The sequence below is a fragment of the Mastigoproctus giganteus genome, chromosome 12 (assembly GCF_048544385.1).
Source record: "Mastigoproctus giganteus isolate SK-2022 chromosome 12, ASM4854438v1, whole genome shotgun sequence".
NCBI lineage: Eukaryota > Metazoa > Arthropoda > Arachnida > Uropygi > Thelyphonidae > Mastigoproctus > Mastigoproctus giganteus.
Genome location: NC_143586.1, coordinates 39,372,375 through 39,660,732, shown reverse-complemented (window position 1 = coordinate 39,660,732; position 288,358 = coordinate 39,372,375). Strand labels below are relative to the sequence as shown.

The window sequence follows — 288,358 nt, the reverse complement described above, 5'->3', positions numbered from 1 at the left end:
GATCGTCGGCATAAGAGACAAAGTTCGGATTCTGAGCAAGGAAAGGCTCCAAAACTGCTGCAAACAGGATAGCTGACAGTACGCTTCCTTGTGGGATGCCTCTTGAGACGTCAATAATTACTTGAAAGTCATTGTGGGTCACAGACAGATGTCTAGGGAGTAAAATAGACATCAAAATTTGAAGTAAGGTATCCGTCAGGCCGAAGTAGTGTTTCAGAATGATAAAAAGAGCTGGGAGGTGTATTCTGTCATAAGCCGATTTTATGTCGAGGAATATGATATCAATCTGTGATTTGTTGTTAAGGGTGCGCTGAATTCTGAAGAGGGTATCAAGAAGATTAGTAGTTGTCGATCTCCTTTGTAGAACGGTATGCAGGTACTCGGGCCTGTGTGCAAAGCAATGCTGGGCAATTGTTGGCTGAATTACTTTTTCAAAAATTTTGAGTAAAGAACAACTGATGGATATTGGTCACAGGTCTTTAGGAGATTTGGATTTCTTGATCTTTGGAATGGGCTTAACATGGTAGGTTTTCCAAATTGAAGGAACTATTCCAGATTGCAGGATTTGTCTGAAAAGGGGAAGGAGAAGGTCGACTATATACGGGCTGCAAATTTTGATAATAAAGAGTGGAAAACCATCCGGACCTACAGTGGCTTTGTTAGGTAGTTTATTGATGACATCAATTAGGGTCTCTCTAGTTATTTCTATTTCAGACAAGTGTGCCCTAGGTAACCAGTCCTCCTGCGAGCGAGAGGGATCAGAGTCCGGAAAATCTGCCTGCAGTGAGCTGAACTATGCCCATTCCTGGACAAGCTTTTTGTCAATGGCTAGATGATGATGATGCGAAAGGATCCTTCTACCACTCTTCAACCTATTGAGAACAGCTTGGTTAAGGATCTGCCTTTTCTTTTTCAAGAAGCAAGCTCTTTCTTTCTTAAAGATGGAATGGTCTGAGGGAAGTTGAGTTTTCTGCCATTTCCGGTAGACCTTCTGCTTCTTGATCAAAGCCATCTTAGTTTCTTTATTGAAACCCCGATTCGACCTGTTACCAATCATGGTTCAGTTCTTCAGAAGCTCTGATGAGTTTATCATCCTTGTTAGGTACAATGAATTTTTCCAAAACATTTGATGAAGCCGATGCATATCTGGTGTTACGCTTATGTTTTTCAGTGTTCAGATGTTCTTTCAAATCAAGTTTTTCTTTATTTGCAACAGAAATAACACTATTGCAAATGATACAGATTACATCGTGTTTAGTTTTACCTTTCTTGAATGAAGGATGTTCTTGAAGCATTTCATTAGTTACTATGCACATCCTTTTTCCCATGTTTTTGCAGCATCTGCATACTATACATTGCTTTCTTTTGAAAAACAGTAGCAACTACTTGCCAGGGACAAAAACAAAACGATACTTTGATATTATCGATGTTTTTGCTGCGATAGTGCGTACTGTGGCACTTTTCTATTATAGCCACCGTAACTTCTGCGCTATCTATTGGCGGCCGCGTAAGCTATAACGCTCTCCATTGACGTAGATATAACAGCACGTGTGGTCTGTGATATTTAATGAAAACTCGACGATAGCGCAGCAGTCACGGTGGATATAACAGAAAAGTACCCGTATTGTATGCACCAAATTTGTTTGGGTATCACTCACATTCTTATAAGTGATGCTTAAATGAATACAGAAGGTGTAAAAATTTAAAGTGAATGTAAATCTCGAGTTGTAAATAGAAAAAACTTGGACAAACGAGGACAAACTTTAAAAACCCGCGAGGACACTTTAAAAAAGAGGACATGTCCTCGGAAACCCGAACGCATGGTCACCCTAACATAGGGTGAACAGTTAAATCGTACTTAGGTACACAGATAACAGCAGAATGAGACAAGCCAAAAATTGTGACGCTAAGGGCTAAACCAGTGCATTGAAACCGACGTGATATGAAAACCTGTGCCGATAGGGAGGCATAGTACACGCTTACATAAAAGTAATCGCGATTACTGATTTAATTAATTAACAACGTTAACATTTATTCAAGTTAACATTATGAATTATTATTTTTTGTATTTGATGGAATGTCGCCCTCGGAAATGCTTGATTTGCTTGCCTAGAACCGGCCCTGTCAGCACTGACATTAGGATGGAATTAGGGCTAGACAAATGCAACACCAACGGATTGCATAAGGAGAATAATTTGGATCAAACTACCAGCTGAAGACTGGTAAACAGATTGAAGCCATGACAGAGACTTACAAATATATGGGGATGATTCAAGCTCAACACCTAGGACACAAGATCAAGGGCCGCCTCACTGAGAAATACCATTAGAGACTGAGAAGACTGCTAAAAGACTAAAATGCACATTATGGTAAGTAAGATTAACATGTACATTATGATATACAGAAACTTTTCTAGCAGGGATAAGGAGGTGATTATCCCTTTGTACGAGGTCATGGTTAGGCCACACTTTGAGTACTATATACAGGTCTGGAGGTCTCACCTTAGGAAGAATGCAGATCTGCTGAAACGGGTGCAAAGAAGGGTAACCAGATTTGTGAAGGGAACAAAAGGTGCTGTTACCAAGAAAGGCTGAAGGAGAGATTTGATTGAGGTGTTTAAGGCCTTGAATCGATTGAGTAAGCTAAATGTTGATCGCATTTTTCTTCTGCTGAGACTATACACATGAGGGGGCATAAATTCAAATTTAGGAAGGATGATTATGATAGACGTGCGGAAGTTTATTTACAGTCAGCGGTGCTTGATTGTTGGAACAAACTTGAATAAATTCAAAAGAACTAGACAAATTCTTGAAGGGTATGGATGAGCGAAGTGTTTTTTTTTTTTTCTTTTTTTCTTTCTTTTTTTTTTTTTTTTTTGCTGTTGCTTTATAAGCTTCATTTCTTGCATCATTTGCTACCACCACTACTACTACTAATTATTAATTTTATCAGTAGTGTGGTAATTGTCAAACATGGCTGCTTCCATGATTGTAATTCGGTGTCCATCTTCCTTCTTTAATAATACATTTTCTATACACTCCATTCCATTCAATCGAAATTTTTAAATACTGTAATAAAAAAAAAACAAGCTTAAGGAAACTAACGCGTAGCCACTTCTGTAGTCATGGAAACCTGTTGTATTTATCATCTTTATCACTGTCGGCTTGTCTCTTACTGACATAGAAACGTAAACATTTCCGTTTATCGCTTTTTCTAAAATCGTTGGGAACTGATTGGAGACTGTTAATGACATAAGCCAGGGTTCATATTATTGGAGTACACAAGAACAAATACGTTGCAGTAGTAAATGCTAGCAAAAAAAGTGTCCCTCTCATTAGTAACGAAACATGATAACTTTTAGTGGAAAGAAAAGTGAAAATTGTACTAAATCATGCACAGAACAATGCTAATCTGAAAATGGGTCTGATAACTCGACATTTCCGTTGCAATTTAGTTCTTTCTTCGTGCGTTAGAAATTCGGTAAGGAAAAGAGATCTTAGTTTTAGTAATTAATGTCCTTTTATCCTTTTGCCCGGCGAAAGTTTAAGTTACAGTTAACTGGAGATCCAGAACATGAATAGTATGGAAGTATTCCAGAATGTGAATAGTGTGACTTATCTGGACATTCGAATATTATCTGGGAGAATACTTTCGCTTTTAAATGTAACTATACACTCGTATAAACTTGACTGATTAAATTCTTTTTTCCCGGAAATTCAAGTGAACTCGTTTACCACTTCTAAAGGAAGTTCTGACGAAAACCATACGTCAGAAGAGATTACTGATGATTAATGAGAGCAAAGAGAGTAAAATTTAGGTGGTCTTCCTGCAATATCTCAGTATACGTTGTTCTGAAAACGTTTGATCTTTAAACAAACAATGGCTGGTTGGACTACGACAGATTCATCAGTTATTCCACCGGATGCAATCGAAAATTTCACGTCTGTGGTGACCGCAAACAGTTCTGTAACCTTATTTAGTGACTATCCACCTGCCCTTTTGGATTTCGGTGCTGCGTGTTGTATTGTCTTCGCCGCTATTGGAATCCCTGGGAATTTCATCTCTATCCTCGCCTTAACCAAAAGTGTTCGTTTAAGAAACGCTACTACACCGTTCATCGTTAACCTGTGCGTTGCTGACTTCATATTTTGTGCATTTTCCCTACCCTTATCAGCAGTGACCTTTCTCGAAAGAGGATGGAGGCACGGAGAAATTCTTTGTATATTATTTCCATTATTTCGCTATTCCAATGGAGCCGTTTCTCTTTTCAGTGTCATCGCAATTACCATCAACAGGTACGTACTCATCGTACATCCTTTTCACTATAAAAAACTGTACAAAAAAGGGGCCATTGCGGCCATGATTATATTCATATGGTTGCTTTCCCTATCTTTGCTCATGCCGACTCTGTTACAAGTGTGGGGGAAATTTGGATATGACCCTCGGGTCGGTACCTGCAGCATCCTGAAAGTAAATGAACGCTCCTCTAAAACTTTCCTCTATATTATGGCATTTGGTTTGCCATCGGTCATCTTCATCTTGTGTTATTCACGTATCTTTTGGGTTGTAAGAAAATCGGAAAGGAATCTTAAAATAAAGCGGGTCGAGCAAAATAATACTCAAAAATCGTATTTCTGTTGCTGCATCCCTTCTGGCAGCGGAAAGATAAAGAAAGATCTGAGAATTCTTCAAGTGATAGCAGTGATATTTTTCACCTTTGTTGTTTGTTATTTTCCTGTGTCATTTGTAAAGATCTGGAAAAAAGAAAGCGATTTACCTGTGTTAAACATTCTAAGCTACTTAGGGGTGTATTTCACTAATTGTATTAACCCCATTATTTATGTGGTGATGAGCAAGGAATACAGGAGTGCCTATATTGAACTGTTCAAGTGTAAACGGAATAAATCCATAGTGACAGCAAGTTCAAGACTTTAAACTTTGTTATCAGTGACAGCTTTAGCAGTATCGAAATAACTATTTTGTAATGCAGTGTTGCTTGCAGATTTTGGTGCATATTTTCTTCAGTGCATTATATAGATTCCTAGCATCATTTTACCCAGAAATTCCTATATTAATTTATCCCATTTGTTATCTAAATTTGTATAAACTCACCTCTCTAGGCACTGTATGTTCTGCTACTAAATATTTTTCATTTAACGACCTAAATAAAACTGATTTTCAAATAGACGAATTGGAGACACCATTCATATTTAGACTGGAATTTAGAATTTATTCGCAATTAACTGTCAAAAGGTCGTATTATCTCTTCTGTAAAGAGATTGTAATATCTCTTCCTTTTTATACAGCTTTTATATTAAATATACTTGTATATGAGTGTATGTTTTGTGTCAACTATTTATTGAATGTTCGTTATTGCATTATTATAAAATCAAGTTGATTTTAGTTTTTAGTCCACAATGAAAATGTTTGTTCGCACAATCTACCAACGAAACATCTGAGAGAGAGTCTCTGTGCTGACTTAAAATCAGGAAATCTATCTTCGGGCATGACTGATGCTGAAAGTGTTGTATTTTATCTTTTTGTCTTCGTTTTGTTGCCTTAAATCCTTAAGCGTTTTATATAATTAATAACCCACCTTATATTGTAAACCACCCTGGCTATAAAGGCTTGTACAACAAATATTGTTCAAGTTCGTTTTCTCTTGTACAATAAAAACTATTTACGCATTTTAATTCTAAACTAAAATCTTAGTTTGGAATTAAAATGTGCAATATTATGCAACTAATCGAGGAAAGAATAATTATAACAATGGTTAATATTAAATAAATATAAATCATTTTGCAAATATCAACATCAAGCATTGGCAAAACGATACAAGGAAGCAAGCTTACAAAAAATCAGCCAAAAAAATAAAAATAAATAAAATAATTTTACCAAATTAATTTTCCCAATCCCTCGTGTTCAATTTACTTAAACTTTTCAGTTCCACAATGCTAAATGGAAGTTTATTTCAACAATCTATTACTCTCTGACTCAAGGACAATTATTTCTGCAATGTTTTCGGTATTCATGTCCACTTGTAAGAGTTCTCGTAGGAAGAGTAAATATGCCATCAGCATTTAGTGGACTCAACCATTTTACACCCTTAAAGACTTCAATCATATTCTGGTTTACAGACGTTTAAATCTGAAGAACCTAGTCTTCCTTTGTAAGAATAACCTTCCGTGTCCCGACTAATCTTTTTTCTCTTCTCTTTACAACTCTAACAGATTTACATCCTTTTTAAAATGTCTCCCAAAACTATGCAGTACTCAATGTGCAGTCTAATACAACAGGATAATCACCTTTCTGTGCTTGCTGAAAAAATCCTTGTATATTATTCACTGAATCTCGTAAGTTGTTCTAGTAAGCTATCAGTACCATCAGAAAACTTCATTTCGGATAGTACAAGTACTCTTAAGTAATTGAGTATCACGGAAACTGCAAAACAGGTGTATGTATTCTTGCATGTACGCTAATGCTAGGAGCACAGTTAATAAGTCATCAAATGCAGACATTGTGAGAATATTAGAGATGTGGTTTCACTAAGACATAAGAGAAGCAGAAGAGAGAGAGAGATTATTGGCAGTGAATCTCCTTTTGTTAAGAATCTGCAATTAAAAGATCCATCGGTGGCAGTGATCACTGTTTATTATGTGGGATTTAATTAAAGATGTAACTACCATCAAGGATAAAGGGAAGGGTTTTTGCTTTCGTAAAGGTGACTACAGTGGTCTCAGACAGTTTTTAAATACTATACAGTGGAACCAACTGATTATGTTATCACAGCAAATTTTAAATGGGAAGCATTCAAGAAAATTATCATCGAAGCTACTAGGCTTTTCATACCATCTAAGAAATACTGTTCAATGCTTAGACCTAAATGGATGTCAGATGACCTAATTCATGGCAAAGAATAAAAATGCATGGGATGCATATAAATTATCAGTTGATACAGAATTCTATGGTAGAAAGAAAGAAAGAAACCAGATTGCTGTCATGCCACAAAACAGGTAAAGCAAGAAAAGGCAGATTATATGTCTTTGGCAAAGAATGCAAAGAAAACCACCAGAAATTATTTGTAATTAAAAAACATCTAAAAGCAACCCTACGAAAAGGCAAACCACAAAGACTTCTTTATTTATTTACACTAGAAGAAACGGGATGAATCATATTGGTCCACTTGATATTGACCGTATAATTGTTGTTGATCCTGCTCAGGTTTCTGAAAAACTGAATAGGTATTTTGCATCTACATTCACATATGAGGAATTCTTTAGGAAGGGGGAAGGGAAAGAAATTTATCAAAGGAGAAGGGGAATAAGTTCGTCAACCTCTAACAGGGAGCTAAATGATTTTTGATAACTGAGAGGAAAGTGAAAGAGAAATTGTTGAAGCTAAACACAAAAGGGCACCTGGGGTAGATGGGGCCCTCCAATTACATTAAGGAAGACAACAAGGAAGGTAAGCAAATCCTTTGCTGTAATTATGAGAGCATCTGTGAGTTCAGAGGAGGTCCCTATGGTGTGCGAATGTATACCCAAATTACAAAGGGAAATCAAGGGGTGACATGAGTAATTGCAGATCTCTTAGCTTAACTTCTGTTAAGGGAAAATAATGAAATCACTAGTTAAAGAAGTCACACAGGACTATCTAGACAGGAGTGTCGTTATACCTTAGTCACAGCATGGGTTTGTTAAGAGGAGATTTTGTCTAACCAATTTGATGGATTATATGATGCAGTAACAGAGGAACTGAACGCAAAAATATAAATAATTTCAATATTATATACTTAGATTTCAGGAAAATTTTTGATATTGTTGCATATATACGACTGCTGTACAGATTGGAGCAGTGTGCCGTTAAGAGAAAGTTACTGCTATGGATAAAGGGACAGTTCAGTGGAAAAAGACAGGGAATGGTCATCAATGGACACTGCTCTCGTAAACTAATGTTATTGGTGGAGTCCCACAGGGTTCGGTGCTGGGATCGTTTTTTTTTTTCTGTATTTATTAATGATACTGATGACGGTGTATCAGGCTTAATGTTAAGTTGTAGATGATACAAAGATTGGCAGGTGGTTAATGACAATAATCAAGGTATGCTACTGCCACAAGATTTAGAAAAAATAGGCAATGCCTGAGAAATGGCAAATGAATTTTAACATTGACAAATGCAAGGTACTGCATATGGGTAGCAGTAATCCCAGATTAACGTACCTACTGTGTGTTGCTACAATCAGGGTAGTGGGAAATGAAAAAGACTTTGGGGGTGGGAAGGGTTACTGTGTAGTCAGATTTCAAGTTTTCTGAACAGTGCAAGGCTGCCAGGAACAGCTCATGAGGTTTTGTCAATGACATACAGGAATTTTTCCAGAATGGATAAGTGGATGATTATGCTTTTGTTTAATGCAACGGTTAGGCCGCATCTTGAGTACCGTATGCACTCATTTTAAGAAGGATGTAGATTTGCTGGAATGGGTACAGAGAAGAGTAACGAGATTGATGAGGGGAGCAAAGGGACGCTCTTAACAAAGGGATGCTCTTACCAAAAAGTTTCAGTCCTGCAAATTGCACACTTTGAAAACTAGACACCTGCGAGGTGACTTGATTGAGGTGTTTAAGGCTTTGAATAGATTGAGCTAGCTCGGTGCTGAAGTGGTTCTTTATCATGCTCAGACTACGCGCATGAGGGAGCATAAATTCAAATTGAGGAAGGATGGTTGCAGAACTGATGTGTGTAAGTTTTCCTTTGTCAGGGGTGGTTGATTGTTGGAAGAAACTCCGATCTATTGTTGCGGAAGTGGAAGTTTGAATGATTCAAGAAAGAACTAGACAAACTATTGGAGGGGATGGGCAGATGATATGGGAAGGTTTTTTTTTTTTTTTTAATTTTGGCTGATGCTGTATAAGTTTACTTTCCTGCTTCATTTGTCACTGCTAACATTATCTATGAATGTTTCACCGATATATAGTTTACTTCATTTGCCACTACTAACTCACTTTTCAACAGACCGACCAGTCACATGCACAACCCCCTATTACACTTTTCTGGCCCTCCCTGCAAACCTCCAATATCATTCCTGACCATAACCCGAAGTCATCTGTTGGAGATCGTCAAAAAATTTCCACTGAAAGCTGTAGTGGGTCCCTACCGGTTTCCTCTGTTTCTAATCAAAATCTGTAGTTCATATATTATAGACCTCCTAGTCCGTATTTTCAATAAAATCCTAGAAAGTGGAGAGATTCCAAAGATCTGGAACACATACTTTGTTCGTCCAGTCCCTAAATTCAGAGACACCAAGCGGCCTCAATATTTCAGACCTATTGCCATCGGCTGTGCAGATTCCTCAAGATATTTGAAAAAACAATCCAGCTCACCATTGCAGACCACTGTTTCAATCACAGGCCTCTGTACCTCCACATCGTGATTAATGGGAGATCTACTAATAGCAACCTCCTGGACACCCTTACCCAGAATCCAGAAAGCCCTCAACAACAGGACACAGCTAGATGTCATTTTCTTTGAAATAAAAGCGGCTTATGACAAAATAGACATAACAGCTCTAATCACCATTCTCCAGCATTACTTCAACGTCACAGGAAGAGCTCTCAGCATCATTAAATCAATCCTGGAGCATAGATATCTCATCATCTCACATCGCAGCTTTCGGACAACTTGCATTACTAATAGGGGTATCTCACACGGGGGAGTCCTATCATCAACCCTATTTGCCGCAGCGTTGGAGCCCTTCCTGGCATCCCAAACTGATTTCCAATCATACACTGATGACTTGAAACTTACATCTCATGTTCTGACCAAACTCAGGTTCTTAGCACTACCTTACAGGCAAGTGAAACTATCCATAACCTTCAACAATATCTGGCTTCCATCGGATTACAGATTAATCAAGCAAAGATAGCCCAAATGTCTTTCACCTGGAAGAAGTCACGCAATAATATCGATCTTACCATCAAAGGATCACCCGAAAGTTAAAGCACACAAAGATCTCAGATTAGTATGGGATGAGGGGCTAATATTCCAGGCTCACCTCCTGAACACAAAACCAAAACTACTCCGCTATGTGGGCAATCCGCCAGTAACTAACGGAAATTCATGGCGCCGAACTGGTAAAAAAAAATACGTTGTCCGATGTCTCTATCCCATACCTCTCTATGCCGCAACAATTTGGTCCTCTGCTTCGAAAACACACTTCAACAAGTTCCTGAGTGTGGAATACTGGCTCCTGAAATGGCTCAACTGGTAGACTGGCAACCAGTACACCATTTCTCGGGCCCAACTCTACATAAATCTGGGTACCCCATGGAAAGAACATATTGTAGCAGCAAACCTTCTTACACTTGCCAGACTAATTACAGGACGACTCGATGCCCCTGACATCACTGATCCAATAAAAACTCCCCGCATTGACGGAAGGAATGAAGTGGACCCAAGGCTCTCACTCAGAATCAGTTTCAACAACCTGAAAGGTTGTTGAAACTGATGTTCGCATGTTCCCTTGAGACGCATGTTCCCAGGAAACTCGGTAGATTTGATCAACAATCTAGCCATCGACCTTGATAAATTCTGCGAGCAGCATATGTACAGATGCCAGAAGCTAATGGTAACATATACAAACTTACAGTTATGACAGACCACCAGAAGGAAAATGCGAACGACAATGCTTCCCATGGCACAATGAATGTAAAATAAAGTGAAGCCTTCACTTGTCTTTTCTCTTAGCATCTATTACTCCATAGACGTGACTGTGAGCACTAAGACAGTCAAGACTGAAGAGATACCACGGACAACAACCGGTGATGAATTGCTTCAATCTTTTATATTTTTATACATATTTCTCATGTTTTTATCAGTTACAACACTTTTGATAAAATAACACCCTTCTTAATTTGGGACACTTCGGTATTGCACAACTTTCGAGTATGTAAAATAAACACTGTGAACCTTGTACCTTTCAGATTAAGCATACATGTCCGCCATGTAACCGCCAGACACATGTCCCTGTCTTAACCTCTGAATCCCGTCGATGACGCGAGGAACTTTCCTCGCGTCATCGACGGGATTCGAACCCGGGTCTTTTCCAACCGGTTTGGGGAGGACGGTGATGATACCACTGTGCTACATGCTCAGACTGGGTTCACTGGTTAGTTCAGTTAAGGCAAACATCGCAATGGAGGAGTTGCAGAGTCGCGCATTTGTGGGTCTACCGGATCCCATTGTATTTTGGTGTTGCTACGTGGATGATGTGTTTTTGGTCATTCCCCGGGGTCGGGCAACACTTTTTCACCACATTAACTCTCTGTCGCCTTTCATTCAATTCACCATCGAACTGGAGTCAGACAATACCCTTCGATATTTGGATACCCTTGTCTGGCGTGATGTTATGCATTTGAAGACAACAGTCTATTGCAAGCCGATGTGTGCTAAATCACCAACTGCCGCTCAGCACACGCACGCAGACATCTTCTCGACACAGCGCGAGCCCTGCTAACCCGCGCCTGGACCCATTCTAGTTCCCCACCACTGCCCTAGATAGGTGTGACGTACAGGCCCATGAACACGTAGCGACCCACAGGACCATGGGCAGTAATAACTCCGCCTCAACCGCCTTTATCCTGTTCTACCAGATTCTAGAGTCTTAAAAGTTCATGGGATAAAGTACTTACAACTCCCTGGCAGGAAGTTGCGATCCCTCGTCTCAAGAGTTAAAACATCGGTTCCCCCCTTGCTGCAGAATGGATTAGTCTATCATATTTCCTACCGTGACTGCACTGGCTGCTATGTTGGGGAAATTGGCAGAAGGTTCAGCAGTCATTTCTTAACACGAAAAAGCTATCCGTTTAGCGGACGTGAAGCACTCAGCCATTGCTGAGCACTTCTGGTCGACCCAGCACGACATTGACCCACGCCGCGATGTCACGATTATTGGCTATCAACATTCAAAGGCATCTCATGATTACTAAGCCGCGGTTACAAAAGATTATCAAAGAAAACTAAATAAATCAAAAGATCCCAAAAGAATCTTGACGGTTCAAGCAATTTTTTTTTTGGAAACTAGAATAACTCTTCGAGTTATTCTAGTTTCTCCTTCTTAATTGAAGTCATGAGAAGCACACCTTATCAACAGATTGTAGTAATTAAGTTAAAACAAGGCTGGGAATCCCTGCTGTCTGCATCGGTCATTTTATAAATACACTGTCAAGCCACTTGAGATTTGAGATAAGACCATAGAGATTTGAGCTATATGCAATGATCTATGCAAAAATATGTAAATTCAAAAGGTCGCGTGTGTGACGTATGCAGGAAAGCGCTATAAAGCGTGTGACCTCGCTAGTCATATGATTAAGAACGTGAGTCATCAAAGAGGCATGAATATGCCACATCATGTGAAGAACACTACAATCAATTCACTACAGGCAGAGCCTGTAGTGAATTGATTGTAGGGTTCCTCATACTCCAAATACCCCGCGCACCGGCGTACCGCACATAAGAGGTGAAACGCTTACTTTGTGAGATGTATTGATGCCGTCGTTGGAATTCAGGAGGAGGGCTGCAGGTAAGTCATGTGATCCAATGAGCCTCACTTACGCTTTCCAGAACCGATGGAAGGAAGAACACATGAAGGAGACCACAACAAGACGCTAGAACCATTCTGTTTACATATCAGCAACAGGATGGTTCCAGCAGTACTTAGTAGTGGCACTTATAATTGAGTGCAGGCTGCTGCAGGAGGTTTAATGGTGTGCAGTATATTTTCCATGGCCTCGATCCCACTGGAAGACACCATGAACGCCAGAGCATATCTGAATATCATTGCGGATCAGGTACACTCCGCAACATATCATGTTTACCCCCATTGACAGGGGAATTTTGAATGGTGACAGTGCAACCATCCACTGTCGCACACGCATGAAAGGGGGCTTTTGGAAGACGAGGATGATTTCAAGCACCTACGCTGTCTATTCCAGTCCTAGGATCTCTATTCCATTGAACATCGGTGGGATAAACTGGAAATGCATGTTCATCAGCACAATTTTACAGGAACTGTTTTGCAACGTTAACGGTCCAGTATTCCTGGAGTCGCTTTTCAACAGCTTGGTGATTCCATGCTACGTTGTATCGGAGTAGTGATTGAGACACCCTGATAAAGTGGCCAGACAGTGCATGAAGAATTTAAAAAATGTAACACCTCCCTTAATTCCTACAGCTTCTATATCGTCAGTGTTTTATAAGATTTCTAATATTAACTTTCATTTGGTAAGATATTAAATTTAATCCATTAACATTTACCTACCAATATACTGAATAACTAGAGTCGATATATTTACGAAATATATTTATTGGGCCATATTATGACAAAATTACAAATTAACAGAATATTCTTGTTGTCATAACTACTATCAAGCAATGAATATGAAAATTTCTGATAAGCTGTGAAATTGTCACATTGTCTTGATATAATAATTAATTAAATACGAACGATTAATGTCTCTTATTCTCTCTCTTTCTGACATTATAAAATTCATGCAATAACATAGAAAAACTATTTTTAAACATTTTAACACTTTATTTGAGAAGAAAGCTTTCACTGTTCATCGTTATGCGTGGTAGTTTCACTGGGAAATTATCTGCCATTGAAAACTAAAATTTAAAAAAATATATACAGCATAATTCCTGAGTTTTATAATAACAGATATTTACAAATGATGTACAAATTACAAATGATTAAATAAACATATTAACCCATCTCTTATGACTGTTGAATGTTAAATAAATGCTAATTATTTATTAAAGAGGTTTGCATTAAAAACTAAACTGTTATATAGTATATTTTTTTTCTTGGCATTATTATGTATAATTGGGGGAAAAAAAAGTGCGTAACTTCTTGCCTGTAATGAAAACGTTCCTTAAACTATTCCATGCCCACTTCCTATTTCTAGAAAGTTGGTGTCCGGATTTCCGTGTACCGGGTTTCCATAGAATCATGTGGTTGTGTAGCATTTGCACATGACTTCGATTTTGCGTCACACGTGGCATCATCTGATATGCCTTTTGGCTGATTTCTTAGATTTTGGTTTTTTGTCTCTATTTCCAGCATTTCGATTGTATAACTTCTAAATTATGAGCCTGAGAATTCATCTACTCGGTTTCGCATTTGTTCCTCCAACTATGTTGTTGTTATTGGATTTTAGGAGCATCAGCAACTAAGGCCATGTTGTTCCGTGTATATCGTCTGTAAATTGTGTATTCTGAGGTCGATTTTCTGTTTTCTGGACGAAAAACCCGAGTTTCAGGAAGAAAAAATGCTGCTCTCGCATGAGACCGACTAACTCAGCCACGCTGTGAAAAGACCCATAAAATTCCTCCCGTCATTGAAGGGATTCGAACTCAGGTTTTTTCCACCCGGTGTGGAAGGACTGTGATGTTACCAACTGTACTACCCACGAGGGCTTCTCCCAACTAATTAGAACTTCAGCCATTTTTTGTCTTTTCCGTATTACTCTAGACTTTCACACTACTCACCTTCACAATAAGTTATCTGGGCATTGCATCATTCCAAACAATGCTTCTTTCTCAAAACGAATTGCTGTTTGAAATAGGGAAGAATGGGACGAGTTGTTATGAAGGTTGTGTATGTTCTTTATTCAAATAAACGGAACATTTCTTTCGTATAGGGAAGCCCTGATTACTTGAAGTAGTGCAATATCAAGGCAATCGTAAAGGGAGTGAGTACTCCATCTTTGAATGTCATTAAAAAGAACTTTTTTTTTTCATATCTAATACTGGGTTTGCCAGTCTACAATCGTAAGAGGGCATACTTATACGTTCACTTATTATTCATATGATGGTAGAAACGCATGAGAATATGTCAGTGGTAAAGGTGTGGATCAGAAAAATGTAATATGCTTCCAAAAATCAACACCAAATGCGATGTTTCCTTTCTTTGTTTGTGATATTGTGATCAACCACACCCTTGAGTTTCACCACTGAGTTTAATTAACAGGGATGCTACAAGTGAAAACATAAATAGTCTGATTTGTATCTCAATCCTCTCGTTTATTTTTTTCCCCAAAGGTTTCATTTAACATGGCCATACATAGCAAGTCAATTAATCATTATGAAATGTTATTTTTCGATAACCAAGTTTTCCTCACAGTTCATTGCCTCACTTGCACTTGAAAAGAAAAATGATACTATATTCGCATCTGTTTGGGACTTAATCAGTGACAAGTCAGAGGACCTAATGAATTATGATCTGATTTGCTTTGAAACTAATGCAAATAGGCTATTCATTATCTAAACAACATATTCGTCACATCCGAAATACGAGGAATATGGTAAGAATGCAAAAAAATCCTTCTTTGCACTCTAAATCTCTGAATAATGGCTACCAATTGGCATGATAAGACTTCCTATAATTTACGTAACAAGGAAATGTTTCTCGAAAGTTATATCCATAAGTACATCCTTAACGAGGGGAAGCTTCTTTCAAGGGAAGGTGATTAAAAAGATCGAAAGGCAAAGGAAAGAAATGATACAGAATATAAAAGATGGAAAACAACAATTTCCTTAGTCTAAAATACTTTTACATTTTGAACGAGCAAGGACACTTTCTAAAGTTCTTCAAATACCGAATCTCTGTCACAATTGGAATGTGATGGAGTAAGAGATACTCCTCTACGTGTACCTCCAGAGCTATCTTGACAATGTGTGTGACTTGTACTTGAAGTGACTGTACGGGGAGAGCGACAAAACAACGCCATCTTGTAAGCTTGTCGGTATTGGTGGTTCGTCACTCCGTAGATAACTGGGTTAATACAAGCACTCATGTAGATCAGTAGATAGCTGATGATGTGAAGTACAGGATAACGCACCTTCTTGTCAGCAACCTGTAAAGAAACAATAAAATAACAGATTAAATAGCTATATAAATAAAGACACTGTTTTAAGCGAGTTTTATACTGTATTTATCTATAATAGATTTCTGACATAAGGCAAGCAAGTAATGATATTTTAAACAGAACAATGCAAAAGGAAAGAAGAGGAGATGCAAAACACAGAAGGGAACCTCCAAACAGTCGGATATATAACAGTCGGACCTATGTATTCTTCCAAAATGTATATAACTCTTTAATTTCTTTCGTGTCATGGTTTTAGACAACGACTTAATCGACTAAAAAGAAGTTTAGAAACTGCTCCTCTTTGATTTTTAGAATTTCCATTGAAGTTAAGCTTGTCCAGCTATAAAAGGTCGAAGCATGGAAAGACCAAATTTGGGAATTGCCGATTGTAAAATAGGACAATATTAAGGAAAAGGAACGAGGAGGAGTAGAGTGCTCAGTAAGTTATCTACGATAAATATGCTTGATGTATTAAAAAAATGGTTTTTTCTTACCCCATAAATGTCTCTAGCGCAAGTCTAGCGCTACAGACATTTATGACGTATGAGATTTCATTATAGAAAAATAAATATTTGGGCAGGCTCAGCTCAATATAATGAAGTTTCGGAAGAACTGGAGAGATTTAAAGTAATCAACCCAAAGGAAAACAAAGATGTCACGAAATTGGATCATTGGGCTATCATCATTTTTGATAAAAGAATGGAATGGACTGAAAGTTATTCGTGAAAGCAAGAAAGCTGTATATTGTGATTTTGTCCCTTCTGGAAAACCGATAAAATTATCTAAGCAGTTTAAATGGGTCGTTTGAGTGGGTTGTCTCACTCGGAACGATCAACGGAAGTGACGACTCCAGAAATATGGCAAAACTTTTAAGATCTGGTTATGCAGATAGATGTACTAAAGTGTCTATGATTGACAGAAAATGCAATATTTCTGAGAGATGTTGACCATCCTCCGTGAATACTTGGCCATGTTGAAGTTCAGTTCTCGCTGTGTCAAGAATGCTCACACCATTTCAGAAACAATGCAGGGCTCAAACTTCCAAGGAAAAATCATACATGCATGTTGCTGATCCACAAGGGTTTCTTTCAAGAATCAACGGATGATGAACATGATTTCGGAAAGAAAACAGAAGTCTGCAATGGAAAAACCATGAGCCACTACCGCTTAAAAACTTCAGGACTAAACCCTCCGCCGGGAAGATCGCCACTATTTTTTGAGACATGGTAGAAGTTCTTTTGACAGACTACATGCTACAGAAGAAAGCAATCACTGAAAACGCTTATGTCATAAAAGAACAAAGAAGATGGAAATTAGTAGGAGGTGTCTTGCTTCTTCGTGAAAATGCTCCTGTAAACAAGTTCCATGAAGCAGTTGCTGTTCTAAGAGATTGTAGATTCCAGGAACTAAATGCAACCGCCTTACATATCCTGGAGTGAGTATTTTCTCTAGAGAAATCTGAAGATATTCTGTGTGGGCATCGATTTCCAAGTGATGACGAATGTGTAAGGAAGCTGTAAATAGCTTTTTCAGAGAATAGAACAGACTTTCTTTGCCCTCAAAATAGAGGAGACGTATTGAACTCAAGAGAACATATTGAGGAAAAATCAAAAATATTAAGACTGTCATAGCTGATATTGAGTGTACAGTACAATGTTTTTATTTAATTAGTGTACAGTATAATGATTTTATTTAATTAGTGTACAGTATAATGTTTTTATGTATCTGACAAACGTTTTTATAATTCCAGTATTGCATATAACCCTATAGCTAAGATCTTCTTGGTGAAAGGCCTCAAAATGCCAACTTTAGTAGTATTGCATCAATGGTTTATACTTCAGTCTGAAGCTTTATCCATGCGCTTGATGTACTTTTTATTGAACTGTCTAATGAGGTACCTTTACTGTGAAATTGTTTGTTGTAGGGTTTTAGGCGCATCAACAACTTAGTCCATATTGCGCCGTATATAATATGTCTGTAAATTTCGTGTGCTCTGTGGTCGATTTGCATTTTTTCTGGACGAAAAACCAGAGTTTGCGGGAGGAAAATCCATGCTACCCTCGCTTCAGACCGTCTTACTCAGCCACTCAACGTGGCTGAGTAAGACGGTCCAGTCGGTGTGGGAAGGACGGTGATTCTATCAGCTGTGCTACTGCGAAGGCTCACTTCACTTACTAACTAAAATAAGGTAGTTATGAAGGGAAATTTCTAGTTTGATTCTGTTTTTAATTTGTGTTTTATATACGTATTTATTGTGGTCAAAGAACGAGGAAGCCGTTCTTCTCAATGAGACAACATTGTACAATACTGGCCCGTAAAGTTTTCTTGTAACTACTGTTTTCCGAAATCTTTTATTTTTATGTTGAGATAATTTCAAAAATCAGAGTTGAAAGGATTAGAGGTTTCCAGATAGAGTCTAGAAGTAGTATTTTCCTCAATGAAAGTAGCTTGACCTATGGATAAATCTTTCTGGTCCATAATTTTGCCAATTTTTAATGGTAGGATTCCCTATGAAAATATTTCTCCGTCCTATTTCTGGCTTTTAATAATCATCATGATTTCTTTTTAATGGGACATTTGTAAACATTTGGTCCATATTAAACTTAATTTTCATGCTTGTATTCTGACGGATAAAATTTTTAGTACATCAAATCAAAGAACGTAGATTATCCAATGAAATACTATAATTATTAACAACAGGACATACTACTGAGTTTTCTCTGTGAATATTTATTCCTAAACAGCTCAGTTTTTTGAAATACTTTGAAATAGAGATTCGTTTGTCCCGGAAGGCTACGATATCTTTATTACTACGACAATATGTATGTGGTGTAATTCAACTTACACCACAACGTGCATGTGGTGTAAGTTGAATTGTAGCCCATTACCGCCACAAGATTAGGAGGTACATGACAGGGATGAACTATTTGATTCACTATCGAAATTCACAGGCCATAATTACTGCTAGAAATCGAGCTTTCAATCTTTGTAGTGTTTCGATGTAACCCTAGGCTGTAGACATTTTTTGAAAAGCCAAAGTGACATTCACAGCTCATAACAGATCACAAGCGGGATCTTTCATTGCTTTTTATTTAAATCAAATTGAATTATTACAAAAGCCCAAGCTCGTTGGTTGCAAGAGCTATCTTAGAAACACAAAAAGGTGGCCGAATAAATTTGTTAATTCGTATTTACAATTTAATAAAAATGATCACAGCACAAGGTTCATATGTAAGCTTCGCTGGCGCGTTATGTCTCCCATATGGTTTCTGAATTAATAAAACAAAAATGAAAAAAGGAAACGCGATACCTCTTATTAAAAACGAATTTTGTAAAGTAACGTAATGTTAAATGAACTAAAAGCTGATGGCAGCCTTGCGATTTTTCTGGAGAAAAATTTAAATTGGAAAAGGATTGTTGCAGGACAGACGTACAGAAATTTTCTTTTAGACAGAGAGTAATTTATTGTTGAAATAAACTTCCACTTGGTGGTGTGGAAATCGGTAGTTTGAATAAATTGATAAAAGCTTGCATAAATTATTAGGAGGGATGGGCAAGCGAAGTGGTTGAATTTTTTATGACCCACGCTGTATAAGCTTGCTTCCTTGCATCATTTCGTCGCTACTAATTGCACCAACAAGAATCCAGCAGACAACAGACAGGAACAGCAATTTCTAATTACAATAAAGTGAACACTCAATCACGTGATTTGTAAGGACATGTTTAAAGAGTGGGGAGGTCATAAGTAACTTGATATAGTGCTGCAGAAGGTTTAGCAATTGCCTACTTACAATCCTCGAGAACCACTTCAGAATTACAGGCCCCATATTCAAACTTTATAAAAAACTACTGACTAGAAGACAAATCCCTGTGATACATAATAACAATTTCCTCAGGGTCACCATAAACACAGGCGCACCCAAAGGAAGTGTTCTGTACCCATTCCTTTTTTTTTTTTTTGTTTTTTGTGGCAGCCCTTACACCAAACCTTTAGACCCCCCCTCTAGACGCACCAAACCTTTCTGAAATTATTTCTTTCTCTCACAGCCAAAGGATAGCAAAAGAAACCGAGTCAAGGCCGCTACACTTCAATTGTAACCAGCTCAGAAGCCTACAACATATGTTCCAGTCCAATGCGGTTAATCTAGTGAACGGGCTGATAACAGACATCGAGCAATTGTGTGCCAATAAGACCCACAGATTGCTTTCAGCAAACTGACCAGTTGATGAAGGACCTGTTGACAGACTGTGTGCCGTAGCTACTATACTCTATCATATTTAATTTATTTATATATTCCACTTTGCTCTGTACTTTTCATTTATATGTTATTACATATTTTTATCTACCCCACCAGCATATACTGCCATACCGGGGTAAAGTTGTGTACTTCAAACAGAGTAAATAAATAAACAGCTCGTAAGAAGTAAGCTCGTATTTAACGAACTTACTTCTTACGAGCTCGTATTTAACGAGCTAAAACTCCTGTATTTTGAAACACTCCACATCCAAAGTTTCTCCACTCTCTATGTTCAATAGTTGTGCAGTTTGTGCTGCATGCCTTTTCTACAGATATTTCCATGGCACTGTTCTTCTGAATTAGCATCTGCAATTTCCTCACTCTCTTCGATACTAGTCCTAACATGTGTCGCAAGCAGTCAGCATCCATTCCTTGTCAAACTTCAAGCTCACAGAACCAACATTTCCTCTTCCTCATTTATCCCTCTACTTCTATTTTCTGGAACAACCTTCAGTCAAGGTATTTCCCGAATATACAAAAATTCAATGCCCATGTCAATAATCATTGTTTGTCTTCGCAGCCTTTAACCCATACACGTACTGAGTACTAAAGGTTCCAATACCTTTTGGAGTTTTCATTAAAAAAAAGTTAATTTAACTTAATAATTTAAAATAAAAAACAGCACAACACACTGCACCATTTAAGCTACATAAGAGAAGTGAAAGTTGAGAACAATTATTAACAATGGATTAAATTTTACAAACCATGAAGAGATAATTATACTGTATATCTCCTGAACTTCGATTAGAGAATATCGGGCTTGTAGAAAGTCGGAAGCAGCATTGAGCCCTGTCCACTTGCTGCCAAAAGTTAAACAGAGAGGTTGCCATGTTGATGGGGCAATGTCTTGTACAATGCTGGAAGTGAGCTGCTTTTCATCGAAGGGATGGTGCAACTCCAGTAGATAATAAATTAAGCGCGCATTTAAGCATGGTCCCAACTGAGAGAAAGAAGACGACAAGTCATGTCAAAACTAACATACAGCAGAATATAATGAATATGAATATTATAGAGTCCCAATACGAATATTATAGAATTCCAATGTGAATATTATAGATTAGCTCTCTGAGGCACATGGACTGCGAATTATACAAGTCATCTTTGGTCATCAAACATGGATGATTTAAAGTGGTGACTCACACAAATCAAGACAACGTTAGATCATAGTTTCCATTGGGGTTGGATTGTTTCGGATTTGCGCAGGAAACTCAGGTAATGAGTAATCAGTATGTTATGTCCGCGAATCGAGTGTGTTTTCTAAGGTCGGTTTGCTTGGATAGGTAAACAATCTGAATTTTCGAGAGAAAGGGAAGGATTTCGGAGACCCAATAATTCTATTATAATTTTACTTTTAATCATAATTAATCATAATTTTAGATTTACATTTCAAAAAACATGAAATAAAATTCTAATTATTTTTTTAACGACACTGGAGCTTATCATCCCCATATCGTACGTGTATTTATTTGTGGAATATGAGTTTATAGGTCAATTTTCATGCTGTGCAGGCTGTAAAACCCAGAATGACTCACAGGGAAAAATCCTATCCCTCCTCCGCCTGAGATCGGCTAAATACATTCTAGATTGAAGAGAACTTTAGAAATTCCTCCAGTTGTTCACAAAAATCGTGGCGACATAGCTACCACGGAGGAATCACAGTGGGAAAAAATTAAATTCCTCCTATTCAGATGGAATTTTAACAAGCTTTTCCACAAACTCAATGCCAGTACGTAACGGAGCATGTTAGTAAACACTAAAATAAGGGCCCTCATGGGTAGCGCAGTTGGTAGGATCGCCGTCCTCCCCCACACCGGGTAGAAAAGACCTGAGTTCGAATATCGTCGATGATGGAAAGAATCTTTATGGGTCTTTTTCACAATGTGGCTGAGTTAGTCGGTCTCAGGCGAGGGTTGCATGGTTTTTTCTCCTGGAAACTCGGGTTTTTCGTCCAGCAAAACAGAAAAGCGACCTCAGAACACACGCAATTTACAGACAATATACACAGAGCAACATGGCCTTAGTCGCCGATGCTCCTAAAAACCCAATAACTAAAATATGTACTTTTCTGTTAATATATTTCATATCGCCCCATACCTGAAACACAGTTACACTTGAAATTATAATGAGCTCACTAATTGAAACCAACCTCTCATTACACCAACGTTAACAACAAGCTGTGCACATCATCCATCCAAAACGTAAAAGTCTCTTGCAAGCCTTCGGAACTCATGATGGCATATTTTTATCCTTTCATTCAAATTTAATAAATACAAATAACTTAAAATGAATCAAGTGTGAATATCCTACTTTAAAAAAGAAAGATATTGGAAATGGGGGTTAATTGGACCTCTGCTAAAGGCCAAAGTTTCAAATTTAGATTCATTCGAAGTGGTGTAAACCTCCTGGGAGAAAAACTTGCTTACAGAAGCCCAGATACATACCATACGTTTAATTATTAAGATTTTGATAATTATGTACTTGTAAATAAAGAACTGATAATATACAGAATATCTGTTTTTAAGAAATATGTTTAGATCACAGAAGATCAATACAGAAGATTTCAGATTAATAAAGACGTTAACTGGTCTAGAACAGTTCTTAAAGTATTGTGAACTAAACTATATTCATTTTTGCGCAGCATTTAACTCAATTATAGGTATAAATCCTAGTATAATTCATTGACACCTTACCTTTATTATGGTGATTGGTAGATAGCAAATGACGAAGGAACAAAAAATAACCAACACCATCCGTGTGATTTTCCACTCCTTCCTCTCTCTAAGAGTTTTTTCATGTCCTTGATCCTTCATTTCAGAAGTACTGTGTTTGCGAACTCTACTATGGCTACTTCGCAAAACCCAGAATATTTTGGCATAACAGAAGACGATCGTGATGCAAGGGACGAGAAATCCAACTATGAAAAGGAATGCCTTTGCTGATCGCCCTTTTACTGCTAAGATAGAACAGTTGAGGATGGTGGGATCATAGCCGAATCTTCCCCACTTTCCAGCTAACGTTGGGGAGACAAGAGCAAGTGAAATAAGCCATATGAATGTAATCATAACAGCAATATAACGACGTTGGTAAATTCTCTCGTACAGTGGCTGATGGGTAATGAGGACGTATCTGTTGATAGTAATGGCAGTGATAGACAACAGTGACACGCCCACATTAACATAACGGAGAAATGGAAAGAGAATACAAAGAGTCTCTCCATGAACCCATCGCTGATGAATAAACCGAGAAGCACTGAATGGTAAGTTTATAACACAAAATAAAAGGTCAGCCACACATAGACTGACGATGAAAGCAGCGGTAGCACTTTGAAGTCTTTTGCAACGAGCTAAAGCGATTATTGTCAAAAGGTTTCCGCAGACTCCAAAGATGATTATTAGAACAACACAGAAAGCAGCGAAGTACATCAGACTTCTGCTCTCTGTAATTACCGAGTTCGTATAAGATGCGATCATCGCAGCTGTCGGAAGAGGATTAGTCAGGTTATTCCTGTCGTCACTAATTGAAGAACTGCTGGAGTTCATCTTGGTTGCTGTTTGTGCCGAAAATAGCAAAAAAAAAAAATAAGATGGTCACAGATGGGGTTTCAAACCAAAATGTTCACATTTTGACCAAAATGTGAGGCTAAATTGAAAACTTAGAAAACTTAAAAATTGCGAATTTACACCAAAGACGATCATCTCCACTGCTAAACATTTATGTTTCTGTCCTGTTTTCATTCTGGGATGCAAGGTCGTTAGACCCTAGGAATTCTAGGAAACAAAAATGATTATGGCAAGGAATCTCTGGGGGTGCTAGCGAAGCTTTCCCGGGAGAAGATAACAGTGCATGACACGTATCCGTTTCCTTTTCAGTTTGTTCAAAGAAATAATTTATTATGGAAGGTTGTATGTTATCCCCTCTTATTATGATAATTGCATAATAGACGATAATATAAGAAATTTGATTTTACTACATATTAATAAAATGAAACCATTAAGCTCACATCATTTTACTTCCTCTAAACCCATACCAATTGGAGTCATTTATTAAGAACAATTGAGTCTCGGCATGTCTACGTTCTGGAAGCCTCACTTCAGAAAAGTAAACTAAAATACAATCATACTGCCATAATAATAATTTACCATCGGTTTTAATATTTGGTAAGTTGAGTTACATTTTTGTTTAGCAGCTTACAGTTTTGTTTTGTCTAAATTACAACTGTATCATAACGATACAGTTGTAATTTAGATTTTAAAATAAGTACAGTATGAGAATAAGCATATGCAACTGTAGCAAACGAATAGCAATTGATAAAAATATGGAGGAAGTAACGGGGAAGGATATATCCCCCATAAGCTCTTGTTTAAAATTCAGAAAAGTTAAATGAACCGTTATTATGGAACGTTTTTGAAACTAAATTGCTCCATAATAAATGTGAAAACACTAATTTAAAACAACGTGAATGATTATAAAGTGAATTTACATTGCAACATACTTCAACTCCCAACAAATCAACTACTTTAATAATGGCGACTTTTCTGGATTCTGTGTTTAAAAATTAAGAGCCGTTAATGGCGAACGTTTATTTAAGAAACAAAAAATAAAACTAAAGAAAGACGCTGGTACTCAAAAGCTGATATGTAAATAGAGTAACAACAAAATGAAGCTGAGGTTGCCAGGTGGTTGAATGTGACAATGCTGTTGTAAGCAGACAGACTGATGAAGACGTGCGAAATGCTATCCTAAAGATACCTCCAAGCAAGATGACCGTTATCTGAGCCTAAATCCCAGATGTCATTGACACTTCACAACACAGAAAGTAGCGTCAGAGCTTGCTAAATCTACAGGAAAGCTAGTATCCTGTCCTTTCATCTACAGGAAGCATCATGCGAAGATTTTATGCACAACTTGTTATCTATGTTTCTAACCCTTATACACAAAACAGCCTCTTTGAATTGGTGCAGACAGCATATAAACCGGGCCTAAGAGCAATAAACCATGGTGCTCTTCACTGATAGGTCAAGATTTACTCTTTAATAGGATTCGAGGCATTTTCCTCTGAAAGGAAAGAAGAACCAGATAGCCATCCATTAATATCAGCCCTCGTAGGTAGCACAGTTGGTATTATCACTGTCCTCCCCACACCCGTTGGAAAAGACCTCAGTTCCAATTTAGTCAATAGTCGGTCTCAGGCGAGGACAGCATGGTTTTTTCTCCCGGAAACTCGGGATTTTCGTGCATCAAACAGCAAATGGACAACAGAACACGCGCAACTAACATACATATTATATACGGCGCAATGTGCTCTAAGTCGTTGATGCGCCAAAAACCCTACAACCAAACAACCGTTAATATCGCAAAGCGGTGCCACTAGTGCTCGACAAAATTAACAGAACAAAATATTTTTCTTGAATATTTTATTGTATACAGTACTGCTGAAGGCGAATATTTGACATAATAGGCATCCTGGCATGAAAATTTTGAGTATCCAATAGAAATCGATCTACCACCTTACAGAGTCACCCATTATGCATATTATTCATGCTTATAAAAACACTTCACTTCATTCCCGTTTTTTTGGCTTTCTCAGTGGGACAGTATTGTTATATTTGGGTTACCCGTAATGGATTACATAAACTCGTATTTGTGTCTGTAAATTACGTGCGTTCCCTAGTCGATTTCCTGTTTTGCTGAAATAAAAATCCCCAGTTTCTAGGGGAAAACCCTTGCTATCTACGCATGAAACTGACTAACTCGGCAACGGAGTGAAAAAAGTCCATAAAGTTCCTCGTATCATCGACAGGATTCGAACCCAGGCCTTTTCCACCCGGTGTGGGGAGGACGGTGACAATAGCACTGTGCTACGCGCGCAAACTGCTCAATGGGATAGCCACATCTCCAGTACTCAGGATGGTAAGTCATCGTCATTTAGACGATTCTTTGAAGTGGCGGTCCGTTGGACGACTTGAAGTCGCAGTCGGAGGTGGCACTTTGGCTTAATGTGTCACGTAATGTCGTCTTGGCACTGTGGAAGCAGTTTCAGCAGATAGTCTGGGTGGTAGCACAGTGGCATCGTCACCGTCCTCCTCACCGTCCAGATGAAAAAGGACCGGGTTCGAATCCCGTCGATAATGCGAGGAACTTTGATGGACTTTTTTCACTCCGTGGCTGAGTTAGTCGGTCCAGATGGTCCCCAGAAACTTGTGTTTTTCGTCCAGATAAAGAGACAAATCGACCATAGAACACACGCAATTAACAGACATAAGACACACAGCACAGCATGTGAATTTAAATATTCGGGTGGCCTAATATAATAGTTTTTGTTTTTAGTTTCAGTAGATAGGATCCGTTTTCTCTTCTCTGATGAGTCGTCTGCGCTTGTAGCACAGTGATATCATCGCCGTTCGCCCTACACGTGGTGGAAAAGTCCCGAGTTCGAATTCTGTCGATGACGCAAGGAACTCTAATGAGCTTTTTTCACTCCGTGGCTGAGTTAGTCGGTCTCAGGCGCAGATAGAAAGGTTTTTTCTCCAGAAACAATGTTTTTTCGTCTAGCAAAACAGGCAAATCGACCAGAGAACACACGCAATTTACAGACGAAATACATATATGGGTACATGTAATCAATTACGGGTGACTCTAATAGAATAATAATAATAATTCTCTGATGAGTCCCGTTTTAGCTAAAACAGATTCTAGACGTTACACCAAAGACGATCATCTCCACTGCTAAACATTTATGTTTCTGTCCTGTTTTCATTCTGGGATGCAAGGTCGTATCATCTGGAGACTTTCTATGATGTTAGAGGGATGGAATATGGTACCATCCCTCCAACATCATAGAAAGGGACACTTACGGTGGCGGCACTGTTCTCATGTCGGACGGAATAATGATCAGCGGGCGTACCCCTCTTCATGTTTTTGATAGAGGTACCATAACTGTGCACCATTACGTAGAACAGATTCTCAAACCCTATGTGCGACTTTTTAGGGGTGCAGTTGGCACAGATTTTCACGCACGACAACGCCACTACTATATAGCTCAAGTGGAGGAGGAATATCTTGAAACTGAAGGTATCCAACAACGATTGCCATGGCCAGCACGACCACCAAATTTAAATCCGAGCGAACATGTGTGGGACGCGCTAGAGCATCGTATTGCCCGCCAACAGCCAACAACTCTTCGGTTATCTGGTGAGCTAAGACGGAAGGATGGGATTTGTTGTACAGAATCTTATAGACACCCTTATATCGAGCATAGTTCACCACTGTCAAGCTTTTAGCCGTTGAAAGGAATCATACGCCGTACTGATATCATGTGACCATATTTCTCTTAAAACGTCAACATCAGGCACAGGAGTTGCGTAAACAATGAACTTTAAATGTCCCCAGAGATAAAAATCCATTAGGTTCAAATCTGCTGATCGAGCAGGCCATCCAATGGATCCCTGCGACCAATCCATCTTTGAGGAAAATGACTATTCAAATGCTGACGAACTCTAAGACTAAAGTGAGCCGGAGCGCCATCGTGCATGAACCGCATTTATCGGACGACGTCCAGAGGTACATCGTCCATTAAATGGTGCAATTCATTTTCAAGAAACTGCAGATGTCTCCTTTCAGACTCGGAGATAAAAAATAGGGGCCTATCAAATGATCGTGCACGATTCCAGCCCAAACGTTTAGAGTGAACTTATGTTGATGTTTGTCCTATTATTATTATTAGCTATATGGTGCAAGGAAGCCTGAGGCTTATGCTGCACCAGCCAAAAAAAAAAAAAAAAAAAAAAATCCCGAATTACCCTGAGAGAGAGAGAGAGAGAGAGAGAGAGAGAGAGAGAGAGAGAGAGAGAGAGAGAGAGAGAGAGAGAGATCAAGAAAAGTAGAAGGGAATCACCAAGAAAGAGAAGAATGATGATATCCAGCTCAGGACCCTGGGTGTGCCAAGCCCATACTCACCAGATGTGAGCCCCCGGGGTTGTCGCGGTGCATGAGGGTTGTCATCGCTCCAGATGTACCCGTTGTTATGGTAGTTTAAGACCCCATCACGTGTAAAACCAGCCTCGTCAGTGAACAAGATAAATGCCAAGAAATTCAGGACCACAGCACACTTTCGTTGAATGCGTTGGCACAATGTTCTGCCTCAGTCAGTCTTTGCACCCGTTGAACGTGATAGGTGTACAGGTTTTCATGAAGAATATTCCAAATAATCGTATGACTAACTCCTTCCCTTACTGCAATTCTTCCTGTACTATCTGATGGATTTTCGTCCACATTACGAAGAACTGGTTCCTCAAGGGCAGCATTTCGTATCTCTCTTTATCTTCCAGTTCAAAAGATCTTCTCTCAATTGAGCCCGTCTCTCGCAAACGTTGGTGGATTCGTGTGAATGTTCTTGGACAAGGTAAACGCCTGTCGGGGTACCTTTCTGTATAAAGTTCACGTGCTCTTAATGCATTCCCATCTGCAAGACCATAAGTGTAGTGCATCTCTGCCATTTCACTCACCGAATACATTTTCTTTACGATTGCTTTAATCCGAAGAAATCTGCAGCATCTTCCACAACCAACTAACGTTTGTAAACATCAAAGCAAAAGCCAATCAGCAAAACAAAACACCACTACCCGTTGCAGATATCTTTTCCGCTGAGTGGTGGGTCTACTAGTATCGTGTTTACATGACTTGATAGAGGTGTCGAGGCGTGCGGGGAAGAAACTAAGCGTTTCTAGACCCTTGTTTATATGAACTTATTTTAATGTTAGGTCGATGGGAATACGCCCCTAGAATATTTGACACCAATACCTTGTATATATATATATATATATGAACGCGCCTAAAAATGGGTTCCAGCATGACTAACAGCCGAAAATATTTCATCTTTAATCATTCAGCTTAATTTTGCTGTTCATAAGCAGATCAAGAATTCCGACCTGGACATACTTTCTCTTTAGATTTTAATGTCCAAGAAATAGTTATTTTATGCAAACATAACATGTAGAAAAATCATAGGATCAATGTTGCAACTTAAAAGTGAGGTTTGAGCATTACACAGAGGCTAAATACAGTCTCTTTGAGGCAACAGGTTTAATTAACACACTTTTGATAGATTCGCGAATAAAGAAGTCTCTCTGCTTTGGCCAAAATAGTATCTGCGAATTTGTTAACTATCCATTTCAAGCTTCCTGAAAGGAAGATAGCAGCCTAACTCAAACTTTTGTTGCAGGAAGCTTCGTGTTATCATACATTTCCACGCTTCTTTTAAGACAGATACGCAGAATAAACACCTGCTTTTATTAAACTGAAGTGAATCCATAATTTCCCTTTTTCAGAGTATTTTCAAATTTCTAGAAACTCATTCCAAAACTGATATTATGCGTTAATAAACATTCAACATTCAGATGTTTTTTTAATATTCGAAAACAAATATTGCTTACCGGCAACAATATTCAAATATTCCTTAGGTGATTTTCGAGAGAAGGAAGAAGTGAAAACAATCCTGAATTCTCTTTCACGTAAAATATACATTCATTTAGATTACTTCATAAATAAAAATTAATTTGTTGAAATTTATTTATTAGAAAAAAATACGAGGACTTCTCTTGTGGTAAGTATTTACTAATAGAGTTAGGCCTTTATGACAGTCATAGTTTAAAACACTGTGATACGTAAAACAAATATCAGTATTAAATAGTTTTGTCAGTAGCATTCTACACAAATTAGTTAATGTACACAGTGCATTACATTTCAGATCAGTTTGCAAATAGTAATAATTCATGATACTTAACAAAATAAGTCAACCCATCGACATGAAATGAAAATTTGTTACAAAGATTCCTAAAATATTCCAAGTAAGCACTAGAATTTTGAAATGGATCAGAGCTCCTAATACTGCATTAAAACGACATTTAATCTGTGAATTTCTTTTTTCCATACAGATGTGAATAAAAAAATAATAATAATTGACAGATTCTATTTTTCCAATTTTAATGAAAATTTGAATGGCTTGCCAATTCTTACTAAATGGATGAAATATAAAATTTTATTAAAATCCGTCCACTGGGAGTCGAGTTATTACATGCGAACGGATGGCCAGAGAGACAGTCAAGCAGACAGAGGGACGGACAAGGCGCAGACAATAGGCACTTATTATTATTACTAGCCATATGGTGCAAGGAAGCCTGAGGCTTATGCTGCACCAGCTAAAAACAAATTTCCAAGTTACCCTGAGAGAGAGAGAGAGAGAGAGAGAGAGAGAGAGAGAGAGAGAGAGAGAGAGAGAGAGAGAGAGAGAGAGAGAGAGAGAGAGAGAGAGAGTTAGAAGTAGAATGAAATCACAAAGAAAGAGAAGAATAATGATATAATCCCAGGGGCTTACATCTGGTATGGGCTTGGCACACCCAGGGTCCTGAGCTGGATATCATCATTCTTCTCTTTCTTGGTGATTTCCTTCTACTTCTCTCTGTCTCTGTGTCTGTGTGTGTAACTCAATTTTTTTTTTTTTTTTTGATTGGTGCAGCAAAAACCCCAAGGTTCCTTTGCGCCATATGGCTAATAATAATAATAATAATAATATCCAGCTCAGGACCCTGGGTGTGCCAAGCCCATACTCACCAGACGTGAGCCCCTGAGGTTACATGGATACAATATGCACTGTGCTGCCACTTTATTAGGTACACCCCTGTTGTGCACACAAATGGTCTGTCCCACAACGTTGCAAATCACATGACCACAGTTGTGGATATTACCCCAGGGGCTCACATCTGGTGAGTACGGGGTTGGCGCACCCAGGGTCCTGAGCTGGATGTCATCATTCTTCTCTTTCTTGGTGATTCCCTTCTCTCTCTCTCTCTCTCTCTCAGGGTAACTCGGAAATTTTTTTTTTGGCTGGTACAGCATAAGCCTTAGGCTTCCTTGCACCGTGTGGCTGGTAATAATAATAATAATAATAGATGCAGCAAAACAACCTTTGTAGTATCAGTTAAGCGTACAAACCGTAGCAAGAATGGGGAAAAGGAGTGATCTAACATACTTCGAAAGTGGCATGGTAGTAGGTGCAAGACGTGCTGGACAAAGCATCTCTGAAACTGCAGTTCTCCTGAACTTTTCACGCACCACAGTTTCAAGGGTGTATCGAGAATGGTGCAACGAACAGAAATCATCCTCTCAACGGCACTTGTGTGGAAGAAAATCGCTTGTTGATGAGAGAGGTCAGAAGAGGATGGCTAGGATTGTGCAAGCAAACAGACGGGCCACAATGTCGCACATCACGTCAGAATACAACCTTGGTGCACAGAACAAAATATCGCAACGGATCACTAGTCGCACTTTGTCGCGAATGGGCTACAACAGCCGACGGCCACATCGCGTACCTTTGTTATCAATGAAGAACAAGAGAGCACGCCTCCTGTGGGCACAGCAACAGCAGCACTGAACTTATTTTGAACGAATAGAGGGGTGAAGTGGAAGTGGGTTTTTTTTTTTTTTTTTGGCTGATGCTGCATAAGCTTGCTTTCTTGCATCAAATGCCTCTACTAATGCTAACAGGGAGCCAAGTGACATTGTAATAACTGAGAGCAAAGTGGAGGAGAAATTGAAGTTAAATATAAGGAAAGCAATTGGGGTGAATGGGATCTATCCAGTTATATGAAAGGAGGCAGCAAAGGAAGTAAACAAACCCTTAGCCATAATTATGAGAGCTTCCATAGACTCAAGGGAGGTCCCCATGAACTGGAGGTGTGCAAATGTATCCCCAATTCACAAAGGGAGTTCAAAAGGTGACAAGTAACTATAGACGTGTTAGTTTAACTTGTGTTCCAGGGAAAATAATGGGGTCACTGGTTAAAGAAGCTTGTTGTTGTTGTTATGGGAGATTAACGGCACATAAGCTACTATGGATATAATCCACCTGGTAACGAAGCATTGCAGAATCATGACTAGACAAGACTGCAGTAGTAGTTAAGACACAGCATGGGTCTGTTAAAGTGAGGTCTTGTCTGACCAATTTGATTGGATACTATGATATGGTCACAAAGGAACGAGATGCAAAAAAATAATTTTGATATTAGCATTAGGACAGGCATTTGATGCAAGAAAGCAAGCTTATGCAGCATCAGCCAAAAAAAAAAAAAAAAAAACCACTCCCACTTCACCCCTCTGTTCGTTCAAAATACCTGTCCAGCTGAGCCTTAAACTTATTTAGACTATCAACTTCCACGACAAGGGATGGAAGTCTGTTCCACCAACCAACCACTCGCTGGCTAAAGGCAAATTTCCGCACGTCTATCCTACATCTGTCTTTCCTCAATTTGAATTTATACCCTCTCAGGTGATTATTCTGAGCGAGAGGAAGAATCCCATCAGCATTGAGCATGCTCAAACCATTCAATGCTTTATACACCTCTATCAGATCACCTCGCTGGTGCCTAGTCTCCAGACACTGTAATTTGCAAATCTTAAGCCTTTCTTCGTAAGAGCACCCCTTTGTTCCATTCACTAATCTTGTTGCCCTTCTCTGCACTCGTTCCAGCAGCTCTACATCCTTCTTGAAATGAGGCCTCCAGGCCTGTATACAGTACTCTAGGTGTGGCCTGACCATTGCCTTATACAAGGGAATAATCACCTCCTTATCCCTGCTAGAAAAATTCCTATATATCATTGACAATACACCATGAGCTACTCTTGCAGCCCGTCTGCACTGCTCAGAGAACTTCATATCTGCCTGCACAACCACCCCCAGGTCCCTTTCATTCTCTACCACTGTCAGTGTAATATCACAGAGTTGATACGTTGCTCTGGGGCTGCTGTTTCCCATGTGTAGTACTTTACATTTGTCAATGTGAAACTTCATTTGCCACCTCTCAGCCCATCTGCTCAACCTTTCCAGATCCTGTTGCAGCAGCATAGTGTCAGTAGTGTCCTTGACAACCCTGCCTACCTTTGTATCGTCTGCAAACTTCGACATTAAGCTTGATATACCATCATCAATATCATTTATGAATACAGAAAACAATAATGGACCCAAGACTGAGCCCTGAGGGACTCCACTAATAACATTAGTCCACGATGAGCAGTGTCCATTGATTACCACTCTCTGTCTTTTCCCCCTCGGCCACCCCTTTACCCACAGCAGCAATTTGCCTCCAATGTTACACTGCTCCAATTTGTGCAGCAGTCTTCCATGTGCAACAGTATCAAAAGCCTTTCTGAGATCCAAGTATATAATATCAAAGTTATTCCCTGCATCCAGTTCCTTTGTGACTGCATCATAGTATCCAATCAAATTGGTCAGGCAAGACTTCCCCTTAACAAAACCATGCTGTGTCTGAGCTATAACTGAAGTCTTGTCTAAATGATCCTGCAGTGCTTCTTTAACTAGTGCCTCCATTAATTTTCCTGGAACAGAAGTTAAGCTCACAGGTCTATAATTGCTTGTGTCAGCTTTTGATCCTCCTTTGTGTATTGGTGTCACATTTGCACATCTCCAGTCTATGGGTACCTCCCCTGAGTCCAAGGAAGCTCTCATAATTATGGCTAAGGGTTTGCTTACTTCCTTTAATATAACTGGATAGATCCCATCCACCCCAGGTGCCTTTCTTGTGTTTATCTTCAACAATTTCTCCTCCACTTTACTCTCAGTTATTACAAGATTCTCTAGCTTACTGCTAGAGTTGAATACACCTCTGGCTTTCCCCTCGCTAAATAACTCCTCATGTGTGAATGTCGATGCAAAATATTCATTTAGTTTGTTAGCTACCTGAGCAGGATCATCAACGGTTGACCCATCGATATCAAGTGGACCAATCTGATTCATCCCCTTCCTTCTAGAGTTTACATAAGTAAAGAACTCTTTGCTGTTTTTCTTTGCATCCCTTGCCAAAGATTTCTCGTAATCTGCCTTCGCCTGCCTAACCTCCTTTGTAACTTGGTTACAGATCAACTTGTATCCATCATAGGCTTCTGTGTCATGTGTTAATTTGTATGTATCCCATGCATGTTTCTTCTCTGCCATATGCCTCATCAGTTCATCTGACATCCATTTAGGCCTAAACCTTGAACAATATTTCTTAGTTGGTATGTAAAGTCTAGTAGCTTCCAAGATAAGTTCTTTGAATGCTTCCCATTTTGCATTTACTGTTGGTAACATCATCAGTTGGTCCCACTGTATAGAATTTAAATACTGTCTCAGTCCATCGTAGTCGCCTTTATGAAAGCAATAACCCTTCCCTTTACCCCTAATGGTAGTTACCTCTTTGAGTAAATCCCACTTCAGCACACTGTGATCACTGCCACCCAGTGGTTCATTTATCTGCAGATTCTTAATGCATGAAGAATCACTGCTGATAATCAAATCAAGAGTATTCCTCCCTCTAGTTGCCTCCCGAACATGCTGATGTAGAAAACAATCATCCAATAAATCCACAAAAGCCTTGCTAGTGTGTGAGTGACCAGCCCACAAATTCCAGTCAATATCTGGGAAATTAAAATCCCCCATTATAAGACTCTCTGATTTACTGGCCCACTCTATTTCTCTGTACAGTTTCTTATTATACTCATCAGAGTCATTAGGCCTATAGCACACTCCTAATCTCAATTTTGATCTCCCAATGCTTATGTCACACCAAACTGACTCGACACTGCACTGTCTAGCGATGTCCACTGGCTTCACTTCCTTGGATTTTATGTATTTCTTAACTAATAGCATAACCCCTCCTCCCTTCCTATCCAGTCTATCTTTTCTGTAGACGTTGTACTCCCCAAATTCCAGTTCTGCATTCCTTATATCTGTGTGACACCAAGTCTCTGATATCCCAACAATATCTGCCTTTGATGTTTTGAGCAATACCTCAAATTCATCAAATTTATTTACTAAACTCCTAGCATTGGTGTACACGCAAGTATACATGCACCTATTTCTATTCTTAGCTACCCTAACACAACCCATGTGTTTACTTGTACCGCAATGACTCCCAGCAGTCTCTGAAATATCCTGAATCTTGTTTTTCAGGCTTCTGCTCATTCCAATAGAAGCAGTGCAAGAATCTCTTTCACCTCTGCCAGTGGCTACTGTTAATCTATTTGTCTTTGTATCCCCCCAAGCTAGCAGTTTTCCGACCCACCTAACACTGCCTCGATAGCATCAGCAAATATTCTTGCACCCTTTCTATTTAAGTGTATCAAATACTTGGATTTCAGGGAAACTTGTGTTTTCATTAACTTGTGTTACAGGGAAAATAATGGGGTCACTGGTTAAAGAAGCATTGCAGGATCATCTAGACAAGACTGCAGTAATAGTGAAGACACAGCATGGGTTTGTTAAAGGGAGGTCATGTCTGACCAATTTGATTGGATACTATGATATGGTCACAAAGGAACTAGATGCAAAAAATAATTCTGATATCATATACTTGGATTTCAGGAAAGCTTTTGATACTGTTGCATGTGGAAGACTGCTGTACAAATTGTAGTGGTATGGCATTAAGGGCAAGTTGCTACAATGGATAAAGAGATGAGTGGAAGACGACAGATTGTGGTAATCAATGGACATTGCTCTTTGTGGACTAATGCTATTAGTGGAGTTCCCCAGGGTTCAGTGCTGGGCCCATTGTTGCTATGTGTATTCATCAATGATATTGATAAAGGTATATCAGGCTTAATGTCCAAGTTTGCAGATGATACAAAGGTTAGCAGGGTTGTTAATGACAGTAAAGACAGTATGCTCCTGCCAATGGATTTAGATAATTTGGGCAAATGGGCTGAAAAGTGGCAACTGAAATTTAACATATGGTTAGCACTATCCCAAGAGAAATGTACCAACTGTGTGGTACTATGCTCAGGGAGATGAAGAATGAAAAAGACCTGGGGTAATTGTGTAGTCAGATATGAAGTTCTCTGAGCAGTGCAGATGGGCTGCCAGAGCAAGTCATGGAGTTTTGTCAATGATATATAGGAATTTTGCTAGCAGGGATAAGGAGGTGATTATCCCGTTGTACAAAGCAATGGACAGGCCACACCTCAAATATTGTGTATGGGTCTAGAGACCTCATTTTAGGAAGGATGTAGAGTTGCTAGAACGAGTACAAAGCAGGGCAACAAGACTGGTGAGAGGAACAAAGAGGTGCTCTTACCAAGATAGGCTTAAGTTCTGCAAATTGCAGTGCCTGAAACTAGGCACATGCAAGGTGATCTGATTGAGGTGTATAAGGCATTGAATGGGTTGAGAAAGCTCAATGCTGATGGGATTCTTCCTCTTGCCCATATTAAGAACCTGAGGGGGCATAGATTCAAATTGAGGAAAGACAGTTGTAGAATAGATGTGCAGAAATTTGCCTTTAGCCAGCAAGTAGTTGATTGCTGGAACAGACTTCCATCTTCTTGTTGTGGAAGTTGATAGCTTAAATAAATTTAAGGCTGAGCTGGTTAAGTATTTGGAGTCAATAGAGTGAAATGGATGATTTTTTTTTTTGCTGATGCTGCATAAGCTTGCTTTCTTGCATCGCATGCCTCTGCTAATATGTGTCAATACTTATAAAAGCTTACCAGTGTAGATCCAAATTTTGGCACAGTATTAGCTACATGCAATAACAGCTTTCACAAAAATATCATTTACCATTGTTTACCACACCTGCTATTTTATGTATTTATTTATATTTATTTTTAGGACATGCGAGTTTCCCTTCCTGACCAACAAAGCCTGATTTACAAATATGACAGTAAAAATGACAACTGTATATAAAGTGTTTTCGAAGCACAGCTCAAAAAATGACTTTACTCACGACTTAGTCAAAATATGACTAAATGACAACTCAATAAAACAATAAAATAATTCGTCTGTCAATATTTCTTTCAACTAGATGTCAACAAAAGTTTAACTGAACATGAACCTTTCTATGTCATATTGTCAGAATCGATTATTCACATCTGGAATAATGAAAGGGTCCAGAAGCGGATTAAGGTCGGTTGAGGCCCCGGGCACAGAAGAAAATATTGGGTCCCTTAAAAAAAAAGAGACAGGGAAAAGAAAAATACATGTTAACTATATTTTTTTAAATAAATAAGAAATATTATGTACTATCAATGTTTTATTTCCGATAAAATTTGAATATAATATATGTATTATATTATATTCGCATCTTTTTTCAGCCCCTGATAGATGTCGTTTCATTTTTCTAGCTACCATTGATAGCCTATCAATGAAACGAAAAATATAAAATTTAATAGTCTGAATGATTAGAATACTAGAGAAGAAATTTTTCGTTATAGTGCAGTAAATTAATGATTAATTAAAATTCAAAAATTATTCATAAACTACGAAAGTCCAGGCTCTGATGTAACAACAGGAATTAATTTTATCTTAATATAATTTCAACAATATACGATATAGTGTATTTGCGTATATCGTAAGTCTGCACTGCAGGAGAACCTTTGTAAGTACAAAGTAGCAAATACGATTCTATTGCTCCAATGAGTGGTAGCGCAGCTGCGCGGGACCTATGCAGCATAGCATGTGTATAGTATGCATCGTAGTAATGAAATAATGAAAATAAGCGAATATAAACATACTATCAGGTTTTACCGCCAATTGTAAACTTGTATGTAATTAAAATTGCACATATGAAATGAAACTTGGTGTCATTAGAAAAAAGTGTAAAGTTGGGGTTTTGAGGGGCCCTTCAGAAGTCAGGGCCCAGGGCGTACGCCTGGTGTGCCCGCCGTTAAATCCGCCTCTGAAAGGGTCTCATCACCCAGTGCAATAAGCTCTAAGTCACAGTTAGTCACAGCATTAGGATTGGACAAATAGATTCCAGCCTGGACACAAAGGTTCATTGCTAGTCAAAAGAAATATGATATTAGCATTAGTAGTGGCAAGTGATGCAAGAAAGCAAGGTTACACCGCATCAGCAAAAAAAAAAAAAAAAAATTCCTCCCTTTTCACCTATTCATTCCATCCAATAGTTGGTCTAGTTCTTCCTTGAATTTATTTAAACTATCAACCTTAAAAACAGATGGAAGCATGTTCCAGCAATCAACCACCTGCTGGCTGAAGGCAAAGTTCCGCAACTATCCTTCCTCAATTTGAATTTGTATCCCCTCATGTGTGGGTCTGAGGAAGAGAAATAATCCTATCAGCATTGAGCTTGCTTAATCTATTCAAAGCCTTAAACATCTCAACCAGATCACCCTCGTAGGTGTTTAGTCTCCATACACTGCAATTTACAGAAATGAAGTCTTTCTTGGTAAAAGCACCCCTTTCTTCCCCACCAATCTCATTGCCCTTCTCTGTACTTGTTCCAGCAGGTCTACATCCTTCCTAAAATGAGGCCTCCACACCTGTATGGAGTACTCAAAATGATATTCCTGTATATCATTGACAAAACCCCCCATGAGCTGTCCTGGCAGCCTGTCTGCATTGCTCAGAGAACTTCATATCCAACTGCACAATTACCTCCAGGTCTTTTTCATTTTCCACTACCCTAAGTGTAGTACCACAGTTGGAACGTTACTCTGGAGATGCTGCTAATATATGCACTACTTTGCATTTGAACAAGTTTCATTTGCACTGGACTGTGAAAAAGTTGTTTTTATGAATGGTTTCACCCAACAAAACCTTTCTGCTAGCATAATCATAAACTTAGCTGCAGAGGAAAGATGACCATGTGGGTAGCCCAACTGATGCATGGTTTAATTGGACTCCTCTTCTTCAACAAAACTTAACCCACAGTGGTATCTGCATATGTTTCAAAATAGTGTTCTACTCTGAGTTGCACATGGCAAATTAACTTCACAGGGACACCCAGTGGTTATGCAAGAAGTCATACAATATATACAGCCAATTGCGTTGAATTTTTTGGTTGTCATGTATCTTTATACCATTATTCTGAGTGTCACAACAAATGAGCAGTTTGGCCACCTGAGTCTATACTTGAACCCATGTAACTTTATTTCAAGATTTCTTGAAACAGTAGTTGTTTTGTAGGAATCCTGATACACTCATTGGCACACTGAATTTGAGCTGTAATTGCTCAGTTGTTTCATAAAATTGAAGACATGTCAATACATCATTAGAAACATTATTTATATTTAATGTTTATTTACATCAGGCAGTTGTTTGCAAAAATGAAGGGCAATTGAATCTTCTGAGCATGAAAATTTGTAACAATTAATGAATAAAAGAGTTTTTAGGAAACCTTTGTTTGTTTGTTATTTGGTTTTTAGGAGCATTAGCAACTAAGGCCATATTGCTCCGGGAATATGCGGTGGTCATTCCCTGACCTTTCCGCATCCTCCGTATTTGGTGGTGACAGGATCGAACCCCGGTCTAATCAAGAAGTGTGTGTTACACACTGCTGCTCCTTCCCACCTGGCTACAGAGGTGCCTAGGAAACCTTTAAATATTAACATTTTGTATGCTGCCCAGTATGACTGTACTGTGATTTTATTATTTTTTAAGTATTGTTAAAAAAAATAAGTATAACATTAAATGCAAAAATATCAAAATCTTTTATTAGCTGAATACAAAAATTTTAATGATATTATAAATACTGATGGATATGCACTTTATACAATGGAAAATTGTTTATATATCATCATAAAATAAAAAGTACACATAATTACTTGTGCAGTTCAATAATTTTATTTAGTGCAGTTCCATGAATCTTTCAGTAATCGCTTTTATACAATTAATAACACTGTCAAGTAGCAAATGAAACAACACAAAAGTATTGAAACAGAAATAAACACATAAAATATCAATTGACACAGAATTAAAATATGTACTATTAATAAATAAATAAAAAAATTTTCATTTGTGATATTGTTTGTTTACCCAATAAATTTGATTCGGATAAAAAAAAAATGAATTAATTACACTTGAGTACAGATTATGATACAAGTTGTGAATCAAGCACAGTAGAACCTGGATAAGAAATTTCCACATAAGTTTTTGCCTGTACTAGCTTTGGTTTAAATCCCAATTTCACCTCTATATATTGTAATGATTCTACTGTATAATTATTGCAAATTCAAAATAAACAAACGATTTCAGGTACTGTATCATGATACAGTTAAGATTTAGTGACAAGCACCAGGAGCCAGCCTTAGCTTTGAGGAAAAACAGTCTTACTATGCAGGCCTGCCTTTTCCCCAAAGAAGAACTCTTTGGGAAAAAGGCAGGCCTGCATAGTAAGGCAGTCTGCATAAAAGGCAGATCCAATTCCAATCCAATTATATTCCAGCGTAAGAAGTTTCCCAGGTAAAAAGTTTGAAAAAGAACGCACAATGTATTATTATAATGATGTTGTCCCGCTCAATACGTTTTTAAATATAGAAATTTTTCATTTTTAATATTAAAAAAAATAAACGTTTTTGTAATCGAACAAGCTAGCGGCCAAGCATCATTTCAGTTCGTAGTAAGTTACCAAAGTAGGTGCTTGGGTGGTGATATCTGCCGAGAGTCCACTGGCAAGTGTTGCCTATTCGAGAATCCAGTGTTGGACCATTGCTTATTCAAGGTAGTTCAATATCAGGGCAACTAGTTGTGAAGACATTCACAATATGAGATATAACAAAAACGATGCCATTTCACCTACTTCGGTTGGTGATCTACTACGAACTAAAATGATGCACTAACTTGTTTGATTAGTGAATTTTCTGTAATCTGACGCTTTTAGCCCTAAAACATTGATATAATGGAAGTGACCTACTGCAATTGTTTTCATCGATATCCATAATTGGATAGCATCGGCCACTTGAAGCACCGAGAACCATTTGCTGTTAAGTTCTGATGGTTTTGAACAGTTCAGAATTACTTAGTGGAGTGCTGCTCTGTATTATTGTAATTGTGACCTTTTAAGGTATGTTGAAACTTCCAACTTGGTAATGAGTTTAATGAACAGAATGTTAAGCAATTAGAAATCCCCAGTTTAAAAATGATTCCTATAGGCAGAGTAAAATATTTATACATTCTGAAATAGTACTTAAAAATGATCTTTAATTATGTATGTGTATCTTTTCATTTTTATTTGTGTAGTTAATATTTCGTACCTTAGGTAATTTTCCCTCAAGTCCCTTGGAAAACTTATCTGGGTTCTACTGTATAATTATTGCAAATTCAAAATAAACAAACAATTTCAGGTTCTCAACTGTATCATGATACAGTTGAGATTCAGTAACACAAGCACCATGAGCCAGCCTCAGCTTTGAGAAAAAAACAGTCTTACTATGCAGGCAGTCTTCCTATTCCTCAAAGACGGACTCTTTGGGGAAAAGGCAGGTCCAATTCCAGGACATCTGGTCAAACTCACCCCCCCCTCAACCATTTGATGCTCCTGAATGGTGATTTCAAAGTGGTGTGTCAAAATTCCCTTATTATTTATAATTAAGTAATGAACCCAACACAAAGTTATGCACTGTCCTATCTTGTGTTCAATATCATATTACATCACTTCAGATGAAGTTTGAATAATGAACCAGCATGGAAGTTTCATCTCGACACACAAAATGGCACAAAAATGGCCTCTACCTGCTGAAGAGCAGTTGACAGATTGATATATATTTTTTTTGGTATGATAATGACAGATGTTTCCAATGTATACTGGATTGCTCTCTCATACTTGTGCCATGTCCCATTCATGGTTACAATGCAATCCAGGAATGCATTTCCTATAGCTTCATAATGCATAAATTACTGCAGATTTGATCCTATTTAAAGATGTTTCAGATCATCATTACTATGCACCTCACGTTCATGATTTGAAATTGTCAAATCATGAATGTGAGGTTATAGAAAAAGGTCAACATTGACCTTTGCTGCTACATATCACAACCAGGATTCTCTCTATGCTGTGTACCTGCATGGATGTGCAGTGGATTTGGAAATACCATGTATTAAATTTTGTTAATGCACACTATAGTTTGGAATGCAGCCAGATGTGGCTGCATCTAGGTCCCATACTGCTAGGGACACTTTCTCATGACAGGTTTGCATATTTCTATTAGTGGATTACAAATTATGCTTTATATCTGTTAAGAACCAAATATGCAAGAACTAAAAGAATCAACACAATTCAAAGAAATAATTTTCAGGGAAAATGTACCCCTCCCTCACTGATAAGAGAATGTATTGTCTTACTGTCGGTAAATGTTCACTTATAGTTTATAAAATTTATTAAACTGTCAAGAATGGGTTTCATAAAACTAATTTTACATTTTTTTTTTAAGTTAAAATTATCTAATTATCTAAAGTTATCTAATATAAAATTCTAATTTTAAATTAAAATTACCTGCATTTAATTTGTTTATTTTTCCAATTCACATATAAAAATCACATGTAATTATTATTAGTGATTATAATCATTAAATATTTTTGTATGGTAAACAGCATAAGGTAAGCACACAAAGCAATATTTATTCCACACACTAAGGGAAAAAAAATTAGATGGAACTATGATTACAACTGCCACACATAATTCTGAAAGTGTGGTACCTGCTACCAAACATTTACCTGTGCTGGTATGCAATTTATCTTGAAGATAAATTACTTACCACCACAGGTAGATGTTTGGTAGCCAAGAAATTGATTTCATTTGGCTCACCCTCATAAAATATAAATATTTTTTTACATGCTACTTAATTATACCTTCCAGTAAAATTTTAAATTTTATTGAAATTAAGATTATTGCTCAATTCTTTAATATGAAATAAGGGCTCCATACTATTATGATTAATAACAAATTAGATTGTATTTATGCATTTTAATGAGACCTTTAATTACTTGATGGTGGAGTGAAAGTAAGCAAGGTCATATCTGAGGTAACAAGGAATTGAGTAAGCAACATTATGCAAACTGAATGATCACATTAAATGTAACAAGTAGTAGTAGTAGTAGTAATGGAGGCATGTGATGCAAGAAAGGAAGCATATGAGCTTATGTAGCATCAGTAAAATAAAAAAAAAATAAAAATAAATTTTCACAAATCCATTCCCTCTAAAAGTTTATCAATGTCCTTACTGGGTTAGTTTCCTCAGTTTTCAAAGATACTGGATGGCCTGGTCATTCATCATCTTTCACAATCTCTCTTCCTTCTAAAAATCTTTTATGCCATTCAAACACATGAGTTCTTGACATAGTATCTTCCCCATAAAATTGATGTAACAACTCAAAGCTTTCAGTTTGTGTCTTCTTTAGTTTTGTGAAAAATTTGAGGTCGATTTTTTGTTCCATTCTTTTGTCATTTTTCTGGCAACTGCAAAAACACATAGTAATGAGAACCTGTCTCACTGCAAAGGGCTGAGTTAGTCAGTCTCAGGCATAGATAGCAAGGTTCTGCCCCTCAGAAACTGGAGGTTTTTTCGTCCAAAAAAAAAAAAAAAATTGACCAGAGAACACATGCAATTTACAGACAAACTATATATATGCGTATATGTAAGAAATTACTGGGTGACCCTAATGTAATAATTTTGGTTTGTCTTGCAGTGAACATCATCCGAGTAGGATGGCTTGTGACCTTTGTGTGTTGCGTGTCTGAGTTAGGCTACTTGCGCTTAAAATATTACTGTGCTTATGTGAATACCCATCGGGGTGTATATTCAGGGTGTGCTAGGTGTGTGGTGCACACCCATGAAATTAAAATGTCACCAATATTATATTTTTGCATTTTTTTTCTGTTAAAGACTCCCCTAATTGTCTGTTGGCTTCGCACGATTCCTAAAATTAAATCCGATATACAATTTTTCATGAAGAGAAGTTTTGACATGTAAACATTGTATCACATTCGTGTTAATAGCCCCACTAACAGCCCAGGTGTGTAGTCACAAATACAGACATCTTTCAGCCCTTTAAACAGATGTACAGATGGTCTAGTGGGTCAAATTCTTAGCTTTCCAGTGGTTTTAAACCATCCAGAAGGCATAGCAGGGTGTGAACTGAGACAATGGCACCCAGAAGTAGTTAGTGGTTGTGATTGGCTATTGTGTGAAGCAATCCAATTCAACGTTATCACTTGTCATGAGTTGCTGTTTTTGTTTTCTGAGTTTCGTCTGTTTTGCATGTGTAAAGTGTGAACCGACGTGTTTATGACACTGATTTAGAAATGTTTTTAATATATATTTATAATTTTTTTTTAGATATAATTTATAACTTTTTTTGCCCATATTTACAACAGGAAAGAGTATTGATGATGTACTGAACGTCCCATTTTCTGCAGAGCTTTCGCAGATTGTATGAACATAGTCAAGGAAGGTAGGCCTCATCCTCCTCTTCCAAATTTATTGTGCAAGCACAAAGGTGAAAAAACTGAGTGCATGAGACATTTCTCTATTTCACAGTACAATACAGTAGAATAGTTAACTGTATGTGAAGTGGGGTTAAGACTCTTTTGTTAGCCTTGTTTATTACACTCCAAAGAGAAATATGTTTGGAATAAGTACGAGTATTCCAATCTTAATCATTTAGCCACAGCAGCGCAAAAACATGAGCGCTCTCAACCACACGTTCAGTCATTTTTAAATCTTAAGATGTTTGGAAAATAAAGAATTAACACTCTCATTGACAGTCAAAGAAAAAATGAAATTAGCCGTCATAATGAACAAGTAAAGAAAAATAGAATTTTAAAAAGATTAACTGATGCTGTATGTTATTTGGCTAAGCAAGCGCTTCCATTGAGAAGTCACGATGGGTCTGATGGTATTCTAGAAAAATATCTGATGATATTTTAGAAAAATTAAAGGATTTCTACGGACCACTTTTTGACTATGTTCACTTGAAAAATGAATTAAAGGTACTCTTTTCTTCTGATGCATTTGCAAGGAAACCAGTGCATCACTTATTAATAAAATTCATGCAAGGAAATCAGCTTCCAGTTGTATTTGAGGAAATTTATAAATTAGCAGAACTTGTTATGACAATTTCAAGTTCTACTGCTACAGTTGAGCATTCTTTTTTGGCTATGAAGAGAATACATACGTGTTATAGAGGAACACAAATGCAGGAATGGTTATGCGGCCTAAGTTTACTTGCCACTGAAGAGACATTGCTGGTGGAACTGAAGAAAAGCCCTTCATTTTATGATGATGTGCTAACACAATTCCTAAGAAAAAACAGGAGATTGGAAATGATGTATAAATAAGTAAGTAAAATGAGTTTAAGCCTTTCTTTGATTCAATCCGGAAAAATAATATTTTCCTAAGTGATTACTTTTTCAGATTTCTGTGTGTATTATATGGTTGTATTTAAAAGTCATGACAAAATACAGATAATTTGTGACTCACTCTAGTATTTGCCAATGATATTATAATCTCACTATGAAGCGTAAACCCTCTGTGCTTCTCACATAAATGGCAAGCATGACACATAGCTATTGTTTATTTGACAGGGAACCTTTAATGTTGTCCATAATTATGGATTGTATAGTTAAAATTATATTAGTTAGTAAATTAAAGCATTCAAAATTATTCACATTGGACCAATTAAGAAAAACGCTGCTGTGCTATGCACTCTTAAAACTTTCACTTGTCGATAAAAATGCAATTGTACGTTCAAATTAACATGTGAATTTTGCAGAGCGGGTTGCATAACTCCCCCCCCCCAATAAAAGCACCCAACCTAAATGGGCACACGATGCCACTGATACCCATGGGTTCTAAACGAAGTGCATCTAGTGACGGACAAAAGCCTAAAAGTGCCAAGAAAGTGATGACTTTGAACAAGAGGTGCAGATTCTAGATAAATGTCAAGAACTCACATACGTGGCCACAGGTCGTATGTTTGGTATCAATGAAAGTACCGTACGATACATAAGGAAATAAGAAACAGATCAGAGAGGCAATGCAAACTGGTGGAATTTTTACTGCTAAATATGTGGCTTATGTACATGACAAAGTGATGTTAAAAATAGAGACTGCACTGTTCATTTGGATTGAAGACCAGCACAAGAAAAACTTGTCCGTGAACACTGGTATGATTTCCACTAAGGCCTTCATTCTTTACATCAGATTTCATTGTTCTTTAAGCAGCACTGCAGAAACTGCTTTCATTGCCAGCAAAGACTGGTTCCAGAAATTCAAGAGGCATTATTCACTCTGTAATGTAAAGATTACAGGCGAGTCTGCTTCAGCTGATCATGAGGCTGCTAAGGCCTACCCTGCGCAAGTCAAGAAACTCATCGAGGAGAAGGAATATAAACACGAATAGGCTTATGCCGATGAGATGGCATTATTCTGTTGGCTTCGCACGATTCCTAAAATTAAATCCGATATACAATTTTTCATGAAGAGAAGTTTTGGCTTAGAGATGCCTTAGCACACCTATATAGTCGTAGAAGAGAAGGCCCCAGGATGCAAGGCAGCATGAGATCAGGTTATGTTTGTAGTTTGCAGCAATGCAGCAGGCCATATGACAAAGCCTGGCCTAATTTTCCGCATGCAGAACCCAAGAGCTCTTAGAGGACGTAACAAGAATATACTGCCTGTGTACTGAATGTGGAATGCAAAAGCCTGAACAACAAAGAACCTCTTCCTGAACAGTTCCACCACTGCTTCATCCCTGAAGTCAAGGAATAGCTGGAGGAAAAGAGACTTCCATTTAAAGTCCTCCTCGTGCTGGACAATGCCCCACAACACCCAAGTGATGCACAAGACTATGCAAATGAAGAAGTAGAGGTGGTCTTTCTATCCCCTAACACTATCTCCCTTATCCAGCCACTTGACCAGGGGGGGGGAGTAATCAAGGTCTTTAAGGCCAACTACACAAAGAGGTGTATGGACCGAATCATTGAGGCCATGGACAGTGACGACAACCTCAACGTTATTCAGTTTTGGAAGGACTTCACTATAGCTGACAGTCTCTTCCTAATAAAACATGCACTCGAAGAAGACATGAAGGACAAGTCTAAATGCCTGCTGGAAGAACCTGTGGCCTGAGATTGTGCATGACTTCAGTCCAGATGAACTATTCCAATCAATGGTGCAAGAAAACCATTGCAAAAATAAAGGAGTTGGTCAGGAGAATAGAGGACTTAGAGGAGGACATCAACACTTTAATTGATGGACAGGCAACAACGCTAACGGATGATGAACTCGAAGAGCTTATCTGTTCCAACTCTGAGGATAAGGGCGAGGTTCAGGAAGAACCATGGCAAGAGAAGTTCGACTTGGAAAACCTAGCGCAGGCAATGCACAATGCCAAACGTCTTGCAGACTTCTTCTGTGAATATGACAACAACATGGTTCGTTCCATGCTCAACAAGCTCAAACAAAAGAAGAAGCAGTTTCCCATCACAATGTTCCTGAAAAGGACAACTTCTAAATCGACACCTAAAACTCCTCGTACCACTGAACCAGAAGTCTCGATCAGCCAACCCTGCTTCTCCAGCCTGTGAACTATGTTCTTAACTATGTAATAAAATTTGGATACAGTATTTTTGAAACATGGATCTGAAATGTTACTCATTATTGTAAAACACAATTAAAACCTTTTAAATTCATTTAAATATTTTTCTGTTAATTGTAAATGGTTGCGTGAGTGTTTAGGCTTACGTATAAAACAACTGAGGCTATTTGGGTGAGAGTGCAGATTTTTGAGGAATTTCATGTTTTTGCTGGAAGTGTTGAAACGTAACCCCCGCAAATATGGAGACCTGACTGTACCTCATATTTTCCTGAGAAGCATTCCATTTTGAGCCCTAACAATACTTTACTTTATTAACAAGGAGCTTGTTTATTCAAACAAGCAAGCTTCTTCATAATGCTCAGGAGCAATTCACCTAACAAAGTCACTTGTTTCTTGATCCATGAGAAAATCATAATTGTTTAAGCACATTTTCCTCAAAGTGAAAATTTTGATTTGGCCTTGGTTGACATTAAAGGGATCTGCAAGAATCTTAAAGTTTAAGGACAGTTTTCTCTTCACTGAGAAGGCATTAACATTACTTTTCATAAAATAAAAATGAAACTTAATTAATATTAGCAGTTGTAAATGATGCAAGAAAGCAAGCTTATACATCAGATAAAAAAAAAAAAAAAAACACCACCTCACCCATCCATCCATCCCCTCCAATAGTTTGTCAAGTTTTTCCTTGAATTCACTCGAATTTTCCACTTTCACAACAATAAATGGAAGTTTGTTCCAACAATCAACCAACCACCAATTCATGGCACCTCGTGTGCAGTCTCTGAATAAGAGAAAGAATCCCTTCAGCATCAAGCTTGCTCAATCCATTGAAAGCTTTAAACACCTCAATCAGATTACCTCACAGGTGCCTAGTCTTCAGACACTGCAGTTTGCAGAAATGAAGCCTTTCTTGGTAAGAACACCCCTTAGTTACCCTCACCAATCTCATTGCCCTTCTCTGCACCAGTTCCAACAGAACCTGCCTGAAATGATGCCTCCAGACCCATATGCAGCACTCAAAATGTGCTCTGACACAATGCCTTTACAATGAGCTTATCATCACCTCCTTATCCCTTGTAGCACAATTCCTGTATATCATTGATAAAATCCGATGACCTGTTCTGTCTACAGTGCTGAGAAAACTTCACATCTGACTGCACAATCACCCTCTAGGTTTTTTTTTTTTTTTTTCATTTTCCACTATTCAGTGTAGTACCACACAGCTGGCATATTATTCTGAGAATACCGCTACCCATATGCAGTACCTTGCATTTGTCAATGTTAAACTTTAGCTGCCATTTCTCAGTTCATCTGCCTAATTATATGATGCCAAATTACATGATGTGAACAAAATAGTTGCACATCTTCAAAATGTCACTCACGGTTATTCATGCAGTCTCCATTCTCCCACATGCACTTGTTCGGAGAGGTCTGGATTCGATCCTCGTTTCCAGCTATAAATACAAAAAGGTTCTAAAGGCTTTTTGATCATGGCTAAGTTAGCTGATCTTAAGTGGAGGGGGTAGTCCACCAAGATATTGTAGGGATTTTCCAGCCTACACAATATATTTTCACAGTCAGAGTATACAAAACTGCAACATGTCCAGCAAGTAAGCAGAAATTTTCACAAATTGCCAAAATGATAAGTTCAAATAGCACACTGATCTCATTGCTGGTTAGAAAACAGCAGGATAAGCACGGGTCTCCATAATGTGTCTCCCCACAACAACCACCAAATTTTTAAATTGTTCGAATTTAACAGTTGCCAAATAATTTTAAATCTAAAATTAAGTTTAAAATCAATTCTGAGGAAATTAAGTTTAACGTTTAATCTAAAAAGTGAAATTTTTAAATAAAATTTTGCTTGATATATATATATATATATATATATATATATATTAACAAAAAGTGATTTCCTTGTAGTACATTAAACCACAAGAATGATAACATTATAAAATACTACAAAGGAACCTAACAAAGAAGATGTATAAAATCTATTTAAGATAAAACATATACAAGTATACACATGTTCAAGTATTATTTTCTCATCTAATAATTAAAATACAATTTATCACTGCTAGCCATGGACACATACTTTCAAATTATTTCACCAAAATTTATTAAGAGTTGAGAAAACATGGAGCCCAAAACACGAGTAACATAGATGTTAATAAATAACTTATACTGTAACAATTGAAGCTATTAACAACAATATATCTTAATTCCAGGTTGATATCCCAAAAAAAGTGACAACTTTATATTATAGATTTAATTAGCTGAAAAAAAAAAAAAAAAATACAGCTCTAAACCAGTGAAATTTTATTTATACTTTTATATTCATGATTGAATGAAATATATCAACGGAGCACCATTCTACCTAGATATACCACAAGTAAATACTTCTAAAGGATATATTTTATTAATTATACATAAACAGTATCTAAAATCCCGTTATAAAATTTCAAAATATTATATTTCATTTTTATGAGCAATGATTTTAGTCAGGTTTTCCCCATAACCAAGACATATCTAAAGTTCACTCCCAAGAAATTGTAACTGAAACAAAGGCCACTTTCATATTTACTTATTAGCAGTCTTGATTAATTATATACATGATTCTTCAAAAACATGTTTATACAGCAATATGAAAAACTTTCAGATTATTTGAATAAATGATTTTTGAAATTACCTATACTCATTATTTCTCTGAAAGACTTTTCTCAGAAGTAATTACTTCTGAATGAAAATCTACATTATAACAAAGGAAAGAAGTACAATTACAGTATTTGAGCTGTATAGATATAACCTTGTTTGTCACACTTGGTAATTACTTCACATAAAGCAACCATGCTGCTTATCAAAAGTAACTTTTTTTTTTTAAAGTTGTAGTGTGCTTTCAGATTTTATAAACATAACAATTAACATAACACATCTGGTATATCAGCATTCTAGGAGTTATATTTAGAATCAGTACAGTGACATGAAGGAAAGTTACAACATGGCTGTAACCAAGGTCGCCACACAGAATTCCAGAAATTAAACTGGTGAGGTACTGGAACAATAGTCTTTTTGTGATCTTTTACTGCTTTGTTAATAATTGCCACTATTTTCAAATACTTTGGATGAGAATTCACATCCATAGGATGAGTTTCTGATGGATCTTTAGCAATGTTATATAAAAGTGGGGGATCATGATAGACCACAAAATTACTAATGCACTGACAAACAAATTCGCACCGTGTAGAATTTGCTAGCCACTTAGGGGTTGCATAATGTACTTTCCATATATCACCTATTAAAATAAATATGCATTATTACAGAGCAACCATATATACTATATAAGGATAGTATAATGATATTAAATAAACATACAGAAATATTGTATATAAAAATATACTAAAATTAAATCAGTGTTAAATTAATGTTTAATTAAATTAAATATCAATATTTTTATATATATTAAAATTTATTAAATTAATTAATTTAAATAATATAAGAATTATAATTTCCACGAAGAAATACTTTTCCAGGCTTGAATTAAAGTATTTTATTTGGTTTTATATTATAAATGTTTTAATGTTTTAAATTTATGTTATAATAAATGTTTCAAAAAAAAAAAAAGACATTTTTTAAAAACATTTGTCTTTAATATTAGTAATGGCAAATGATGCAAGGAAGCAAGCTTAAACAGCATCAGCCAAAAAAAAAAAAAAAAAAAACCATCTCATCTGCCCAATCCTTTACCTACTTTCACAACACCAGATGGAAGTTTCTTCCAGCAATCAACTACAAAAGGACTTTAGGCAATCTAAGGTAGATAATAACAAGTACAGTAGAACCTGACTAATTGGTCACCTTCAGGATCAGAGGGGTGAACAATTAGTGAAATAGACCATTTAGTGAGGGAGTAAATAAAAAGTCAATTTGTAACTATAAAAAACTAGGAATTATTTAGATTAAATTTTAATACATATACAGTAATTTAAAAAAATTACATACATTTATATTTAAGAACACTTTTAACTTAATAAAAAAAAAAAACTTATTTACATTACAGTAATTTGAAGTTGTACATACATAATTTATTTGTTTTAAAAAAAATCTGTTATTTTTGTTTGTTTTTGGTATTGCTGGTGTTTTTCAGTAGCCAAGTTATAAATTTGTCGTAATAAAATTATTTTTGGCATTTCTGCTTCTTCTTGGCATTCATATCAATTGATTATATCTGTCAGGGATTGACTGGCTTCCTTATGGGAAATGGTAGATTTTGTGGGCCTGTCGTCTTCTTCATCTACTACTTCAGTAGCAACATAGGAGACAATTTCATCATCCGTAAAAATTTCGTAACCTACATCTGTTGCGTCTATATTGCACCAATTTTTGACATTGTCTTCATTTAAGTTTTTGAATATTGGCAAGGATCTGCAAATTTCTATTAAAACTGGTGGTGTGAGACCAGAATCTTCTTGTTCTGCAGAGTCAGGTTGTACTGTTTGAGATGGCCAGAGCTTATTCCAGGCAGATTTTTTCACCTTTTCAGGAACACTCTGCCACACATCAGCTGCGTTATAGATAGCATCCTTTATAGTATATTCCTTCCAGAACTGTTCTACCTCTAAATCGTTTTCACATAGTGCCAAGTTCTATAAAAATAATTTTCTGTACCACCTCTTAAAACTCTATAATGCCCTGGTCCATTGGCTGTAATAGGAGAGTTGTATTAGCTGGAAGAAATATGCAATGAATGTTATGGGATGAAAATTCTTCTAAATTGGCAAGGGGATGGGCAGGAGCATTGTCCATTATCAAAACAGCTTTTTCTGGGATGTTTCTTGTTTTAAGGTAAGAAAGAACTTGGGGACAAAATTATTCTGTAAACCATTGCTTAAAAATTTCTTTGTTCATCCAGGCATTATTTTGGGCATAATATTTTACAGGCAGTAAATTTTAATTCATGTTCTTAAAAGCACATGGTTTTTTTGCCTTGCCTATTACTGCTAATGTCATTTTGTGGTCCCCACTAGCGTTGGTTTTTTTGCCTTGCCTATTACTGCTAATGTCATTTTGTGACCCCCACTAGCGTTGGAACAAACAAGAATTGTTAAGCACTATTTCCTTACCTTAAAACCATTGCTTAAAAATTTCTTGGTTCATCCAGGCATTATTTTGGGCATAATATTTTACAGGCAGTAAATTTTAATTCATGTTCTTAAAAGCACATGGTTTTTTTGCCTTGCCTATTACTGCTAATGTCATTTTGTGGCCCCCACTAGCGTTGGAACAAACAAGAATTGTTAAGCACTATTTCCTTACCTTAAATCCTGGGGCTCAAAATTCTGACCCAGATGCCAGTGTTTTTTGAGGAAGTGCTTTCCAGTATAATCCTGACTCGTCAGAATTATACACCTGTTCCGCACACAATCCAAGATCACTAACACAGGCACTTAGTTTTTCGCGATAACGCACTAGGATTTCACTGTTAGCGCTCATCTCCTCTCCTTCAATTTGTAGTTGCCGAATACCATGCCACTCCTTAAACCTATGGAGCCAACCTCGACTTGCTTTAAAATTTGGGTCGCCGTTCAATTTTTGATTCATTTGGAGCACCTTTTCGATGATAATTGGTCCACTTAATGGAATCCCTTGGGAGCGCTGCTGTGCGAACTATATAAATATGGCTTAGTCCAATTTGTCGAGTGTCACTGTAGTCAGCCTTTTTCTTTTCAAAATATTTCCATCAGCAGCCTCTGTTTTGCACATAAATTCTTCAATTTTGTCCCCATTCTTTTTTATATTATTTAATCATGGTACGTGGGACACCATACATTTCCAAGAGTTTTGATGCACTTTCACCTTTACGAAGATGTAAAATTTCATATTTTTTCAGCAAATCCAGACTTTTATGAGTACGTTTAGCAGACAAGTCACTCGAACACACTTAGAAACTTAAATTAAGGACTATGTGACTGCGTAAAATGGAATACATACTGACTAAAAACTAAGTCACAGTGGAAGAGGAGGAAGAACATACGAATTAGCTCTAAACAGCCAGCTAGGAAACAAACACCTTTGTTTTCTGTTTACTATTCGGGGAATGATGGTTTTACTGAGATATATGAATCAGTATCTTTCAAATGAGTTCTGAGGAACATGGTAATGACTTTGTTCCTTGTTATTTTCTTTCCCGCCCACTTCCTACTCTATCACAAATATGCATTAGATTTGGGAATCAAGAAGATATCAAGACAATTCTGGGAAAAAAAAAAAAAAAAAAACTGGTCCTCCAAAGGTGACCAATTACAGAGGGAGACCATTTAGTGAGGTTCTAATGTATTTGGAAAAGGAAGCAAAGAAAAACAGACTTCTTTGATTACATAAAACACTATAAGGAAAGGGATGCACTGATCCACTTGATTATAAATAGTTTAACTGTTTATGATCCTGCTCAGGCTGCTGACAAACTGAATAGGTATTTTACATCTACATTCACACATGAGGAATTCTTTAGGGAAGCAGATGTCAGAAGTTTATCAAACTATAACAGGGAGCTAAATGATCTTGTGATAACTGAGGAGAATGTGAAAGAGAAATTGTTGAAACTAAACACAAAAAAAATTTGTGTTTAGCTTCAACCTAGGGTGAAGCCTAAACACAAATTTTACCTGGGGTAGAGTAAGGTAGATTACGGTAGGTAGCAAAGGAGGTAAGCAAACTCTTAGCCACAATTATGAAAGCATCTTTGAATTCACAGAAGGTTCCTGTGGACTGGCAATGTGCAAATGTATTGCTTTGCAAAGAGAATTTCAAAAGGTGGCATGAGTAATTACAGACCTGTTAGCTTGACTTCTGTTCTAGGAAAAATAATGGAGTTATTAGTTTAAGAAATAATACAGGACTATCTAGACAAGAATGCAATTATACTTCAGTCACAGCATGGATTTGTTAAGAGGAATCCTAGATGTCAGACCAATTTAATATGATACTATGATGCAGTAACAAAGGAACTGGATGCAAAAAATAATTGTGATTTCATATACTTTGTTTAGAAATGTCTTTGATACTATTGCACATAAAAGACTGCTATAAAAATTGGAAGTGTGGCATTAAGGGCAAATTTACTGCTATGGATGAAGGGATGGTTGAGCTGGAGAAAAAAACAGTGTGGTTATCAAAGGACTCTTCTCTTCATGAATGAATTAATGCTATTAGTGGAGTCTACCAGGATTCAGTGCTGGGCCGATTCTCTATATATATATTAATAATATTGATAAAGGTATATAGACTTAATGTCTAAGTTTGCAGATGATACAAAGTTGGCAGGGTAGTTAATGACAATAATTGAGGTATGCAATTGCACCAAGATCTAGAACAATTATGCAGATGGGCTGAGAAATAGCAATTAAAGTTTAACATTAATGAATAATTTTGCATCTATTTATAATTTAAATTTATAAATAATTCTGCCATAAATTATTCAAAATAATATATATAATATATATATTTATTTTTTTTATTTTTTTTTTTTTGCTTGGCATATTTCTCAATGGTGCATTATAGTTACTCTTACACTGTAAAGGTGCAAGGGCAATTATTTATTTATTTTCGATAAAATAATTAAAATAAAATAAGCACAGCTAAATATATTAAGAATATTTACCAGGACGTTGATGAATATAGACAATATCCATAGCAGATAATAGATTATGGTTATTTATTTGTTTTTATTTAATAACACTAATAAAATGTGTTCTTACTTGATTATCCTTGAGTTCCAATAAAATGCTAACTAGCTGTTTTGATAAATGTGCCAGACTATAATTATTATTGAACAAGCTATTGGTCAAATAGGACTACTTTCTTAATGAATTTTAATTTTTCCAAATTATTTCAGCAATTGACTATTTGTTGGTCTGATAAAATTTGTAGGGTTTTTTTTTTTTTTTTTTTTTTTTTAATATATCATAACCTGCCTCCTGATCACAGTTTATTCAAAAACAGTGATAAAAACTAAAATTACATGAATTAATTAAAACTTAGCTTTTAAATTTCCTGGAAAAAAGTGAACTCCTTTCCCAGGTTTGTCATGTATAAATAATAAAATCACTTCTGAACTTATATCATTCAGAAGTAACTCTTGGTTCAAATCTGTACTGTTTAAGTTCAGAAGTGATTTTATTATTTATAAATGAAGAACAATTTTTCTAGAGAATTTAAAACTTGAGTTTCAATTAATTCATGTAATTTTAATTTCTTCATTATTTTTTTAATAAATTACAGTCAGGAAGTGAGTTTTAATTAAAAAAATAAGCCATAGCCAATATATTAAGTCATCATAGTTTAATGAAACTTTAAGCTAAAACTACTACAAATTTGTGTTGACATCCTGGTAGATAATGTCAATCAATGTCTTAAAGCAGGGAGGGGGGGAGGAGTTCCATAACCAACAATATATTGCCAAAATAAAATACTCATAGAATTGCTCATGTTGGTGTTAGAAAGTGGATACTTTATTTTTGAAGGAAAAATTTATGTAATAATTTGGCCTAAGTATGTGAAATTCTTTCTTCCCTCACAGCACACATTTTCACAGAGACCTTTGAAGAAAATGCTGTTAGGCGGGCTGTATTCAAAGTGTTATTATGAGCCAGCTATGCTGAGGATATATATATATATTTTTTTTTTCTTACATGTTCCCATGTAAAAACACAGGGTATTTTGGAGGAATTTGCCATACTGTAGGAGCATGTTTTATGGCCCAAAATAAGTAAAAAATTGCATATAAACATGGGTCTGGAAATGTCTCCTTTGATGGCTAGAGGCACTCAAAAGTTTTGTAAATAAAAACAAGAGTGGTAGCACTGGTATACGTGGGTTGTGTTACAGCATTGTTAAGATTGAGATTTACATCTACATCAGTGTTTTTTTTTTAACTGTTTTTCATTTATTATTGTTATTTACTTACATTGTGAAAATACAAAAAGATATGCCCAACAAGTAATTAGAACCTTTGAGCTACTTATTCATCAATTAAAACCCTACTATTCCACTGCACTACTCACTACGTGCTATGATAACTTACAAAATCACTAGGTAAATTTTAAAATAAGCTAACGAATGTGACTAAGACTATTTAAACCATTTGTAAAACAATTTAATATGTTAATTAATCAAAAAGATGGTAAAAATTTTCAAAAAACCTATTCCCATGAGCTCAAATTTCTGTGTCCTGGCACTTATCTCTTACCCGAGATCTCAACATTGGCAAATTAACAGTTTAACACTGACAATAACAGTTTAAATACTGTGCAGTGGGCCTAAATTAACACTGATAAATGAAGTTTAACATTGACAAATGCATGGTACTGCATATGAATGGCAGTAATCCCAGAGTAACTTAACTGTGTGGTACTACATTCAGGATAGTGGAGAATAAAAAAGAAGCAATTGTGCAGTCAGACATGATATTCTCTGAGAATTGTAGACAGCAGTTCCAGGACAGCTCATAGGATTTTGTCAATGATATACAGAAATTTTCTAGCAGGGATAAGGAGGTGATTGTCCCTTTGTATAAGGCCAAGATTAAGCCTGCATCTTGAGTAATGTATACAGGTGTGGAGGCCTCAGTTTAAGGAAGCTGTAGATCTGTTGGAACAGGTGCAGAGAAGCACAAATCAGACTGGTGAAGGGAACAAAAGGGTACTCTTACCTAGAAAGGCTTCAGTTCTACAAATTGCAGCATTTCAAGACTAGGCACCTGGAGGAAGATTTCACTGAGGTGTTTAAAGCCTTGAATAGAGTGAGTAAACTGAATGTAAACGACATTTTTCCACTTGCTGAGACTACACACATGAGGGGGAATAAATTCAAGCTGAGGAATGATAGTTGCAGGATAGATGTGTGGAAGTTTGCCTTAAGCCAGCAGGTGGTTGATTGTTGGAACAGGCTTCCAATTGTTGTTGTGGAAGTGGATGGGTTGAATAAATTCAAGGAAGAACTAGACAAATCCTTGAGGCGCCTCCGTAGCCAGGTGGGCAGGAGCGGCAGTGCGTAGCACATGCTTCTTGATTAGACCGGAGTTCGAGCCCGTCACCACCAAATATGGAAGATGCAGAAAGGTCAGGGAATGACCACCGCATATCCCGGAGCAATATGGCCTTAGTTGCTAATGCTCCTAAATACCAAATAACAAATAAACAACAAATCCTTGGAGGGTATAGATGAGTGAACTTGTGTAGGGTTTTTTTTTTTTTTTTGGCCGATGCTATATACACTTGCTTTCTTGCATCATTTGCCATTACTACTACTATTAAATTTCTTGATTTTTATGCTAAAAACAAATGGCATTTCAGTTCACAAAGGAGGAATATGTGATGGCAATGCAACAGCTGCCGTTCATAAATATCAACGGCATTTCTCTAACAGCAGGATTCCAAATCAACAAGTGCTTACAGATACACACAAACAACTATGAGAGATTGGATCATTTGTAATGAATCAGAATGCCAGAAAGATATTCAAGAAGATGTTGTGCCTGTGATACAATATAACCCATGAACAAATAATCTGATGGGTTATCTGCATGTCTAGCAATTATCCCCACATAACAGTATGGAGAATGTTACATTCTGAGGGATTTTACCTGTATCATCCTCAACCCGTTCAGCATCTTCAAGGAGATTATGGTGTGCAATTAAATTTTTGTCAATGGCCAACTTCAAACAATGAACTTTGCTCACACATTTTGTTCACTGATGAAACAACAATCACACATGATGGGGTGAATAATATGAGGAACACATGTATGGGCTGAAGATAATCCTCATGAAATAATTGAGACTACTTTCCAATATCATTTTTCATTAAAATGTCTGGTGTGACATCATTGGCAACCTGCTGATCTGACCTCATATCATCAATGGTCGGCTCACGGGGGATACTTATGCTAACTTTCTGGAATATCAGTTGCCACTCCTTTTAGATGATGTTCCATTAGCAAGATGAGCCTAGATGTATCTGTAGCATGATGAAGCACCAGCCATTATCATCATCATGTGATGGACTATCTCAGTTGTGTGTATCCTAATTGTTGGATAGGCTGCCAACACTTACATTCCTGGCCAGCACAATCTCTGGATTTAAATCTACTGGATTATTTTCGTTGAAAGCACATGAAGGCACTAATGTATATGCAAAAATCTGGCAATTCAGATGCACTTTTGCAATGAGTCATGGATGCTGCAGGTCAAATTCGAAACAACCCAAGGATGCTGGAGAATGCATCAGCATCTCTACTGTCTTGTGCTGAAATGTGTATCGAAGTTGCTGATGGACATTTTGATAGATTAATATTAGATTAAGTGTAATGTTAGATTAATTAAGGATATAGCATACAAGTAAGTGCAATTGCATCATTTATGTACATAGCCAACTAGAGAGTGAAAAGAACCTAGGGGTAATTGTGCAGGCAGATATGAAGTTTTCTTAGCAGTGCAGACAGTCTGCAAGAGTAGCTCATGGTGTCTTGTCAATGATATACAGGAATTTTTCTAGCAGAAATAAGGAGATGATTATCCCCTTGTATAAGGCAATGGTTAGGCCACACTTCGAGTACTGTATACAGGTCTGGAGGCCTCATTTTAAGAAGGATCTAGAGCTGTTGGAACGAGTACAGAGAAGGGCAACAAGATTAGTGAATTTAATCACTAAATTCACTAATTAGTGAATTTGGGCAACAAGATTAGTGATTACGAAGAAAGGCTTAAATTTTGCAAATTACAGTGTCTGGAGACTAGGCACCTGCAAGGTGATCTAACTGAGGTGCATAAAGCCTTGAATGGTTTGAGCATGCTCAATGCTGATGGGATTCTTCCTCTTGCTCAGAATAATCGCCTGACAGGGCATAAATTCAAATTGACAAAAGACAGTTGTAGGATAGATGTGCAGAAGTCTGCCTTTAGCCAGTGGGTGGTTGATTGCTGGAACAAACTTTCATCTGTCATTGTAGAAGCTGATAGCTTAAATAGATTCAAGGCAGAACTAGACAAACATTTGGAGCGAGCGGATGGGTGAAATGAGAAGGGTGTGTGTGTGTTTTTTTTTTTTTGGCTGATGCTATATAAGCTTGCTTTCTTGCATCATGTGCCCTTGCTAATGCTACTTAAGTAGTTATAAATTGGCATCATTAAGTATATCTTATATTGTGAACCTTCACAATGAGTTGCCACGATATTGCACTACCTCAAATAAGTAACGCTTTACCATAGGAGAAGACTATTGTTACTTATTCTCAGCGGATACCATCACCCATATGGCACCGCTTCGGAGCTTATTGGCTCCTCATCAGTAGGTAGGCAGGTACCCTGGTGTTGCAATGGTGATAATCCAGTTGCGAAGTATAACTCCACAACATGAGAGATGCCTGATGGTGTGGAGAAGTGGAGAAGAAATTTGTGGAGAAGAAATCTAGGGATAACTTAGACTAGAAGACATGGAATTAAAGGTGGTCAAGAATGATAAAGATTTATGGGTTACAATTCAAGCAGAGATGAAAGTTTCCTTGCAATGTAAAAGGTGACTAGGGCAGGTCAAAGTTCAAGACAGAAGTGGATAGTTACTTTTTAGTGAGACAAATTGTGCTAATCAAGGTTGGCTTCTTTTTTTTTTATAAAGAATAAGTTCACTTTCCTGCTTGTTTTGGACTGGCAATCAATACTAAATTCAACAATTTTTACAATTTAAATTGTTCCTCCAAGGTACTTCCTACTAGAAACGTGGTGAAATTATGAGACCAGAGTCCTGAATAATATACTTTAATTCTTTTCTTCAGTCTTAGTTTTTGATTCTTGTTATTCTGCTTCACATTCTATTAGAGTAGAGGAGTACTGAATTTTTCTTTTATCCTCTTTCTTTCTTTCATTTACTTCATGTAATTTAAATGTAGGTCAACATTATTTTCCCCACACCACTGTGTTGTTTCACTGGAATTTAAAATGATTTTTCCAAGCATAGTATACAAGGGCCATCAGTTAGTCATTAAGGAGTTAGTATTCTTTCTTCAAATGCCCTGGCTTCACACTGAAGAAATGCTAATTAGCACTGAAACAGTTTTGCATATTGAGGCATTTGTCCACAATATATTATTCTGAAGTTCAGAAGTCTGGTGAGACAAGTCTTTGTGCCTTTTTCACAAGTGTTATTCTTATACCATATATGCAATGAGCTTAACCTAAGTGTATGCAGCATCTTTGGAAGCAATGAGGAATGCTTGGCAGCCAACAATTCTTATAACTTCTTTAAAATGACTCATATATTTCAAAAGAAAGTATGGAAACATGATAAAATGCCCAGTAGAAACCATACACCAATGCTGAACAAGAAGCATGTCTCTACTTGCCATTTTCTACAGAAGACATTTCACAGCAGGGTTCTATGAAGGGGAGGCATCCAGTGTAAAATTAACAAGATGAGAATATATTTCATAATGTGTTGTAGAAAGATTCACTCTCCTAGGATTTTACTATTAGTTAAACTATGTAACTCATCTTTGCCTTGATGCTTGTTGTCAAGATGACACAAACTGATGTTAAAGCATGCAAGCTCTTGTTGACTTTAGCATCTGGGCATAGATATATTGCGCTGTCTGTCACATGGCACAACAGTAAAAAAAAAAAAAAAAAAATGAAAAATAGTTTCATGTAATAACATTAAGTTTGAAAATACAAAGTAGTTGAGTAAGTTAAGACTGTTGAAGAGCATTAGTCTGATTAATGACCTCATTCTAGCTTATAACTAATAAGGATAGACAAGAAGATCCAAAGGTAAGTTATAATATAATTTGCCTAGTTAGAAATGCTCATTATTGTTTGAAATCCACAACAGAATATTGTTATGAGCACTAATATTTTATAAACCATAATTTTATGCAGATAGAAAAACTGTAACCAAAAAAAGATTTTAACAGCATGTAAACTTATTTGTTAAATATGTTTTGCAACAAACAAATGATTTTGATTTGTTCAAAAGATAAAGCTAAACGCAATCGTTCTTTTTTTTTTTTTTTTTTTTTTAAACCTACTGCAATGAAACCTGTTAGATGAAGCAGGCATTTAATTTAATTTAAGGATTGCACAATTTGTCTAGAAGAAGCTGATATCTATTCAGGTAAATTGTTATGTACTGATTGTCAAAGGTCAACTGACAGGAAAATGTACGTGTGTAATTTAAATGAAAAAGTTGTTTGATTTGATACTTTTGAAACACCAGCACATTTGGGAACTTAACAACATGACATATCAGAAGCTAACTGAGAAAGTTATAACCTGATTATGGTGGTAAATGGGAACCTAAAGTTAACTCGGAAACAAAGGTTTAATAAAGGGAATGGGTCCAGTTAGATTTTTTTTTTTTAAGGAACCACAACAGTTTAGCCATTAACTTGAATGGAAAAGTTAAGAGTGCATTTGTTAAACTATTTTTATATATATGCCCTAAAAACAACTATAAAATTATGTTTTACTGATTAGTAAGTGTTTAAATTGAGGTAACTTACCATTATCGGAGATGTACCTCACAGCATGGATTGAAGTACCACAGTAATGGAAAAGAAACTTATGTGAACTCTTTTTTACTTTGTCCTTCAATAATGGTACCATACTTCTTCCATCTATTATAGTATTTTTAGGCTCAGCAATATTAGCAAGTTCTAGAAGAGTAGGGAAAAGGTCCATCTGACTAGTTGGCACAGATATTTCCTTACCAGAAATTATGTTACCAGGCCACATAGCTACAGTCGGAACTCTTATACCACCTTCCATACCACCCATTGCCTTTCCTCCTAAACAAAAACATTTCATTAATTAGATAGCACATCCTAGAATTATAAGGGAATTGCTAATATATTTACTCAGTGGAGTGTTGTAAATTATTTTACTTTGTCCACGATGACTTGAAGAACCAAACACAATAAAAAGAAATTCATTTCATATATCAAAAATCCAAACAATTCTGAAAACATCATGAAGAGCATCACATATGATATCTGCTTTGTCATAAGTTATTTATGAATTTATGTAATATGAATAATGAGAAGAGGAATTTTGATTTCGGATTTCACTTGCTAATACAAGTGTAAAATACAAAAAGATATTTTATATATTTTTTTTCATTTGAAGGAACAACATGAAAAATGGAATAAGATACAGAATTACAGGAAGGATAACAAAGAGGGCAGAAAAAAGCTGGCTGGGCATTTGAAGGATATTCAGAAATCATACATGGGTAGTTAGTCAACACTTCAACTAGTTTTATGCTCACTAAACTAAATAAAGCCAAAGGAAGGAAATCTTTAAAGAAAAAACAAGAAAAGGTAGTAAGCAGACATTAAAAAGAACCAAAACAGCCAGACAGAAGTTTAAACGTGAAAAAAAAAATAAAAAAATGAAATTATTATCTGAACAAGTCATGAAACTGAAGCATCTGGAAATAAACTGAATAATGAACAGAAAAAAACAAAGTTGCTCTCAGTTAACAGATAAAAATTAAACTCCTCCAATCAACAAAACACAATAATAACAGAATGAGAAAGAAAACAAAACAAGATGGCACTTACAGTATTTGACAGCATATAAGACACACCCCCATTTTAGAAAGGAAAATTAAGGAAAAAAGTTTTAGTGTATTTAGGCATTTAATATTTATTCTAATGTGTATAGTAGAAAAAAGCTCATCCTAAAGATGTGATCAGCTGTGCAATCAGTGTGCCTGCCGGTCGTGCCACCTTTTAAAGGATTGGTGAACTATTAAGAAACCTGGAGAAGAATCTTGAAGCTTCCATCGCCTTCTAAGGCTTTTCCTGTGTTCCTTGGCTTTCAGAACTTCTTGGAACTGATTCCAAACAACTCTGCAATTCCAAAAGTACCCTAGGTGTCCCATTATCCTTCAGAAATGAAAATATTCTGACTGAACAATGAAATACAACCTGCCCGCTCACCCCGATGCCAATGAGGGAGGGCTCACTTCCACATATAGGATGCAGGATGATTTTTCAAGGCATTTTTTTGGAAAAAAAAGCGCATCTTATATGTTGTTGTTGTTGTTTAGTTTTTAGGAGAATTAGCAACGAAGGCCATATTGCTCCGAGGATATGCGGTGGTCATTCCCTGACCTTTCTGCATCCTCCGTATTTGGTGATCACGGGCTCGAACCCCGGTCTAATCAAGAAGCGTGTGCTACGCACTGCCACTCCTGCCCACGGAGGCACCCGCATCTTATATAAAAAAATATTTTAGCACAGGATGATTCAGAATTAAGATAACTCAAACTATATGTATTAATTTTATTAGAATTCAATTTTGACTGCAGTAGTGGCACCACCAGTCATTCCCAGATGTGATATACTGTTTTTCCAGCTGCCATATTTCCAAAAATATGTGGTCACTACAATACTCAGATTTTTATCTTTGCAGTTATTTAAATGCACATAACTAATATTTACACTTATACACAAGTATACACTTAATTTACAAACAGGTGGTAAGGCCATGTATGTTATATGGCTTGGAGGGCTTGGAGTGCTGGACTGTCAGAAGAAAAGAATTTATTTCAGCAGAAATGAGAATGCTAAGGTGTAATTTGGGTATAACCCTGAGAGATAGAAGGCAGAATGAAGATGTGAGACAGGAGATGAAAACTGCATCCATTGACTTGAAGATTAGGGAGAACAGACTTAGATGGTGGAGGCATGTCTAGTGTCCAGAGTTTACCCACATTACCAAGAATGAGTTTAGCTGCCAAATTCCAGGTTGAAGGAGGAGAGGCAGGCCGAAGATGACAATCGACAGCAGAGTGTGGCAAGATATGCAGGAACTAGGGCTCATTCCAACAGACTGTGCCAACCATACTAAGTGGAAGTGTTTCATCCATGTTGCTAACTCCTAACCATGACAAACAGCAGGGATAAAGTAAAGTAAGTAACTCAGTGGTATACACTAACATGGCAAACACTTTTATGCTTGCATATGGGAAGGATGGTGCATTCAACATTATCATAATTTATTATAATTATGATTATAAAAAAATAATTGAAATAAAACTGAAAGTATACTATAGGCAATGTGTCCTATTAAGCCTTTCAAAAGGTGCAATCATAATCTCTCTCTCTCTCTCACTTATTTTCAACAAGGTGTTGAAAATAAGTGAGAGAAAGTCTACTGCATCTATCAGACAGAAAATAAGTGATCCCAGTAGTCCATTAATTAGTATTAGCCACTGTGCCAGATTTAGCACTTGAGAGGCCCCAGGCACAATTCAATTTTGAGGCCCCTCTCTAAATATTTTCGGTACCACTACAGTGTGCATTCTACGCGCACGTTTTTACTATAGCACATGCTCTAGATTTGGTGTTGTGGTTTAAATCATTTTGGTTGCGCAATTCTTTCATACATATTTTATTAATTGGGAATTAAAAAATTAATTCCCAATATACTTGCTATAAATGTCACACATCATCAAACAATTCAGTTTTGATAAATACATAAGATATTACAGATACTTACTTGATAACAAAAAAATACTCCTACACTAAAACACCAACCACACCAAACTCCAGTAATTTGTAACAGATTCGTGAGTGAAATGTTAGTTCCGAAAGCTATTAAAAAAGATGATGCTCCGTTGCATGTGAGCCAGCACAGTAGTGATTTCAGAGGCTTTAAAAGACTACTGTGCTTGCTTATTGGTTCCCAATTAGTTGCGAATAGTTTTGAACTGCCTCCACAAACAAATCTAATATCGTTTCTTGAGCAATATCGTCACAGGTTTCTTCACTCATGGAATTACCTCCACTAGGAAAAGAAAAAACTTAAAGTGTTTAATTTAAGCATTAATGATAACATGTATTCTACTTCAGATTTACTTAGTTCGCATAGATATTTCATATATGTAGGGATATTCGCATAAGAGTTTACTAACTTCTCAACTTAAATTATAGTTTTATTCAGTAACGGTAATAAAGATGAGTGTAAAAATTTAAAATGAAACTTTTTTTTTTTTTTAAGACCTGAGATGAGGCCCCTCGATTTAAGAGGCCCCAGGCGTGCACCTTGTGCGGAAATCCTCCACTGATTAGCCATGTAATGAAAGGAAGCCACAGTCTTTTGCTACACCACCAAAAAAAAGTAAAAAGTAGAAAAGAAAATGAAAATTATATGCTTCCCTCTTCACATAGATAATTATCCAGTTGACCTTTGAATTTCTTCAACCTGTCAGCCTCAACCACCTGCAGAAGCAACTTGTTCCAGTAATCAAAAACTTGCTGGTTAAAAGAAAACTTCCTATAATGTAGCTTAAATCTCATCCCCAGTAATTTGAAATTTATGGCCCCTAGTCCTGGAATTCTTTATAACAATGAAAATTCCGCCATCATTCATTTTACTCTACTAATCCCTTTGAGAGCCTTATAAATCTCAGTCGGAACCCCTCTAAGGTGCCTAGTTTTCAAACTCTGTAGCCCACATATATTGAAGTCTTTTTACACATGATTGTCCTTTTGCTAATCTCACCATACAAGTTGCCTGCCTTTGGATCCTTTCAAGAAACTCAATGTCTTTTTTCGAATGAGGTCTCTATACTTGGACACAGCATTCCAAATGCAGTCTTACAATTGCCTTATATGAGGGGCATTTAAAAAGTTTGTGGTCTGAATACAAAGGGTTTATTTTAGGAGTCTGGTAATATGTTACTTTTTAACATAGTCCCCTTTGGAGTAAATACACCTTTGCCATTGATGCTGCAATGCATTGATTCCAGCTGCAAAGAAAGTTTCTCTTGAGCCTCCAGGAATGCAACCACTGCAGCAATGATGTCATTGTTAGTGGGAAAATGGATACCAACCATGTATTTTTTCAAATTAGGAAACAGGTGAAGGTTCAATGGTGCTAGATCTGGTTAGGGGATGGTCAAAATTTCAAAGCTGCCCTCATGCAGTGCATCCATGGTAATGACAAGCTTGTGAGCAGGAGTGAAGTTATGGTAAAACAAAACTCCTTTGTTGAGTTTTCCTCAGCATTTGTTTTGATCCTTTTCACACAAATGCCTCACAAGGTCTGCATAATAAGCCCGTCACTGTCTGGCCTTTCTGAAGGTAATCCATTCTAGCAACACTCCATCAGCATCCCAAAAAACCAATGCCTGCAGAAGGAATCGATTTGGCTTTCTTTTCAGGGGTAGAAGAGCTGTGTTTCCACTGTTTGGACTGCCTCTGTCTTTGGCTGAAAGTGGTGGACATGCATCTTATCCATGGCCACAAACCTTGGAAATGAAATTTGCTAGAGCTTTCAATGAGGCCAAAATATTTAGTGTCCAACATAATTATACTAGACTATTAATTGCAGAAACCATTGAAATTAAATTACATGAGAATTCTATTAACGTTCGTCACCCATATCTAATCTCCAGTTCATGGTCTTTTACATGCATGAGTGAAGACATAATCACAGTCTTTTACACATATGCTTGAAGACAAATAATCTCTATTTAAGATTCCAGCTCACACATACTCCATAATTTCCATTCCTGTGATCAAGACATATGGTTGAAAAGCCCTGTCAGCTTCAAGAAGGAAAGTCTTTTTTCAAAATTTGCATTGAACTTGTTTTTTTTTTTTTTATTAATTTTATTATTGTAATCATTGTAATTTTATATTCATTGTAATTTCATATTCATTGTAATTCAGTGTAATTTTATATTCATTTATTTGCTGGAGAGTGTCATTAGGAAATGTTCTACATATTATATTGAGGTAAATTTTTCTTATTCTTCTACAAATTTTCTCAGTGCTTACATCACACCAAATTGACTGTATTTGAACATTGAACTGGCTACCCATGTCAACTGGATGCACTGCCTTAGATTTAATATGCTTCTTAACTAAGAACATAACCCTCCTAAGATTAAAAGAATTCTTAAAGTCCTTTGCAATCATTACTATAGTTAGTCTGATTTCATGTGGAGGGAGTAGGTTTCTTAGAATATGAATGAGCCCACAACGACAACAAGTCTGTGTGGTGTGAGACAGTGAAAATTAAAAAATCATATATCTATATGATTTTTCACACTTTTATTTCACACTTATTATATATCTATAATAAGTGTGAAAATCTTGTACTGGCTAGCCATGCACGGGACAAATGCAGTTTTCTGAACTGATTGAATGATTTATTCATGTTACGAAGGGTGCAAAGAGGAGGGAGGGGTACAAAAATCCTGGGCCTGGCTCTCACTGACGATCTGAACTGCATGATGAATGTCAGTAGTACAGGATATAGTAGTAGGAATTGACTATAATATCCTGAAATGAGATAGTCAAGGGACCTCATAGTCAAATGGATTGAACTTCAATGGGGGGAAATTAAAGCAGATTAAATTAATTCTTGGGTTTTACCCAGTGAGACAATACATATATATATATAGAATTATATGAAACATTTAAAGGATTTATTCTGGAAGTCATAACACTACATCTAGATCATTACATTAAGAATATACCAAGCAAGGAAGATGCCATTATGGACAATGGGAGGTGCTGATGAGTTTGAGAGAATAAAAGAAGGAAGCGTGGGATTGTCAGACACCAATTCAAATAAAACATCCATCAGTAACAGAACTATAGAAGGTATTAGACAGGCAATTATGAGAAGTCCTAAGTAAAAGAAAACTAAGAATGGAGGATAATAAGACATTCACTCATATGTAAGTACGAAGAAGAAAACCATAAATCAGATTACACCAAAATCACACAACTTAGAGCCACTGATAACTCAGTTAATGAAATGAACAAGTACAGTAAGCACTGGTTATAGTTATCATGTTTGCAAATTGCATTTTGACTCTAATAAAAGGTGATTCTAATAAGTGAAAATTGACAAATTATCCACAGGCTATAAAAATAAAGATGTAAAGCACAAATTTACGCTTTATTACTAATTACATGATACAAGAAAATTGGAAGAATATTATCCACAGGTTAGCAAAATAAAAATAAATTTATACTTATGTACATAGCTTAATTAACATACATATTAATTAAACATAACACTTTTCAATATGGTTATAATTTTAAACAGTCACTTATTTTAGATTGCTTTAAATTATCACTACAAAGTATTTATAGATTTTTCAATATTGTATAACAGTCTATATTCACGATTACTTGCATCAGTTTCTTCAACGCTCTCCTTGGGACAGCTATAGCTTCACAAGCCTGCCGTTTTGTAACTGGAATTCATTCGGGTTCATCTTTATTTTCCTCCTCCTTGGTGAAATCATTTTATCAGTAACAGACTGGGCAATTTCTTCTGCTGTTAAAGCTGTAGTAAGTACCCGTTTATAATAGATTGTACGAACAAAAAGGCCCAATAAACCAAAAACTGTGAATTGTTTTTATTGTTTTATGGTTGTGACCTCTAGAAACGGGCTTTAGAAAAATATCATAGAGGCATTCAAAACCGATTCTTATAACCGAAGATGTGATTCTAATAAATGATGAAAGTGTAGTGCATTTTATTGATTTGAATCTGTTCTCTGAAATTTGATTCTCTAAAGCAGCTGATTCTAATAACCAGTGATCACTATAACCAGCACTTACTGTACTTGGCAATGATCTTTAATTTATTTAACTCTACATTCAGAAAAATCTTAGTACAAGAGCAAGCATTAAATAACAACAATAATATCATGAGCAAGTAACTCTGACTATATGACAAAAGTGAAATGAGATATCCAAGGTAATCTTGAATACACAACAACAACATAGAGGAAATTAACACTCACTCAATCACACACAAGTACAACTGCATTCCAACAAAAGAGAATGCCAGAATACTGTTTTCAGAACAGATTATGCTTCAGCAGCATTAAGACACTTTGAAGGGGAGTTTGGCACTTCCTGAAAAAGACAAATTTATTCGATCTCAGAGTACAACATTGTCCACACTTTTTTCAAGGTGTGATTCAGGCTAGGCTGCAAATATATATTGAGCCTGTTCGCAGCCCTCAGTGAGTGGTAATCAACCCAAACACATTCAATCTGAAAACAATCACATTTTTTTTTGATTCTCTCAGAAACATGGAATATGACAGCAGCAAGGGAATCAGAGAAGACACCCTGTTGTATCATGAAACACAATTTGAGCTCTTATACAAGTAAGACAATGGGAATGCCTCTTATTCAACCTGGGTGCATTTTGACAATTCTGTCAATATGTTTTTAGAATCTGCCATCCAATCAGAATGTAATGTCAGATCCTTCATGACCTGTCAAGAGGGTACCACTGATGTAATTGTAGATTACTTAGTTGCTCTTTCTCACTGAAAAAGCACATAGTGATACTTGTTAGGTATTGAGTTGCAGCTCCCAATCCTTACACCAGACAATGAGCCTATCAAGTGGCCTATGAAACTCATCACCAGACTTTGCCTTAGTAATGTAGGCAAAAATCTACATCAGCAAAGAGAAGACAGCATACTTCAGAATTGGTACAGTGCTGTGGTACTGTGTCAGTGAGTAAGAATACTGTACAATAAGTTATACTGTAAACACTGAGATTATACTGTTGCAGAAACAACTGAGGCTGAAAGAGGGCAAGGCTCTAGATGCAAATAATTATACTGAATGGGCAAACAATTAGTACATCAAACTATGAAGATTAATTAGGAGAGCATACTGAATTCAGGGGTAATCCCCTGGACTAAAGAAATGTCAAAATTTTTTCAATCCACAAATGTGGAGGGGGGGGGGGAAGTGGGCAACTACAGATCTGCAAGTCTGAATTCTGTGATAAAAAAAATTACCAATCTATAGTCAGTGATACTGAATGTTCAACCTCCAGGATTTGATCTTTACAAACCTATGCTACAGATGTGTAAAGAGCAAATCTTGCTTGGTCTAACCTACTAATTTAATATGACTTCATTAATTAGAGTTAGGTGCAAAGAAGAAAGAATGATTAATTAGAGTTAGGTGCCACATTGAATATTCACTAAAGTATATTCAGAAGCATTTCACACATTCTTCATGAATGTTTATTCATGGAGCAATGAATGTTTATCCATAGATAGAAGACAGAGCAGTTGTAAATGGACATTCTTCAGAGTTAAACAGACACAATGATGCTCCCCCCCCCAAGGGTTAGATTCTGGCATCAATTGTTTCTAACTTTCTCAAACATTGTTATTGGTTTTTAGGCACATTAGCAATTTAGGCCATATTGTGCCATTGTGTATTATATCTGTACATGTGTGCATTCACAGGCTGAAAAACCTGGAATAGCTCATATGGGGGGTGAAGGGCCTACTTCCTCCAACTGTTATTGAGCACTAAGTTGTTGTTGTTATTTGGTTTTTTTTTAGGAGCATTAGCAACTAAGGCCATATTGCTCCGGGGATATGCGGTGGTCATTCCCTGACCTTTCCGCATCCTCTGTATTTGGTGGTCATGGGCTCGAACCCCAGTCTAATCAAGAAGCGTGTGCTAAGCACTGCCGCTCCTGCCCACCTGGCTACGGAGGCGCCTTCCTCCAACTGAGATTGGCTAAAATGACAATGATGAAGGTGTACAAAGAATACTGTCAGAATTTGCAGAGTCAATTAAAGATTGAGGAGGTGGCACACAATCACAACTGGGATATTATTTCAAAATGATAGGGATTGAATATACATATGAAAGGTAATTACAGTGTGTGTGTGTTTTTTTTTTTTTTTTGGTAGTTGTTGGTGCATAGGCTTCTGTGGCCATAATGCACCTCCCAAAGTTTTTACAGTACTTTGATCCAAGCCCGAGGCGGGAATCGAACCCGAGACCTTTGGATTGCCAGGCAGGCACTTTACCCAACCGGCTAAGTGTGTGTGTGTGTGTGTGTGTGTGTGTGTGTGTGTGTGTGTGTGTGTGTGTGTGTGTGTGTGTGTGTGTGTGTGTGTGTGTTCATTCACTGCCCTATGATTAATATAATATCCAATCATCTACATATCTAAAAATAACCTTTATTTACAGGAAAACTGTTCTGAAACCTTTAACCCTTTGTGACAGCCTATAGTCTCTATGGAATTCTCTCCACCAGTTAATAAAATGTCCATCGATATTTTCCACCATTCAGCTATCAATGATCTAATTCATCCTGAAGGTGCTCTACAGGATTAAGGTCAGAGCCATGAGCTAGTCAGGCCAACTTTGCAACACTCATATCCTCAGACCAGTTTGTCACAATGCAAGCAGTATGACATGAAACACTGTCCTGCTGATAGAGGTAAGGGCCTTTCCCAATGTGCTGCCATAACATAGGTAAAGCATTATTGTCCAGGACATCTACAAGACCTTAGCATGCATAGTTTTGTCCAAAAAAAAACCAATGGTTCCAGGACAAAGCTTCATCCTGCTTCCACCAAACTTCATTGCTGGAATGATACTGCCTAACAAGTAGCTTTCTCTGGGCATCCACCATACCCAGACATGATTGCTAGAATGGCTGACCATGTGACTCATCACTTCAAAACATAGCTCTCCACTGGTCTAAGGTCAAAGAACAGCAGGCCTTACACAAAGCTAAACAGCATCTGGCCTTAAATATATAACAGATAAATGACCATGGTAATGCATTCCATGCAGCATCTTGCACACTGTACTGGTTCTGACATGCTCCAATTGTCTCACTGAGGGTATGTACATGCTGCAAAAATGTCAACCTACATTCAGAGTGGACAATTCTTTGCAGGGCTCTCCTGTCACATTCTGTCAGAGTCAGGAGTTTCCAGGTAATTTCACGACAGTTTCAACACTGGTCCACTTTCACCTGCAGGAGGTGGACCAGTGCTTTGCTACATATTTCTTCATATCACCAACGTAGGGATTTTCAGTGCTGTTGAAATGTCATTTACAGATTGATTGATTATGTGATAAAATTCATGGAAAAGATAAAATGGTGCCATGGTAGCATATTTAGATTGGTAAGCAGGCAGATTTTGAGATTGTAATTGGTAGACCTGTGATCCTGTCCAGCCATTTTAGGAGCCAGTATTCCAAGGATAAGAATCTGGATTAGTAAGTCAGAGGTGCAGAAGACCATATTACTGATTAAGATTAGATGGAACTACGCAATAGAGAATAGAGAATACAACAGATAAGATCTGGAGTACAAAAGTTGGAAATCCCCTGTTTGAACATCTATATAGCTGCATATGTTTTTGTACGAGTAGTTTTAAGATGGGTAAGAATGTCAGGTATTTGTCCTACATGTCGTCCAAATCAATACGTTGAATAACCAACTGGAGAGTCCCCATTATGATAGTTACATCGTTGACGTTTCTCTTCTTAGTGACAGAAAGTTGAGCAATTTACTTACTGTTTTTCAAAAGTATAATAGCACAATGATAACTTTGCAACTGTTAGCTGCATAAATATTTGGAAATAAATATAAAACTAAGAGATTTTATTTTTATTTATTAATTTATTTATTTGTTCATTTTTAGTTATTTATTAATCTCTAAATAACTAAAAAAATAAATAACTAAAAAATAAATAATAAATAACAAAAAAAATGGGTTTTTTTTTACAGTTAATGGGATATTAAGCTTTACATCATTTTGCCATTTTAAAACTAATTGGTAGTTTTCTTACACCTATGCTTATAACTGTCATTATGGATTAGTGTCTCATGACAGTCCAACTATCTTTGCCTTTTTTTTTCGCTCTCTCAATTAAACCTGTAATCTCTCTCTTATTATCCATATTTACATCTCTTTTGCATTATAAATCAACAGGGATTACCTTTATTTTAGATATAGGAAGCTTCTTTTCCAACTCTCCTAGTCCAACTCGCTAATAATTCTTGAGGATGGCGATATCTATTTTGTAAAGCAGGTGGGACATCTTCCCCACTGTCAGAACTGTAGTGTTCAGACCGTGCGGTCTCGACAATGAGCGCTCATGACTGCTGTCTACAAACACCATACTTCTGTCAGCATGGAAACCATTACTTGGATTGGCATAAAATTAGATTTTGGAGGTCTAAACTGTTTAATAAATATGGACCGATTATTTCTTTCAGTCCTATAGCTGGAATTTTAGAGTTAAATTTAGGGGTCTAATAAAATTGGACAGGAGGATTATACTCTACCTTCAAAATCTAATTTTATGCCAATCCAAGTAATGGTTTCCATGCTGCCAGAAGTATGGTGTTTGTAGACAGCAGTCATGAGCGCTCATTGTCGAGACCGCACGGTCTGAACACTACGGTTCTGACAGTGGGGAAGATGTCCCACCTGCTTTACAAAATAGATATCGCCATCCTCAAGAATTATTAGCAAGTTGGACTAGGAGAGTTGGAAAAGAAGCTTCCTATATCTAAAATAAAGGTAATCCCTGTTGATTTATAATATAATAGAATATAGGAATTATCGGGCACTTAATAGCTCTCAATTATCAAATCTCTTTTGCAGTACTTCTCCACTGAAATAATTATTTCATGGTTCCAGTATTAATCTCTCAAATATTTCTCATAACGCATTCAATTTTCAACACACATAGTTGTATCCCCCAATTACGAAGAAATGACCACTATCCATTTTGGTCACTCTCCCAAACACTATATTGTGTGTTTAGGTCAGATCAGAAGTACATAATGGGTACTCTCCTGAGATAAGGGATGAAAATCTTCATCCACTATTTCAGAATGGCATTATGCTTCAGTTAGCCTAACAACATTGGTATTAGTTAACCTGACAAAAAGTTCAAATTCATTTATTTTGTCTGCAACACTCTTAGTATAGACAGGTTATTTATTTATTTTTTTACTACTTTTATGCATCTCTAATAACTGCTTAAACAAATCTTCCCTTGTAGTCTGTAACTGATAGACGTCATCATGCCTATTTCAATGTCTCTTACTGTGCATGATATTTTGAGGTCAAACATAAGTGCTCTTGAGGAGTACAAGTGTAACCTTGATTCATGCCATTAACCTATATTTTTGTAATGCCTCCATCCCTATCCATCCCCAATTAACAGTTCCCCGAATGCTTAAAAGCTCCTTTAGGTTACTCTTTACATCATTCATATCAGCTTTATATCATTCTAATGATAAAAGTACAAATGGAGTTAAATTCTAATAATAAACTGATCAATAAAACTGAGAACATTCCAAGAGATTCATAAACAATTAAGAAAAAACTATTTGTAATAAAGTAACTTAGTGGACTTCAAAGAAGTTTTAAAAGTGTAATTCTGGATATAAATATCAAAAATATTTTACAATATCAAAGGGTTTCTCACCTTTATAAATACCATTATATCCTCCTTCTTGCTGACCATCAGCTCCTTTCTCTTCAACATGACCTCCATTATCTGAAGAAAAGTAGACAAAGGTATTGTTTTTCATTCCAAGATGTTCCAATGTCATAAGAACTTCACCAACTGCCCAATCCATTTCTTGAACATTATCTCCATAGTGACCATGTTTACTTTTTCCAACAAAATCTGGTGATGTAAATAATGCTGTATGTACATGTACAAATGATAAAAAGAAAAGAAATGGTTCCTCTGACTTAGACTGATTAACCAAGAACTCCTTTGCTTCTTGAACAAACCTTTGAGTTAATCCAGATAGTCTTATTGGCTGCTCAACAAATTCATTATTTCTCATTATAGCACTATTCATAATTTTGATACTTGACACAAGAGCAGCCAGTAATGCTGGAATTACACATGCAATAAAAAACAGTAAGATGGCAAGTACTACACGTTTCTGAGAGAGAAACAAAATAACAAAGGATAATCCTCCAATAAAGCATGTAGCTACATAAACATAGAAATTGGGAGCATATGATGTTACCACACTTGATCTTTTGCTTCCAAAGTCTTTACAATTTGAAAGAGGTAATCCATAGAAATAATCAAATCCATTATTTAGTGGGTGATGACGCATATCTCCTCTAGAGTGCTTATCATTGCCTAAATGCCACTTTCCTAGAAAATAATTACTCTTCCAATTATTAAAAACATACATTAAATTTAATGTAACTGTATATAGTAAATCTATGCAATATAATTAATGATTTATATAATTAATATACATTAAATTACCAATTTATATATGTGTATGTGATGATATAGTGCCTTTACTACTCACTAGACATTTGACAAGGTTTTAGTCAAATTTTCTAGACAGTCCTTTTCTAGACAGAAGATTTAATTTAATTTTTTCAATAAGGGTTGAGTGAGCTGGTCTTAAAAATAAGAAAGTTTTCCTTAAGCTTTTCACTGTTGTTTTTTTTTTTTTTTAAATATGGCAAACTGAAAAACCAGCCTGTGAAACATAAAACTTACAGATACCGACATATTTCTTCCCTGATGCTACAAGTTTTACAGTATCAGGGAAGAACTGGGCTTGTAAGCTTGACTTCTGTTTCAGGAAAAATAATGGAGCCACAGGTAAAGGAAGCAATGCTGGACCACCTAGACAGGAATGAAATTATACAGTGGGTTACAGCATTAACAAAGGAGCTGGATGCAAAAAATAATTTTGACATTATATTACTTAGATTTCATAAAAGCTTTTGGATACTGTCCCACATAAAAGACTGCTATACAAAGTGGAGCCCTCCAGGATTCAAATGCTGGGCTCATTATTGTTTTCAATATTTATTAATAATATTGATGAAGGCATCAGGCTTAATGTCTGAAATTTGCAGATGATACAACAGTTGGCAGAGTGGTTAATAACAGTAATCAGGGTATATAAAAAGATAGGCTAAGAAGTGGCAATTTAAGTTTAACATGATACTAGGTAGCAGTAATCCCATAACAACATACCAACTGTGTGATCCAATACTGAGTGTTGTGAGAACAAAAAAGACCAGAGATTAATTATGCAGTCAGACAAAGTTTTCTGCACAGTGCAGATAGGCTGCCAGAACAGCTCATGGGGTTGTGTAATGATATACAGGAATTTTTCCAGCAGGGATAAGCAGGTGATTATCCCATTGTATAAGGCAATGTTTAGGCCACATCTTGAGTATTAAGAAAGACTTCAGTTCTGCAAATTGCAATGTCTGGAAAGTAGGCACTTACAAGGAATCTGATTGAGGTGTTTAAGGTTTTGAATGGATTCAGTAAGCTAAATGCTGATCACATCCTTTTGCCCAAACAACACATGAGTGAGCATAAATTTAAATTGAGGAAGGATGGTTGCTAGATGTGCAGCAATTTGCTTTGCTTTCAGTCAGTGAGTAGTTGATTGTTGAAATAGACTTCCATCTGGTGCTGTAAAAGTGGGTAGTTTGAATAAATTTAAGATAGAACTAGAAAATTATTAGTCAGAAAGGTGATTTGGGAAGGTTTTTTTTTTTTTTTTTTTGAGTGATTTTATATATGCTTGTTTTCTTACATCATTTGAAACTACTAATACCAATGGTGGTGTTTTATTTTATTTTAGGCTGTAAACCTGCCTAAAATAGTAAACCTGTGTAAAACTGCTTCTTTATATAATTTTCAATACTAAAATAGAGAAGAGAATGATAAAAGCAAAGCAGCAAAAGAAGCATATACAGAATATTACATGTAAACCTAGAATGCAGTTAATTTGTTTAACAATTATTGTGATATGTACTCCCAACTAGAATTTGTTATTTCTGTAATTTTTTTTAATGTTACTCACTAATTGTGTGTGACCACACATGCATGTCTATAAAACACACACACACACAAAAGGTAGTTCTTCAGAGAATAAAGAACTGCCTACTTTAGTTTTGTAGGCATTATACAAGGTGTCAGTATTAGAATTATACATACATGGTTTGATCAAAATAGTCAGCAAGTGATATTACAATTCTTGCATGTATAGTAATAGCTAAAAGATTGTGATCATCTTACAATGATATCTTTTGAGCATGCAGACACCAAGCAATAATTTGTTTTACATGCCAGTCTCCAGAACGCTGCTTTAAATGAACATTTGCTTTTCTCACTTTGTGTGTGTTCTGAAAATGGCAAATATTTAAAAATGTGCAAACATTAAAATTTTCTTGTAAGCTTGAAAAGTCAACCATGAAAACCATTAAACCACCCATTAAATGCTTGTTACAATTTATGGAAATGATGCTGTGACAAATAAAACCAAAAAAAACACCTATTTCTAAGTGGTTTCAAATTAATCTTTCACAAGAGAAATTTTTTAGCTTGAAGATGAAGAAAGACTTTCTTGTCAACATCCTGAAATGATCAAAATATCACTGGTCTGCACCATCATTTGAATGGATTGATGACTAACCATTCAAGTAATTGCTGAGGAGATGTCTTTCTCTCATTTGGTTCGTGTTAGGCCATTTTGACCGAGGATTTGGGCAAAAGGCAAATGATAATGCACTATGTGTCACACATCACCTGGCAATTCTTGACTAACAAAAACATTCCCATCATGCTGCACCTACCTTATTTGTTCAATTAAGTATGTGACCTTTAGATATTCCCAAAATTAAAACAGGCTATGAAAAGAAAATGATTTCAGTCAATTCAAGAAACAGAATTGAACAAGACAGTGTCAAAAAAGATTCACAAAAGAATAAGTAAATAAATAAAATTTCTGTTTATATTCTGGGATGACAACATAAGGTCAAAGGAGTTCACAAAACAGAGAGAATAACATTGCTGTATTTAGCAGTCATGCAGGCTTGAACTACAGACACTTGAATATACTTATGTACCTTTTCACTTAACTACTCAGCTACAGTGGCAGGCATGATGGAATAAATGCATGGTTACAGAAGGAGGTTATAATAAAGAATATTAATAAAAAATTATTTTTGAATAAAATTTGTTTTTTATGATATTCACTGAAAATTTTTGATCAAACCTTGTATTTATTAGCAATGCTTATATTAATTTTAAAGCTAAACCTTGTTTCTTTCAAGAATGCTTGACAAAAATTTTTAGGGAGTTCATGAGATAAATATATTTTTAGAAATCCACAAGGCTCAACAGTTAACTGTGCATGTTGAAGAATTGTTGTCGAGTGTTAGGTATGTGATTAGGATTATCTGGTAATCTAGCAGGTCAATGAGCAAACTATGTGAGAGTATTAGTAATAGCAAAAGCCTCAGAATTTCTAAAACAGCTGCATCCATACAACTAGAAAAACTGAGAAGAGCTAGAGTTTTGAACACTGAAATCACCAATGAAAACTGCTTTACTATTAGGCAAGTTTGAAAACAGAATTTCAAAGAAAGAAAGTCAAAATTTATGAGTAATGTGTCAAATTATGCAGTAACAGAGGAAGCAGACAAGCTTAACAAAATGCATTAAATTGACTTTGAGTAAATGGAGACGGAAAAGAGGTAACTCCACATTTCGGAGTCCTGACAAGGAATATCAGCATGGAAAACTTTAAACAAAAAAAGCTTTAAAAATCAGTATACTCTTATATGCACAAGCCCAAGCTGAAATTGAAAGATATTTTCATGGTTCTACCTATTAAAACTGTGTCTAGTATTAGCTGAAAAAGATAAGAGATGGCAGCACATAATACACAAATTTCAAGATAATTCATATGAAAATTAACACATTATATGTTCTTGGAGTGGCCTCGAAAAAACATACATCAATGTTCATAGTACAGAGAGCATACACATGAAAAAATATACATCCATGTTCATAGTACAGAGAGCATACACATGAAAAAATATACATAGATATATGTAACATACATATATATATATAAGGCAAGCAAACTGGTGGCACTCCACTCACACACAGTGACGAGAGTCATCTGTCTACCACCTAATATTAGCTAGTGTCACATCCATTTCTTTGTGTAGTATGGATTCTACACCAACTGCAGATTGCTTTGATACACACCTGAGTAATCAGTTACAGTATGCTAAGCATTCAAAGTATTTTTGGAGCATGCACACTGAAACAATAGTTAGGAGTGCTAACGTTCCCAAAAGGGTGAAGATGCAAGTAGATGATGTGGTTGTCACAGAATGACTGGACTTTGGCAAAATTAGTTGCACTGAACTCAGAAATGGGATCTAAATGTGAATTCATTTAGTATTTTAGACTTCTAAGAGACAGCCTTAGCTACTGTTACTGGAAGAATATCCAATATCTAGGAATATCAATATCTTCAAAGAATATATCAGAATGGCTTGCAGGCATCTGCAGGAAAGCATAAGAAACAGCTATTGTTACATTTCAAAAGGCAAAACTAAATACTTAAAATAAAATTATAAAATAGTATTAGTTATTTTATAATTTCGAGGTTCTAACTTTATTGGTCACACGACAGCTCGTATTAAAAGGCTTCATTACCAGCATTTTGCCAGGAAACAGGCTGCTGCAGACACATCTCATCTTTTATCTATTAGAAGTGGCAAATGATGCAAAAAAGACAAGCTAACAGAGCATCACAAAAAAAAAAAAAAAAAAAAAAAAATCAATGAACCCGTCCTCCAAGGAAATGTTTAGTTCTTCCTTGAATTTATTCAAACTACCCACTTCCACAACAATATATGGAAGTTAGTTCTAATGTTCAATATGCCTGCTAGATAAGGCAAACTTCCACCATTAGTGTGTGTGTGTGTGTGTGTGTGTGTGTGTGTGTGCGCGCGCGTGTGGTCTCAGCAAGAGGAAAATTACCATCAACACTGATCCTACTCACGAGATGAGATGTTTACGGCCATGAATGGATTGAGAATCCATTCATGGCCATAAACATCTCAATCAGATCTTTGCAGGATGCCTAGTCTCCAGATGTTGCAATTTGCAGAACTAAAGCCTTTTGTATATTTATCAATGATATTGATAAAGGTATATCAGGCTTAGTGTCGAAGTTTGCAGATGATACAAAGGTTGGCAGGGTTGTTAATGACAGTAACGGCAGTGTGCTACTGCAACAGGATCTAGATAATTTTGGCAACTGAAGTTTAACCTTGACAAATGCAAAGTACTGCATATGGGTAGAAGTAACCCGAGAGAAACGTACCAACTGTGTGGTACTACACTTAAGGTGGTAGAAAATGAAAAAGACCTGGGAGTAATTGTGAAGTCAGATATGAAGTTTTCTGAGCAATGCAGACAGGCTGCCAGGGCAGGTCATGGGGTTTTGTCATGATATATAGGAATTTTGCTAGCAGGGAAAAGGAGGTGATTGTCCCTCTGTATAAGGCAATGGTCAGGCCACGCCTTGAGTACTGCGTACAGGTCTGGAGGCCTCATTTTAGGAAGGATGCCGATTTGCTTGAGCATGTACAGAGAAGGGCAACAAGATTGGTGAGGGGAATAAAGGGATCCTCTCACCAAGAGAGGCTTAAGTTCTGCAAATTACAGTGTCTGGAGACTAGGCACCTGTGAGGAGATCTGATTGAAGTGCATAAAGCCTTGAATGGTTTGAGCATATTCAATGCTGATGGGATTCTTCCTCTTGTTCAGAATAATCACATGAGAGGGCATAAATTCAAACTGAGGAAAGACAGTTGTAAGATAGATGTGTGGAAGTTTGCCTTTAGCCAGCTTTAGATTGCTGGAACAAACTTTCATCTGTCGTTGTAGAAGCTGATAGCTTAAATAGATTCAAGGCAGAACTAGACAAACATTTGGATTGAGTGGATGAGTGAAATTAGAAGATTTGTTTTTATTTTTTTTTTTGGCTGATGCTATATAAGCTTATTTTCCTGCATCATGTGCCTTTACTAATGCTAATAACATTAGTCCACAAAGAGCAGCACCCATTGATAACCACTATGTCTAACTTCTCCCACTCAACCATCACTTTATCCATATCAGCAGCTTTCCCATAATACCATATTGCTCCAGTTTGTATAGCAGTCTTTTGTGTGCAATGGTATAAAAAGTCTTCCTGAAATACAAGTATATGATATCAAAATTATTTTTGATGTGAAAACATCTACAGCAGCACCTAACAATGGAATGTAACAGAAGTGTAACGGAAATACAAATGTTGTGGTCAAATATTTGTATTGTTGAAATCATAGGAAAGTATGATTGTAAATTCACAATCATATTTCCCTATGATTGTGCCGATGTAGTCTCGATGTCATCATACTATTCTACAAATGGATTTTGCTAACCTCTTCCCAGCCAAGAATGTTTAAAACATCTTTCGTGCATACAGAATACACATGCTTTAATTTTTTGCATCCAGTTCCTTTGTTACTGCATAATAGTATCCAATAAGATTGGTCAAACAAGCTGCCCCTTAACAAATTCATGCTGTGACTGCAGAATAATTGGATTTCTGTCTGGATGGTCCTGCATTATTTCTTTAACCAGTGACTCCATTATTTTCTCTGGTAGAGATGTTAAGCTAAGAGGTCTGTAATTACTCGTATCACCTTTTGATCCCCTTTGTGAATGGGGGGATACATTTCCACATCTGGAAAGTATATCTACCATAGGCTTCTGTATCACCTAATAATTTATATGCATCCCATGCATTTTTCTTCTCAGCCACAAGTCTCATGAGTTCATCTGACATCTATTTAGGTCTAAGCCTTGAACAGTATTTCTTAGTTGGTATGAAAAGTTTAATAGCTTCTATGATTATTTCCCTAAATGCTTTCCATTTATAATTTACTGTTGATAACATCATCAGTTGGTCCCACTACATAGAATTTAAAAATTGTTTGAAACCACTGTAGTTACCCTTATGAAAGCAAAAGCTTTACCCTTGATAGTAGTTGTCTTTAAGCAAATTCCACATAAGTACACTGTGATCAGTGTCACCAACTGGATCTTTTACCTGCAGGTTCTTAATGCATGAAGAATCATTGCTGATAACCAGATCAAGAGTATTGCTTCCTCTTGTTGCCTCTCTAACATGCTTCTGTAGTAAACAATCATCCAATAAATCCACAAGTCTTGCTATAGTGTGTGAGTCCAACTCAAAGTTTCCAGTCAACATCTGGGAAGTTAAAATCACCCAATTATAAGAAGTCCTGATTTACTCCCCCACTCTCTTTCTCTGTATAGTTGTTTGGTATACTCATCACAGTCATTAGACCTATATCACACTCCTACTCTCATTTTCATTTTCCCACTGCTTATGTCATACCAAAATGACTTAATGTTGCACTGGCCACCCATGTTTTATTATGCTTCTTAACTAAGAGTGTAACCCCTTCCCCACTCCTGTCCTGTCTGTCCTTCCTGTACTTTTTTTTTTTTATTTTGAGGTATTGGATTTTCCTTTGACAAAATGTTAGGAATTTTTGAATTATTTTAGTCTGTAGTTATGGAGTATTATGTCCACTGGTGCAAATTTTTTATTTTTTTTAAAAATTTATTTAATTATTTTTTGCTAGTACCCAGGACTGGGTAACCTGGGTATAGGATTTTGCTGGCATCCACAGGTATAGCACTACCTCCTGTGGATGCTGGATTTTGTGCATTGCACACAAACAGTGGAAAAGGCCCATAGTTAAGATGGTGCAATATTCAAGACTGGGAAACCTGAGTACAGTAATACCCCGACTTATGCTACCCCGACTTACGCGAACTCGGAGTTACACGGTTCTTGATTTTTTCGTTTGGCAACACTGCCGCCCACTATCTTCAAGGTCGTTTTCATATGTTATCGATATACAGTGGGACGGCGGAGAGTGAGAGCCAAAGATGAACAAAATTCAACTTTGCTGCTTTTATGTTTTTTATATCAGTGAAGGGGAAACACATTTCACCATAATAACGTAAAAACCAACACAATTCCAGCTATCGGTATGCAATTAGATCGAGTTTACTACCAGTTTATAACAGATTCCACTAGCAGAAACACAACTGGATTTTTATTGTTTTATGGTAGTAACCCCCTAGAAATGTGAGGTGTTAATAGTGTATCTCTGCCTTTATGGTGTTGTTTATTCAGTTGCTACATGCGCGCAGCTTTGTTTATGCGTATCAAGGGTGCCTCCTCGTTTTGTAATTGTGCTTTATTCCCTAAAAACGAGTAAAGGTGTGAAAAGGAAGCGTCCTGGTAACGACACTGCACACTCAGAGAGAAAAAGAAAAGCAATAAAATGTGTGTTCAATCTTGGGTGGTCGGCACCTAACCCGATTTTTCCCATAGGGCCTGTTGTTTATTGCACGAGGGTTTATAGGAACATAATTAACACTATCGTTCTATACGAGGACTGACTGTATCGATGGCATATGAAAAACGACCCTCAGTGTTTCACTTGCTGTGATACGCATTGGACGTGTTTCGTGCGAACTCTACCTGCACAATTACATACGATTCTACGATCAACGAAAGTTTTCTAAACCCTTAAAAAACTATGTCGTTCAAACGAAGTAAATCTGATTCTCCTGCACCTAGTAGGAAAAGGAAAACGATATCTTTGGAATGTAAACTTAACATTATCAAGGATTTTGATAGCAGAATGAAAATTTGTGAATTGGCAAAGAAGTTTGAGCTACCGGAATCCACAGTAAGAACAATCATAAAAGATAAAGAAAGAATTCTCGAAGCGGTGAAAAATGCTCAATCCTTGAACTCAAGCATAATTCGTAAACGTCATGGTATTATTGCTGAGATGGAAAGAATGCTGAAATTATGGTGTGATAATCAAGTAAAAGTGAAGAATTGTCCAGTCGATCAGAACACTGTGTGCTATCAAGCTAAGCTGATTTTTGAGAGGTTGAAAGAAGAAGCTGAGGAGGCGCACAAAGATGAAAACTTTGTAGCTAGTAACGGTTGGTTCAACCGATTTAAAACTCGCTGTAACTGGCACAGTATCGCGGAGAGTGGAGAGGCAGCAAGTGCCGATAAAGTAGCTGCGTCTTCTTTTCCTGAGACACTCAAGGCTATGATAGAAGAAGGTGGCTATAGCAGTGAAACCGTATTTAACGTGGATGAGACTGGCCTGTTCTGGAAGAAGATGCCTAAAAGAACTTTTATCGCGCGTGAAGAAAAAAGCTTTCCAGGCTTTAAGGTTTCCAAAGACCGATTGACAGTGATGCTTGGCGGGAATGCAGCTGGTAACTGCAAGTTAAAACCTCTCTTAATTTATCGCTCCGAAAACCCAAGAGTTTTAAAAAACATATCTAAAATTAGTTTACCAGTGATTTGGAAGTTAAATCATAAAGCTTGGGTGACAGCTTCCGTTTTTGAGGACTGGTTTGGTCATCACTTCATACCAGAAGTCGAACGTTATTGCAAATCTAAACAGATTCCATTTAAAGTGATGCTTCTTATTGACAATGCACCCGGTCACCCTCCTGCCACCCTAATTAATTTCGACCCACGTGTGAAAGTTGTGTTTTTGCCTCCAAACACAACCAGCTTGCTTCAACCGATGGACCAGGGAGTCATCAAAACATTCAAGGCCTACTACACGAGGCGTTCGTTTGCACATCTGAATGAAGCTATGAGACAAAATAGTGATATGTCTGTTAAAGACTTTTGGAAACAATTCAATGTTTTAGATGCCGTAAGAATCATTGGAGAATCTTGGAATGAAATTCACAAAAAAACATTGAATGGTGTCTGGAAGAAACTTTGTCCATTTTTTTTCAAAAACGAGACGAAAACAACGCCAGAAACTGATCATGTCGCTCATGTGATAGAAGAAGTTGTTAATCTTGCCAGGCAATTAGATTTGGAAGTCGATGGTGATGATGTCAACGAGCTGTTGGATTCACATAGTCAGGAGCTGACAATGAATGAGCTCATAGAGATGCGTGAGCAAAACGTAACTGAATCCGACACTTCAGACCCAGTTCCACCAGAAAAGCACATAACAATTGCAAACTTGACAGAAGGTCTCAGCTCAATTGAAAAGAGCTTAAAAATTTCAGAAAACATAGACTCCAACGAAGAACGCGTTACAGTTACAAAGCAAGGAATAAAAAAAATTATTAGCTTGCTACGAAGAAATTCTGCGTGAAAAAAAGAAGGCGCTGTGTCGTCAGACGAATTTGTTAGATTTTATGAAGCCATCGACATCGAAATAACTTTAAGTAAGTCATTTATTTTTTTAATATATATTTTTATTAATATGTATAAAGAACTGCAATTTTATTAATATTTTTCTTCTAAACTAGTGTTTTTGTTAGTCCTTGGTCCCAATTAAGCAAAATTTATATGTATTTATATGCAAAGTTTTACCCCGACTTATGCGAATTCGACTTACGCGATTTTCGTCGGACCCACCTATCGCGTAACTTCGGGGTATCACTGTACTGGGTTAATGCTTCCACTGGTTTTGCACTACCTCCAGTGGATGCAATAAAATACAGGAAACGGGTCTGGCTCCACGTGCCGAGGACAGGCACTGGGCAGCAGTTGTCCAAGTGATGGCTGCTCCCTGGTAGCAAAGAGGCCTGACACTCACAACACATACAACAAAACATTCACTAACACTACATATAAATTCATTAACCACAGGCCTGTTTTACAGAGTTTCTGTATTTCATCACAGTAACACTAAGTGGAGATGGACATTAGTCTGGGAGCCGCCATAGACAGGGTACACACACGTCCTTCCTGTATGGGATGCTTCAACTGTCTCCCCACTCTACCTATCACCTATTCCCACTCCCATACCCATCTCCCTTCTGTAACTCATGTTCCTTTCAGGATTTTTTTGGGGGGGACCCAGGGGGAGACTCCTCTCCAGAGGAACCTCTTCCTGGACATACCGTCAGTGCACTCTGTATACCCTGGCACGCCTCCTCATGGCTAGGGACGGGAGGCAGAGAACAGTGAACAAACTTGTTCTATGCCCCATGCCTGTGAAGATGCCAGGAGACAGCAAACAACACACCAATCTACCCATGCTTACCACACTACCAGCATTGGCACATGCCTCGTATAGATGCTACAGTGGCTAATGGGGGAAACTCCAGAGACCATCATGAAACAAACCAAACACATTTTGACCTTCCTGTATGTGTTTGCTCAACCTAAAAAAAAAAAAAAAAAAAAAAAAAGAGTAGTCCTATTCAGGGTACTGTAGTGAGTAGGATAAGTGAGTGAAAAGGATGGCTGAATGTGCATGTCCTATATATGTAGACTGTTGTACCCTGAATTTTCTTCTTAGTCTTTTCCCACGTTATATGGGGGTTGCATTCAATGTTCCCAATTCACACTTTACATCCTCTTTTTCTCCTCTAGTTGGATTAACTTCTTAACCGGAACACATCTATTGATTCTGGCATAGTTTTTACGACCAGATGCCCTTCCTGACGTTAACCATCATCATTTATCCGGGCTTGGGATTTAAGCTGCCGATCTACTAAACCTGCTGCAGCCATATAAATGGAGTAGCTCTTATTCAGCGATGAAGCTTTCTTGTGATGTCACAATTTAATAATTTTACGCAATTTATGCTGAATTTCTAGTCACCACTGAACAGGTAGGTGGCACTGCTGTAATTCTTTTATCTCCTGGAAACATCCACTTGGCTGACTCGGTAGAATTACTGTGACCTTGAAAATACCAATAATGTATAACTCAGCAACACGTGAGTATTTTTAAATACAATTTGGTATCCTGAAAACTTCTACATCAAGGCTATCAGGTAGCACAACTATTCTACTAAGAATTCCCAGTGACTGATTATAGTTCCTTAAAAATTTAATGACCTTGAAATTTCCTATGTCCGAACATAATAATGATAGCCATTTTAAAAAAGTTCACTGTTGTACCCTGAATATGAATATAAAAAAAATAATAAATAAAAAAATTTATAAAATAAAAAATAAAGTTGTACCTGTAGATTGAGTTGCATGCATATATATATATGTGAGAATGTCAGGTTACCTGCATAAACTATGTGGTGACTGAATGAATGTTTATGAATAGTACAAAAAAATAAAATAAATTAATTAAATTAATAACAAATAATAATAATAAATAAATATGATAGTCTGACAAAGGCTGTTTAGGTGGCACCTGTGTCCTGTTTGGCTGAATAATGAATGCAAGATAAATGTGTATAAGAGAGTTGTCCTATGTCCTACTATTCAGTCTACCCCTAAATAAGTTTTAAAAAAAAAAAAAAGAAAAAAGTATGCACATGTATGTGTTAAAGGTGTACAGATAGGCCAAACATGTGAAGTGTATGTGTGTTCTGACAGGTCCCCAAATTAGACTGCAGTGAGGGGCAACCTATTATTAGGAGCCTCTGCCATGCTGATGCCATGCCTCTTCCCTCAGGAGTGTTAACTGCTAATACCAGCTCCAGCTGGTCTGGCTAGTGTGGGATCTTATACAGAGAGCCACTGTGCACCCACAGTGCGATCTACCCCCCAACTCATAGGGCACCCTGGCCCTTGTGACTTTGTCCCCAACCAATCCCACATCCAATCTCCTCACCTAGTAAACTACCACCACAAAACTTTTACTGTTCTTGACCCCCTGCCGTGTGGAAGATGGGCTCCCTCCAAAGGAGTGCCCCTCTTTCCCCCTTAACTTCCATTTACAGGTGGACAGTCTTCCTATCATCCACCTTCCTTATCTTTATCTGTTCTCTCCTACCTTCACTCTTCCCCCAACTCTCTTTTCACCTTCCAGAGTTTTTTTTTTTTTTTTTTCCTGGGGCCCTCCCTGGCAAGCTCAAGGAGGGCACCAGGATCTATATCTATAACATAAACACTATCAAGTTCACATTATGCTGTAGCATTACGGTCAGAGTTTTAAATTAGTTATAGTCTTACCAAGAGTAAAATTTCTTAGCCAAAAACAAAAAAAAAAAAAAAAATATATATATATATATATATATACCAACCTACATGATTTGAACCTTCAAGCTACTTATTTATCACAATTTTTAAATAAACAGCAGATAAACCTCTTGACAATGCCATTTGTTTAAAAGTAATACCATACTAAAACAATTTGTTGTAAAGGCAAATATTGTTCTGCTGGAAATATTTTAAGACAATCACATTTACTAGGTATGTTCTTCAGGGACATTAGTTTAAATCCTGATGGGTTCATAAACACACGACAATGAGAAAGCCCTACTTTTCATGATTTCTCAGATATATATCCTCTGGACATTAAATATTTTAAGCAAATTAAAAAAATAAGTGATATGAAATAAGAACTAAACCAAAAGTTAAATATGCAGTATTATTCTGATAATCAGTTACTTTGAATTCAAGAAATTACCAGTTTATAGAAACTCACCAATAAGCACTGTTCTATAGCCCTTATTTTGAAGCAACTCAGCAAAAGTTGTTTCATTTTCTGGCAGTCCTCCACTGGCAGCAATGAAAAGGAATACTCGATTGATCCAAGAAGATGCCATTCCTGGATTAACAATAATAATGACATTTCATTATTGCATTACTTATAAATTAAATATTTTGATAATCACGTGCTATTAACAAAAAAAATATATAAAAAAAAAAACTGATCAAATATAAAGGAATGTTACTCCACTAATACTGAGCACAATCTCACAAAAATATAAATTGTAACCAATATTCAGTTTTGAAAATCTCTCACCTTGTGATAAAAAAAAGGTAAAGCACAGCCATTATCAACCCACTGCAGGATGGAAGCCTCCTCAACAATTCATGCTGAGGGAAATGGACCATAATCTGCCACGCTGGTCCAGTGCTGGTTGGCAGATCAACCGTATTCAGCAGTCAGGGGTTTGAACCCTGGTCTACTCAAAGAGCGTGTGCTACTGCACTCCCGCTCCTGACCACTCGGCTACGGAGGCTGTTTAAACAACAGATTAAAAATAATTTTCAGAAATATTAAAAAGCACACCGCCAAATAGCAGCAAGACAAGCTGAGTAAAAATAAATCATTGTGACAGTTTCACCCAAACTGAAACATAATTTAATAAGTTGAAGTACTGTGCTGTATACTATATTTATTCGTTCTGTGTTTATTTGATTCATTTATTTCACTGTAACAGTCCCTTTAAAGTGAATCCAAAATGTTCATTAATGGATGAAACAAAACAAAACAAATTTGAGACACTAAATATAAACTGAGCTTGAAGAAAACCGAGGCATGGTTGCATCAAAAATTACTTTGGACTAGGAAAATCAGTGTACGATATACAAGAAACATGGTGAAAATTGCAAAAAAAGATGCTAGCGCTTTGACAATGCTGAGGAGGCTGATCAAAGAATAAAAGACAAGGCTGTAGAAATGTTAATGCTGCAGCCACAAAAATTAATAGCAACCAAGGAATGTTAGAAGCTTTTACTCATTTAGAAGATGAAATGACCATCTTTGCTTAGAAATATGAAGACAAGCAGAGGAGAAGCAGACATTTAAAATATACACCTGCTAACAGCTATTGCACAAAGAGAGAGAACATGCAGATCTTAATATCATCACTTTTTTTATACCACCTCAACCATCTACACCTATAACAGAAGAACCTTGACAGGAATACAGTACATGGCAATCACAGCATAGATTTGTTAATCCTGAACTGGACATGAGGGGTTCAACAAAACTCCAGAAAATTGTTGTTTTTTAAAATGTTTTGTTTGATTTCTCCACTAAAAATTCCAGAAATTTCTGTTAATTATTGCACAATTACAAAAATGAAATCTAATTATATGCACATATTGATTGGAATCTGTCATGGACAGTTATTGATAGCACTGGTTTTACTGCTGCATACTTTCCTCCAATCAGTAATGCTCTCTGGATAACGCATCAATTGTGAGATTGATGCATTATCTGATAAAAAAACTGTTTGACACACACAATTCACATTAATGTGGAGGGAACTTACTGATAGATTGGCATCTAACTGCAGGTGTTCATTGAGGTGTGCAGGTTTTTCAATTTTAAATTTTTCTCACAGAGAAGTCTAAAGGAAGTTGTAATTTCAAAAATTAATTTAAAATATGTTTTAATATAAAAAATCGATTTTTTTACAATTGTGTTCAGAAAAGATAGAATACATAAGTTGCATCATAAAAGTGAACAATTCTAACAGGTTAAGGGGAGACCTTGTTTAACCAATTTAACTAGCTACAATGATGTAATCGTGGCAGCTAATTAGCAACCCTATTCCCGTATTTCATTTGCTACCAGTCTCAAGGTAGCAAAGAATGAAAGAGACAAGGATAACTGTACAATCCAACAGAAAGTTCTTGATAAATGCAGACTTGCTGATATAACAACTCATGGAGTACTGTTGATGACATAAAGGAACTTTGCCCAAAGGGATAAGGAGGTTATTATCCAATGTACAAGGCAATGGTTAGGCTGCATCTTCAGTACTGTATGCAGGTATGAAAGATTCATCTTAGGAGAGAATGGGTGATGAGAAGAGCAACAAGATTAGGGGCACAAAGCCAACTGGGCTAGCTGGGTGGGTAAAGTGCCTGCCTGGCAACCCAAAGGTCGCAGGTTTGAATCCCGCCTAGGGCTTGGATCAGAGTAGAAAATGCAAAAACTTTGGGAGGTGCATTATGGCCACAGAAGCTGATGTGCCAACAACTAACCAACAAAAAAAAAAAAAAAAAAAAAAAAATAGGGGCACAAAAGGATACTTCTAATTTAACAAGAAAGACTTCAGTTCTGCAAATTGCAGCATCTATAAACTAGGCAATTGCAAGGAAATCTGATTGGAATGTTTTTAAAGTTTTACACATGGATTAAGTTAACGGAGGGCAAATGTTGACAGCATCATCATTGTTTCTTGAATGACATAAGGGGAGCATAAATTTAAATTGAAAAATGATGGCTGCAGACAGATTTATCAAAGTTTTCTTTAAACCAGAGAGTAATTGATTGTTGGAATAAACATCCACCTGACATCATGGAAGTGGGTAATTTGAATAAATTTAAGGAAAGATTAGACAAACAGAGAGATTGACAGATGATATGGGTATTTTTTATTATTTTCATTTTTTTTGACAGATGGTGTTTAAAGCTTGCTTTCCTGCATCATATTCCACTACTAATACTAATCATTTTTTGTGTGCGCACGCACTGCGTATGTGTGTGCGTGTGTCATTGACTAATATTAGTTTCAATAGATGAAAACAACAAAAATGTTCATAATTTTTATTCTAAAACTTTTTCTTCCATGATTTTAGGCCTAATGAGAAATTGTTCAACATTAAACAATCCAAAGGCCTACAAAGCACAAAGCTTCAAGCTTTTCTCTTATAGTAGTAGTAGTAGTGGCATGTGATGCAAGAAAGCAAGTGTATGAACTTATGCAGCATCAGCCAAAAAAAAAAAAAAAAAAAAATTAATTCACGCAACGATTCCCTCAATGTTTGTCCAGTTCCTCTTTAAATTTATTTAACCTATCAACCTCAACAACGACAGATGGAAGTTTGTTCCAGCAATTAACCACCCGCTGTCTAAAGGCAAATTTCCGCACATCTATTCTACATCTGTCTTTCCTTAATTTGAATTATGCCCCCTTAGGTTCGTAATCTGAACAACTGGAAGAATCCCATCAAAATTCAGCGTGCTCAACCCATTCAAGGCCTTATACACCTCAATCAGATCACCGCGCAGGTGCCTAGTCTCCAGCCACTGCAATTTGCAGAACTTAAGCTTCTCTTGGTAAGAGGATCCCTTCATTCCCCTCACCAATCTTGTTGCCCTTCTCTGTACACGTTCAAGCAAATCTACATCCTTCCTAAAATAAGGCCTCCAGACCTGTAAGCAGTACTAAAGGCGTGGCCTGACCATTGCCTTATACAGAGGGACAATCACTCCTTTTCCCTGCTAGCAAGATTCCTATATATCATTGACAAAACCCCATAACCTGCCCTGGCAGCCTGTCTGCATTGCTCAGAAAACTTCATATCTGACTGCACAATTACTCCCAGGTCTTTTTCATTTTCTACCACCTTAAGTGTAGTACCACACAGTTGATACGTTTCTCTGGGGTTACTTCTACCCATATGCAGTACTTGCAATTGTCAAGGTTAAAACTTCAGTTGCCACTTCTCAGCCCATCTGCCCAAATTTTCTAGGTCCTGTTGCAGTAGCACACTGCCATTACTGTCATTAACAACCCTGCCAACCTTTGTATCATCTGCAAACTTTGACACTAAGCCTGATTGTATTGTAGTTGTTAGCGCATCGGCTTCTGTGGCCATAATGCACCTCCGAAGGTTTTTGCAGTACTTTGACCCAAGCCCGAGGCGGGATTCGAACCCGCGACCTTTGGGTTGCTAGGTAGGCACTTTACCCACCCGGCTAGCCCAGTCGGCCCTAAGCCTGATATACCTTCATCAATACCATTGATAAATATACAAAACAACAGTGGACCCAATACCGAACCCTGTGGGACTCCACTAATAACATTAGTCCACGAAGAGCAGCACCCATTGATTACCACCCCGTTTCTCCCACTCAACCATCCTTTTATCCATTGTAGCAATTTACCCTTAATACCATTCTCAATCTTTATCGTCTTTCTCATTTATCATCATCTTATCTCTTTCTTCTCCTAATGAGTTTTCCCATGCCACGACAGGTGCTAGTACCAGGTGCATTGGGGAAGTGGGGTTATGTTCAGTTACTATTATTGGTTGAACTCTACTCCCAACAGGTGTTCAGGATTGTGGCTTTCTGGAGTTCCATGTAAGTGTTCTCTGCAAGGCCTATTGCTGCTAGATTCTAATGGAGGCTCTTTGGCACCATGCCATTGGTTGACACTGTGACTGGTATGATCATTAACTGTTTCATATGCCACATTTCTTTGACTTCCTGTCTTAAGTTTGTGGGTGCCTCCGTAACCAGGTGGGCAGGAGCAGCAGTGCGTAGCACACGCTTCTTGATTAGACCGGGATTCAAGCCCATGACCAACAAATACGGAGGATGCAGAAAGGTCAGTTGTTGTTTGCTGTTATTTGGTTTTTAGGAGCATTAGCAACTAAGGCCATATTGCTCCGGGATATGCGGTGGTCATTCCCTGACCTTTCCACATCCTCCGTATTTGGTGGTGACGGGCTCGAACCCCGGTCTAATCAAGAAGCGTGTGCTATGCACTGCTGCTCCTTCCCACCTGGCTACGGAGGTGCCGCGGAAAGGTCAGGAAATGAATGACCACCGCATATCCCTGGAGATATGGCCTTAGTTGCTAATGCTCCTAAAAACCAAATAACAACAACAACAACTAAGTTTGTATACTTCCTGATATTTTACTCATGTTTTCTGGGAGGTTGTTGGCCACTGCTATGTCAATCAGGTAAGTGGCCATTTCCTTCTCATCAATGAAGACTATATCTGGCCTGTTGTGTGGGATCATTGTGTCCATTATTATAGAGTGGTCCCAGTATAGTTTGTGAGTAGGGTCTCTAGTACAGCCTGAGATATTACTTGTAATACTGTACACTTTCTTTGATCAAATGGTGTTTTTGCACTAGCTTCTGGTGTATTATCCTGGCCACCTGGTCATGTCTGTGGGTGCACTTCATATGGGTGATAACCCTGCATCTTGCAGTGATGTGCTAGATTGTTTCTGGGTCCACGTGGTATAGTCGACATGTGTCATCTGTCACTCCGGGGTCTGTGGCGATGTATTTCCTGCAGTTGCCGGTGTTGATTCCATGGGCTTGGATGGCAAACATGAATCCTTCAGTCTTGGAGAAGAGCCTCCCACTTATAAGCCAAGCATTGGAAGGCATCTTATCTATGTTGCCTTGATGGAGATCACTGAATCTTCGATGGAATGCCTTTTTCACCCTTCTTCAGTCTGTGTGACTGGGATCTCCTTGTTGAGGTTGAACTTTGTGTGCCATTTGTCAATCTTCCTTGTGGCTTGGTAGATTGGCATGTATTTTCCTGGAAGTAATCCCTCAGGTTCTTAACTGCCTTCTTTATTGTTCAATAAGGTGTGTCAAACCTCTCCCTCTCTGGGCTATGGTCAGTCTCTTGATGTCTGACTTCGGGTGTTGGCAGCTCTTGATCATTATTACCCTGGTCAATCTCATTATCTCCTCCAGCTCAGTGTTGGTCCAATCTATGATCTGAAAGAGTATGTTAGTACTGGGGTTGCAAAGGGTTTTATGGCTCTGACCACATTCCTGCCATTCAGCTATAATTTTAGCAAGCTTCTCAGTCTCTGAATGTATTTCTCAGTGAGGCCTTCTTGATCTCCTTGTTCCATCTGTTGAGACTGCATCATCCCCAGATATTTGTAGGTCTCTCCTCTTGTCATGGCACCAATCTCTTCACTGATCTTGAGCTGGTAGTTTCAGCCAACTAGATTTCCCTGATGCAATCCACGAATCTTGCATTTATCTTGACAAAATTCTATTCCGATGTCAGTGCTGAACTCTTCAGTGATCCAGATTAGCTGTCGATTCTCCGTTGCTGCATAGAGTTTGATATCACCCACATACATCAGGTGAGAGAGGTTGCACAGGTTCTTCCTTCCTTATTTTAAGGTATATCCGTGCTTGCTATTGTTGAGCATGGTGGCCTAGACAGAAACACAATGGGCTTGGGGCATCTCCCTGAAAGATTCCTCTTCTAATTGGGATCATTCTGGTTGTGATGTTCTCGACCTTGATGATGGTTGCCTCTAGGAAGTTTGTCAGTGTCGGGTTGATTTTGTAGATTTTGAGTGTCTCTATCAGCCGGCTATGGGACACTGATTTGAAGGCCTTGCTGTAGTCAATGTAGGCTGTATACAAGTTGTGGTGCTTCTTGTAGGCTTGCTCCATTAACTGCTGCATCAATGGTCAATTGCTCCTTGCATTCTTTGCTCATCTGCTTCTTCACCATGATATTCTGGCTCCCCAAATCACCTGATATCTTCTTAGTTATGCAGCTGATCAGTCTGTGCTTCACTGGGTTTGTGGTATCTTTGTCTTTAGCTTCGAATAAATTATTCCTTCAGTTAGAGATTCTGAGACTGTCATCTGGGTGAACTTCTCTGATACGAGATTTTTTTTTTTTTTTGATTTGGTAATTGTTGGCGCATCGGCTTCTGTGGCCATATTGCACCTCCCAAGGTTTTTGCAGTACTTTGATCCAAGCCCGAGGCAGGAATCGAACCCGCGACCTTTGGGTTGCCGGGCAGGTACTTTACCCACTTGGCTAGCCCGGTCGGCTCTGATACAAGAAGTTCAGCAGTTGTTGATATTATCAATCCCTGGGGTTCATCAGTTTTGACACTTCCTGACTGACTGTCGTACTTTTTCCTCCTGAATTTCCCATTCTGTCATATATGTCCTTGGGTTTTCTTCCATTCTAGGTCTATCCAGGAGGCACAGCCATTTAGGATAACTGTGTTGCTCCATAGGTTTCCCCAGAACTTCTTGAGTGTCCTCTGGTCGGGGGGGGGGGTTGTCTGTTGCCATTCTTCTGCTCTTGTCCAATATTCCTGTAGAAGGCTCTCTAGTTTTCATCAAATATCCAGTTATCTGTTTTGCTCCAGGCACTCTCCTTTTATCAGAGAAGACTTGCAGAATGCATGGAGCTTCTGCTTGGTGGTGTCCAGATATTCTTCAGTCCTCTTATTATAGGTCTCATGTTTGCTGTGGATGTTGTCTTTCTTAAGGATGATCTTTCTTTTCTGATGAACTTCTTACTTCTGTTACCCAGTTGGTACTGGGGTCAGTTAGCCTATCTTCACTCTTAACTCTTCTGCTACAGCCTTCTTTCCCAGGCTGGTGGTTCCTTGTATTTGCATTTTGTTTTCAGTTGGTCTCTGGTTTCTCTTCCATTCATCCTGGTGCTATATCTGCACAGTAAACATGCAGATTGTATTCTAGTTTACTTCATGTTGCTGCAGTAATCTGGTATTATTTGTCAATTGAGGTAGTCTGTGACTTGCCACAGGATTCTGTTCAGTCTATGCTTTAGTATGGTGTGGGTCTTTGTGTGGTCCATATCCTCAAATTCTGTTAGGGCTTTCTTCCACTCTTCTTCTATTCTGAGTATCTCAACCTTATCTATTTCCACTTTGGCTGCAATGGGTTAATTTTTTACAAGATTGCAGGAGCTATTAACTTCTTCATGATGGTCTGCTATTTGCTGTTCGGTGACCTGAACAGTTGGGAACCATTCCAACCACTCTGTGTGTAGTTTCATCATGAACATTGTCATATCAGTCTCCAGCTTAGTCATTTCATAGTATCCTCACATGATGAACACATTCATTTTGCTGCTCCACTTCATACATTGTCAGTGCAGTTATGCAGGAAGCACTTCCAGTTGTTTGGGCTGGATGGTCTTACCCTTCCCTTGTGGTAGTTATACAGTGGATAGTGCCACTTGCTCCACTCTTTCTTGGGAGACTGTCTCTGACTTTCCACACCAATCCCTCTGCCTAAGGCCTGAACGCAAGTGACTTTATCATGTACCATGCTTGATGCAGTATGCTCAATATTTCTACTTCTCACCTTCATCTAGCTATGGAGGTGGAGACCTGTTTAGCTTTGGCTTTTGCATCCAGTGGCTGATGGTAGTTATTGGGAGCGACATCAGGTACCGCCAGTCTCAGCCATCACATCGACCTTGGAAAGGATGGAGGCCCAATGAAGCAACTTTCACGATTATATAGCTAGACTATTTTTATTACTCATTTATGCAAAATAGGCAAGTTTTCACTATTTAATTTTTTTAAGGAATGGATCCATCATCACAGCATGGGAAGATATGGAAAAGTCAGCATTCATTTATTTTTTTTTCATTTGATATATTTTTTTCAAATCATATCTATATTTCATATATATTTTTCATTTGATAACTAGTTAACTAAATAGTGATACTCTTCATTCTTCCATTGATGATAGCTAAGGCTGCTACTTGGGAATTGCAAACACTAAAGGGGTTGATATTTGGATCTCACCTATGAGTCAAGTGGACGATATTTCAGCAAAGCCCAGTCAATCTGCAATGACCAAATGCTCTGCTTGCACCTCAAGCTGGTGGGACAAGTTAGTAAAGATTGGTATATCCATCATGTACAAAACTATTATGCAGGAGGTGACACCCAGGTTTGATGGAACCCAATATAATTAGGGGTATACATGTGGCATCCACTTCACACAGTAATGGCCAACATTCTGTTTTACTATACAATATCAGGTGGTATGTGACTCATCATCTGGTGCAATATCACCACTTGCTACTAGGGATTGAAGTGGTGAAAACCATGTTTTGTCTCCAGAGCAAAACTCGCATCTGCTCATCATCTTTCATACAAATAAGTCATATCTTCTGAGGTTATGATTGACATTGCAAAAACTATTACAAACTATTATATTACAGCCACCTGTAACTTCTTACATATACCCATTTATTTATTTATTGTGTCTGTAAATTGAATGTGTTCTATGGTCGATTTTCCTGTTTTGCTGGATGAAAAAAACCCCAGTTTCTGGGGGAAAAACCTTGCTATCTACGCCTGAGACCAATTAACTCAGCCAAGGAGTGAAAAATGTCTATTAAAGTTCCTCGCGTCATTGACGGGATTCGAACCTGGGCCTTTTCCACCCGGTGATGATACCAGTGTGCTACCTGCACAGACTCATCACAGCAAGGCAAGATCCAGAGATGTAACATACACATTCACTAAGGGAACCCCAGACACCTTGATATATTTATATTGAACCAATGATACAGCAGCACACAAAGAGCAAAATGAATTCTGTCTCTGCTATATTTGTGCACTGTGACCTTCCCTTGTCTATAAAGTTGAAAAGACACCTTCCTTTATTTCAGAAGGGTCCAGAAGGCTGCAACAAAATTTCATTTCATAGACTTAAGAAAGATCATAAATATTATGCCTTGTAATCAAATTTTGCACTGGGGTTCTACAATAGTTTACCATGTTAGTGGTGAGATCCAGTATTCCTTATATTTCAAGGATACATTGTTTGTTTCTTCCACTACTCCATCTGCTATACATATGATGGATCAACAGATTAAAACTGCTTACTTATCTTAGCAAAGTTGGACATGGCAGATTCAAGTTTTCAACCAATCTTATTTCCTTTGAGAGTCCTCTTGATGCTTACACAAAATAAATCAAGACATAAAATTGCATGGGCTTGGTCCCGCACAACAACGAAATTCCTATCTTCAGTTATTGTTATGCTAAATAAGAATTTGTGCATTATGGCCACAGAAGCCGATGCGCCAACAACTAACCAAAAAAAATAATCATAAGAAGAAGAATTTATGAAAACTACATGTCAACAATGAAATTATTTGTGACCATTACAGCATAGGTTCAAAGAGGTGCACTGCCAACTTCCACAAATGCATGTGCAAAAGGTTACTGACACAACAGTAGCTGCTTGAGTCCCAGCAGCAATGTCTGCCATTGATTGAATGGAAGCCTCTTTCATTGGTCATTTTTTATTGGTTCATTCAGTTCTAGTCATGCAGGAAATTGCAATGCAAAAGCAAGACTTCAGTTTGGATCAAGCTATTTTAAATGACTGGCAGATCTCACTAATGTGTCAGAGGTGAAAAACATGGCTGTACACAATCTATTTTAGTAGCAATCATTTAAAAAAAAATCAGGCTAAGGTAAAGAAAGCCAACACAAGAACCACTGTTGTTTGTTTGTTATTTGGTTTTTAGGAGCATTAGCAACTAAGGCCATATTGCTCCTGGATATGCGGTGGTCATTCCCTGACCTTTACACATCCTCCGTATTTGGTGGTGATTGGGCTCGAACTCCGGTCTAATCAAGAAGCATGTGCTACGCACTGCTGCTCCTTCACACCTGGCTACAGAGGCACCACAAGAACCACTGGAAATGTCGGCTAACTTACCCGGAAAATTAGTTTCTCAATACGGCACTCTAGCACTGCTCACTCGGTAAACAGATGGTAGGTGTTATCAGTCTGGAGCAGAAGTCAAGAACGATATATTGATTGCAAGGTAGGCGTGGCAAGCGATGAAATGATTGATGGTGGGCATGGCAGACGATAAGCTACTGTGTAGTCGTTGGTTGACATTATGATGTGTTTTATGAGTTAAGAATGGTGCATAATTAGTTTCGTAATGAATGGTAAACAGGTAAGCAATGAATCTTTTAAAGATGGAAGAAATTTTTAAGGAAAATAAAACATTGTTCAATTTTTTGATGAAAACTAAATTAAAAAGACCAAAATTGTACTGTTTCAAGTGCAATGATTATTTTAAATTAATTGAAGCACGAACAGAGTCAAGTGGAAAGTTCTGTGCAAGTTTCTTTATTAAAACATAGTTTTATGGAAAATACAAAACTTCCATTAAAAAAGATAATGTATATTATATACAGTAAGACCCCCCCCCCATCTGCAAGGGATACGATCAAAGACCTACTGTGGATGGCTGAAACTGAGGATATAAGTGAACACCTGCTGACCCCATATATAACGTGATTTTCTTGTACATACATACGTATAATAAAGCTTAATTGATAAATTAAACATACAGTAAGACATTATCAATGTTAAATATGGTAATAATAAAATACAGCAGACTCTCGATTTACCAGGATTGGATTAACCGGGACGCTTCAAGACTACAAATTAAAAAAAAAAAAAAAAAAAAAAAGAAACAGAAAACATAAAATTCAAGTAATAACTAGAAGAGGTATAAACAGATATTTTGCAAGTCGTAAATAAGCGACAAGAACTGGTGTTATAAGTCATCATTGGGAGATTAGTGTCCCCATTATCTTGCACCCCCACTGTCTTCACACCTACCACTCAAAACAAAAAAAAAAAAAAAAGACCAAATGTTTAGTTTGATTTAGTGCATCGCATCGATTGTTGTGTTCGTGGCACCAAAAAAGGGCAAATTTTGTTTCGTTATTTGTCAGGGATGTTGGAATTTTTTTTTTTTTTTTTTGTTTAGAAATTGTGAAAATGATGGGCAAATGCAAGAGTTGTGCTTTCAATTAAACAAAAACTTGAAATTCAAACTATACGCGACATTGTAAAAAATAAAGGGAAGCTATTAGATTTAAAATCAACATTGTAAAAAAACAAAGGGAAGCTATTAGATTTAAAATCAACATTGTAAAAAAACAAAGGGAAGCATCGTATTGGACATGCAAGTAGTACATGTTAAGTTTTTCGGTTTTTTTCTGTGGCTAACTGCGGGTAATGAATCAGCGGATACAGGGGCACAACTGTACTTTTGGTCAACGTGCAAGCCAGTAAACAGATTCCATCTGGAGATTTCTATGACAGCATTCCATCTGGCGATTTCGAAAGTAACAACAATTAAGTTTTATAAGAAACTAAGAGATATTTGTGAATTGCAGTTGTTAAAAAACCCATTAAGTTGGGTGGATCGGGGAAAACTGTAGGAGCAGATGAAACTGTATTGGTAAAACCAATACAGTTTCATCTGCTTACAGTTTTCATCTGCATACAGTTTTCATCACATGGGATGAAATTTAACTGCTAAGAAGAAATGGATGTTTGGAGTATTTGAAAGAGAATAAAAATTCGTCTTCATGAAATTCATAAAAAATTGGAAAGCAAAAACTCTTTTATGCATTATTAGAAAAGCAGTGAAGAAAAATACTACCATCAATAACAGATGAATGGCGTGGATACAGGCATATTACGGCCTTAGAAAAAAAAATTAAACATTTAACGACGAAACGCAAGGAACATTTTGTAGATCCACATATAGGAACACATACGGATAACATCGAAGCCCAGTGGAAGAGACTAAAAAGTATGAGGCCACACTTAATAAATAAATTTGACGCCACATATATTGATTCATGCAACCCGTCAACATATTCCCATATGTTGACGGGTCACACGAATATGTGGTATCAAATTTATGGGAAAAATTATGAAGATACTTTTCAGAATATAATTACTCAAATTGTGAATAGCTATGAGGTTCAAATATATGATTTGTATTCATGAATTTTTTTTTTTTTTTTTTTTCTGAAAAAGTTCCGTTCCATTCATTTTTATGTTTTTCATTATGTTTTGTTCTCATTATTAAAAGCAGATTTTTGGAGTTCATGAGTGTTTTTACTGTATTATTGATTTTGGTTTGCAGGGTCGTGCCGAGCCATTTTAGTACCTGAGGCTAGGTACTAAAATGCACCCTACTGTTGAGCATGGCAACATTGGCAATTATTTAATCTTTCTTTTGGCACCCCTTTTCAGCTTTTAATCTGAGGCAGGAGCCTGGTTCACCTCACCCTTGGCATAGCTCTGTAAGTTTGGTTACGGAAAAAGGAAAAGGTTTCTTTATTTTTCGTTTTATTTCATAACCTGACCTTAAATGGTAGGTTAGGAAATAATAGAAAAGGGTTCCTTATATTTTGTGACCTAACCTTAAAGGTTAGGAAATAATAGGAAAAGAAAGATTCTTTGTGTGTGTGTGTGTGTGTGTGTGTGTGTGTGTGTGTGTGTGTGTGTGTGTGTGTGTGTGTGTGTGTGTGTATTGTGAATAGCTATTGAGGTGTTGATTGCCGTTATGATACGTGTGTATCCGGCAAGTGTCTTTAAAATAAAAATACAGTAAAAAAAATTTATATTTTTTTAATAAACAATTTATGCGCTAGTTCACCCATGATTCTAAAGAAAAAAGGTCAGGTTACCCCCTCCACTTTGGGAGGGGTTCAAAGCCCCCATGGGATTCAAGTGGAGGTAACCTGACATTTTTTATCATTATGGAAAGCGTTCATTAGGGCATGCGCAATTAGGGCAAGTTACCATTGAGGCAAGTGACCATTAGTGCTTCTGAGATTAGGGCAAGTGATACTAAACCAATGTTACCATCTGTTGTGTTCATGCACCAATTAGCACATCATTTTCCATGCCCACCTGTCAATCAATATATCGTTCTCGACTTCTGCTCCACTCCGATAACACCTACCGTCTGTTTACTGAGTGAGCAGAGCTAGAATGAGGTATTGGGAAGCTAATTATCCACATAAGTTAGCCGACGTTTCCTGTGGTTCTCGTGTTGGCTTTCTTTGCCTATGCCAAAAATCATACTGATCCTACTATATCTTAAATAGCCAATATATTAGTAGTCAAGTCACAAAAGTTGAGGCAAACAGCCAAAAATAATTCCCAAATAAACACATCCCAGCTTCAATGATTCCCTTTAAAACATATGCTCAATTCTAAAACCACATAAAATCTGGAACATTCAGCAGAAACATAATTTCAATCTTTTTGTGATTATCACATCATATTTCCTGGAGGCAGAAAACAAAACTACCCTGCAGAATTTGAAATAGACAGTCTTGAATCAACATCTGATAGATGTTCTATGCAAATTTTCAACTCTGCAAGCAGGAGTTGCAGAAGTGCACAGCCACACTCAAAAGAAAGGTTATGACCATATAGTATATAATTGCAAAGAGTATATACGCTTGTGTTGGGGCACCCTTTCTCTAGATAAGGAGAGGATATTGCCATAATAAACCTACAACTCCAAGAACATTCTTGTATGTAAACGTACATATAGAATATATACAGAACAATATTAAAGGAAGCCTTTATTACTGTGTACTTAAGGGAATCCATTTTCAGTCCACTGAAGACATTCAGAAAAAAAAATGGCTGAAGTGTTAAAAGGGCTTACAGAAGATGACTTCCAGAACATTTCTGTGTTGGAAGAACTGTATGGAACAGTGTGTACAAACCCAAGGCAATTATTTTTTAAGGGGATAACTTATAAGGTACAAAATATTTCATTATGTTTTCATTATTGCAACAGTCTCATTATTTAATAGCCACACCTCATACCTTTGCAGTGCCATTTCAAGATACTTTCAAAATATTCCATAAGGAAGGAATGGAACTACAGGGCATAATACAAAATAATATGTCCAAATCTTCAGAAATGATTATCATTGTTAATTTAAAGTATGCAAATAACTTCTACATTGTCCATGCAGAAGTTAGAAAAATTTGCCTAAACAGTACAGTAAATATCTGTTTATATTTATGCACATTAGAAGCAGTCTATTATCCTATTTACAATTACAACTCTGGTGTGTGGATGCCAGTTTGATCCATTCAATGGTTTTGTTGTTTGTTATTTGGTTTTTATGAGCATTAGTAACTAAGGCCATATTGCTCCGGGATATGCGGTGGTCATTCCCTGACCTTTCCGCATCCTCCGTATTTGGTGGTGATGGGCTCGAACCCCAGTCTAATCAAGAAGCGTGTGCTACGCACTGCTGCTGCTCCTTCCCACCTGGCTACGGAGGCGCCTCCATTCAATGGAGAGAATTTTTAACTGAGAAACCAAAAGGGAGGAACATTTCTTTGAAAGTTATTGCAAATTACAGTTGGTGAACAAAACTGAGCAGAAAAGAACTGATATGAAAAAAAAAAAAAAAAAAGTGAGGTTCAAAATAATGCTCAGTGTTCTCTCCAGAAAGTTTTACCAGCCGGGTGGAGAAGTAATACTATATTATAAAATTTGCAATATTATAAAATTTTCTGTAATTTATAAATGTGACTTAAGCGATCCAGAGTAAAAATTTAAATTAATTGCATAATTTAACATTATACGCTCCTGTCGCATTGATGTTGATCGCATAGTATATTCAAATTAATATTGATTGAGATCAGTAAGCAGTACCATACGGCACTGTGAGAATCGCTTAAATTTTAACTGGGCGGTCAATTATATTTACTGGGTGGTGCACCCATTCAATAGGTCCTGGGGAGAACACTTATGCCCCTCCACAGAAGTGGCAATGGGCTAAATTATTCACTAGTCATTCTTATCAATGGCAAAACAAAGAAACATTGAATCCACAAAAAATTCAGAAAATAATCAATACACTAAAAAAAAAAAGTAATCAGTTAAAATTCAGTTTATTTGATTCTCCATAATAACAATAATAATGTTACTTACCTAGTCTAACAGGATATCGACCAGTTAGCAAGGCAGCACGACTAGGAGTACAAACTGAAGCTGCTGCCAAATGATGAGTTAATTTAACACCATGTGTAGCAATTGCATCAATATTGGGAGTACTGATTGTTGAATTTCCAAAGCAGCCCACATCACCAATGCCTAGGTCATCAGCAAGAAAGATGACAAAATTAGGTCTATTACCATTTGTCCCAGAAAGCAAATAAAGCATTGTGAAAGAAATCCAAATCCAGAACATTTTTACACCCTACCTGAAAACAACAAATTTAAATAATGAGAGGTAATTACATTCCAGAAATAACAAAAATAAACTAACTTAAACAACAGCTGGTGATAACATGGTTGTGCTCTTTTCAAATGCAAAACATAAGAACAGTTGTAATAAGTAACTTTTCCATCCATTATTTTAATGGATATCATCACAGAGATTTTTTTCCAAAAAAACCTGAATGGTGACTTTTGTATACCAATGCACCTGCTGTTACTTTTTTTTTTATGTTCATTTGAAAGTTAAGGGAAAATGTCTAGTCAGCTGTGGAAGCATTAGGGACCAATCAGAAATATGAATGGATTTAATATTTCAATAAAAAAGCATTTTATTTACTTTTAATTTTATTAGTTACTGTACTAGTAATAGAAAATAAAAACTAAAAATTAAAACAAAAAATCAAATAGAATAATCATTTTAAGACAAATGATGCACAACATTGTATTTACATAATTTCACATTGTACTACCTCTTTTATAACACTTGATAAAATTCAAAAATTATATCATCCAGAGAAATACATTTTGCACACCTTTTCAATATAAAGAAACACACAGTCATTGTATTCAGGTGTGTTTTGTTCATTTTAATTGTTTATAAATCTTTCTGTGCATGCTGTGGCCACTGGCAGTGTTAGAAAAATGGTGTACTGAGTTATTTCTAAAAAAATTAAATTAAATTAAATGAATTTAAAACAGTCTCTAAATTACATTCTTCCTTATCTTCATTTACAAAGCAAAGAGTATCAATTTTATAAAAAGTAATCATATTTAATTGTAAGTGATTTAAGGAGGGGTGAGTTATCCATAAATTACAAAAGTTTTGATTCCCCCCCCCAACTATTAAATAATGAAATACTCCAGTCACTTTTTTCTTTTTTATGGGGGAGAAACCTATTACTCATCATTCTTGCAACTCCTTCCCATTCATAAAATATCATAGTTTTTTTTTTTTTCCCCTCTCTCATCTTGTCCTCCATAATTTGTGAATGGCCACCAAAATAGGCAAACAAACTGAGAAATTAGGGCCATGTGTTTATTTTCTCAATGATTTTAACTGCTGTTTTACTACTTCGATCATGGCATGCAAGGTAAAAGACACACATTGCGGGATTTTGACAGTTATACCAATGTATATAATAGCTTCATAGCAAGAAGATGCATCCCAAGAAAAATAAAAGTTCACAGGCCCAACAAATGTATTTTCCAATACTGTATAGCAGTATGCATAATATGATTATTTTCAATGAGATTTTAAAAAAAAACCTTGTACACTAAATGTACCCGATTTTGCATAAAAATAATTGTGTGTACATGCATGAAATCTATAAATAAAAATTCCAGACCGCAGTATTTTTTTTTTTATTATTATTATTATTAAATGTGCCAGTTTCCAAAAAAAAAAACAAATATAATGGGCAACTACATCTGGTAGCATTTCTGCAATATCAAGTATTTTAACAGGTTTCTAGATGATTGAAAATCCCCAAATTGAATTATTTTTTTTAGGCCCTGATTTAAGAATGGTTTTCTGTGTAGGCAGAACTACTTTGATTTTTGCATCCCAAAAAAATAGGACACTGAAAAATACTAATTTATATTTTGAGGCCCCTATCTTTGAGCAGCAAGGTCTAAAAGGGGTTATACTCAGTGCTCTAAAAATTATGCAAAACCCTACTTGCCACACAAAAAAGGAACTCACCTCCTTCCCCCCAAAAGTGCTTTGTTTAATAGCATAAAGTCCTAATAAGAAGAACACTAATGCTAACCATTATACCAATGTATAATGGTAATGGTCAGCATTACTGCTAGTGTGGTTCGCATGACCCCAACCACACAAATACACACAACCAAAAACAAGGATGGAATTTGGTTGTGTTTATCTGTTATCATGGGGCCGGTTATTGTTGTTTGTCATTATTTTATATGTGAAGCTGTCTCAAAAACTTCTGTGAATGGTTATTATTATTAATGCTAATAAAAACATTCTATTTTGTCTAGTCTGTAGCTACTCACCACAAGCAAACTTATTTGTTGAGCCCTGGCTATATTGCTCAAAAATTCAAAAGGAGTACATTATAAAAAGGTAATCAGTAAAAAAATAATTATTATTATTAACTCCATTATTATTATTTTTTTTATTTTAAATTTTGCTGCTGGATGGTGATACATGTTCTTTTTTTCATAAAAAGAATTTTATTTGGTGGGATTCGAACTGAGGGCAAGTACCCTAAACGGAAATATTATGTGAAATTATAAAGTTTTGAAATTAATTTCAATGAGATGAATTTTTAAATTCTATGGGGAAATTTCCTAACTGTGGTTAAAGTTTGAAAATAAATAAATACCCATGTCTGAAAATATAAGGTAAATGTAATTTCCAAGCTGTAATTTGGACCAAGCTGTATAATGGTCTTATTATTCTGGTTAAAATTCAAAAATATTCATTAAAGACAGTTTTAACGAATGAAAGTCTTTTATTTGAATACTAAAGAGACAGTATCAATATTCACAGTTCTCAATTCAGATAACATACCATTTTGAGGACTCCATTCTTTTTTTAATTTCACATATGAAGTCTTCAAGTATTGTTCGAGAAAGTATTCATCGCTTGTTTGCAGTATGGAAAAATTTTAAAATTCCACCTTGTGGCACCAAAGTAATTGTGATGCTAATAAAGATGGACACCTCAAGTAAACTTATGACAGCTTTTCATGGGATACTTTGCTTATTTGTTTATTTATTTGGTGTTTAGGAGCATTAGCAACTAAGGCCATATTGCTCCGGGGATATGCGGTGATCATTCCCTGACCTTTCCACATCATAAATATTTGGTGGTCACAGGCTCGAACCCAGTCTAATCAAGAAGTGTGTGCTACACACTGCTGCTCCTGCAACTGACTATGGAGGTGCCCACGGGATACTTTCCCTCTCTAATTCACTAAATCACTCTTTCCTAATTCTCTAAGAGGGTGCATACTGTAGTGTCCTGTTAGAGAATTTGGGAATACCCCTTGATCTGCTTACTGTTCACAAGCACGACTTCTCGGTATGTGGGACAGGTGGTCAGAAGTTTTACAAGTACCACTAAGTTGTAAAATGGTAATCCCTTTAGCTCTCGTAATTTGTGCAATTAGTGCTGCTTTCTTAATTAGCAGCACTAATTGCCTGAAGAACAGAAGTACGAACTGTGTGTGCCCTTAAATCTCTTCTAATCCATTCGTTATATGAAAATTTTCTTCACTCATCGAAAACTACTGTATTTTAAATGCAATTACCAAGGGAAATCCAAAAAAAATTCGCTAAATAGAAAAATTAGCTATAAAGGAGTTCGGTTAAACAGAGTTCCGACTGAGTAATTTAAAATTCCTAAAATGGTTATCATGTTTTATATAGCAAATATCTTAACAACACAGCGAAAAATGCTAATTTAGTTAAATAACTATAAGCTTATTTGAATAGTAGGTAAATGTGAAAAAAAAAATTTACTGAATATTGCAAATTTCAAAATGTATTGCATCCAAATGTCACACATCACTGTTAGTAAAGGTGCATGTAAGCCAAACCATTGCATACCATCCCAAAAAAAGCACTGCCTGTACCTATTGCTGTGTATATTTCTATAATTATAGATAGTGAAAACATAGCAGTACAATAAGAAAAGATATTTTGTATTTGGGGTAGAGAGAAAGTAGAAATGTGATATTAATGTTAAATGTAAAGCATGTTTCATTAACAGCACAGTACCTGTGGAAAGTGTCACACTTGCACACTCCTACTGCCAGCACTGACTTTCGGTAATGTAAAGGGTAACTTCCTGTTTGATTTTACAGCAAGGGACTTTTCAGAATAAAACACCTATTGTTACTATCTTCACGTCAGTTGACATTATTTCCAAATGGAATATTGACAGGTACTTTCCATCCATTTGAAGCAGAAAACATTCTCCACTACCCACACAGTAATAGATCACTTTCCATGCTATAAAGGATTACTACTGTTCAGTGGCATAGCCAGGGTAGGGTGAGCAGGTACATTGTATCCTCCAGATACCGAAATCTGGTATTGTGGCACATTTTTAGAAAAGTAATACCACAATATACATTGTGCAACTTAAGTATTTATTCAAAGTTTTTAAAAATGTTAACTTTTATTTAGGCACCAACTGTGGGAGACCACAGTTGGTGCCTTACCCTAAACAATATAATTCATTATTTATATATTATTTTTTCAATTAATTTTGTTTCACATGTTTATTTTCATAATTGTATAAGTACTGCTTATATTTTATAAAGAATATCATATGTAACGAATATAGGTAACCAATTAAAAAAAAAAAAAAAAAAACTTACTAAATATATTAATAAAATAATCATTTATAAAATAGTTTGTTATTATTTGCATGTTTAATATAATGTTTTTGTAATACAGACATATACAGATATTCAGGTACCTCTTATTTAAAACCAAAAATAACAGGTAGATTAGAATTAGGCAGTTGCACCTTTTTTGTGAATGTCTGACAAAAAAAATCCTGGTTACGCCACTGCTACTATTTTATTTTACGAATGGTCATGCAAAATTCCTTTGACACCAGTTTTCGAAGTTTATAACGCAGCTATCAACAGAAATATTTTCTAGAAACTTCTAACGAAGTTTCCAGAAAATATTTCTGAAGAAAAAATATACATCCAGAAAACGTGTGCTGTACCAATATTGTTCCCTAAAAATTATTACAATAAAGCAAACTTTTCTTTTATTAAATGCACATTGCAGTGTTATCAGTTTTACACCAAGTTTTTCTGTTTCCAGTATGGCTTCCAATAGATGAATTTCCTTGATTTTGTGTTAGTAGATGCAAAACACATTGAAGAAAGTACAGCAATACCCTGCATAGCACTGATTATTGGTACCGAAACTGTTCAGTGTTATGTGAAACTGTGCTGGGTATAATTATAATGGGTTTTAATTGAATGCATACAAGAGAAACAGTCTACAAACAAATTATAATAAATCTATAAGCAATTTGCACTTGATAGCCAATTAAAAGGTTTTGAAATAAAAAAATATTGCAGAAATTTTATTAATGAAAAGGTAACATCATGAGAGATGAGAAAAAAGCTCTATTGTTTATTTAGGCATTTCAATAATAAAGTCTAGTAAAGTAGTCTCTTCTTTTTCTTGGCGTACAAGTCTTTGTAGCATAGAATCCCATCTCGTAAAATTTGCCATATCTTGATGCTACGTTCAACATTCGGATCTCCATTCATAATCATCTTGCAGGCCATGTCAACCCCCCGAAATACTTTCTCCAATTCTTCTGTTGAAAATTCATTTGGTGCCACTTCAGAATTGTTTTCCTCTTCTTCATATGCAGTTTGCTCATCAATTTCAAAGAGAGCTGCATCATCTAAGCCATTTGCATGTGAGTCAATGCAATCACGTACATTGGCAGTGTCCAAAGTTTCAAACCTCAAGTCTTTTCCGATCTTCAACAATGTCTTTGGCAATTGTCTGAATTTGCAATTCAAAACAAGTGAAATCATTTGCCAAATTGGGCAAAAAAAGCTGCCAAACAGAACCATGTTGTTGGCAGTGATTTCTAGCCAAGATGCAAATATATTTTCAATTGTATTTAAAGGGGTAAAAAATAAATTTTGAAATGAAAAATTTGAAAAGCTATCACAATAGAGTTGGCACGGCAGCATACATGTACACATCGTACTAGGCTATGACAATGCAGAATATATGTAGAGTACGTGTCTAGGCTATTGAATGAGTTTTAATATGTACAGTAAATATTTTGCCTTAAACTTAATTGAAAACCATGTTATAGTGAAACCCATGCTAAGTGAGGTATTGCTGTACAGTCTTTTCGTTTTTTAAAAACAATTTGTTGCAATTATTTCAGTTATGTTTCTTATGCAAAGAAACATTATGTGAATCTTTTTTTTTTTTTTATTTATTTACGGGGCCCTTCTGTTGCACTCACTGCTCCATGTAACTTAATTTGCTTTAGCTAGTGGCGGAGCACACACTCAGGAAATTCAAACAAATTCAATGATTAAGGTCAACGCTCAATTGTTTTTCTAGGAAATACAGTAGAGTCCCAAATATCGGAGACCCGATTTTCCGAGGTTCCGTGTTATCCGAGCTAGCTCTTAGCTCAATTTTTACATAAAGGCTAAGTGATGCCTTAAAGAGTTGTTTGTGTTAGTATGTATGATGAGTAAGACTGTGATGAGAACAGACTGTGCTGATTCATGGAATTTTGATGACTCATCTCCCTACGCACCCCTCCACCCACTCACCACGAAACTTCAACAGTTTTATCTGTCGGGTTCAGTTTGACATCTTGTTCAGGTGATTTCGCTTGTGACTAAAAAAAAATTAAATTTTCTGTTTATACTCTGGCACAACAACCAGGTCAGTAGAATTTACAATAAATCATCAATACAAATATTTATTGTATTTAGTAGTCACGGGCTTGAACCCCAGTTCACTCAAGGAATGTGTGCTATGCATTCTTGCCCCTGACCACTCGGCTATGTCAAGCCTACCATTAGTTTATCGGTTCTGCGTGGCTTCTTTATTTTTATTTTATGTAAGATGAGTGTAAAACGGAAACGTGTCGGGGTTTCATTAGAGACTAAGTTTGATGCCATCAAACAAGTAGATGAGGGCGAAACAATTAAAAATCTGGCTAGAGAGCTAGGTGTAGGTGAATTGACTGTAGGAGATTGGGTTAGCAATCGACAGAACACTGAAAAATGGTGTTCACAAAGATCATCTGAGAAAAGTTATGAGCACATGAGAAGAAAAACAATGAAAAGGGAGAATTTGAACAAACATCTGAAGCACTTTTTTGTGTGGTTCATGCAAATGAGACAGAAAGGCAGCCAGATTTCTGAACTGATTCTACAAGCAAAGGCTCTACATTTCAGAAAAAATTTTCGTGATGATGATGAATTTATGGCTAGTGTGGGATGGTTAGATAGATGGAAAAAGAGGTATGGAGTAAGACAGTTGAACATTGCTGGGGAAAAATTATCTGCTTGTCCATGATCCATGTGCAGTCTTTTACCAAAAAGTTGGCAGAAGTCATAGAGGAAGAAGGTTTAAGTTTGGATCAAGTTCACAACTGTGATGAAACAGGTTGTGAATTATCGAATGCTTCCGACCAAAACGCTCAAGTCACAAGAAGAAAAAGCAGAGCCTGGGTATAGACATAGTAAGGAGAGACTGACAGTGTTGGAATGTTCAAATGCTTCAGGAAGTCACAGGCATAAGTTTCTACTTATTGGAAAGGCTAAGAAACCAAGAGCCTTCAAACGCATACATGTGGAAAATCTTCCTTGTAAGTATGCCAACCAATCAAATGCATGGATGGATTCATGTTTGTTGAAAAAACGGTTCCATGAAGACTTCGTTCCTGCAACAAAGAAATTTTTGGCAGAAAAGAAACTCCCAGAAAAAGCATCGTTGCTTCTGGACAATGCACCATCTCATCCAGATGAAACTGAACTAGTCTCTGGTAACATTAAAACTCTTTTTTTTGCCTGCTAATGTAACGTCTCTAATCCAGCCACTAGATCAAAGTGTCCTGGAAACTTTGAAACGGAACTACAAACGACAATTTTAAAAACAACTCCTGGAAGATCTCGAAAATGGTGGAACTGTTGCTGAAAGCCTTAAAAACATAAACGTGAAAGATGTCATTTACTGGATTGCAGAATCATGGGAACAAGTAAAAACATCAACTCTTGTGAAGTCCTGGAAAACAATTCTCAGTGAAACCGAGGAAGAAGATGATGATGGTGAAGATAATCTTCTGCTTATAGAGGTAGTAAAAAAATCTTCCAAATTCAGAACCCATCACAGCAGAAGACATTCAAGATTGGATGAATGAGGATGAGTAACAGGAGATGACCGATGACATCATTATAAATTTAGTGAATGAGGGAAAACAAGAGAGTGAAGACGAAGATGTGTCTCCAGGAGAAGGCTCAAAAATTTCCCAGGCAAGAAACTGCATTCTCTCCTTTCCAACATAAAAACACCTGTCCCCACCCTTCTACAGAGTGGTGTGGTCTATCGCATCTCTTGCCGTGACTGCACGAGCTGCTACTTTGGAGAGACTGGTCGTCGTCTCGAGAAACGCCTCTCAGAACATAAAAGGGCGATCCGTTTGGCGGATGTAGAACACTCAGCTATTGCCGAGCATGTCTGGACAACCCACCACGACATCGACCCACACCGGGATGTCGTGGTTGTAGACAAGTCCCACCATTACCTAAGGCGCACCTGGTTGGAATCGTTAAGTATAAAATGCTCGGATACCTCGTTGAACAGGAACAGTGGTTGTCAACTTAACCCCATCACAGAAACAGTAATTCTGTCCATAGACAAACGCTGGCCACGTCACCACCATACGTCACAGCCACAAACATCAACAAACAATTAACCACGTGTCTGACGTACCATCCTGGCAGTGCATCTCTATTCTAACTGCCATTCAAAGTATTTTAATCTGATGAAGGCTGCCACCCAGCCGAAAGCTAATTCATTTATCATAATTTTAATGCTCTGTGTAACAAAAATAAATAAATTATTAGCTGTAATAATGATAAATGGCTGGAAGTCAAGAGAAGAATAAATTTTGGATGGATAGCATTCAGGAAATATAGTCACATACTGAAGAGCAATATCCCAGTTTGTCTGAAACGTAAAATAATGAATACTCCCCACCATGACTTATGGAAGTGAAACTTGGGCACTCACCAAAAGAATGGAAGAGAAGCTAAGAACTACACAGCAAAGAATGGAACGAATTATATTGGGAATCAGACTGTTAGATAAGAAGAGAAACACATGGATTAGGCAGCAAACTCAAGTAAAGGACATTCTTATCAAAACTAAAGAACTAAAATGGTCTTGGGCAGGACACATAGCTCGAAGACATGATGACAGATGGACTAAGAAAATAACAGAATGGTACCCAAGAGGAGCTAGAAGAAAACCTAGAAGACAAAGGCGGAGGTGGATAGATGAAATTCATGAGTTTTTGAGTAGTAAATGGATGGCCAGTGCTCAAAACAGAAGGAACTGGAAAGTTTCTGGAGAGGCCTTCATCCTGCAGTGGATTGAAAATGGCTGATGATGATGATGATGATGGACTAATGTTATTAGTGGAGTCCCCCAGGGTTCAGTGCTGGGCTTCTTATTGTTTCTATATTTATTAATGATACTGATGAAAGTATATCAGGCTTAATGTCTAAGTTTGCAGATGATATGAAGGTTAATAGAATGGTTAATGAGTAATCAATGTATGCTACTGCAACAAGATCTTGAAAAATTAGACAGTTAGGCTGAGAAATGGTAGATTAACATTGATAAATGCCAGGTACTGCAAATGGATAGCTATTTTCCCAGATTAACGTAAACTATGTGATACTACAATCAGGGCAGTGGAAAATGAAAAGATCTGAGGGAAATATTGCAGTATGACGTGAAGTTCTCTGAGCAATGCAGATAGGTTGTCAGCTCATCGGCTTTTGTCAATAATACACAGGAACTTTGCTATCAGGGATAAGAAGGCGATTGTCCCTTGTACAAGGCAGTGGTTGGGCTACATTGTGAGTACATGCAGGTCTAGAGGATACAGGACTGTATACAGGTCTGGATGCTTGATTTTTGGAAAGATGTAGATCTGTACAGGTGCAGAGAAGGACAAGACTGGTGAAGGGAAAGAAAGGGTGGCCTTACCAAGAAAAGCTTCAATGCAGCAAATTGTGACATCTGGAGGCTATGCACCAGTGAGGTGATCTCATTGAGGTGTTTAAGATGTTTTTGAATGGATCGATCTCAATGCTGATGGCATTCTTTCTCTTACTCAGATTACACACAAGGGGATAAAAATTAAAAAATTCAGGTTTTAATTCTAATACTAATGGTCCATAGTAGAATAGAACAGCTGTCCCATATGCATTGGAAACAACAAAATATTGCTGTTTCCTATGTGACACCTTGCAAGCACATCAATATCCCAATGATTTTGAAGTCAATGTAGATTTTCCATTGATGAGTGCTACATTTAATTGCTTCAAGTAGTGTCTTCACATTACAGTATGTCTCCTTTATATGAACAGAATGGGCAATGGGGATAAATGGCTTTAAGTACCTGTATACAGTACTTAAGATGTGATCTGACCATTGCCTTGTACAATGGAATAATCACCTCCTTATTGATGCTAGCAAAATTCCTGTATATCATAGATAAAACCCCATGTGCTACCCTTGCAGCCTGTCTGCACTGCTCAGAGAACTTCATATCTGACTGCACACAATTACCCCAGGTCTTTTTCATTTTTTGCTACCTGAGGGTAATACCACACACAGTTGGTACATTAAACTGGGATTACTGCTACCCATATGCAGTACTTTGCATTTGTCGAAATTAAAATCTCAATTGCCATTTCTCACCCCAACTGCCTAATTTTTCTAGATTTTGTTGCAGTAGCATACCATCATTACTGTCATTAACTACAATGTCAACCTTTGTATCATCTGCAAACTTAGATGGAACTGGAGGCCATAAATTCAAATTAGGGGGAAGAGATATAGGCTGTAGTGTTTTTTATTATTATTATTATTTTTAGCCTGCAAGTTGTAATTACTGGTATAAATTACCTCTGTGGGTGGTTGAGGCTGAATTAAGAAATTCAGACGTGTTCTTGTTAAGCTAGATAAAAACTTTCAAACTTCACTGTGAAGAGTTGATGAAGAGGCACCCATGCAGATGTAATGCATACTTGTGACCATTTCCTTAAAAGTCCATTGATATCATGGCAGTTTGCATTTATTGCAAAGAATGCTGCCAAAATGTAGCTTATTTTTGATAGGACACTTTTACCTACTTCTTAACCAAGTATTTCTGCTTTATTTGAGGCAAGAAATTCAGCTTTATCTTTTAGAGAAGACTAGATTTCTAATAAGCTCATTCAACACATCTTGGGTAAATAAACAGCATCTCTGAGGTCACTTTGCATTTCATAAAAAAAAAAAAAAAAAAATATATATATATATACACACACACACACACTACTGTTTATTCCTAACCTGGCAGTGATCTTGCAGGACCTAACAGGTGCTTTTCAAGAAAAATAAAATTTTCAGACTTTTTAACGATTAAAAATCTAAAAATATTAATAACTCCTGAGTTTTTTAAAAATTAAACATCAGTCAAGTACCACACCACCATTTATGTAACTATTTTCAATTGCATAAATAGTACAATGGAATGGAGAAGTGTTCACTTTGCTATGACATTTTGAATAATGCATTTGTTAATGTTCAAGGTTACTTGCCTTTCCACTCTCACAAGTTAAGTAAATATATACTGTCACACAGGAACTATTTTTGTTTTCAGTGGCATATAGTCACAATGGAGAGACAAAGCTATGTTCAGTCAAGATGAACATTACTCTGTGGAAAGCAAAATAAGTAGGTATCACATATCACACACTATGAAGGGCACCAAATCTGAAATAAAATTTTGAAAAAGGAAGTATAGTACAATATTTAATATATATTATTTTTTAAAAGTATTTGTATATATAACAAGCAAGAATATATGTATATACACACATTTAAAATTTTTCATGCTTAATGGTGGAAAAAAAAACCAGAACAGAAATATAGATTTTTATATCTATGCTTTTGCCTAATACATTTTTTTTTTTTAATTTTCAGGAGAATTAATATTTTTCCTGCTTTTTTTTTTAAATAACAAATGATAACAATAATAAAAAAAAACCACATTTTATAAATATTTATTTTTTTATTAAAAATAAAAAAAGATACATATAATAAATACTGTAATCCAGGGGTCGGCAACCTTTTTTTGAGTGAAAAGCCATTTTTGCTCTAATTAAAAAAAAGGAGAATCCTAAGAGCCACACTTTTTAAGAAATGGAATAGAGTGGGAAGATATTTTATTAAAAAATATATTTTTTGAAATAGTATTTATTAATACTGAAAAGAATGTAACAAACATCTAATTAGGTATGAATTAATGTGACTTTTGCTGCTGAACATCTTGAGCGAGTCTCTCAACGTCAGGCGAGCATGCCATAATTTTCACCTTTAAAAATGCTGAGAGACTCGCATTGTTTAGACGGCTTCTTGATTTATTTTTAATATAGTTCATGTTCAAAAATATTTACCTGCAAAAATTCATCGAACCAAAAACTGAGAGAAGTCCAAGTGAAAACTTGACTTACACTAAATTTATATACGCTACTCCACGCATCGAACACAATTTGGTCTTGTTTTTCAACTCATTTATTGTCGTCCATTTGTGTAGAATTGCAAGGGCAGCCTTTTGCCTCTCCAAATCTTCAATCAGTTTTAAGGCATTTTAGTCTTGCACTCCACATGTCCTTGATTTTTAAGTCCTCTAACTCCATTTCAAACTGTGCTTCATGTGGGCTAAAAGTTAAAGAGCCACAGTTACATGTTCAGAGCCGCAGGTTGCTGACCCCTGTAATCTTTCAAAAAAAAAAAAAAAAAAGATGATATATTGGTACAGCTCATGGGTAATCCAAAAACACCCAAACATTTTTTTTTTTTTTCCAGAAATTAAAAAGAAAATTGGCACCTGTCAAGTGCTGGGTCACCATTTATGAAATAAGTTAGTTTCATGCCACAATTACCCAGTTAATCAGAAGAAATAGGGTCAGATCATCCATATTCCCCATAAGGGGTTGGGAATGCAAGTGGTGTAAGTTAACCCCGGGGGCTCACATCTGGTGAGTATGGGCAAACCCAGAGTCCTGAGCTGGATATCATCATTCTTCTCTTTCTTGGTGATTCCTTTATACTTCTCTTCTCTCTCTCTCTCTCTCTCAGGGTAACTCGGAAATTTTTTTTTTTTGGCTGGTGCAGCATAAGCCTCAGGCTTCCTTGTACCATGTGGCTAATAATAATAATAAAGTTTTCACTGAATATGAAATAACCATATACAATACCTGTAAAATATGTTCTCTGTTTAGGAATAAAGTGGTTAAGTTATAGTTCTCAAAATAACTCATAAGTGGCAGCACTCCACTATTACTCAAAACAAAACAGCTTAGCTGTTACAAATGAAATAGTGCAAATCAAAAACTTACACCACTTTAATTGCAACAGTCTTGAAAACACGACTTGCCTGGTTAGGGATGGAACACAATCTGGAAAGAATTATAAACCAGACTATGATGATGATACAAATTCTTCAGGTGAGTTTTTATTTTTATGGAGAACTGTTATAATACTTCAAATGGAGTAATGCCAGTAACAAAAATTTAAGTTATAAATAATTTTAATACATTTAATTTTACTATTTTCAATTTGTATAGTTGAAATTAAATTAAATTAAACACAAAATCATTAGTAAGTTACATTTCTTCACTATTCATAGGCCTATTAAGGTTTAACAGTTTAACCTTTGCCTTTTAGGTTTCCATATCAATCCCACTTCAGGAAATTATTTCCCATTTAGGCCTACCAGTAATCCATATGTCCACATTTTTATGTCTTAATATTTAATGTATTCATCTTAAAATAATAATTTCATTCAAATTACCGTTTCTTTTCTGTTGCAGTGTGTAATCCAAATAGTGGGAAAAGAGATGGGCAGGCAACACCTGTTGAAGAAACACAAGAAAGTGGACAAGACAAAAATCAAGGAAAGGAGTATAAAGCAAAAGAAATGAGAACAGAAGGAAATAAGGCAGTAGCATTGCTAGGGTCATTGATGCCCAGGGGCAACATGTCTTCCTGGAGCTCTTGAGTGTGATAATGTAATATGAATGTGATAGACTTGTCCTTCAGTTTGTGACACCTGAAGCTTGGCACCTGGGGAAACTGTCCCCCCCTTGCTACACCTCTGAAATAAGGCATTACAAAAATGGCAAAGAAAACCAGATGAGATCATCAGATTACTACAAAGAAATTAAGGAACAGTAGTAAAAACCTATATAAACAGAAGGGGAAATGTCATGTCAGGTAAAGAATTTAAACATTTTCACTATAACTGTCCAAAGAAGTGCTACACTCTCACTAATGAAGATGAAAGAAAAATGATGTTTGAAATTTTCTGGAAGATGGGTAACTTTACATAACAAAATACTTTTTTTGTGTGACCTTGTTCACCAAGCTGATGTGAAATAAAGATAGCCACGAGACCAGACCAGACATGAGAAAAGGTTACTTATTTATACCATTTCCAAAAGAGAGTAATGAAACTAATCCTGTCTGCAAAACATTTTTCTTGAAACATTTTCTGTGCCCAATGGCAGAATTTCTAGAGCATTAGGAAAAGTACAGCAAGATAAATCACCTGAGGAAGACTTTAGAGGGAAGCAAAAAAAAAATGCACCTAAAATACCAGATGCTTGCATTTAAAAGTCACTACATGAGGAAAGACAATCCAAAAAGGAAGTACCATTCTCCTTTTTTGGACATAAGGAAAATGTATGATCTTTACAAAACTCATTGCAAGGAAAGCCAATTATCCCCTATCAAGGAGCACCTTTATATGTGTATTTTTTTAATAGGTTTAATTTATATTTCCATACACCACATAAAGATGCATGCAAAATTTATGATATTTTAAAAATATGATATTAGTAGAGGAATAAACACAGAAGAAATATGAATTGGAAGCTTAGCATGAGCTTCCAATTCAGATTAAGGAAGCTCATGCTACACTTAAGGAAAGCAGAAAATGCTAGGGTAAAGCTTGTCCTGTGACAAAAAAGGACTAAAAAAGCCCCAGACAATATTTATACCTTTACAATTTATTTTCAGAAGGCTTTACCTTTTCCTGTTTTAACAGTGTTAGAGGTTTCTATCACAGAAATACATAGTGTTATAATTTTGGGGGTCCATAACGTAACAGGTCAAGATGTGCTTTATGTTTGGGATGAAATGGTGGCCTCCAAAGACTCACAAGGAATTTCACCTTGCCTTGTAAAGCACATAAAAAACAATGCAGCAAACAAAAAACACATAATATATAGTAACACATGTACTGGTCAAAACTGTAACTCATAAAGGTAGCCTTAATGCTAATGAAGTTGATTCACGATAGTGAAATTGAAGTAATCAACCATAAATTTATGATTTCGGGATGCTCATTCCTTCCAAATGACTCAGACTTTGGAATAATTGAAAAAAAGCAAGAAACCAAATGAAGTTTGTCCCCAACAACTCATGCCAGTCACTGGGGACAAACAAGCAAATAAAAGGAAGAAATTTATTGCAGCGAGAATGGAGCAGAAAGATTTTTTCAGTACAGCAGAATTGAAAAAACACATTGCATTAGCATTAGTACAGGCATATGATGCAAGAAGGCAAGCTTATATAGCATCAGCCAAAAAAAAAAAAAAAAGAAAACATTTCACACATCCATTCCCTCTAAACGTTTGTCCAGTTCCTCTTTGAATTTATTAAAACTATCAACTTCCACAATGACAGATGGAAGTTTGTTCCAGCAATCAAAACCTGCTGGCTAAAGGCAAATTTCTGCACATCTATTCTATAACTGTCTTTCCTCAATTTGAATTTATGCCCCCTCAAGTTCATAAACTAAGCAAGAGGAAGAATCCCATCAGAATTGAGCTTGTTCAACCCATTTCAAGGCCTCATACACCTCAATCAGATCACCTGCAGGTGTCTAAGTCTGCAGACACTGCAATTTGCAGAACTTAAGCCTTTCTTGGTAAGAGCACCCCTTCGTTCCCCTCACCAATCTAGTTGCCCTTCTCTCTAGTCACTCAAGCAACTCTACATCCTTTCTAAAATGTGGCCTCCAGACCTGTATGCAGTACTCAAGGCATAACCTGACCATTGCCTTATACAAAAGGATAATCACCTCCTTTCCCTACTAGCAAAATTCCTGTATATCATTCACAATGCCCCATGACCTGCTCTGGCAGCATGTCTGCACTGCTCAGAAAACTTCATATCTGACTACACAATTACTCCCAGGTCTTTTGCATTTTCTACCACCCTAAGTGCTGTACCACACAGTTGGTACGTTACTCTGGGGTTAGTTCAGTGCCGAACCTAGGTATTGGTGGACCAGGCAGCCACCTGGAGCCTGGGAATGTAGGGTGCCCAAATTCCAATGATATTTTAATTTTTTTAAATATAAAAAATGGTTGTTTCCATGGGCACCGCCAGGACATTTCGCAAGGCAGTGCAAATGGGAATATAAATATTTGATCACCAAATTTTCAAATACATGCAATATCTTATTTTTCCATACACTAATGAAAATATTTAAAATTGTGTATTACTTCGAAGTCCAAAGGTTGTGCACCTGCACCACGCTGCCAAAGCCCATGGTTGTTTCTTAATATAATACCTTAATTATAAAAAAAATTCAATATTGCTTTATTTATATTGCATTAAATTTATTTATTTTATAATCAGATGTTAAAAGAAATTAATTTTTCCCTATTTTTATTATTTAAACCTAGTTTTAATGCAACATAAACCCACAATAATGGAGATCCACATTTAAAACTGTTTGCTTTGCTCTGAATGTAACGATATCAGTTACAAAATATTACAACTGCGTTAAATGAAATCAAGGAACAGGCCAAAGGAAAATATGCAAAATTGCAGTCTGAAATACAAGTTTTGTTAACAGAAAGTTTCTTTTATTCTCTGTATCTTGTGAATTCCTCTGACCATGTAGTCATCCCAGATTATAAACAGAAAATTTATTATTTTGTTTATTTAAATTATTTCTTTTAAATTTATTATAAGTGTAATTTGGTATGAAACATTGAGTATTAAATATAAAGTAAGTAAAACCATGCAAAGTAGTACAATTGATAGGGACACTGCAATTATATTGACAGAAGGTGCTCTTAGTCAACTAAACAAATTTAAAACATCAGGAATTAAGTTGTGCATGGATAAAGCCATAGCCATTGCAACTGAGTTGTAAGTACCATCAGTGTTACCAGAAGTGCAAGTTTCTATAAAAGAGCGTGAGTTTACCTGTGAAATTTAATCAGATGAAAGCCCTATTGATCCAACCAAAAGAATTTTAAATATCCTCGGCTTTTCATCTTATTCTAAAATCAGAAAACTTCATGAATTTATTTGAAAGTGCAATAGAAACGAAATTTCAACAGCTTGAAAGAAGTCTCACTGGCAAAGACGTAAACAACAACATCAATGCCAAAAGAGTTTCGTCAAGAAATCCAATCTTTGCAACGTTTTAAAAGAAAAAAAATATCTGGTTGCTTAGAATTATTGATATTTGTTAGTTGAATTATTATTTATTTATTTATTATTTTATTAGTTGAATTATACCCCAACATTTCTCTTCGGATATTATTAACATTGCCAATTACGGTTGCATCTGGAGAGAGGAGTTTTTCAAGACTCAAAATGATTAAAACATGTTCACGAGAAACAGCTGGCCAAGAAAGAATTAATGGATTGGCCATTATGTCAATAGAACAAGATGGTGTTTGGTTTGGTTTTTTTTTTTTTTTAGAAGCATTAGCAACTAAGGCCATATTGCTCTGGGGATATGCAGTGGTCATTCCCTGACCTTTCGCATTCTCCGTATTTGGTGGTCACGGGCTCGAACCCTTGTCTAATCCAGAAGCGCATGATACACACTGCTGATCCTGCCCACCTGGCTATGGAGGTGCCTAGAACAAGATGTACCAAAAGATATAAAAACATCAGACGTTATAGATTGCAAGTAATTATCGTAAGGTAATCATATGAAAACTTTAAAGTTTATATAAATAATTACGATTTGAATAATTTTTGGGTGTTTCCTTTTTTTAATTTTACGAATTCCACCTTTAATTTTTGTGAGGGTGAGACCCAGAAGAATACTTCTGTCGAAGCCGAAAGAAGTCTATGTACGGCACTCTGTTACTTCTACCCATAGGCAGTACTTTACATTTGTCAATGTTAAACTTCAGTTGCCACTTCTCAGCCCATCTGCCCAACTTTTCTAAATCCTGTTGCAGTAGCACACTGCCATCACCGTCATTAACAACCCTCCCAACCTTTGGATCATCTACAAACTTCGACAATAAGCCTGATATACCTTCATCAATATCATTGATAAATACCAAAAGCAACAATGGGCCCAACATCGAACCCTAGGAGACTCCACTAATAACATTAGTCCATGAAGAGCAGCGTCCATTGATTACCACTTTGTCTTCTCCCACTCAACCACCCTTTTATCCATTGTAGCAACTTGCCCTTAATACCATTCTGCTTCAATTTGTACGGTAGTCTTCCATGTGCAATAGTGTCAAAAGCTTTCCTGAAATCCAAGTATATGATATTAAAATTATCTTTTGCATCCAGTTCCTTTGTAACCACATCATAGCATCCAATCAAATATGTCAGAACAGATTTTCCCTTAACAAACCCATGCTGTGTCTGAATTATTGCTGCAGTCTTGTCTAGATGATCCTGCAATGCATCTTTAACCAGTAACTCCATTATTTTATCCGGAACAGAAGTTAAACTAACTGGTCTGTAATTACTTGTCACCCTTAGATCCCCCTTTATGAATTGGGGATACATTTGCACATCTCCAGTCTGTGGGAACCTCCCCTGAGTCCAAGAATGCTGTCATAATTATGGCTCAGGGTTTGCTTACTACCTTTGCAGCCTCCATTAATATAACGGGATAGATTCTATCCACCCTGGGTGGCTTTCTTATGTTTAAATTCAACAATTTCCCCTCCACTTTGCTCTCAGTTATTAGAAAATCATTAAGCACCCTGTTACAGTTTGATAAACTTCTGGCATTCTCCTCCCTTAATTACTCCTCGTGTGAATGCAGATGCAAAATAGTCATTCAGATTGTCAGCTATCTGAGCAGGATCATCAACACTCTAACCATAGATATCAAGCGGATTAATCGAACTCATCCCCTTCCTTCTAGAGTTTATAAAACTAAAGAAATTCTTGCTGTTTTTGTTAACATCCTTTGCCAACGATTTCTGGTAATCTGCCTTTGCTTGCCAAACCTCCTTTGTGACTTGATTACAGACTACCTTATATCTACTATAGCCTTCTGTATCACCTGATTATCTATATGCATCCCATGCATTTTTCTTCTCTGCCACAAATCTCATCTGATATCCATTTAGGCCTAAACCTTGAAAAGTATTTCTTAATTAGTAAGAAAAGCCTAGTACCTTCCACGATTACTTCCTTGAATGCTGCCCATTTAGAATTGGCTATTGGTAAAATCATCAGTTTGTCCCACTGTACAGGATTTAAAACTGTCCGAGACCACTGTAGTCACCTCTATGAAAGCAGAAACCCTTCCCTTTACCCTTGAGGGTAGTTACATCTTCAAGTAAATCCCACATCAGTACACTGTGATCACTACCACCTAGTGGTTCCTTTATCTGCAAATTCTTAATGCATGAATAATCACTGCTGATAACCAGATCACAAGTATTACTCTCTCTGGTTGCCTCTCTAACGTGTTGCTGTAGAAAACAATCATCCAGTAAATCCACAAATGTCTTGCTGGTGTGCAAATGACCAACCCACAAGTTCCAGTCAATATCTGGGAAGTTAAAATCCCCCATTTTTATGCAGCATCAGCCCATTTTTGGGCTGATGCTGCATAAGCTCATACACTTGCTTTCTTGCATCACATGCCACTACTACTAATAGCCTAGTTTCCAAGTGCTGAAATTGTTACTACAATCATGATAAGAGTACCATTTTGTGTCCTTGACTAATCTTCTTGCTCTTCTCTGAACTCGTTCCAACAGACCCACATACTTGTTAAAAATGAAACTTCCTGAGCTGTATGCAGTACTCAAGATGCAACTAATCATTGCCTTACAGAGGAAAATAATCACTTCCTTGTCCCCGCTGGACAAATTCCTCTACCGAAATTGAATTCATTGAATTTTCATTTTGCACAATATGCAAATTTGCCTGTGAACACAAACTTCTACAGACAAATACATGATACAGATAAGAGCAACAAGCTGTGGTCAGAAGCCAAAGTGTAAAATTTATGAAACTGAACACAAGTTAAAATACCTTATTTTTAATAATCAAGTGTGTATGCATGTGATGAAGCATAATGCCATTAAATTGTGTTCCAGTCCATTCACTGCCCTTGAAGAATGGTCATATTACCTTGTCTTCCATTGGTGTAGAATATTTCCAACCATTGATTTTTCATGACCCACTTTCTGTGATCTACTTTTTCTGATATCTGCTTTGCTTCTTTGCATTACTTTGCCATTTTAATATTAATAAAGTAAAGGAACCAATAGTTGACATTTTAAGAATACATTTAAAAAAATAATAGCAAACATTGGTTTGTTATTTATCATTTCCAAAGTTGGATCAACCTTTTCACCACTGAGAAAAAAGCAGTTGATTAGGCAAATTTTTAATTTCAAAATCGTAAAATCTGAATTGTAATACTGAATCCAATTTTAACATTAAGTTGAAAAATTCAGCCCAAATAGGCCAAAAAACGTCTATGAAAAATTTTCTAAACCTAAAAATTCCCAAGACAGACTCTGGTCCCTTTTAATTTAAAAGATCCTGTATATGTATTCAACATAAAGTGTACAATATGAAGAATTGGTAAACTCCCCTTGAAACACCATTTGAGTAGCCATGATCTGGGAAGAATCAATAAAACTTTTATCAACTCAAGGAGCCAAACCATAATATAACATATTTTTGGTCTAAATCATATTTAAGGGCCAATGCATGGTACAACTTTAGTATAACAATGAGACAATTGTGCAAGGTCTAAGACCCTATGGATTTTTGGCAAAGAAAAAATTAGAAGGAATATTAAAAACAGTAAATAAAATATATTTATTTTAACTTAAAACAGCCATTCCTTTTATCCACTCCTCATAATTGGTCTACTCCTTTAACCCATTCAACATGATTCAACTCACATGAGTTGATTAGAAGTTTGGAATAACTAGTTTACCTATTCTTTCCAAATGTGGTGTGTGGAAAGTGTGCATCTTCAATATTATATATCTCCCTCCTAAATATTGCATTAAGTGAGCCATATTTTCTCTAGTAATTTTTCCCAGATAAACTTCTATATCTGTTTTTTACTAGATGTAGTTTTATAGCAGATCTTTTCCTGCAAGTAATCAGAATTTGTGGTGGTTTACAAGAGAACATGATATCCATTCCTCTAAAATTGTGAGTTTTTTTTTTTTTTTTTTTTTTGTGTTAGAGAAGTTCAACACAAAGTGCTTTCACATCACCTCAATCTTAGATGCTAACTCAAATAGTAAAAAAAAATTAATAGTTCAAAAATTTAGAAGGCAGCAAATGTACATCATTACATCTCCATGTGGTCCAGGAAAAATGAAAAAAAAAACAAAACTTTATCTACTCGAGGTGGCAAACCTTGATATATAAGTTTTCGGCATGAATCATAATTACAGACTAATGCATGGTATAACTTCAATTTCAAGAAATAAATGCATTTACTCACACAAGGAGAACTCACAGTTTTGCATATGCCTCTTATTAGATTTTTGGAGGTTTATGAAATCTTTTGCAATACAGCAAATCTAACAGCTTAAACTGGCTGAAAACTGCCAATCTATTCTGAAAAGCAAAGCTTTTACCTAACATCTTATGAAATATTCACAATTTAGCTCCTTCTCTATAAAATTATTACGAGTAGAGGAATCTTCTAAAGTACTGCATATTTCTCCCAGGGGCTCACATCTGGTGAGTATGGGCTTAACACACCCAGGGTCCTGAGCTGGATATCATCATTCTTCTCTTTCTTGGTGATTCCTTTCTACTTTTCTCTCTCTCTCTCTCTCACAGGGTAACTCGGGATTTTTTTTTTTTTTTTTTTTGCTGGTGCAGCATAACCCTCAGGCTTCCTTGCACCATATGGCTAATAATAATAAAATATCAATGAGGGGGGGAAGCATGCCATTCATTCATAAAATCACTGTCTTATAAACTTAACAGCTCTTGATGTAGCTATCAAAACCTAATGAATGTTTAGCAGTACATGTAGTTAAGGGCTTTTGTTATATTGCATTTAAGTTGCGGTTGACAACAGTCTTTAACACCCTAATCTTATTTCCAAACACATATGTGCGTAAAATCCATTTTCTCTGCACGAAAAACAGCGATGTGCAGTCGTAATGTTTATAACACGCAGACTATTCTAAACACTATTTAAAACCGGTTACAGAAAAGGCAACGTAGGAAACCATTTCGGATCATTTATTCTACCACTCATTTCTGTTACGGGTGGTAGAATTCATTTTTCCCCCTAACTAGAGCTACAGACAGTACTTAATTTACAACTGCCTATGATAAACTGCGCCCTCCGAATAATTAACCAATACACTTTCTGAACAGCAAGTAGCTACGTGCCTATAAAATCATTCATAATAAAGTAATTTTAGTTTCAGAAGGGCAATAATGAGGGGTTAATGTGGCAACACATGATTCAATAAAGACTTTTTTTTTTTTTTTTGTCACACGTTTATGGTGTGATCGCATATGCATTTTAAATCTAAAATTAAGACACCTGCCTGCGAGTTCACAGAGAGAACTAAATTATGTAATCTCACCTGTGACAGCTGTTTCTAATAGACATATGCTTCTCTTGCGGAATTTATTCATTCACACGCAAACAGCAATGGCCAAAACCAGCATTTATCGTAGTTACACTTTATCGTTTCAAAATCTTGATTTAGCATATCGCAATATATACATTTTTTTTTCTTCGGTTCAATGGAATACATTTCTCTCTATTTAGATGATTATTTAGCCATCTGTTTTTCATCTCATTCATTCGCCAGCTATTACACAGTCTGCATAAAAATACACACAAAAAAATTATAAAATAAAAATAACTTTTACTGAGCAATCAGCTGCCCTGTTCATTTCGTGATTCATCGCCAGAAGCAATGGGGAAGGGGGAGCCGCGTAATCAGCCAGGATATTGTAGAGGAGAGATCCGTTTATTGCAGTCGTCTGCCTACCCCTCCTCAGCTTCCTGGGAAAAGTTCGTCCAAGATTAGGTAGGATGATTTCTTATTTAATCTATGAGCCCAGTGAGGCTTTTTCACCAGAGCTCGACTTGCTTTCGAAGCCCCGATTAACTGCCATCTATGAATATCCTATAACAATAGTTTCTAGAATTTTTTTCTTCTTTTTTTAAGGAGCAATCCCATGTTATGAATTATTAGTTTCTCACAAGTACTCATCGAGCATTCTGCGGAAATAGAAACGTTGCGCAAAGAAGTGGTTTGGACAACATGAACAAGATGAAATTTTCCGGCGAGCTCCTCTACCCCTTGAAGCTCAAGCAACAAGGTCTATTGGATATTTAATCTCAAAAATATTAAATTTCTCATGTTATGTTAGTCATAAATTTATGAAAAAATTGCTCTTAAAAAGTATACATTTATTAAGAATATTTACACATCCTCGTTTTGCGGATTTTTGGCGCATCGATTATTATAATGTTGATAGGAAAACAGAGAGTCGATTCCCGCAGACTCTTACGGAAGTACAAAAGCGATCCCAGAATCACCACTTTATGTGCTTTTTCCACTCCATGGCTGTGTTAGTCGGTCTCAGACGTAGATAGCAGTGTTTCCCAAAAGCAAAGCAGGCAAATCGACCAGAGGACACACACAATTTACAGACACAATAGACGTGGATGGTTGAAGTGACTTTCTAGATGACCCTAATATAATATTTTAAGAGTTTTTTTTTTTTTTTTAGTACCACCACGGTCAATTAGAGATATGGGCTATCAACAGAATTTTTACCCCCACTACGTAAATCGGCCGGCTGTTCCATCAATGCTCGATTTAACCCTGGGGCTCACATCTGCTGAGTATGGGCTTGGCACACCCAGGGTGCTGAGCTGGATATCATCATTCTTCTCTCTCTTGGTGATTCCCTTCTACTTTTGTCTCTTTCTCTCTCTCTTAGGGTAACTCGGGAATTTTTTTTTTTTTTTTTTTTTTTGCTGGTGCAGCATAAGCCTCAGGCTTCCTTGCACCATATAGCTAATAATAATAATCATCATCAGCAAGAGACTACACCGATACAAAGAGAGCTCCCAGAGGAAAACAAACAACCGCATCTTCGATGAGAACCGAAGAGCCTTCTATAGAAAGCTGGGTGAAGATGAGAAAGCAGGAAACGGACCACCCGACAAGAAAACTATTGAAGAGTTCTGGGGAAATATCGGGAGCAGTGAAGTAAGACATAACAGCGAAGCACCCTGGATAGAAATAGAACGGAAGAAAATGAAGGACATACAAGAGATGAGAGAGTGGGAGATTCGAGAAGAAGAAGTAAAACAGTCGATCAGGAACACCCACAACTGGCGAACCCCGGGAATTCATAACATCCACAGCTATTGGTACAATAAGCTCACCTGCACACACAAGCACCTAGCAGAGCAGTTCACTCGAATGATAAGGCACCCGGAGACAATCCTGGAGTTTCTCACTGAAGGAGTCACATATCTGAGGCCTAAAGATAAAGATACAAGAAAACCGGCGAAATACAGTCCAATGACATGCCTCCCAACGATGTACAAGATCCTGACCAGCTGCATAACTAAGAAGATATCAGACCACTTAGGCCGACCGGACTAGCCAGGTTGGTAAAGTGCCTACCTAGCAGTCCAAAGGTCGCGGGTTCGAATCTCGCCTCGGGCTTGGATCAGAGTACTGCAAAAACCTTGGGAGGTGTATTCTGGCCACAGAAGCCGATGCGCGAACAATTAACAAAAAAAAAAAAAAAAACCCACTTAGAGAGTCAGGACATAATGGCCGAACAGCAGAAAGGATGCAAGCGGAATAGCAAAGGATGCAAGGAGCAATTAACCATAGATTCCGCAATTATGGACCGTGCCTTCAAGAAGTACCGCAACCTATACACGGCCTACGTCGATTAACGCAAGGCCTTCCACTCCGTACCTCATAGCTGGCTAATAGAGACCTTGAAGATCTACAAGGTCAATCCGATAGTGACAAACTTCAAAGGAGCAACCATTGCGAAATCGAGTACCACCATAAGGTCGAGAACATCACAACCACGCCAATCCCCATTAGAAGAGGAATATTTCAGGGAGATGCTCTGAGCCCACTATGGTTCTGTCTAGCACTCAACCCGCTATCCACCATGCTCAACGGCAGCAAGTATGGATATAACCTCAAAGAAGGAAGAAAGAACCTGTACACCCTCACCCACCTGATGTACATTTATGATATCAAGCTCTACGCGGCAACCGAGAAGCAACTCCAGCAACTGTTCCGGATCACAGAAGAATTCAGCAAAGACTTCAGGAAAAAAATTTGGTCTAGAAAAATACAAGACCCACACACTGCCCCAGGGAAAATTAGTTGGCCGAAACTACTAGCTGCTGACTGGTAAAGAGATCGAAGCTATGACAGAAAGAGAGACCTACAATTACCTAGGGATAATGCAGGCTCAGCAGTTGGAACACAAGGAAATCAAGAAGTGCCTGACCGAAAAATATCATCAGAGACTCAGAAGCCTGCTGAAAGCAAAATTGAAGGGAGGAAACACAGTTAAAGCCATAAACACATATGCAGATCCAGTACTAACATACACCTTCAGGGTCATAGGTTGGACTAACACCGAGCTAGAAGATATCATGCGAAAGACAAGGTTAATGATGACCAAGAGCCGCCAACACAACCCGAAGTCAGCAGTGGAGAAACTAACAATAGCTCGGAAAGAGGGAGGAAGGGGGGCCTGATAGAGCAACAGAAAACAGTGATAGTAAACCTGAAGGATTACTTCGAGAACAACACAGCACCACTCCACCAGGCCATAAGGAAGATAGATAAGTGGTATACCCCACTCAACCTTAGCGAGGAAACATAAACGGCGCAAGAAACGAAGATAGAAAGATGAGCAAAGAAGACACTCCATGGCAGACACTACAATGACCTCCATCAAGATCAGTTCGATAACATTGCTTTCAATGCATGGCTCACAAGCGGGACGCTCTTCCCCGAGATTGAAGGATTCATGCAGGCCATCCAAGACCAGGTAATCAACACCAGAAAGTATAGAAAATACATCGCAAATGAGCTTGGAATGTCAGATGACGCATGTCGACGATGCCACCTGGCCTCAGACGCGATCCAACACATCACCGCGGGGTGCAAGGTGATCGCCCAGACTGAGTACACTCATAAGCACGCCCAGGTAGCCAGGATAATACATCAGAAGCTACCGAGGAAATATCAGTTAACCAAAGTAAGTGTACCATACTACAAGTACGAACCCCAAGCAGTATTAGATACCCGAACCCACAAGCTGCACTGGGACCTCGCCATAATAACGGATAAGACCATCCTGCACAACCAACCGGACATAAGCCTTGTGGACAAGATGGAAAAGTCTACCTACCTGATTGACATAGCGGTGCCGAACACTAGCAATGTTCAGAAAACCCGTGAAGAAAAAATTTGGAAGTAACCGAACCTGAGACATGAGATCAAGGAGATGTGGCATATGCAAGAAGTATCAACCATCCCAATCCTCGTGTCAACAACCGGTATGGTACCAAAGACTATACATAGCAGCCTAGCAGCAATAGGTCTTCCAGAGAACACCTACAAGGAACTCGAGAAAGTCGCAATCCTGAACACCTGTAGGATAGTCAGAGATTTCATCGACCGACAGTAACACCAGAAATTACAACCACCCTGTGTACTTGGTAGCAGTACCCGTCACAGTGGAATCCCCCAATCAGGAAGAAATAATATAAGAGCAACAACAACAATAATAATAATAATATAATTCATTATTGATATTTCTTCTTCTTGACTGCACGATAGCACAGTGGTATCTATCATCACCGTTCTCCCCACACAGGGTGGAAAAGGCCGGGTTCGATTACGTCTATGACGCGAGGAACTTTAATTGGCTTTTTTCACTCCGTGGCTTTGTTAGCCGGTTTCAGGCATAGAGCAAGGTTCCCCCCCCCCCCACACCAGAAACTGGGGTTTTTGTGTCCAAGAAAACAGGCAATTTCAGACACAATACACATGGATATAAGTAAGAAATTACCGGGTGACCCTAATATAATAGTTTTTCTTCTTTCTTTCTCATTAAGCATGTTCGGTTAGGACAAGACATCATCCTCCCTTTTCTTCTTGGCTTTCCTCTACTTTGTTTGCAATTGGTCTCCAGTTCTTTACTATTTTTGCCAACCTGTGATTATTTAATATTTTGTTTAATAATGTTTTTTTCTGTTATATATCCATCCATTAATAGGTTTTATTTCACACTGTTTTCTGATTTCCTCATCTCTATCACTTAGTGTTTATTTTCCTTGGTGTTTTCATTTCTATGGTTTAATTAATTTGTTTGTTTCAAATTTGCTGTTTTATGTCTCGTCTCAGGTATATATGTTATTATTATTATTATTATTATTATTATTATTATTATTATTATTATTATTATTATTATTATTATTATTATTATTGTAAACATATTCTCTTGATAAATAAATTGTATTGTACTGTGTTGTATTATTATTATTAGTATTAGTAGTAGTATATTAGGGTTACCCGTAATTGATTACATAAACCCGTATTTGTGTCTGTAAATTGCGTGTGTTCTCAGGTCGATTTGCCTGTTTTGTTGGACAAAAAAATCCCAGTTTCTGGGAAAAATAAAACCTTGCTATCTACACCTGAGACCGACTAACTGAACCACGGTGTGAAAAAAGCTCATTAAGGTCCCTGAAGTCATCGATGCAATTCGAACCCAGGCCTTTTCCACCCGGGGTGGGGAGGACAGTGATGTTAGCACTCTGCTACCGCGACGTAGTATATTAAAATCTATGTAAAGATCTATAGCATATATTCCATATTAAGATCTATATATGCTATAGATCTTAATATTGATTTATTTTGGCTTTAGTATCCTGATGTTTGGATTCTTCCAAATATATTATTTAATCCCCGCCGTTCCGATATTCTACTCGATTTCAATGCTTGTTCTTTTACTTCTTCATGAGTGATTCCTAAATTATTTATCTGTGTTCCTAGGTAGTAAAATTTCATTTGTTCTATTGTTTCCTCTTCTGATTCAAATTTACATATGAATGGTTTTTTTCGCTATTGTAAGGCTCTTTTTTCCTTATGAATATTTCCATATTATACTCTTTTACTTTTTTTATTGAGGTGATGTAGCATTCTTTGTAAATTGCTTTAATTTTCTGTCATTACTACTTCATCAGATGCATCGATAGAGGATTACATTTAATCCTCTATTTAGGTTTAGGTACGGCGGCACCTAATTTAGTTCAACTCCACCATGGTACACTTTAAAGAGCACAGAGCTCTGAAATGGCCAGATACAAGTATGGTGTTATGTCTGAAACAACAATACAGTGATCTAAGGAAAAGTAGTAGTAGTAGTAGTAGTAGTAGTAGTAGTAGTGGCACTTGATGCAAGAAAGCAAGTGTAGGAGCTTATGCAGCATCAGCCAAAAAAAAAAAAAAAAAAAAAAAAAAATCACACCATACCCTCCAATTTCCTGTCCAGTTCCTCCTTAAATTTATTTAACCTATCAACTTCCACAACGACAGATGGAAGTTTGTTCCAGCAATTAACCACCCGCTGGCTAAAGGCAAATTTCCGCACATCTATTCTACATCTATCCTTTCTTAATTTGAACTTATGTCCCCGTAGGTTCGTATTCTGAACAAGTGGGAGAATCCCATCAGAATTCAGCGTGCTCAACCCATTCAAGGCCTTATAGACCTCAATCAGATCACCGCGCAGGTGCCTAGTCTCCAGCCACTGCAATTTGCAGAACTTAAGCCTCTCTTGGTAAGAGGATCCCTTCATTCCCCTCACCAATCGTGTTGCTCTTCTCTGTACACGCTCAAGCAAATCTACATCCTTCCTAAAATGAGGCCTCCAGACCTGTACGCAGTACTCAAGGCGTGGCCTGACCATTGCCTTATACAGAGGGACAATCACCTCCTTTTCCCTGCTAGCAAAATTCCTATATATCATTGACAAAACCCCATGACCTGCCCTAGCAGCCTGTCTACATTGCTCAGAAAACTTCATATCTGACTGCACAATTACTCCCAGGTCTTTTTCATTTTCTACCACCTTAAGTGTAGTACCACACAGTTGGTACGTTTCTCTGGGGTTACTTCTACCCATATGCAGTACTTTGCATTTGTCAAGGTTAAACTTCAGTTGCCACTTCTTAGCCCATCTGCCCAAATTATCTAGATCCTGTTGCAGTAGCACACTGCCATTACTGTCATTAACAACCCTGCCAACCTTCGTGTCATCTGCAAACTTCGACATTAAGCCTGATATACCTTCATCAATATCATTGATAAATATACAAAACAACAGTGGACCCAACACCGAACCCTGTGGGACTCCACTAATAACATTAGTCCACGAAGAGCAGCACCCGTTGATTACCACCCTCTGTCTTCTCCCACTTAACCATCCTTTTATCCATTGTAGCAACTTACCCTTAATACCATTCTGCTCCAATTTGTACAGTAGTCTTCCATGCGCAACAGTGTCAAAAGCTTTCCTGAAATCCAAGTATATGATATCAAAATTATTTTTTGCATCCAGTTCCTTTGTGACCACATCATAATAACCAATCAAATTTGTCAGACAAGACTTTCCCTTAACAAACCCATGCTGTGTCTGAATTATTGCTGCAGTCTTGTCTAGATGATCCTGCAATGCATCTTTAACCAGTGACTCCATTATTTTACCAGGAACAGAAGTTAAACTAACTGGTCTGTAATTATTCGTGTCACCCTTCGAACCTCCTTTGTGAATTGGGGATACATTTGCACATCTCCAGTCCGTGGGAACCTCCCCTGAATCCAAGGATGCTCTCATAATTATGGCTAAGGGTTTGCTTAGTTGCTTTGCCGCCTCCTTTAATATAACTGGATAGATCCCATCCGCCCCAGGTGCCTTTCTTATGTTTAACTTCAACAATTTCTCCTCCACTTTGCTCTCAGTTATTACAAAATCATTAAGCACACTGCTACAATTTGATAACCTTCTTCCATTTTCAAACTGTAATGATTCCTCACGTGTGAATGTAGATGCAAAATACTCATTCAGTTTGTTTGCTATCTGAGCAGGATCATCAACAGTCGAACCATCGATGTCAAGTGGACCAATCATATTCAGCCCCTTCCTTTTAGAGTTTATATAAGTAAAGAAATCCTTGCTGTTTTTCTTAGCATCTTTTGCCAAAGATTTCTCGTAATCCGTCTTTGCCTGCCGAACCTCCTTTGTGACCTGATTACAGACTAGCTTATATCTGCTACAGGCTTCTGCGTCGCCTGATAATTTATATGCATCCCATGCATTTTTCTTCTCTGTCACGAGTCTCATTAGTTCATTTGATAACCATTTAGGCCTAAACCTTGAACAATATTTCTTCATCGGTATGAAAAGTCTAGTAGCTTCCACGATTAATTCCTTGAATGCTTCCCACTTAGAATTTACTGTTTGTAACATCGTCAGTCGATCCCACTGTACAGAATTTAAAAACTGTCTGAGACCACTGTACTACCCTTTACGGAAGCAAAAACCCTTTCCTTTACCCCTGACGGTAGTTACCTCTTTGAGTAAATCCCACTTCAGCACACTGTGATCACTGCCACCTAGTGGTTCCTTTATCTGCAAATTCTTAATACACGAATGATCACTGCTGATAACCAGATCAAGAGTATTACTTTCTCTGGTTGCCTCTCGAACATGCTGCTGCAGAAAACAATCATCCAATAAATCCACAAAAGTCTGACTAGTGTGTGAGTGACCAACCCACAAGTTCCAGTCAATATCTGGGAAGTTAAAATCCCCCATTATAAGACATTCTGATTTACTGGCCCACTCTATTTCTCTGTACAATTGTTCATTGTACTCATTCGAGTCATTAGGCCTATAACACACTCCTACTCTTATCTTTGCTTTTGCAGTGCTTATGTCACACCAAACTGACTCAACAGTGCACTGTCCATCTATATCAACTGGATGCACTTCTTTTGATTTTATGTTTTTCTTAATTAACATAAAAGGCTACATAAAGCCGTCGCAAATGCAAAAATTGAATGTTGGCAAAACATTGTTAGTAACACGGGAAACACCGAACCGTGAGGTCTAGTGTACAAAATTTCCAGGAAAAAGTCAATCTCCGGAGACATATATAACACTGTTATAGTGGACGGACAAGAAACTACCGACTGGTACTCTACTGTTGATACTATTGTAAATAAGCTTTTTCCTCAAGACAATGCAGAGGATGATTCTCCCGAACAAGCAGAAATTAGGAGAGACAATCAACAATATATTGGAACATGGGACGTTAATCCTTTTACTCTTGTTGAACTAGGAACAGCTGTTTCCAAACTAAACAGTAAAAAATGTCCAGGGATGGATCTGAAAACCACATAATAGTCAAATTTTGACCTATTTCCCAATATCCTCTTCAATCTCGTGAACAAGTGTTATACCGAGGGAGTCTTTCCAAGACTGTGGAAGATTACCCTACTTAAAGTTTTACATAAGCCTGGGAAGTCGACATTTAATCCCAGGGCATACAGACCAATCTCCCTGTTGGCAAACTTGGGGAAACTTTTTGAAAGGCTACTCTCTCCAAGAATACAAAAAACGTTACAGGATAACCATCTATGTTCAATTAATCAATTCGGGTTTGAAAAAGGTTCTTGAGCAGAAGATGCTATTGCCACCCTCAAGAACTAGGTAGAAAACTCCCAAGCTAAGTATGTGTTGACAGTATTTATTGACTTTGAGGGGGCTTTTGACACGGTATGGTGGGAGAGTGCCCTTGTGTCACTACACTTGGGAGGATGTGACAACTATACTTATAGAATCAGGTCCTACTTCCAAGACAGATCCATCAGAATTTGTGCAAAACACCTAGTGTATTCAGCTACCGTTTCCAGAGGATGCCCTCAGGGGTTGGTGCTGGGATCTCTCCTCTGGAACGCAGTCTTAGATCAGTGGATAATAAAATACCACGAGGAAGCTATGAAAATCGCTTACGCCGACAACTTAGTAATTGCTGTTGAGGACGGTTCGAGGAGGATACTCGAAGAAAAAATGCAAATTATATTAAATAATCTATTTGTATGGACCAAACTTAACAAACTAAATATATCACCAACAAAGACCAAATTTATGACCTTCAAAGCTCATTTCAACTATAATCGACCTCCTAAGATCTTGATAGACAACTCTCAAATCCCATACGTATCCCAAAACAAATATGTAGGCATCCTGATCGATGATAAATTAAGCTTTCTGCCGTATTTATGTAAACTTAGAGATAAAATAAGGAATTTTACTGCCTCAATAATAAGAATATCAAGGAAAGAATGGGGACTTAGTAAAAGGATTTTGTTTTTATATTATAAAACAATATTTCTGCCAATAGTCTCATATGCTGCAACTATTTGGTATCACAGAGTCATAACGGTTAAAATGAAAATGAAACATTTCTCTTCAAAGATCCATGTTATTATCTGTTTTAAATTCCCCTAGAATTGTATCAAACAATGCGTTAAAAGTCTTAGCAGGAACTGTATATCTGGATCTGTATATCGTATTGAAGGAAATGACAGGTCGGCTTAGGAAAGGTTTGCCTTTGGAACTAATGGAAACAACATCCGATCCAGTGAACGAGGTCAAACAAGAAAGGAAAAGATTGTGGGAACATCTGACATCTGTGTGGCAGGATCGGTGGAATGCCAGCGAGCATGGAATAGTTATGAGGCAATTTAAAACCAAAGTGGACTTTACTGCCGCCAAGGAAATAAATCCTTAGTTTGCTCCTTCGATGAATACAACGTACTTATTAACGGGACATGGCTCCCTCAGAGCCAAGTTACATGAACGTGGACTTGAGCCAGACCCTTACTGCACTTGTGGGAGTGTGGAAACTTGGTCTCATGTTTTATTTGACAGCCCACAGTATCTTCAGGCACGTTTAGAGTTGTTTAGCAGTGTATCGGATCTTACAGAAAATAACGTAAGTCCCTTGGTAGGAAGCTGTAGGAATTTTAATGTTTTACAGACATTTTCAGTGACTGTTTTTAAAAGAAGACTAGAAATAAGATCCCTTCACCCTCGAGGAAATTAGATGTAGGATGTACAGATGAATTATTAAAGTCCCAGTGGTCTTCTCCGTTCTGTGCCAGCATGTCCTAAAACTCTTCTTCATGTGGTTCTCTTCTAGTTGCTGAAGACTTCTAATTATTCTTTTTCCGAGAGTCCTAACTTGTGTATGATTTGGAATTCCAATGACAGTCCATAGGTAAGAAAATGGAGTATTTTCACTTAAAAAAGTTGTCGTTGTGAAAAACACGTTTCATTAAGTTCATGTAGATTTCAAGTGTATGTATGCGGTAGTTCATATCTATATGGTCACAGATCTAGATGTCACCTAAGACCACACAAAGTATAACTCCAAAAGTTTCAGAAGAAGTTATGCTTGTAAACTATGTTTCCATCTAGTTCCTGAGTTTTTAATTTCAGGTATCACGCCCCAGAACCAATCAACTTTCTTATGAGAATCCTTTTAACACCCGAGGGTCCCTGTATATCCTCCCATTAGAGTTCTATCGAAGCATCCGATCTGCGACTTCCAACCAGCTGAGATCCGGGGAAGACTACTGGAACTGACTTCTTTCTTGAATGAAATCAAACTGGACAGTTCAACTTGTGACTTCATTTGAAAATATGAAAATGTACTGAGAATAATTGAACTGTGGTGAAAAAGACTAAGACTAGGAAATCGTGTATATATGTTAATATAATTGTTACAATTGTTTTTCTAGAACATCCTCCTAGCCTTGGAGTGGTTGGTCTTGGTGACTCCGGACCAAAATTACCTATCTCCTAAGAACAAGAGTGTTTGATCGAAATACTCAGACCATAATAGACATAGTGTGACATAGTGTTTTTTTGACAAGCGGCACCGGTGCTTTCGCACAACTCCGCATTTGAATCTCTTGTGAAGTAAGACAGTACAGTACTGTAAAGGCCAGATATCATATGTTAGTGTATGTTCATGTTTGCTTAGTGCAGGTTATGTTGTTCATCTGGCCGATTAGCCTAGGGTCTGTGGAACACCACAGACTGCTAGTTTCCGTCACTGGCACTGGGAGCCGGACCAGGTATGTGGAAAGAGAACTCTGGCTGGCCGACCCTGGGGGATTAGCCTGAGCTTCCCAGGGAGGGCCGAAAAAAAAATAATAATAAAAAATAATAATAAAAAATAAATAAAATAATAAAATAAAATAAAAAAATAAAAAAATAATAAAATAAAATAAAAAAAATAAATAAATAATAAATAATATAAAATAAATAAAAATAATAATAATAAAAATAATAAAAATTAATAAAAAAAATTAATAATAATAAAAAAAATAAATAAACAAATAATAAAATAAAATAAAATAAATTAAAAAAAATAAATAATAAAAAATAAATAAAAATAAAAAATTAATAAATAAATAAAAAAAATATTTTTTTTTTGAAATAGGAGAAGGGGTGAGAGATTGAGGAGAAGAAAGAAGGTAAGCAGAAGAGAGAGGGTGAGGTAGGGTGGGCTCCCCCAGGGTAGGGTGGGCTACCTCAGGAAGAAGAGAAAAGGTTGTGATGTCAAGTGACCCACAAAGTCAGATTGCCTAATAGCATGATACTGCATTTGATAAGTCAAATGCCAGTCCCACTCCCAGAGGAGTATTTATATGAGTTCCTGCACAAATAGGAAAATCAGATATCGTCATACACCTTGAAGAGAAGAGGTGCCAGCAAGTGAGTGGGTCCCACAATGGGCAAGGGGCCCAGTGTCAAGCAATTTAATCTTCTTCATCCAAGGGTGACTTGTAGGCAATGAGCAGTGTCCCACACTGGGACTTGGATAATCTTCTCTTAGGGGATGAGAGGAGGCACATGGATTCATGAAGCTCAAGGATTGCTTGGAGTTCTTGTGACTATTGTAGAAAAGTCCTTTTTGGGTTCATGGGTTTGTCAGATAGCTACCTTTGTGAACGTCGAGAGATTCCTGTTAGGTCATGACAAAGATCAATATTCTATTTGTGTTTTCTTTGATTCCATTCAGGATATTAATTGAGTTTTGGGTTCATTATAAGATGGGGGTGCGTTAAACAGTTTGCTGTAGGTGAATTTGACGCATTTCAAATACATTCTGGGCAAAAGTAGTGAAGGCTTTGTAGTTGGTTTCGTCAATTATGTAGAGGTGTTCCTGCCCACTGGGTATATTTCCAGTTTTGGTGATTAGGAGACTTCTGGTAAATCATAAAGAGGGCAATTATACATGAGGTGAATCCAGTCTTCATTGTCACCGCATGTGCAGAGAGGAGAATCGGTGAGACCCAGGGCATGCAGCTTGGCCCGAAACGATTCATGACCAGTGAGGAAGAAGGAGACGTGAAGGCCTGGTGAGTACCACGGAGGAGGTTTTGGTGCAGTTATCATAACTTGTGGAAGAAATCTTTTAGTTGTTTCACCTTTGGTTGTTTGCTCCCAAGATCTTTGCCAATGCTGGAAGAGCTTAGAGTAAATCTGTTTCATTTCGTTTTTTGGATCGTTAGCTAGATCGAGTGTTATATCCAGAATGGTGGTGGGAATTCCTCTCTTTATGCGGTATGCAAGGCCGCGACGAATAACCTCCAGGTCCAGAGGAAGAGTGCCTGCTAAGACCTGCAGGGCAGGATTACTGACTGTGCGGCATGCTCTAGTCACAGTGAGTAGGATATTGCGTTGAATTGTATGTAGCTTTGCTTTATTACGTGCAATGATGGCACGAGGGAACCATATGGCTGCACCATAGCACACAGCTGGTAAGAAGATGGTTTTATAAAGTAGCATGAGAGTCCTCCTCTTCAAACCCCAGTCTGCTCTGCTAATTCTTACGATCATGGCAGTATAACGACGTATTTTATTGGAGAGGTAATTAAGATGAGGTAAGAATGTTAATCGGGAGTCGAAGGTTACTCCTAGATATTTTAGTTCTGTTCCATAATGTATATAACTATTAGTTTTTTTTTTTTTTTTTTTTTTTTGCTGGCTCTCCGGTAAGGGCAACCTGGGAGCGAGATTGCAGGAACTCGCCAGTATTGCACTCCCTCTGGCGGGTGCGAGATTTTCGGTGGTAATAACACCGGTACAGGAGGACTGTTGACCAGGCCCGGTGCTAGGGATGGGCACCAGGCAGCAGCTGCCCATACGTTGGCTGCACCCTGGTGGCATAATAGCCTGACACAAACAAAACAACACAAAATAATATTGCACACATACACTGACACTTTCAGGCCCATCTAAGGGGGCATAAATTCAAATTAAGAAAAGACAGATGTAGAATAGATGTGCGGAAATTTTCCTTTAGCCAGCGGGTGGTTAATTGCTGGAACAAACTTCCATCTGTCGTTGTGGAAGTTGATAGGTTGAATAAATTTAAGGAGGAACTGGACAGACATTTGGAGGGAATGGTGTGATTTTTTTTTTTTTTTTTTTTGACTGATGCTGCATTAGCTCATACATTTGCTTTCTTGCATCACATGCCACTACTACTACTACTACTACTACTACTATTATGCAGAGTTTCTGCACCATAACAGAGTACAAAGGTGGAGCCACCCCGATATAAGAACACACACGCAAACAGTATATAAAACTGTATTGTATATAAATTGTTTATATCATGAGAATGTACATAAAATCGTGTGTGTAAATAAATGGAATAATTGGAAAATGGAATGTCTGCAAAGTTAAATATAAATAAGACCCCAGGGTTGGATGAAATTGGAAATAATTGCATTATTAGAGCCACACAGTCGTGTCCTGATATGATATTAAATGTATTTAATAAATGTTTTCTTGAGAGGATTTTTCCCTCATTTTGGAAGATTGCTTTATTGAAGTTGATTCAGAAACCGGGAAAGCCTTTAACTTATCCCAGGGGGTTTCCGCCCAATCTCATTACTAGCAAATTTAGGCAAAATATTTGAGAAATTAAAACTATTAAGATTGGAGTCTTTGTTTTTGGATAGAAATTTCGAATTCAAGTTTCAGTATGGTTTTAAAAGGATTTGCTCTACTGAGGACGCCATCAATGATTTAGTGAATTCCAGTAAGCAATCTAATAGCAAATATGTGTTGGCCTTATTTGTTGATTTTGTAGGAGCCGTCGATACTGTTTGGTTCGAGAGTGTTCTATTAGCATTAAGATTATAAAAATAGTAGTAGTAGTAGTGGCATGTGATGCAAGAAAGCAAGTGAATGAGCTTATGCAGCATCAGCCAAAAAAAAAAAAAAATTCACACCATTCCCTCCAAATGCCTGTCCAGTTCCTCTTTAAATTTATTCAACCTATCAACTTCCACAACGATAGATGGAAGTTTGTTCCAGCAATCAACCACCCGCCAACTGAAGGCAAATTTCCGTACATCTGTTCTATATCTGTCCTTTCTTAATTTGAATTTATGCCCCCTTAGGTTCGTAATCCGAACAAGTGGAAGGATTCCATCAGAATTCAGCGTGCTCAACCCATTCAAGGCCTTATACACCTCAATCAGATCACCGCGCAGGTGCCTAGTCTCCAGCCACTGCAATTTGCAGAACTTAAGCTTCTCTTGGTAAGAGGATCCCTTCATTCCCCGGATATGCTCAATAAAATAATAAGAAGTTATTTGAGTGACAGGAAATTCATAGTAAGGTCCCAGCATTTGAAATATGAGAGGGCTATAAACCGCGGATGTCCTCAGGGATCAGTGTTGGGCCCGATATTTTGGAACTTGGTTTTAAATTTCTGGTCAGCCTTTGATAAGTCTGAGTGTCATAAGATAGCTTTTGCGGACGATTTGGTTTTGTCGGTAGAGGGTAAATCTAGACAACAAATTGAACATAAAATTGAAACAGTGGTGAACAGTCTTGCTCACTGGGCTTCGAATAACAAACTCAAGATTTCTCCTTCTAAAACAGTGATGATGCTTACGAAAGGTAAGCTTGATTACAATCGTCCACCGAAGGTAGTTATTGACAATAAACAGATACTGTACCTCTTTTTCCTCAGGTTAAATATCTTGGAGTTGTTTTGGATGATAAATTTACATTTACTGCTCATTTAGAATATTTAGCTAGTAAGGTTAAAAATTTTATAGCCTCTATTGTCAGAATTACAAGAAACGACTAGGGGTTGAATAGAAGAGTTCTTTCCTTGTACTATAAAGCTGTATTTTTGCCTATTGTGTCACATGATTCATCTGTTTGGTTTTTGCGAGTGAGTACTGTTTTTTAGAACTTGGTTTTAAACTTGTGGTTAGCCTTTGATAAGTCTGAGTGTCAAATTTAGGAATAAGTTAAATTCATTACAAAGATCTATGTTATTAAGTATTTTACGGGTGTGTAAAACGGTATCAACGAACGCAATACACTTATTGCGGGTGCTCTTCCATTGGATTTTTTTATAATTTTTAGGGTATTTTGTTATTTTACCAGGAAGTGTAGGCCAGTTACTATTATTGGTATTAGTAATGATATTCAGGTTGATCGAAAGATATCTAATAGGAATATTATGTCAAAACTAATAGAAATTTGGCAGGAGAGATGGATTTGTAGTGTGATCAGAGCTGTGACCAGGAAGTTTATTCCTGATGTAACTTTTAATGTAGATTATAAGAACAAGTGGGTTTAATTTGAGAATGGAGACTGCTTACTTATTAACTGGTCACGGATCCTTGAAGGGCAAGTTGTGCGAGATAGGGATAGAGTCTGACCCGTATTGTGTTTGTCAAGCTTTAGAGACTTTTTTGGACCATGTATTATTTGATTGTTTGGTTTACGATCAGATCAGAATTAATCTTGTAAATGTGGTGGTTGATTTATGCAGAGGTAATGAACATAAATTGTTATTTAGGTTTGAGTATTTTCAGACATTTCAGGAGTTTGTCAGAAAAGCTTTTCAGAAGAGGAGGCAGCTTAATGTTCTGATTGACAGTGATTAAATTTTTTTATTATTTTTTTTTTATTTTGTCTATGCTGTCTTAGCCGTTTTTTTATTTTTTTATTTTGCTGGCATCTTATAATGCTGAGATGCGGGATTATTGCTGAAACAGCCTAGATAAGTGGTTTTTTTTTCTTGCAGGCAGTCAGAAGAATTTTTTAAATTTTTCTTTTTATTTTATTTATTTATTATTTATTATTTTTTTGCTGGCATCACGAGCTGATGATGCGGCATTTACTCCTGACTGCTTCCTTTTTTTTTTTTTTTTTTTTGTTTGCATTCCTGGTGTGGGCAGCCAGGATGCCGGAAAGTGACATCTATCGGTGTTGCACTCCTTCCGATGGGTGTGGAGTTCGTGCATTGTGCACAGACAGGAATAGTTGACCCAGACTGGGCTCTAGGGATGGGCAACAGGAGGATATGGCCAATTTGGTGTTTGCTCCTGGGTTGCAGAGTGACTTTTTTTTTCTTTTTCTATTGGTAGATGTTCTGATACTAATTATACGGTGGAGATGGACTTTATTTCTAGGTGCCACCTTACATATATCAATATACTACTACTATGTCTGCAAAGTGTGTATCTTGTTCTGTTGATTTGTTGTATCTGGCCACTTAGCTACTAGGGAGCGGCGATCACCAGGATGGCTGCTCCCTAGTACCTGTCCACGCCACGAGGAGGCGTGAATAAAAATAAACAATTGAAGATTCGGTTGTTTATGTTCGTCTGGGAGCTCTCTTTTTATCGGTGTAGTCTCTTGCTGAATGCAAGGAGGTTCTGCTTCAATGTGTCCAAGTACTCTCCTATTCTCTGATTTTTTTTTGTCTCATGTTTACTGTAGACACTGTCTCTCTTGAGGATGCTCTTCACTTTTCCAATTAATTTCTCACTCATATTGCCCCTTTGGTACTGGGTGAATTGGCCTATCTTGACTTTTCATTCTTCTATCTACTGCGAAGTCTTCTTTCCCAAGCTGGTGGTTCCTTCTGTTTTCGATTCTTCTGCTGCTGGTCTCTCGCTTCTCTTCCATTAATTCTCGTGGCTGCTACAGCAGCACAATACACGGCTGCGTGGATGGCTGTGTTATTATTATTATTATTATTATCCATATGGTGCAAGGAATCCTGAAGTTTATGCTGCACCAGCCAAAAAAGAAAAAAAGAAAATCGCCTAAGTTACCCTGAGAGAGAGAGAGAGAGAGAGAGAGAGAGAGAGAGAGAGAGAGAGAGAGAGAGAGAGAGAGAGAGAGAGAGAGAGAGAGAAGTATAAAGGAATCACCAAGAAAGAGAAGAATGATGATATCCAGCTGAGGACCCTGGGTTTGCTAAGCCCATACTCAGCAGATGTGAGCCCTGAGATGCTGTAAGTGTGATGAGAAGGCTAGACGGTCATCTAGGAGAACACCAAGATGTTTCTGTGCGGACACTAGAGTAAGTGAATTTGCTTTATATTTTATAAGTGGAGGCCTCAATTTGAATTTATGCTCTCTCAGGCGATTATTCTGAGCAAGAGGAGGAATCCCATCACCATTGAGTATGGTCAAACCATTCAAGGCTTTATACACCTCGATCAGATCACCTCGCAGGTGCCTAGTCTCCAGACACTGTAATTTGCAAAACTCAAGCCTTTCTTCGTAAGAGCAATCCTTTGTTCCATTCACTAATCTTGTTTCCCTTCTCTGTACCCGTTCCAGCAGCTCTATATCCATCTTAAAATGAGGCCTGCAGACTTGTATACAGTACTCAAGGTGCTGACCATTGCCTTATACAAGAGAATAATCACCTCCTTATCCCTGCTAGAAAAATTCCTGTATATCATTGACAAGACACCATGAGCTTATCTTGCAGACTGTTTGCACTGCTCAGAAAACTTCATATCTGCCTGCACAATTACCCACAGGTCCCTTTCATTCTCTACCACTGTCAGTGTGGTACCACAGAATTGATACGTTACTCTGGGATTACTGCTTCCCATATGTAGAACTTTACATTTGTTAATGTTAACTTCATTTGCCACCTCTCAGCCCATCTGCTCAACTTTTCTAGATACTGTCATTAACAACCCTGCCCACTTTCGTATGGTCTGAAAACTTGGAAAATAAGCCTGATATACCATCAGCAATATCATTTATAAATACAGAAAACAACAATGGACCCAATACTGAACCCTGAGGTACTCCACTAATAACATTAGTCCACGAAGAGCAGTGTCCATTGATTACCACTCTCTGTCTTCTCCCACTCAACCCTCCCTTTATACATAGCAGCGATTTGCCTCCAATGCCACACTGCTCCAAGTTGTGCAGCAGTCTTTCATGTGCAGAAGTATCAAAGGCTTTCTAAGATCCAAATATATGGTATCAATGTTATTCTTTGCACCCAGTTCCTTTCTGACTACATCATAGTATCCAATCAAATTAGTCAGACAAGATTTTCCCTTAACAAACCCATGCTGTGTCCGAGCTATAACTGAAGTCTTGTCTAGATGATCCTGCAATGCTTCTTTAACCAGTGCCTCCATTAATTTCCCTGGAACAGAAGTTAAACTAACAGATCTGTAATTACCTGTGTCTCCCTTTGATCCTGCTTTGTGGATTGGAGTCACATTTGCACATCTACAGTCCATGGGTACCTCCCCTGAGTCCAAGGAAGCCCATATAATTATGGCTAAGGGTTTGCTTACTTCCTTTGCCACCTCCTTTAATATAACTGGATAGTTCCATCCACCTCAGGTGGATTTATTGTGTTTATCTTCAACAATTTCTCTTCCACTTTACTCTCAGTTATTACAAGATTATCTAGCTTATTGCCAGAATTGAATACACCTCTGGCATTCCCCTCGCTGAATAACTCCTCATGTGAGAATGTCGATGCAAAATATTCATTTAGTTTGTTAGCAGGATCATCAACAGTTGAACAATCGATATTCAATAAACCAATCTGATTCATCCTCTTCTTTCTAGAGTTTACATAAGTAAAGAACTCTTTTCTGTTTTTCTGTGCATCCTTTGCCAAAGATTTCTCGTAATCTGCCTTCGCCTGCCTAACCTTCTTTGTAACTTGGTTACAGACCAGCTTATATCTATCATAGGCTTCTGTGTCACATGTTAATTTTTATGTATACCATGCATTTTTCTTCTCTGTCACATGTTAATTTTTATGTATACCATGCATTTTTCTTCTCTGTCACATGTCTAATTGGTTCATCTGACACCCATTTAGGCCTAAATCTTGAACAAAATTTCTTTGTTGGTATGAAAAGCCTAGTAGCTTCCAAAATTAATTCTTTGAATGCTTTCCATTTTGAATTTGCTGTTGGTAACATCATCAGTTGGTTCCACCGGACAGAATTTAAATACTGTCTCAGACCACCGTGGTCACCTTTACGAAAGCAATAACCCTTCCCTTTTCCCCTGATGGTAGTTACCTCTTTGAGTAAATCCCACTTCAGCACACTGTGATCACTGCCACCTAGTGGTTCCTTTATCTGCAGATTCTTGATGCATGAAGAATCATTACTGATAATGAGATCAAGAGTATTACTTCCTCTAGTTGCCTCCCGAACATGCTGCTGTAGAAAACAATCATCCAATAAATCCAGAAAAGCCTTGCTAGTGTGTGAGGGACCAACCCACAAATTCCAGTACATATCCGGGAAATTAAAATCCCCTTCATACGTAATGCCATTCATTTTAATTTTGATATTACTAAAATTTTTCTGTAGGCTGCCCTAAAGTGTACCAGTAGTAAGATAGTTATTCGAGCCACTAATGATGCTTCATATATATATATATATAAAGAAAAGTTGCGATTATCTTGATTAATTTTTTACCCTGTCAAATATTGCATTAATCGCTGATTAATATAATATTTGTAGTTTTTTTTTTTTTTTTTAAAGTTGAATATAAGAAATGTACATTCAACTAACCTTAGGCCCTGTTTGAATGGTTATAAAAATAAATTCTAAGTGTAATTTAGAAATTGTATTCAATGTTGACGATGTCCTCTATCTTTCACTATTTGATTTGTTATTTTTAATTCTATTTCAAAAAGTTCTGTTAAGCCTTAGCCCTCTCTGTTTCTAGATTTTGGTCCATTTTTTTGTGAAATTTGAACTGCTAAGTCATTCCTAGGAGGGATATTTTTTTTCCTAATCTGTTAATACTGTGAAAAGCTTAAATAAGCTGGTACGAAAATGAAAAAAAAAAAAAAACCCGAAATCAATTACGATATTTAAATTTTGGGGGGAAATGTTGGTATTTATAATATATATTATATCGCACAAACATTTACACACACTAATCTTAATAGTACTTTGTGCTAGATAGACTCAACTACTTTTCCACTCCGCAGATTTTTACCTTTTTAAACCCCAGGGGCTCACATCTGGTGAGTATGGGCTTGGCACACCTAGGTTCCTGCGTTAATATCATAATTCTTCTCTTTCTTGATGATCGCCTTCTGCTTCTCACTCGTGTTTTCTCTATCTCAGGTTTTTTTTTTTTTTGGCTGGTACAGCAAAGGACTCAGGCTTCTGTGCGCCATATGTCTAATAATAATAATAAAATACTAATGTACAAGTTAGTGCATTTGCATAATTTCTGTACTTTCTAGATTTTTGGTCTATTTTTTGTGAAATTTGCACTGTTAAGTAATTCCCAGGAGGTATATTTTTTTCCTGATCTGATACTACTGCCTAAAGCTAAAATAAGCTGGCATGACGATGAAAAAAAAAAAAAAACCAAAATCAATTACGATACATGGCAACTTTTTGTGAAGGTATTCACAATATGAGATATACTTAATGATGCCAATTTATAACTACAGTACTTATGTAGTTGACTACGTACAGAAATGATGCAAATGCACTAACTTGTACATTATTTAAACTATTTACGTAACCTGAGGCTTTAGCCCAGCGTAATAATAATACACTGTACTGTAATGTCATCCTAGACGCTATTTCGATTTTCTGTTTCTTTTTATAGACCTAGGCTATTTCACATCTTAGGTGGCGCTGTAGTAAAGCATAAATTCAGAGTTCAAGATGGCTACAGGAATGAGTATGTATTATGATTTTATATTTTAAATAACGGGTTGTTTCATTATTTAGGGTATTGGTATATTTTAGTTCTCTTATGTTACAGAATTCTAAAGTTTAGTTGTAAAGCTGAAGAACATAGAATTGCCTGTCTTGTACACCGAATAACGACAGTGTCTAACTTAAAACTCATTAAAGGTCGTATTATTAGCAACAATAATAACTTCAGAGAGAGAAATTCATTTGTTCAGCAAAATCAACCACAGCAAACACGAACAAATGGCAGAGTCAAAAAGCAAAACCCTGTTTGGTATAATGACTTTGCCAAAGTTGGTACAATGATATCAATTGTTGTCGCAGAAGCCTACACTACTCACCCTCATCTGGTCTTGGTAGTTTTTGCTTCTTTACAGTGACACTTACGCTGTTTTGTGGGGGACCACTTGTACCGCTGGCATGGCATAAGCCATGCCATGCCATGTCGCATAAGCCATATGAATAAGTCGAAATAATCCCTGGGTAGCGACTTACGAAAATGATAATGGCATTCGAACATTAGTCGAATAGTACTAAATAGATTAAACAATAAACTTATATAACAATAAAAATATTAAATATCAACAGAAGTAAAGATAAAAAAAAAAAAAAAACTGGTAAAAGCTTGTGATTCTTAACTAAATGCTGGAGTATCAATTTTGGGTAATCTTGAAGCTTAGCCTCCCAAATTCCCAACATTGTTAGTGCATCAGCCCCCATCCTCTGATTGAACGTAGGATTACTTCAACCAACTTGTTGTTATGGAAACCTGCTCTTCTGTTTTCCTGTCTTTATTGTAGCTGTCATGCTTGGTTTAAATAAATGGGACTGGTGAAAGATGCTAGCAATTTTATTTTTAGGATATGTAATCAAATTCAATGCATATCTACCCAGAAACAGATTTTAAGTGCTTTAAGGGGAATGTTCTGTTCTGTTCCCTCCAAATATTTAATAAGCTTGTTTCTTATGTCCAACTTTGTAGAGACAAGTATGTTATCCACAATTTAAGACTGAACCATGGATAACTGTATTTGTCTCTAAGTTGGATGTAAGACCAAGCTTAATTGATGTTGGAGGGAACAGTGTTCTTCATGATTGGCCTAACACAGTTCCTAAAATCTGCCTCTGTTTGATATTTCTCTGTGTCAGTGTTCCCTATAATCCTATATAATCATATTCATTCATTGTGCAGGAATTTGCATATAGAGAAGAAAAATGCATGGGATGCATATAAATTATCAAGCATATAAATTATAAATCATACAAATTATCAATTAAAAATGCATGGGATGCATATAAATTATCTTCAGAGCTGCTGTAAAATGAATGTGTATATACATCCATGTATGCATGTTCCTGGACAGGCATTTGACTCAGAAGCCTATGGCAGATATAAGCTAGTCTGTAATCAGGTCACAAAGGAGGTTAGGCAGGCGAAGGCAGATTACGAGAAATCTTTGGCAAAAGATGCTAAGAAAAACAGCAAGGATTTCTTTACTTATATAAACTCTAAAACGAAGGGGATGAATCTCATTGGTCCACTTATTATCGATAATGCGCCAATAAAATCAAAACCAAACCACTTGATATCGATGGTTCCACTGTTGATGATCCTGCTCAGATAGCAAACAAACTGAATGAGTATTTTGCATCTACATTCACACATGAGGAGTTATTTAAGGTTTGAAAATGGCAGAAGGTTATCAAATTGTAGCAGGATGCTTAATGATTTTGTAATAACTGAGAGCAAAGTGGAGGAGAAATTGTTGAAGTTAAACATAAGAAAAGCACCTGGGGTGGATGGGATCTATCCAGTTATATTAAAGGAGGTGGCAAAGCAACTAAGCAAACCCTTGACCATAATTATGAGAGCATCCTTGGACTCAGGGAAGGTTCCCACAGACTGGAGATGTGCAAATGTATCTCCAATTCACAAAGGGGGATCGAAGGGTGACACGAGTAATTACAGACCAGTTAGTTTAACTTCTGTTCCGGATAAAATAATGGAGTCACTGGTTAAAGATGCATTGCAGGATCATCTAGACAAGACTGCAGCAATAATTCAGACACAGCATGGGTTTGTTAAGGGAAAGTCTTGTCTGACAGATTTGATAGGATATTATGATGTGGCTACAAAGGAACTGGATGCGAAAAATAAATTTGATATCATATATTTGGATTTCAGGAAAGCTTTTGACACTGTTGTGCATGTTGTACAAATTGGAGCAGAATGGTATTAAGGGTAAGTTGCTACAAGGGATAAAAGGATGGTTGAGTGGGAGAAGACAGAGGGTGGTAATTAATGGGTGCTGCTCTTCGTGGACTAATGTTATTAGTGGAATCCCACAGGGTTCGGTGTTGGGTCCTCTGTTGTTTTGTATATTTATCAACGATATTGATGAAGGTATATCAGGCTTAGTGTCAAAGTTTGCAGATGATACAAAGGTTGGCAGGGTTGTTAATGACAGTAATGGCAGTGTGCTACTGCAACAGGATCTAGATAATTTGGGCAGATGGGCTAAGAAGTGGCAACTGAAGTTTAACCTTGACAAATGCAAGGTACTACATATGGGTAGAAGTAACCCCAGAGAAATGTAGCAACTGTGTGGTACTACACTTAAGGTGGTAGAAAATGAAAAAGACCTGGGCGTAATTGTGCAGTCAGATATGAAGTTTTCTGAGCAATTCAGACAGGCTGCCAGGGCAGGTCATGGGATTTTGTCAATGAGATATAGGAATTTTGCTAGCAGTGAGAAGGAGGTGATTGTCCCTCTGTATAAGGCAATGGTCAGGCCACGCCTTGAGTACTGCGTACAGGTCTGGAGGCCTCATTTTAAGAAGGATGTAGATTTGCTTGAGCGTGTACAGAGAAGGGCAACATGATTGGTGAGGGGAATGAAGGGATCCTCTTACCAAGAGAGGCTTAAGTTCTGCAAATTGCAGTGGCTGGAGACTAGGCACCAGTGCGGTGATCTGATTGAGGTGTATAAGGCCTTGAATGGGTTGAGCACACTGAATTCTGATGGGATCCTTCCACTTGTTCAGTTTATGAACCTAAGGGGGCATAAATTCAAATTAAGAAAAGACAGATGTAGAATAGATGTGTGGAAATTTGCCTTTAGTCAGTGGGTGAGTTGATAGGTTAAATAAATTTAAGGAGGAACTGGACAGGCATTTGGAGGGAATGGTGTGATTTTTTTTTTTTTTTTTTTGGCTGATTCTGCATAAGCTCTTACACTTGCTTTCTTGCATCACATGCCACTACTACTACTACTATTTGGTTTGGTTTGGTTTGGAATAGACAGAAAAAAAAAACATTTTTTAAGTAATAAAGTATAAATCTAAAAACTAAAGTAATGAGAAGTAAATTTTACATATTCCAAAAATGTTATTTCTTCAAAAACAAACAATAATTTTGTTGATGCTGACCAGATGAGAAGTGTGGGTTTAAAAAAAATAAAGTAGTAAAATAAAAAAAGGCTGTAATAGTTTAATGTTATTTCTTCTGCTTTAATTCTGGGCTGTGAGAGGATGCTCAGTTTAAGGTTCTTCTGTCAGAACCAACTCTGGTACTAGAATTATCTTCCCTCACTTGTCAGCTGACTATATCTTGTAGGCCTCATTTTTTGGGGGCTGGTGGAGCTGCACCTTTTCTCCTCCTTCCTATATACTTTGGTGATAGAGTGGAGTGCTTCTCTTATCAGATATTCTTTGGAGGAAGTTAAGTTTCCACTTTCATCCTCTCCTGTATTAATCTGTTTTCCTCATACCTTGACTGTTCACCCTGTACTCACTTCACTGTGTGCAGGGCTGCCTTCCCATATCCTTGGTTTGGACAGGGATAGCCCAGAATGGATAACCTAAAGTAGATGGCTTTCCTCTTAGTGTCAGTGGACAGGAAGCAGTATTCAAGTGACTGCTACTCACTGGTTGCTAAGGTGCCAGCAGTGGAGCATAGAACCTACACAATATTTGGCTATTCAGAGTTGCTTCAGCATAGAGATGTAAGGCAGCTTATGAAAATATCTTCAGTGCTGCTGTAAAATGAATGTGTATATACATCCATGTATGCATGTTCCTGGCTACTGAGGCACCTCCGTAGCCAGGTGGGAAGGAGCAGCAGTGCGTATCACACGCTTCTTGATTAGACCGGGGTTCGAGCCCGTTACCACCAAATACGGAGGATGCGGAAAGGTCAGAGAATGACCACCGCATATTCCCGGAGCAATATGACCTTAGTTCCTATGCTCCTGAAAACCAAACAACAACAACAATCCTGGCTATTGAACTTTGAGTTGTATTTTGTGATATAAAAACCTTGAAATTTTGTTACTTTATTTGGGGCAGTGGCGAAAATGTTATTGCTGTAGTGAAATTGCTGCTGTAAGCCCAAGAAATTAAAAATGCAAACATTAGCTACAGTTAAAAAAAAAAACACCAAACAATTTTTGAAAATTCTTTCTGAATTATGAAAATATAGCAAGTCTCTTACACTCTGACTATGACAGTCACTATACAGATGCACAAATAGAGTAAGTGACATGGAAATCCAATTAACAGGTTTTAACGAACCAGCTGGAGACATCACAGGATAAATTACGGGTTGGAGCTAATGTACTAGGAATGCTGGTTATTTGAGATGTTCAGCTGGAGGATTTTCCAATTTTTGCTTCTAGATTCAAGAGTTCTTATTTTGTTCAATAATAAAGGAATTATATTAAAATAAATATTGCTTAAACTAACAAATCAGTTAAATTGAGTTTATTGAAATAAATAACAAATTAAAATACTGTATACAATTAACTGATTTGAATTGAAATATACAATCAGTAAATATGCACCAAAATAAACTATTTGTATAAAAGAATAAATACAATGAAACTAAAAGCAATAAAACATATATCAAGATGTTTTAAGGTGAAGTGTCTTTGTAAGCTTAAACAAGATATATGACAACAAATCCTTATATTATACAGAAGCATAGCCTTGTGAATGCTTTAATAACTAAGTGGGGATGTGTGCAGGGAAAGGGAAGGTAAGGAAAGAGAAGAGGACTAACTGTCATACTCTGTGGGAATGGTGCGATATGTGTTCATCCTGTTGTTAACTTGTCATGTCTCGTCATGATGTAGCATATTGGCCTCCATAATAGGATGTATGCCTGTCCCACTATTATGATTAATGGTGGGATCCAACACAGCTGTATGAAGAGCCTCCAACCATGAGAAATGGTGGAATTATGGGCGCTGTCCAGTATTTTAACGTTGAGTCGCAGATAATAATTAAAATGCTGCTCGCATCAGTAATGCTTCACAATGGCTGAGCTGGCAAAATTGAGTCCTCTTTCTCTAATAAAGGAATTATGGGTGAATGGGTCCCACCAAATCAGACTGTCAACCAATACAGCATGCTCTCATTATAACGCGGTTCACTTTACGCTGATTCGCTATAATGCTGTTCTTATATTATAACCTGTATCTGACTATAACGCTCTTTTACAGATTGTATTTTTGGCATATTTAACGAAATCGTTTCATTTGATGGAGTTGATAGCTTGAAAATGAAAAGCAAAACAGCATTAAAACGTTTCCCATGCTGACTTGAGAAATTTTCCCATGCTCAGTGAAATTTTCTTGCACTCTAATTTAATTGCAGTACAGTGACTTGTTACGTAGTTCCAAGATCAACATTTTAAAAAATTATCACGTATATTGCTTGTAATATTTGCGTTATATGCATTTATCTGAAGTCTAGTCATCACTCAGTACAGTATTAGACATTGTGCGTAACAGACAGTTTACTCGAACATCGTATCATAATTAATGCAGCCAACGCAGTTACATTTTCGAAGAGGTAATAATGGTGGATAAGAATGAAAAAGCAACAACATCTGGACACAGTACAAAGACTATAAATATATGAAAAAGACTGAATTTGAAAATTAAATTAGACGTTTTGAAACGAATCGATTCCGGTCAACGACAAGCAGATGTGTGCCATAATTTAGGAGTGGCAAGTTTAACTGTAAGAACAATTATAAAAAATAAAGAATTAATTTTAGCAGCAGGAATGACAGCTGTTGCACTGCAAGCAACTAGGGCTAGGCCGGCTATTAGGATTGAAATGGAGAGACTTAACTAATTTTATTGAAGATAATATCTAATGCAGAAACCAGTTTAAGTTAAATATTATAAAAAAAAAAGAGAGGGAGAGAGATCTTATATGATGATCTGAAGAAAACTCACCTAAAAAAAAAAGGTTGAACCATTTAAAACTAGTAAGGGCTGGTTGAATAGATTTAAAATCCAGGGAGAAGCCGCAAGTGCAGATCAAGGAGCCGAAACTTTCAAAAAATAACTTGTTAAAATTATTGAAGAGGGATATTACGTGTTATACTTCTCAACAAGTTTTTAACATAGATGAAGCACGACTTTTTTGGAAACGAATGCCTAAAAGAAGTTTCATATTGAAAGAATCAAAAAACATGCCAGGTTTCAAAGCTTTATTGTTGGGTGATAACGCTGCAGGGGATTTAAAATTAAAACCCCTTTTAGTTTACCAAGAAGAGGACCAAAGTACAACCCAAAATCGACACATTTTTCATGATTAAATTCATCAATTAAATTGAATGAATTAAAATCAATTTAGATCAATTAAATTTATGATTTTAATTGGAATTTTAAGTTTAATTTTGATACGTAAGTAGATTCACATAATTATATACGTATGTAATGCAGAATATTTTATATGTACAAATATTTGAATATTAAATATTTTGGCCGACATTTATGCATCTTTTCACTACCGTGTATTATTGATTAGGAAATATCCTATGGCACCGACTGAAACTCACAAATACATGTGTTACCTTATGGGAAGCGGTACTCGCTTAGCGCGAATTCACTTAGTGCTCTGTTTTTCCGGAACGAATTATCAGTTTTAAGTGGAGGTCACCTGTATGTCAATCAGATATACTATATTGAAGTTCTGACAAGGCTGGGCGCAATATGGCCTAAGTAGCTCTTGCGCCAGAAAACACCACAACAAAACAACAACAACTGACAAGGCTGCATGAAAAAATTTGAAGGAAGAGACCTGAATTGTGGAAGGATGGTTGGATGTGCCATCAAGACAATGCTCCAGCACACATTGTGCTTTCTGTTCACCAGCTTCAGGCCAAAAAATAAATCCTGTGTGTGAACATTACCCTACTGGCCAGACCTCGCCCCTTAAGCGTACATAAGGGAACCCATTTTCAGTCCATTGAAGACATTTAAAAATAAACAATTCAAGTGTTAAAAAAGGGCTTACAGAAATGTTTCTATGCTTTGAAGAAACGTATAGAACAGTGTGTACAACCCAAGGTGATAATTTGTAAGGCGATAATTTGTAAGGTATGAAGTATTTCGTTATATTTATTTTATTGTAGTAGTCTTGTTAATATAGCCATACCTTGAAGTTCAAAAGTCGAATAGTCCAAAGGTTGCAGGGTTGAGACTCGGCTGCATTCTGTGGAATTTTAAAATTTTGTTTTTATTTTTATTTTTACTTTTATTTTGTTTTGTTTTCTTTTCTTTTTTATAATATTTGTAGACTTATTTTTTGTTAAAAAGGTTGCAGCACAGTTTCACTGACTGTTTTGTTATTAGACTTATAGTTCAACATGTTGCATTTAGCTATAAATCTGTGGGAAAAAAAACAGACAAAATTGCAGAATGCTCCATGCTCTAAGAGGCCCTGATCTGTTTAAAATGTGCATTACCCTTCATCTGCTAGTGTGGCATATGACAAATACCAATTTTTTAAAAAATATTTCTTTTATTTTTCAAATCTTGAAATAAAATCAGATCCTCCTGTGTACCTTTCTCCAACAATATTCTCTAACTGTTTATACTGCCTTTTCTCTTTTTATTTCAATACTGTTTTGTTTCCATGTGTTTTTCCTCTGTCTTCAATAACCAAGAGAAAAGTCTGGGTCTCTTCTGCAAGGGAGACTTAGCCCTCTCCTCCTTTATGAAAATCCCAAACACAAAGGTAATAAAACCTATAGTACTTAGTACTATAGGTTCATGAGTTGAAAGCTGAGAAGACAATATACTTTTAACATTTTACTTGAATTTTTGTAGATTGTTATTTTCAGGAAATACATATAAAGGAAGATTGTTCTAGAAAACAAAAGTTGAAGAGATAAATGAGGAAAAGTTGGTTCTGTGAATTTGGAAATGGACAGTGAATGGATGCTGACTGGTTGTGAGTGCACATTCAGAAGAGTGTGGGAATTACAGATGCCAATTTGGAAGAATAGTGCCCATGGAAGTATCTTGTATTGTTTGTAGGAAGTATTTTGTATAGTTTGGAACTTTGAGAGAGGTTTTGGGGGCAACCACTTCAGATGTGAGAATAGTATTTTGTGGTTGTGTGGATTTGAAGTTTATATAGAATGAATAATAGCTGTTTAGAAGAAAAGTAACATTGAGAGAAAAAGAAAATGCAGTTTTTTTCATGCAGAGAAGCAATATTTGTGATATGCTTATGCTAAGAGAGGATAGAAGTCGTGCTAATTGCTAATAGGGATATGTGATCTTGTCTAGAAATTTGAGCACCATCAAAGATGAGCATAGGAATAGTAGACGCTTTCTTGCTGATGTAAGATAAAAATGAGTTTTAGGATTGAAGTTACCAAGTTGTTTTCTCTCTATTGGAGAATTATCTGGAGATCGACTTTTAAGAAATTGGTGGTGGATATTTGAAAAGTTGAGCCTGTTTGTGCAGGACAAGTTTTCTCAAATTGCAAGGTGGAAGGTAGCATGCTGTCATCAGCAAAACTATAGAGAGCATTTCCAGTCATTAGAAAACTAGTATTAGTGGAGAAATTAGAAGACAGAGCCATTTACTGTCATCCGAGAGAAAACTGGACACTCAGTTGCAAAAAAATGTTGGCAGTCCATAAGATGGGAGATTGTTTGTTTAGAAGACTTTCATGCCAAACATGATCAAAAGCCTTAAAAGTGACAAAAGCAACTACAGTAGAACGTTGGTTATCTGGAACGTCAGTTATCCAGAATAATTTGAAAGGCTGATTTTTCTTCTTTTTATTAATGGTAGTATTTGAGACAAATGTTTATGTTATGAGAGTATTTCGTATTTCTGTCTGTTTTTTTTTTTTTTCCTTTCTTATATCTGGTGAAATGTCGGATTAGGAAACCATGGGTGATAGAGACTAGTCATTAGCATTAGTATTAGTAGAGGCATTTTTTTTTTCCTTTCTTATATCTGGTGAAATGTCGGATTAGGAAACCATGGGTCATAGAGACTAGTCATTAGCATTAGCATTAGTATTAGTAGAGGCATTTGATGCAAGAAAGCAAGCTTATGCGGCATCAGCCAAAAAAAAAAAAATAAAGTAAAATAAATAAATAAAAAATAACCACTTCCACTTCACCCCTCTGTTCGTTCGAAATACCTGTCCAGCTGAGCCTTAAACTTATTTAGGCTATCAACTTCCACGACAAGGGATAGAAGTCTGTTCCACCTACCAACCACCCGCTGGCTAAAGGCAAATTTCCGCACATCTATCCTACATCTGTCTTTCCTCAATTCGAACTTATGCCCTCTAAGGTGATTATTCTGAGCAAGAGGAAGAATCCCATCAGCATTGAGCATGCTCAAACCATTCAAGGCTTTGTACACCTCTATCAGATCACCTCGCTGGTGCCTAGTCTCCAGACACTGTAATTCGCAAAACTTAAGCCTTTCTTTGTAAGAGCACCCCTTTGTTCCATTCACTAATCTTGTTGCTCTTCTCTGTACTTGTTCCAGCAGCTCTACATCCTTCTAAATGAGGCCTCCAGGCCTGTATACAGTACTCTAGGTGTGGCCTGACCATTGCCTTATACAAGGGAATAATCACTTCCTTATCCCTGCTAGAAAAATTCCTATATATCATTGACAATACACCATGAGCTACTCTTGCAGCCCGTCTGCACTGCTCAGAGAACTTCATATCTACCTGCACAACCACCCCCAGGTCCCTTTCATTCTCTACCACTGTCAGTGTAATACCACAGAGTCGATACGTTGCTCTGGGGTTACTTCTACCCATATGCAGAACTTTACATTTGTCAATGTTAAACTTCATTTGCCACCTCTCAGTCCATCTGCTCAACCTTTCCAGATCCTGCTGCAGCAGCATAGTGTCAGTAGTGTCCTTGACAACCCTGCCAACCTTCGTATCGTCTGCAAACTTGGACATTAAGCTTGATATACCATCATCAATATCATTTATAAATACAGAGAACAATAAAGGACCCAATACTGAACCCTGAGGGACTCCACTAATAACATTAGTCCATGATGAGCAGTGTCCATTGATTACCACTCTCTGTCTTCTTCCCCTCAACCACCCCTTTATCCATAGCAACAATTTGCCTCCAATGCCACACTGCTCCAATTTGTGCAGCAGTCTTCCATGTGCAACAGTATCAAAAGCCTTTCTAAGATCCAAGTATATAATATCAAAGTTATTCCCTGCATCCAGTTCTTTTGTGACTGCATCATAGTATCCAATCAAATTGGTCAGGCAAGACTTCCCCTTAACAAAACCATGCTGTGTCCGAGCTATAACTGAAGTCTTGTCTAGATGATCCTGCAGTGCTTCTTTAACCAATGCCTCCATTAATTTTCCAGGAACAGAAGTTAAACTCACAGGTCTATAATTACTTGTGTCAGCCTTTGATCCTCCCTTGTGAATTGGGGTTACATTTGCACATCTCCAGTCCATGGGTACCTCCCCTGAGTCCAAGGAAGCTCTCATAATTATGGCTAAGGGGTTGCTTACTTCCTTTGCTGCCTCCTTTAATATAACTGGATAGATCCCATCCACCCCAGGTGCCTTTCTTGTGTTTATCTTCAACAGTTTCTCCTCCACTTTACTCCCAGTTATTTCAAGATTCTGTAGCTTACTGCTAGAGTTGAATACACCTCTGGCATTCCAGAGGTGTATTCATTAAGAGGTGTATCCATTAAGCTTGCAAGATAAGTTCTTTGAATGTTTCCCATTTTGAATTTGCTGTTGGTAACATCATCAGTTGATCCCACTGTATAGAATTTAAATACTGTCTCAGTCCATCATAGTCGCCTTTACGAAAGCAATACCCCTTCCCTTTACCCCTAATGGTAGTTACCTCTTTGAGTAACTCCCACTTCAGAACACTGTGATCACTGCCACCTAGTGGTTCATTTATCTGCAGATTCTTAATGCATGAAGGATCACTGCTGATAATCAAATCAAGAGTATTACTCCCTCTAGTTGCCTCCCGAACATGCTGATGTAGAAAACAGTCATCCAATAAATCCACAAAAGCCTTGCTAGTGTGTGAGTGACCAGCCCCCAAATTCCAGTCAATATCTGGGAAATTAAAATCCCCCATTATAAGACTCTCTGATTTACTGGCCCACTCTATTTCTCTGTACAGTTTCTTATTATACTCATCAGAGTCATTAGGCCTATAGCACACTCCTACTCTCAATTTTGATCTCCCAATGCTTATGTCACACCAAACTGACTCGACACTGCACTGTCCAGTGATGTCGACTGGCTTCACTTCCTTGGATTTTGTGTTTCTTAACTAATAGCATAACCCCTCCACCCTTCCTATCCTGTCTATCCTTTCTGTAGACATTGTACTCCCCAAATTCCAGTTCTGCATTCCTTATATCTGTGTGACACCACGTCTCTGAAATCCCAACAATATCTGCCTTTGATGTTTTGAGCAATACCTCAAATTCATCAAATTTATTTACTAAACTCCTAGCATTGGCGTACACGCAAGTATACATGCACCTGCTCTTCCTCTTAGCCACCCTAACACAACCCATGTGTTTACTTGTACCCCCATGATTCCCAGCAGTCTCTGTAATATCCTGCATCTTATTTTCCAGGCTGCTGCTCATTCCAATAGAAGCAGTGCAAGAATCACTTTCTCCTCTGCCAGTGGCTACTGTTAATCTATTAGTCCTTGTATCCCCCCAATCTAGCAGTTTTTCGACCCACCTAACACTGCCTCGATAGCATCAGCAAACATTCTTGCACCCTTTCTATTTAAGTGTATCCCATCCCTGTCATTCATTTCTGTGAACCCAATTTTCCCTGGCATATTTTGTTCTCTTCATTTCATATTATGTTTAGTTTAGCACCAGATTCAGTAAGAATAATACCAGCCCGAAACTGTGCAATTTATTATTTTTCTCAGTTTTTTATACTAAAATGTCAAAGAAAAGAAACAGCATTAAAATGGGTAGAAAAACAGGAAGAATGCAATATAATCAAAGTGATATTGTTAAGGAACTTGAGATTTAGTAGCAAAAAAAAAGTCACAACAAACGAAACAAAAAAACAATTGGACATTATTTATATTTTAAATTTTTTCTACATAAAATTTGCAATAAAATACCTATCCGAATATACATATGTAAATGTGCGAATTTTTATGTATCTCTCTCTCTATACATTAAAAAAGTTTTCCTTCTAGTGATATTTATTTGAGTCAGTTGGAGAAGAGGGCAGTGCAATTACATCACTACAAATGTGCAGATAAATAATTACATAGGTCATTTCCTGATTAGATTTTGATCAGTGCGTTATAATGTTAGTATATTAGTATAACGTTATTATTATACAAATAATAACATTATACAATACAAAACGAAACTAAAAACTAAAAAACTAAAATATTTACAAAATACTAAACTATTTACAAGCATACCTCTACGTTGGTGAATGTTACATGGAAGGAATGCAATCATGCAGAATCAGACACTTGCTGTTGACAATGTAGAACACGTTGGAACACATGCTAACATTCATCACATTGAAATACAAACTGCCTCCATAACGTTCGCCAACCTCGTGCACGAGGGTGGTGAACATTATGGAGGCAGTTTGTCTTTCAATGTGATATTAGTTGAAGGAACTCGATATAGTTTGTATATTTGTAAATATTTTAAATAATTGTATAGTTTGTAAATATTTTAGTTAGATATTTTAGTCCTGCTCTTTTGGATGCAACAACAATATTCCTCATGCATTATGGAATCCAAAATAAAAGGTCTTTCCCTAAGTGACCTATGTAAATGCAGTTAAATAATTACATAATGATATTTATTCGACCATGAGAATGCTTTATGATGGGGTAGCCAATGGGAGAAGAGGGATGCGGGTCACGTTGTACAAGTGGGAGGGGCAATATGTCACTACAAATGCACAGGTAAACAATTATAGAGGTCATTTCCTGATTAGATATCGATCAGTGCATTTCGACAGGTGTGTATTTTACATAGAAAAGATTCTAACTTACTCCGTCATGCATCTGTGGGGGGTTGAGCAAAGCGACAGGGGTTGGAACCCCCTAGTAAGTTATTATTTTTTTTTAAATTAAATAAATTCATTTTTTTCACAATATTTAAAGTCTTTTTCTTTTACCTTCATACATTATAACAGAATTTATTTAATCCTACCTTACGTTCAATTATTGGAAAATTTGGCTATCCGAAAGAGGTCTGACATTAATTATTCCGGATAACTGACGCGCTACTGTACTTAAGTTTCAGCAGACTTTTTGACTAAATTTGTCCAGAGTTTTAGAAGAATTGAAGTTAACTAAATCTGTTTCACGCCGTTGAAGAATTACCTGGATATTGGCATAATTTAAGGAATTAGTGTTACATATTTGGGAGACTGAAGCCATTTGTGCAGAGCACAGACTGAATTTTCTAAAACTGAATGGTGTGAATATAGTATGCAATCTTACACAAAACTATGGACAAGATTTTCAGTCAATCGAAGAAGATTATTAATATACTTGAGGAAAGAAGTGAGAGAAAGAACTGAACTTAAGGAATACCAGCAGCATAGTTTAGAAGTTAGAAGACAGAGAGTCATTACCATCACCCACAGTGTTAGTGAGAGAGAAAATTGATTACCCAGTTGCAAAAAAAAAAAAAAAAACCAAAAACTACTACTACAAGGAATTTCATGAGATGGAAGTGTGATATGACATTTTTGTTGATAACTTCATAAAAATCCTTGGATGTGTCAAGGGCAACTGCATTGATTTTTCTGAGTTTGTCCAAAGACTATAAATGAGTAATTTAAGCCAAGATTACGCTATTGGATCAAAACTCATGGAATCTGTATTGATCATTGTCAGTTAGAAGGTTTTAAGATAGCGTAGCAGTTGGCAAATTTCTCTATTTTGGAAAGATTTGAGGTAAGTGCAATGAGATGATAATTAAAGAGAAGGATTTGTTACACTTTTTAGGAACTAGCTGGATATAAATAAATTTCTATGTAGATAGAAAAGAATCCAGAAGCAATAAGAGAGTGTAAAAGATGACACAAAATAGGACTAAGCTCTGGAGCACAGGTTTTGAGGACAAGCAGATAAATTCCATTAGTACTTAAGAGACTTCTTGGCATCAGGATTTTTCCATTCTTTTGAAGACCAAGGCATTGAGTGGATTGTGTTTGATGAGGTCAGTGGTGATTTACCTAGATCATTATTGCAAGAGTAATCATTAGCATTAGCAGTGGCAAATATTGCACGAAAGCAGGCTTATACAGTATCAGCAAAAGAAAACAAAAAAAAAAAACACAACACCTGTCTGTCCACTCCAATTGCACTGCTTTGAAACACATTTGTGTGAAACTGATGGGTAATGTAACTACAGGTTAACTCTTTAGAGAGGATATTAAATCTCCAAAGGGTTGAACTGTTTATTTTTAGTGTTGCCAAATGATGCAAGAAAGCAAGCTCATAGAGCATTAGCCAAAAAAAAATAAATTATAATAAATAAAAAAAAAAGTAATGTCTAATGCTTCCTTAAATTTATTCATTTGCCCACTTCCACAACATCAGATGGTAATTTGTTTCTGTTTTATTAGTTTTTCAACAAAAGCAGTAATAAATCTTTCAAAACAACTAGGTAAGACTACATTCAATCACTCTCTAGCTGAAAGCTAGATTTTTATTGAGCTAGTGGGGGGGGGGGAACAAAACAAGTAACCTGAAACTTTAAACAAACACAGCATCAATGTTTGTCTGGTATAACTTGGCATATCACTTAGACAGGTTCTTGCATGCAATTTCTGTATACAAAAACTAAAAGAATCACTTCAGAAACTACAGTAAAAGTTTGATTATATTTAGGAAGGTAGAAAAAAAAATTGTGATTTTTATTCATTCATTAATAGTTAAATCAGAAACATTATTTTTGGCTCAGTTGTCAGGTTAACCTCCTTCAAGTCTCCTCACAGGTTCCTAGTTTCTAAGCACTGCTATTTGCAGAACTGAAGTCTTTTTTGGTAAGGGTACCTTTTGTGTCCTTAAATAATCTTGTTGCTCTTCCCTGCACACATTCCAGTGGATCCATATCCTTCAAATAAGACTTCCAGTCTTGTATGCAGTACTCAAGGTGTGGCCTAACCATTGCCTTATACAATGGAATAATCACCTCCTTGTCCCTACTAGCATTAACAGAACCCCTTGGGCTGTCATAGCAGCTTCTGCTCAGAGTGCTTGGTTGGACTGTACAATTACCCCTAGATGTTTTTCATTCTCCACCACCTTGTATGTGGTATCAGCCAACCCATATATTCTGGAATTACTGCTACAATATGCAATACCTTGCATTTGTCAATTTTATCCTCTCCCTTCAATTCTCATCTGCCATCTCATCCCATCCCATCTGTCCAATTTTTCTGTCTTGTTGCAGTAGTACACCTTGATTTCTGTCATTAACTACCCTGCTGACCTTTATACCATCTGCAAACTTAGGGACACCACTAATAACATTAGTCAAGAAGAGCAGTACTCATTTATAATCATGCTATGCATTCTGCCACTTAACCATCTCTTGGTTTCTTTGTAAATGGTGCCTCTAAAGGTGAAGCACTGTTTATAGAGAAACAGTAAACATTAAATTTATTGAACTCTATTTGTATAATATACAATATATATTTGAGTAAAAATATACCCAATATATTTTACAAATTTATACACAATATATATTTGTGTAAAAATATATATGTAATAAATTATAAATATATTCATATTTATGTTTTTTTAATCCAAGGATGTGCCTTTAATTCAATTTAGAATTTTAAACTCTGTATAAGTTGACCTTAAAATTTTAGATGATTTTTCAGTGCTTCAAAGGTTGACTTATCAACTCAACTTTCTTTGATCACAGTATCAAACAAAAATAAAACAAATCAAAATATACATGAAGAAATCCAAACTCTGTATTACAATTATGCCTATTAAATATAGATAGCAACAGGATTTTGTAATTATTCCCACACAAATAATTTTCTGACTTAAGTGTTGCAATTTTTGATTGTTATTTCTATGAGGTTTGCATATCGTAATTGCAATATTCACAGAAAATAGCTGTTATAAACACAAAATTTTGTTATTAAAATACTGTATATTGTTCCTGATGTGTTCTCCTTATTTTCTTATTGTAGCCCTGATCTTGCTGTATCTGCTTGTCAGAGGCAAATTTTATTTCAAAATTTAAATTATAGCATGTTCAGAATTCATCCAAGCAGAATTTGGGTAGGTGGAAGGTATAATTCACTAAAAACAAAATTTGATCAGTTCAAATTTTAAAATGAAGTTTTAAATAATTTTTCCAAAGAATATCCACAACTCTTGAAATTTATTTATTGTCAGCAGGGAGAATGATACAGCACTTTTTTTTAATTATATTTAAGATGTGATTTATTTTAGGAACTTTATAACATATTGTCTTTTTTATTAAAGCCACTTCTAAATGGATAAGCTTTTTTCAAGAAGCAGGATTACCTGCCAATGTTGCAGCTAATTATGCAGTATTATTTACGGATCATCGCATTCAGATGGATATGCTCCTTGATCTGTCAAAGGAATATCTTTATGATATGGGAATTCGTGTAATGGGAGATGTCATTGCTATTTTAAGGCATGCCAAAATAGCCCATGCACAGGTGAGCATTTTTCTAAAGTTCGTCATTGTGAAAGGATATATGATCTTAGAAATAGTAGCTGCCATAATTTCAATCCTTCATCTAACTCCCATTAATAGTAATTTTCTATAATAAATGTAGAAAATAATATAGATAATAATAATAAAATTTTGCAAACTATACAATTCAATTGTAAAAATAAAAAAGACAAAAGCACTCTTTTATGTGTAGAAATTTATTGTTACATTTGGTATATAAGTGCAAAATGAAATATTTTTAACAAAAGACCTGAATTATCATTTAAATCAGAAAAATACAATACTTTGTACATTTTTTAGGAAAGGTTTTGTCCCACTTCTTCACTGTGGGACAAGCTACATTAAAACTTATAAATTAATATACCAACAAGTAAAAAAAAATAAAGGAAAAAAAGAATTACCTATATGTAATACATAATTGCCAGCTTTTCTGGTTTTTCCATGAGATTTCTGAAAACTGTCCTTTTCCTTTTTTTTTTTTTGTTTTGTTTTGTTTTGTATAAAGTTTACTATCAATAATTTTATATTATTATTGAAACATCACTTTGATGTTAAGCACCTGTATTCTTTTGGTTATTTAGTTATCTTGTAGCTGTTTCGATAAACTTACTTAATATTTGCACATGATTTAATGGTGTCTCTTTCTCTGCATTATTATCATTTGTTGTGAACTACCATGTATCATCCCCATTTCAAATAAATATTTATGTTTTTGCTGGATTTTTGTGGTTTGTAATAGTGTATATTTTAAAAATATAGGACACATGCTATATTTTTCAAATACTAACCAATTGAATAATATGTCAGTATGGACCTCAAAAGCCATTTAACCACACATAAAAGCTATCACACCTTTATTGACATAAGCATATAACAAAAATTGCTTCCTCTGCATTGAAATCCCAAGCTTTCTTATTTCTTGTAAAAATCTCATCCCTAACTCTACAAATCAAAAATCTGCCGTACCACAGAATATTGTTCTCACATCTCAAATAGTCTTCCCAGAAGTTACCTAAAACACTTTTATTCTTTCCAAAAGAGAGTTAACAAAGTACAGCCACTCCCTGATTGACGTAAGGGTTGCATTCTGTGGAACTACGTAATTCGGATTTTACGTAAGTCAGAATTTCCCCCATGCTTGTGCAGCACTCGCAACTTTGCTTGCTGAATTGATTGAATCAAAAAAGAAATGTTCGACAAACATGTAAATAGAATTATTTATTGTATTTATTCAATTTTTTATCTCATGCGCAGGAAAAATTACAAAAGCATGCAATTTAAAAATTTTCAAAATTATAAAATTACAAAAAAAAAGGAGAGGAGACAAGCATAACGTCAGTAAGTTTTACTTCGCAAGCATCGTCTTCAGCTGATAAGTATGCCGCTGTGGAGGTTGAGGGCTACGGAGATTTAGAAGGGATCGGCTGATCAACCTTACGAAAGAACATATTAATAGATGACTGGACGGGGGCTTTTTCTTATCATTCACCCCTCTTAACTTTTAAGAATCGTTCGCTGTCGGGCCAATGCCAATGCAACTTCACAAAATGCCATTGCCATCTCTCTGGTTATGAAACGTCTCGACTCCTCATTTGGTTCATCTTGAGCTTCGTCAGCATTTTCTTCTTTCACTATCGCTGCCTGCAAGTCAATAATTCAGGAAGTCAATAACAATAAGTAGCGACCTGGAGCGAGGAGTGTTGGGGGTTTCAGGGACAAATGGCAGTCATCCTGAAATAGGTGGGTATATGGGATGTGTTAGGGTAACTAGGAATAGAAATAGGAGCATGTATGCTTGCATGTATACCAATGCTAGAAGTAAAATAAATAAATTTGATGAATTTGAAGTGTTGGTCAAGACATCAAAGGTGGATATTGTTGGGATAGCAGAGACGTGGTGTCACACAGATATAAGGAATGCTGAACTGGAATTTGGGGAGTAAAATGTGTACAGAAAGGGTAGACAGGATAGAAAGGGAGGAGGTGTTATGCTGTTAATTAAGAAAAACATAAAATCAAAAGAAGTGCACCCAGTTGATATAGATGAACAGTGCACTGTTCAGTCAGTTTGGTGTGACATAAGCACTGCGAAAGCAAAAATAAGAGTAGGAGTATGTTATAGGCCTAATGACTCGAATGAGTACAATGAACAATCATACAGAGAAATAGTGGGCCAGTAAATCAGAATTTCTTATAATGGGGGATTTTAACTTCCCAGATATTGACTGGAACTTGTGGGTTGGTCACTCACACACTAGTCAGACTTTTGTGGATTTATTGGATGATTGTTTTCTGCAGCAGCACGTTCAAGAGGCAACCAGAGAGAGTAATACTCGTGATCTAGTTATCAGCAGTGATCATTCGTGTATTAAGAATTTGCAGATAAAGGAACCACTAGGTGGCAGTGATCACGATGTACTGATGTGGGATTTACTTGAAGATATAATTACCATCAGGGGTAAATGAAAGGGTTTTTGCTTCCGTAAAGGTGAGTAAGTACAGTGGTCTCAGAAAGTTTTTAAATTCTGTACAGTGGGATAAACTGACGATGTTACCAACAGAAAATTCTAAGCATTCAAGGAATTAATCGTGGATGCTACTAAAATTTTCATACTTATTAAGAAATATTGTTCAAGGTTTAGGCCTAAATGGTTATCAAATGAACTAATGAGACTCGTAACAGAGAAGAAAAATACATGGGATGCATATAAATTATCAAGCGACTCAGAAGCCCATAAGCTAGTCTGTAATCAGGTCACAAATGAGGTTAGGCAGGCAAAGGCAGATTACGAGAAATCCTTGGCAAAAGATGCTAAGAAAAACAGCAAGGATTTCTTTACTTATATAAACTCTAAAAGGAAGGGGATGAATCTCATTGGTCCACTTGATATTGATGGTTCCACTGTTGATGATCCTGCTCAGATAGCAAACAAACTGAATGAGTATTTTGCATCTACATTCACACATGAGGAATTACTAAGATTTGAAAATGGCAGAATGTTATCAAATTGTAGCAGGATACTTAATGATTTTGTAATAATAGAGAGCAAAGTGAAGAAGAAATTGTTGAAGTTAAACATAAGAAAAGCACCTGGGGTGGATGGGATCTATCCAGTTATATTAAAGGAGGTGGCAAAGCAACTAAGCAAACCCTTAGCCATAATTATGAGAGCACCCTTGGACTCAGGGAAGGTTCCCACGGACTGGAGATGTGCAAATGTATCCCCAATTCACAAAGCGGGATCGAAGGGTGACACAAGTAATTACAGACCAGTTAGTTTAACTTCTGTTCTGGGTAAAATAATGGAGTCACTGATTAAAGATGCATTGCAGGATCATCTAGACAAGACTGCAGCAGTAATTCAGACACAGCATGGGTTTTTTAAGGGAAAGTCTTGTCTGACAAATTTGATAGGATATTATGATGTGGTTACAAAGGAACTGGATGCAAAAAATAATTTTGATATCATATATTTGGGTTTCAGGAAAGCTTTTGACACTGTTGCGCTTGAAAGACTATTGTACAAATTGGAGCAGAATGGTATTAAGGGTAAGTTGCTACAATGGATAAAAGGATGGTTAAGTGGGAGAAGACAGAGGGTGGTAATCAATGGGTGCTGCTCTTCGTGGACTAATGTTATTAGTGGAGTCCCACAGGGTTCTGTGTTGGGTCCTCTGTCGTTTTGTATATTTATCAACGATATTGATGAAGGTATATCACGCTTAGTGTCGAAGTTTGCAGATGATATAAAGGTTGGCAGGGTTGTTAATGACAGTAATGGCAGTGTACTACTGCAACAGGATCTAGATAATTTGGGCAGATGGGCTAAGAAGTGGCAACTGAAGTTTAATCTCGAAAAATGCAAAGTTCTGCATATGGGTAGAAGTAACCCCAGAGAAACGTAACAACTCTGTGGTACTACACTTAAGGTGGTAGAAAATGAAAAAGACCTGAGTGTAATTGTGCAGTCAGATATGAAGTTTTCTGAGCAATGCAGACAGGCTGCCAGGGCAGGTCATGTTGTTTTGTCAATGATATATAGGAATTTTGCTAGCAGGGTAAAGGAGGTGATTGTCCCTCTGTATAAGGCAATGGTCAGGCCACGCATTGAGTACTGCGTACAGGTCTGGAGGCCTCATTTTAGGAAGGATGTAGATTTGCTTGAGCGTGTACAGAGACGAGCAACAATATTGGTGAGGGGAATGAAGGAATCCTCTTACCAAGAGAGGCTTAAGTTCTGCAAATTGCAGTGGCTGGAGACTAGGCACCTGCGCGGTGATCTGATTGAGGCGTATAAGGCCTTGAATGGATTGAGCATGCTGAATTCTGATGGGATCTTTCCACTTGTTCAGATTACAAACCTAAGGGGGCATAAATTCAAATTAAGAAAGGACAGATCTAGAATAGATGTGCGGAAATTTTCCTTTAGCCAGCGGGTGATTAATTGCTGGAACAAACTTCCATCTGTCGTTGTGGAAGTTTATAGGTTGAATAAATTTAAGGAGGAACTGGACAGGCATTTGGAGGGAATGGTGTGATTTTTTTTTTTTTTTTTTTTGGCTGATGCTGCATAAGCTCATACACATGCTTTCTTGCATCACATGCCAATACTACTACTACTCTTCACAGAATAATGTTGTTAGTGCAGTTCCCTGAGTGGTTTAATGTCTTTACCCATTGTCGATCAATTCGGCCCTGGAAAGATTGTGCAAGGCTCAAGGGGTAGAATTTTTTTCAGCCTGGACTGTACTTGTTAACAGGAGAGATTGCTTCTACAGGGATTGGATACACTTAAATAGAAAGGGTGCAAGAATATTTGCTGATGCTATCGAGGCAGTGTTAGGTGGGTCGGAAAACCGCTAGCTTGGGGGGAGACAAAGACCAATAGATTGACAGTAGCCACTGGCAGAGGTGAAAGAGATTCTTGCACTGCTTCTATTAGAATGAGCAGAAGCCTGAAAAACAAGATGCATGATATTTCAGAGACTGCTGGGAGCCATTGCGGTACAAGTAAACACATGGGTTGTGTTAGGGTAGCTAAGAATAGAAACAGGTGCAGGTATACTTGCGTGTACACCAATGCTAGGAGTTTAGTAAATAAATTTGATGAATTTGAGGTATTGCTCAAAACATCAAAGGCAGATATTGTTGGGATATCAGAGACGTGGTGTCACACAGATATAAGGGATGCAGAACTGGAATTTGGGGAGTACAACGTATACAGAAAGGATAGACAGGATAGGAAGGGGGGAGGGGTTATGCTATTAGTTAAGAAACACATAAAAACCAAGGAAGTGAAGCCAGTCGACATCGCTGGACAGTGCAGTGTTCAGTCAGTTTGGTGTGACATAAGCATTGGGAGATCAAAATTGAGAGTAGGAGTGTGCTATAGGCCTAATGACTCTGATGAGTATAATAAGAAACTGTACAGGGAAATAGAGTGGGCCAGTAAATCAGAGAGTCTTATAATGGGAGATTTTAATTTCCCAGATATTGACTGGAATTTGGGGGCTGGTCACTCACACACTAGCAGGGCTTTTGTGGATTTATTGGATGATTGTTTTCTACATCAGCATGTTCGGGAGGCAACTAGAGGGAGTAATACTCTTCGTTTGATTATCAGCAGTGATTCTTCATGCATTAAGAATCTGCAGATAAATGAACCACTAGGTGGCAGTGATCACAGTGTGCTGAAGTGGGATTTACTCAAAGAGGTAACTACCATTAGGGATAAAGGGAAGGGTTATTGCTTCCGTAAAGGCGACTACGATGGACTGAGACAGTATTTAAATTCTATACAGTGGGACCAACTGATGATGTTACCAACAGCAAATTCAAAATGGGAAACATTCAAAGAACTTATCTTGGAAGCTACTAGGCTTTACATACCAACTAAGAAATATTGTTCAAGGTTTAGGTCAAAATGGATGTCAGATGAACTAATGAGGCATATGGCAGAGAAGAAAAATGCATGGGATACTTACAAATTAACACATGACACAGAAGCCTATGATAGATACAAGTTGATATGCAACCAAGTTACAAAGGAGGTTAGGCAGGCGAAGGCAGATTACGAGAAATCCTTGGCAAGGGATGCAAAGAAAAACAGCAAAGAGTTCTTTACTTATGTAAACTCTAGAAGGAAGGGGATGAATCAGATTGGTCCACTTGATATTGATGGGTCAACTGTTGATGATCCTGCTCAGGTAGCTAACAAACTAAATGAATATTTTGCATCGACATTCACACATGAGGAGTTATTCAGCGAGGAGAATGCCAGAGGTGTATTCAACTCTAGCAGTAAGCTACAGAATCTTGAAATAACTGGGAGTAAAGTGGAGGAGAAACTGTTGAAGATAAACACAAGAAAGGCACCCGGGGTGGATGGGATCTATCCAGTTATATTAAAGGAGGCAGCAAAGGAAGTAAGCAAACCCTTAGCCATAATTATGAGAGCTTCCTTGGACTCGGGGAGGTACCCATAGACTGGAAATGTGCAAATGTGACCCCAATTCACAAAGGAGGATCAAAGGCTGACACAAGTAATTATACTTGTGTCAGCCTGTGAGCTTAACTTCTGTTCCAGGAAAATTAATGGAGGCACTGGTTAAAGAAGCACTGCAGGATCATTTAGACAAGACTTCAGTTATAGCTCGGACACAGCATGGCTTTGTTAAGGGGAAGTCTTGCCTGACCAATTTGATTGGATACTATGATGCAGTCACAAAAGAACTGGATGCAGGGAATAGCTTTTATATTATATACTTGGATCTTAGAAAGGCTTTTGATACTGTTGCACATGGAAGACTGCTACACAAATTGGAGCAGTGTGACATTGGAGGCAAATTGCTGCTATGGATAAAGGGGTGGTTGAGGGGGAGAAGACAGAGAGTGGTAATCAATGGACACTGCTAATCGTGGACTAATGTTATTGGTGGAGTCCCTCAGGGCTCAGTGTTGGGTCCATTATTATTTTCTGTATTTATAAATGATATTGATGATGGTATATCAAGCTTAATGTCCAAGTTTGCAGACGATACAAAGGTTGGCAGGGTTGTCAAGGACACTACTGACACTATGCTGCTGCAACAGGATCTGGAAAGGTTGAGCAGATGGGCTGAGAGGTGGCAAATGAAGTTTAACATTGACAAATGTAAAGTACTACATATGGGAAACAGCAACCCCAGAGCAACGTATCAACTCTGTGGTACTACACTGACAGTGGTAGAGAATGAAAGGGACCTGGGGGTGGTTGTGCAGGCAGATATGAAGTTCTCTGAGCAGTGCAGACGGGCTGCAAGAGTAGCTCATGGAGTATTGTCAATGATATACAGGAATTTTTCCAGCAGGGATAAGGAGGTGATTATTCCCTTGTATAAGGCAATGGTCAGGCCACACCTAGAGTACTGTATACAGGTCTGGAGGCCTCATTTCAAGAAGGATGTAGAGCTGCTGGAACGAGTACAGAGAAGGGCAACAAGATTAGTGAATGGAACAAAGGGGTGCTCTTATGAAGAAAGGCTTAAGTTTTGCAGATTACAGTGTCTGTAGACTAGGCACCAGCGAGGTGATCTGATAGAGGTGTATAAAGCCTTGAATGGTTTGAGCATGCTCAATGCTGATGGGATTCTTCCTCTAGCTCAGAATAATCACCTGAGAGGGCATAAATTCAAATTGAGGAAAGACAGATGTGCGGAAATTTGCCTTTAGCCAGCGGGTGGTTGGTTGGTGGAACAGACTTCCATCCCTTGTAGTGGAGGTTGATAGCCTAAATAAGTTTAAGGCTCAGCTGGACAGGTATTTTGAATGAACAGAGGGGTGAAGTGTGTTTTTTTTTTTTTTTTTTTTGGCTGATGCTGCATAAGCTTGCTTTCTTGCATCAAATGCCTCTGCTAATGCTAATATTTATAAATTATGTTGGTGAAGATATATCATCAGGTTTAATGTTGAAGTTTGCAGGTGACACAAAGGCTGGCAGGATGATTAATGAGTAATAATGAATTTAATTTGAAGACTGAATGCTCAAAGCATAATACATTATGGTTTGAAATTAACTATAATATCGGTGTAAATACACCAAAGTATTCCCATAAGTTTAACGACATACGTAGTGTAATGGCATTGTTTAGATTTTATCTATTTAGTCTTCAAAATATTATCATTATCTTCACCATTTAGCATCTCTCATATTGTGGAATTAACTTTCCAACTGTGAGTGCACATCTGCATTACCAGGGTTCCTGCCCACCTACTGATGAGTGAGCCAACAAGCTCCGAAACACTTCTGGGTGGTGGTGCCCACTGAGAATAAATAACACTAGTCTCCTCTACTAGAGAAGTGTTATTTATTTGAAGTAGTGCAATACTTGGTATCTCATTGTGATGGTAGCCGCGATATGAGATAAAAACTAAACGATGCCATTACACTACGTATGTAGTTAAACTTATGGGTAAACTATGGTCTATTTATACCGATATTATATAATAATAATAAATGTATGCTACTGTAACAAGATCTAGAAAAATTAGGCAGATGGGGCTGTTAGTGCATGTAAATGCACTAACAGTGAAGTTTAATATTAACAAATGAAAGATTCTGCATATGGATAGCAGCAATCCCAGATTAATGTACCAACTATGTGATACTACGCTCAGGTAGTGGAAAATGAAAGACTGGGATAATTGTGCAATCAGGTATGAATTTATTGGAGCTATACAGATAAACTGCCAGGACAGCTCATGGTGTTTTGTCAATGATATACAAGAACTTTGCTGAGGAATAAGGAGGTGGTTATCCCATTGTAAAGCAAATGGTAAAACCTCATCTTGGGTACTGCATACAGCTCTGGAGGCCTCATTTTAGGAACGATGTAAATCTTCTGGAATGTGTGCACAGAAGGGCAGTGAGATTGGTGAAGGGAACAAAAGGGCAACACTCTTACCAAGAAAGGCTTGAGTTCTGCAAATTGTAGCATCTGGATCAGTGTTCACCCCTGAAAATTTTACCAGCCGGGTGGGGAAGTGTAATACTTTGCAATATTATAAAATTTTCTGTTATTTATAAATGTGACTTAAGCAATCCAGAGCAAAGCAAAAATTAATTGCATAATTTAACATTATATGCTCCTGTCGCATTGACCTCAATTGCATATCATTGAGCAGTACCATACGGTACCACGAGAATTGCTTAAATTTTAGTCGGGCGGTCAGTTAAATTCACCGGGCGGTGTGCCCATTCGATAGGTCCCGGGGAGAACACTGTGGATACTAGGCACCTGCTAGAGGATCTAATTGAGGTGTTTAAGGCCTTGAATAGATTATGTAAGCTCAATGTTGATGGCATTCTTCCTCTTGCAGAGACTACACACACACATGAGGGAACATTAATTCAAATTAAGGAAGGATGGTTGCATTCTAGATGTGCATAGATTTGCTTTCAGCTTGTGGGCTGTTGATTGTTGGAACAAATTTCCATCTGTTATTGTGGAAGTGGTTTGAAGAAATTCAAGGAAGAACTAGACAAATTATTGGATGGAATGGATAGGTGAAATTTTTTTTTTTTTTTTGGCTGATGCTTTATATGCTTGCTTTCTTGCATCATATGCTGCAACTAATACCAAACCTAGAACAGCATCTTTTTTTTTTTTTTTTCTTGGTATGACAAGCTTATCAGTTCTGTAATTATCTCTGGAAACACTTCTCATTTTGAATTTGCATTTTTTAATATTAGTTGATAATACTGAAAAGATTTTTTTTTTTTTTTAAAGCCAGATAAAAGAGAATAAGTTTATGCTCCCTTTCATCATTATGGCATTTTAATACTAATGCTAACTGAAAATATGTCTGAGCTCATTATAATCACCTTTGTAAAAAAACAAAATCCCCACTTTTTACCCATAATAGTGGTTATTTTTTTGAATGAATTCTATGATAAATGCCACCAAGTAGTTGGAGATAGTCAATACATGAAAAGTCACTACTGATGATAATCAGATCAACCATAATGTTGCATGATATGACATTTTGATTTTCTGGCCTGCTCTATTTGCATAGTTGTTCATTATCATCATCATCCATTTTCAATCCACTGCAGGATGAAGGCCTCTCCAGAAACTTTCCAGTTCCTTCTGTTTTGTGCAATGGCCATCCATTTACTACCTACAAGCTCATGAATTTTTGTCTATCTCCGTCGTTGTCCTCCAGGTTTTCTTCTAGCTCCTCTTGGGTACTATTCAGTTATTTTCTTAGTCCATCTGTTATCTTGTCTTCCCACTATGTATCCTGCCCAAGACCATTTTAGTTCTTTAGTTTTTGATAAGAATGTCCTTTACTTGATTTTGCTGCCTAATCCACGTGTTTCTCTTCTTATCTAAGAGCCTGATTCCCAATATAATTAGTTCCATTCTCTTGCTTCTCTTCCATTCTTTTGGTGAGTGCCCAAGTTTCACTTCCATAAGTCATGGTGGGGAGTATACATTGGTTCATTATTTTACGTTTCAGACAAATTGGGATGTTGCACCTCAGTATGTGACTATATTTCCTGAATGCTATCCATCCAAAATTTATTCTTCTCTTGACTTCCAGCCATTTATCGTTATCACAGCCAATGACTTGTCCCAGATAAGTATATGACTCCACCTTTTCAATTACTGCTCCTTCAATCATTATTTCCCTTTCCGTGGCATACTTGTTCATCATTACTTTTGTTTTAGCCATATTCATCTTTAGTCCAAAATCCTTACTAACTCTGCATAACTGATTAAGATTTTCTTCTAATTCTTTGGGATCATGGCTTATGACCACAATGTCATCTGCAAATTGTAAATGGTTTAGGTACTCTCCATTCACATTAACTCCTTTCTGCTGCCAGTCTAATCTTCTGAAAGCTTCCTCAAAAGCAGCAGTAAACAGCTTCGGAGATATTGTCTCCCCTTGTTGAACTCCTTTCTAGATTTTAAGTTTGCTACTGTCTTTGTCTAGTCTAATAAAGGAGGTAGCTTCCTCAAGAGCAGCAGTAAACAGCTTTGGAGATATTGTCTCCCCTTGTCGAACTCCTTTCTAGATTTTAAGTTTGCTACTGTCTTTGTCTAGTCTAATAAAGGAGGTAGCATTCTCATATATTTTCTTCAAAATCATAATATATGGGGTATCTATGCCTTGTCTTTCCAGTGAACGAAATATTGCCTTATGCTGTATAGAATCAAATGCCTTTTCATAATCCACAAATGCCAGACATAATGGTGTTTTATATTCATTTGCTTTCTCCATTAGCTGTGATATTACGTGAAGGTGATCCATAGTTGAGAATCCTGTCCTAAAGCCAGCTTGCTCTTTTGGTTGATTTTCATCAAGTATTCTTTATAATCTGTTAGTAATATCCTTGTGAACAACTTGTAGATATGGGATAACAAGCTAATTGGTCTGTAATTTCCAATTTCTGATTTATCTCCTTTCTTATGCAGCAAAACTATGATTGCATTATTCCACTCCTTAGGCATCACACCTTTTCTAATGCATTTTGTGAAGAGTCTTTCCAGTTTTTGTGTCATGTCTCTTCCTCCCAATTTTAAAAGCTCTACAGTAACTTCATCTTCCCCTGGGGCTTTCTGATTCTTCATTTTCTTCAAAGCGTGCTCTACCTCATCAGGAAGGATATCGGGTATGTCGCATGTGTTACTAATTTGCGATGCATCTTCCCCACTGCTGGCATCATCCCCTCGCTTCTTGTATAATTCCCTATATTAGTCTTCTGCTATTTATAAGTATGCCATCGCTATTCTTCAGTTTCAGTATCATTTGTCTTTTTGTATTACTGCTGATTTAAGTCATTTGTTTTCCCTTAATGCTTGTTCTTCTTTTCTGTTGTTAAATATTTTTATGTCCTCTCTGAGTCTCTTTCTAATTGCTTTGCATAACTCAGTATACTCAATTTTCTCCTTGTTTATCTTGCTTTATCTTGCTCTTTATCTTGGTCCTGAGCAGTCTGCAGAAGGTCAAACTTGTTCTTAAGTTCCAGTACATACTGCTTTTTTCTCCTCTTATGTTATCTCAAAGACCTTCATTTTATTTACTCGAATCAGTTTTTTTCATTTCTTTTCTTACATCTATATCAAGTATGCATCTTACCATTTTGTGATCATTTCCAACATTTACCTTGTTCAGGACGGTAGTAGTAGTAGTAGTGGAATGTGATGCAAGAAAGCAAGTCTATGAGCTTATGCAGCATCAGCCAAAAAAAAAAAAAAAAAAAATCACACCATTCCCTCCAAATGCCTGTCCAGTTCCTCCTTAAATTTATTTAACCTGTCAACTTCCACAACGACAGATGGAAGTTTGTTCCAGCAATTAACCACCCGCTGGCTAAAGGCAAATTTCCGCACATCTATTCTACATCTGTCTTTTCTTAATTTGAATTTATGCCCCCTTAGGTTTGTAATCGGAACAAGTGGAAGGATCCCATCAGAATTCAGCGTGCTCAACCCATTCAAGGCCTTATATACCTCAATCAGATCACTGCGCAGGTGCCTAGTCTCCAGCCACTGCAATTTGCAGAACTTAAGCCTCTCTTGGTAAGAGGATCCCTTCATTCCCCTCACCAATCTTGTTGCTCGTCTCTGTACACGCTCAAGTAAATCTACATCCTTCCTAAAATGAGCCCTCCAGACCTGTACCCAGTACTCAAGGCGTGGCCTGACCATTGCCTTATAGAGAGGGACAATTACCTCCTTCTCCCTGCTAGCAAAATTCCTATATATCATTGACAAAACCCCATGACCTGCCCTGGAAGCCTGTCTGCATTGCTCAGAAAACTTCATATCTGACTGCACAATTACTTCATGTCTTTTTCATTTTCTACCACCTTAAGTGTAGTACCACAGAGTTGGTACATTTCTCTGGGGTTACTTCTACCCATATGTTCAAGGTTTTGCATTTGTCAAGGTTAAACTTCAGTTGCCACTTCTTAGCCCATCTGCCCAAATTATCTAGATCCTGTGGCAGTAGCACACTGCCATTACTGTCATTAACAACCCTGCCAACCTTTGTATCATCTGCAAACTTTGATATTAAGCCTGATATACCTTTATCAATATCATTGATAAATATACAAAACAACAGTGGACCTAACACCGAACCCTGTGGGACTCCACTAATAACATTAGTCCACGAAGAGCAGCACCCATTGTTTACCACCCTCTGTCTTCTCCCACTTAACCATCCTTTTATCCATTGTAGCAACTTACCCTTAATACTATTCTGCCTTAGCCTGATATACCTTCAGGACATTAAGCATTAAGCATCAGACATTAAGCCTGATATACCTTCATCAATATCATTGATAAATATACAAAACAACAGTGGACCTAACACCGAACCCTGTGGGACTCCACTAATAACATTAGTCCACGAAGAGCAGCACCCATTGTTTACCACCCTCTGTCTTCTCCCACTTAACCATCCTTTTATCCATTGTAGCAACTTACCCTTAATACCATTCTGCTCCAATTTGTACAATAGTCTTCCATGCGCAACAGTGTCAAAAGCTTTCCTGAAATCCAAATATTTGATATCAAAATTAAAATTAACGGTAACATCATTCACGATATATCTTCTGTTAGTGAGGATGAAGTCGATTTCATTAGGTGTTAATCTATTTGGGCTCATCCATGTCCACTTTTTGTTAACCCTTTTCTTGAAAAAAGTATTCATTACTGACAATCCTCGCTATTCTGCAAATTCCACAAGTCTTTAATTTCTTTCACCAATTCCAAAATTTTCTATAGTTCCCCTTTCTGCACTGTTTTGTCTCTTTCCAACCTTAGTATTGAAGTCCCCCATAATGATAGTGTAGTGGGTTTTCTGCTCATTTAGAAGACTCTCAATTTCAGGGTACATTTCTTCAACCTCTTCATCATCATGGCTCAATGTTCGTTCATAAATCATTATAACCTTTAGCTTGTAACTCTTAGAAATCCTGAGTAGTAGTCCTGACATCCTTGATGTACTTTTGAATTCTAAATGTTGTTTTTTATATCTTTATGGACTAGAAAGCCAACTCCACCTTTGCTCCTCTCATGTTTCTATTGGTGTACAGCAGATTTCCACTTAATAAACTTATAATTGATTAATTTCTTCTTCTTGTTTCAGCCAAACTGATAATATTCCAATTCACATTTTCTAATTCCTTTTCCAGCTCTAATATCCTGTCTTCACTGATGAGTGATCTTACGTTTTAACAGGCCAAGTTCAGTTTCCGTGCATGGCAGCCTGGTCGTGCCCAGAGATTCTTAGCACTCTCTGCTTCCACTCTGATCCTCTCACTGCCGTAAGAGGGGGAGTGAAAGCCGCTGGGGACTGAGGGCCATTTGTTTCGTCGTGCTGTCATGTGCGGGCACCTCCGTAGCCAGGTGGGAAGGAGCAGCAGTGTGCAGCATGCTTCTTTATTAGACCGAGGTTCGAGCCTGTCGCCACCAAATACGGAGGATGTGGAAAGGTCAGGGAATGACCACCGCATATCCCGGAGCAATATGGCCTTAGTTGCTAATGCTCCTAAAAACCAAATAACAACAATAACAACAACTGTCATGTGCTGGAGGGTTTGGTCTTTTCCTCTTCATGCTGACCAGGCATCTTGAAGAGAACCACTCTACACATTCGTTGCCACCTAGGTGATATAACAGGGCTTACCATCGAGAAGGTGTGCACGAGTGGACTTTAGGGAGTGGGCCAACTGGACTTCTCCTAAATCTTCTGAAATAGAAAGGTATTGGGTCCATCAGTGTTTTAGACTGTGTCTGATAACACACAAAATGCCTGTTCCCCTTTTAGCCCCGTCGTTCATTATTCTCATACCCATTTGTCCAATAACATACCCCAACTCATTTTTGTTTTCACAATGGTTATGTTGTACCAAACTGATTTAGTATTACATAGGCAACTAATATTAAATGTTTACTGGTTGTACTCCTTTAGGGTCTGTGTGCTGCATAACTAAAGCATAAACCCCAATCATTGTGACTCCTTTCTGTACATGCAATTGCTGTATTCAAATTCTGCATCTCCAGGATCAGAGTAACAATGTGTTTCTAATATTTTTATAATAGTAGTAGTAGTAGTGGCATGTGTTGCAAGAAAGCAAGTGTATGAGCTTATGCAGCATCAGCAAAAAAAAAAAAAAAAAATTTACAAAACAATTCCCTCAACATTTATGTTAACGTTTTAATTAGACCAGACTTCAAACATACTTTAAATTCATCAGATTTATTTACTATACTTCTAACTTAGTGTATAAGCAAGTAAAAGTACACTTTTTTTGTGTTTAGTAACTAATATATACCATTTAATTGATAGTTCTATGTTGAGTGTCTAGGATGCCTTGTAAACCTTCCATGCTTCTCAGGCTACTGCATATCCCAATAGAAGCATTGCAAGTATCAGTTCCACATCTACTTATGGGTGTCATTAAAGTATTAGTGTGCATATTCCCCCCCCCCCAAAACTAACAGTGTTTCAAGCCACTTAACTTTACCTCGATAGCATTGCCAAATATTCTTGCACCTTTCCTGTTTAAGTATATTGCATTTCTATAAAAACAAGTCTCTCCTGTTAACAAGCATAAGCCATATTGAGAATAATTCCATTCATTGAGCCTTTCATAATCTTTCAGGCTGAATTAGGCTCTCATCAAGAACTTTTTCGTGTCATGACTTTACAAAATTCAAAACACTTTCAAATTCATCTCTAGCTACCAACTTTTTCCCAACATCAGTTAATATGTGTTAAGTAAAGCTTCAGAATTCATATGCTTGAGATTGTTAGTACAAACATTCAATAATATAGCCAACTTTTGGCCCTGGCAGCTATATCTTGGTCCATTTTCACTTATTACATAAAATGTTCCTCATTTTCCTTGCTTTGGTCACCAATAATTAACTACCTCCTGTGGGACTGGTTTCTTTAGCTTGTAATAATTAATAAAGCTAGATACACGAGGGTGGGCTCTGGCATTGAGTCAGCTAATTAATGAGCCCTTAGTTATAAATTTGCTTTGTTCCATTAGTTCGTATCGCATTGATGTGCCATTTCTGTTGTGTTACTTTTATAAAGATTTTTTCATAAAACACTTCTGTATTAGCATCAGTAATTCCTCCTCTTTCTCCCAAACCATTTAAAACATATGCATGAAACATCCATTCACAGTTCAGCTGCAAATTCATCAAACCAACATTTTTTTTCCTTCATTTATCCTTCTACTTTTGTTGTTTAGTCTAAACTTCCTTATGCATTTCCTGAAAATTACAATTAACAAAAATTCTATTCCAGTATTGGCAGATATTTTCTGTCTTTTAAACCCTCAGCTAGTTCATGGTAACAGAGTGTTGTGATTTCAAATGGTGTTTCATCTTTGAAGTTACCGAAAATTTAAAAAATAATTATATCCCTGCTTTTTGTTTCTTAAATTATTATTCACCATATGTACAGTATTTTATTATTATCACTTGCAAAAGCTATCTTTGTTATCCTCTTCAGTTTTATCAGGAACATCTTGTTGTGTGTTCTATTTAAAAAAAAAATATTTAAAGATAATACCACACCATTTCCTTCTTGTATCAATTTATTTTTAATATTTGAATCTTAATTTGTGTTAATAATAATCAATATTTTATATTTTGAGGGGAACTGAACTTTATAAGGTCATCTGTTAATTGCTAAAATAGAAGCCCTTTGTTTCAGATGGCTAAGGAGAAGATGATGTGTGAAATTACTAAGCCTTCAGGTACCATCACTAAATCTGTAGGTAAGTAATACAGTGATTTCTTTATCATTGATATACAGTGATTTCTTTATCATTGTTGGTTAAATTGCCAATGTCAAAACAGAGAAGGTCAGATATACGAGGTGCTACCCAAATGCTCCCGAAATTTGAACGTTGTGCGGGAACTACATATAGTACGGACTTATGACACTAGGTAATACTGCATGCATCATTTGTGAATCAGTGTACTATGTGGTGTTGGGCTGGATAGAGTCATTGAATATTTATGTGCTGTTTTTTGGCAGTGTGTTTCGCTTAGTTTGCAATTGCCGATGTGAGAGAGCAACATGCTTGTATCAAGTTTTGTTTCCTTCTTAACGATACTGCAGGAGAAACTCATACGAAGTTGAAACAAGCTTTTGATGACAATGCTTTAGGTCAAACGCAGACCTACTACTGGTTTAACTGTTTTAAAAACGGTTGAATGTCTGTTGATGACGACAATCACTCTGGGCACCCATCATCGAGCACCGCCCCAGAAAATGTCACAAAAGTTTGCACGACGTGTCAACGGATTTTGTCAGACAAGCCGAACATGAGAAGGATTGCAGCCAAGTTCGTGCCATGGTTACTGAGTGAAGATCGAAAGCAGCATCGCATGGAGGTTAGCTGAGATCTTCAAGAATGGGCCAGGAGTGATCAAAACTTCCTTTCTACGGTTGTCACTGGTGACGAGAGTTGGGTATGTGGGTATGACCCAGAACACAAGCAACAATCATCCCAGTGGAAGAGCCCATCTTTACCCCGACTGAAGAAAGCTTGACAAGTATATCCACTCCGAATCGTAGGTGGTGCTGAATACTACGATGAAGAAAGAATTTCAGGATGCATTCAAATCATGGGAGAAGCGCTGGGATCGGTGTTTACTCTCTCAAGGGGACCACTTTGAAGGTGACGGTGGCGAATAAGACCCAGGGTGAGTCTAATTTATTTTATAAATACATTTCAGAAACTTTTGGGTAGCACCTCGTATTATAGAACAAACACACAGTTTTTTGGATTGTAATAGATTTTATTTTATATACAGTGAAACCTCTCTAAAGCAGACATCATTGGGTCAGAAGAAAGTGCCCACTTTGCAAAGGTCAGTGTAGCGAGTTTCAGTAATTTGGAAAATGAAATTCACTATAACTGATTCTTACTCAGTTTTTTTTTTTTTTTAATTGATTATTATTGTACATGTGTTTCAGTTAATTATCTTTGAATAAATACCTTTTACTGAGCACATAATTAACATTGTAGTAAAAACGAATGTAAATGGCTTTGTTTAAAGCATTTCATTTTAATTATGTAAATTAGTCGATTTCATTGTTTTTGCTTATATACAATTTTTTCAATGTAACAGGACCCCCCCCCCCCACCTTTAATGGATCAAAAATTTTCAATTTTTAAATTTCTGCATACAGCTCTGCCAAACAAAGAAATTTCTTTAAGAATTAGCATGCAATCAATGTAATGCCCAGGAAATTTTTGACCAGTATTTTCTTGGAATACTGGCCAAAATTTTCCTATGCGAAAGCTATTTAAATGACCGCCATTTCTCATTGCTGAATGAAAATAGTAAATGACAGTATGTGAAAATTTCCATTGTTCCTCAGTCAGAAAGCTAGGCACCACTGTTGCTGAGTTATGAACGTAACGTCAAACATTGTGGCATTTTTATCGAATGTACAGAGTGTCTGCAAACCTTTACAAAACTAAAACATTATTGTATGAATAGGGTAAAATGATATAAATCTGAAACCCCTTCCATGTGATAGAGGATATAATCTTTAAGTTTTTATTTATCAGTTGGAAAATGTGCATGCTGCAGTAGAAACAGCACAATTGTAAAAATAATCATGGGGAAATTTACCAATTTGTCATTACCAGTTTTGTCATTGATCAGTAGCTTTTTTAAAAGCTGTAATGCTGTAACTTGTATGGTTACATTCTCAGATGGCAATATAACATGTCACACACTGTTGTCTTTGACACGTTAAGCTCACAACTGATGTATCATATGGACCTTTGCTTGGTCAGGGAAAACTTCCTTGATCAAGCCCCATGGTGCCCTACTTGGAATTTGTTTGGCCACTACCCTTTCCAGAATAATTGCACAAAACAGATGTCCTTTATGAATATTCTGTACCATTGCAGAAATGTAGATCTTGGTGGCACCTTTTTAAATTTTGTTCAAAATTTACGTTCTGGAATTCAGATCCAGAAGTTAATGAAATTAAATCAGATAATACATGTATAAATGTAAAAAATGTTACAAATAAAAATTAATAATGCTAATTTGTTTTTTAAATATAAAGATTTTTTAAAATTTTTGTTTTTAATTTTTTAAATGTAATTTTGATTTTGATTTTTAAAAATAATCTTATTCTAATGCTAAAACTAAATGATGATATACATTGGCCACTGTTATACTCTTCTTTTTCTTTATAAAAACAGACTGATTACTGTTAAAATTGAATTATGAACAAAATTAAATTATGTTTAATTTTATGTACATTGAAAATACGAAATGGATTATTGTTTGAATTGTTGATTAGTGGTGTGATGGTGGCAGGTTGGGCTATGTTGGGCGATTGGTTACCATGGAAGTAGCTTTCCTTGACTTTTTGTTGCTGTAGTGAACTTATGAGGTCTGAACAAAAAGTTCTAAGGCTTCTTTATTACAAAATATTTATTACCAAAATAATCAGTAAGCTTAGTTCTCCACATTGCTGTTTTGACCAACTTCCTGCTCCACCAAACCACTAATGAACAGTGTGTGTGTTCAAGTCTCTGCTGCAATTGTAATAAATACAAAATTGGTGGAACAGTATATGTGTATAAAGTTTTCCGTGAAGACCAGGAGAAAAGGAGTGAAACTCCTCCAAAGGTTAAGAACTGCATTTGGTTACTTCTTTAGGTTTTATCCAATAAAAAAGTAACAGCTTTTTAGTGGATGAAACTTTTTGGTTGAGAATCTGTCAAAGATGATTAATTTTCAAGTTGACCTTTTGTTTCAAACGGTTTTCAAATGGTTGCCGAAGTTCAAAAAAAATTTGTTCTGATTTGCAGTTAACCATTTGAAAGATTGTTAATGAACTGGCAGCTTTCTTAGATCATGTTGGGGGATTTTTATCGAAAAACATTACCATTCATCAGGTATCAGCAGAATTTGTTTGAAGATTGTTAGATGAAGACCAAAAGGTGCACCACTGAGAACTATGCAAGGAGCTGGAAAAAAAGGATGGAAATGAACCCGAATTCCATCAGTTGTATTGTTACTGGTGATGAAACTTGGGTGTTTTGCTCTGACCTTAAAATTCAGTCTTCCCAATAGAAGTTACCAACCTTGTCCCATCCAGAAAAGCATTACAGGTTCAGGAAAATGTGAAAAGAGTGTTGCCTGTTTCTTTTTGTCATTTGGGATATCATTCGGTATAAATTAACATTATGAACTATGTTTTGTATAGATGGCACACTGGTGAAGGGCCTCTGCTTTGTCCATCAGTCAGCACTCATGTGGTGATTTAGTGTATTTTAAAATCTAAACTAGCCCTAGATTTGCTGCCTTTTACAATATTAGAATGTTGCTTTGCTCTAAGTTGATGTCTGAATTTTGACTACCAAGCCTTTTATACCTTATGATTATCTCTTGTCTAATGATATTTTGTATTCTATAGAGATGTAGATCAGATATATGTACAGTTTATCCAAATCATTTGAACAAGAGGAGGGTGTACCACAGGGTTCCATCCTCAGTGCAATGTTATTATTATTAGCTGTATGGTACAAGGAAGCCTGAGGCTTATGCTGCACCAGCCAAAAAAAAATTATAATAGGAATTACAAATATGACACGAGACATGCCAAATACAGTTGAATCACACGTTCATTGAAGACATCATTATCTCTTGTCAATCACAAATGTATGAATGCCATTGAAAGGCAACTTCCTTATTAGAATAGAATTGTGGATGCAACGAAAATGCAACGAAAAAACAATTTCTTTTCCTTAGAAGAAAAGAAATCTATTACAGTTCATTTCTGTAAAAAAAACTGAAATTACATCCAGATCCTGAAATATATTTAAAAAATAACATGATTCCTCTTTACCAACAATTTTTGTTTATTGGATTTATATCTAGATAATAAATTTAGTTTTTCTACTCATATAGCTACCTTCAGATGGCCTGTCTAAAAAAATTGAACAAATGTGTTAAGAGCTGTCTCCGGGGTGCTGATAGACATTCCCTCTCACTTCTCTATAAAACATTCAGTCCCACTTAGATTATGGATCATCTGCATATGACTCTGCAAGGAACTGTTCCTTGTTACATCTGAATACTATTCAGCATAGTGCCCTAAGGGATAGTCATAGGAGCCTTCAGAACATATCCAGTCCACAGCCTGTATATTGAGGCAAGTGAACCTCCACTGCACCTCAGACAAAAATCCTTACTGTGTAACTATGCTGCAGAAATGTAAAGTATTTCATCTCATCCCAACTGGGAATACCTGTCTGAACTTCAATATGTAATGCTTTACCACTATAAACCTAATGAAAACCACCCTGTGGGTCTTTGATTGCAAGAGCTCATGCTCAGTTGTAACATTAACTTCCAGCATATCCTCGAATGCATTGCTCCTCCTGAACTTCCCTAGATGCAGTTCTCACCTCGTGATAACTTCTTTCTGAGACGGGGAAAAGGCTCCCTGCCAAACAACAACTTTCAGCAGCTACATTAAGCCCATACCTTAGAAAATTCAGAGAAATTACTTATGTATACTGATGGCTCCAAAACAGAGGAAGCTGTATGTGCTGCAGCAATTTCTTCTACCTTCTCAATAGCTGTCCCTCTTCCTACTGAATGCAATATCTATACCACAGAATTGTACACAATAAAACTAGCCCTAGATAATATAAGCAACCAGCATTTCAAGCAAGCTCTGATATACAGGATGATTCACTACCAGTGCGACAAACTTGCAGGAGGTGTAGGGAGCACAAAGACGAATCGGAATCACATAGCACTGCAGGGTCCGAAATGCCTTCGTCATGCCGTAGAGGATGTTGAACGGGAGGTCGCCTGAACAGCAATCCTGCTGGAAGTCAACATTTGTGAACCGTTTCTGTTGAAGAAACCAAGTAGCAAAAGTCCTCTGGAGTGGATAATCCGCAGGCTCCAATGATTGCACGCGTTGCAGATGGTATGAACTCATTTGGTTTGTCAACAGTATCCTCCATACAGTGGATTGGGAAATACCCAATCGTTGGCCTATCGCTCGAGTACTCGTACTCGGATTGCCTTCTGCAAGACGTAGGACATTCTCCTCATTGTCTGGCGTCCTCGTCATTTGCTCTCGATTCATGGTACCTCTCATGAAACAACCAGTCTCACGTAACCTTCTGTGCACACGTGCGAAAATCGTATGATGAGGAGCACGCCTATGCGGGAAACGCTCCTGGTACAAGCGCAGAGCGGTGCGTCCGTTACAGTCCGCAGCTCCATACGCGAGGTGCACGTCAGCCAGTTCAACGTTTGAATACTCATCCATCCTACTGCCTCGGGAACCGGTTCGCAAATGCTGACTTCCAGCGGGATCGCTGTTCATGCGACCTCCCGTTCAACGTCCTCTACCACATGACGAAGGCATTTTGGACCCTGCAATGCTATGTGATTCTGATTTGTCTTTGTGCACCCTACACCTCCTGCAAGTTTGTCACACTGGTAGTGAATCACCCTGTATACAGATTCCTTAAGAGCAGTCACTGCCATTCAGTCTACCCTGTCTCTCCATCATCCCATTCTGAAACAGATCCGATCTAGATTATATCTGTATTAAACATCCAACCAGAATATCACCTTCTGCTGGATCCCTGGTCATGTCGGCATCCCAGGTAATGAATGTGCATATCATGCTGCTAAAGATCCTGACAGTGGATCATTCTGCCCTCCAAAAGTGCCATACACTGATTATAAACCCATTGTTAAAACAGCATGTAGGAATCAATGGTCTGAACTGTGGCAAACTCAAATAAATAATAAACTAGTTCAGATTAAAAAAGAACCTCAGCTGTGGACGTCTAGTTTCAGAAGAAACAGGCAAGATAAAATCATTTTGGTAAGACTCTGAATTGGTCATTCCTATCCAATCATCTGTTCTTGCTTATTGGAGAGAACCCTCCTTAATGTAACTTCTATTAATCCATCATATCAAACATATCCTCATAGAATGCCCTCAATACTCAAGTACTCTCTTGCTTTACATAGGAACAGAACTGTGAGATAAAAATATCAAAAGTAATGTTACAGATTAATAGTGAAATCACTATAAGGAATTTGTAATATTTTTGTGCTAAAAGTCAGTTTATCTGTTCTAGATGAAAAATTTAAGTTTTCTCTCTGTAAAAACCCAGTACAAATGCCCCTGTTAATGAAAAGTACTTGGGAACCTTACCACTTGTAGCTTTCTGAAGACTATGTGAGATGTATATACATGACAATGTATATACATTTCACATACAATACAATACAATACAACATACAATAACTTTTGTTATTTTCCTTGTTCTGCTTATTTTGCTTCTTTACAGTTTTATATTACTACATGACAATATATATACAGTAACACCCCGACTTACGCGAACTCTGAGTTACGCGGTTCTTGATTTTTTCGTTTGGCAACACTGCTGCCCACTATCTTCAAGGTCGTTTTTCATATGCTATCGATATACGGTGCGACGGCGGAGAGTGAGAGCGAAAGATGAACAAAATTCAACTTTGCTGCCGCATGAGCTGCACACTAGAATTTGCATTCCAACTGTCATATTTATATGTGTATGTTCGAATTCTTGCTCAACTTTTGTCGGAAATTACATCGTTTTCACAAAGAAAAAAACTTTCCAGGCTTTAAGGTTTCCAAAGACCGATTGACAGTAATGGTTGGCCGGAATGCAGCTGGTGACTGCAAGTTAAAACCTCTCTTAATATATCGCTCCGAAAACCCAAGAGTTTTAAAAAATATATCTAAAATTAGCTTACCAGTGATTTGGAAGTCAAATCATAAAGCTTGGGTGACAGCTTCCGTTTTTGAGGACTGGTTTGGTCATCACTTCATACCCGAAGTCGAACGTTATTGCAAGTCTAAACAGATTCCATTTAAAGTGATGCTTCTTATTGACAATGCACCCGGTCACCCTCCTGCCACCCTAATTAATTTCGACCCACGTGTGAAAGTTGTGTTTTTGCCTCCAAACACAACCAGTTTGCTTCAACCAGTGGACCAGGGAGTCATCAAAACATTCAAGGCCTACTACACGAGGCATTCGTTTGCACGTCTGAATGAAGCTATGAGACAAAATACTGAGATATCTGTTAAAGACTTTTGGAAACAATTCAATGTTTTAGATGTCGTAAGAATCACTGAAGAATCTTGGGATGAAATTCACAAAAAAACATTGAATGGTGTCTGGAAGAAACTTTGTCCGTTTTTTTTCAAAAATGAGACGAAAACAATGCCAGAAACTGATCATGTTGCTCATGTGATAGAAGAAGTTGTTAATCTTGCCAGGCAATTAAATTTGGAAGTCAATGGTGATGATGTCAACGAGCTGTTGGATTCACATAGTCAGGAGCTTACAATAAATGAGCTCATAGAGATGCGTGACCAAAATGTCACTGAAGTATCCGACACTCAGACCCAATTCCACCAGAAAAGCACATGACAATTGCAAGCTTGACAGAAGGTCTCAGCTCAATTGAAAAGGGCTCAAAAATTTTAGAAAACATAGACTCCAACGAAGAACGCGTTATAGCTACAAAGCAAGGAATAAAAAAATTATTAGCTTGCTACGAAGAAATTTTGCGTGAAAAAAAGAAGGCGCTGTGTCGTCAGACGAATTTGTTAGATTTTATCAAGCCATCGACATCGAAATAACTTTTTTATGTAACTAATTTATTTTTTTAATACATATTTTGTATTAATATGTATAAAGAACTGCAATTTTATTAAATATTTTTCTTCTAAACTAGTGTTTTGGTTAGTCCTTGGTCCCAATTAAACAAAATTTATATGTATTTATATGCAAAGTTGTACCCCGACTTACGCGAATTCGACTTAAGCGATTTTCGTCGGACCCACCTATCGCGTAACTTCGGGGTATTACTGTATATATATTGTCATGGTTACATAACAAAAATTAAACTGATATTATTTCATATACAGTAAACCCCCGCTATTCGCGGTATCTGCATTTGCGGTCACTGATTTAATATAAAATGAAACCTAAAAAAATTTGAATTTTAAAGTTCCATGAACATTTTCCACCATAAAAAAACACGAGCGTGGCTAAAATTATCTTTCCTGGTCAAAACAGTGCTCAGTGGGTGGGGGAAGAGGGGTGACAAAATCGCGAGCATGGAAGTTTCTCGCTAATCCTTGTTCAGTATGTGTTATGCGCTTGTCATGGAAGGTTTCGTCGTTTGCTTTTAATTTATATGCTTATAAATTGAATAAATTTATCAATTTATAAATTGATATGCTTATAAAAGTGACAAATCTACCATTTTGCAGTGTAAAACAGACTTTTTCGGGCTTGTTAATTAATTAACGGAAGAAAGTGACTTTATTGTGGACAAGTTCTTTCTAACCCGTACAAAAATATGGCTACGAATAACAAGGGAAATGTGAAAATATCAAAGAAGGTGATGACATCAGCGAATAAAATTGAGTTATTAGACAAAATTTCTAATGGTGAAAGTGTCTCCTCAATGGCAAAACATTATAAAATCAAGGAAACGATGGTACGATCAATCAAAAAATCAGAAGAAAAAATCCGCTGTAGTGTCCGTGAAAACACGTTAATTGCTTCAAAGATTTGCTCTGTAACTCGTGATGTTAAATTAGAAAAAAGGGAAAAGGCTTTAAATCTGTGGATAGAAGACCGAACTCAAAATAAAATTCTGTTAAGTTCACTCATTCGTGAAAAAGCAAAACTCCTTTATCAACACTTTAGCAAAACTGGTGATAGCACTGGCGGGATAAGTGTTTTAGCTAGCAAAGGCGCTGGTTTGAAATTTCTAATAAATATTACATTTAATATTAAATTGTTTCTTATTTTAATTTCGATGCCATATGCTTACATTTCACTATGTACTGCCTATGTACATAGTCATATTATGAAGGTACATATAATACATACATAGACAAAATTTTAGACTAGTTTTTCTTATATATTTCATACTTCGAAACGGAACCCCTTTATTACTATGGGAGCCATAACTCAGTATTCGCGTTTTCGATATTCGCGGCATTTCTCAGGAACGTAACCCCCGCGAATAGCGAGGGTTTACTGTACTTATTGGCGCTTCCGTAGCCAGGTGGGCAGGAGCAGCAGTGAGTAGCACATGCTTCTTGATTAGACCGCGGTTCGAGCCCGTGAGCCACCAAATACGGAGGATGCGGAAAGGTCAGGGAATGACCACTGCATATCCCCGGAGCAATATGGCCTTAGTTGCTAATGCTCCTAAAAACTGAACAACAACAACAACAACAACTGTACTTATTTGGTTGTTTCACACTTGACCTTCAAGACTAGCAGTGGCTGCTATAAGCACTTTTCTTCCACACTGTTTAGGAAAGTTCTATGTTTAAACTCTGTCTCAAAAGGGAGGAACCGGTTATCTGCCCCCTCCCCCCCATCCACACACGTGCGCAGGAACCAAATAGGCCAGTCTTTAAAGAGAGTGGCTTGATTTTTTCCTCCTGGAAGCTGTTCTTGTAAATTGCATAAAATGGGAACTGACTATGGAATACATGCAATTTACAGACACAACATTCTAATCATAGTCTTGGCTCTGTGTGTATTGTACCACAAACAGATTGAATGCATCTGGTATTACTTTGGCACATAAGATAACATAACCCTGTCCAGTATTGCTTGCATTTCACATGGGAAGCGGGATACATTAATTATTTTTGAGCTTCCATTGAATTGACTATTTAAATCTAATTTGATTTTCAATCAAATTTAGAGCATTAGCTGGCTATACACTTTAATATATCTGATTTATTCTAAATCAAATGTACCGTAACAGAAGGATTTTTGTTTTTCACATGCATTTCACATGGAATGCATGTGAAAAACATGTGTTTAATGATATTTTTATTTTGGTAAACATAGTAGTCATGTACATATATATATGTTGTTGGTTCAAAATGCTTGAGGAATCATATAATTCTTTATTTGAGATTGGATAGTGTTTTCCTTTAGCAGCCAGTCGCATTCTGGATCATTATACCAGGAGGAGCAGTGACCCTTTCCTAAGTTCATCTAGTCAAGTGATGTCGAGGGCTTCTGATGACTCACAAATGGTTTCAGAGGGTTAGTGAGAAATCTTTCAAAAAAAAAAAGTGGAATATTGGGTCTTTCTTCTGCTTCTTTTACCTTGCTAACATGCTGCTTTCTATTTGTGTGTGGAGTCATCCTGCCTGTACTAACTTCTTGCTACTTAAAGAAACGCATGTTAGTTTTTCACAGTTAATATATACCAATTTCAGTCACACTAATGTTTGTGTTATTGTCCCTTTTTAATATTTATTTATAGACTGAAATTATTTATGAGTTAATAGCAGTGATTTTCCTTCTCTTTTTTTTGAATAAAAAAAAATTAAAATAGAATCAGAAAGTGATTAATACAAGAATCACACATTTTTTTTAATTCAGCAATGTTCCTCAGTTTTGAAAGGCAGTTAGGAAAGCACTCCACTTGTCTTTTTCTGCCAGTCATGCACATCCAAAGAATGGTGCAAAAGTTTGTATAATAAAACTCCTAAATCCGAAAGAAAACAGCTGGAAAGTACCTGCTGGGATAAAGGACTAAATTGACTGTGAAAAGAAGGAAAGCTTTGAGATAAACCATTATGACATTCTCTAAAATATAATACTAAGATATCTAAGTCAGATCTAATTCTTTTATTTTGAAAAAAAATTAGAGTTCTACTACAACTGCAGTCAAATGATCTCTTCTCTGCTGACTATGAATGAATGAAATGTGAAATTTGTAAAAATGGCACTAATGAAATATCCAGTGAAACTGCTGATAGTCTAGTGCAGTGGTTTTCGACCTTTTTTTAATAATGGCACCCCTAAGTAATTTATTTTATGGCACCCCTACTCATTTTTCTGCCTATTAGATCCGATTCTCTCTCTGTATATTCAGGCATTCTCTCTTTACCAGTTCCCTGGTTTACAAGGTTTTTTTTTTTTTTTTTTTTCAAACTATCAAGTATCAACGAAAATATGAATATTAATTGCAAAAAATAGTGTGGTTTGAAATGCGGTATTTATGAATGTTTAACATTCATAAATACCGCATTTCAAACCATGCACATAGCTATACAATAAAGTTACCCAGCTTTACGATATTAATCCGTTCCAGAGACACAATCGTAATGTGAACCCAATAACACGTTGTTTTTTGGTAATTCGTTCCACGACCTCAGAAGTTGAAATTTTCGTTATATAACTCTCTAAAAGGTCGTTTTTATAGTGCAAATTGTATTAGTTACCAATTCAAATCACTAAAACGCACTACACTTTCATCATTATCATATGTTCTGTTATAAGAAGCAATTTTGAACCGCCTTTGTGACATTTTTCTAAAGCACATTTCTGGAGGTCACGACCATAAAACATTTGCACTTTCCGGTTTATTGGGCTTTTATGTTACTGCAAGCAATTATAAATGGGTAGTAAACTCAATGTTATTGCATTTGAGAAAATACCGATAGCTGGAATTGTGTAGTTTTTTGCATTATTATGGTGAAATGTGTTTCCCCTTTACTGAAACCTTCGATCGTATAAAAACAAATAAATTTTCAGAATCTTCTCTTCATTCCTTTTTTTTTTTTTTTTTTTAAGCTTCGTAAACTTTTTACTCCATGCAAATCGTGTTAGATGCAGTTTGTGCATTCTGTTAAAAATGCTTATGCATGCTATTGAAATTTATAAAGAAAATAGAAAATTATCTTGGAAAAAAATGCCTCTTGAAGCATTTCAAGAGGCATTTTTTTTTACAAAATTACAGTTCATAATACAAATTATATATTTATAATAATTTTATTCTTTATATAGAAGTACTAAATAAACATCAATTAAAGATTACCACAAAATAAAAAAGATACTGTACACCTATTTATAATGAAATAAACTAGGGGGCTGCGCTCGCTTCTTTTGATAAATTAAAATACTTACAGAAGCTTTCGACTCTGTGTGTGTCTCTTCCTCAGCTATGAATACATAAATACATTACTATATCTACATATAATATGGTGTAGATATACCATAGACAACTTAAAGAAAAACTACAATCGTAGTGTGAAAGGCATCATTTCATCTGTATATCATATTGTGCTTATCCTCCACAACAAGTTACATGTATTGCACTACCTCGAATAAGCAACACTTCACTAATAGAGAAGACTATTTTCGCTGGGCACCGCCACTGAGACGGCACTGTTTCAATGCTAGTTGGCTTTTCATCCTTGGGTGCCTTTCACACTACTTTAAGAGTTGTCTATGGTGTATCTACACTGATATTATATAGATATAGATTCTTAAACTCTTAAAATATTATGCCTTGTTGTATTTAGTTTATTTAAATAAATAAATTACATATGGAAATCAAGAATGTTTCCGCATGGTCATGTTAGATAGTGCGTGATCATGCTTAAACAGAAGTTTGTTTTACCACAGTAAAACAAGCTTCTGTTACGTATTTTTGTATTTGTTACGTATTACCACATAACCCACATTTCTCTTCTCCCATTGGCTGAATAAATATCATTAGGAGGAAAATTATTTTAATGGATATATTGAAATAAATATATAAATTTAAAAAATAAAAAAAAAGTTTAAGTAACTTAAACCCAAATTACGTGGCACCCTGGTTGAAAACCACTGCTCTAGTAATTTTTACTAGATACTTGGGAAGTCAGTAAGTTCAGATTGAGATTAATTGCTGAATCTAGAGAGGGAAAGATAAAAATAATAAAATATAATTACAAAAGAGTTGCAGAATTTTTAAAATTGCTCTCACAAGATATCAAATGAATGTGCTGACACAGCCTAGTCCCTAGTGCCATGTTGTTATAGCCAACAAACTTGCTGTGGTATTTTTATCTCTTTTGCCAGTTATGCACATCCAAAGGAAATACTTGATAAGTGCTGAATCTAAAGGAGGTTGATCAGGAACAGAAGGATATTTTTACCTGTTTAGTTTTTGATTTTGGGAATGTTACTTCAAATATTTGAACTCTGAATGCACTTTGCCTTCAGAAGAGACAAGGTAGTCTCAGTAGGCAGAACCGATTTTTTCATTGTGTTTTCCTAAATTTCTTTCATAATTGATATCTTAAAGAAAGGAAAAGAGACTGTTACTGCATCTCTACATACAGTTTCAATCTTAGAGGATGCTTTGGTCCTACCAGTGATGATAGCAAGATGTCATCCATCAGTTTTGGGCTTATACTTGCAGCAGAGACGGCACCATTATTCACAGGTCAATCTGAGTTGCTAATATGTTTTAAACAAATTATATCTAGGGATCTAACTAAAATAAAAATCTAATACTCCACATGGGATTCAATTTCAGTAAGCTAGTCATGACAGCTCTTTCATAATTTATTGATGGCCTTGGCTAGCAAAATATGTGCTGATCGATCTGAAAATAATGTATTCAAAGTGTGTAGCTAGTTGCTGTGTGAAAATACTTCCATTCAAACACATAACAAAACTTATGTTTACCTTTAATCTCAACACAGCACAATACAAGATACAGGATTATATTTCAACACAAGCATTGAAGTATTACTTTCATCAACTGGTGAAATACCACCACTTTGCTATTGGAGGCTTGAAGTGGTGAAACCCATGTTAGTCTCTAGAGCAAAGTTTCCGGCATCCCCCTCTCCCCATACTTCTCCTTCAACCCATGCACGGTACTAAGTACTATAGGTTTTGATACCTTTCGTGTTTGGGGTTTTCATAAAAAAAAAAAAAAAAAATCTTAAAATTTCATGCCTATTTGCATTTATTTTCCATCTCTCAGGATGCTTTGGTCCCTTGAGTGATGGCAGCCATCAGGGCTGATCTTTGGTTGCCATTTAGCTTATATTTGCAGTAGATATGATGTTCTTATCAAATGGATCAACCTAAGTTGCAAATGTATTTTAAACAGAGGGCATCACCTAATGTACATAGTGCATAACCATTTTAGTTATGCATTATGTACTTGCTTTCATTCTTCAGTGTAACTAATGGCTCTATGTGTATTGTACCACAAACAGGTTGAATGCATCTGGTATGTAAGTATCACTGGTTCATATATATTGTATTGAACCATATACATGCTTAACAAATAGCCTTTCCATAAACATACTGTACACTGTTCAGTTCAGCTCATTGTATAGGGAAACCTTGCTTAAAGTCACCTCACTTTATGTTCTAGAATTATGTTCCAACTTCAGTTAACAGCACTGCTTTCTGGAGGTTACAACAGTTTTATTGATACCAGCTTAGATTAATTTTAAATATTTGGGATGCTTCTCAAGAATAATAAACATTAAGTAAATACAAGGTTACTTCAAAAATAATGCCCCATACTGCCCCTTTTTTCAAAGCTATATTTACTGTAAAAATCTGGACTTAGTGGCTGTAAAAATCTGGACTTAGTGGATGACATCCGCATAACACTGACATGCCAATCTTTATGGTTGCCATCTCAATGGTCACCTGTAGTCATCAGGGCCAGGTGTGTAAATTTTAGAGAACTATTTCTCCAGTTGAATGTTGGTGACGCAAGTATGTGCAAGAATTATGAATAGTTGATCTTTGCAAAAGGCTGGTTAGGCAGGACAAGAATTTTACCCGTAAGGCATACAGGCTATTGTTTCAAGATGGCACAAGGCTGCTGAATATGATAGTGATTACGTATAAAAATAAGCCATGTTCCCAGAGATAATATATCTGTATTGTTGATAAGTAATAATGCTGTAGAATATGTAAACTTTATAAAAAAATTGTGAGCATTATTTTTGGAATAACCCTCATGTTAAATAAATTAAGAATAATAAACAATAATAAGTAAACTACATAGTTAATGGTAGTTATGGAAAGGTATTATGAGCCTGGAGAATAGCCCCTAGAGTCTTATCTTCACTTAGCCTTGTAGTAAATGCACTGCTGCATGCCATTCGTCCTCTTTCTTCCATATACATTTAAATATAGTGCAGTCACAGTAATCCAAACTAATTAATATGGATAGGGTATTCAGATTATCAAAATTTTTGGAGTGGTTGGATCAGATTATAACTTTGAAACATTATTTTATGGACATAAATTATTAATTTACATGTGTATTTATTCAGAATGTATTACACAATAATACTGTATTAAATTTTTAATAAAGAAATCAAAAATTGTCTGTTTTATTTGCTTATTCTCTTTTTTCTAACCCATTCGTAGTTGATGGTAAAAGCAGGATCTCGTAAGCTTGTATATTGTTTTCTGTAACCCTTCCGTATATGTGTTAAAACATAAAATAGCATCTTTATGTTTCATCAGATTCATTTGAATGGCTCCTTGTTGATCTTCATTTTTCATTTTCTTTGTCTTGTGAGACAAAGTATCTATAACGTTATTTAATAACTGTAAAAGATATAATTGCAGAGACCCCGTAACAGAAACCAGAGAGATTTACAAAATCAGTTTGACATTCAGTTTGACATGTTAAGGTAAAAAAAATGCCGGACAGTGCGCTTCTAATGCTGGGAGAAACTTAGTCACAATTAGTTTAAAACAGGTGTTGCTCAGATGATTAAAGAGTAAGGATGATGAAATGATTACTTTCACAGCTTCAGAGCCCTGCAGGTTACAACAGTAGATCTTGGCAAAAAGTACAGCTCCAGCCCACACATTTCCTCCAAGTGATACCAAGTTCTTGCCTGTAGATGGTGTTGTACTTCCACAAATATAGGTCGATAGATGACTCCTTGAAGATCCTAATTATTACATTTGGAAAAAATCTGTTTAGTGATTTTATCCTGTTGAGGTTAGAGCAGTTGTGTGGGTTGTTCCTAAGCAACTGTATAGGGATTTCCCAACTGATATGCTATCAAACATTAATGATCTTGAATCTGGATACATGAGTTAAACATTTTCAATTTGCCAGTTTTGATTCTGTGTGATGAGTGTATAGATAAGGTTGCTACACAAATTGTAGAACTTGAGATGGTTTTTGGGTAGTAGTAAGACCATCCATTAGCCCATTTTAGAACCCATTATTTTGAATTTAATTTGAAAATCATTCTTTTTTGCTGTTAATTGAATTTGTAACCTTTTCCCAAACTTATTTTAGCCTTTTCCCAACTTATTTCATCTTCATGGCTCATTCAGTTTATCAGCCCCACAACTGATATCAGCTCTTTGCTGTCCTCAACTTTATTGCTCCTCATTCTAAATCTTTAATAATCATCCTATTTTGGCTATAATTTTCTCTATAAAGTCTCAAATAACTCTAATAACACAGAATCCTGGGTTTCAGCAAGTGCAAACGCTTCATTTTTAAAGTTACATGATCACCTGAATCATATTTTGGTCCACTGGATGCATTAAAGGTGGGTGGTTAAGAGGAAGAAATTGTTATTCAGTTTGCCACATCATCATTTTGCAGTTTTTCTGCATTTGGATGACCTTGTGCATTCTTAAGAATTAAGAATGCACAAGGTCAAATTTAGTATGAAACCATTTGATGAACGATTCTCTATTTGCTTAACCATTCTTTGTGACCTTGTTGAAAACAGGAAGTGAGCTGTACTTGAAAGCCCATGTAATTTTTTCTGTCATCAGTAAACATTATTTGTGGCTTCTGGTGAAATTCACACAAGGCATCAGCCTTGTGATTTTTGCAACCTGGTGCAGAATTTTCATTTTTATGAACTAAAGTGTTCTTTGGTAAAACTAAAAATTAGCTGCCCTCATCAGCATTGTAAACTTATTCAGGACTCGAGCCCAATTCATTTATCCTTTTAATAAATTTATGCTGAAGAGGTTCTGTAGTATTATTATTGGCAAAATGATGCAAGGAAGCAAGCTTATGTAGCATTAGCCAATAAATAAATAAATAAAATAACAAATTAAAAAAGTTAATTAAATTAAAAAATTGTCACTACCCTCACTGCATTTACCTTGTTTCATGTATTTATCTAGTTTCTCCTTAAATTTAGATAAACTTCCAAATTCCACAAGAGTAAGTTTGTGCCAACAGTCAGTCATTCTACAATTATCATGTCACTATAGTTAGTCCTCAGTTTAAATTTATGCTGCATTGTGTTTCTTATGTGAGTAAGTGTAAAAATTCCCTTGGCATTTAGTTTACTCAACCTTTCAAGGCTTAACACCTCAATCAGGTTACTCTGCAGATGCCTGGTTTCTAAACACTAGCTTACAAACCTCATACCTCTCTTGGTAAGAATGCCCCTTTTTGCCCTTAATCTCATCATTCTTCTCTTTACCTTCACCAATGGGTACACATACTTCCTGAAGTGGAGTGTCCAAGACTGTACATAATATTCAAGATTAGCTTACCCATTGCATTATATAATGGAATAATTACCTCTTTATCTCAACGTTAAAAATTCCTAGATATAATTGACAAATCCTCATGGGTTGTCCTAGCAGCCTTTTTACATTGTTCAGAAAACTTCATATCAGATTTTGTAGTTACTCCCTTTTTTTTTTTGTTAGTTGTTGGCACATCAGCTTCTGTGGCCATATTGCACTTCCCAAGGTTTTTGCATTTTCTACTCTGATCCAAGCCCGAGGCGGGATTTGAACCCACGACCTTTGGGTTGCCGAGCAAGCACTTTACCCACCCAGCTAGCCTGGTCGGCAGTTACTCCCTTATCCTCCTCATCTGCAGTCTTGAATTTTGTGTGACTCCTGTATAAGCATGATCTGCTTATGCAGCAATCACTCGTATGGAACTATATCACAAACTTTACTGAAATCCAAGTGTTGTCAGAGTTATTTTTTCCATCCAACAGTTCTTTACTGACAAATTCGTAGTAGTTAATTAACTACTAATACTTGTAGTTAATTAGATTGGTCAGACATGATCTGCCCTTAACAAAGCCATGCTGTGATTCCCTCATAATTTCATATTCTTCCCTGGCATAGTAGTCAGACTTACAGATCTGTAGTGCCGACCGGGCCAGCCGGGTGGATAAAGTGCCTGCCTGGTAACCCAAAGGTCGTGGGTTTGATTCCCGCCTAGGGCTTGGATCAAACTACTGCAAAAATCTTGGGAGGTGCATTATGGCCACAGAAGCCTATGCGCCAACAACTACAAAAAAAAACAGATCTGTAGTTGCTCATTTCACTCTTTTAACTACTGCTGTGAATAGGAGACATGCTTGCACATCTCCAATGTATAGAGGCATTGCCTGAATCCAAGGATACTCTCATTTTGACAGCTGAAGGCTTTTGGTGCTTCCTACAATATTGTTGGATAGATTGCATCAGCACCCACTTCAGTGTTCACTTTTAATTGTAATAACTTTGGTAATAGTCCTCCCTTCCCTATGAAAACCAAAACACAAAAGGTATTAGTATCTGTCATTCTTAGTAATGTGCGTGTGTTGAATGTTGAGAAGACAGAAGATACTTGTTGCCATTAAACTTGAATCTGTAGATTGTCTCTAATCCTTTGTAAGATTGGCTGAAGTTCTCAGGTCTCTGCTAATTGCACCTTCATGTTCCATTTTATCTTCTAAAAAATCTGGTCCGAGTTTTGAAGGTACTGGAATTGGCATAGTGAATATGACAGATCTCATCACTGAATCCAGGTTCAGATAAACAATCTTGTGCTTGTTCTTCACTTAGAGTGCAGTTACATTGACATTACTAAAGTAAAAATCATCATCATCATGGTCTTTCGCTCCTTTCATATCATGGGAATGGAAAATGGCATTGACTTTTTCCTTTTGTTCAGCCAGTCCTTGTTCCATTCTGAACAAGAAGTACAAAGCCTTATTTTGGTCATCTAGAGTAGACTTTTCCAATCGGTGTGCTGCAAAAGATTTAATTTTATAAAATTTTCATAGTTATAAAAAATCAAATCCAGTTTGTACAACATTCGAAATTTTATTGGTTTGTAATTTTATTATATGAAGAGATATTAAGAGCCTAATTAGAATGAATTGTGGCATCACTAACTGGGTATAGCTGAATTCGATTTCTGCCAGCCACTGAGTTTAGTTTATAAGCACTTCAGTTTGACCTTTGTTGGAATTATAAAAACCCCACTTTTTCTTTTTTTTTTTTTAACTTAAATTTTAAAATATTTTTTTAATGCAAGGCAAAATATTATTTAAATCATTTCTTATGCAAGAAAAATATTATATGAAGAGATATGAAGAGCCTAATTAGAATGAATTGTGGCATCACTAACTGGGTATAGCTGAATTCGATTTCTGCCAGCCACTGAGTTTAGTTTATAAGCACTTCAGTTTTACCTTTGTTGGAATTATAAAAACCACACTTTTTCTTTTCTTTTTTTTTTTAACTTAAATTTTAAAATATTTTTTTAATGCAAGGCAAAATATTATTTAAATCATTTCTTATGCGAGAAAAATTTCTATACTGTAATCTTAAAAATAATCAGAAAATCAGCAGAACACTTTAAATATATATGATAATGTTTTTCCTCTTATCTTTGATAAAAATCCATTTTTTTATATGAAAATCAAGTTCAATGTCACTGCTTAAACACGAAAAAATTAGGTTTTACTTTAGTCAAAATTTATTTTTTGTTTTGCTTATTGGTTTTTTAAAATTATTTTGGAACAGCTTTCACATTTTCTTACTGAAAAGATATATGTATAATAAGTTATTGCTTACTTTCAAAAATTAAAATCAATGTTTATATCTAAAAACAAATAATTATTTAAAATATATTTATTAAATTGCTTCATCAAGTACTTTTTATTTAACCAAATTTAATTTTTGTAGATATTAATTAATTTTTCACCCATAATGGAAAACTTTTTGAAGAGAGCTAGAAAGTCATCAGGTTCACGGGACAAACAAAGTTGTTAAAAAGAAAAAAAATAAAGCCAGTATGTAGGCAATATAATGAGAAATATATCAAATGTGGATTTTTCTATGCTCCAATAATTCTTCTCTTCCTCGGCCTAGGAGAGTTAACAAATTAAGCAGTGGTGGCAAGTAAACTACGCCAGCACCATACCACGAAACATCTATCATAGGCAGAAAAAGATTTGAATTTTTTTAAGTGTCTTCGAATGCAAAATAGGAAGCAAAGTTCTTTTATGAATTCGATTCAAATTGAATCAAATTGAGTTCAAGAGTCTGGTTATAAGGTTGCCCAATTGGTAGCCAGATCCAAAATGCCTCTTATAATTGCAGAATTGCTTATTTTACTAGCCTGCATTGAAATTGTTAAACCTATGCTTGGAGCAGGCAAAAGAAACAAAGGAAATTGAAAAAGTGTTTCGAATAACACTATTAGTAAATGCATTTATGACACAGAAACAAAATTAATTCAGAGAATTACTGAATCTAAAAATTTTAAACATTAGTAATTGTGCTCAATTAATAGAACTAGTTAGAACCATTGAAGAGAAATGCTTGAAAGAACATTATTTGTTCTAAAGAACCAAATCACTACTGGGGATGAAATATTCAAAGTGGTAAATGAATACTTTAAGACAAATAAGATATCATGGAGAGATGCTTAAGCTTGTGTACTGATGGTGCAGCTGCAATGACCAGAAGAGTTAAAGGTTTTATATCAAGTTCATTCTGAAAATTCAGGTGATACATTGTTTTATTCACAGAGAAGCGCTCATCTAAAAGTTTGCCTGTGGATCTGAATTTCACATTACATGATACTATCCAGGTGGTGAATTTAATAAAATCCAAGCTGTTAAAGTCACATCTGTTTTCAGCTTTGTGTGAAGAAATGGGATCGGAATAACACAATGAAGTATGTTGGCTGTCCAAAGGAAGAGTTTTATCAAGAGTTTATGAGCTAAGAGAAAAGTCGAACATTTTTTTTTTGTGAATAATTCTTGCATTGGAGATTTAATGAAGGATAGTTATTGGCTCCAAAAACTAGATTACTTAACTGATATTTTTGAGCACCTGAATAAGCTAAATGGAAAATTTCAAGGATCACATGAAAACATACTAACATGTACGAAAAAAGTTTATGGAGTCAAAGAAAAAATTCAACTTTGGCAAAATGAGGTTAAAAATGGATCACTAATGATGTTTAATCTGTGTTATAATTTAAATCCTAAAGAAGAATTGTTGGGATTAGTAGAGCAACATTTGTTTGCTTGAGGAAAAAATTCATCAATATTTTGAAATGCTTGATGAGAAAAAATTTTATTGGATTCAAAATCCATTTGCATTATCCCTAGAAATTCAGCATTACATTTATCAATGAAAGAAAAAGAAGAGTTGTTAGATTTAAGAAATAATCTTGCCCTTCAAGTACAATTTAAAGAAATTGAGTTATCCAAATTTTTTGTTAATGGCAAGAAAGGAGTTTCCTTGAATCAGAGAAAAAGCAATTGACACTCTTCTTCCATTTGCTACCCCTTATTTGTGCAAAAAAAGTTTCTTGTCAGTGGTGACTATCAAGAATTCAAAGAGGTCATCATTAAAAAGTGGATCATGAGTTGTATAGCTATTTCAAGAATAAAACCAGATATAAAAATGTTATGTTCACAGAAGCAAGCTCAAGTTTCTCATTAAAAAAATTTGAAATGATTTTATTTTGAAGTTTTGTATGAATTTAGTATTATATATTTAATATCTTCCTTAGTATTTATATTTTACTTTTCTTATCATAATTACATATATAATATAACGCAAATGTAATAAATTTTTTCATGTCTTTAGGCACCCCAAAATTGGCCCCAGTTTATCTCTGTGTGCCATACAAAAATTATAATTTTCCAAGTGTGTCCTGGTGCAAAAAAGGTTGGGAAGCACTGGTCTAGAGGACAGCCAGAGTACAGCTGTTAAATTTTCAGAATAGATTTTTATTATTATTATTATTAGCCATATGGTGCAAGGAAGCCTGAGGCTTATGCTGCACTAGCCAAAAAAAAAATTTCCCATGTTACCCTGAGGGAGGGGGAGAGAGAGAGAGAGAGAGAGAAGTAGAAGGGAATCACCAAGAAGGCAAGAAAGAGAAGAATGATGATATCCATCTCAGGACCCTAGGTTTGTCATTATTATATACCATTGTGATTTAGTTAGAAAAGAGCTGCTCATGTAGAAGAATTTATTGGGGTGATTGTTCTGATATTTTTTATCGGAAAACAGAAAACAGATTTGGAATCAAAGTACAAGGATCTATCTGATCCATGTAACTTTTTTTCCCCTTCTTTTTTCCAATATAAAATACTTGCTGACCTCTGCACTTCCTTATATTCTTTCAAAAGTAATGGAGAAATCCATTGACCACCAACTATTAAAAGATCTCGAACCCTTCCATCTGATGAATGATTACTAGTATGGATTCTGTCACTGTATATTGATTGGTGATACATTGACTTATTTACTCACTTTTGGAAAATTTGATAAAAGTTGGGTGAAACTCAAGCAGTTGGTCTCAGAGGTTTTTGAATATGTTTGGCATGAAGACCTTCTAAACAAGCACCCATCATAAACATGCGGTTGGGTTTCCGATTTTTCCTGTGGCCATTCACTGAAGTTAATGGTAGATGGCACTGTTTTTTATAATTTCCCCACTAATGCTGAATGTTCTTCAAAGTTCAGTTCTTTCTCCCACCCTTTTTCTCTTATGTATTAATGACCTTCTTCCGCTGACTGGGTAGCCTATCCATAGCTTTGCTGATAGCACACTATATTTCACCTTCCACTTTGAGAAACTTTGTTCTATACAAACAGCCTCAACTTCTCAAATATCCACCACCATTTCTTTAAATACTGATCTTCAGATAATTCTCCAGTGGGGCAGATAAAACTTAGTTAACGTAAATCTTAAAACCCAGTCTTATTTCTAGCAAGTAAATGAGTGCTGCTCCTGTGCTCATCTCCAATCACATTCCGAACTTCTAGACAAGATCACATATCTTTATTAGCAATAACCCTGACTTCTGATGTCTCTTGGCATAAGCACTTTGCTACAGAGCTTGGCAACCAGGTACCTCAGAGTTGATCTGATTGAGGTTTATGAGGCTCTGGGAGGGATTAGTAAAATGAATGAAGGTGGAATTCTCAATGTTCTAAAGAATTCCAGAACTGAGGCTCATAAATTCAAATTACAGGGCTTAGATTAGATTGCAGGAAGTTTTCTTTTAGCCAGCGAGTCATTGATTGCTGGAACAGTTTTTAAGTGTCTTCAAATGCAAAATAGGAAGCAAAGTTTTGCTCTCACAGGTAGTTGAGGCTAACAGTTTGAATAAATTGAAGGTCAACTGGATACTTACTTGTGTGAGGAGGGAAGCATATAATTTTTGTTTTCCTATCTGCTTGGTTTTTTTTTTTTTTGCCAGTGCAGCAAAAGCCTGTGGCTTCCTTGCACTATATGGCAAATACTATTACATTTCAAATATTAGTTCCTCTGCATCAAAGAAAAAGACAAAACAAAACTGGGTTTCCTCTTTTGCTCTCAGTGTTACTTTTCTTCCAAACAACCACTCTGTACAAATCTGGAATCTGCCCTACCATGAAATTTTGTTCCACCATCCCCAAAATGTCTTTTACACTGCTTGGCTCCGTTCAAAAGAAGGAAGTCTGGGTTAAATAATGACCCATCTCTTATAAAGTCTCTCCACTTTCTGTCTCATAGATTCAGTTTCTGCTGAATGCCTTTTGTATAGGTACAATCATGGGCACCATTCCTCTGAATTGGCATCTGTAATTCCTTCATTCTCTTCAAGCCAGTCCAAAAATGTGCACAATCAGTCAGCATCCATTACTGTCCATCTCCAAACCCACAGAACTAAAGTGTCCTCCTGCTCATTTATCCCTTCCATTTATGTTTTCTATAAACCTTCCTTGTCATGTATTTCTCAAAAATTACAATCTACAGAAATCCAAGTCTAATGGCAACAAGAATCTTCTGTCTTTTCAGCCTTTAACTCATGAACTCTAAGTATATATTAGGTTCTAATTCCTTGTGTGTTTTGGGGAATGGGATTAATTATGGTTACAATTAATCATCCTCTGAAGATGCACTGTCACCCTCCTAATCTGTTGGGGGGAAAAATCCAAGAGACTTGGCTCTTTTTTTCCCCCAACAGATCAGGTAAACTGACCATTACAGACACAATATTGTTTTAATTAAAAAACAAAATGTGATATTATATTGCAAACAAAGCTCATCCTTTTTAAATGCATTCTTCTGGTATAGGATATCTGTTGTATTAAACAAAACAGTGTTATATGAAATCCAGATATGACTTAATCACATTCGTCAGACTGCCACTGTAGGTAAACTGATTTTCTTTCTTCAGTACGAATTTTGAGATATTCTTGAATGGTGGACAGGGATCTCAGTAGCCTCAGAGAAAATTTTTTTTTTTTTTGATGAAGTATGCAAAAATACATTGGAGTAGATATCTAGTCCCACACAACCTACAAAGAGTTAAATGTTCTGTTAAAATACTTGGTTAATAAAAAATGATAGCTTGCAAAAGTATGGTGTTGAAAGCATCACCAGTGATGGATTTAGTGCCCCCCCCTTTTTTTTTAAATTGAATCATTGAATTAGAATATTACGGGTGCCTCTGTAGCCAGGTGGGAAGGAGCAGCAGTGCGTAGCACACGCTTCTTGATTAGACTGGGGTTCGAGCCCGTCACCACCAAATACGGAGGATGCGGAAAGGTCAGGGAATGACCACCGCATATCCTGGAGCAATATGGCCTTAGTTGCTAATGCTCCTAAAAAAAAAAAAAAAAAATAACCAACCAAATTAGAATATTAAAATAAGAATTCAAATTTATGGTTTTTACCATGGGATACAGTTTAAGTGTCTCTTGTTGGTATTGTATAACTGGTCTTATATATATCACTTCATACAAATTGGTATACTGTGTATAATGGAACAAATCAAGGTCAGCTCATATGTAATCTATGATTTAACATTTTATTTATCACTAAAAATTAGCTACAAGGGTATAGCAGCTAAGTACAGCAGCTAAGCAGAACTCTTTGTAGTGGATTCAGTTCAGCGTGAGATGGGATGAGTGTTATTATAGATGAAGGCATATTCATAGAAATTTAGAAAATAAAGCTTTGAGCTGTGGATATAACTATAACTAAAGTATTTGTAGTGCATTATCATCATTTTGGTATGTAGCTAAATACACACATAATATGCAGCAAATAGAGTTTGTATAGACAGCATCATTATAATACCTCTTATATTGTGAATCCCTTCACAAGTTGCCTTACTGTTGTACTTCAAATAAGTAGCACTTCTCCAAAAGAAAAATTATGCTGCTTTTTATTCTCAGTTGATGCCACCACCATTATAATATGAGATATGTTATTAAGATGGTTCTCTGTCTGCTTTTATTTAGAGTTACATGTTGTAATGATGAATGCATTACAAAACCCTTTAATTAAAGAAAAAGCATATTAAGTTTTCTGTTAAAGTTCTTAATAGAATTCAGTACCTTTTATTCTGTTGTATAGTCTGAAACTATAATTTAGCTTAATCACAGCTGTCCCACTTACAGGAAAAGGAACAGTTATTAATCTCAAAAGGAAATCCACAGTCCTTTCTCAGACCTCTTCTTCCAAAAAAATAAGGAGAGTACTTCCTGAACATGAAGGTTCATACCAAATAAAAATGCCTCGGGGAACAACAGAGAGAACAAGAAGGATTTTAGAGCAGCAAGGACTTAAAACAGGTATCGGTATCCTCAATCTGCAAGATGAATTTTTTTTCTAATTTTGCTCACTAAATAGCATGGAATTTGCCTCCTTAAAGCAGCAGCCATTGAGCAGATAGGATGACTGTATTTATCATATAATATCATTTGTTAGTTTTGATAAATGCCAATATTCATTTTACTGGTAATAATAGTTACTGTGGTTGTCCTAGACCATGAAGAAAAAATCTATTTGCTTATTAATTTACTGCAAAATATATGCCCTTAACATTTTGGGATTAATTGCATATTACACAGTTACAGCAGTTTTAAATACCTGCCTACTCCTTGGTCACATGTATATTTTTCTGAATGGATGCCATCTTTGCTTCTGTTTGTGCTTTATTTTTTGATTATTTCTAGTGCTTGGCTCATTGTTTGAAGTTTCTTTTCTTTTTTCTTTTTTTTTTTACACAAACTAATTTTGATTGTACTGCATCAGTTCTTGTGGGCTATTATATCTGTACACAGGAGATTTCATTCTTTACGAAGGTTCCAGTATTCAAATTTTTATAGTTATGAATATTTAATCATTACAAATTTACAATTACAAATATTTAATCATTTAGTAATCATATATAAAGTATGTAATGATGCTCATAACAATAATTACTTTAACAGTCTGTCTTCATAAGTGTCATCACTTTTCCTTTAACCTCTAATGTAGTAAGCCTTTCTTCTGTATTTTACAATGTTCACTCAGCACTTAGATAGATTATAGAATGTCTTAATGTACCGTTTGAAATTGACTCAAGTTTGAATAGCATAAAGCTTAATGAGTGGTACTCACCTTAGATAAATCTACTACATTACATGAAGTTAGGATGGAAGAATAATTTGGGGCTTAAGGTAGTTTAAAATAATTCCGTGTTCATAATCTTAACTTATTTTATATCATTTTAAATTATTTTAAACTACCTTAAGCCCCAAATTATTCTTCCATCCTAACTTCATGTAACGTAGCAGATTTATCTAAGATGAGTACCGCTCATTAAGCTTTATGCTATTCGAACTTGTTCACTCAGCATTAACCCTTCATTTTATCAGTTCATTTGTTAGCATGAAATAAATCAAAGTACTTAAATTATGTTGTATATGTTGAAAAAACAGGAGTAACTGAGAGATTGTTCCCTAGTCAAGCTAACTACAGCTTTGGTTGAGGAGGCCTTTCCGATGAAATTGGAACCAAGGCCTTCTCAGAGAGGACTTTCTAGTGGTGATGCCATCTTTTTTACATATGACAGCTACTAGAAGACCATTTTTTATTTCATGCAGCTTCGTCGACCTATTTTGATGGATGAGTACTTGTTACCATTATTGAAAAGCGTTCATCCTAAAGTGTGTAATGCTACCACAAACTGTTACTCCTTATCATGTGCTATTAAAGCTTAGAACTTCATTAGCATGATACCTTATCAATTGCTATTTAAACTATATCTTTTGAATTATATGATACTCAGTAAATAGTCAGTTGCCCACAGTCTGCCTATTTGAATTGAGTCGATTGATTTATGTTTGGTTGTTTCTGTTTAAAGTTAATAATTTTCTATGTTTGTTGATGTATATTTATTTATTTTTATTTATTATTATTATTTTTTTTTTTTTCAATGAAAGATTTTATAGTGAATCTTAAAGTACCGTGTTGTTTTAATGCTCAGTCAATAGTATAGCAATTGCTTAATTATCGGTACTCACCTCAATTATCTGTGTATTTTCACATTGGAATTATAGAAGTAGGAAGAGTGAAGACTTTAAAATATAATTAATAAAAATAGAAGATTAAACTACATAATAATTTAAGACTATGCTCGGAGGAAGAAGAGCACCACCCATTCCCCCGGCCATTATCTATCACTATGTTAACGAACAAATTAAAAGCTGTAACATAAAAACATAAAAAGCCAAGAGTCTAAACGGTAGACTTTAATAGTGTACATTGTCAGTTGGCTGAAGGTATTACCAAAGACTGAGTTTTAAAAGAGTTGCCCAGTTTCATGATGCATTACTCAGACAAGTGGGAATTTATATGTGCAAGATTCCATATTGAGGAAAGACTAACTGGCAATTTGGTATTCAATATTTCAAATGATGTGTTGGAACCATTCTATTGCTAGTGTTTCGTATTGAAATATTTTATAATTAGATTTCAATTTAATTAGAACAATGGTGGAATCGACTAAAGGGTTATGATTATAGGCCTGTACGTGTGGTTTTAAAACTATTGTAATGATAATATGCACGCGTATTTGCTGTTTTGATGATCCATATTTTGTAGTGCTGCTGCCTATGTAGCAAGCATCACAACCTGGTTGACATTTAATAAGATATACAATATTTATTGAAGGAAGCACCTAGTTTATTGTAAGAAGAGAATATTAGTGTGATATCTGTACCTGTAAATACAGTGGACCCCCACTTTATGATGGGTTCACTACACAATCAAATCACTTTACGATGGACTCTCCATAATAAAATACCTTTCACTATACGATATGTAGTAAGCGTGAGATATTGTCATCACGTTTGCGTATTGAATTTTGATTCTATTTTGATTAATTAATTCTATTAAACGGAGCTTAAAAAATAGGAATGAAGAGAAGATTCTGAAAATTTATTTTTGTTTTTTTATATGATTTCAGTGAAGGGGAAACACATTTCACCATAATACTGTAAGGTAAAAACCCACAGAATTCCAGTTATCAGTATTATCACAAATGCAATAAGATCGAGTTTACTACCCAATTATAATTAGATGCACTAACAGAAAGGCCCAATAAACTGGAAAGTGCAAATTGTTTTTATTGTTTTATGGTCGTGACCTCCAGAAACGTGCTTTAGAAAAATATCACAAATGCGTTCAAAATTTATTCTTATAATAAAACATAGCAATAAACGGTGAAAGTGTAGTTCATTTTAATGATTTGAGCGGCTGATTCTGCTAACCAGTGATCACTGGTGGGTTTGGATTTTATTGGCGCATTAGCAACTAAGGCTATAATGCGCAATCACTGGTGCCTACTATTTCGTTCTACAATGGCTTACGATTGTCTCTGACTGGACCACGTGGTTCTTTGTCTCAGCCAATAGCAGCATTTGTAAGCATGTTTTGTTTTCGTATCCTTTAGTTCAAGTGATATTTTTTTTTTTTTTTTTTTTGTGCTTACTTTCCATAAACTTACTGTATTGAATTCTTGAACATACAACACTGCATAATATGGCCCCTAAAGAGTGCAGTAAGAAGAAAATTTCAATTAAAATTAAACAAGAAATAGTGAAAAAACATGATGGTGCTAAAATTAGTTCATTGGTGCACAAATATGGTTTTTCACAGTCAACCCTTTCTGCCATAGTGAAACAAAAAGAAAACCTTAAAAAAGTTAAAGTAAGTGATGAATCTAACACAGTCCAAAAAGGCAGAGAACTGATTATAGAAATGGAAAGGCTTTTGTTGCTGTGGATAAAAGAAAAACAAATGAAGGGTGATACAATTCCTGTGAAGGGTGATACTTTGTGAACGTGCAAAGCAGATTTTTGAGGACTTAAAGACTAAAACACCTTCAGCTAGTGATACGTGATATGGGGACTTTAAAGCCAGAAAGGTTGGTTCGACCATTTTAGAAAAAGATCCGATATTAAAAGTGTCATAAGGCATGGAGATCTGGAGAGGCTTGCATTGGTGGTCAGGAAGCAGCTGAAAACTTTAAGGTGGAGTTTCAAGAGCTCATTGAAAAAGAGGGTTACCTTCCTCAACAAGTCTTTAATACAGACGAAATGGGCCTCTCTTGGAAAAGGATGCCTAGGCAAACATACATCACAAAAGAAGAGGCCTCGTTGCCTGGTGAAAAGCCTATGAAGGATAGGTTTGCTCTGCTATTAGGGTCCAATGCCTGTGGTGATTTTAAACTTAAGCCAATGTTGGTTTACCACTCAGAAACTCCCGGAGTGTTTAAACAGCAAAAAGGTCATCAAAAGCAGGTTGGGTGTCTTTTGGCAGTGTAACAAGAAGGCCTGGGTGATGACACCTCTTCAATGAATGGGTATTCGAAGTGTTTTGTGTTTCAGTCAAAGGTTATTTAGAAAAAAACAAACTTGCTTTAAAGGCAATTTTGGATGATGCTCCAGGTCATGAACCCCAACTTGCCCGATCTCTGGAGAAGCAATTTAACTTCATTACTGTCAAATTACTGTTAAAGAGAACTATGAGCAACTGGTGACAAACTTGCTGAAATGTTACAAGAATATGGGGCGCTGAATGTCATTGAAAATGCATTTCCTTCATTCCCATCAGGATTTCTTTTCTGAAAACTTAGTAGATGTCAGTGATGAACAAGGAGAATGCTTCCACCAGGAATTATCTACAATGGAAAAATGATAACAAAGTCGCTGGGACTCTGCCATGATGGGAGATTACTGTTGGTTCCTTAAATGGGAAAGCAATCTGGAGTATAAAAGGAAATTATTGAGTGGGAAACATGTCTAAGTAACATATATTTTGTGTAATAATTACAACCATGTATGCTGATATTGTATAAAAACAAGGAATTTAAAAAAATGCATATATCTTTTGATGTAGACGTGACAGAAGTAAAAGATTGATATTTTCATAATCAGGACATTAATTCTGTTCAGAATAACCAACTTCCAGAGGTATGACGAAAAAAAAATTTGTTGGGTAGTGTAATTAAGCAATTGCTGTACTATTGATTATTATTATTTTATTTTATTATTATTTTTTTTGCTTTTTCTTGTATTGTTCACAGCAGAGGTTTTACTTTAATAAGGCCAAACCTATATGATTATGTTGTGCAGTCTAAAAGTTACATATTTCTTCCACTGTTATTACTTATGATTCTATTCCTATTTTAGTTTTCGATTTGGGTGCAGGCAGATATCTTAACTCCATTGAATTATTGTATATGTCAAACATAATTAAATGAAATGAAACTAAGATGAATGACACATAATTGACAGCAGTTAGCAATATCATCATTATGGTTTTTAGATATTTCATTGCAGATACAAGGCTATTCTGATTTCATATTCATATACAAGGCTAATTTAATTTCATTGGAAATAGGACTGTTCTAATGTGTTGAGTGAATGTGTGGAAATTAAGATTTTAACAATAACTCTTTATTATGTGGGTGAAATGTTATTCTTAAATAAAGCTATTAAATGCACTTCTCATGTATATAGCATGTCATTATGAATACCACAGTCCTCAATGATAGTATCGCAGTTTTTTCATTTGTTTGGGAGGTCTGGTCTTGAATCCTGGGCGCCTCCGTAACCCAGGTGGGCAGGAGCAGCAGTGCGTAGCACACGCTTCTTGATTAGACCGGGGTTCAAGCCTGTGACCACCAAATATGGAGGATGCGGAAAGGTCAGGGAATGACCACCGCATATCCCCGGAGCAATATGGCCTTAGTTGCTAATGCTCCTAAAAACCAAATAACAAACAAACTTGACTGGAGAAACAAAAGAGACTGGAGAAATTCTTAAGGGACCTGTTCAGTCAGTGCTTGAGTAGCATTTTTTAGCTCTCACAGCACACAGATTGGTCTGAACACTTTGCAAAGACAATACACAACAAAATCATATAGAATACCACATGAACTGGTGCACTATGACCTTGAATAGCTGATGTGCCAAAAAGTCAAGAATACCATGTTCTTTGCATAGCATAATCAGATTTTTAATAGAAAAAATATGGCACGTAGGATGTTTTGCCCTTAAAAATCTAAGAATCGCAATTCTCAGGTTTTTAAATGTATTTCAGATTCACATTTTCATGTGATGCTATACAATTTGAAAAGACATTATCAACATAGGCAAAACTGTGGATAATGACATTTGTTCTTAGCCAAAAATAAGTCCAAGCCTTAACAGCAAGTTGTAAGAAAACCAGTACCATTGCAACAAGTAGAAGGGTGGAGGGGGGTCTAATAAATTTTTTTTTTTTTTTTTTAAGTGTAATATGGTAGCAGTGGGGGCTGAGTTGTAAATGCACTGCCCAGCTGCTACTACTTATTTTACTTTAGTTAACACTTTGGCATAGTGTTTTGTTTTAATTTCTCATTTCATAAGGGCCAATATTATTCGTATTTACTGTGTTGGCACACTAATTAGTTTATCAGTCAGTTGCGGTGATACATAGATTTGTTTAACATATGAAATGTGATAATTCTGTAGCTGCCTTGTGGTCTTTTGAGGAGAAGGGACTTAAATCGTTGGTCTGTTTTTATGTAATTTTGCTCCATAATTTTGGGCCTATTGCTGTGGAGCTTATAAATTTCCTTTGGTGGTATTTCATGTTATTTGGCTTCAGTGCCTGGGGTGGGGGTGCCAATCTAAATTTATTCTAATGGGCTTTTAAATTTTCAATTTAGTGTATTGGGCTTTAACTACAATTTATTCTAAATTATTTTCAGAAACTGTTTTCATTAATTTTCACAATTAAAAAAAAAATAATAATAATAAAAAAAAAAAAAAAATATATATATATATATATATATATATATATATATATATATATATATATTACAAGAATTGTTTTTACCTCTCTCAGTATTATTGCCAAAAATTATTGGCATTAAATAAGAAATTAAAAAAATAAATTATAGATAATTATAATTTTCCTTATGTATATTTTATTCCAAAATTTCACAAAACACCATTAAATTTAAGGTTTGTAATCTCTTGCAAGAATAGTTATGCCCAGATATCTGGAAAAATTAGAGCAATTACTTAAACTTGTCTTGGATCTTATAACTAACAGCGAAATAACATTTAATAATCAATGTATTGCATTTAATTGATTATTAAATGCTACAGTGGGTGAATTGGACTGCCACGGGATGAGAGAGAATTCATTTTTACGATCCTGAAACCAGTTAGCTTGCTGTGCCTTGTGGTATGGGTTTTTTTTTTGTTTTTTGTTGGTAGATGCTGGAGTTGTCTACATACAGTCATCATGAAGGAGTGCACTTAGTAACAATAGAAAGGTAAGCATTCCCATCAAGCTGTTGATTAATGGTGCTCAGAGGATCGGGGAATGCCACAAAAAGAGTCTTCAAATATGGTTAGAATATTCCAGAAAGGTGTAGAAGATTGTAGATGATTCTATAGTGTTTGCAATAATATAAATTGAAGAGTAAGAGCTGTAACTTACAAAATTGAACCCCTGTCATTCAGAAAGAGTGTTTGGTGGGGTAAGTTTTGTGTGTTTCATGATAAATAGACCATAAAAATGCCATCAAGTCCATGAAGTTCAAGTGAGAATTGGAATTTGGGGAGTACAATGTGTACAGAAAGGATAGATAGGAAGGGAGGAGGGTTTATGCTGTTAGTTAAGAAAAACATAAAACCTAAGGAAGTGCATCCAGTTGACATAGATGGACAGTGCAATGTTGAGTCAGTTTGGTGTGGCATAAGCACTGGGAAAGCAAAAATAAGGGTAGGAGTTTGTTATATGACTATGATGAGTACAAAGAACTCATCATAGTCATATAAGAGAAATAGAGTTGGCCAGTAAATCAGTGTGTCTTATAATGGGGATTTTAACTTCCCAGATATTGACTGGAACTTGTGAGTTGGTCACTTGCACACTAGCAAGACTTTTGTGGATTTATTGGATGATTGTTTTCTACAGCAGCATGTTAGAGAGGCAACAAGAGGGAGTAATACTCTTGATCTGATTATCACCAGTGATTATTCATGCATTAAGAATTTACAGATAAAGGAACCACTAGGTGGCAGTGATCACAGTGTACTGATGTGGGATTTACTTAAAGATATAACTACCATCAGGGGTAAAGGGAAGGTTTTTTTGCTTTCGTAAAGGTGCCTACAGTGGTCTCAAAGATTTTTTAAGTTCTATACAGTGGGACCAACTTATGATGTCACCAACATCAAATTCTAAATGGGAAACATTCAAGAAAGTAATCTTGGAAGCTACTAGGCTTTTTGTTCCAACTAAGAAATACTGTTCTAGGCTTAGGCCCAAGTCAGATGAACTAAGGAAAATTGTGGCAGAGAAGAAAAATGCATGGGATGCATATAAATTATCAGGTGACACAGAAGCTTATGGTATATATAAGCTAGTCTGTAAGGCAGATTATGAGAAATCTTTGGCAATGAATGCAAAGACCTTACCTATATAAACTCTAAAAGGAAGGAGATGAATCAGTGGTTTGACTATAGATGATCATTCTCAGACAGCTGCCAAACTAAATGAGTATTTTGATTCTACATTCACAGATGAGGAGTTATTCAAGAAGGAGAGGGCCAGATGTTTATCAGACTCTAACAGTTATTTAAATGATTTTGTAATAACTGAGAGCAAAGTGAAGGAGAAATTGTTGAAATTAAACATAAAGAAGGCACCTGGGGTGGATGGGATCTCTCCTATCCAGTTTATATTAAAGGAGGTGGTAAAGGAATATAATGGAGTCACCGGTAAAGAGGCATTGCAGGATCATCTAGACAAGACAGCAGTAATAATTCAGACAGCATGGATTTGTTAAGGGGAAGTTTTGTCTGACCAATTTGATTGGATACTATGATGTGGTCACAAAGGAACTGGATGCAAAATATAATTTTAATATCATATACTTGGATTTCAGGAAAGCTTTTGAGACTGTTGCACATGGAAAACTACTGTACAAATTGGAGCAGTATGGCATTAAGGGCAAGTTGCTACAATGGATAAAAGGATGATTGAGTGGGAGAAGACAGAGAGTTCTAATCAATGGATACTGCTCTTCATGGACTGATGTTATTAGTTGAGTCCCTTGGGGTTCGGCGTTGGGCCTATTGTTTTGTATATTTATCACTGATATTGATGAAGGTATATCAAGCTTAATGTCAAAGTTTGCAGATAATACAAAGGTTGACAGGGTTGTTAATAACAGTAATGACAGTATGCTGCTACAACTGGATCTGGAAAAGTTGGGCAGATGAGCTGTGAAGTGGCAACTGAAGTTTAAATTGACAAATTCAAAATACTGCATATGGTAGCAGTAACCCCAGAGAAATGTACCAACTGGGTGGTGTTATACTGAGGGTAGTGGACCATGAAAGAGACCTGGGGGTAATTGTGCGGTCAGATATGAAGTTTTCTGAGCAGTGTGGACAGGCTGTCAGAGTAGGTCATGGGATCTTGTCAATGATATACAGGGATAAGGAAGTGATTATTTCTTTGTATAAGGCAATAGTCAGGTCACACCTTGAGTACTGCGTACAGGTCTGGAAGCCTAATTTTAGGAAGGATGTAGAGTTGCTAGAACGAGTACAAAGAAGGGCAACAAGACTAGTGAGGGGAAACAAAGGGGTGCTCTTATGAAGAAAGGCGGCTTAAGTCCTGTAAATTTCTGCAGACTAGGCACCTGTGAGGCGATCTGATTGAGGTGTATAAGGTATTGGATGGATTGAGCAAGCTCAATGCTGATGGGATTCTTCCTCTTGCTCAGATTACAAACCAGAGGGGGCATAAACTGAAATTGAGGAAAGACAGTTGTGCGGAAATTTTCCTTTAGCCAGCAGGCAGTTGATTGCTGGAACAAACTGCCATCTGCCGTTGTGGAAGTTGATAGCTTAAATAAATTCAAGGCTGAACTAGACAAACATTTGCAGTGAGTGGATGGGTGAAATGGAAAGAGGTTTTTTTTTTTGTCTGATGCTGTATAAGCTTGCTTTCTTGCCTATCTTCACAAAATTTATTGGGTGTCAAAATTTATGACTAACATTATAATAAAATTAATTGCCAGAATGCCACATCTGTATAAGGCAGTGATAAAATCTTGTTGAAGATATTTTGATGAAAAATCAGTATAGTTGCTATTAATCATTTCAGCATTAATTAATCATTTGTTTGCTGTAGATTTTTCGATGCTTAATTAAAAAATCTTAAAATACTTTGTAGTGCATTGTTTTTTATATTAAACCATACATTACCATAGTTAATTTCAAAAAAACTTTGGCCATATGCTGTGATTCCACACTTTTAGGTGGGAGTAATTACTTTTAGATTTACATAGTGGTAAAGTTTCTTGGGTGTTAATTTTTCATGGTTTTTTGAATTTTGTTTAATGAAGGGTTAATATTCTCATGAAGGCTGTTACAGGTTTTTGTATCTCTATATTTAGTGCTTTTCTGGTTTGTAGATTTTCTGAATAGCAGAATTTTTGGTTGTGCATCTTTCCTGTAGGTATAACTTCGTCTATTGTGAAAAAGGACCAAAAGTGATTTGGGTGATATGATATCTTGAGAACATTAAAGACAAAGACAGCTTAAAAATGAAAGACACAAAATTTTATATTGAGCGCATTAATGAAATGAAAGGCACCCCCTCAGAAAAGTACAGTTGGACTTTTAGATAATTAACATTTTAATGGGATATTTAATTGCCATTTCATTTTTAATTATAATAATCTCAATGTATATAAGTTCAGCTTTTAATAGTTTTAACTTTTTTTTATTATTGTAGTTATTTTATTATTATTATTATTTTTTAATTTTGGGATTGCATATGATGAATGGTTTTCTCACTAGCCAAGTAGTTGATTTAAATAATTTAATGTTGCATTACAGAATAAAGGTAGTACAATAGACTCTTGATAAGTTGAATTCCTCAATATTTTGAACTCTGACAATTTCCTATCAAAACCACCATCAGAATAATGTTTTAAGTGTCTTGCCTACTCTATGTTTAATGTTGTACTTGATAACAACAATTTAATACTCTACAAAATTTCAGACACACTCAGGAGTCATAATTTTTCCTTGGAAAATCAGTATGCTTTTAAGGCAGAGAAGGGAGAACTCTGTCTTGATCCTTATCAGAGAAGATTACCACAAGACAAAAGTACATACTAAACAAATTGCCAGGGACTCTGCACATTTAGTTTACATTAGAGAAATCACAATGTCAGGAAAAGTGTTTTATGTGAGTTTTTCATTGAGGAGGCTTCCATCCTGTAATGGATTGTATCAGGCTGCAGTTTATGTTACACTTTTATGTAACTCTTAGTTTCTATGTACTCTCCCTTTATACTACTGAGGAAAGCATCAAAATAGATGCTGTTTCAACTAGTTATTATTTTTCTTTCAACTTACAAAATATTAAATAATTACTTCCAACTTGAAGTTTTTAAAAAAAATGAATTTTGATTGTTACAGCATTAATAGTTGTGTTAACCTTTTACTCAATATTATTTTACATTTCAGGAAAACGTTCAGTGTTTGACCGACTTGGTGATAGCTCAGTGAGCAGCTCAACAGATTCAGTTAAAATAAGGGTAGGCAATTTGTGTAATTTTTGTCTGTTTGTAAGAGACGAGTATTGTAAATTACGCCAAAATACTGACATTCAATTTTTAAAATTTTTCAGCATGTTATTTTTGTTAGGGTGATAAATCTTTTAGAAAAGTATTTTGTTAGAGTGATAAATACTTTTAGAAAAGTATTTTTAAAAAAAATGCAGTACTCTGCTATAAATTTAATTCCCATTTGTGAGATATATATAGGTAACATAATTTCTGTTCATAAAATGTCAGTGCTCTTACTTTTTCAAAATTATATACAGGTGACTCCCGATTAATGCTGATAATTCGTTCTGGAAAAACAGAGCGCTAAGTGAATCTGCACTAAGCGAGCACCGCATTCTCATAAGGTAACGTATGTATTTGTGAGTTGAAGTCGGTGCCATAGGATATTTCCTAATCAATAATAAACGGTAGTGAAAAGATGCAGAAATGTTGGTCAAAATATTTAATATTCAAATATTTGTACATATAATATATTCTGCATTACATACTTATATAATTATGTGGTAACTACTTACATATCGAAATTAAACTTAAAATTCAAATTAAAATCATGAATTTAATTGATCTCAATTGATTTAATTTAATTGATGAATTTAATCGTGAAAAATGTGTCGATTTTGGGTTGTACTTTGACCCTCTTCCTGGTAAACTCAAAGGGGTTTTAATTTTAAATCCCCCAGAGTGTTACCACCCGACAATCAAGCTTTGAAACCTGGCATGTTTTTTTCTTCTTTCAATATGAAACTTCTTTTAGGCATTCATTTCCAAAAAAGTCTTGCTTCATCTATGTTAAAAACTTGTTGAGAAGTATAACACATAATACCCCTCTTCAATAATTTTAACAAGTTCTTTTTTGAAAGTTTTGGCTCCTTCATCTGCGCTTGCAGCTTCTCCCTGGATTTTAAATCTATTTAACCAGCCCTTACTAGTTTTAAATGGTTCAACTTTTTTTTTTTGGTGAGTTTTCTTCAGATCATCATATAGGCTAATCTCTCTCTCTTTTTTTTTTTTTTTTATAATATTTAACTTAACTGAATTCTGCATTGGATATTATCTTCAATAAAATTAGTTAAACTCTCTCCATTTCAATCCTAATAGCCAGCCTAGCCCTAGTTGCTTGCAGTGGAACAGCTGTCTTTCTCGCTGCTAAAATTAATTCTTTATTTTTTATAATTGTTCTTACAGTTAAACTTACCAGTCCTAAATTATGGCACACATCTGCTTGTCGTTGACTGGACAAACTTCACTTCAAAATGCCTAATTTAATTTCCAAATTCATTCTTTTTCTTGCATTTATAGTCTTCGTATTGCATCCAGACCTTGTTGCTTTTTCATTCTTATCCGGCATTATTAACTCTTCGAAAATGTAACTTTGTTGGTTGCATTAATTATGATACAATGTTTGAGTAAACTGTCCATTACGCACGATGTCTAATACTGTACTGAGTGATGACTAGACTTTGGATAAATGCATATAACACAAATATTACAAGCAATAATATACTTGATTTTTTAAAATGTTGATCTCGGAACTACGTAACAAGTCACTGTGCTGCAATTAAATTAGCGTCCGAGAAAATTTCACTGAGCGTGGGAAAATTTCTCAAGTCGGCGTGGGAAACGTTTTAATGCTGTTTTGCTATTCATTTTCAAGCTATCCACTCCAAATGAAACAATTTCGTTAAATATGCCAAAAATGCAATCTGTAAAAGAGCGTTATACTGATTTGTGACAGCGCTATAGTCAGATACGGGTTATAATATAAGAACAGCATTGTAACAAATCAGTGTAAAGTGAACCGTGTTATAGCGTGGGCCTGCTGTATACATTGTCTGTTAAATGTGTTGAGAAGCTAATTTGTCAATCTGTTTGTCATTCAATGCTTTGAGTACATTATATATATCAGGAAGGTAATTTAATACAGCCTACAGCTGGAAAAATTGTTGTTGAGCTTGCAAGATTGTCAAGAATTTCTGAGTAAATTATATAAAGGTTATAGAAATTTAGCATGAAAATTAGTCACACAAAAAAAAAAAAAAAAAAAACCAACAGAATAAGTAAAGCAAGAAATTTATGGAGTCAGTTAAATAAGTTCATTTAGTGCAAAATAAAAATTACCAAAAAGGCAAAATTAAATATTTATAACAAAGTTTTGAAATTTGTGTTAATCCATGATCCAGAAAATAAATAAATAATCTTGATACTAAGAAAGCTCTAGATTCTGATGATATTTTTCTACTTGTTCTTAAATCCTGTGCTCCTGAGCAGTGTTGCCATTTTAGCGGTTTTCCCGCTAGATTTAGCGGAATTGCTTCAGGTTTAGCGGATAAAAGTATGAAATAGCGGATAGCGGATTTTTTAGCGGGTAGAGTATAAATGTTTAGCATTTTTTGTATTTTGGCAATGTAACATTTATATTAAGAAATATTAAATTAATTGTTCAATTAATTATTTAATTAACAATAAAAATAATTCATAATTGAAATAGTAGGGATATCATATTTCATAGTTTTTTTTTTATAAAGCGAAGAATCGGTTTTATATTATTCTGGATTTCCCTGAGGAGAACCCCAACAATTTTACGTAGTTACGCTCGCGGTCAAACGACATGATCATTGGGTCATAGCTTTAAATTGTTGGATCAAATCTAAAAATGTGGAAAAAATTCTAATGACGCCTTTTTTTGAAACAGCGAAGGAATGGCATTGGATAATTTTTCTTCGTCGTATTTGTTTGGCTTCCAAGAAATGCGATCCGAATTACCGACATCTCTTTCAACGTTTCTAATAACTACAGAGCAATAAGTAATAATTATTTCTAATAACTACAGTGTAATAATATCTTAGTATAGTCAGTCCTCCTATAGCACGATAGTTGTATTCCTAGAAACCCTCGTGCAATGCAAAATCGTGCGTTTAGTAAATCCACCAGCCGACAAAATCAATTCAAATATTTATACATTGTACAGTGCCATAAACGATGGTGCAGATCCGAAAAAGATAGTTCATTCGTGTCAAACAAGGTGGTTATCCATTGAAGTTGCTATAACAAGAATTTTAGAACAGTATATTGAATTAAAAGCCCATTTTGAAATAACTCGTTTGACTGACAAATGTTATACTGCAGAACTTCTTTATTCAATGTTCAAAGATGAAAGTAATTTAGCATATCTTTTATTTTAAAACCTATCTTATCTGAAGTACAAAGAGTAAACAAATCTTTTGAATCAAATACTGCAGATCCTACATTATTACTACATGATTTAAACATGCTATTGTCGATGATTGCCAATAAAATGTTTTTACCAAATACACATATTGAAAGGATAGAAGAGGACATTAATAATTATTTAGACCCTAAGCCATATTTAGGTTACCAATTTGAAATAAAAATAACTGAATTAATAATGAATAAACTTATCACAACAACAACAACAACAGGCAACAGTATATAAACATTACTCTCGTTAAATGGGAAAACATCAACAATACAATGAAGTTTTGGTCAGAAGTTTCGAAATATCCAGATGCAAGCGGTAAAAATCCATTTAAAGAAATTATCGAATTTGCATTGGGAATTTTAATTTTGCCATTATCCAATGCAGATGTGGAAAGAATATTCAGCAACTTAAATCTAGTAAAAAACAAAACACGCAACAGAATGAGTGTTGGCACGGTTAATGCAATCTTATCAGTACGATACGGCTCAAAAGAGTTGAAAAGTGTTGTAAAAATTATGTTTTACCTGAAGAAGTGCTTCGCAAAATAGGTACACAAGAAGCATATGATGAGGAGGTATTGAATTTCGAAATTAATTTAGATTTTTAAATATTGATTTTATATTAAAAACAGAAAAATAAATAACTATTTATATATACTATTTGTTTGTTTGTTTTTGTTCACTACAAAGTACAAACAAATGAAAATTTTAAAAATTTGGCGGGTCAAGTGCTAAAAATAGCGGATTTTGAGTATGCGGCTAGCGGGAAATATTATTAAGAGTTGGCAACACTGCTCCTGAGCCTAGTCTGGTTCTGTGTTGCCTTTTTTCACTTTCTTATTCCAAAGGTGTTTTCCTTGTGTCGCCTTTTTTCACTTTCTTATTCCAAAAGTGTTTTCCCTTCTGCTTGGAAATTTGCTCATATCCAGCCAGTTACTAAAAAAGGTGACAAATGCCTCCCATCCAATTATCATCCCATTGCACTAAAGTAATGGAGAAATTAATTAACCTGCAACTCCTAAAACTATCTAGAAACCTTCCATCTGATTAATGATCACCATAGGGCTCACAATATCGGTCAAAATCTTAATACCGGTATTTCGGCATTTTTAATTTATGAAACCGGGATACCGGTATTGCAAAAAAAAACATTTTTCGCATAAATTTTGATGACAATTAGGTACAATAAAGTAAGGAAAAAACAAGTAATTACTTGAATCCACATTTTAAATCAAACTTTTATTATAATAATAAATATTCTAGCAAAAATTATTCAACATACAATTATTCTAAAACCAAAAAAATAATAATAATCCACACTATCTGTCCAAAAAAAGTAAGCTTGTAAGAAGCTCAATATTGTTATCGTTTAAACTGGGTCTAATTTTGGTACATATTTAATTAGCGGCAGAAAACGTCCTTTTGGATTCTGTACTGGTTGGTGCTTTGTACTGAGATAGTCATAGGCGAGTTGCAGTTTACTCCCCCCCCCCCATTCACTCAAAAAACTTATTTCCTTTTTGACTTTTTATGGCACTATATCCGTATTAACGAAAGGGACTGACAGTTAAACTTGGTGAGGAAACCAAATCTAAGTTGTGTGTGTTGGGGGGGGGGGTTATTTATTTATTTATTAATTTTTATTTCCGTGTACCTTAGTATTGTGGCCATTGTTATGATATTCGTACAGCAGCTCCTCTCAAGCACTAAGCCCCACAAGCTACCTGACTGCATTAAAAAAAATGAGAATTTCCAGGAGCTGAGGGATATATCCCCCCTCCCCCCACACATGAGTATATATATTATATCGTTGTTGATGTTAGAAAACCTATGTGACCCAAAATGTGTTCTTGACATTTTGTTATCACTGGATTCAGAATTTATTTTCCACACATTTTGGGTCACATAGGAGGTTTTCTAACATCAATGACAATATATCGTATATATATTATATGTGAGCTGTCAGTTTCTCAAGAGCAATGGCACAAATATAAAACAAAATTCATTTATCATACAAATCTCATTGACTTGCTGCATTATGACCTTAGCTGCCAATGCACCATTAAAAACCAAATCATACAAATCTACTTACAATACATAATTGGTGTTCATTTACATATAATCTATTCGTTTTTCTCATTTAATCTGTTAATACATGTTATCATTTCCATAAAATTTCTCTCAATTAACAATCTCATCTCAACTCTCTCTACAGCTTCAAACACTAAACTAATTCAATCTTAATCACTTCCTCATATTTCTCTTAATCACCAATATCAATTATCTTCACAACAGCAATCCATAAGTCACTAACTTAATGATAACAATTCCATGTAATCACTCTTAATTTAGCAATATCAACTTTCTTTACAACTTCAACCTTACTCTAAAATAATTCTCCCACTTTAAGTACCATTTCCAAAACAACACAGTTCAGGAGACTTGCCTTCCTTCTCTTTCATGGTGGGATTCCTTTGTGCGGGTACCTTCCACAGAGTGCGGTGATCTCTCTCTCTCTCTCTCTCTCTCTCTCTCTCTCTCTCTCACACACACACACACACACACACACACACACACACACACACACACACACACACACACACACACACACACACACACACACACACAGTTGTTCTCTGCTGTATACCTCTTCCAGTACTGTCTTATTTCGGGATTTCGAGAACAATTCTCTGTTAATACTGAAGGAAATTACCACAGCAGTAGTAGAAGCCAGGGCACTATCTGACTAGCTTGTTATTCAACTTCCGGATTAACTTCTAGCACAGGAACATGCCCAGTGGAACCCTTCACTATATAGCTGGACACTCCCAGAACTACCACTGGAAGTCTGCAACCCCTCCAAAGAACAACCACAAACCCCTCTTTTGGTGCGAGCGTCTTATTTATTTCTTTCTCATTTATTTATTTAATTAATTAATTTATTTATTTAATCTTTCTCATTTATTTATTTAATTAATTAATTTATTTATTTAATCTTTCTCATTTATTTATTGAATTGATTGCAAGTTACAATCACCCCTTGTACTACTTTTTTATATGCAAGCTTATGTGCAAACCCCAGAGGGGTTTACACACATTTACGTATCTCCCCCTATCTGATTTAAAAACTGACCCAATCACGGTGTTATTGTTTAAACTCACTCTTCCTCATTTGGTGGGAAAACAGAATATTTTTCCCACAACAAAATGCCTTCATCTTTTACCTCAAGATTACCTGTTCACAATACCTTTGAACTGCTCCATGCTGGCACCCTTTCCCAAAATGCACTAAGTGTCGCATCCTTAAGTAGCAGTGTAATACAGGGATTAAACTATTGTTCAGAAGCTTTTAATTTTAACCCTTCCACATGTGCCATATCATTGTTCACCATATTCCTTAATTGCACTACCAGGCTTACTGCTACTAATGGAAATATTTCCGTTTTGTTATTCCTTAAGTGCTTTACTTCCACACACACTATACTTACTAAGAGAAATATATTTGTAAGATTTTATCTTACAGTTTCTTGACATTTTTAGGTTTCTGTTGCATTTGTGCTGTGTATAACAATTCATCATTTGCAAATTCAGCAGTATTAATGATTTATTATTGTTAATTCTATAATCTTTATGTGAATAAATCATAATAATTATTTTTTAAATTAGTACCGAAAACCTGTATTTTTGTATCAATACAGGGATTTGAATACCAGAAAAAAATTACTGGGATCCCAGAATCTTGGTATTGTAAACCCTAGATCACCACTATGGATTCAGTCAGTGTCGATCCACTGGTGATATTCTGGCTCACGTTACTCATCTATAGAAAAATTCAATGGAAAAGTTTGGTGAAACTCAAAAAATCTTGATATTTCAAAGGCTTTTGATTGGGTGTGACATAAAGGTTTTATAAAATTAGCTTCCATCTAATGATTTGCCAATTGTTTTTTGTAATTGAGTATCCAGTTTTCTCTCTGAATGCTCACTGGTGATGTTAGATGGCTCTCTGTCTTCTAACTTTTCCACTATGCTGGTGTTCAGTTCTCTCTCCAACTCTTTTCCTCTTGTATAGGAATGACCTTCTTCGTTGACTGAAAATCCTATCCATAGTTTTGCTGATGATGTCACATTGCAATTCCACCTTCCAGTTTGAAAAACCTTGTTCTGCACAAACAGCTTCAACTTCTCAAATACCTACTAGAAATTCCTTAAATGCTGATCTACAGGTAATTTGCCAGTGGGGCAAAGATAACTTAGTTGATTTCAATCCTTCTAAAACTCAGTCCTGTCATATATCCTGAAAAATTGATTCTTCTGCTTCTATGCTTATCTTTGATGACACTCACATTTCTACACAAGATCACATTCACATATCTCTATTGGGAATTATCCTGACTTCTAATCTCTCTTGGCATAAGCACATTACAAATATTTCTTCCTCTGCATCTAAAAAAATTGGGTTTTCTCTTTTGCTCTCAGAGTTACTTTTCTTCCAAACAGCTGGTCACTCTTTACGAATCACAAATATGCTCTACCATGGAATATTGTTCCTATATCTGGGCGGTGCCCCCAAAAAAGCCTCTCAGGCTTCTAGATTCCATTCAAAGGAGGACAGTTAAGCTAATTAATGACTCATCTCTAGCAGAGTCTCTCCGCTCTCTGTCTCATAGATGTCCTGCTTCCACAGGCACTGTCCTTCTGAATTGGCTTCTCTAATTCACACTCTCTCACTTCCAACTTCAAACTCACAGAACCATCTTTTCTTCTTCTTCATTTATTTATTCAGTTTCCATTTCCATCTACAGAAATTGAAGTTTAATGTCAACAAGTGTCTTCTTTCATCTTCTTGACCTTCACCCCATGCATGGTACTAAGTACTATAGGTTCTAATACCTCTCGTGCTTGGGGTCTTCATAAAAAAAAAAATATTTTTTTAAATTTCAATCTTCAGAAATGAGAATTTTAAGGAAAAATATATTTATATTTTTCCTTAAAACTAAATTAAATATATTTATTTTTCCTCATTTGTAACTAAATATATTCACTGTTTCCTCCAGTTTACTCATTTTATGGTATTACTTCTGGTAGATGCCATCTTGCCATAGTTTTTAATCCCTCTGCAGCCTTGCTTTTTAATTTGACCATTATATTTGCACAGGCATTAAGACATACAAACATATTTGCCATATTTAAAGAATCTGGATTTTTCTTAAAAAGTGTTTTTTTTTTTTTTTTCCATTTTACAAATTTCAGTCAAGATTTTGTTTCACAGATACAGAATACTGAAGTCATGATCATTATATTTATACAGGATGATTATAAATCCCATTAATTGATTGATACTATTTAATATACTGCACTAAATTTTTTTTTTTTTTTTTTTTTTGTGTTAATAAATTAATAACCGGGAGGCCAAAGCATCAGCAACTGGGAAATAAAGTGCTGCATTAGCAGTATTATTATTATTGGCAAATGATGCAAGAAAGCAAGCTTATACAGCATTAACAAAAAAAAAAAAAAAAAAAGCAAACACTGCCCATTTCACCTATCCATTTCCCTCTAACAGTTTATCTGGTTCTTTCTTCAACGTCTCCAAATCACCCTCCTCCATGATGCCAGATGAGAGTTTGTTCCCACAGTCCTCCACCCTCTGGTTGAAGGCAAATTTCTAACTGTCATTTAATGTTTAACTGAAGAAGGCTGTCTACCCAGCCGAAAGCTCTTTTGTATACTAACCGTTCTCTATATGTATATTCTGGTATTAACCGCTCTGAGGAATTATAATTTTTTCATTTCAATAATATGAATCCGGAGCGCATAGGCCTCTTTCACCATATTCGGACTATTCTTGGCCAACCAACATACGACATGGTTGTGAGACTACAGAAGGATTTCATCTTTATAGCCCGTGGCAGACAACACCTGAGGTTTGCTCACAGATGCAAAGCAAGCAAGATTATCCCGAAAGGATTTTGGTACAAACAACCGTTTTCTAATGAGTGTATGGGACGTGCCTGTCGGAACTTCGGCTTCAAGGCTCTGCGCATATGGATTGGCTGCCTCCACCGTGACATACAGCATGCTTCAGCAAAGCAGCCCTACTAGTTGACCTTAAGGCTCTGATTCCCGATCCTATTTACACCCATGTAATCAATACTTTATGCTACCAGGCCGTCAGAGAATCAGATCATTATTGTGCACGACAGAAACGTAAGTTCAATACTTTAATTAATGAATCCCGTCAATTTCGTCGCCAGCATAATGCCCCTTCCACAGGTTGCACAGATTTCGTATTGAACCTGAGCAACAAGCAGTTATCTGCAGAACAAACAGACCTATTGACTCTTGGCATGGCATTTGCCGTTCTTCCAAAGTACCCACCAATCACTGACATCGCCTTAGGCATGGAAACATGTTTATCACGTCTCTTCAAACCTCAGCCGTATGCAGATTTCTGCCCTCAAGGCACTAAAACGGGATTCGTCCATCGTCATTCTACCGGTGGACAAAGGCCATCGTACGGTTGTAATGAACCGCGCTGATTACGTGGCGAAAGCCTTACTGCTTTTGCGAGACACTTCCATCTACAAACCCTTAACCGTTACCCCCAGCAGAGCATTGGAATGATGGGAGTCAGAGGTGAATATCCTCATCAATAGTTGGCTCAAACAGGGGAAGATAACACAGTCAACCCGTAATCACCTCCGTGCCTCCGGGTGTCAGATCCCACAGTTTTACGGCCTGCCGAAGGTACACAAAGAAGACACACCACTAAGACCAATTGTATCCTGCTGTGGATCACCGACTTACGAGTTGTCTAAGTTTGTCTCGAGGCTTCTTTCTCCTCTAGTTGGCAAGACCACCTACACCGTCTCCAACAGTATTGAGTTCATAGAAAGGATCCGCACTATATCCATCTCACAAGATCAAGTCATGGCATCGTTCGATGTAGTATCACTCTTTACCTCCATCCCAGTGGAACTTGCCATCTCTTGTGCAAAACAACTCTTGGACAATGATGAAACCCTTATCGACAGAACCAGGCTGACACCTGATGACATTTCCACCGCCCTCAGACTGTGCTTAACAGGGGGTGCAATCATGTTTAGCAACTCAATTTACCAGTAGGTGCATGGCACAGCCATGGGTTCCCCTGTCAATTCGGTCACGGCAAACATCGTGATGGAGGAGTTAGAGGGACGTGCGTTTACACACGCACCAGATCACATCGCCTTTTGGTGTCGCTATGTAGACAATGTGTTCGTAGTTATCCCTAGAGACTCAGGTCAGTGAATCCTAACCCACCTCAACTCACTATCACCCTTCATAAAATTCACGATTGAGCTGGAGTCGAACAACACCATACCATACCTAGATACCCTCGTCCGGCGCGAAGACACATGCTTGAAGACGACAGTTTATCGTAAACCTATGTGTGCTGGCCAATTTACCAACTTCCGGTCAGCACACGCACAGGGTCACCTCCTCACCACTGCCCGAACCTTGCTAACTCGCGCCTGGACACACTCTAGCTCTGCAGGTGAAAGACGCACAGAGATCTCCAGGGTCAAAGTGGACCTTGCGAGGTATGGCTATCCCATCGACGTCCTTGACAGGTGTGACCTACAGGCACGCGACAACGTGGCGACCAACAGTAACGTCAACAGTGGTGAGTCATCCACGAGGGCATTTATCCCATACTACCCCAACCTGTCACAACAGATCGGTAGAATCCTAAAATCACATGGAATAAAGTGCATCCAACTCCCAGGCAAGAAACTGTGTTCTCTCATTTCCAACGTGAAAACACCTGTCCCCACCCTTCTGCAGAGCGGTTTGGTCTATCACATCTCTTGCCGTGACTGCACTAGCTGCTACTTTGGAGAGACTGGACGTCAGCTCGAGAAACGTCTATCAGAACATAAAAGGGCGATCCGTTTGGCAGATGTGGAACACTCAGTTATTGCCGAGCATGTCTGGACAACCCACCACGACATTGACCCACACCGCGATGTTGTGGTTGTGGACAGGTCCCACCATTACCTATGGCGCACCTGGTTGGAATCGTTAAACATAAAATGCTCGGATACCTCTTTGAACAGGAACAGTGGTTGTCAAGTTAACCACATCACAGAAGCAATAATTCTGTCCATAGACAAACGCTGGCCGTGTCACCACCATACGTCACAGCCACAAACTTCAACCTCAAACAATTAGCCACGCGCCTCACGCACCAACCTTGCAGTGCACATCCCCATTCTAACTGTCATTTAATGTTTAACTGAAGAAGGCTGTCTACCCAGCTGAAAGCTTTTTTGTATACTAACCGTTCTCTATATGTATATTCTAGTATTAACCGCTCTGAGGAATTATAATTTTTTCATTTCAATAATATGAATCCGGAGCGCATAGGCCTCTTTCACCATAAGTGCCATTAAAATTAAAGATTTTATGAATTTTGTCAGTTTTACAGTAGTTTAATTAGTATACAAGGCCTATCACAGAGTTTGTTGACTTCCTTTAAAGAAACATTTTTCTCATGTTTGTTATTCAAGAGAGTTCAAATAAAAGTTACTGATTCTTTTTAAAGTCATTTCGTGCAATGTTGAAAAAATTAAAGCAACAGTTAATTTTGTTTTGCTGGTAATAGTGAAATTATAGTAATCTTTTAGTATAATTTTTTACAGATTTTTTGCTGGTAACCAACTTGGAACTCTATTTAAGTGCCAATGTTATATAAAACTAACGAGTTAGGAGGAAACTTTTAAACATTTTTTTTAAAATAGCTTTTAATTTGCAACAAGCCTTTGATATTTTCTGCACACAGGAGAGGAGAAAGGATCATTTAAAAATGATATATATATGTGGTGTATTTTTGTAAGGTTCACTTACATTGTTAAAACTATTCCTGTTTACTTTAAATACATGGTGAAAGCCACTGGTCTTAGAAGTTTAGACATTCTATAACTGATTTTTACTTATACTGTAAGAAGTTAAGATTTTAAAAAGGGATAACTGTAGGAAGCATTTGTTACACTGAAATGTTTCTATTTAATCAGAAACTTTCATTTTGAATAATAAGTTTGTTTTATTTTCCCCAAAAAATATCTTATGTGTTCTTGATTAGACCTTATTTTGCAGCTGTGCTCACTTATAACAAAAATTGAAACTAAAGCACTTCATGTTTCAGACCTATGCAACTTTGGGAACCCCTTTCAATCATTTTAGGACAGTTAAAATATATTTTTGATAAATACTTGATTATACTGTAATTCAAGGGTGCAACCATTTGGAACATGATACTGCCAAGGGTAATGTCCTTGTGCATGCTTGATGTAAGGCATGTGAGGAAATCAGGCAGCAACTCAGCATTGTTATGGGCCTATGTAAGAGCTTGAAGAATAGGGTAGATGTCCTCGGAGGATTTAAATTGAGGGCCCATCAAGCTCTCAGCTGCCCACATCAATGCCAGAGCTTGCACTTGAACATCAGGCAACACAGTGGCAATCCATGGCAAGACAGAATGCACTGTTCCTACAGGAATCAGTTGTTGTCAGTGGCTCTATTGTCGAGGAAACAGGTAAAATATTGTGCCAAAGGATAGGTGGAACAGGACCAGGGTATGTCTGCCAAAAGGTTGATGATGTTGTAGAGCAGATATCTTCTGTTAAGGGCACAAAAGGTGATATTGTTGTACACGTTGGCACTAATGATATTAAGAGTAAGAGACCGGTGGAATTACTTAACAAGTAATTGTTGAAAATGTTGAAAAAAAGTTGTGAATTAGGGTTGAATTTGAAAGTGTCTGCAATTCTGCCCAGACACGATAGGAGAGAGTATATGATGAGAGCTTTGTCAATCAATTTGGCCCTGGAGAGATTGTGCAAGGCTCATGGAGTAGAATTTTTCTGACCCTGGTCTGTTCTTCTTAACAGGAGAGACTGCTTCTACAGGGATGGGATACACTTAAATAGAAAGGGTGCAAGAATATTTGCTGATGCTATCGAGGCAGTGTTAGGTCGGTTGGAAAACTGCTAGCTTGGTGGGATACACAGACTAATAGATTAACAGTAGCCGCCGGCAGAGGTGAAAGTGATTCTTGCACTGTTTCGACTGGAATGAGCAGCAGCCTGGAAAACAAGGTGCGGGATATTTCAGAGACTGCTGAAAGTCATCGCAGAACAAATTTTGACAGAAGTCCAGGAGACATTGACTGGAGTATACTGGAAATAATAGGAGATGATTTACCAAAATCATTGGTACACAAGTTAGAAGAAAAGATTCTAGCAGGTCAACTTTGTCTTTAGCTGATATGGCAAAAGAACCACCTTGTTTGAACAGAGGTGTTAGTAGAGATGGGCAAACGTTCCAGCCAGTAGCTTTGGCAAGAAACCAGAATGCTCCACTATCTTTTGGACAAGTAGTAAGTTTTATACTCTTTGCCTTTTCAAAATATATTTCAACAGATACAGCTTATCCACATTATTATTTTTTTCCACATGACATTGACAGGATAGAGACAATACTGTTTATCATGGAGCATTCCTTGTTATTTAATTGTGATTCCCTTTTAAATGCATTAGCTGGAGGATACTTCTGTAAGTGCTTTTCTTAATTAAGGATGCTAAAAGGTTTCATAAAAGGATCAAATGGGGAGAAGATGATCTGGTTGAGCTGGTTAAGGCCAAATTACAAGGTAAAGCATGGTGGATCATTGTCAATAACTCCCACTATTCATGGATACTGATTTGTATGAGCTTTTAAAAGAATCTTATGAAGCAATTTCCAAAGAAGCATAGGGTCGCTACCCATTTCTCAAAAATCTTGAGCATAGTGCAGCATAGTGCAGCATCAAAATGAATCCATTGACTCCTATTACTAAAGGTTGCTTAGACTAAGACCAAAGGATATCCATTTTCATTCAGTGGCTTTTGCACCATCAGTTCATTGTTGGATCATAAGAAGAGTTTAGAATCCAGTTGTTGAAGGTAATTCTCCATCAATAAAAGCAGCAGCATCAGATGCATGCAAGGAAATATCAGTACATTCAGATAACAGAGCATACAGTTCAATCAAACCAGAATAGTTTTGATTGAATTGTATCACATCTTCAATCAAGAGAAGTTGCAGTTACAACAGAGTGTGAGAGAAATAAGAATACAGCCCCAAACTGAGAGAGAGAGAGAGAGAGAGAGAGAGAGAGAGAGAGAGATGAGGAATATTAAGGGCCAACTTACCAGAGAAATGGATGTGATTAGAAAGGATTTCAGGCAGAAATATTATCATTTATGAGATAAATAAATGATAATAAACGATAATAAAAGACAGATCTACTCAGTATGACTGAGACTGCCAGGCAAGATTTACAAAAAGTACTTCCTCGAACTGCGTCCTTGAAAAAGAATAAACAGATTCTGTGTTATAACTGTGGGGGGGGAATCAGGCAGTATATAGTCATAATTGCAAACTGGCTAAGAAAGAAGACATTGAACATGAAATTTCAGGAAAGGGACAGAACTGTAGGTCAGCTGTTTGCAAATTTGTTCAGGTCAAGAAGCCCGGAAATACTGATGGGGATGAAAACAATGCAGGGGATGACCAATTGTTCACTTTGGAGCAATTCTTAAACAGACAGCAGAAAGTAAAAGCATGACTACAACTTTGTCTTCTCTGAGAGTTTGGTAGAGGGCTTCGAGGACAGGGCACTTTTCATTTCTGGGTTGCAGTTTTTCTTTGTTACAGAGAACTTTTCTCCAGACTCCAATTGAATTATGTGTTCTGGCTCCTTCAACGCTTGTATTATTCATTCGATAAAGTTAAAATTACAGTTTCCACCCAACTTCCATATAAAGTTTGACATTGACTTGAAAATCATGAATACAATGCAATTTGATATGACATCATTTGGAAGAGGACTCCTGGAGAAGTTTACAGTGGATTAAAATTACAGAGATAAGGCCTTTTTGATTCTGAGATTAAGCTAAACACATCTCAGAAGTCTGTTATTCAGGTTAAAACTTAATTCTGGGTAGAGGGACCTTAATACTTTGTAATACTGATAGCGTATAACCTCCAAATACAACCGATCAGAAAGGAATAATTTATACAGGCTTCCCAAATGCAGTAAGAGCTCTGAAGAACACCAGAATACCTACCCACCCTGTACTGCATCAGATCTCTAAAACCTTAATCAATCTCCCAAAATTCAAGTGAGGAATTTGATAACTGGCTGTATGGAGATAAGAGGAAATGAATTGAAAAATAGAACTGTAAGGGCGACAGTGCCTCCTGGACATGCACAGGCTTCTATTGAATATATAATAAATATTGTCAAGCACAATGGCAGCAGTTCTGGTAATAGCAAACAATCTGTTCCAAATCAAACCAATATTTTGAACAGATTGGAAACTGGAACAAATGCATGAAAAAATGTTATCTTCTGAACAGATTAGAACATTACTACATACTCCAGCATGGACACTAGGAAGAAGTTTTACAGTTAATCATTTGAACAATGACTATATCTAGAAGAAAATATGTAATCCTGGCTGTACTATAGATAGGTACACATATTTTTTTTTTATCTTGAAGGCTGAAGAGCAACTTCTCCTGCCAACAGCATCAAACTTGTAATACAATTCTAACAGTCAAACAATGCTCGTTGAATACAAGACATAAACCAACACCAAAAAGTAATAACCAATACCAAACATGCACTCACTCTCAGAAATATTCTAAGTGACAGAAATAATATCATTGATGTATTCTCATGCTTAAAGATCCCAAGCCTCCTTTTATACCCTTCTAAGTACATGTAGTGGCATTATGTCTATACAGGGTGATTCACTACCAGTGCGACAAACTTGCAGGAGGTGTAGGGGGCACAATGACGAATCGGAATCACATAGCATTGCAGGGTCCAAAATGCCTTTGTCATGTAGTAGAGGACGTTGAACGGGAGGTCGCGTGAACAGCGATCCCACTGGAAGTCAGCATTTGCGAACCAGTTCCTGAGGTAGTAGGATGGACGAGTATTCAAACGTTGAACTGGCCGACATGCACCTCGTGTATGGAGCTGCGGACTGTAACGGGCGTGCCGCTCTGCGCTTGTACCAGGAACGTTTCCTGCACAGGCGTGCTCCTCATCATACGATTTTCGTACGTGTGCACAGAAGGTTACGTGAGACTGGTTGTTTCACGAGAGGTACCATGAATCGAGAGCGAACGACGAGGACGCCGGACAATGAGGAGAATGTCCTACGTCTTGCAGAAGGCAGTACGAGTACTCAAGCGACAGGCCAATGATTGGGAAAAAGTCCTCCAGAGCGGATTATCCACTCTAGAGGACTTTTGCTACTTGGTTTCTTTGACAGAAACGGTTCGCAAATGCTGACTTCCAGCGGGATCGCTGTTCATGCGACCTCCCGTTCAACGTCCTCTACCGCATGACGAAGGCATTTTGGACCCTGCAATACTATGCGATTCTGATTCATCTTTGTGCCCCCTACACTTCCTGCAAGTTTGTCGCACCGGTAGTGAATCACCCTGTATAATAAAATATATATATATAAAATGCTTAGGTATGCTGCCCAAATTTTCCAGTTGCTAATTGTTGCCAACATCCGTTCACACAGTAATCTCGCATGACCACCATACTGGGCATTCTTTATTAATTTTTGTACTAACATTTTTCGACTGAAGAAAGGCAACTATGCCTGAAAGCTGTTGATGTATATTTATTTTATGTCTTCAATTTTAATAAACTGTTCTGAGTTTTAAGAAGTGTCAAAATGGCTGAACAGTGTGTAAGAACTTTGAGAAAATGTAGAAGAAATACTAATGAAACATTAAAGGAGAGGTCTAATAGACTGAGAGACCAAAATGAGATTTTATGACTACAAAGATGGACAGAAAACATTGAAGAAAGAGAAGCAAGATTGGAAATGAGAAGACGGGCAAAATGCCATAGGACTAATCAAATAGAAGTACTGGATGCGAATAAATTAATGACAGGAAATATGTGTTACAACTGTGAGTATTGCAATGCATGATATTGGGGACATGAGTTAAAACATATCGAATAAATACACTAAATGCTGTCGTGATGGGAAGGTTTCACTTGACCCACTGTCTGAGACACCTACTCTATTATGAGAGCTGCTTACAGGGGATACACGTGAAGCAAATAACTACAAAGAACGTATGCGAGAGTACAACTCATCAATGCCATTCACATCAATGGGTACAGAGATTAAATCACCACCTGGAAATGGTTCATCCTGTTTTAGAATACACAGCCAGATTTACCATTTGGTCTCACCACTATATCCAAACAAGTCAAATAAGCCAGGATATGGACAACTTTATATTTTCGATTCTGCTGAAGTAACAACAAAATGGCTTGAAAAACAATCAAACCAAGGGTGTATGGCCGAAGTAATGCAACAATTGGACAAGATGGTTAAGAGACGATATAATGCACCTATATCCAAAATGGAGGTTGCTGCAATATTTGTTGGATAAGACGGGGAACCACCTGCAAATAAAGGCATATGCATATATCCCACAGATGACTGCTGTGGAATTATATCACTGCTAAACAAGAATGGTGAAGACTGTTACAACTGTAAGTATTGCAATGCATGATATTGGGGACATGAATTAAACATATCGAATAAATACACTAAATGCTGTCGTGATGGAAAGGTTTCACTTGACCCACTGTCTGAGACACCTGCTCTATTACTAGAGCTGCTTACATGGGATACACGTGAAGCAAATAACTACAAAGAACATATGCGAGAGTACAACTCATCAATGCTGTTTGCATCAATGGGCGCAAAGATTAAATCACCACCTGGAAATGGTCCATACTGTTTTAGAATACACAACCAGATTTACCATTTGGTCTCACCACTATATCCAAACAAGGCAAATAAGCCAGGATATGGACAACTTTATATTTTCGATTCTGCTAAAGCATCAACAAAATGGCTTGAAAAACAATCAAACCAAGGGTGTATGGCCGAAGTAATGCAACAATATGCAATTGGACAAGATGGTTAAGATACGATATACTGCACCTATATCCATAATGGAGGTTGCTGCAATATTTGTTGGAGAAGACGAGGAACCACCTCCAAATAGAGGCATATGCATATATCCCACAGATGACTGCTATAGAATTATATCACTGCTAAACAAGAATGGTGAAGACTGAAGGATCTAGATTAAACTACAGTCAGTCCTCGTATAACACATGTTTGCACTACACGAATTCGATCATACACGATTTATAAATAGGGGAACGATATCTTATATAACACAAACCAAATTCGCTTATGCACGATTAGCCTTTGTGTTTACAAGAAATGGCAGTCGAACGCAGAATCACCCCCAACCGAACGCAACACGATAGGAATGAAGAGAAGATTCTGAAAATGTATTTGTTTTTTATATCAGTGAAGGGGAAACACATTTTACCATAATAACGTAAAAACCAACACGATTCCAGCTATCGGTATAATCGCAAATGCAATTAGATCGAGTTTACTACCAGTTTATAACAGATTCCGCTAGCAGAAACGCAACTGGAAATTGTTTTTATTGTTTTATGGTAGTAACCCCTAGAAATGTGCTTTAGTAAAATGTGAGGTGTTAATAGTGTATCTCTGCCTTTACGGTGTTGTTTATTCAGTTGCTACACACCCACAGCTTTGTTTATGTGTATCAAGAGTGCCTCCTCGTTTTGTAATTGCGCTTTGTTCCCTAAAAATGAGTAAAATACTTAAAAGGTGTGAAAAGGAAGCGTCCTGGTGAAGATACTGCAGATTCAGAGAGAAAAAGAAAAGCAATCGATAAACAGAGGCGGACTGGGTCAAAAATTCTTACCCGGGAAAATTTGTAGTCGCCTCATATTAGCGTTTATGGCCAAAATCACACCGACCTCCGGCCCACCGGGGTTTCCCCGGTAAGGCTTATGGCCAGTCTGCCTCTGTCGAAAGAGAAAAAATATGAAATTGTGAAACGTTTTGAGCAAATTGAAAGACCATGTGATATTGCATGTGATACAGACCTAAATGAGGCAACGCCGAGAATTACAACTTTCATAGCGGGAACAACTCAAAGTGTAATTAAAATCCATTAGATTAAGACACAGAGAATTGGAAGAGATGGAACGCCTGTCATCTGTTTGGATAGAAAATCAAACCAAAAACAAGTTTGCTTACGATAGAAGTAGAAGCATTAGCAATATTTTATTACGTAATAAATTTATTACATAATAAATATTTTATTATGTACTATTACGTAATAAAATACGTAAGTATTTTATTACGATTATTTATTGTGTTTGGTAATGTTTTGGTTACAAATGTGTGTTCGATTTTGGGTGGTCGGCACCTAACCCCATTTTTCCCATAGGGCCTGTTGTTTATATTGCACAATTTTGCATTGCACGAGGGTTTCTAGGAACGCAACTATCGTGCTATACGAGGACTGACTGTATTTATGCCATTAATCAGAAAGATGGCATATGTTATGCCAGGTACATCTGGTAATAATAAAATTCTTTATTCACAAAATTGTATGAGGACATGATTACTGTTACAGGCATCAGACGAATCTAAGACTATAACTTTAATTTTTTATTTATTAAAGTGTACAGTTAATACAAGTATTTATACCTGTTTAAAAAATAAATCACTTTTCACATCAGCAACCATAAGAAATAAGTACGTTATGACCATATTAGCTGATGTTCCTGTATATCCCCATTCAACTGACAGCCAACCATCATTTTTAAAAAATCCTTGTAAAAATATTTACATATATTTAAAGACTTTTTTTACAATGTAAAAAGATTGTTTTAAAAAATTATAGTTATTATTTAAAAAATAATAATAATAGTACACTGGCCCACAACAGTCATAAAATTTTCTTTTGAGTTGCACTTCATTAAAGGTTGCCCGAACTAAAGGAAGCCCTTTTCACAAACAAATGTAATTTTATTATTTTTCTATAATTTGCTGTATTTAGTATGCACTTGCCATGTAGTAGTAGTTTGTTGTAGTATGCACATGCCATGCATGCACACTAGGCTATCCATCAGCCACTCACTCATACAGGTTTCTTCAGGTAATGCTACCCAGAATTTTAATTTTTTAAATTTATTTTATACCTTAGAATTCATCTGTGTTTGAACGACTGGGACCAGCCAAAAGTCAGCCAAGCCATGAACCAACATCTACCTCTATTGAAGAAGAAAAAGAAATGATGGAACTAGGAGAAGATGAAGAAGAATATTCAGGCCCTCCACTCCAGTATCAGGGAATTTTTAAATCTGCTGGTTTGAAGAAAGTGATAAGAAATAACACCATTAAAGTTACAAAAGGTTAGTGTTGTTATCAATTTTTTTTTAAAATTTTAGATATTTCTACGGCCAAAAATGCTAGAAAAGCAGGGTTTTTCTTAAACTGCCAAAAAAAACACTTTATTTTTCTAATTTTTGAAAAAAAAAAAAAAAAAAGTGGCCATACTATTCATCTTTTAACTTTGTCATATTCTCTACCCTGGTTACTTTGGGAGAAATTTTATTAGAATGGTGTCAGCTTGGATAACCTTGAATCCCCTGAGGGCCTGCATAGCCATCAGTCTGTCCAGTGAAGAGGTTAAGATAGAGCATGCAATTAATAATAACTTTCATTCACTCAGCATTCACACAATTTTACGTTTTATAGTTTTTTCTTACACTTTATATTTTCTTTTATATATTAGATTAGATATTGATCAGTGTGTTTCAACAGGTGTGTCTTTTACGCAGAAAAGATTTGGCTTACTCCGTCATACCTCTACATATTACATAGAAAAGCGTGTGCACAGGGTTGGCAAGCAAAGTGAGCAGGCAGTGAAGCCCCCTTAGTATTCTAATTAACAACTAAAATGGCCAAAATATGCATTTTCACACATTCAAGTTGCATATAATCCGAAATCTAGTTATCAGACATATATGAATACAGAAAAAAAACGATGCTTACTGTAATTGCCGCTCCATTTTATGTTATTGCTTTTTTTTGCCTTGTTGTGGTTTACATATGTGCAGTGGAAGCGATTACATAATCACTTCCACTGCACATTGCACTGTCTATGTATTCTATGTATTTGCTGTGTACCCATGTAGTTTTTTACGTATGAATGTAATGTGTCCAGTTAATTGTAAGATTTCTCTGGTTGCCTGTAGCAGGAATCATGTCCTACATTTCTATGAATAAAGAATTTTATTATTATTATAAGATCCCATTTGTTTTCTTGAACTCCAATACATGTGGTTAGTTAGTGCTATTGCTTCATACAGTTTGTATGGTTGTCAGTGCCATTACTTCATGAAAGAAAGTACTGTATCTGTACTCTTACCAGTGTGATTATTTTATTTTACAGCAAAGCATTAACCCTTATCTAATTCTTGATTTTAATATTTTCTCTATTTGATTTTGACAGTTTGTGTGGATTTCCAGAAACATTATGACAGCTTCATTTTTATTGATAACTTAACTCAAAAAAATAGTGGACAGTCAGATTAAAATATTTTATATTGCTTGATTTTAATTTTCTTTCTGTCCACTTCAGCCTTTTTATGTACATATTTCAGCACCAAACAGCTGCATTCTTGTTTCATCAGTTATTGTTATCAGTTTAGCTGAGCCCTGAAATGATTACAATAAGTGGCTTCCATTGTATATTATTTTTTTATTTATCAGATCAATAAAAAAATTAATTTTCTTGTTGATTTAGCATCTACAAGAAAATAAGGGGTGGTATGATTGTTTATAAGATAATGGCATAAAAATTCATGTCACAAATAATAATAATAATAATTTAAGCATTTATTCAGTATTATTTAACAGTGGGTATTTGTTCATTCTCCTGCAAGCGCAGGGACTTTGTGGGCTGTTATGTCATTTCATAGCTCTATCTAGCATAGAAAATGCTTTTCTTGTTGCTTATTTTGTGGAACAATACATCATTACAACTGAGAATTTTTAGACAGAAGTAAATAAATCAATAAATACAATAAAACTCTCAATCTTGACAACCTTGAGGCTGGCTGTTTCCAGATTTTGGGTTGAAACTTCATTGGTCCCACAGGAACTAGTAGTTGTTGTTGACTATTGTCAGGGAAACGGGGAACATGATATGTAAAAAGGATAGGTGGAAAAGGACCAGGGTATGTCTGCAGGGGCAAAGGTTGATGATGTAGAGCAGATATCATCTTTTAAGGGCACAAAAGGTGATATTGTTGTACATGTTGGCACTAATGATATTAAGAGTAGGAGACCGGCGGAATTGCTTAACAAGTACAGGTCACTGTTGAAAAAAAGCCGTGAATTAGGGTTGAATTTGAAAGTATCTGCAATTCTGCCCAGACACGATAGGATGATGAGATGTATATGATGAGAGCCTTGTCGATCAATTCGGCCCGGGAAAGATTGTGCAAGGCTCAAGAGGTAGAATTTTTTTCAGCCTGGTCTGTATTTATTAACAGTAGAGACTGCTTCTACAGGGATGGGATGGGATACACTTAAATAGAAATGGTGCAAGAATATTTGCTGATGCTATCGAGGCAGTGTTAGGTGGGTCAGAAAACTTCTAGCTTGGGGGGGATACAAGGACTAATAGATTAACAGTAGCCACTGGCAGAGGTGAAAGTGATTCTTGCACTGCTTCTATTGGAATGAGCAGCAGCCTGGAAAACAAGATGCAGGGTATTTCAGAGACTGCTGGGAGTTATTGCGGTACAAGTAAACACATGGGTTGTGTTAGGGTAGCTAAGAATAGGAAGTGCGTGTATACTTGCGTGTACACCAATGCTAGGAGTTTGGTAAATAAATTTGATGAATTTGAGCTATTTCTCAAAGGCAGATATAGTTGGGATATCAGAGATATGGTGTCACACAGATATAAGGAATGCAGAACTGGAATTTGGAGGGTACAGAAAGGATAGGAAGGGAGGAGGGGTTATGCCATTAGTTAAGAAACACAAAATCCAAGGAAATGAAACCAGTCAACATCGCTGGACAGTGCAGTGTCGAGTCAGTTTGGTGTGATATAAGCATTGGGAGATCAAAATTGAGAGTAGGAATGTGTTATAGGCTTAATGACTCTGATGAGTATAATAAGAAACTGTACACGGAAATAGAGTAGGCCAGTAAATCAGAGAGTCTTATAATGGGGTATTTTAATTTCCCAGATATTGACTGGAATTTGTGGGTTGGTCACTCACACACTAGCAAGGCTTTTGTGGATTTATTGGATGATTGTTTTCTACATCAGCATGTTCGGGAGGCAACTAGAGGGAGTAATACTCTTGATCTGATTATCAGTAGTGATTTTTCATGCATTAAAAATCTGCAGATAAAGGAACCACTAGGAGGCAGTGATCACAGTGTGCTGAAGTGGGATGTACTCAAAGAGGTAACTACCATCTGGGGTAAAGGGAAGGGTTTTTGCTTTCGTAAAGGCGACTACAATGGTCTGAGACAGTATATAAATTCTACACAGTGGGACCAACTGATGGTGTTACCAACAGCAAATTCAAAATGGGATGCATTCAAAGAATTTATCTTGGAAGCTACTAGGCTTTACATACCAACTAAGAAATATTGTTCAGGGTTTAGGCCTAAATGGATGTGAGATGAACTAATGATACATATGGCAGAGAAGAAAAATGCATGGGATACATATAAATTAATGGGTGACATGGAAGCCTATGATAGATATAAGCTGGTCTGTAACCAAGTCACAAAGGAGATTAGGTAGGCAAAGGCAGATTATGAGAAATCCTTTCATCCTTGGCAAAGAAAAACAGAAAAGAGTTCTTTACCTATGTAAACTCTAGAAGGAAAGGGATGAATCAGATTGCCCACTGAATATTGATGTTTCAACTGTTGATGATTCTGCTCAGGTGGCTAACAAATCAAACGAGTGTTTTGCATCTACATTCACACATGAGGAGTTATTCAGAAGGGGAATTCCAGAGGTAAAGTAAACTCTGGCAGTGAGCTAGATGATGATTTTGTAATAACTGAGAGGAAAGTGGAGGAGAAATTGTTGAGGATAAACATAAAAAAGGCACCTGGGATGGATGGGATCTGTCCAGTTATATTAAAGGAGGCAGGAAAGGAAGTAAGCAAACCCTTAGCCATAATTATGAGAGCTTCTTTGGACTCAGGAGAGGTACCCATAGACTGGAGATGTGCAAATGTGACGCCAATACACAAAGGAGGATCAAAGGCTGACACAAGTAATTATAGACCTGTGAGTTTAACCTCTGTTCCACGAAAAGTAATGGAGGCACTGGTTAAAGAAGCACTGCAGGATCATCTAGACAAGACTTCAGTTATAGCTCAGACACAGCATGGTTTTGTTAAGGGAAAGTCTTGCCTGACCAATTTGATTGGATACTATGATGCAGTCACAAAAGAACTGGATGCAGGGAATAACTTTGATATTATATATTTGGATCTTAGAAAGGCTTTTGATACTGTTGCACATGCAAGGCTGCTGTACAAATTGGAGCAGTGTGACATTGGAGGTAAATTGCTGCTATGGATAAAGGGATGGTTGATGGGGAGAAGATGAGTGGTAAACAATGGACACTGCTCATCGTGGACTAATATTATTAGTGGAGTCCCTGAGAGTTCAGTGTTGGGTACATTGTTGTTTTCTGTATTTATAAATGATATTGATGATGGTATATCAAGCTTAATGTCCAAGTTTGCAGACGATACAAAGGTTGGCAGGGTTGTTAAGGACTACTGACAGTATGCTGCTGCTACAGGATCTGGAAAGGTAGAGCAGATGGGCTGAGAGGTGGCAAATGAAGTTTAACATTGACAAATGTAAAGTACTACATATGGGAAACAATAACCCCAGAGTAACATATCAACTCTGTGGTACTACACTGACAGTGTAGGTAATTGTGCAGGCAGATATTAAGTTTTCTGAGCGGTGCAGACGGGCTGCAAGGGTAGCTCATGGTGTCTTGTCAATGATATACAGGAATTTTTCTAGCAGGGATGAGGAGATGATTATTCCCTTGTATAAGGCAATGGTCAGGCCACACCTTGAGTATTGTATACAGGTCTGGAGGCCTCATTTTAAGAAGGATGTAGAGCTGCTGGAACAAGTACAGAGAAGGGCAACAAGATTAGTGAATGGAACAAAGGGTTGCTCTTACGAGGAAAGGCCTAAGTTTTGCAAATTACAGTGTCTGGAGACTAGGCACCGGCGAGGTGATCTGATAGAGGTGTATAAAGCCTTGAATGGTTTGAGCATGCTCAATGCTGATGGGATTCTTCCTCTTGCTCAGAATAATCAGGAATTTTTCTAGCAGGGATGAGGAGGTGATTATTCCCTTGTATAAGGCAATGGTCAGGCCACACCTTGAGTACTGTATACAGGTTTGGAGGCCTTATTTCAAGAAGAATGCAGAGCTGCTGGAACGAGTTCAGAGAAGGGCAACAAGATTAGTGAATGGAACAAAGGGTTGCTCTTACGAGGAAAGGCCTAAGTTTTGCAAATTACAGTGTCTGGAGACTAGGCACCGGCGAGGTGATCTGATAGAGGTGTATAAAGCCTTGAATGGTTTGAGCATACTCAATGCTGATGGGATTCTTCCTCTTGCTCAGAATAATCACCTGAGAGGGCATAAATTCAAATTGAGGAAAGACAGATGTAGGATAGATGTGCGGAAATGTGCCTTTAGCCAGCGGGTAGTTGGTTGGTTGAACAGACTTCCATCCCTTGTGAAAGTTGATAGCCTAAATAAATTTAAGGCTCAGCTGGACAGGTATTTCAAAGGAACGGAGGGGTGAAATGGGAGTCTTTTTTGTAATATACAGCTGATGCTGCATAAGCTTGCTTTCTTGCATCATATGCCTCTACTAATGCTAATGCTATTAACAGTTATATTGCTGTATATATATCTTTTGGTGCATTCTAGCCTTAATTGCTAATGCGCCAATAAAACCCAAAAACCAACCAACCGCTGTATATATCATAGCACAACGTAATACATAATATGCAGTCAAATCCACAAATCTGGTAACCTCAAGAAATGAACCTTATTGGTTATTGAAATTTTCTAGATTTTGGATGATCGTATTATTAAAAAAAAATTGCATTTCTGTGCTGCAACTTGTACACAGTAATGTATATATTAGTAAATAAATGCTGCTTCACCAAAGTCCCAATGTTGAGCATCTTTGAAAATATAACCTTTTAGAAATCCTCTTCCACAGTCCTTTGTGGCCTTTCAGATTGAAAGTCCATAAAGCAATGTTTATGAAAAATGAATTTGCAATGTTTATTTTGTTTACAAGTGACAATCTAAAAGTTCTAAAAACATTCTAAATAGTAAGTGTGTTTAACACACTTACTAACTGAGGTAATGTTTAACAAAACATTACCTCAGTGTAATGTTTTGTACAAATCATGAAACTCATAAACTGAGCATTCCATTGTTTATTAACAATCAGTTGCTAATCTTTTTCACTAATTATCAAATGGACAATCCCATGAACTAACAAACTTTTTGATATAATTGGAGCATTTCATCTCAGAGCTTAAGGCTCTGAGATGAAAGCTCTACCCTTCATTATAGCTCTGATGGACTGTTTTTGAAAATAACCAATCTGAGAATAAAATTTACCAATTCTCAGGTGGTTTGCTGCATTTGTTATTTTCCTAAACATAAGACTTATGGGAGGGAAATGGAAACACTAACCCACATAAATTCTTACTGTCCTTTTAAGGCTAAACTTGGTAAGGTGCAGCTCTGCTCTTTTGTATACCAAGCCAATTTAAAAATAAAATGGTATAATCTGAAGTAAAAGGGAGACAAGACAAAGCGACACTTGCCTCCAGCAGTGCAAATGTACAACACCTGTCCCCGAGGAGACATGCACCCAAACCCACCAAAAAGAGCATCACTTTTTGTAACTGAATAAAAGTAAAAACAGAAATTTCAATTTTTTCTACTTTTATTAATTTACAAAAATGACTGTTTTGTCTTCCTTATTTTATTTCATTTTATTTTTGGTTGGCTTGATACATAGCAGCAGAATTGCCATACGAAATTTAGCCTTAAAAAGGCAATAGGAAATATGCTGGATAGTGGACCTCTGCTTTACAATTGATTCACTATACGATCAAATCACTTTACGATGGACTCTCCATAATAAAATACCATTCACTATATGATATGTAGTAAGTGCCAGTCATTTTGATCATGTTTGCGAATTGAATTTTAATTCTATTAAATAGTGATTCTAATAAGCGAAAATCAGAGGAATATTATTCACAGGCAATGTTCTCTCTAAGCTGAGCAGGTGCGCGGTCGCACAGTAACTGAAATGCTGCTGGAAGCACCATCAACAGTCACAAGGAATGCATACAAAACTGGATGATAATAACACAGAAGCTGTGGAAGGTACACCCTGTGTCGAAAATTGTAATTTTTATTAAAAATTGTTAGAACAAGGTAAAAATTAGTTTCTATAAAATTATTTGTATAACAGTAGTTGTTTTGCTAAAATTATAAGTTTCTTTACTTAATAATTAACTTGTTTAGTATTGCCAAATAATAATTATAACAATAATTATTATTTTTAGTATCTTTACGATGTCGAAAAGAAAGGCTGAAGGAGAGTTAAATATTTTGAAGAATAAAACTTGTGCAAGATTTAAGAAGGAATGGCTTTTGCAGCTCATAGAAACTGAACTACCATATTCGCATCAAAAACAAAAAATAACAATTGGCAATATTTTTAAATATCGAGATACTGGTGACGTATTCACAATTTGTGTAGAAGCGAAAGCTGGGGGTAAGTTCGGTAGCAGAAAAATATGGGAAGAATGCAAGTTAGATTACTTAAAACGGCATTTCTACAAGAGAATTCATGTAGATGCAGTTACCAAATTACGCAACCAGAAGAAAGGTGGAATTTTGCGAATGTTAACTGAAATTCCGAAAGAACATGAAGCAAAAGTGGAACAAGATGTGCAAAAGAAGTCTGATTCTAATATGGTCAAGGTGCTGATTGATAACATTATCTTAGCAATTAAAATTAATGCTTCAATGCATTACGTGCAAGAAATTCACGCAAATGTGTCCAAATATATAAATACAGTCAGTCCTTGTATAATATGTGTTTACACTACACAAATTCGATCATACACGATTTATAAATAGGGGAACGGTGTCACATATAATATGAACGTAATTTGCTTATGCAAGATTTGCCTTCGTGTTTACAAGAAATGGTAGTTGAATGTGGTGGAATAACCCCAACTGAACACAACACAGTAGGAATGAAGAGAAGATTCTGAAAATTTGTTTTTATGATTTTGTGGAAGGGGAAACACATTTCACATAATAACATAAAAACCCACAGAATTCCAGTTATCGCAAATGTAATTAGATCAACTTTTACTACCCGTTTATAACAAGACTCCATTAGCAGGAACTCCCAATAAACCGGAAACTGCAAATTGTTTTATGGTAATGACCTCCAGAAATGTGTTTTAGTAAAACGTAAGCATGTAATATGTGAGAATAGTGTTTTTCCGCCTTTACTGTATTGTTTATTCAGTTTCTACACAGGTGCTGCATCGTTTATTCACTTGTTGCTACTTGTTTGCTGTGCGTTTATGTGTATCAAGCTTGCCTCCTCATTTTTGTTCTTTTTATACTTGTGCTCTATTCTATTCTCAAAAAATGAGTAAAATACTTGAAAAAAGTGTGAAAAGGAAGCGTTGTGAAAATACTTCTGAGAGAAAAAAGAAAAGCAATATCGATAGAAGAAAAATATGAAATTACGAAATGCTTTGAGCAGAATGAAAGAACATGCGATATGTGCGTGCTACAGGCCTAAATGAGGGAACACTAAGAACAATTAGAAAGAATGCAGAAAAAATAAAATCAGCTTTAATAGCAGGAACAACACAAAGTGTAACAAAATCAATTAGATCAAGACACAAAGAATTGGAAGAGATGGAACGTCTTTTATCTATTTGGATAGAAAATCAAACAAAGAAGAGATCAGGAACAAGTTTGCTTATGATAAAAGCAATGGCATTGGCAATATTTGAAGACCTCAGAAATAAAGCTGAAAACCCTCAAGAAGTGCCTCCCTTTACTGCCAGTAGCAGCTAGTTCAATAATTTCAGAAAACATCACACTTTCCATAATGTGAAATTATCAGGTGAAGCTGCAAGTGCAGATGAAGCAGCAGCAAAGGCATTTCCGCCGATACTGAAAAAACTAATTGAGGAAGAGGGCTATACACTGGACCAAATTTTCAACTTTGATGAAACCCGACTGTATTGGAAAAAAATGCCATCACAAACATATCTCAAGAGAGAAAGCACGAACTCCAGGCTTCAAGGCTGCTAGGGATAGATCGACTGTTATGTTAGTAACAAATGCAAGTGGCGACTTGAAACTGAAGCCTGTTGTTGTTTATCATGCAGCCAATCCACGAGCATTAAAATGGATCGGAAGGACTACCCTGAGTGTTTACTTTAGGAACAGCAGAAGAGGGCGGATGACAGGGAAATGCGTTTCGAAGCTACTGCAAAAGAAACATTTGGATTTTAAGATTTTAATTATTTTAATTATCCAGCCACTTGACCAAGGGGTAATTGCTGCTTTTAAGCACTATTACACAAGATGCACATTTAAGATACCGATAGCAGAAACAGAGGGTGAAAATGCACCAACAGTTAAAGACTTCTGGAAGTGATTCAACATAAAGAATGCAATTTACATAATTATGGAGGCTTGGAACGAAGTGACAAAAGAATGCTTACATGGTGTTTGGCAGCCTCTTTTACCAGATTTTATTCATGATTTTAAAGGCTTGATCCTGTAAATGAGCTTCCTAAATTAAAAGGATGTTGCCTTTTCAAAGCAGGTTAGGTTTGAGGAATTGGAGGAAGAAGATTTAGAAGAGTTGCTTCAGTCTCATGAAGAACTTTCAACTGAAAACTGTAACAACTTGTTGCTGGAGGGCAGGTGGAAGATGACGAAGTCGAATGCCTGAACGCCACCATAAAACAGCTTTCTACTTCTGAGTTATCTTCAGTTTTAAATTCATTTGAGAAAAGTATGCAATGGCTAGAAGATAATAATTATAATGCAGAAAGAAGTAGAAGAGCACTTCATACAATTCGATCTGCTGTGGAGCCATATAACCAGCTGCTTTGTAAAAGAAGGAAGATTGCGAAACAACAGAAACTAATGTCTTTTTTATGAAAACGCCCAAGAAAGAGACAGAAAATGAGCCACAGCCCTGTAGTTCTGGCGTGACCACATTTTGTCCCAAGTCCTCATTGTCATCTCCTCCACCTCCCAGTTCCGATAATGATGACAACCTGCCTTTCCCCATAACTCTGCTGCTTCAACCCTTTCCCTCAAGCTGTCTTCATTTATTTTTAAGGTAAGAATCTAAATTTAAATGATTAAATTATTAATTTTACATTTTTCAACCGTGTAAGTGTTTTATTACGATTGTTTGTTGTGTTTGATGTTTTGGTTACAAATGTGTGTCCAATCTTGGGTGGTCGCACCTAACCCTATTTTTCCTATAGGGCCTTTTGTTTATTTTGCACGATTTTGCATTGCACAAGGGTTTCTAGGAACACAACTATCGTGCTATACGAGGAGTGACTGTATGCCAGGGAGGTGGCACAGAAAGAACTATGTGTTTGAATTTGTTGAGTGTATCAGCTTTATACTACAGAAACAAATAATGGGAGAACTGCAGAAATCTGCCTTCCATACATTAATTTCTGATGAAAGTACATACATTTCTGTACAGAAAATTTTAATTTTGTATTTTAAGTTTTGACCAGAAAATGAAACTTCCTATAGGACTGTGTTTGCAGGTATTTTGAAACTAATTGCATGTGACAGTATAACTATTGTTGAAGCAGTAAGAACATTTTATATCAAAAGATGCTGATGTTTACATCAGACCGAGCACATATTATGCTTGGAAAAAATAATGGTGTGGCAGCAATTCTTCAACGAGAAATAAAGCGTCTGTCTGAACAACATTGCATTGTCCGCAGAGAAGACCTGGGATTTGATGATGCATGGAAAAACGTGTCAATCATGTGGGATATAGAAACACTGTTACAAACAGTATATACAATGTTCAGTAGGTCATCTATCAAAAAAGGAAAGCTAGAAGAATTAGTCAATGTCACAGAATGTGATGTTTTGTCATTTTGACCACTAAAACGAAGTGAGATGGCTGTCAAGACATATTGTCGTAACTGCTTTAATGAGAAATTACAAAGTTTTAATCCAGTATTGTAAAGAGCAAGTTAATGAATGTAACGATCCAACCAGTAACTACTGCCTGAAGATTTTGACCAATCCACAATATTGAGTAGCGTTAACTGTTCTTAACGATGTTTTAGAAGATCTGGCATCTCTAAATCCTTCAGAAAAGTTGTTTGAATACAATTGAAGTACTGTAGTATGCAAAAACAAAAATTAACAAGATAAGGTCACTGTATCTTGGCCATACTGTTTATCGGAGTGACAAAGTAAAAGATTTGCTTTCATCTGTAAGTTCTGACGTCGATACTATGCCTATTATTCTATTCATTAAACGTGTGTGTAATCACTTGGACAATAGATTTTCTGATGATGAGTTAAGAGAATGGCAAGCTTTTGACCCAATTGCTATGGCAAATGCAACCAATTTTGAATTTGGAGATGAGAATAATAAAAAAATACTCAGTTACCATTACAATAAATGAAAGCATTGCCAAAAGGTTAAGAGTGGTTCAATTAAGTCGTTCATTGATATGTTGAAACAGCTTAGAAACAAAGAATTTGAAGAACTGTCAATTCTTGTTGACATCTGTGGAACATTTCAAGCTTCTAGTGCTGAATGCGAACGTGATATTCAGTGGCATGAATTCCATCAAATGTAAACCTAGAACCAGACTGGAAGTTGAACATTTGGATGATCTGATGATGAAGGCAGCTTTCATCTGGGTAAGAAATTAATCTAGATAGTGTTTATAGTCAATGGATTTCTAAAAAGAACAGACAAGAAAAAGTTCTCAAAACATGAAATAATTTTCTTTGTTGTGCTGATTTTTATTGTACCATTCAATTAATAAATAAAATACAAAATATGAAGTTTTTTTTTAATTTTCATTGTAAATATTCTTATAATGTATATTACAAAAAACTTTTAAAGTGGCACACAGATGTCAGGTCATGTAAAAATTTTCTGCTCAGAGCAGCAGTGGCAGATCCGTGCAGCTGAAAAAAAAATTAGAGGGAATGCTGTCCTAGGCTATAAAAGTAAAGATATAAAGCACAAATTTACACTTTATTACCTTATCAATTAACAAAATTAAATGATATGTGAAAATCGGAAGAAATTTTTGACAGGTTAACAAAATAAAAATAAATTTAAAATTTATTATGTACTAACTTAATTAATGCTGTAATATATACGTACTAACTAATTGATATTTCCATTCACTGACTTTGGGGGGGGGGGGTTGTAAAATTTAAAACAGTAAAAAAGATAAGCAATCAATAACGAACACAGCATGCACAAATTGCAACTAACACGATATGTGCAAGTGAGATACAAAGTGACAAGTTTACGAAACTTAAAAAATAGGAATGTAGAGAAGATTCTGAAAATTTGTTTTTTATATGATTGAAGATTTCATGGAATGGGGAAAACATTTCACTATAATAACTTAAAACCCACAGAACTCCAGCTATCGGTATTATCGCAAATGCAAGAAGATTGAGTCTACGACCTGTTTATAATAGATTGCACTAACAGAAAAGCCCAGTAAACTGGAAATTGTTTTATGGCAGCAAATGTGCTTCAGAAAAATATCACAAAGGCATTCAAAATTGATTCTTATAACTGAACATGGTAACGATGAAAGTATAGTGCATTTTAATGATTTGGATTGGTTTTTAGAGTCCATAGTCTAACAAAGGACCTTTATAATCTGACTCGGTTGTCTGTCCGTCTGTCTGTCACAGCATTGTATCTCTGGAACCACTCAACCTATTAACTTGAAATTTTGCATGGGTTTGTACATCATGTGGGCCAACATAATGGGATATTGATCACTGTTGACAAAAATTTGTCTGAGAAATGGGGGATAAAATGTGGGGGTGGATGAAAAAATGTTTGTTGTCGACAACCTATAGCTTATTATACACCGTTAGAAAGAGCTCAACGAGTAGGTTTAAAATATTTTTAAAATTAAAAATGGTAGCATGAGACAGAAAAATGTAATTTTCTCTGTCTCCCCCCACCCCTCTATTTCCGTAACTAATGGAGCTAAAAATCGCATTAGCTATGCATTATTCGATGCTTATCAAGGGAAAACTATTCCAATTGAAATCTACATTTACTTTTTGTGTTAAAATCAAAAAACCAATTTTTTATTGCACTTCAATAGTGTGCTTCTTTGTACTAAGTAACTCTCCTTTTGGTGACAAAAAAGTTGCTAAATAGTTGGTTAATAATTCTATAAAGGTCATTTATAAATTTTGCAACGAGAAGTATTTTTTAACAATTTTTGAAGCTGGAGTTGTCCTGGCAAGGAGGTACTCAGAGGGCCAATGGTGAGGCGGCGGTAGTGGGGAGGCATCTGCGTGGAGTCTTTCACGGCCCACACCTGCCAGTCGCTTCTCCCCTAAGACTTTAATCGTTTCTCCCACCCTTGTCATTCACAAAACCGGAAAGACTCAAATAGACGTTTTCGTTAGTTTTAGGCCAAGCCGGGGTACTAGAAACTTTTTTTCAGTCACCATAAAGCTCTATTTGAGATACTACACTAATGACCATTCTTGTCTACGGACCATTCATCCTGAGGTCCGGCACTCAGTAGTTGACCGATTTTTATTTGAAATTTAATTCTATAAAGCAGCTGATTCTACTAACCAGTGATCATGTTAACTGGCACCTACTTATTTCACTTTACAATGGGCTTACGATTGTTTCTGACTGGATCAAGTGATCCTTTCAGCCAATAGCAGCATTTGTAAACATATTGGCCGTATGTTTTGTTTTTGCATCCTTTAATTGAAGTGATTTTTTGTGCTGTGCTTATTTTACATAAATTTACTGTTTTGAATTTGTATACGTACAATATTGTGTAAAAGAAAATAGATAAACAGCTTAATTATATAGCAAAAATTTCAACTTCTGAGGTCTTGGAACGAATTACCAAAAAACAATGTGTTATTGGGGTTGACATTATATTTTCACGATATGATGGTGTCTCTGGAATAAATTAATATCGTAAAAGCAGAGGTCCACGGTATTTGTAACGTGGTTTAGTGTTTCATTTTTTTTAAATAGGTAATATAACCTTAGTAATATAATATTACTAAGACAATATTACAATGTCAATCCTTATAGTAAAGTAATTCTTAAACATAGCCAGGTAATGGATTGTTGAATTTTGGTGGTCTTCTGTACTGCATTTTGATTTTATTATGACATAATTCTGTGTATAGAAAATATATAAAATAAAATGCAACATATACATTAAATAAAGAATGCATCAACCATTGGCTTCTTTGTGTAATTTTGCCATTCTGATACTAACTAAAGTGTAAAAAAAGATGTCAGAAATATTATTTTTTTGGCTTGTATCCTTCCGTTATATCTATGGAAAATTGCTCCCAATTTACAAACTATTTTTCAGGAATGCGTGGTATTCATAAATTGGGATGTCGTTGGTAGTCTTATTGATTCAAAATGAATTAATGTTATTTATTCATTATTATTTTAAGTTTCTGGTAATGTATGCTTGTAGAAATATGTTATACAGCTATATAATTTGCTCAGTGGCCATATTAGTGGAGAATGAACCATTCTAGCCTAATAAAAGATTAGCTGAGTCAGTTGTCAGTATCATCAACATATAGTATTCATTATATGCTGATATGTTCGATAATTGTAATAAAATTGAAAAAGCTCTTTTTTTTTTTTTTTTTTTTCTTTTATGAAAACCCCAAACACGAGAGGTATTAGAACCTATACTACTTAATACCGTGCTTGGGTTGGAGATTGAGAAGACGAAAGAAGATATTTGTTGACATTAGACTTGAACCTCTGTAGACTGTAATTGTCAGGAAATGCATATGAAGGAAGGCTGTTCCAGAAAACAGCAGTTGAATGAATAAATGAGGAAGATGAAAAGTTGGTTCTGTGAGTTTGAACTTGGACAGTAAATGGATGTTGTTTGGTGGCGGCACGTGTTCGGACTGTTTTGAAAGAGAGAGTGGAAATTATAGAAGCCAATTCAGAAGAACAGTGCCCATGGAAGTATGTGTAGAAAAGGCATGCAGCAGACACAGTACGTCGATGAGACAGCGAGTGGAGGGACTCTGTTAGAGATGAGTCATTAATTAGCCTAATTGCACTCTTCTGAATGGAATTTAGAAGCTGAGAGAGGTTTTGGGAGCACCGCCCAGATGTGGGAACAATATTCCATCATAAGGCTGATTTGAGATTTGTACAGATGAACAGTTGTTTGGAAGAAAAGTAACGCCGAAAGAAAGAGAAAACCAAGTTTTTTAGATGCAGAGGAAGCAATATTTGTAATGTGCTTGTGACAAGAGAGATTAGAAGTCAGAGTAATCCCAAAAGAGATATATCATTTTGCCTATAAATCGGAGTGTCACCAAAGGTAAGTATAGGAGCAGAAGAATCCTTTTTAATATATATAAGATATGAGTTTTAGAAGGATTGAAATCAACTAAGTTGTCTTTGCCCCACTGGAGAATTACCTGGAGATCGGCATTTAAGGAACTGGTAGCAGATATTCAAGAATTTGAAGCTGATTGCGCAGGGCGAGGTTTCTCAAACTGGAATGCAATGTAATATCATCGGCAAAACTATGGATAGGATTTCCAGTCAATGGAAGAGGGTCATTAATATACAAGAGGAAAAGGGTAGGGGAAAGTACTGAACATTGGGGGACACCAGCATTAGTGGAGAAGTTAAAAGACAGAGAGCCATCTACCATCATCCCCAGTGAGCAATCACAGAGAAAACTGATTAACCAATTACAAAAAAACCATAAGATGGAAGCTTGTTTAGAAGACCTTTATGCCAATCACGATCGAAAGCCTTTGAGATGTCAAGAGCAACTGCTTGTGTTTCACCAAACTTTTCCATTGAATTTGTCCATAAATGGGTAACATAGCCAGAATATCACCAGTGGGTCGACACTGACAGAATCCAGACTGGTGATCATTGATCAGATGGAAGGTTTCTAGGTAGTATAAGAGTTGGCGGTTAATTGGTTTCTCCATTACTTTAGAAAGAGTAGAAGTAATTGGAATGGGACGATAATTGGATGGGAGGGATTTGTCACCCTTTTTAGGAACTGGCCGGATATGAGCAAATTTCCAAGCAGAAGGAAAACACCTTTGGAATAAGAAAGTGATAAAAGGTGGCAAAGAACAGAAGTAAGTTCAGGAGCACAGATTTTGAGAACAAGTGGAGAAATACCATCAGGACCTGGAGTTTTTTAGCATCAAGATTCGTCAATATCCTTCTGACATTCTTTTGACGGAAGACCACAGGAGGCATCGAATGGAGCGTGTTGGGAATGGTGGGAGGTATTTTACCAAGATCATTAATACACGAGTTGGAAGAAAAATGGGATGCTAGCAGGTCAGCTTTATCCTTGGCTGAAGTGACAATAGAACCATTTGGTTTTGACAGATGGTGGGAGCACAGATGGGCAACAGTTGCGGCCAATAGCTTTGGCAAGAGACCAGAATGCTTGGATACCATTAGGGCAAGAAGCAAGTTTTCTACTATTAGCCTGTTCAAACTCTAGTTTGGACTGATTAATAACTGCTTTACAATTGTTGCGAGCTTTGGTGTAGGCAGAAAATAAAACTGAAGAATTGGAAACAGGCCAACTACGATATGCAACATTCTTCTCTTTAACAGCCTTAGCACATTTATTGGAAAACCAGGGTTTAGATAAAGGACAAGATTTTAAAGTGGAGTGTGGAATAAAGGATTCCATTCCTACAAGAATAATTTCACTGGCACGATCTGAGCAAACGTTGACATCAGAAGTTTTGAAACAGTAATCCGACCAAGGAAAAGAAGGAAAAAAATCTCGCAGGTCATCCCATTTTGCATTCTTTTAATGCCAAACAACACAAGGTTGGGAATAGCCATGAGATAAAGGCTCCATTGGAGAAGAGACAGTCACCAAGTTGCGATCTGAGGTGCCTAAAGGACCACTCGCTTCAACTGTGTACTTAGAAGGGTTGTTTGTGAGAAAAAGATCAAGCATATTGGCTGTATGGTTAGGATTGTCCGGTATTCTTGTAGGTAAATGAACAATCTGTGCAAGGTCATTAGTAATTGCAAAAGCCTCAGTATGTCGACCAGCTGGGTTGGTGTAATTAGAAAATGGAAGCCAGCTTTAGTTGTGAACATTAAAATCCCCAAGGAAAATTGCCTCACTGTTAGGAAAGTTGGACTGGAGAAAGTCAAGTTGCAAAGAGAGGAAGTCAAAGAGCTCCAAGTGATTAGTGGGGTTGGGAGAACAGTAGAGACAACAGATAAATTTGACACAATGAGGTAGAGAGATTTTAAGCCAGAGGAGATTCCAAATTACCAAGTCTCTGACAGGGAATCAGAACAGACATATGCACAAGTACCACCTTTGAGGCGAAAGGAATCATACAGCGAATAATTTGGGCAACTGAGATGAGCAGTAGTTGAATCTACTGATAACTGAGATTCTGTCAGAAAAAGTACATGGGGTTTGGCAGACTGCAAGTGGAAATGGACATCGTTGAGATTACAATTGAGACCACGTATATTTGTGAAATGAACTAGGAAGTGTTTGGGAGGTTTAGATCTTTTTGCAGATAAGCTTACTCTATTAGTTTAACAATTCGTGGTGTATTCAATAGTAAGAAACGGTTGGGGGGGACATGCTGTAAGAAGTAATGAAATTTTTGAATATGGCGTACATGTGGTAAGAATATTCCCAGATCCTTGACATAACGTGGCCTCGACAACGCCCTCTGCATACACACTACTCGGACTCCCTCCAGTCACTATCTGGCAGAGTAGAGGTAGCAAGATTATATACTAGCTGATCCGGAAGCCTCCTAAAGAGTTACCAATAGGTTCGGTCTGGTGTACTAACTAGCAGCCGGCCTGCGAACACCGTTTTAGAGCTGTGCCCTCGAAATGTAAGGAAGATTGGATCTCGCCATGATGTTCATCATAACCTCAAAAGTCATCAGTCATACTGCATGATTGTTGATATCATGAGCATGTGCGAGAGAGAGAGAGAGAGAGAGAGAAATAACATGTAGTGAGCTGTTGTGGACAAAGTAAAAGCCACTGTTGCTAATGCGGAAGAAAAATTTCAAAATTTCTTGTGGACAAAGGGGAAGTGTGGCATGACATTGTGAAATTAGGCTCCATAACAGTAGAGACTTGTATCAAAATATGATATTGTGTTATCCAGGCCTGTGAGATAATGTGGCATACCTTCCACTGGTTGTGGTATAACAAAATGTGTAAATCAGTTCCTTTCTTCCCCTCCAAGACAACCTCTCATCATTGACAGTTGCTGAAGTTATTGATATGGCATTGGAAACTTCCTTTTGTACCATGGTGATGCACCACTCCACATGTGTAGAAATAGCTTGCATTACATTTGGGGCATGCAGTTGTGAGATGCTCTGCAGGAAGCTTAGCAGGTCATATCACTGCTGGCATCAGTATCATGCCATATTCAAGCCATTATCTGTGCTTAAGAAGGTCCATTACATTATTAGTGAATGATCCTATTTCATTGGCCATTGAGCACATATCTGAATGGGGCTCTTATCTTGTGAGTAGGGGCTTGGCACACCCAGGGTCCTGAGCTTGATATCATCATTCTTCTCTTCCTTGGTGATTCCCTTCTACTTTTGTGTCTCTCTCTCACAGGGTAACTCAAATTTTTTTGAATAGTGCAGCATAAGCCTCAGGCTTCCTTGCACCATATGGCTAATAATAATAGTAATAGTAGTAATAATAATAATAAGTTGATACTAACCTCACTTAATTATGTATTTTTTTTCAGTTATAATGTCAAACCAGAAATCATCCCCATCATTAAAAAAAGTGAGCATAATAAGGAGAATAGGACCTAAAGCTTCTTCCCCTGCTGTATCAACTACTACAAAGTCTATTCAACCCACTACAATTATCCTCAGAAAATCTCTTGCGGAAGCTACTTCACAAAAGAAGAATCAGGCAATAATAACTACTGCTGGAATTTTAAGTCCAGGTAAGCTTGGGCCTTGATTTTATTATTGCTTCATTTTGATTAACCAACTTCTTGGTCCCCTTTATGTGGGTGTTCCTTGCAGTAATATAGCAGTCTTGTGCTTAGCATCCTTAATAATCCTGTTTAAAATGGAGCACTAAGTGAATCTGTACTACTAGTGAATACAGATTCACAGTGAGAACTTCCATACCCATACACAATAATGCAAATTAAAGATACATAGTCCCTACACAGCAGTAATACTAAAACATTATATTCATAATATTTTAAGCACTGCGAAAGCAAACATAAAAGTAGGAGTGTGTTATACGCCTAATAACTTGAATGAGTACAATGAACAGTTGTACAGAGAAATAGAGTGGGCTAGTAAATCAGAATGTCTTATAATGGGGGATTTTAACTTCCCAGATATTGACTGGAACTTGTGGGTTGGTCACTCACACATCACACACTAGTCAGACTTTTGTCAATTTATTGGATGATTGTTTTCTGCAGCAGCATGTTCGAGAGGCAACCAGAGAGAGTAATACTCTTGATCTGGTTATCACCAGTGATCATTCTTGTATTAAGAATTTGCAGATAAAGGAACCACTAGGTGGCAGTGATCACAGTGTGCTGATGTGGGATTAACTTAAAGATTTAATTACCATCAGGGGTAAAGGAAAGGGTTTTTGCTTCCATAAAGGTGAGTATAGTGGTCTCAGAAAGTTTTTAAATTCTGTACGGTGGGGGGGGGCCTCCGTAGCCAGGTGGGAAGGAGCAACAGTGCATAGCACACGCTTCTTGATTAGACTGGGGTTCGAGCCCGTCACCACCAAATACGGAGGATGCGGAAAGGTCAGGGAATGACCACCGCACATCCCCGGAGCAATATGGCCTTAGTTGCTAATGCTCCCAAAAACCAAATAACAACAACAACTGTACAGTGGGATCAACTGACGATGTTACCAACAGTAAATTCTAAGTGGAAATTAAAGTTTCATACCTATGAAGAAATATTGTTCAAGGTTTAGGCCAAAATGGTTATCTAATGAACTAATGAGACTCGTAACAGAGAAGAAAAATGCATTTGATGCATATAAATTATCAGGCGACACAGAAGCCTATGGCAGATATAAGCTAGTCTGTAATCAGGTCACAAAGGAGGTTAGGCAGGCAAAGGCAGATTACGAGAAATCCTTGGCAAAAGATGCTAAGAAAAACAGCAAGGATTTCTTTACTTATATAAACTCTAAAAGGAAGGGGATGAATCTGATTGGTCCACTTGACATCGATGGTTCAACTGTTGATGATCCTGCTCAGATAGCAAACAAACTGAATGAGTATTTTGCATCTACATTCACACATGAGGAATTATTAAGGTTTGAAAATGGCAGAAGGTTATCAAATTGTAGCAGAGTAACTAATAATTTTGTAATAACTGATAACTGAGAGCAAAGTGGAGGAGAAATTGTTGAAGTTAAATATAAGAAAAGCACCTGGGGTGGATGGGATCTATCCAGTTATATTAAAGGAGGCGGCAAAGCAACTAAGCAAACCCTTAGCCATAATTATGACAGCATTCTTGGACTCAGGGCAGGTTCCCATAGATTGGAGATGTGCAAATGTATCCCCAATTCACAAAGGGGGGGGCTTCTAAGGGTGACGAGTAATTACAGACCAGTTAGTTTAACTTCTGTTCTGGATAAAATAATGGAGTCACTGGTTAAAGATGCATTGCAGGATCATCTAGACAAGACTGCAGCAATAATTCACACACAGCATGGGTTTGTTAAGGGAAAGTCTTGTCTGACAAATTTGATAGGATATTATGATGTGGTTACAAAGGAACTGGATGCAAAAAATAATTTTGATATCATATATTTGGATTTCAGGAAAGCTTTTGACACTTGCGCATGGAAGCCTATTGTACAAATTGGAGCAGAATGGTATTAAGGGTAAGTTGCTACAATGGATAAAAGGATGGTTAAGTGGGAGAAAACAGAGGGTAGTAATCAATGGGTGCTGCTCTTCGTGGACTAATGTTATTAATGGAGTCCACACAGAGTTCGGTGTTGGGTCCACTGTTGTTTTGTGTATTTATCAATGATATTGATGAAGGTATATCAGGCTTAATGTCGAAGTTTGCAGATGATACAAATGTCGAAGTTTGCAGATGATGCAGGGTTGTTAATGACAGTAATGGCAGTGTGCTACTGCAACAGGATCTAGATAATTTGGGCAGATGGGCTAAGAAGTGGCAACTGAAGTTTAACCTTGACAAATGCAAAGTACTGCATATGGGTAGAAGTAGAGAAACGTACCAACTGTGTGGTACTACACTTAAGGTGGTGAAAATGAAAAAGACATGGGAGTAATTGTGCAGACAGGCTGCCAGGGCAGGTCATGGGGTTTTGTCAATGATATATTAGAATTTTGCTAGCAGGGAAAAGGAGGTGATTGTCCCTCTCTATAAGGCAATGGTCAGGCCACGCCTTGAGTACTGCGTACAGGTCTGGAGGCCTCATTTTAGGAAGGGTGTAAATTTGCTTGAGCGTGTACAGAGAAGGGCAACAAGATTGGTGAGGGGAATGAAGGGATCCTCTTACCAAGACAGGCTTAAGTTCTGCAAATTGCAGTGGCTGGAGACTAAGCACCTGCACGGTGATCTGATTGAGGTGTATAAGGCCTTGAATGGGTTGAGCACGCTGAATTCTGATGGGATCCTTCCAGTTGTTCAGATTACAAACCTAAGGGAGTATAAATTCAAATGAAGAAAGGACAGATGTAGAATAGATGTGCGGAAATTTGCCTTTAGCCAGCAGGTGGTTAATTGCTGGAACAAACTTCCATCTGTCGTTGTGGAAGTTGGTAGGTTGAATAAATTTAAGGAGGAACTGGACAGGCATTTGGAGGGAATGGTGTGATTTTTTTTTTTTTTTTTTTTTTTTTGGCTGATGCTGCATAAGCTCATACACTTGCTTTCTTGCATCACATGCCACTACTACTACTATAACAGTAATGGTTATTTTTCATTAAAAAAAATAATGCTTTTGTAACAATATGTTAACATCATTAAGTTATGCTAAACTTTCTGCTTGGAAAATTTTTTATCAAGAAAATACATATTGCAGAACACTGTAATGATATTGGTTTCCAAAAAAAGTCCCCATTAGATTAGTTTTAAAATTTTAATCATTATTGTTAGCACGAGGATCTGGTAGACTCCCAAGATCATACCTGTCGTTGGCTATACTATCAGCATATTCTTTAAAGTTTTTTAGGTAGTCAACAACACAAAGAAATATGTTATAAAAAAACAAATGTAGCATGTTTTTTGACTGTACCATCGATGACCAGTGGCATTTTTAGGGCCCTAAGAAAAATATTATAACATCTGCTGATGACTTCCTTACCAGTTTGTCACAACTGTTAATGAATAGATAACTGCTGATACAGTAGTGGACATGCTTCCCACATGTTCTCTACCACATCAAGTGCAGAGTTTTTGTCCATAGGTGCAGGCAGCAAGCAAGCAAGAAGCTACCCCTTTATTGCAACAAAACTACCATTATTGAGAAGTACATCTACTTACTGCTCTAATTCCTCTCTCTCTCTCTCTCTCTCTCTCTCTCTCATCCTCTCAGTTTAACTTAGTTATCCTTTAGTATGGATTGAAAATGGGAGTGTGGTTGTTAATGTTACGGTTAGCAAGAAATTCACACTTGGTAAAAAAAAAAAAAAAAATTTTATAATTTGATTAATCTTAAGTTGATCAGATCATGTATAATTTCATTCAAACATGCACTCTTACATTGTGCTTTAATTTGTTTCCAGAATCAGGAAAGCCATTGAGAGAAAGTGTAAAAACAAGGCTTGGCCACAAAATTATTACAGCTCCTGCCACAAGTTCTACCACTTATAAAAAGGGAGCAGGGACTTCCTTACTAAGGCTAACAGCTAGTAATATTGTAGCTAAAGCAAAGGCTGCTGCAAGAATTGCAGGACGGAGTACAATAGTTAAAAACACAGTTTTTGACAGATTAGGTCCTGCAAAGGTTAGGAATTAATGTAAAATTGTATTACACAAACATACAAATATATTTATTGACTTGTATCTAAATTTTTGAATCACACAAATTTAGAAGTATTAGTAATCTTAGTTCTGTTTCCCTTATACAGTCTATTGCCGATAAGAATTGTATAAAATTTTGTGTAATTGGTTTCAAATAAAAATATTTTATAACAATGGATGTGGAAACTAAGTTTTTTATTATTATAAACACATGTACTCTGATGAAGGGTAAGGCAAAAGGTAAACGGTGCGAAGGCGGCCATCAAGCAAGGTTCTATAATACAACGTGGAATTTTGTTATTGTTTTTCCAGTTATGTGAGTAGCCCGAGCAGAGCCAGTAACAATGTGTTTGTTCTACTTTTCAACTTGTAGTGTTGCTAGAATGGAGAGTTAACTGCTACTGATGCTACAGAGTTTTTGGTTATCAATGATTATAATAGGTATAAATTATTTTTGAAAGATTGATTATCACTTTTGTGAATAATAAACATGAAAACACAGACAGCAATATTTGTTTCGGATAGAGCTAACAACATGCATAATATTCAGTTTTGTGTGCTTTGAAGTGCACTAAATTTGAGATAAATTTTGAAAATAAGAGTGTATAACAGTATGTAATAAGCAGAAATATATGCACATGTGAGCACTTTAAATTTTGTGTTTAATGGTTTTTAAACTGGAAAATGGAAGAGGCAAATTGCTTTATTTTTGTTTTATGACAGTAATGGGGTTTTTCTTTGTTTCTGCAGAGTAATAATTTTTTTTAAAATAAAAATAAAAAAGTATTTTTTAAATATTTAATTTTTTCTGAAAAATAAAAAAATACATACAATAAATATATTGCAATCCATTAAGAAAAGTTGAAATATCAGTATACCCCAAGCTGAAAACAAAAAACCTAAAAGTTTTTCCAGAAATTAAAAAGGTTGTCCCTGTCAGGGAAAATGCCACCACAGTTTAACAATTAGGGGTGCACCACTGCAGGGCTAAAACATTGTAGAATGAAGGATTTTTGGGACCATATCAGCTATAGGATGTTGCCCATATCAACAAGGTTCCATTGTGCTTGTCAGGGAACCTAGCACAAAACATAATAAATATATTTGTTATACTGATATCAGTGTAGGAAGAGGATAAATATAAGTCATAGCTCTTCAAATAGGCCTCTGAGGTTGGGTATATTCATACTGTGGATTTTAGTGTTTTGCACCAACCTTGCGTAGAAATAAAAACAAAGGAAACTGGACTTTTAATAACTGTGTTTATAATAAATTATAATAACCTGTATTTACAATTAATTTAACTTTACGATAAACTATACATATAAAGTATTAAAATCTGCTACATTATGAACAATAAAATGCATTAAAATATACTAAGTTAAAAGCGATAAAAAACCATAGCTTTCAAAGGCTCCAGCCTTCTTCTTCAGCGGTATTTTCTTATTCTGCAGTACATCTTTAAATATCAGCAGGTTTATGGTACTCATCACGTGTTTCATTCTCACGTGTTTCATTCTCACGTGTTCCGTTCTCTTGCGTTGTGGAACCGGAAGTGGCTCGAGCGGGAGTCATACGGAACCGTTCATCCCTTCTGAGGATAGTGGCCTCAAAGAGGGGATGAATCCGCGTACCTCTATCTCTATTAATGTTGATTGTAGAACAGATCCGCAAACTCTCGAGCCACTTACGGTCCCAGAACTTATGCGCCCGATCGGTGATGATAGGTGACTGATCATATAGCTAGAATATTAAGAAAGTACCAGACACATTGTGTGCAGCTTCCGGGGCGGAGGCTGCACACAATCGTGTCTCGGGTTAAGGACCCCATTCAAAAAGAGAACACAAGCGGGGTCGTGTATAGCATTAGATGCCCGGATTGTGGGGAATGTTATGTAGGGGAAACAAAACGCCGTCTCAAAGATCGTCTGGGGGAACACACTAAGGCAATAAGAAATGCGGAGTATGGCAAGTCCGCCGTGGCCGAGCATTTTTGGGAGAAGCAGCACCAGATCTCCCCGGACGATGCTATCCGGGGAGATCTGGTGCTGCTTAAAAGCGATATTTTAACTTAGTATATTTTAATGCATTTTATTGTTCATAATGTAGCAGATTTTAATATTTTATATGTATAGTTTATCGTAAAGTTAAATTAATTGTAAATACAGGTTATTATAATTTATTATAAACACAGTTATTAAAAGTCCAGTTTCCTTTGTTTTTATTTCTACGCAAGGTTGGTGCAAAACACTAAAATCCACAGTATAAGTCATAGCTGTCAAACACTCCAGATTTACAGCAGAGAATCTGTTTTTTTTTTTTTTTTTTTTTTAATTCAATTTGAGCATTCAACTTCCCTTTGTCGTAATATAGTCAATAACAGTTTCTCCAACCTTTTCTTTTCCCAAAAAAATAAAAATAAATGAAACTAGGTTAAAATTGGATTTTTTTATTTTTCTTTTCATCACTGAATGTGCTGTGGTAGCTGCAAAATATGTGATAATAGCATTGTTCTACATTATTTCATAGTATTTGTGCAGTGTGTGACTAATTAAAGTTGTCTTTCAGTAAGATGCCAAAGAAATATGATGTAAAATCTGAAAAATGGCAACGTGTTTGCCTTATGTACATGTAATTTTTCAGTTTCAAGTGGTGAGAAATATGATGTAATTCAGACATTTGCAAACAAATAAGCACAATGAGAACGTGTAGTGCATAGTAAGAAATGCAAAAATGGTAATGATGTCTTGTTTGCTTTTTTCTTATTTTTTTTCATAAAACAATCTGAGTTGTGCTGATCTTGCAGGTGCATTGTTCAGAAATATGTTTCCTTATAGCAAAAAATATGATTGTCGAAGGGGGGGAGGGAACAGGCATTGTTACTGAAATGCACATACAGGGAAAGAAGAGGTAGTGATGACTCTGAAAAGTGGGCACTTTCAGTTGCAACAGATAACAGTAATCAAAGTGATTCCAGCTATATCCAATTGTTGTGACCTTTTGTAATGAAACAAAAACCTTGAATCAAAAGCAGCTGCTCTTAGTGCCATCATTGGAAGGTGACTCTACAGGGAACAACCAGATATATGGGATTCCTTCAAAAAAATTGTAGCAGATATTAAGAGGAAATTGAGCACTCAGTGTTAACAAGTGTTACCTTAGTGCTAACACTTGTTGTTAGCTGGCTTCTGTTTTCTAGTCACACAGACCCAGCTGGTCGACATGCTGAGGCTTTTGCAATTACTAATGACTTCGCACAGATTGTTCATTTACCTACCAGAATACCGGACAATCCTAACCTAGTCAACATGTTTGATCTTTTCCTCACAAACAGCCCTTCTAAGTACATGGTCGAAGTCAGTGGTCGTTTAGGCACCTCAGAACAAAAATTAGTGATTGTCTCTTCTCCAATAGAGCCTTTATCTCGTGGCTGTTTCCAACCTCGTGCTGTTTGGCATTACAAGTATGTAAAATGGGATGACCTGCGCGATTTATTTTCTTCTTTTCCAGATTACTGTTTCAAACCTTCTGATGTCAACATTTGCTCAGATCGTGTCAGTTAAATTATTCTTGTAGGAGTAGAATCTCTTATTCCACACTCCACTTTAAAATCTTTTCCTTTATCTAAACCTTGGTTTTCCAGTAAATATTCTAAGGCTGTTCAAGAGAAGAATGTTGTATACAGTAAACCCTCGCTATTCGCGGGGGTTACGTTCCTGAGAAATGTCGCGAATACCGAAAACGCGAATACTGAGTTATGGCTCCCATAGTAATAAAGGGGTTCCGTTCCAAAGTATGAAATATATAAGAAAAACTAGTCTAAAATTTTGTCTATGTATATATTATATGTACCTTCATAATATGACTGTACATGACAGTACATGCATCGAAATGAAAATAAGAAACAATTTAATATTAAATGTAATATTTATTAGAAATTTCAAACAAATCTTTCAAATCAGCGCCTTTGCTAGCAAAAAAAAAAACATCCCGCCAGTGCTATCACCAGTTTCGCTAAAGTGTTGATAAAGAAGTTTTGCCTTTTCACGAATGATGAGTGAACTTAACAGAATTTTATTTTGAATTCGGTCTTTTATCCACAGATTTAAAGCTTTTCCATTTTTTTTAATTTAACATCACGAGTTACAGAGCAAATTTTTGAAGCAATTAGCGCGGTTTCACGGACACTACGGCAGATTTTTTCTTCCGATTTCTTGATTGATCGTACTGTTGACTCATTGATTTTATAATGTTTTGCCACTGAGGAGACACTTTCACCATTAGAAATTTCGTCTAATAACTCAATTTTATTCGCTAGTGTCATCAGCTTCTTTGATATTTTCACATTTCTCTTTTTATTCGTAGCCATATTTTTGTAGGGGTTAGAAAGAACTTGACCACAATAAAGTCACTTTCTTCCGTTAACGCACTCGAAAAAGTCTGTTTTACACTGCAAAACGGTAGAGTTATCATTTTTGTAAGCATATCAATTTATAAATTGATAAATTTATTCAATTTATAAACATATAAATTAAAATCAAACGATGAAACCTTCCATGACTAATACATACTGAACAAGGATTAGCGAGAAACATCCACGCTCCCGATTTTTTCACCCCTCTCACCCACCCACTGAGCGCTGTTTTGACCAGGAAAGATAATTTTAGCCAAGCCCATGTTTTTTATGGCGGAAAATATTCACGGCGTTTTAAAATTCACATTTTTTTAGGTTTCATTTTATATTAAATCGGCGATCGCGAATACGCGAAACCGCGAATAGTGGGGGTTTACTGTATTTTAATTGGCTTGTTTCCAACTCTTCAGTTTCATTTTCTGCCTACACCAAAGGTTGCAGCAATTGTAAAGCAATTATTAATCAGTTTAAACTAGATTTTGAACAGGCTAAGGGTAGAAAACTAGCTTCTTGCCCTAATGGTAGCCGTGCATTCTGGTCTCTTGCCAAAGCTATTGGCTGCAACTTTTGCCCATCTGTGCTCCCACCATCTGTCAAATAGAACCAGATGGTTCTATTGTCACTTCAGCCACGGATAAAGCTGACCTGCTAGCATCCCAATTTTCTTCCAACACATGTATTAACAATCTTGGTAAAACACCTCCCACCATTCATAGCATTCTCCATTTAAATGCTTCCTGTGGTCTTCTGTCAAAAGGATGTCAGAAGGATTTTGATGAACCTTGATGCTAAGAAAGCTCCAGGTCCTAATGGTATTTCTCCATTTGTTCTCGAAACCTGTACTTTGCCGCCTTTTTTCACTTTCTTATTCCAGAGGTGTTTTCCTTCTGCTTGGAAATTTGCTCATATCCAGCCAGTTCCTAAAAAGGGTGACAAATCCCTTCCATCCAATTATCATCCCATTGCAATTACTTCTACTCTTTCTCTCTTAAACTACCTAGAAACCTCCCGTGTGATTAACTATCGCCAGTATAGATTCTGTCAGTGTCGATTCACTGGTGATATTCTGGCTTATGTTACCCATTTATGGACAAATTCAATGAAAAGTTTGATGAAACACAAGCAGCTGCTCTTGATATCTCAAAGGCTTTCAACCGCATTTGGCATAAAGGCCGCCTAAACAAGCTTCCATCTTATGGTTTGCGAACTGTTTTTTGTAATTGGTTATCCACTTTTCTCTCTGATCGCTAACTGGGGGTGATAGTAGATGGCTCTCTGTCTTCTAACTTCTCCACTAATGCTGGTGTCCCCCAAAGTTCAGTACTTTCCCCCACTCTTTTTCTCTTGTATATTAATGACCTTCTTCCATTGACTGGAAATCCTATCCATAGTTTTGCTGATGATAGCACACTGCATTCCACTTTCCATTTTGAGAAACCTTGTCCTGCTCAATCAGCTTCGACTTCTCGAAAATCTACTACCGATTCCTTAAATGCCGATCTTCAAGTAATTCTCCAGTGGGACAAAGACAACTTAGTTGATTTCAACCCTTCTAAAACTCAGTCTTGTCTTATATCTCTTAAAAAGGATTCTTCTGCTCCTATACTTATCTTTGATGACACTCTGATTTCTAGGCAAAATGATATATCTCTTTTGGGGATTACTCTGACTTCTAATCTCTCTTGGCACAAGCACGTTATAAATATTGCTTCCTCTGCATCTAAAAAACTTGGTTTTCTCTTTCGTTCCAAACAGATGTTCACTCTGTACAAATTGCAAATCTGCCTTACTATGAAATATTGTTCCCACATCTGGGGTAATGCCCTCAAAATCTCTCTCAGGCTTCTAGATTCCATTCAGAAGAGGGCAGTTAGGTTAATTAATGACTCATCTCTAATAGAGTATCTCCACTCGCTATCTCATAGACGTACTGTGTCTGCTGCATGACTTTTCTGATACTTCCATGGGCATTGTTCCTCTGAATTGGCTTCTATAATTTCCACTCTCTCTTTCAAAACAGTCCGAACACGTGGTGCCACCAGCCAACATCCATTTATTGTCCAACTTCAATTTCACAGAACCAACTTTTCATCTTCCTCGTTTCTTCATTCAACTGCTGTTTTCTGGAACAATCTTCCTTCATACGTATTTTCTGAAAATTATTCTACAGAAGTTCAAGTCTAATGTCAATGAATATCTTCTTTCATTTTATTAACCTCCAAGCCACGAATGGTACTAAGTACTATAGGTTCTAATACCTCTCGTGTTTATGGTTTTCATTAAAAAAAAAAAGTAGTCTTTGTCAGCTTAATTTATGGATAAATACTTAATCAAAATTTATGACATAGAAAGAAGTGCTAAAGGCAAAGGTTTAAGTAATTTACTGATACATGCCACTGAAATAAAAAAAGATTTTGAAGCATGTGTGCACAGGTTGGCTGTCTTTGGTTGAATGTGTAACTAGATTGCAAGAACAGTGGCAACCTCTAACAAGTCTATTTAAAGAAGAGGTTAAAACTGGTGAGAAAAGCCATGTGAACACATTCAGAGATACCAAACTGAAAAGTATATGAAGCGATCACTAGCAAGTGTCACTGACTCATATCCAAATCACGATCCCAAAGTTGTTTTGAAAGAACACAAGCCAAGCAAGCTGATAATTTTAGACATGTTATCTTCACTTGTGCAGAAAGTCTGTTCATGTGTTTCTCTCTTTCTAGCTTGAATAAAGTAGTTTAGTTTATTCTTTTAAACATTATGAGCAAATTTATCTTACCAACAGTTTTTAAATCTTCTATTTCGGATATTGATTGCCATGGCAGACTAAATTAGAAGAATAAGTCTGACTTAAAAGACCTGTGTGGCCCTGGGGTCTTGTCGTAATAATCTGTTATAGTTTTAATGACCCACAGATGTTAATACTCCTTTTTTCTAATGTTAGTTGTGCCTATACCTGAATGTGCTTCTCAGGTCTATCCTCCTACAGGTAAAATCCAAACTAAACAATTACAGAAGAATTGCAGAAAAAAATGTCTTGGGGTTGGGGTTGCAGTCCTTCAGAATTAATCATTTGATTTTTTATTATTTTAACAGAACAGTTAATTTTATTAATAACAGTAATTTGGATATATTCTTCAAAAGTAAACATTAAAAAAAAATTCTGCTTTTTTTTTTTACTATTTTCATTAATTTTTTTATTTGGGTGTTTTAAAAAGATCTGCCATGTCATCCCAAATTTCATTAAAATCAGACGAACAGAAATCCAACAATTTATTTATTTCGTATGATGTGATCAATACATGAAGGAACCAGTTTTTTTTTTTCTTGCTTCCTTCGTGTATCGTGGCCGGGATATCCAACCAACTAGTTGGTTCGGCACCATCGTGATATCCAGCCCAAGGCGGGAATCGAACCCGCGACCTTTAGGTTGCCAGGCAGGCACTTTACCTACCCGGCTAGCCCAGTCGGCAATCCAGCAATCATTGTTTCTTTCTTTTTGTCTGCATGTAATAACACTACTCTAACAATAAAATTGGACCAGTAAAATCTGCCAATTATTTCTTTGTTTATCTGCATATAATATGCATTTTCACGAAATTTTATGTCTCACTCTTTTTGAATTATTTGTTGAACCTTTCCAAGCGTCATTAAGATTGGACCAATAGAAATCCAGCAATTGTTTATTTTTTTCATACATATCACATATGAGGGGGTATCAAAAAGTTTGTATAATGACTTAGATAAAACATCAGTAGGAAGATGCCATTTACTTTATTGTCCATGCTCTGCTTAGGTTTAGCATTTTCTGCTTTTTATTACACTAGACTACCTCCCCATTTTTCTATCTTCTTAATTCCACTTTCTTGTTATTCTGTTATACTGAACATCTTTCCATAATGCCTTTAATTTTTAATATAAGTCGTCTACATATTCGATAGCCAACGTGAAATTTAATTTCTGTAGGTGATCTACACCAGAGATGGAGCCCAGATTCTGAGGAAGGACACTATGGTTGACAAAGTAGATTATTGAGCAGTGGTGAAGTTCCTGCATTTGCAGGTCAAGAAAGCTCAGGAAATTGATGAAGAAATGAAAGCTGTGTATGGCAGAATTGTCCATCCTATGACACTGTAAAAAATTGGAAACAGGAGTTCCAGTGCAGTTGTACAAGTGCCTTTGATGAGCCAAGAGAAGGAAGGCCATCCACAGACAGTGAGATGGTTGCAAAGGTTGAGCAGCTGGTGCTGAGTGACAGACGTGTGATAATTCATTTCATTGCAAATGCAGTGCGAATTATGGGTCTGCCCACAGCATTTTACATGGCCATCTGCACATGTGTAAGGTCTCTGCACAATGGGTTCCAAGATTGCTGATGCCTTTGCAGAAGCAATGTTGAATGCAGTGTTCTTGCCACCTGCTGGCTGGATTTGTGTAACGTGGATGTTGATTACTTTTTTGATCGGTTGGTGGCAAATGACGAATGCTGGGTGTACCAGTACGATCCGGAGACAAAAGACATGTCAAAGCAGTGGCTTTGATTAGTCTCGGGAAGTCATCAATGAAGTGGAATTGTGGTTTCAGGCAAAAAGTGCAGACTTCTATGATCAAGGCATTAAACAACTGATCCATAGATGGAAGAAATGTGTTACTATACATGGAGGGTACATAGAAAAGGATTAAAGTTCCTGTGAAGTTTCACCTTTCTAGGGCTATTATTTCTCGGTAAGGGTACGAACTTTGTGAATACCCCCTTGTAGGCTATCTATATACTATATATTTTAGCTGAAGCACCGATATATATATATTTTTTTTTACCCCATGCACTAGTTGGAGGAATGATTGGGAAATGTGGTGGATGAACAGAAACAAAATGTTCTTAACAGTCTTGGTTCATGCATGAAAATCATTGGATTTTTTTTTTTTGCTATTTGCTGAAATGCCTGAAATGCAACACAATGTTTACGTTAACTAACTTGTTTAATTTTAATTACAGATCCATTGTTTTCATTTGATTTCTTATTTTTCACTCATTTGAATTCCTTTTAGTGAGTTATTTTGAAGTTTTCTTTTGTGCTTTTGAATATATTCAAGAGAGATTAAATCAACATAACCCACTAAAAGGAATATTCTTGAATATACTGTTCATACTATTTTTGATAGATGTTCTAAAAAGTTTCTCGTGTGATATCATTATTAGCAATAATATACTACTTTAATGTATTATCAAAACATTATTTTAAAGTAATTTTTGATAGTGTATTTTAATTAGTTTTTTTATGAATTTATCGATTAAATGTAACTTTGTATCATTTAAAATACATAATTGATTGTTTAAATGAAATTTGCCATCACTATGTAAGGTAGTTGCTATTTAGTGATCAATAAAAATTTTAAAAATGGAATCTGCACTGAGGAAGGATTCAGTGTAAAATCTAAATTTGTCATACAGCATTATAGTAATTTTGCACCACACCATTCAGTTTCTCAGCTTTTTCACATCATCCTAATATACCTTACTCTTTTTTTTTTTTTAACTATATCTTGTTAACCTCTTGACACCCCTAATTTTGGAAAATTTAACTTAAGAGTATGATGTTTAAGACATTTTCTTTTAAAACAGGCACCAAGTACCCCATGGCTCTCTGTCATGGGGCACTTGGTGCCTGTACATTTAAAGCCTTCATCCTTATGCCACCAATTAAGAACTGCTACTTTTTGGTATAGTGTTGTCTACTTATCCTCTGTAATAAATCCATGTTAAGGAATCATAGTAAAGGTCAGTCAGTAGACCTATCTAGATCATGCAATCATTGCTTTAGTTTGTTAGGTAAAACATAATGTATGATCCAGTTTCACCAAATAAAAACAGTTATTACAGACTCACAGAAATAACAAATGAAGAACCTAACATTTAATAAAGAATTTCAATTATACTACCAGTTTGTTATATTTATTAATGTATCAATACAAAATATACATTTATGTTTTCTATATTTTATGCTCTACATCATCCATATCATATGCACCCTTAAATTCATTTGCAACAAAACTGAGTACAGAATCGTGATACTCTGGTAGTGAAGATAAAAAATTAAAAAGGTCCAGGAGTTCATTTGGACTTAGCTCACCAAACTTTGTGAACACTGATAAACCATCCTTTATGAGTTTAATACCACAATCTGGAATCCATTTCCTGAAAGAAAGCATTAAGAAATGACATTGTTAGAGCAGTACAGTGTATACATGTTTTGTGTAATGGTTATATTCATCCATACAGGTTTAGAACTGATGGTGCTTTCATGAAACAGGTCCATAGTTTCCTCACTCTTACCACTCAAATAAATAGCACCCTAATGAACAGAAGTATACTACTATTTACAATGTTTGACAAGTTCCAGGACTGAGTCCATAGTCCATTATATGCATGTAGAAGCACACAGGACCATGATGCAAGGCAATGCAATGTATTGTAGTCAGTATGTCATACATTGTAATCATTTGCACATAGTTCAGTTAGAATTACTGTGTTAAGTGATGAAACAAGTACAAGCGTTAAATTTTGTTTAAAGTGAAGGAAAAGTGAAATGAAACATACAAATTGGAAAAACAGAGTATAATATTTTTCACTGGTTTGCAATATTTCAGGATGGCTGTGAGGATCTGAAAGACATGATTAGTCATTTTAAATATCGATATGGGCTTGCTAGCCAAAAATTAAATAGTCAATATGGTCAAGAAGGGGTCATTCAGCTGAGGTTGCAACCAGAAAGGTGATTGATCCAGTTAGAGAACCTTGTAGGATAAATATGTTCTTGGGACTTGTAGATTTTGCAGGAGTTTGTGGTAGGACAGCATCTAATTTAAACCAAGTCTTTAGGGATTATTTCAAAGAAAACAGCTTTGAAAAGGATGAAATATTCAGAAGTAAGATTTAGTGTTACCAAAGGATGCCCACAAAGATCCATTTTTGGATGTAATGTATGGAATAAATTATTGGAAGTTTTATCAATGTGCAATGATCTGAGAAAATTGGATATGTGGATTATTTACTGTTACTAGTGAAGGTAGTTAAGAGAAGAGAGGTAATGTGGATTTTTAATTCTTGGTGCAATACTCATAAGCTGGCAATATCTGTTAAAAGACATTTATGATGGTTAAAGGGAAAGCTAAGTAAGCAATGATAACCCATTGTAAAGAGTTGGGAGCATCACTGAAGTGTTGCACAGGTCAATGCTGAAAAAAGCTGTGAGTTAGGGTTAAATTTGAAAGTGTCTGCAATTCTGTCTAGACACTATAGGAGGGAGTATATGACGAGAGCCTTGTCAATCAGTTCGGCCCTGGAGAGATTGTGCAAGGCTCACGGGATAGAATATTTTTCAGCATGGTGTGTGTTTCTAACAGAAGACTGCTTCTACAAGGATGGGATACACTTAAAGAGAAAGGGTGCAAGGATATTTGCTGATGCTATCAAGGCAGTGTTAGGTGGGTCGGAAAACTGCTAGATTGGGAGGGTTCACAGACTAAAAGATTAATAGTAGTCGCAGGCAGAGGCGAAAGTGATTCTTGCACTGCTTTTATTGTAATGAGCAGCAGCCAAAGGAGCAAGTTGCTGGGGATTTCAAGAGCTGCTGGGAGTCATCATGGAACAAGTAAATACATGGGCTGTGTTAGGGTAACAAAGAGTAAGAACAGCTGCATGTATACTTGCATGTACATCAATGCTAGAAGTGCTGACCAAGGAATCAAAGGCAGATATTGTTGGGACATCAGAGACATAGTGTCACACAGATATAAGGAATGCAGAATTGGAATTTGAGGAGTATGATGTGTACATAAAGGATAGATGGGGAGGAGGGGTTATGCTGTTAGATAAGAAACACAAAATCTAAGGAAGTGCATCCAGTTGACATGGGTGAAGAGTGCAATGTTGAGTCTGTTTGCTGTGACATAAACACTAGGAAACATAAAACGAGAGTATGAGTGTTTTATAGGCCTAATGACTGATGAGTACAACGAACAGTTGTGCAGAGAAACAGAGTGGGCTAGTAAATCAGAATGTCTTGTAATGGGAGATTTTAACTTTCCAAATATTGACTGGAACTTGTGGGTTGGTCACTTGCACGCTAGCAAGACTTTTGTGGATTTATTGGAGGACTGTTTTCTACAGAAACATGATCGAGGGACAACCAGAGGGAGTAATACTCTTGATCTGATTATCAGCAGTGATTATTCATGCATTAAGAATTTGCAGATAAAGGGACCATGGGGTGACAGTGAATACAGTGTACTGATGTGGGATTTACTTAAAGATGTAACTACCATCAAGGGTAAAGGGAAGGGTTTTTGTTTTCGTAAAGGTGACTACAGTGTTTTTTTTTTTCTTAGTTGTTGGCGCATCGGCTGCTGCGGCCATAATGCACCTCTCAAAGTTTTTGAATTTTACTCTGATCCAAGTCCGAGGCAGCATTCGAACCCACGACTTTTGGGTTGCCAGGCAGGCACTTTACCTACCTGGCTAGCCCGGTCGGCCCTACAGTGGTCTCAGACAATTCTTAAATTCTATACAGTCAACTGATATCAGTTATCAACTGATAAAGTTACCAATGGCAAATTCTAAATGGGAAGTCTACAGGGATTTAATCTTGGAGGCTACTAGGTTTTCATACAAACTAAGAAATACTGATTAAGGTTTAGGCCTAAATGGATGTCAAATGAATTAATGAGGCTCATGGCAGAGAAGAAAAATGCATGTGATGCATAGAAATTATCAGGCAATACAGAAGGCTATGGCAGATATAAGCTAGTCTATTGTAATCAAGTCACAAAGATTACAAGAAATCTTTGGCAAAGGATGCAATGAAAAACAACAAAGACTTCTTTACTCATGTAAACTCTAGAAGGAAGAGGTTGTTATTGTTATTGTTATTTTGGTTTTTAGGAGCATTAGCAACTAAGGCCACATTGCTCCGGGATATGTGGTGGTCATTCCCTGACCTTTCCGCATCCTCCGTATTTGGTGGTGACGGGCTCGAACCCCGGTCTAATCAAGAAGCGTGTGCTACGCACTGCTGCTCCTTCCCACCTGGCTATGGAGGCGCCTATAGAAGGAAGAGGATGAATCAGATTGGTCCACTTAACATAGATGGTTCGACTACTGATCCTGCTTAAGTAGCTGATAAACTGAATGAGTATTTTGCATATACATTCACACATGAGGAGTTATTCAAGGAGGGGAATGCCAGAGGTTTATCAAACTCTAACAGGGAGCTAAGTGATTTTGTGATAACTGAGAGCAAAGTGGAGGAGAAATTGTTGAAGTTGAACATTAAAAAAAGAACCGGGGCAGATGGAATCTATCCAGTTGTAAAGAAGGAGGCAGCAAGGGAAGTAAGCAAACCCTTAGCCATAATTATAGGAGCATCCTTAGAGTCAAGGGAGGTCTCCATGGACTGGAGATGTGCAAATGTATCCCTAATTCTGTTCCGGGGGAAATAAAAGAGTTGCTGGTTAAAGAGGCGAACAGGATCATCTAGACAAGACTGCAGTAATAGTTCAGAAAGTGCATGGGTTTGTTAAAGGGAAGTCTTGTCTGACCAATGTGATTGGATACTACAATGTGGTCACAAAGGAACTGGATGCAAAAAATAATTTTTATATTATATATGTGGATTTCAGGAAAGCTTTTGATACTGTTGCACATGGAAGACTGCTGTACAAATTGGAGTGGTATGGCATTAAGGGCAAGTTGCTGCAATGGATAAAGGGATGGTGAGTGGGAGACAGCAGAGAGTGGTAACAAATGAACACTGCTCTATGTGGACTAATGTTATTAATGGAGTCCCCGAGGGTTTGATGCTAGGCCCATTGTTTTGTGTATTTATCGATTTATTTATTTATTTCGTATGATGTGATCAATACACGAAGGAACCAGTTTTTTTCTTGCTTCCTTCGTGTATTGTGGCGGGGATATCCAACCAACCGGTTGGTTCAGCACCATCGTGATATCCAGCCCGAGGCAGGAATTGAACCCGTGACCTTTGGGTTGCCAGGCACTTTACCTACCTGGCTAGCCCGGTCGGCTGTGTTTATCAATGATATTGATGAAGGTATATCAGGCTTAATGTCCAAGTTTGCAGATGATACAAAGGTTGGCAGGGTTGTTAATGACAGTAAAGACAGTGTGCTACTGCAACAGGATCTAGAAAATTTAGGCAGATGGGCTGAGATGTGGCAACTGAAGTTTAACATTGACAGATGCAATGTACTGCATATGGGTAGCAGTAACCCAAGAGAAACATACCAATTGTGTAGTATTACACAGAGGGAGGTGGAGAATGAAAAAGACCTGGGGGTAATTGTGCAGTCGGATATGAAGTTCTCTGAGCAGTGCAGTTGGGCTGCCAGAGCAGGTCATGGAGTTTTGTCGCCGATATATAGGAATTTTGCTAGCAGAGACAAGGTGTTATCCCTTTATATAAGGCAATGGTCAGGCCTCACCTTGAGTACTGTGTACAGGTATGGAGGCTTCATTTTAGGAAGGATGTAGAGTTGCTAGAACGAGCAGATAGAAGGGGAACAAAGGGGTCCTCTTACCAAGAGATGCTTAAATTCTTCAAGTTGCAGCATCTGGAGACCAGGCACCTGCAAGGTGAACTGATTGAGGTATATAAGGCCTTGAATGGTTTGAGCAGGCTCAATGCTAATGGGATACTTCCTTTTGTTCAGATTAATAACCTGCGGGGGCATAAATTCAAACTGAGGAAAAACAGTTGTAGAATAGATGTGTGGAAATTTGCCTTTAGCCAGCAAGTAGTTGATTGCTGGAATAGTCTTCCATCTGTTGTTGTGAAAGTTGATAGTTTAAATAAATTTAAGGCTGAACTAGACAAACATTTTGAGTGACCAGATGGGGTTTTTTTTTTTTTTTTTGGCTGATGCTGTTATAAGCTTGCTTGCTTTCTTTTATGATATTTTTTTTTTTTTTTTTTTTATGAAAACCCCAAACAAAGATATGCTTCAACTAATGCTAAGTGTTATAACCTTCTACAAATTGATATTTATAAAACATGATACATTTAAGATCAAAAGTCAGAGTTCTTTGCGCAAAGTTTAAAAGAGGTGTGCCCTTTGACTGGGAGATAAAAGGATCCCTGAGAATTTTTTATGAATACTTGTTTATTCATAACCAAGTGATAAGTACATGCATACTTTGAGTGACTGTGTTTTCACTGCCATATGCATTTAAAGTCCATGCTGGCATAAAAACTGAGGGGCAAGTGACCTATGATGACACATCCTAGGACTAGATAGACTGTTTGGCATCAGAGTCAGAGATATTAGTAATTTTCACCTGACAATCATGTCACACCTTCCCCTAAGAATGCTCTCCCACCCTGAAATATCTGCTTTCCAGTTGACTTATTTCTGTAAGAAATACTTAAGGAATCAGTATACAATACTGATTCCTTAAGCATGATATAGTCTCTGCAGAATGCTCTAGAGAATCCCCACCCAGTTTTATGCAGAATCCACATGACGCTCTTATTCTTGGAATCTGGTTTGGATGTTCACTTTTGCTGAATTCTAGGTAATAGTGGAATTAGAGGGAATGAGTTAGCAAATGAGGCAGCCAGACACCGTTAGCTGGAAACCTTTCATATTCAGGTTTCCAGCTAGCTCTTTGGGAGAATTCAGGCAATAAAAAGCCAGTGTTCAGAAAGTATCAAAGGAGGATGAGAGGAAGCATTCTACAGACTGCCTACATAGCAAAAGCAGAAAGCAACGGTCTACTCTGATGACAGAGATACAACCCACAGAAGATACTTCCAGGGATATCCTACCTAGAGAAGAAAGTAATAAGAATTTTAGGAGAAGCATAATAAAAAAATCACAATGTAATTTTTCTTAGTGAAACACAGGTCCCCTCCTCCCCCATTTTTTCAATGCCCAGGCATGGGAAAAAAATAACTAGAAATAGGAACAGGTTGGTTTCAGAAAGTATAAAGCTGCCAGAGAAAAAATATAACAATTTAAATATTCTTCATTTTCTCAAGAATGACCACTGCATATACACAAAAAGCCAATAAAGAAGGGTGGAATGGTCATTCTCAACAAAGAAGCATACTTAGCTAAAATACTACATATCCTACTGCACCTTTAAAAGATGAATTCACCAAAGCACTTGAATGAAAAAACAAGCTCATCTTGAAAAAAAGAAAAAAAGAATATGGCTGAAAAACCAATAAGCATATCAATCCCAATAATTCAGAACCTATTTGTTTTGGGGGCATTGGCATCAAAGCCCATAAACAGGTTCTCCAAGCCCATCTCATGAGTGGCATGCACCACTGGGAGAGGCCATTTAAAAATCAGTGGCAGTTTTACATCATGTCTAGTTCTTTGGTAACATGGCACTTCCTGTTACCCAAAAACTGTTAACACTAGCCAATACTGTCATTGTCTCTAAGACTCATCCAGTATGTGGTACTAGAATGAGTTAGAACACTTACCACATTACTAGAACTTGTTCACTTCAACCAGTTTTAAATTAAAAACCAAGCAAAAACAAACCAGCATATGAAGTATGATCAAAGTGTTTGGGGAATGAACATTTTGGAAATAATACCAGCCATTTGAGTTGACCTTTAAAATAGTCTCACCAAAGCACTTGAATGAAAAAACAAGCTCATCTTGAAAAAAAAAAAACATATACACTGATTCTAATGCTTCTACAACTTCTGGAAGCATTTTTGTTAGGCTTCTTTTCGAATTGCTAATAGTTTCTGTGTCGCATTCCAAATTTCTTCAACTGTTTGCAAATCTGTGACTTTCAAGGAAACTTTTAAGCTTGGAAAAAAAAAAAAATTATTGCAGGGAACTAAATCTGATCAGTATGATAAATGGAGGGGGAAGCTTCAAAAGAAAGTGTGAAGGGGTGTTGTCAAGATGTAGTCACCATTCCCCTGAAGCCTTCTTGTTCACTTCAACCTAAACCGCTTTTCCAGCTGTTTTCTCCAAACAGCTTCATCACTACAGAAATGTTTTGTAGTATTCCTGGTTCACTGATTGACCATTTAGAACAAATCTATAACAAAAAATACAAGCATGATCTTTGCATTTAATCAAGGTTACCTTGCATTTTTGGACCTTGGAGAAGATGGAGCCTTCCAGTGAAAGACTGAGCCTTTGTTTCAATGTCATATCCATACACCTACAATTCATGACCAGTATCACGTGATGTAAGACGAGGTATGGATCAGCAACAGTATGTGTCCATTTATGAAGTACAGATAATCTTGAAATATTTCTAGTACATGCTGCCAATTCTCATCTGCATTTCCAACCAATAGTAGATACAGTTTTAATAGATGGCAATATGATGGTTCATGATGGCAACACAAAAATAGGTTGCTTTGAAAATCAGAGGAGGATTTTGTACCAAAGGGCAAAATTTTGGCCCTTTTCCAAAAATTTGCTAATAGTTCCTGCGTTGCATTCCAAATAATTTCTTCAACTGTTTGCAAATCTGTGACTTTCCCTGGAGAAAACTGCTGGAAAAGTGGTTTAGGTTGAAGTGAACAGGAAGGCTTCAGGGGAATGGTAACTGCATCTTGACAACACCCCTTCACACTTTCTTTTGAAGCTCCCCCCACCTCCATTTATCATACTGATCAGATTTAGTTCCCTGCAATAATTTTTTTATTTTTTATTTTCCAAGCTTAAAATCTGTGACTTTGAAAGTCACAGATTTGCAAACAGTTGAAGAAATTATTTGGAATGCAACACAGTAACTATTAGCAATTTGAAAAGAAGCCTAACAAAAATGCTTACAGAAGTTTGGCCCTTTTCCAAAAAAATTGGAAAATCCCCCCACCCCCCATTTTGGGAAGGCAGAAGTAATGATGTTTTTTTTTTTTTTTTTTTTTTTTTCCTACCAAATTACCGGAATAGATTTGATTTTTGATAATTTTACTCTGATGCTGGACAATCAAATCAAGATAATAATAAATTAATACTTAAAAAGCATTTAAGTACAAAGTTTTCATTTTTATAAAACTTCAAAATTTCATAAACTCACAAAAGCTGCAGGGAGTTGACAAATTTTGTAAGCTCACTCATGAAAAGGTTAAAATGTTCAGTCTACAAATATGGATTAAGATTACAGACAAATAATATCTTTAAATAAAGATGGAAGTTGCTTACTTACTCGACAATTTGAATTACTGAAGAAGTTTTCTTTATCATAGTTTGTGTAATAAAGTAGTAAAGATGAGGAAATTTTTCTAGAGTAACCACATTTTCAAAAAGATCTCCTTTAGGGGAAATTTTTACCAAAAACATTGTTTTATCATCAAAGTATCCCTGAAAATAAGGCAAATCAATTTACTAATTTCACATGGATAATAGCAATTTACAGAGATTACTTCAATAGTATATACAAGTATATTTTATTAGATTATCAAAATGTAAAATGTGTAACTGTTTGCATTAAAAAGAAAACATGATTATATAGATATCTTATTACCATGTTTACCCAAACAATTTTTCTGATTGCATAATTTTTCCACCACCAATTTTAAGAAGAAAATTATGACAATGTGTTGATGAATGCTTTCACCAACACACATTTATAAAACCTTGTGTGTCATTATTACCCACTCTTCTCGAGAAATGACAAAAATCACGTTTGTCACACATTTTGGCAGATTAGTTACCAGGTCCAAACCAAGGTATTTCCACACCCTGAGCAAAAAGATTTTTCAGCGCCCCTTAAAGAATGGCATCCTGGGCAAGGCCCTGCTAGCTTGTACCTTAATCTGGCACTGTTAGTTACAAATAAAGAAAAATGCTTTTAAAGTAATGAACATGAAAGAAGCTTAGGAAAAAGTGCCAAAATATAATGGAAAAATGAGTCAAAATAGCTGTTAGAACAATGATGCCTCCCATTCAATTAGAATTAGAATTACAGAAATCTCTATATATGTGCTGGAGTTGATTTTGCATTAGCAACACTCACCTAATACCTCATGGATTTTAGCAAAGCATTTGACTCAGTCCCTCATGAGAAGTTACTGTATAAGCTGGAACATGTTGGGATTACTGGAAAGATTCTAAGATGGGTGCAGGGCAGAAAGCAAAGATAATGAGGTCAAACATTTTGTGGTATTTTCTTACCACTTCTTCAGTGACAGCTGTCTTTGCAATATCACCATCACAAAAGATCACTTTGGTCACAAACAAATTCTTGTGACCCCAAAAGATCTTTCATGATGGTGATATTGGAAAGGAAACTGTCACTGACAGTTTTCTTAAGAAAATACCATGAACCACTTGATCCCATTATGTACATATTTCCAACTTGGAAATAAACATAATAATACCAACGTAGGTTCTGAGTGCTTTATTGTATTCAAACAACACCATTTACCTACCTACATATCATGCCACTCAAGGAATAGCTTAGAGGGCAGAGGGTTGTCATTAATGGGTATTTTTCAGATTAGTGTAATGTCAGAAATGGGATTCCCCAGAATCAGTTCTTGGTACCGTTGTTAACAATAAACAACATCAACAAAGGAATAGAGGGTGTGATGTCAAAATCTGCAGACAATATAAAGATTGGGAAAGTCAATAATGATCAGTGCCAAGCAGTGCTCCTTCAGGATAATTTGAACAGGCTTCAAGAATAGTCAGAAATAGTGTCCTATCGATGATTTATTAAACAATATTCTATAGAGATAGACAAGTCATAATCCCACTGTATGAGCCAATTGTAAGACTGCATTATGAATACTGTACCCAAGTATGGTGACCTCATCTGAAAAAAGCAATGAGCTTCCTGAAAGGGTCCAAAGATGGGCAACTCGCATAGTGAGATCATCAAAAGGGCAGTCATACAAGGAAAGATTTCGATTGTGCGGGCTACAGAGTTTAGCAACCAGGCACCTTGGGGGGAAGGGAGCAGACCTGACTGAGGTTTATAAGGCTATCAGAGGGTTTAGTGAAACGAATGAAGGCAGAATTTTCATTGTTATAAAGAATTCCAGAACTAAGAGCATAAATTCAAGGAAAGAGGTTTAGATTAGATTGTAAGAAGTTTTCTTTTAGCCAGTGACTTATTGATTACTGGAATGAGTTGCCTTTGCAGGTAGTTGAGGCTGATGGTTCAAGAAATTTAAAGGTCAACTGGATAATTTGTATTTTCTTATCTACTTCCCCCCCCCCTTTTTTTTCCGGCTGGTGCAGCAAAAGTCAGTGGATTCTTTGCACTATATGACTAATGCTAATATGCCCATAATACATCCCGTAACACACCTTGGCATAGACCCCACAAGGAGCTGCAGGGTGTCCTGTGTTAGTGCCACTCACACATTGCATGGTGTGTCCAGTAATGCCTACACATTGTCTGGTGGATGGTCATAGAATTGAATGTCCTTTTCCAGCTTAACAGTGTTAACCACTGTTAAGAGCTCAAAGCTGCCAGGCCATGTGGCATGATGCATTGTTTTTGTATGGATTCACTATGATCATGAAGGGATGTACCTAGTCAGTGATTACAGAAATGTAGGTTTTCAAATTAAACCATTGATTAACGGTGATTAGAGGACAGAGGGCAGGACACAAAACAGTCCCCAAATCATAAACACCACCGCCTCCAGCCTGTCAAACAAATACCAATATTGCATCCAGTTTCCATGGCCTCATGTTGCTTTTTCCAAATGCAGATATGCCCATCAGCATGATAGAGTTGGAAACGGGATTCATCAGACTAGGCAACATATTTTAATGTCAGTGGCTGAATGTTGGTGCTGACATGCCCATGCAAGTCACAGTTTTTTGTCATGCAACAAACACAAATACCCATCATGGCTGTTGACTGCCACAGACTACATAATCTACACCATGACCCAGCTACATTGCTGCTGCTGCTGTTACGAGACAAGACATACAACACTCACCATGCATCAACCATACATGGCTGTCCCACATGTGACCTTTGGCTGGTTGTTCAACCTCTGTTGAGCCCCAGTCACAGTAGATTCATGACACCCCATTCTGTGGTGTCATGAATCTACTGTGGTGTCACAGTAGATTCATGACACCACAGAATGGGAACACTTAACCATGTTGGCTGTTGTCGAGATACTGGTATCTGCACATCTTATCACGATGATCATTCTACGTTGGAAAGAGTATGATGCCAACTCATTCTTCCTTACAGGCACTCAAAACTGATCTCCACACATGAAAACTGCAATCTTATATCAGTCATTCCAGACTTTTAAGCCTTCACCAGCTTCATGGAGCAGTCCATTCCTACACAATGGCATGTGTCGCTAATGCAAAACCAGCTCAGTGTACTGACTGATGTGAAACGTTAACTTGAAAAACTATGAAATTCCAGAAGCATTTCACTTACTAGGTTAATTTTAACATACACTTAGTGCAAAACAAATTTTATGAGTGGTGAATAAACAAAATTAAGAGCACTTGAGGAATGCTAATCCGTCATTTTGAAACCATTATCTGAAGTCGTGTGAAAATAATATTTCTGAAATCAGACAAATTTGATACCTGTCTCCCAAAAATAATAAATTAAATATGCTCAAGAATTGTAGTTATGCACTGCATGATAAATGCCAATCGGATTTTCTGCTGAATGCTGGGTATGGTTTTGTTAAAAGAAAGAACTAGAGGTCTTGATATATTTAACACATTCAAAATTCTATTTAAGCTCGTATCAATAACAACAGATGGAGTTAAAGCAATAACGGGGCATCTTAACGGATTCATTGCACTGTGCCAAAAGGATGATGAATTCCCAGATTTTTTGAGTTACCACTGTATCATCCACCAACAGGTGTTAACCAGCAAAAGATTAAATACTAAAAGTGTTATGGGCATAGCTTTCGAAATCGTGAATTCCATCAGAGGACAATCTCCTCAAAGGAGACATTTCAAAATGCAACTCGATGAAAATGAACCAGATCTGATATTACACATAGATGTGAGGTGGGTGTGGAGTAAGTTTCTACAGAGATTTCGAAATTTGCTGAATGAAATTAAAAAAATTGTTGATCAAAGGGGAGATGACTATCAGCAACTACAAGATACGGAGGAGTGGTTGTGTGATCTGGCTTTTTTTGGCAGATTTTACCATTCAATTAAGTGATCTGAATTTTGAATTACAAGGAAAGAATAAAAACGTGGGTGACATGATTAGTAGTATTTCTGTATATACATATCAGTTTTTGGCAATAGCTAAGGATCTCAAAGAAAAAAATTCAATCATTTTGCAAATATGCAAGATCATTTGCAGAAATATTATTTATCATTATTATTATTATTAGCTGTATGGTGTAAGGAAGCCTAAGGCTTATGCTGCACCAGCTAAAAAAATTTACCCTGAGAGAGAGAGAGAGAGAGAGAGAGAGAGAGTAGAAGGAAATCACCAAGAAAGAGAAGAAGGATGATATCCAGCTCAGGACCCTGGGTGTGCCAAGCCCATACTCACCAGATGTGATATCCTGTTTTTGAATTTAATAGTGAAAAATATGTTTCTGAAACTGAGAAAGTTGTGGATGATTTTGAAACCAGATTTGGTGTTTCTGAAACTGAGAAAGTTGTGGATGATTTTGAAACCAGATTTGGTGATTTTGAAACAATTGAAGACATTGTTCAATATATTTCTTATTCATTTAATGTCAACTTAGATATGAAATAAACTGCAGAAAAAAATCGCTGAGATTTTTCACATGGAGAAAATATTACTTGAAAATGATATTATTACATTTCGAAACGATATCTTCCTAAAAGCCAGACTATCAGAAAAAGACTTTTGGAAATATGTTTGCCGAGAGAAGCACCCAAATGTAAAAAAATGCTGTGAACTTTTGAAATTCCTGTTTTGGTTCCACATATCTATGCGAATCGGCCTTTTCGTATTTCAAATGAAGACAAAGAATTGCCTTTTCGTATTTCAAATGAAGACAAAGAATTGCTGTACTCTTATGGACTTGCATGCAGAAGATTCTTTAATGTTGGCCTTATCACGGTATATCCCCGATTTTGAAAGTTTGACAGATGACATGAAGACACAAACTTCACATAAATTAAAAATTTAAATATATGTTCATTTAAAATAAGAATTCTGAATTGTATTTAATTTAAAAATTTATAAACAACAATTTTCAATATGTGCTGATTAACTTTTTTAACCATGTGCAATGAAATTCTTGAGATGGTAGATCGCGGCACATTTTGAAGAAAAAAAGTAGATCGCATCACAAATTAAGTTGGCCACCCCTGCTTTAGATTAACTGTTGACTCACTAAGTATAAAGCATTCTGAAATGGTACTGGAAGTATGTAAACGTTAAAGGGGTTATAGTAATAATATTTGCCATTTAGTGCAAGGAAGCCACAGACTTTTGCTGCGCTGGAAAAAAAAAAAAACAAGGTAAATAAGAAAACACAAATTATATGCTTTTCTCCTCACACAGGAGGTAAGTATCTACTTGACCTTTGAATTTATTCAAACTGTCAGCTGCAACTACTTGCGAGGGTAACTTGTTCTAGCAACCAATGACTTTCTGGCTAAAAGAAAACTTCCTACTATTTAATCTAAACCTCAACCCCTTAATTTGAATTTATGAATTGTAGTTTTAGAATTCTTTATAATAGTGAAGACTCCACCTTCATTCATTTTACTATTCCCTCAGAGTCTTGTAAATCTCAATCAGGTCATCTCTGAAGTGCCTGGTTGCCAAGCTCTGTAGCCCACATAATCTGAGTCTTTCCACATGCGGTAGTCCTCCGCCAATCTCACCATTCAAGTTGCCTGTCTTTGGACCCTTTCAAGAGGCATGATGTCTTTTTTCAGATGAGGTCTCCATACTTGAACACAATATTCCAAATGGGGTCCTACAATTGCCTTATACAATGAGATGACCTCCCTATCTCTACTGGATAACGCTCGATAAATCATCTATAGGGCACCATGGGCTTTTCTGGATACCTGTTTACACTGTTCACAAAACTTTATATCTGCCCGTACTGTAATTCCCAGATCCCTTTCCTCCTCCACTGTTTTTAATTCAACCCACCAAATGTATAATTTATTTGTGGATTGCTATTCCCCAAATGTAAGACCTTGCATTTAGCAGTATTAA

The 288,358-nt window shown here is 36.6% G+C and overlaps 5 protein-coding genes across 7 annotated transcripts; 2 read left to right on the top strand and 3 right to left on the bottom strand.

Moving 5' to 3' along the window:
- Positions 1-3,879: 3,879 nt before the first annotated feature.
- On the top strand, positions 3,880-4,935 carry LOC150076918 (G protein-coupled receptor moody-like). The gene has a single exon (XM_090385733.1). It carries the CDS (start codon positions 3,880-3,882, stop codon positions 4,933-4,935), a length of 1,056 nt encoding a protein of 351 aa, XP_090241859.1.
- An 8,932-nt stretch (positions 4,936-13,867) lies between these two features.
- On the bottom strand, positions 13,868-23,794 carry LOC150076917 (G protein-coupled receptor moody-like). Its single transcript, XM_090386772.1, has 2 exons — positions 22,912-23,794; positions 13,868-15,911 (listed from the first exon to the last, which is right to left on the bottom strand). The coding sequence occupies exons 1-2, from the start codon at positions 23,758-23,760 to the stop codon at positions 15,636-15,638; spliced, it is 1,125 nt and encodes a 374-aa protein (XP_090242898.1). The 5' UTR covers positions 23,761-23,794; the 3' UTR covers positions 13,868-15,635.
- A 26,754-nt stretch (positions 23,795-50,548) lies between these two features.
- Positions 50,549-104,687, bottom strand: LOC150076916 (steryl-sulfatase-like). Its single transcript, XM_090385732.1, has 5 exons — positions 104,423-104,687; positions 88,790-88,912; positions 74,917-75,609; positions 62,149-62,433; positions 50,549-50,892 (listed from the first exon to the last, which is right to left on the bottom strand). The coding sequence occupies exons 1-5, from the start codon at positions 104,679-104,681 to the stop codon at positions 50,549-50,551; spliced, it is 1,704 nt and encodes a 567-aa protein (XP_090241858.1). The 5' UTR covers positions 104,682-104,687.
- Positions 104,688-148,900: 44,213 nt separating this feature from the next.
- Positions 148,901-263,822, top strand: LOC150076915 (uncharacterized protein C19orf47 homolog). Of its 3 annotated transcripts, none has more exons than XM_090385974.1 (9): positions 148,901-148,924; positions 165,762-165,964; positions 182,714-182,777; positions 193,053-193,160; positions 208,584-208,757; positions 220,005-220,075; positions 240,509-240,716; positions 259,514-259,720; positions 263,537-263,822. In XM_090385974.1, the coding sequence occupies exons 1-9, from the start codon at positions 148,909-148,911 to the stop codon at positions 263,767-263,769; spliced, it is 1,284 nt and encodes a 427-aa protein (XP_090242100.1). In that variant the 5' UTR covers positions 148,901-148,908; the 3' UTR covers positions 263,770-263,822. The 3 variants fall into 3 exon arrangements, with proteins under 3 accessions (XP_090242100.1, XP_090242099.1, XP_090242101.1); XM_090385973.1 differs by having other exon boundaries at positions 193,050-193,160; XM_090385975.1 differs by lacking the exon at positions 193,053-193,160.
- A 10,300-nt stretch (positions 263,823-274,122) lies between these two features.
- On the bottom strand, positions 274,123-282,502 carry mtTFB2 (mitochondrial transcription factor B2). The gene is made up of 2 exons (XM_090385976.1): positions 282,395-282,502; positions 274,123-274,381 (listed from the first exon to the last, which is right to left on the bottom strand). The coding sequence occupies exons 1-2, from the start codon at positions 282,430-282,432 to the stop codon at positions 274,177-274,179; spliced, it is 243 nt and encodes an 80-aa protein (XP_090242102.1). The 5' UTR covers positions 282,433-282,502; the 3' UTR covers positions 274,123-274,176.
- Positions 282,503-288,358: the final 5,856 nt, after the last annotated feature.

Excerpts from the sequence above, each read along its gene's own strand:
- LOC150076918 (XM_090385733.1), top strand. The coding sequence starts at position 3,880 with ATGGCTGGTTGGACTACGACAGATTCATCAGTTATTCCACCGGATGCA.
- LOC150076917 (XM_090386772.1), bottom strand. The coding sequence starts at position 23,760 with ATGAACTCCAGCAGTTCTTCAATTAGTGACGACAGGAATAACCTGACT. Across the intron at positions 15,912-22,911 it reads TACCAATCACCATAATAAAG|GTTGCTGACAAGAAGGTGCG; the intron begins GTAAGGTGTCAA and ends GTTTCTTTACAG.
- LOC150076916 (XM_090385732.1), bottom strand. The coding sequence starts at position 104,681 with ATGTTCTGGATTTGGATTTCTTTCACAATGCTTTATTTGCTTTCTGGG. Across the intron at positions 88,913-104,422 it reads TCGATATCCTGTTAGACTAG|GAATGGCATCTTCTTGGATC; the intron begins GTAAGTAACATT and ends TTGTTAATCCAG. Across the intron at positions 75,610-88,789 it reads CTATAGAACAGTGCTTATTG|GAAAGTGGCATTTAGGCAAT; the intron begins GTGAGTTTCTAT and ends ATTATTTTCTAG.
- LOC150076915 (XM_090385973.1), top strand. Across the intron at positions 182,778-193,049 it reads TACCATCACTAAATCTGTAG|CAGCCAGTCGCATTCTGGAT; the intron begins GTAAGTAATACA and ends GTTTTCCTTTAG. Across the intron at positions 208,758-220,004 it reads GCAGCAAGGACTTAAAACAG|GAAAACGTTCAGTGTTTGAC; the intron begins GTATCGGTATCC and ends TTTACATTTCAG.
- mtTFB2 (XM_090385976.1), bottom strand. The coding sequence starts at position 282,432 with ATGATAAAGAAAACTTCTTCAGTAATTCAAATTGTCGA. Across the intron at positions 274,382-282,394 it reads TCAGTAATTCAAATTGTCGA|GAAATGGATTCCAGATTGTG; the intron begins GTAAGTAAGCAA and ends GCTTTCTTTCAG.